This window comes from Sorex araneus, chromosome 3 (genome assembly GCF_027595985.1).
Source record: "Sorex araneus isolate mSorAra2 chromosome 3, mSorAra2.pri, whole genome shotgun sequence".
Classification (NCBI taxonomy): domain Eukaryota; kingdom Metazoa; phylum Chordata; class Mammalia; order Eulipotyphla; family Soricidae; genus Sorex; species Sorex araneus.
Window position 1 is genome coordinate 202,149,409 of NC_073304.1, and position 288,358 is coordinate 202,437,766.

General features: G+C 48.9%; 2 protein-coding genes, 1 long non-coding RNA gene, 1 other non-coding gene and 1 pseudogene across 4 annotated transcripts; 1 reads left to right on the forward strand and 4 right to left on the reverse strand.

Moving 5' to 3' along the window:
- Nucleotides 1–3,246: 3,246 nt before the first annotated feature.
- On the reverse strand, nucleotides 3,247–124,656 carry AATF (apoptosis antagonizing transcription factor). The gene is made up of 12 exons (XM_055133385.1): nucleotides 124,400–124,656; nucleotides 123,287–123,475; nucleotides 115,999–116,436; nucleotides 115,427–115,564; nucleotides 81,465–81,579; nucleotides 79,814–80,012; nucleotides 79,144–79,308; nucleotides 76,693–76,776; nucleotides 45,309–45,376; nucleotides 43,235–43,315; nucleotides 31,321–31,392; nucleotides 3,247–7,229 (listed from the first exon to the last, which is right to left on the reverse strand). Exons 1-12 carry the CDS (start codon nucleotides 124,488–124,490, stop codon nucleotides 7,166–7,168), a joined length of 1,704 nt encoding a protein of 567 aa, XP_054989360.1. The 5' UTR covers nucleotides 124,491–124,656; the 3' UTR covers nucleotides 3,247–7,165.
- LOC129403896 (U6 spliceosomal RNA) lies at nucleotides 55,090–55,190 on the reverse strand (annotated as a pseudogene).
- Nucleotides 124,657–129,132: 4,476 nt separating the features above from the next.
- LHX1 (LIM homeobox 1) lies at nucleotides 129,133–137,218 on the reverse strand. Its single transcript, XM_004608597.2, has 5 exons — nucleotides 135,544–137,218; nucleotides 133,456–133,682; nucleotides 133,073–133,350; nucleotides 131,530–131,695; nucleotides 129,133–131,174 (listed from the first exon to the last, which is right to left on the reverse strand). Exons 1-5 carry the CDS (start codon nucleotides 135,711–135,713, stop codon nucleotides 130,795–130,797), a joined length of 1,221 nt encoding a protein of 406 aa, XP_004608654.1. The 5' UTR covers nucleotides 135,714–137,218; the 3' UTR covers nucleotides 129,133–130,794.
- Nucleotides 137,219–137,255: 37 nt separating this feature from the next.
- On the forward strand, nucleotides 137,256–148,191 carry LOC129403652 (uncharacterized). Its single transcript, XR_008629356.1, has 3 exons — nucleotides 137,256–137,407; nucleotides 144,967–145,040; nucleotides 146,034–148,191. It is a non-coding gene; the product is annotated as an uncharacterized LOC129403652 (long non-coding RNA).
- An 11,053-nt stretch (nucleotides 148,192–159,244) lies between these two features.
- LOC129403848 (U6 spliceosomal RNA) lies at nucleotides 159,245–159,350 on the reverse strand. Its single transcript, XR_008629508.1, has one exon. It is a non-coding gene; the product is annotated as a U6 spliceosomal RNA (small nuclear RNA).
- Between the last annotated feature and the right edge of the window lie 129,008 nt (nucleotides 159,351–288,358).

Here is a 288,358-nt window from a genome sequence, read left to right on the forward strand (position 1 = left end):
CCAGAGGGCAGGACAGCCCACAAGGGCACCCTCAGCAGGTGTGTCTCTAGGAGGTCTCTTGGCACCCTTCATGCCACTCAACTGCCAGGACACAGGTTCCGGGACTCTGGGACTGACGTCCTAGGTGAATGCAGCGCCCTGCACCCCAGGTCATGGGAGATGGTGGGGGAGGGGCAGTGCTGGCACGGGCTGCAGTTCCAGGAGGGTGGGGGGCTTGTCACCCCGTCCAGTCTGCAGGTGAAGCCCTGTATTCCAGGACCGCCAACAGGAAAAAGACAAGAAAAAGGAAAAGGTGGGTGGGAGATGGCGGGCAGGGCTCTTTTTATAACTGCTCACCTATTTTTCTCTCCTATGGGTGATATGAAATTGACTTTGTAAAAATAAAAAAGCATGCTTTTTTTTTTTCTTTTTGGGTCACACCCGATGATGCACAGGGGTCACTCCTGGCTCTACACTTAGGAATTATCCCTGGCGGTGCTCAGGGGACCATATGGGATGCTGGGGATCGAACCCGGGTCGGCCATGTGCAAGGCAAACACACTACCCGCTCTGCTATCGCTCCAGCCCCCAAAGCATGCTTTTAATAAAAAAAAAAAAAGAAAAAAACACCTTGCTTCTTAAAAAAAATTAAATTATTTCCTAGGAATTCAAAATTCAATATCCTTGACATCAAATGGGAGCCCAGAAGCCAGGGAAATAAACTGAGTCAACTTCTCAGGCGGTGACCCTACTGGCAGACCGACCCCTCACCCCCACTCCCCATGACAGCGGCAGGAGCCCGTAAAGAAAATCTATAGCTACACGCAGGAAACCTAAGTGAGATAAGCGCGTCCGTGCACGTGGCCGGCGCCTGCGCCCAGCAGCGGGTAATGAGGGCCTCGTCAATAGGGCTGTTGGACAAATTGAATATATACACATCAGCGGGGCGGTATGGATCCCCAGGACGGAAGAGAGCATTAGTTAATGAACTTACCAAATGAATGGCAAATTATTTTTGAAATGTTATGAAGAAAGAGAGAGTGAACAAAGGACAGAAAGAAGATGAGGTGGAAAAGCTCTGAGACAGAAGAGTGGGTCGGGGGAGCTGGCTTCATCCCTGCCTCCAGCGTCCACCCAGCACAGCTGCCTGGGCATCCAGGTGCCCCCACTCCTGACCAGGTGTGGGGCGCTCTGGCCACCCACCCAGGCCCCACAGAGGCCCAGCTGCCCTCCAGGGCCCCTCCCAGGCCCGGCCGCCTTCCCAACACAGGCCCACCAGACTCACCAAGTGCGCAGGTACCCAGGCACACACCCGTCTCCAGCAGCCTTGGTGTCCCCTTCGCCCCTCCATCCTGCTCCTCTGTAAGGCTGTGCTGAGGACCCCCTCCTCCTCGACTCTGGCAGATGTGGATTCCCTACACAGGGTGCTGGCTAGGTACTGCATGAGGGTTCCAAGGTTTAATCAACATCACTTTTTTGTTTGTGTGTTTGTTTTTTTCAATATTCCTTTTCACTGGGGCTGGGGTGACAGTACAGCAGGCAGCTGCTGCCTTGCAGGCGGCCGACCTGGATTCGATCTCTGGCACCCCATACAGTCCCACCACCCCCCAAATCATTCATTAGTTTACAACATTCTAGAATGTCAGAACATCACACTGTTGTCTACAGGACTCAACGGGCCTGCCACCGACACTCCAGCACCACCTCACTGCCAGAAAGACCCCGAGTCCATTCGCTCAGTCTCACTCCAGTAACCACCATCCTTTTCACTGAGCTTAGGAGTTTTGTATTTTTGAGGGCCAGGGAGCTTGGGCCACACCTGGCTGTGCCGAAAGATCACTCCTGGTGGGTCTGGGGGCCCAGACATATGCAGCATTGGGGATGAAGCCCCCGTTGGTCCAAGTGCAAGGCAAGAGCCTTACCCTGCACCCTCTCTCTGCCCCGGCTGCGTTGTTTTCTTTATTCACTGAATAACTATTACTGGTGTCCTCCTGAGCTCCCTGCAGTGAGCTGAGGACAGCCCTGCGATGCCCCTGGACACAGCCCTTCACAGTCACTTTCTCCTCCCCGGGAACAAGGACCCGCTGATGCAGCTGCAGCCCTCACGGTCTCCAGTGCTCGAGAGGGGGCCGGGCCCAGCCCGGAGAGAGTAACCACATCACAGACAGCTCGGAGCGGAGCACAACTCCGAATGCTGAGGCCGAGACCCCCTGGCAGAAGATTGAAGATCAGTGCGGGGAGGGGCATAGACGCTCTGACAATGAGCAGGCAGGAGGGGCCCCCAGGTGCTGCCATCACTTCCTCCCTGTCTTTCAGTGGGCACCTCACAGCACATTCCAGGGGACAGCATTTTTGTTTTGGGGCCACACCTGGCTTGCTCCTGGCTCTACGCTCAGGGATCACTCCTGGCGAAGTTCTGGGGACCATATGCAGTGCCGGGAATGGACGCATGGCCAGCAGCCGTAAAGGAAACCTGCTACCTGCGTAAGGCTACCTGCGGCCCTGTCTCCCCAGCTCCCAGGGGCAGCTCCTCCCAGAAGAGGATGCTGAGCTGAGGCGTTCCCTGGGGAGCAGGAAATAAACCAGGCCCAGCCTCCGGCCAGTCCCTCAGCCTCCCAACACCCTTCCTGGCCGAGCACCCAGCCGCAGGCAAGGAAACAGGGCCCCTAAGCTCTGACTCAGAAATAGGCACCCAGAGCTTTAACAAACTTGTGCCTCTTTCACTGGGCCTGGGGGGAGACCCACAGAGGAGTGGGGTACGTACTCCATGGTGCTCAAGGATGGGGCAGAGCCCAAACCCCCAGACAAGACAAGCGCCTTGGCCCAGAACCCTCACCGGCCTTTTATTCTAAAAATAAAAAGTCCCAAGACAAAACAATTTCAGAAAACAAAAAGCAAGCTTTAAGCAAATATTTTCTGTGACATTTTATAATGTAGGAGTACTGCTATTTATTCAGACATTGATTAAGCTGACTGAATTGGGCATGAACTCCACATTACTCTTTTTTTAAAAAAAAATTAATTTTATAAGCGATAGCACAGTGGGTAGGGTGTTTGCCTCCCACGCGGCTGACCCAGGTTTGATTCCTCTGTCTCTCTTGGAGAACCCGGCAAGCTACCAAGAATATTCCGCTTGCACGGCAGAGCCTGGCAAGCTACCCATGGTGTATTCAGCATGCCAAAAACAGTAATAAGTCTCACAATAGAGACATTACTGGTGCCCGCTTAAGCAAATTGATGAACAACAGGATGACAGTGCTACTACAGTGCTATAAGTTAGTTCACAATGTTTGATTACATTCAATATTCAAACACCAATCCCACCACCATTACACTTTTCCATCACAAAATTCGGGATGTTTTCATCCCAAACCCCAATCTCTGTCCCAAAATAGAACCGAAACAATATTTCATATGGTCTGTTATGAAGAACTGCTGAATATGCTCACAAAAAAGTGTTTTTATAGGAAACAGCGTGGATTGCTCTATTTTGGCAGGAGCCAATTAAGACATTCTATAGGATATCACTAACATGTTAAGGTTTGGGTGATGTGAGCTTTGGTATATACATCTGAAAATATGTATATATGCATATATATATGTATTTCCCTCTATGACTTGTTGCCTACTATCTGAACTCCATCAAATGTGGTGTGGTAATTATTGAGAATGGGCAGGGAGTGTTTTATGATGTGTAGTGTGACCACACGGTCCAGGAATATGTTTACTCATATGTGGGGCTCGGCTGGAGTGCTTGGGGAGTGGCCTTGAGTGTGGTGGCGGTTGGGTTATGGAGGTTTTTGACTGCCGGAGCTGGGTCCCTTGGGGCGGGGAGGGCTCTCACTCACCTCCCTCTGAGGTGCCCCGTGTGAAACAACCTGGCATGGAGTCCAGTGGCATGGTTATGGGGGCCTCATGTTATGCTCCCTTTCGGGAGAAGCAGCCATGCAATCTAAACCATGGCTGATGAGGAGATCATCTGGCGCCGGCAGGAGGTGGCTTATGGGCATGACCCTGGGTCTCTGGAGACTGGGGAAAGCGGACAAAGGATCTCTGCTCCTGGTCCCCCTGAGCCCAGAGTCCAAGGTCACAAAGTTCCACCTTACCTGGGTTCCATAGGACTTCACTCATGCGTGAGGCTCTGCTGCTGCTGCCGGAGCTGGGGTCCCTTGGGGCAGGAAGGGCTCTCACCCACTCCCTTCTGGGGTGCCCCAGTGGATAGTCTGGCTCGGGGCTGCAGCGCTCTCTTTCGGGAGTTTTATAGTCCTGGGTCTTGGCCGTTGATGAGATTATATGGTGCAGGGGGCAGTTTGTGGGTGTAACAGCCAAGCTACTGGAAAACTGGGGGGAGGCCCAGTTCCGATCCAAGCGGGCCTGGAGCTCTGTCATGGGTTTCCTCCTACCTCTGCGCTACAGGCCCTAACTGCGTCTTTTGATCTCTTTTTTGTTTTTTTTTTTTTGCTTTTTGGGTCACACCCAGCGATGCTCAGGGGTTACTCCTGGCTTTGCACTCAGGAATTACTCCTGGTGGTGCTTGGAGGACCATATGCGATGCCGGGGATCGAACCCGGGTCGGCCACGTGCAAGGCAAACGCCCTACCCGCTGTGCTATCGCTCCGGCCCCCTTTTGATCTCTTTTGATATTTATGGGTCTCTGAAATAAGGCCAATAAATGAGCTTATTAGCTGAACTGGAGGTGGTTTGTGGGTGTGTCTCCCACATACCTAACTTTTGGCCGTTTAATTTCTTGGTAAACTTGGTCCCAAGTTGTTGGGGTCTAGCCAAAGGCACAGCAGCAATTTTGAGGTATCTGGAAGTCTGAAGGTGTACCACTATTTATAGCAGCAAACAATTGCTAACAAATTATCTGTTCAAAAACCGGGTACTCATACTGGGGGGATACATGTCCGCAGAGAAACTGTCATTGAGCTTAAACGATTCCTGTACAACATGATCTTCCCCCGTGCTCTCTACTCTTACCAGTACTTGGACTTACAAACTGACTCAGCTGGCAGCTCTCTGGCCTCTTTCCCCAGTTGCGGACTGTGGCTGCTCATGAATCAAGTGAGTTGCTGGCTGGGAGGGTTATTTTTATTGGCCCCTTCGACTTCTGTGCAACTGTTAGCAGAAAACAAACGTGGACAAGACACCAACCTTATCTTCGAGAGCCTGATGGGGAAGTCCAGGCTGGGGCTAGGGCTGGGGCTGGGGGTGTCACTGAGAATTTCCAGTGTGGCTTGCTCAGTGCCTCACTGTCTTGAGGTTTTCAGGGTCGGTGGTTTGTGAGTGTCATGTGTGAAGTAGTCAGCTGGGCCAAAAGAAAATAAGCAAACTGCACACAAAAGAGGGGGATGCTTCAGTCAACACTGAGAAAGGGCTGTGGATTGAAACTCTTGATAACAGTTCTCAACTCATTTAAAAATCAGCATTAGCTACCAAAATGTAAAGTATTAGTTTTATTAAAATGCAAATCAATCAACTAATCTGTCTTTCTAGTAACAGTTGAATTGCAGTATCCGTGTCAATTAAAATACTTTCCAATTTATTCTTGACTGGAAGGTGGGTGGCCTTGTGAATTTTAAAACGCAGGCCTCTCAGTACTGAAAATCCTGCCTGTTCTTATTTGCCTGTTTTTAATTCATTTTTATTAAACATGCTGGACCTCCAACTATTTTTTTTTTTTTTGAAGCACTGTTTAAATCTTTTTCTTCATCAGCTAGAGTGACCATGATAAAGGCCCTCTCTCCCTGGGAAACTCGGCATCAAACTCCCAGGAAGTTCCCTATTACAAGGTTCCTTACGGTTCCAATGTGCGTCACCCAGAATGCTCCAGCCAGGTGGGCGGGTGGGGACAGCTTATGTTTTACAAAGTGCTCATGTGGGGACCAGGGACCAGAGCCAGAGTTCCAGGCTTGACCCCTGGTACCGCCTGGTCCCCCAGCACCGCAGCCACCATCTCTTCCCAAAGGCGATCATTTTGAAGAAAGTCTGTGGGAGACTCTCCTATCCCTGCTGATTGATCTTTAGGGTAACGGGAGACACACTGGAAATTAAACATTTCTCTGACAGTTGAGCCCAAGAGGTAACTACCGAGACAAGGAAAACAAATCACGCGTACCAAGGTCCAATTAATGTGAGATGGGAAAACCCTCCTCCCTGCATTTGCCCCATCCTGAGCGCAGCAGCCACACTGGAGTTGATGCTAAACTGCGAGGTAGATTACATCCGGGCCCGCCGCCTTCGGAGCGCAGCCTTCAGGCACTGTGACGGTCCCCAGACACCAAGTCAATGATACGTGGAATTCCTGGGCACAGAAATCTGTCACTTGGTTCTGACAACTCAAAACAACATCAAAAGCTTGCTTTTAAAAACCATGCCTAGTTATGAACTAGCACAGCAGTGAGGCGCCTGCATCCCACTTCCACGCTCAGTCCGCGGCCCGGAGGAGAGAAGTGCGGGAGGGCCGTGGAGATGGCCGTCCCCTCGCGCGCACGGGCGGGCCCGCACACATTACTTATGCAAGATAATCTCCATTGCATATTGACCACAGCAGGCCAATAAATCCCCCTTATGGGGATTTAATTTCCAGCTTTTGACCTTTGGATGAAAAACAAGTGAATCATTTCCTCCTGCTAGATTTACACCAGAGCTAATCTCAATCAAGTGATTTAGGAATGGTGAGAATGGAACAGGATCTTTATGGGTGAAACAAGGAAACAAAAAAAGGAGTCAGAGGTTTGTATTTTGTGACAGACAGGCAAGTATCTCCAGTACTGCAGGGTTTTCTGGGTGGCAGTGAGGGGTGAGAGGGAGTCCCTGCTCCTTGGAGTCATAATGACTAAACATCAGCCCCTCCGAAAGCAGCCTCTTGGCCCGGAATCTGTCCTCCCATGGAGCTTTATAATGGAAGATGAGACTGATCACTGGGCTAGAGGAAAACGATGAAGAGGGAAAACCCTCGGCAGGCTTGTGCCCCTGTCCAAGCTCCGAGAATCAATCCTCTGCTTCAAGACTCCACGTGGCAGGGACAGACTCTTTATTCGAGGTGGTCACAGGACTCGCGTGGCCCGAGGCGCAGAGATGCACTGGATGTGAGGCCACTTGCTCTCAGGCTTCCTGGGTCGATCTGGCCATGCTGGTCTTCTGCGGTTTCTGACCACCTGCTCACGGTGGGCGAGGTAGAGCGTCAGTCTGTGGGGGTCTCCTCCCGAGGGTTGAGCTGGCCAAACAGAGACCGATACAGCTCTGTCCTGGAAGACAATCAAAACACACGGGTGCATGTTTCAAGGTTAACAAAGAACCAGGAAGCCGGGAAATACCCCGATCTCTTCCTCCCACTGAAAATTACGCTGCGTAATTAAAAAAAAAAAAAAAAAAAAGTCCCCCACAGCCCTGATTCACAAAACAAAAGGAAGAAGGCGGCTGGAGAAAGCCAATCAAATAGAGGAATATGTAAATAGTACGGGGTGGCTGGCCACCCTGTCTCTGGGGAATGAGTTTTCTGTAAGTTTGCCCTTTCCAGACAGGCTCTTCAAGTAAGAAAACAAGATTGAATATTTTAATAGGACGTGTGCGACTGCCACGCGATGAGGAGGATTCAATCAGACATGGGATGGAGGGGGATATAATTTAGTTTTCATACATTTTCTTGGACTTGGCAGTACTTGAAAAACAATGAAAATGACCCAGCAACAAGATTCCAATTACTCTCCCATGTGCTGCCGTTCGGGGGGGACTGAGCATCCTCTCACCCGCCCCCCCAGCCCACTGCCGTCCCCCTGGTCTCAACCCAATCCTAACTCAACTGGCTAATTTCTATCTAAAGTTGGGCTTAAACATAAAAAAGAGAAGAGAAGAAAAGAAAAGAAAGAAAAAGATCAAACATGCCAGGAGGGTGGGGCCCTAACAATTAACTAAACTGTCATTCCTGCCCTCTATAGCTGCAGGTAAAGCCTGGGTCACCGCTCAGAGTGGGGTGGGCTGGAACACTGGCCTGGAAACGGGAGCAGTCACCCTACGGAAACAGGTTCTGGGCAGGTGAACCCCTTCTTTGTGGGCCGTATATACGCTACCCATCCAGAGAGAAAGGCAATGCAGAGAGGCAGGTCTGGGGCCCGCAGCCCCCAAGAAGGGGCCCTTCCACTCTCATTCCCCGGAGCCACAGGCAGCTGCCTCTGCCCCCAACACGGGCTTCCAAAGGGAACGAGTTATCTGAGTCATCATCAGCGAGTGGCACTTTACAAATAACGCAAACCCAAACCCAACCCCAAATAACGCAAACCCAAACCCAACCCCTTTCGGTCCAGGAAAACTGCAACCCAAAGGTGGCAGCTTCTAAAGTTCCCCGGTGGGGGTAGGGTCGATGGGGGGGGGGGGCAAGTCAGGAGCAAGGGGAGACTGGCCATACTGCAGAGTCCAGCGCATTAAAACGTCCACAGGGGCTGGAGCAATAGCACAGCGGGTAGGGCGTTTGCCTTGCACGCAGCCAACCCGGGTTCGATTCCCAGCATCCCACATGGTCCCCTGAGCAGCGCCAGGAGTAATTCCTGAGTGAAGAGCCAGGAGTAACCCCTGTGCATCGCTGGGTGTGACCCAAAAACCAAAAATAAAAACAAACAAACAAACAAACAAAAAAAACGTCCACAAGTGTGAAGAGGGGCCCGAGAGAGAGAGGACAGAGGGGAGGGTGCTTGCCTTGCACACAGCTGACCTGGGTTCGATCCCTGGCACTCCCAGATGGTCTCCCAACCTCTATCAGAAGTGATCCCTGAGCAAAGAGCCAGAAGAAAGCCCTAAGCACTGCCAGGTGTGACCCCCCCCCCCAAAAAAAAAAAAGTAAACCAACTGGAACCCTCCAGGGACCCCAGACAGCAGGGAAACACAGACCAGAAAACAATAGGTGTCTGACGTGACCGGGATTTTACTGTGACAGTTCTCTGGCACCCTTGCCCCGAACTACAGACCAGCTCCTAGGCCTTTGGACAATGGACGCGGGCTTTTGTTCCTCTGCCACACGCATCTGCCGGACTGACCGCCCCCCGCCGGCCCTGAGGCGGGCGAGCACAAAGCTGGAAGGCAGCTTCAGACCCAATGCTGATGCGCGGAGGGCAGCCCCCCAAACCCTCGCTCCAGCACGTAAAGGACAGGAGGGCCTGGCCCAGGCTCCGCGCAATCACGCGCAGGCCGGCCTGTCTGCCCGTGCGAGTCTCCCTAGCCACCGCCACAAACAAACTGAATGGCATTATGGGGAAAGTCGCCATGACAAAAAGGACAGTCTGACTTTAAGGCTGCCTGGGCTGGCAAGCGGGAGCGGCAGGCGCGGTGCTATTTAGTCCCTCACAATCATCTCCTTTCGGAGCCTGCCCTGCTCGCCGGCAGCAGACCCATCATTACCACTGCGCAAATGCTTCCACTCCGCGCGGCAATCTGGGCGCTGCGCCGGGCCCGCGCGGCGCCGACTGTCCGCAGCGGGGCTCACGTGGCAGGGCACGTTTCAGAGAGGGAAGTGCTGAAACCCATGTTTTGATAGAACATCATTTCACACTCAGGTGGGCAAAGCTGACACGCATATGCAGCTGCTCGTGGCGAAGCAACCTGGGAAGATGAGTGGTCTGGGTTCTTAAACTATTTCACATAAAGAGAGAATCATGAGTGAGGGATTATTCCAGTCTCGAAACCCCACAGTAATTCCAACTGTCTGGCGTCCTCGCCTGCACCACCAAGAGTTCATCTTGCAAGCACGTCCCTCTGCCCGGCTCCTCGGGTGGGCCGGACCTGCTGCTCCGGGTCTCGTCCCCCACCCCCACCCCAGCTCCATCGAAAGCCCCAGTTCTTGAGATAGTCAGGGTTCTGGCTCCACCATGACCTAGACCCCCATCCTGCCTCTCTCTGTGGGACCTCTGGGCTGGCCACTCACTGCCCACCTGCGGGGCGGGGGGGGGGGGGGGGTGTGTGTGCAGACACCAGAGAGTAATCTGGGGGTTGCTTAGGGGATCACATGCAAAGGCTCTCTGGGGCTGAGCTCAGGCCCCCTCCCCACATCCCAGGCAGCTGCTGGGCAGCTCCTTGGCCTCTGGCCCTCTCCTGCGGAGGGCTCCATAAAACCACACAGCCCTCTCACACATTTAAAGTCAATACATAAAAAATTTTCATGACCAATTAAAATAGCCACAGAGGATATAATCACTAAAATATTGTCAGTGCAAACTTTCAAACCCTTGCTGCCCTTCTGTAACACTCCCAGTAGAAACTCTGTGTCATACTGAGCTTCATCACCCTTTAAGTAAAGTGTCCCCAAACTGGGAGATTTTACAGCAACCTTTTATTTTTAAACTGACTTTGTAGGACTCTTTTTCCCCTACAGATTTCTGTCATAATAAAACTGTTCTATGCTTGCAAGCCTCTTATTAATCATACTTCTTCATCATGAAAGTAGGTAAACTGAAGCACTTTTTAAAATCTACAAAGTTGAACTAAAATGTTTTAATATCGTGAAACCATAGGCTTTAAGTAACTAAAATTATTTCTGGGTTATGTTATTCTAATTATTATGAATATATATAATTGATATTTGCAATGGGATGAAAAAACTTGTTACATAGCAAGTAGCTGGGAATGGGAGTTTTATTATAGCAACGTCATTCAATTCTTCTGTGTCTGAATTACAGGCAGCCACCTATCAACCAAAATTTGTTCTAATGATCTGCCCACTAACAAGTCCATTGGACTCTCCAGCAATTCTGCTGAAGATGGAGACTTGGAAGGGCCAGAGACATAGTACAATGGGTAAGGTGCTTGCCCTACACACGGTAAGGCATCCCACATGGTCCCCTGAGTACTGACAGAAGTAACTCCTGAGTGCAGAGCCAGAAGTAAGCCCTGAGCACTGCAGCATTGCCGCCCCTCCCACAGCCCCCTCCCCCAAAAAAAAGGGGGAAAGAAGACCTGGAAAGAGTGGGCCCTGAGGATGGGTCTTCTCAATCCTGCACCAACCCTCCCAACTGTCCTTTCCTTCACTCCAGCCCCACAGGAGGGGGGGGGGGCGGGAGGGGTGGGCCACAGGGAGGGGGAGAACACAGTAAAGAAGACTACAGTCCATTCTCGCAGGGATCAACTTCTGGAAAGAGACGGAGCTAGAAAGGGATTCCTTACAATTCTGGGTGTCTGCTGCTGTCCTGAGCTTTCCCCCAAACCTATCAGGTGCTACAACATCTGGGGCCAGCGCTGAGGGGAAGGTGGAGACAGATGGAAAGAAATCAAACAAGCCCGGATCCTTTGCCTGGCCCCGGGGAAGACACCTGGGCACGGAGCAGCCTGTGGACAGAGGCCAGCCCGCTCCCGAGGCCAGGCCCTTTGGCCCTGCACGCTCCGTCCGGGCAGTTTGGCCCTGCAGAGACGCTCAACTATCAGTTGTTCAGGTTAACCTTGTCTCCCCGGTTCTCCGGGGTAAGTGTGGAGTTTAATACTGCAGGTCCCCTTAAGGCTATGCATAATGAACTGTTTTGGGTTTTTTTTGGTTAAAAAATAAAAATCCCAAAATACCTAATTCCTGCTTCCCATCACGTCGAGAACCTCAGTGGGCTGAAGTGCCCGCCCCCTGGCAGCCCTACCCCCTCTACGCTTGGTCTTCACGGCCAGTGAGACAGTCCAGGGTAGAAAAACGCATTAACGCAGGTTTCCTGCAGGAGAGCGACCTGCGGAGTAATTAACAGGACTCGGACCCAAGGTAGGAGGTCGATAGCAGGGGCTCCTTTTTGAATTAAAATTTAACTTACCCTTTATTGCAACCTACAAAAGCAAGTAATGAGCACTAACATTTTTATTTCTTTTAAACTGTCATTTAGGCTGCAGAGGGGATAATTACCTATCTCTAGCGTAGTCAGGTTTTATAACCCTTAGTGAGGCATTTTCTAATTTAATATTTTTACTATATTCTCATAAAACCCGTTTCTGGGCGGGAAAAAAAATGATCACGGATTAGCAGCCATTTTCCATAAAGACAGCCCGTGCGTGGGGACGCGCGTGAGCACGCGCCCTGACGCGGCCGGTCCTCTGAGGAGGCGCCGGGCGCGCGCGCGGGCAGGGGCTCGCCAAGGCGCGCAGTCACTTCCGGGGCGGCGGGGCCTGAAGCGGGACACGCGGCCGAGACCGCCCCGGAAGTGCCTCTCACCGGCCGCACGCGCACGCGCCGTCTGCCCCACGATCTGCGCGGGACGGTCGAGCTTGCCGGGCGAGTGGCCATGGGGAAAAGCCCCACTGCCACCTGCCTCCGGAAGTCACGCCCCGACTGGGTGCCCCGTTCCTGTGCCCGCGGAGGACGCGCCCCGCAGAGCCCCGCGCCGCCTCCCGAGGGCATCACCTTCTCCAGGCGAGGGCGACACGCCGGGAGCCCGAGGTCGGCCGGCCTGGTTACAGCCACCCACGTAACGTGCCCTGGGATGAATTCGCCGTCGCTCATTTCTTGCCTTACGGGGACGGAGGTGCGAGTCTCCTCGATGCACAGCAGACGCGTCCCGGCCCGCCACTACCCCGCGCCCTGCGCCTACTCCGAGGGGCCCCAAGGAGTGGTCTGGGCGAGCAAGGGTCCGGTTCCGGCGCCGCTCCCAGCTAGCGGAGTCTGCATCGAGCCAGGCGAGCCGCGTGGCCACGCTGCGGCGGTCACGGCCGGAGAAGGCCTCCGCGTGCCCGCTGCTGGCCGGCGCCTGAGCACATGTTCTGCACGCCGGAGCCCTGAGTTGGCACCCTGGCACTCCCCAGCACCCCCCGGGAGCTCTGAGCACCGCGGGCAGAGCCCCCACGCCGGCATCTATTTGTATCTACATAATCATCAAATATGTTTGGACGCCCACGTGGACGCGGCCGGGTTCCCTGGAGGCTTATAAAGGGGGGGATGGCACCGCAGTAAGCGTCTCTGTTCAGGCAGCGCACCCTGGGGAGCGGCAGGTGGGCCTTCTCCCCGCTCCCCCAGCCCCCCCCCCCCGCCGCGCTCCCCCCCTGCAGTGCCAGAGGCAACACCGCAGCCCTTCCACCCCCACCAATCTGCCTCTCGCGGCGCGGTTCCACTACAGGCGCAGACCGTGCACAGGGCCAGCTCGCTGAGGCTGACTGACACGGAGATATGACGAGAGTAGAAAACGGGCAAGAACGAAATGCAGTCGGCAGGCCGCCGCGTGTTCCAACCAGCACCCCCCACCAACAAAGGGGGAACTACTGCCTTTCTCCTGAAATCTCGCCGCAATGCCATGGGGGGCGGGGCGGGGCGGGGTAGGGTGGGGGGTAGAAGAAGGCAAAGAACGCATGCGGCCTTCTCTCTAACCTAAGACTAACTTCTCAGTGGAATCAGATTGGCGAGAGTGACCTTATTAGTTTCTAATTACTTAAATCTGGATAACAAAGCCGATCTCCAATCAGACACTGGTGAATGCTTCGAGGACCAAACCGCAGCTGCTCCCACCTGCCACAAGGTGGCAGTGTACCACACACTTCTCGGTGGCCCCCCGTAACTAGGCGGCTGGGAGCCGGCTGCGCCCATAAATTACCGAGTGTGGCTGCTCTCATCACCATCCTCCCCAGTGCTTGAAGGAGACTCGAGAAGGTCTGTTCCAATTCGCTCTTTTGGTCAGGTCAGAACTAGGTCCTTCAAACCTCTGTGAACGCTTTTAGCCCCGTAGCTTTAAATTACGAATGGTGACGTGGCCTCTGGCCTGTCTCCTAAAGATCAGACAGACTCAAGATTTATAAACGTTCCAAGCAGCAGATTCTGGGCCCAAACAAAGGGACTGGAAAGCCGGGAGGAAAGGAAGGGAAGAAAGAGGAAGGAAGGAGAGGGGAGCAAGGAACTTCAGGTAAATTTGCCAAGGCTTCTCAGCTGCTCCCTCATTACCGCCAGAAGTCCGCTACAAATCCTGTCTACCTGAACAAAGGTGGAAAAATACATGAAACTTCCACCACCCTACCACTTTCAAATTCTTCTAAGAAGACAGACTTAAGCCCAGCGGACCGACAGGAAAGGGGGCGAGGACCAGGAGCACTCTAGACAAAAGGGCTGTGTCCTCCTCTCCCGCACCGTGTTAATATGCCATATTCCTGGGATGATTTCCACTTTCACAGTTTGACTGTTTTATAACAGATTTGATGCGAGAGAAGACAAATGGCCTCACATAGGAAAGACGACAAATCATCTCACTGCTTTTAGCAGGTTTTTCCTCTTGATTTTTATTTTTATTCTGGAGCTGAGCGGCAGAGCTCTCTGCCTTGCTGGAGATGTTTAATATTAACGTCAGGCCACCGCGAGCCTGGCAATAGAGTTGGCCGGTGTTGTGTTTACGGTGTTGTGACTGCTGGCTTCAGGAAGATGAAGCTCCTTGTTCAAACAGCAGACCCTCTCCGAGCTCCTGTGAAAAGCTAGGGGATGCTTCACTGCTTAGACGTGAATCACTTCCTGCAGCTGCTCTGAAGGTGAGACTGACACTCGAGTTACATTTGTATCCCGATCAAGACTGCTGCCCAGGCGCCTGGGCCCAGGGGCGGCCGAGGCTGTGCTTCCACCAGGACAGAGTCTGGGAGCACTGGCCCCACTCCAGCAGGGCAGTATCACACTCTGGCACTAGTTTGCAGGACGCATTTCCCCTACAAACCCAGGACCACAGCAAACACAAGGGAAGCAACTCCCAAGCACTGGCCCCGAGCACTGTGAGGCACTCTAGCCCCCCGCCGCCCCCCTGGCCTGCCCTCCTGGGATACATCGACCCCATGCTCTCCCTCCTCTTCTTCCCCTTTTCATCTGCCTCCTGCCTGGAGCAGATCTCCTCCCAGGTCTCATTCATGCTCTTCGGCTGGGAACGTTCTCGGCTGCCAGAAGGCTGGACTGTCTGGGGCTGGGACTCGCACACCCACGCTAGGCGCTGCCACGGACTCTGACCAAAGCCAACACCTTCCCTGGCCCCTGCAAGGCTGCAGTCACCTAAGCTGCCGCAACTGCTAAATAATGGCAGCAATGTTTGTTTGTTTAAAGAGATCTGTGCCCATATTTAACTGTTTAAGGGGGAGGTAGCTATAGACAGTTTTGGCATCCCACATTTTTCCAATGAAAGACTGGGAAGACGGGGCTCAAGTTTGGACCGCTTAAATATGTGAGTTGGTAAAATGCAATGGATGCCTTCTGTCAATCTCCACCTTTTTTAGCAGTTTCCTTCAAAGGACTTTCACCTTGCCTCTAAATCTGAGAGAAATTTGGGTGTGGGGGGAAGGGAAGGTCTATCTCCAGTACCTGCCAGGCTAACGCCCTGGGAAGATTACTGGAAGGCCCCTCAGCTCCAGCTAGGCCCCGTCTTTGGCTTGCCCGTGTCGGCCCGGCTCTGATACCTGACTGCTGTGTGCAGCCTGAGCTGTGTCCGAGCCCCTGAAAGCTGGCCAGTCTGCTCTGCGGCGTCGCAGGATGGAGAGGCGGACAAGGAGGAGGCAGAGAGCTGCCAAGTGCGTGCAGGAGAAAATGTGTATTGATTTCTTCTTTCTTATAAAGGAGCACAAAGCACTGAAGAACAATTGCTCGTCTTTGCAGCAGTTCACATTCCCCATGAGACAAAGGCCCAGCCCCCAGCAGCAGCAGAAAGGGGAGCCCCGGCCTCCAGGGGGTCAGCGGGCTTCCTACAGAAATACCCAGGGGCCAGTGGGGCCTGCCAGGCTTCAGATCTGCCCTCTGTTGGCTGAAGCCCCCTCCTAGGGACTGGAGAAGAAAGAGCCTTCAGTCAGTCATACTTGTCTTTTAAGTGGAGGTGCCCAGAGGGTAAAAGAGTTAATGTTTATAAAGTGTTCTGCTCCCCAGGGGAAGACAGTGGATAAAACACAAGGTGTGGTTACGGCTCATTCAAGACCTCCAGCACCCCAAAGCACAGTGAATTTAGGACTTTACCTAAATACCAATTTCCAGTTTGACACTTAAGACCAACACTAAAATAGCAAAAGGTAAGCAGAGATTATTATGCCTTGTTAATGACATACATACAGAATCTTCTCCAGACCTGTGTTTTTCTTCAATCAGATAAATCCTGAATGTAGTCCAAAAAATTGGACTTCCAGCCACCACCCATTGACATTCCACAGTGACTGATGGAGAAACCAGACCTAGTACAGCCATTGCAATCAAGATGAAGATCAAGAGACTTAGGGTTTAACATCAAGTTTATAGTTGGCACCAGCTTTTCTCAACCAGGGTCATAGAACCGCCCTGCTGTGGACCACCAGGATATTCTAAGAGGGCCACGGGCAAAAATTATATGAATGGAGTGCCATGGCACAAAACTAGGGAGCCAACCAGTAAGAGGGGGACACAGGAAACAGTGGGAAGGGGCCACATTCAGGAAAAAGCTGTGAAACGCTAGTCTGCACTCTTCGAAGTGAGGGAAAAGCAAGTGCTCTCTTCAACGTTCTCTCTGCAGGGTTTGGGCAAAGTAAAAATGGGCCTTAACATCAGCTAACAGAAGGGTGGTAATGAGAAGTGCTATGGCAGAGAAGGTTCCACCCCTGCCACTCCAGGGCAAGGCAAGCGCCCTAACCCGCTGTACATCTCTCCATTCTGACTGTGTCTTTTGGCTCACACTCACCTAGAGGCAAACCAGATGAGGTCAGTAGCACTTCCATAACTTACTGAAGATTCTTAGCAAGAAAAAAAACCTTAAGAAGTGCTTCTGCGAGCTATCATACTGTTAGAGGAACAAAGAAAAGAGGTTCTAGGAAGAAAGTCTCACTCAGTGAGGGACAGGGAATCATGAAAAGCTCCTCAGCATTTCAACAGGAAGCTGGGTCGAGGGAGAAGATGATTTAGTGTAACAGAGCAGAGGAGGAAGGAGCATGTCCAGGGACTAGAAGGGCCCGGAGAATAAGTACTGAACCAGGTAATGAGGAGGAAAGGTGACAAATTACTACAAGCTTGGAGCGAGGGGTAAATCTTGGTAGGTGACAACAAACACAGGCCTTAAGTGACCTTTTAGGAAGGTTTAGTCAGGTAATGATACACAGAACTGACTGGCAGGCTGGGGGCTGTTAGGACAAAGTTAATACAAAGGAAGTTAAAAAAAAAAAAAGGTCTGAACTCAAAGCTTGTGAAAATGAAAAATAGATGCCACTGAGTAATACATTAAAACAGTTCGAAGCAGATTAAATGAAAGAAAATATATCAGACAAAAATAAGAAAATATAGGTGAGTAACATCCTCAAATGTAAGAGGGATTGCCAAAGCCTTAAAGTAATGGAAAAGTATTCGAGCAAAAATGTACTATATATTTGATTTACAGAGTAAAACTTAATAAATGAATCAAGTCATTAACATCAACCTGCAAACAAAGCAAAAAACCTACGAAAAGTACAAACTATGGCTCATATCAATAACATGTAGAATTTGTACAAACCATAAAGAAAAATGAAAACCACAAGAAAAATGAGTGAAGGATGAAAACAAATGCAAATGAATAATAATCTATTTATTTTACTATTAAAATAAAAGTAAACATTGTTTAGCCTAGTGCCTAGCACACAATAAGGTATGATTTGTTCTGAACTTAGAAATAAGAACTAATAACTTTCACTACATCGAATAGTAAATACTTTTGTGGCAATAGAACAAGGATGTAAGTCTGACTGGGTGAGGTGGGGGAGCATGTAAATTAGTACAATCTATCGAGACCAAGAATCATTACAAAGCTGGAAATGGAGCTCAGTGGTAGAGCACATGTGCAAGGCTCTGGGTTAGCAACTGACAGTTACATACAAAGCCACACAGAAAAATTCATCCAAAAGTTTGTGCCTGTGACTCAGAAATTTCCCTCCTAAAAACATACCCTAGGGGAGGAGAGAGAAAGTACTGAGATAGGGTAATTGCATTGCACACAACCAACCAGGTTCCATCCCTAGCACCTCATTGGGTCCCCAAGCAATACCAGGAATGATCCCTGAATAAAGAGCCAGGAATAAGCCCTGAGCACAGCTGGATATAGCTCAAAAACTAAACAGTTAAAAAAAATTTTTTTTTCTAAAAAAAAAAAAATTCCGTAATTGAGGGTTGGAGAGGACCGCATAGTAGGTAAGGCACCTGCTTTGCACACAGCTGATCCCAGTTTGATCTCTGGCACTACATATGGTCTGAGCACCATCAGGCGTGATCCCTGAGTACAGAGCTAAGAATAAGTCCTTAGGGCAATCAGGAGTGGTTCAAAACCCCCACCAAAAAAAATCTCACAATTCACTATTATAAAGTTATGAAAATGGCTTTAAATATTTAATGGCATTAAAATGCTTTTAATATGGGTGCTGGAGAGAATATACACCGTGAGGTGCACTTGCCTTATAGTCAACCGTGGTTCAATCCCCGGGATCACATACGTTCCCCTAAGTACTGCCAGGAGTAATTCCTGAGTAATTCCTTTTTTTTTTTTCCTTTTTGGGTAACACCCAGCAATGCACAGGGGTTATTCCTGGCTCATGCACTCAGGAATTACACCTGGAGGTGCTTGGGAGACCATATGGGATGCTGGGAATCGAACCCGGGTCGGCCTCGTGCAAGGCAAACGCCCTACCTGCTGTGCTATCACTCCAGCCCCCCTGAGTAATTCTTGTGCCACGGGTAACCCCTGAGCTGAGCATCACTGGGTGTGGCCCCAAACGAAACAAAAAATTCTGCAAGAAAACACAAGGCAATAACAATGTTTAACTCAACTGCAGATAAGAAGTTAATTTTTTCTTTGTCCTTGGGAACAAAGAAAACTCTGTTCTCCCAGAATATTTTTCTGGGGGTGGTTTCTGACCACAGCCAGCAGTGCTCAGGAACTACTCCTGGCAGTGCTCCAGGGATGAAATATAGAGCTGGGCATTGAACTGGGGATCGAACCCTGTCAGCTACATACTAAGCATGTGCTTTAACCCTAGTACTATCTCTCCTGCCAATGTACTTGCCATATTTCATGCCATAAGCATTTATTATTTTTATTATACATAAACACAAGACACTGGCTCTAAGGAGAGTAGACAGAAGCTGTCTTAGTAGAACAGAGGTAGACCAGTGAGAGCAAACTTGACTCCTACATTGATCGGGTTTCAAAGTTAATTAGGTGGCTCAACGACTGAGGCAACCATTAAAGGCAGGCTGGAAATTCGGTTATTCACACTAAAATGTGAATGACTCAAAGGGGACAAGACCTTCCTATACAGGAAGTATCTGTTGTAAAAGAATGACCACTAAAACAAAAAAATGATCTTAACCCATCATATATGCCCCAGTCTCCCTGCCTCACTTCCTGAGTTCTTTCTTAATTGAGAGAAAGGCTCTATCTGTGAGCATGGAGGAGTTGGGAGGGACAGAATTCCCCCTGGCACATCCCCCCATGTATTTCTAAAAGCTTCCTGATTTCTTGGAAGCAGAAGCAGGGGTTGGAAACATGATCCAAGCTGCAGAATGCCATTCTACGCTGCACACGTTGTTTAACCTGACTGCTAACTTCACTGCTCTGTACCTCGGTGCTTATCCAAAAAGTACATAGCATCAGTTACTGCAGTGGTTTCTTATAAAGTCCGAATCAAAATGTACACGGAGGGCAGTGTCAAAGATACAGTCAATGTTCAATAAGTGGAGTATGATGTCATTATTCTATGTCATTTTACTGCCTATCAGAAAGAGGGTGGGAATCAGAGGAAAGGATGAATGCCCTGCGAAACAGCAGTGCCAACGTGGGAAATATGCCTGCTGCATGTGTGGATGACAAATTTAAATCACCGAAGGGCCAGAGAGATAGTACCTAGTGAGTAGGGCACTAGTCTTGCATGCGATCAACTCAGGTTCCATCCCTGGAACACAAATACGGTCCCTGGAACCCTGCCAGGAGTGATCCGTGAGCGGAGCTAGGAGTAAGCCCTAAGCACAGTCAGGGGTGGCTGAAAAAACAAAACCAAACAAATAAAAAAATCACTTAGCTACTGCATGCCACTTGCGAGTTATTTAGTTGTGAACAGTAAAATATCAATAAGATATTGTGCTTTAATTAACTGAGATTTGGAGACCATACCCGGCAGTGCATAGAGGGCCATGCGGTAGGGGACTATGCCTGGACCTCCTGCATGCAAATCATGCTGAGTACAAAGCCTAATTGAGATGGGGTAGGGGTGAGGGAGGGAGGGAGGAAGGGAGGGGCAGGGGGTCCAAGATACAACGTTTCTAAAAATAATAATAGCAAAAAACAAGAACTTAAAAAAAATGTCATCAAGAGCAACACTTACATTCTAAATAAAGTGAGAAAACCCCTTTTGGAGGAGGCCGGGGAAGGATTCACAAAGCTTTGAAGAAATGATGGGAGGCCTGGGGTAAGAGACATCTGCCGTGCAAATGTGAAGCCCTGGGTTGCACTCCCAGTGGCACCCACGTGCACTGAGCACAGACCCCAAGGCTCTGCTGTCCGGGAGCCCCAGCACCACCACAGGGTGTGCTCCCCAGTGCAAAGTCAGGGGGTCTGAGCACCATTCGAGCATCAGAGCCCCGGGGAGAACCACAATGGAAAGATTAGAGAGAGCTCGATGAGCAGGGCACAAGCTTTGAATGCAGGAGGTCTGAGGTCAATCATTATCCCCTCCTGGTCCCCTGAGCACAGAGTTGGGAGTATTCCCTGAGCACTGCTTGGTGAGGCTCCAAAACAAAACCAAAAAAAAGTATGAGCACCATGGTCAGGAGTACAAGCCCCGGCAAGCACTGCATCCAGAATGTGCACGATCATCACAGGGAAAGGAGTGCCACCCCTGGGGAGCATATGTGTGAGTACCACAACTAAAGTGTGTGGACCCTGGCAAACACAACCAAGTGTGTCTATTGCACCTGGTCACTGAAACCAGAAGAGAGGGAAGAGAAGGGGGAGGACAAGAGGGAGTTTATTGGGCTGAGTGCCTGCAAGGCTTGGTTCCCTGCACCTCTGCAAGTGAACCCTGAGCACCAAGTCAAGAGTAGCTCCTGAGCACTGCTGGGTATTATAGCCCCCCACAAAATAAAGATTAAAAAAAAAAGTGACAGAAATTTGACTGCAAAATTGAGAACTATAGGGCCAGTGGCTCAGTGACTAAGTGTATGCTTTACATGTATAAGGACAAGGTTTAATCCCTGGGAGGGAGGGAAACAGAAAGAGGGGGAGAGGGAGAGAGAGGAAGAGGGAGAGGGGGAGAGAGAAGGGGCGGAGAGGGGGAGAGAGGAAAGAGAGAGAGAGAGAGAGAGAGAGGAGAGAGGAGGGGGGAAGGGGGAAAGGGGGAGAGAGAGGAGACAGAGAGAGAGAGAGAGATGCTCCATTTTAAGGGAAGACTTGCCTATTTGGAACCTACAATTTCTTTGTAGAAGACATGCTTTTTTTTTTTTTAATCTTTTACTCTACTCCTGAAATCTGTAATTAATCTGATTCAGTTTGAAATCAGGCTTCAATCTGAAATCGCAAATTCTCTGGAATTGTATAAGACTGGTCAACAGCAAAACAGGAAGAATAGAAGGAGCAATAGCAATGCTTTCTTTTCAACCTAGTTTTAACGCTCTGCCTCAAACCTCAGGTTTGAACTTGAGAACGTCCGCTTTGCCCTTCCTGATCTTACCGCAGAAGTGAGCCACCGTGTCTCCGGACCGAGCACCATCTTTAATGATGACATATGGGAGTCCTTTCCCCTCAGCACTGCCTGGGGAGGGGGTCAAACATATGAAGCCACCGCCTGAGTATCAATAAGCGAATTATAAAGTGTGTCAATCCGAGTTAATGCAAAGCTGTAATCCTCTTTAACAAGAGATCAAATCACTACCATGAGTTATGTTCATTCGGGAATCTGATAAGGAAGAGAGGGAGGCTCTAATAAAAGAGTAATGGGAGCCTTTAATGATGCTGGTTTAAGAGGCAGCACCAGTGAAAATATTGCTCTCCCTCCTGCTGATTAGATCTGTGTTGCATATTTACCTGGACTTGTTTCACCTGTCAAAATAACCTGTGTCTTTTTAGAAGATAAGAAGCCAAAGGGGGGAAAAATCTGTATCTTAACCATGTTCACTTGCAAGTTTTTAACCCATGAAAAATAGTCTCTGGGGGGTATTTCAGGAGTTGTTAGCTGATATTCTCTGAAATGCCGAGTAAATGACACTATGATTCAGTGCATACTCCTATTAAATAAAGGGATAAACTGGGCAAAGGGAAATGAAAAAAAAATGCTCTAAGTAACCTCTAGGTAACCAATTAGGGGGAAAGAAATATCATCTGTAGAACAGCAGAATGTGCCCACATTTAGGGCGCAGACCCACACACAAAAATGGCAAGCCGCCGAAGATAAATTGCCTGTACAGATTCTATTATACCCAGGCCCCTCAAGAACAACATGGCAGTGATGTTGACAAAGCACTTTACAAGGCTGGATTACATGTGTACATTTCTTTTCTAAAACTCCAGATGTAAAACAAGAATGTATTTGTTGCTTAGTACTTATCATTAAAAGATCCTCTCCTTGTCTGTTTTAATGCTAGCGGCTTTACGAAAGGAGTGGAGAAAGTGGGGTTGGTTATTTTCTTTGGGGGGTGTGTGTGGCTATAACGGACATTCTTGCTGTACTTTCATTTTAGGTTCTTTGCAAAGGAATGAGCTATATAAGATGCTAATATTCCTATCACTCTGTGTTAAGAAAAAGCTTCTTTGGGAAATACAATCACCTATACTCTGAAGCAGAGGAAAGCACCAGAATTGGGAATCCCCCTGAAGCAGGAAAGCAAGACAAGCATGGACTCTCTTTAGCATAAATCAGTCTATTTCTCAACCTTCCCCAGACTGACAGCAACGCCCAGGCTTCTCCCAAGTCAGGGGCAGAGGGAAGCGCTGAGAAACACCCTGCCTTCCCTGTCAGAGGTCTTACTTGGAACTTGCTCTCCTTTTAGCCACATTTTACTATCTGACCTACAACAAGGCAACAAATGGAGAAAGAATTAACCTCTTCCTCCACCCCACCTTTTCCTCTGAACAATGATGAGGACACACATGGCAAGTGCTCTAACACTGAGCCATATCCCTGTCCACTAACCTCTTTATTTATTTTGTGGTTTTGGGGGGGCCACACCTGGTGGTGCTCAGGGCCTGGCTCTGCACACAGCAATTACTTCTGGCTGGGCTCAGGGGACCATACGGGATGCCGGGGATCAAACCTGGGTCAGCCACATGCAAGGTAAACCCCCTACCTGCCGTACTATTGCTCCAATCCTATATATTCATTTTAAAGGCACCACCTGGTAGTGCCTGAGAATCACTAAGGCTACACCCAGAGGTGTTCAGGGGACAGTACGGTGCTGGAGAATTGAACCTGGGGCATCATGCATGCAAGGCATACATTCTATCCCTTTAAGCTATCACCCCAGCCCCAAGAACTAACATCCTTAAGTCTGTACTAGAGCAGTTAAAGGGTTAGTACAGCACGTAGGATGCTTGCCTTGTATGCCCTTGACCTGGGTCCAATCCCCAGCATCCCATATGGTCCCCCAAATCCCACAAGGTACGATCCTTGAACACAGAACCAGGAGTAAGCCCCCTGGTGTGACCACCCCCACCCCAAAAAACAAAAAGAGGTGTTTCAGAGGCTCTTTCAATAGCACAGGCAAAAAGCCGACAACTACTTCTAGACTCTCACATTCTTCATTTTATTAGAGCCATAAGAGATCAACTGAATTTTCACTCCATGTTCCCTTTGGTTTATGGCACTCCAGGGGTTTTATGCCATGGAAAGGAAGTTCTGTCCGAGGGCAGATGAGAGGAACTTTAATAGTTGGGAAAGTTAACAGCAATTCTGTAAACCACGTGACATAATGGCCTGTTCTTAATGGTGACAATATGCTTATAGGATTCTCTACTAATGAGATATCAAATTCTCTCTCCTTAGCTCACTAATAACCTTCCTGCAGTATCGCAAAGTACTTTGCCAGCTTAGTAAGAATGACTCTGAGAGCATCTGTGCTGAGAGCATCAGGACTGAGCAGAACCAGCAGCCACTTGTTAGGCTTCTGGCGCTCTTCTTCCTTGCATGAAAACACACCATACATGGGCAAAGAGGGACTGCCTTGTCTCTTAATATCAGGTCTGTGACAGAAATTACTTCCCTACTCCAATGCAGAGATCTGCTAGAGAAGCAACATCAAGTATCAAATGGTACATAAGATTTTCACAAACAAAGGCAATCTGAAGGCACAGAAAGGTTCAAAGTTTGGGACCGGAGAGATAGCACAGAAGGGTAAGGCTCTTCCCCTCCTCTTCCCAAGGCACCTGGAGTGAGTTAAATCTCCGGTGCCCTCACTGAGCCAACCAGAAATGATTCCGAAGCACAGCCGGGTGTAGCCCAAAAACCAACCAACCAACCAACCAAAAAAAAAAAAATGTTTATCCAGAAAGAAATGTTCCCAAAGGGAACCTGGTAACAGTGAACTCAAACCAGGTTACTGTACATTTAACAAGGTGTTTGCTTTCTTTTCAAATAGATGGCTAGGAGAGAAAATTTTCTACAATGAAAAAAATATACATATATTTATCAGGACTACAAAGAAAATACAGTGTACTTTCAGGAGCTTGCCTTGTGTATGGCCAACCCTTTTGATCCCTGGCACTGCATATGGTCCCCTGAGCACCTCTAGGAGAGACTCCTCAGCACAAAATCCTGCACTTCACCCCCAAATATTTATCAGCAGATATTAATTAAATAGATAATGCTATACAAAACACATGGAAATAAAACTACTACCTTAAAAAATATGTATGTGTGTTTATATCTATCTATCTGTATGTGGTGTGTGTTTACCTTTATCTTTTTTTGGTGGGGATTATTGGGGGCTATATACAGTAGTGCTCGGGGCTTATTCCTCTGCACTCAGGGATCACTCTTGGTGGGTTTGGGGGACTAGTCATATGTGGCACCAGGGGTTGAACCTGGGTCGGACGTGTGCAAGGCAAGCATTCTAGAACCACTGCACTATCGCTTTGATTTCTAAAAAGAATTTTTTAACATAGTAATTCATTCTCCATTTTTAAAATAGATATTTAAATAGGCTCCTTTTTTTTTTCTCCTTTTAGGTCACACCGGGCGATGCACAGGAGTTATTACTGGCTCATGCACTCAGGAATTACTCCTGGCGGTGCTCAGGGGACCATATAAGATGCTGGAAATCGAACCCGGGTCGGTCCATGCAAGGCAAATGCCCTGCCTGCTGTGCTATCATTCCATCTCCTAGGCTCCTTTTTTAAAAAAATCTCTTCTCTGTTCTTTGACGAGTTTGGTTCAAGTTTCAATACAATTTAACTGAGTACAGACTTTTAATTAATTTATTTATTTTTGGTGGGGGGGTGGTTTGGGGCACACCAGGCAGTACTCAGGACTTACTCGTGGCTCTGTGCTTAGGGATCACTTCTGGGAGAGCTCAGAGGAATATATTTGGTGCCAGGGATCAAACCCAAGGCAGCCACATGCAAGGTAAGTACACTACCTGGTATACTGTACTGAAGTACAGACTTTTTTTGTTAAAACAAAAGGATATGGGAGATTCAAGGGTGAGTAACACACTCAATCCCTCTCTCACAAAAACAACAACTGGCTATTAATCTAATTTAGACCTATGTGTGGAATGAGAAATTGGAAACCAGTCACAATTAAAGGAAGGAGAAGGCCAGGAGAGTTCAAAGGGATAGCGCACATGCTTTGCATGCAGAAGGGATTCAACCCTTAGCACCACGTGGTCTCCCAACACTGCCAGCAGTGAACCCGGAACAATGTGTCATGAACAGAGGCCCCCTGAGCACTGCCAGGTCTGGCCCCAAGAAAACCAGGTGAAATGCAATAAAGAGCAGAGACGGGCCTCTCTCCGGACCCAGGGAAAGCTGGAGCCAGAGGAGCAGTTACCTCCGGGAAGAAATGAAAAGAGCTAGAAATTTAATGTTATGTATATTTTACCATTATTAATGGGCGAAGCCGAGGCGGAAAAAGAATCAAATGGTATTAAACAGTCAGTTTTACCCATACGGCCCGCAAGGCAGAAGCAATAAGAGAAAGAGAAGCTCTTTCATTTTACTTATTTATTTCTATCATTTTTCTTTCTTTTCTCTTCTGGATTTAGGCCACAACAGTGTGCTCACAGACCACTCTGGGCTCACTGCTGGTTGGCAGTTCCTGGGGGCTTGGGAGACCCTGCAGTGCCGGGGGCTGACCCTGGAGCCCCAGCATGAAAACCCCGCACACATTCTCTGAGCTATCTCCTCGGCTCGACAGCTTTCCTTTAAATACAGCAACGGAACTGCAGGTAGGGCACTTGCCTTGCACACGCTCAATCCCCTGCATCCCCTATAGTCCCCAGAGCCTGTCAAGGAGTGACCTCTGAGCTCAGAGCCAGGAGCAAGCCCTGGGCAAGTCCCTGCTGATAGAAAATAATATGAACCGATTATAAAAGGAAAAACTCAAACACTGTCCAGATAAATTGACTATAAGGTAAGATGTGTCTTTTATTCCACTCTACTCTATCGTAATCATATGAAGAGTTTGGTGCAGTTTTAGTTTCTTCTTAACTTTAAGGACCTCCCAAGCAATGTTCAGGGGGTCCAGGGGCCAGCTGGCCTGATGGTACTTGGGTCGGGCTACACCTAGGGAGCAGGAGAATGAACGCAGGTCCTTGCACAGGTGTGGAATGTGCCGCCTGGGCAACTGCCTCAGCCCCTGGGAAGTTCCTTCATTTTTAACGACAAATAATATGAACATATTCTCACGGCGAAAGATAGAACAAACTGTAGCACTGTGGTCCCATTGCTCATCGATTTGCTCAAGTGGGCACCAGTAACGTCTCCATTGTGAGACTTGTTATTACTATTTTTGGCAAATCAAATACGCCACGGGTAGCTTGCCAGGCTCTCTGAGAGGGACAGAGGAACTGAACCCGGGTCGGCTGCGTGCAAGGCAAACGCCCTACCCACTGTGCTATCGCTCCAGCCTATAGAACAAACTAGAAGCTGAAATTGAAGGCTGAAAATCTCCCTTTGCCCCTTCTCATTCATGCCTTTACCCACAGGTAAACATTATGGTAAGAGATGGAGCACAGACTTGACACACAGGCTTGATCCCCAGTAGCACCCAGTCCCCTGTGCACTTTTGGGAGGGACCCGAAGCACTGAGCCAGGCATGACAGCCTGTGAGCACTGCCAGGTATGACTCAAAAAAACAAGACAAACATAACCTGAAAAATACAAAAATGACTTTAGAGAAATTTTTCTAAACATTGTTAACACAAAAATACATATATGTGTATATGTATGTATGAATGTGTGTATATAAACATATTTATTTTAAAAACATATATTGGTGGTATTATAAGCACTGTTTCTCCAGTTCACACAATAACTTGGAGATCTTTCCAAAACAGTAGTGTGTGTGTGTGTGTGTGTGGGGGGGGGTAACATCCAGTGATGCTCAGAGCTTACTCCTGGCTCTGCACTCAGGAATTAGTTTCGGTGGTGGTCGGGGAACCACATAGGGTGCCAGGGATCAAAACCCAGGTCAGCTGTGTGCAAGGCAAGTGCCTTAATCCCTATACCATCTCTGTGGTCAAAATAATTCTTTACATAGAATTACTACATAGTGAAGAAAATGTACTACACTGAAACTTTTCATTTTTGCTCTCTTTGCATACTTATTTCCTTTTCTATAGCCTTATTCTTCAAGCCCCGGCCAAATGACATATTTTAGATTATGTCCTTATTTCTTAGGGTTTAAAATTTTTTTTAAATTACAGTTCATGTGCTTACAGTGGTGTTGACATTTGTGGTCTTGGTGCACAGTTACCTCACCTTGGCACACCCAAGAGCTCATACTCCCTCCACCCCATGCCCATACCCCCATTATATCCTGTCCACCTACTCCCTCAGTACACTGAACTTTTGCTGAAAACTTTGTCTTCGGTGTCTAATTTTTCACTCCGAACTTTGTTTGCAGCATGACATTTACGTGGTCAGATCTTTCTGCCCTTGGTGTCATACCTGCTCCTTCTCTACTTCAAAATCATCAAAAGACGTTATCTATTCATACATGCGCACCAAAAATGACATTGACAGCTGAGCAAAACCAAAGCTATTTGGCTTGTGAGAAGTAGTATGTGTTGATACAGATGTTCTACCGATCATGAAAGTTCCTCATTCTTCAGTGACCCTGTGTATGCTTCTGGTCCCGAGGGAACAGTACGAGTGCGTAGAAATGAGTGCTCCGCTCTTGCACTGTATGACTTCCACCAGATTCCTTAGGTGGCCGGCTCAGCTGAAGAATGTGCTGACTGATAATCAGTCGCCGGCCCACAAGGGCTGGTCTTTGTCCCCTAAACAGAGGACACCATAAGGGCTGTTACCTAATCAACACATTTCCAACACTTCTGCCTTTCCTGTTCCACTCCAACAAAGTGTCAGTGTGACACTGTTCAGCCAATGAGCTACAGAAACTCTGCTGGTGGGAATTCTGAGGAAGATTTTAATTTTATGATAAAAGGAAACCGGTACACAAGCACCACTCTTTTTCTCTTCTTCCTTACGTTGAATGCACGCTCACTAGCTGATGCTGAGAAAGGTGAGAAAGGGCAAGAGATGCTGGGCCCACCAATGACTGCCTGCTGTGTCTCTGCTTGCATGTGCCCCGTTATCAGGACTTATCTGTCCAGCAGACCAAAGTCAACACAGACCTAAATAATAACCATTTTAAAGTCATCTTTAGGTCTAAAATACCCTCAGGAACTATAAGTGACGCTAGAGAGGTAGTGCAGGAGTTAAGGCACTTGGCTTGCATGCAGTGGTCCCAGTTTGATCCCCAGTGTCGCATGTGGTCCCTGAGCATAGCCAAGAGTCATCCCTCAGCAGAGAGCCAGGAATAGCTCTGAAGCACCACTGGGTATGGTGAAAACCCTCAACTAAGAATTATGCGTGAATAAATAAAAAGTTAGAAAGATGAGGGCCCAGAGATTATTGAGTGATTTGAAAAAAGTCTTAATTAACTAAGAGTTAAGAAAGAATTTTTTTCTAAATGACCTACTAGTACTGTATTCAAAAGATGCCACTATTATTTAAAAGAGGCTTTGCTTTATGCCTGGGATAATAATGTTACCTTAATGGATTCGACTTAGTTTTTAAGCACCTAATTTTCCTTTCTTGTTGGCGTAATTTTTTCATGTCATTCCAACACAGAATATACAATGCACTCATTCTACTCTAATTTTTAAAAAACAGAGCAGACCCATAAATCAATGGAAAAGGCAGCCATACACAGGCATTCGTTTAGAGCACATGAGGTCACAAAGGCTGAGTATAAGTGCACTCAAACCCATCAGGAGTTCTATCATATTCAAAGAACTGAACAAAGCAAAAATAATACTAATAACAAATAATAATAATCATGCTCACCTAAACTTGCAGATCTGATACTTTTCGGACAAGGGGAGCAAATCTGATATAGTTAGTAGCAAACAATGCACACTGTCAAATAAGAAGATTAAATGTGGGGTTGAGGGATAAAGGTAGCAAAACCTACATGAGCCAATATTCTGACTAAATGTGTCCCCTGGCAAATATCTGGTTCGATCCCCATAGCCACACGGTCCCTCAACAATGGCGCAACTCTCAGAGTGCTACCAGGAGCTGCCCCATGCATACTGTCAGGTGCTACCCCCAAACAAGAACCAGGAATTTTAAAGTTCAGTTTACTTAGCTTAGCAAAGAATTCCATATTACCTTTTCCGAGGGGCCGCTCCCAGCTACCGGAGGACTGGCAGTGACCAGGGGAGCAGGAGGGGATGGGGTGTAGGGGCGGGCAGGGGGGAGCTATGAGCGCTGAGAAGAGAACTCAGGGCTCCACCTGGACAATCTCCCTGGTTCCCCAGAAAAATCCCAATGATATGAAAATACTCACAGCATATACGACAGTTAAAAAAAACAAAACTCAACAGAGTAAAATCTTAATTATATAAAGAAGGAAAACAAGAACGTGCAGGAGGTACTGAAAGGAACTATTTCAAGAAGTGAAGGGTGGTCATGGGCCTATGGGCTTGCTTGTGTGAGGACACTTTCCACCCCAGTGCACACAGGGCACAGACACGGTGATGCCCAGGAGCAACCAGCAACCCCAGCATCTAGATCCTGGTTTCGAAAAGACACGATGGGCTAAAATGAAACAATTCTCCTTTGAGGAAGCCTAAATTCCAGCACTGGAATGGGGAGTGTATGAGATGACTCTGTGTCAGCAAGTAAGGAAGTACTCAGAGAACAACTGGCGACACCTCAAAAGCTCAGGAGTCAGCTTGAAGAAGCTTCTAGAACAAGTTTAAATAAAAATAGAATTCAGTGGGTGAAATAGGGAAGTTGTTCCAATATAAGAGAACATAAAATAAATGAAGGGAAAGCTCTTCACAGTGGTACAAAGCTAAGTAACAAACATAGAAGAAATGATCATCTTAAACAATGGTTAGCTGGATAGGGCACCCCGTGCATATGCTTTACTTGACACGCAGGAGGCCCAGGTTCAATCTCCAGCACCACATGGTTCCCTGAGCACTGCAGAGAGCAATCCCCAAGCATGGAGCCAAGCGTAGCCCTCTAAATATCACAGGGTGTGGCCCCAAAATAAAACAGTTGTTTCTGAAGCTGGCTCAGAGTGCTGGAGGGCATGCTTGCATGTGGGAGCCCTGGGCTCGATCCCTACACCTCAAAGACCCTCAGCGTCCAGCTTGGAACAGCCCCTATGCATGGAATATGGTGAACAGAGACTTTTTTTTCTTACAGATTTTTACCATTTTTTCAGCTTTATAGAATGAGCATGTAGTTCTTTTGTTAAAATACTGAAGAAAGGAAAAAAAAAACCAACAAGAAATCCACATCAGCCTGAACAAACACAACAAATAACCAAATACACACCCATCTCCAGATCGACCTCTGAAAGAGTCCTTTGCAAAAGGACAGCACGTGCACAAGAGTGACCCGTGCAGAGGGCAAGGGCACGCGCCACCTGGGCCTGTCTGTCACAGAGGCCAGCTTGGACGCACTAGGCAGGTAGCTCAACATACGGTCAAAACAAAACAGCCCAAACAAACCCCAAAACCCACCAGAAGCACCACTGAGAGCCATGGAAATTCTGTTTTGGTTTTTCACTAATTATGGCAGGGAAGAGATGTGACAAGGACTCTTGCTATGATGCCAATGACAAATGGGTAACTGATAAGAAGAAACCGAGAGGGCGACAGGCTGTAGAGCAGGTCAATATCAGGCTGTCATGAGGCCATTTGAGACACAGAATTAATCTATTACTCACCTGGCGTCATCATTCATTGTAGTATGGTCAATAGGTGCCATGAAGCTCAGGAGCTTGCTAAGGACGTGAAACCTAAATAAAGCAGGAAACAAACAGGCAGCAACATTAGCAACTATTAATCGAGAAACACGAACGCATTCTAAGAGCTCACAAACTCCAGAACTGACCACGGGAACTCAAGCTCCAGTGGAACAGGGGCCACTTTAGAGGCATACATCACTCACCACTGTGTTTCCACATTCTTTAATACTACAGGAGATCTGATAACAGCACATTGTAAATGACAGTAGTTCCAGAGGCCCATTTATTTATATAACAGCCCCCCAAAGAGTAGATATGCTTGTAGCCTTGAGCAAGATACTAACCCTTAAACATTAGTCCAAGCAAAGGACGGTGAGGGCTGGACCACTGCTGGCCTCCTCTACATACATCTTAATCAGGTTTCGTGTTGCTAAGCTGCCACTGATAAAGGGCTAATACAAAAGGCACAGCCTCACAGCTACCAGCATTCCCTGGCACTGGCTCTGAATCAGAAACAGCTTCTAGAATTCCCTATCATCTCTCCTCACTGGCTCCACCTCACCCATCTTCAAATGAAGGAGCGTATACGCTTGATCCCAGATCTTTGATTGGGTGCTTCAGAAATATGTTGCATCATCTTCACTCACCAACAGAAAAAAAGGGACATTTCTGTTTGAAGTTTTAAGAGTCTTTGATGAAAGAGACTTAATGCATACACAACATTTCATACACCAAATCAGAAAACAGAATTCAAAGAAGGTATCCCTTTCTTCCAGAGCTAGCATGATAGTACGCACATTTAAAATTGTAATAAAAAAATGTCAACTTGGGGGACCTGGAGAAACAGTACAGTTGAATGCCTTGCACTCAGCTGACCTGGGTTCAATCTCGGGCACCCCATACCATTCCCTGAGAACCACCAGGAGTGATCCCTGAGCAAAAAGCAAGGAGTTAGCCCTAAGCACTGTTGAGTGTAGCCCCAAACAAACAAATTTCAACTTGGGTGCAATACCATGCAAACAAAAATAAAACAAATACTTCATAGGCATAATGTTTTGTAGTTATAAAATAGTTTCATATATATAAATCATTTAATTCTTTAACTCTGACAGCTAAGCCTCCAGCTTTCACTGCTTTTCTCTTTTTGAGCATTAGTCACCAGTGCTCATGGGGTCACTCCAAGCAAAACTGGTCACTCCAAGCAAAACTGGGGAGACCAGGCAGTGTGGGAGGTCAAATCAGGGCCTCCTGCATCTATCTCCCTGTTGCACTATTAATTTATTATGCTTAATTATTTTCATTTATTTAGGTTTTTAGGCCACATCACTGATACTGAGAAATTACTCCTGGCAATGCTCAGGGGACTGTAGGGGGTGTCAGGGATGGAACCCAGGTTGGCCATGTGCAAAGCAAGCACCCTACAAGCCTTCCTATCCCTCCAGCCCCTGTGCTTAACTTATAAAAGCAAACTCCGCCACAGAAATGAACATGTGTAGTTAGCGCTCAGCACTCTCTGTAGTTCTGGGCAGCCATGGGAACTAGGTTGTAAGAAGGGACTACTCTAAAGCATGGATACCGTTAATAAGTGACTTGTAATGTCCTTAAACTGAAACTTTGTTGTTCACCTGAAAAAGTGAATACTAATCTTGACTGTTCAAGCAAGGGTTTAATTACTTTCTTGGACAAAGACTACCAACTATATAAACTTACATACTTCATAGCTGTGCAGCCAATGCAACAGCTATTGTTTACATGTAGCTACTGATTGCTTAAAATGTGGATAGTTTGAAATAAGATGGGTTGTAATTTCAAGACATACTCCAGGCTTAGAAAAATTTTAAATAAATAAATAAAACCTGGGGCCTGAGCATACAGCCAGTAGGTTGTTTGCTCTGCACTAGGCTGACCTGGATTTGCTTCTTGGCATCCCATATGGTCCCAGACCACCAGGAATAATCCCTGAGTGCAGAACAAGGAGTAAATTCTATGGGGTATTGGAGACCAAACCCAGATTGGCCACAAACAAGACAAGGGCCTTAGCCACTGTATGGCTCTGGTTGCCATTTGCATTTTTAATGTAGCTACTAGACCAATGGCTCTGGTTGCTATTTGCATTTTTAAATATAGCTACTAGAACAATTACTACACAGGCGTCAGAGAGATAGGACAGGGGTTACGGTACTTGCCTTACATGTGGCTAATCCTGGTTCAATTCCTGGCACCATGGGTGGTACATGGTCCCCTAAGAGCCACTGGAGCAATCCCCAAACAACACCAGATGTGGCCCACCTTCCCCTAAAATGCTCAGAGGCAGGGTCTTAGGGACACTCCCAGAAACCTGGCCTGTTATTGCAGGCCTCACAAGTCAGCACTATGGCTGGCTGCTGTGGTGTGTTTGGGCCAATGAGTGTGGCGTTGACATTGCAGACTATCTACCCAGCTGTGCTTAAGGGGGACCCTGTGGTGCCACAGACTGAACTTGAGACAATGCATGCATATCCTTAAACCATATCCTTTAACTCTCTGGCCCCCCAAATAATGTTTTTATTGTATGGCTCTGTTCGGTTGGATATTTATGAATTTCAATATAATACATGTAATAACTATTAATAAATGATGGAAGATGGGTTTTAAGAAGTAATTAATTACAGATGATTTTTGTACTGTGTCCTAATGCAATGTTTTCATCATCTTGGGGCTGCTGAGGATGGATGCATGCTTTAGTACCAAACACCTCTTATTAAGAAAAGGAAAGTGGGGGCTGGAGCAATAGCACAGCAGGTAGGGCGTTTGCCTTGCACGCGGCCGACCCGGGTTCGAATCCCAGCATCCCATATGGTCCCCTGAGCACTGCCAGGAGTAACTCCTGAGTGCAAAGCCAGGAGGTAACCCTTGTGTATTGCCAGGTGTGACCCAAAAAGCAAAAAAAAAAAAAAAAAAAAAAAAGGAAAGTGTACTTTTATTGCAAACAAATAGACAAATACCATAGGACATATTATTAAAGGCCCCAGAGTTTAATCCATTTACACTTTGCATTCTCAGGCACGATAAATTCCCTTACACAAGGCTAAATACAATAAAGATTAATAATTATAATTCCAAAAGCTAAAATAACATTTTTTAATAAATTATTTCCTAGCATTCAACAAGCAAGTTGCCCTACCCCCTGTCTAGTGCCCCCTGATCTGCTAATATTTGCATTTGTATCTACAAATAATGTTTATCTTTGCTATGGCATTTCTAGAAATGTTATCTTCTCAATCCGACTGAAAACAAAGGACAAAAACTTGTCAGCTAGTATCAGCAAGGGCAGGGTAACTATGTTTCACACATCTCACCAGCACTTCCTGAGTCTAACTTTAGAAAGTTATTTATAATATTCTCATCTAGCCTAAGCCCAATGCTTTAATCCTTCAGGGCAGAATGCTAATATAGTGGAGATGGCATTTTGGTGCCTGCATTAGCCAGCTGGTCCTGCCCGGACAACCTCAGCAGTGTCAAGTTAGAAGCATGGGGACTGGAATCAGACCGAGTAGCTCAAATCCCAGCCGAGGTCTTGCTGCTTCTGTAAGGCTCGGTGAGTTATGGCACTTCTCTAAGCAGTGCATGCTTAGGCTAATTTAGTCTACATAATGACTCTAGTGGATGTGACTTTTATTTCCATTCCTCACAGAGCAGACTATTGAATTACAGGGATAAAATAACTTGCTCAAGGTCTCAAAAACCAGAGTGTGGGAGAGATATGTTTCAAATTTAGAGGGCTTAGCAACAAAGTTTCTTTCTCTACTTCTGTTGGGCTAGATTGCTTAGCAGGGCCGGGCAGTGAAAGTTTTTACCTGTCAGTCACCACTCTTGCTATTAATAAGTAGCGCACAGGGCCTGAGAGATAGTACAGCAGGTAAGGCACTTGCCTTTCACGCAGCTGACCTGGATGAGCACCACCACACTGATTTCTGAGTACAGAGCCAGGAGCAGCTGAGCATCGCCGAGTGTGGCCCCAAAACCAAAATAGCACAGCAATACCTCAGAGAACTAGAGCCCAGGCCATGCATGCTTGAGGCCCTAAGGTGTTAGTCTTCACCACTCAGGCATGGCCTTACAGGCCCCACCAGGCACTGCTGGGTATGACCTTTGAACCACCAGACAAGTGGGTCAGGAGCAAGAGGACGGGGCCCTGGGTCAACTGCACCTAGCTTGGGAAGTCCAAAACACAAAAATAAAATTATTCTCCGATTCTGACCACATCCACTCAATGGATGGTTACACAGAAAATCAGATGAATCTGGATGACAAAACTGAACATTCAAAACACATTAACCAATTTATTACTTCTGGAGGGGGGACCACACCCGAAGGTGCTCAAGGGCCACACCCGGCAGTGGTCAGAGGACCATATTCAGGGCTGGGGTTTGAATCACTGTCGGAGCCCCACCTGCATGCCTGGCAAGCCCCTTAATCTTGTAACTATCTTTCCAGCCCTACTTAAAAAAAAAAAAAAGACACCAAACTTTGTTATGCGATATTTGTACTCATTAAATAGTTGCAAAAATAGTACAGAGGGGCTGGAGCAATAGCACAGCGGGTAGGGCGTTTGCCTTGCACGCAGCCGACCTGGGTTTGATTCCCAGCATCCCATATGGTCCCCCGAGCACCACCAGGAGTAATTCCTGAGTGCAAAGCCAGAAGGTAACCCCTGTGCATTGCATGGGCACAGGTACAATGCTGTAACTAAGCAACTAACTAAACTTAGTCAAATCTCACTAGTTTTCTCCTGTTTTTTTTTTTTTTTCTTTCTCGGGTGCCATGCTAGGAGTACAGGTTGCCCATCGCTATGCCTCCTTTGTAGCCTTCAATTTGTGGCAATTTCCCAGGCCTTCTTGTTCATTACCTTGAAACTTTTGATGATGGTAAATACCAGTCTATTATTTGGGGGGACTATTTGCAGAGGGGGGAGACTATTGAGTGCTAGCTATCAAACCTGGGGCTCTAGCACCAAAGCCTGCCCTCCAACCATTTGGGCTACTAGCTCCCTAGCCCCAGTATGTTACTCTTTAAAGCATCTCATCGTGTGGATCTGCATGACCATTCTGTGGTAAGATCTCACGAATTCCACAGAAATGATGGTGTCTTGTGCAGAAGGTATGGGTAGCCTAGATGGGCATTAACACTGATGGTAATCTTAAATGCTTGCTTAAGGAGGCATTTGCTGGGTCTTTCCACTGTAAAGTTCCTACTATCTTCTTTCCAGCAGCTATCTATGTTAGAAGAACATACGATTTAAGACCAAAAAACGTACTCAAGCTTTTCCTTTTTTTTTTTTTGATGTTACTTTTTTTTAACACCTCTAACTCTTGTCCACTGATTTTTTTTAAACATCCATTGGCAGATTATTTTTTCCAGTTTAGGCTCTAGCACCAAAGCCTGGGTGTGGGAGAGATATGGTTACAGCAGTGCCAAGAGTCCAGAGAATTGCTGTACAAAGCTACTGCCCCTAGCCTCCAGCCACCACTATCCTTACGTCACACTGCTCTGATCTCCATTCTCCCCCACAAACGGGACCCCACTGCTTGTTGACATTTTGGGTGCATACAGTTACTGCACCCTTTATCACCACCAAAGTGTCCAAGAGTGTCTACCCATGCCCCAACCTACATCCTGTCCACTTCATCACCCGATACCCTCCCATGCCATTCAAGCTGCACGAACAACATGACTTTGTTCTTTTTCTTGTGGCTGCAAGATACTCCATTGCATGTATCTTGACTGCTATTAATCACATCTCTGCACACCAGGAAGTGCACTGTGAGGTGAACTGTTCCCATCCTGAGTTCCCTCAGGATTAAACGCTCTGGAGTCTTCTTAAACACTTTCTGCCTTCACTGCTCTTTCTACATCACCGCTCTTTCTTGTCCACTAACCTCAATGCTTTACCACTCTTCAGAGGTTCTCCTTCTGTCTGTCTCATTAAGTAAGCATTCCTCTGTCTGGGTCCTATTCTTGACACCGTATGTCCAGGTTCCCCACATTCCTTGGAAAACAGGAGTCAAACCACTTCCAAACTCTCATATACTCATATCCTTCATTTTAAAATTTTATTCTCTCCCTTCCTTTTGTTGTCGTCACAATGACTGGGGTTACACATTCACCTGAGTTTGATAGCAACACATTTTAATTCCCTTCCCCCCCATTTTTCTGGCTTTTGGACCATACCTGATGATGCTCAGGGTTTATATGAGGTGCCAGAGATACCAGTAGTGAACAAGGCAAGTGTCCTGCAGCTACACTATCTCACTGGCCCCTCACATACTTTTAAATTGTGGAGAGCCGGGCAAGCTACTGAGAGTATCCCGCCTGCACGGCAGAGCCTGGCAAGCCACTTGTGGCATATTCAATATGCCAAAAACAGTGACAAGTCTTACAATGGAGACGTTACTGGTTCCCGCTTGAGCAAATCGATGAACAATGGGATGACAGTGCTAAAGTGCTACAGTGGTGCCGGCCAGGAGTTGCATTACCAAGCTAAAGTAGATTTACACACTAGGCCACGGTACACACCAAGGCTTATATTCTTCCAGTTATCATTCTTAAAAGGGGGTTTGCTGGGGACAGAGGGGGCTCCACATTCCTTGATGAGACACACAGGTATAGTTGTGCGACTGGCCAGGGAGGGGTCATACTTCCTGGCCAAACTGCCCTAGGGCTGGAGGGACTGTCACAGCCCTTTCTGTGGAGTAGCCAGAGATCCCTTGTGTGGGGACTGCACCTGCAGAGCTCCAGGACAGCTCAGTACACCTGGAATTCCAGGGGCTTGAGTTCAAGACCATCAGCTGTGTGCAAGGCAGATGCTGGAAGTCACTGTGCTACCTTTCCAGGTCCCTCAACTTAAAAAACATCTAGTACAAAAAAAACAAACAAACAGAATAATTTATCTCTGGACAGAGAGAGTTCAAGGGGCTAAGTGCATGCTCTGCATATGGGAGGCCCACTCACTGGCACCTCATGGTCCCCCAAGAATGAATCCCAGAGTAGGGCCAGAGCAGCCCTGGAATACCACAGGATGTGGCCCCAAACAAAACTTTACCCATAAATTTTATTGGTTTTTGGGCTACAAACCAGCAATGCTCAGGGGCAATCTGGGCTCAGCACTCAGGAATCATTCCTGGCGGTGCTCAGGGACCATATGGGGTATCGGGGATTGAACCATCTCTCCAGCCTCTACCATATATTTTAATAAACCAGTTATTATATTTTAATGTTTATCCCAGTTTAAATAAAATTTCTCTTTCATTTGCCACTTATCAGAGTAGGTTTTAAAAGTCTCTGAATTTATGGGTGTGTGGGAATTTCAATCACTATCAAAATGCTATGAAAACAGATCTATGCATTTGCAGTGCAAACACATAATTAACATCTTAAAAGGTTAATTTAATAAACTAAGAAAAGAGTTGCTATTAAAATAAAATTCTGGGTTTTTTCCCTTTCAACCTGATAACTCTGATAAATGTATTTAGATTTATAAACTATAGACCTATGTTCTCCAAGTTACTTGCAACACTAAAGAAGTGTTTATTTCTCTAACTCTCAGATTTCCTGATCTGTGTTATGTTCAAAGTTTCAGTTATCTCTCATTACCTGATGGGTAATGAAACTGAGCAAGCTAATTTTACTGTTCTCACAATCATCCCAAATGTCTTCTGATGAATTAACTATAGGGTACTATACTAGATATACTATACTATACTATACTCCACATGTTTTTTTTTTAATTAATAGTTTATTTTTAATTAGTGAGTCAACGTGAGGGTACAGTTACAGATTTATACATTTTTGTGCTCATGTTTCTCCCTTACAAAGTTTGATAACCCATCCCTTCACCAGTGCCCATTCTCCACCACCAGTAAACCCAACATCCCTCCCCCCCTCCCCAGTCCCGTCTCCCCCCACCCCACACTGCCACTATGGCAGGGTATTCCCTTTTGTTCTCTCTCTCTGATTAGGTGTTGTGGTTTGCAATAAAGGTGTTGAGTGGCCATTGTGTTCAGTCTCTAGTCTATATTTGGCCCACATCATCTTTCCCCCACATGACCAACAACCACATTTTACTTGCTGTTCCCTTCTCTGAGTTGCCCAGAATGAGAGAACAGCCTCCAAGCCATGGTGACAACCTCCTGGTACTTATTTCTACTATTCTTGGGTGTTCGTCTTATAGTCTATTATTCTATATTCCACAGATGAGTGCAATCTTTCTATGTCTGTCTCTCTCTTTCTGACTCATTTCACTTAGCATGATACTTTCCATGTTGATCCACTTATATGCAAACGTCATGACCTCATTTTTTCTAACAGCTGCATAGTATTCCATTGTATAGATGTACCAGAGTTTCTTCAACCAGTCATCTGTTCTAGGGCACTCGGGTTTTTTCCAGATTCTGCCTATTGTAAACAGTGCTGCGGTGAACATATAAGTGCATATGTCACTTCGACTATACTTTTTGGCTTTTCTCATACTCCACATGTTTGAATGAGCCTCATGCATGAAAGAACCGGCAGAGGAACCCAGGTGTGCGGGGCTGAGATTTCTAAGGCTGCTCGGATCGAGACTGGGCCTCTTTCACCTAGATTCCCCATTTTCCAGTAGCTAGGCAGTCACACCCAGAAACTGCCCCTGGCACTGTATAATCCCATCAACAGCCAACATCCAGAGACTATAAAACCAAGCTCTCAGAAGCGCGAGCAGCTGCGATGCAGTCACGCAACACCTAATAGCCTAGTTCTCCCTCTTGGAGAGCCTGGCAAGCCACCAAGAGTTTACTGCCCACATGGGAGAGCCTTGCAAGCTCCCCGTGGCATATTCATATACCAAATACAGTAACAATGATGGATCTCATTCCCCTGACCCTGAAGAGCATCTAATGCGGCACCACTGGGAAGGACAAGTAAAGAAAGGCTGCTAAAACTCAGGGCTAGGATGAATGGAGACGTTACTGGGCCTGCTCGAGCAAATCGTTGATCAATGGGATGACAGTATATACATGCCTCTCAGAGAGCCCATCAAGCTACCAAGAGTATCCCACCCGCACGGGCAGAGCCTGGCAAGCTACCCATGGTGTATTTAATATGCCAAAAACAGTAACAATAGGTCTCATTCCCCGACCCTGAAAGAACCTCCAATTGTTGGGAAAGACAAGTAAGGAGAGGCTGCTAAAATCTCAGGGCTGAGAGGAATAGAGACGTTACTGGTGTCCGCTAGAATAAATCGACAAACAACGGGATGACAGTGATACTATACTAGATACCAAAACCGGGGTTATCTTAAAGGACAAATAAGCTCAATTAGTGTCCAAACTACTTGTCCCATACTGTTCAAAGTCTTAACAGTAGGATAAAGAAAAATATATTTTCCTCTCTTTTGAAGAGCAATGCCAATAAAAACAAGAGTAACCAAAGAAACTGATTCTTGAAAACGGACTATGTGTCAATGTTTACACGTTATTTTAGTCCTCAAGCCAAATCAATGAAGTAGGGATCAGTACCCCTGCTTAGTTAATGAGGAAAGTAAGACCTGGAGAATAAATAATAAGCAAAATTACAAAGCCAAATTGAGCCAGAGTTTGTACCCCAGACTCCTGATTTGAAATCCTCATCTCCTCAAGAGAACATTTATAGCCCTCAAGAGATTCCAATCTGAAAAGTACAATATTAGATACAAATTAATCTAAGAACTAAAGAATAACGTTCTCCTTTAGCCTGGACAATTTTACTTTTGTTTTGGGGTCACCACCAGCAGTGCCTGAGGCTTACTCCTGCCCATGCTCAGGGGAGTACCTGAGCATCACTAGGGGCTGGGGATACTTGAGGCAAAGTGCCTTATGCCCTCCCTGGGCGATCTCCCTGGCCCTGGACAGACGAATGTTAAATCGGGAGTAGGGGTTCGGGATAGGCAAGAGACAGGTCCAAATGAGGCACGTAAGCAGATAAATGAGCCTAGATTCAGGGACTGAGCCTGTCATGGAGTGCTCATGACAGCAGGAATACCAACACTCACTCACAGCGTGCCTTCTGTTCAATCCCCACAGTGACCCGACAGCCCCGCAGGATGATCACCTCATTTTCAGGAATAGAGAACCTAGCATTCTGACTGTATGGGTCTTGCCAAACTCAGTGTCTAGACTGGAGTTCAAACTCAGGCATCTGTTTCTCAACCATTACAATAAAAACACACTAAACCATTACAATGAAAACTGATCTGGGTACACATGAAGATTTAAAAATTTCAACATATGTGGGGCTGGAGCAATAGCACAGCGGGTAGGGCGCTTGCCTTGCACGCGGCCAACCCAGGCTGACCCAGGTTCGAATCCCAGCATCCCATATGGTCCCCTGAGCACCGCCAGGGGTAATTCCTGAGTGTAGAACCAGGAGTAACCCCTGTGCATTGCTGGGTGTGACCCAAAAAGCAAAAAAAAAAAAAAAAAAAAAAAATTTCAACATATGAAAAGAAGTGAACTATGACAATTTAACTATATTTAAAGCAAAGAACCTCCAAATTAAAAGATGAATGAAAAGCTATTTTGCACTACTGCAAAGTTAAAGAAAAGGTAGCTCCTGGAAATTTCGTTAAATAAATACTAGAACAAGTTAAAGTGGTTGTGGAAACAGCTTCTTTGAAGATTTTTTTTTTCTTTTTCTTTTTGGGTCATACCCGGTGATGTACAGGGGTCATTCCTGGCTCTGCACTCAGGAATCGGGAATTACTACTGGCGGTGCTCAGGGGATCATATGGGATGCTGGGAATCAAACCCGGGTCAGCTGCATGCAAGGCAAAAGCCCTACCTGCTGTGCTATCACTCCAGCCCCTTCTTTGAAGATCTTTGAAAATGAAACAGATCCCCATTTGTCGTAGGAAGGTTCTAAGAAGGACATGGAATTAACTATCTGCCTAAAACTGTCCTAATACAATGAATTTATGATATTTTGCAATATGCACTGAATTACAAGTAGTTCTTAACACAGAAGCTTTCTGTGAATGAGAGAGTGTATGGTTACAAAGAAACTGAATCAAAAAGTTTAGCAATTCTAATTCTTACTTTTACTCCTTCTTTTGTCTGTTTATGTTATGACTCCATTAAAGAGATCACACTGGTGAGGATTTTCCTACAGTAAGAAATTTGTTCCCTCACAAAAACCTTATTTTTCACCTCATTTAAACACAATATTTAGGATGCTATATACGTTATGGTATCATAAAATTGAACCAATTGCAATTTTTAAGTTGTTCTACAGAAATCTAAAAACCTATGACGGTTTCATCTATTTTGGCTGGTTTTGTAATTATTCCTCTTTTAGTAATAAGCAGATATTACTTGACCTATTCATTCACAATAGTAGGAAAAGTAAAGTTATGATTTCCACTTTAGAATAAGAAAAATCGAGTCTCAAAAAATCCAGGCAGAAGCAATAGTACAGCGGGTAGGGTGTTTGCCTCGCATGAGGCCAGCCCAGGTTCATTCCCTGGCATCCCATATGGTCCTCCAAGCACTGCCAGGAGTAATTCCTGAGTGCAGAGACAGCAGTAACCCCTGAGCATCGCTGGGTGTGATCCAAAAAGAAAAAAAAAATCTCAAATATTATTTTATTATTGATTTAAAATTTATTTGCTGGGTGTGTGTCTGTGCTGAAGTCATACTTGGCAGTATGCAGGGACTATTCCTGGCCCTGTGCTCAGCAGCCATGAGTGACTTCTAACAGTGCCTGGGGGACCAAATGTGGTAATGGGGATCAAACTGGGATCAGCCACACACAAGGCAAGAGCCTCACCTACTGTACTATACTATATCTCTGGCCCCTTAAATGCAAATTGTTTTTCTGATTCTTAAAAGTAAAAGGAACTCACCGAAGTTTCCTTCCTTTGCTGGCTTTCCTATCGACTTTCTTATGAATTTTGCTGCGTAACTTCTGGATTGCAAGCCACTGCCTAGGAAAATTCATAAGCAATGTTATTCATAAACACATCATCACTTACAGAAATATTTACATGTATCAACAAGACATTGACAATTTTCTCACAACCCCTCCAGAAAGAAATGGTCAACTCGTATAATGTATAATGTTCCTCAAGGCAGTCTGGGACTAAAGCCACCAGTAAGCTGAAGAGCATTTGTGCAATGGTGAGAAACCAAATGGCAGCTGGGAAATTCTAGAGCAAAATCGGTTAACAATGCTCCTTAGTTTATGGAGTTGTTGTGACAAGTACTAAAACTATAGGTCTGCAGGGCCATCCATTCCACTGAGCAGAGCTGGCCCGAATTTGCTTTCCATTTTTTAGTCAGGTAGCATGTTCTGTGACTGCTGTTTAAGTTGACCACATGAATTCTTTGCATTCAATTTTCTCTCTATTAGTACATACCCGAGTGCTTGTTCTTCCCAATTCTGCCAAATTTTTATAATTATTTACTACTGGAAATAGTTTCACAGCCTTTTTACTTAATTCTTCATTTCATCTGGAATAATTTAGACTGTGTTGCTAAAAGGGCTCTTCTCCCCAATAAAATCTAAATGCCTGAGTGCTTGTCACGCTTAAAAAGATTCAGAGTAATTCTTCACTATTAAATATTCAATTGGCTTTAAAATTCCCCAGATTGTCTCAAACTTTTAAAAAAAATTACTGGAGGCATACTATTTTATAACATTACATAAGTTTTAGGAATACAGCGTTATAGGCTGACATCTGTTTACATTCCATAGTAATCAGAAAAGTCTAGTTCCCATCTACCACCACAGAACTGATACACCCTTTACCCATTTCATCTGTTCACCACCACTCTCCTCCCCCCGGTAACCACCAGTCTGTTCCCAGATTACAGGTGCTTTATTTGAACCAGGATTCAAACAAAATTCACATATTCAGCAGTCATTTTTAGAATGAAAGCAAGTTCATTTTTCCAGTAAGAATACCAGTCTACAAAAGTCTTCTAATGGAAACTGTAGGGGTGGAAAAGGAGAAACAGCAGCAGCCAGTCATCTTACCTGACTTATACAATGAAAATTCAACATCAGAAAAAAAAAAAATCTGGGGAAATCCAATTACTGTAATCTTAATATAATCTTAATTACCATAATCTATTTTATTGTAAAGTCAGATAAATGTACAATATAATCACCACTTAAATGCAATTTGCTCTATCACATTAAATTTATAGTGAGCGGCACTCTATAGCATTCCGGAGATAGTCAAAACATCAACAACATTCTACCCTAAAACTCAACGAATGTTTTGCTCAAATAAAATTATTTTATTGAGAATTTTTCATTGCTTTCTCAACAAGCTGCTCTGCTCAGAATCCCATTCCGGCCCTTTTGTTTCCTTTTATGCTTTTGCAAATGACGGCTTGTGGCTATTTAAATGTACACTATTCATTAGGTAGCACTCTAAGTGCCCTTTTTATTTTCCAACCACAGGATGGAGCATACACACAAGAGCCTTCCTTCACTACTTTACATTCTACCCTGACATGGGGGTAATGCTGCCGTGTTCCGTTTCTAATTGTGCTAAAGCTGTTACTGAAGGGTGGATGTCTAAATCAGGGCAGATCCTAACCCACCAGATCTGACTCTGAGCAAGGAACCTGTTGTGTGCAGAACAGCGTTGGTTCGTTCTGACAGCTGGGAGCACATGTTTGGGCAGCTGCTTCCCCACCATCGCTCAGAGACCCACGCAGTCTCAAGTGGAGCCAGAGAACAAAGAACAGTTTGAAGAAATATTTCCAAAGGACAGGTTTAGATGTTTTACAAACTCTCTTCAAGCTGCACTACGGTAAGGTAAAGTAACTGCTAATCAGATTACCCTCTTTTTGCCTTTCCAGTTCTTATTTTGCTGAACTTTAATAATTGGAAGCTGAATCAAGACAACTCAACAGGAGAATCTTGTATAGGCTGCGTGCAGGAATGGAAAGCCAACTCTACATTACCTTCCCATGGCGACCTGATCGTTGGGATCCAAGGAACTGGTCTTCCGTTCTATGAGTTCTCGAAGGAGCTGGGAGGGAAATGGAAAGCAACTGATTTATACAGTGTCTCCCCAGCACCAACTGACTTAAACAGGGCACAGCAGGAACTCTGAAAGGCACAGTGACAGCTCTAAAACTACAATCAATAATGGATAACCCAGTGGCAAGAACATGACCGAATTCCCACAAACCCTTTCATATTTATATATCTTTAAAAAGGTAGCTTAGCAATAGCGGAGAACAGAAGTCCATTTGGAAGACTTATTGTACTGCAGTTCATTTCAAATGGATCAATGAGTGTGCGAGATTCCCTTCACTGTTTTTATGATTAGTTTTGTCCATCTCATCGATAGCAATGGAGAATCTTTAAAAGGTCAGGCGGGAAGGGCTGTGTGATGAAAGGGAAAATGCATGAGCTCCTTACCAATGGGAAAATTGGACCCCGTTACCTTCTGACCCACAACCTCCAGCAGTCGGGACAGTCTTCCTCAGGCACAAGCCTTTATTGTATGTAATTTCAAGTATAACAATTTTAAGAACCTGAAGAAAGTAAGTGCAAAATGCAACTGAGAACTGGTGACTCTTCACATCATCAACTCCACAGGAACTCCAGTTACACTAACACTCTCCTCTTAATCCTGAGTAACTTGCATGCAAGTCTAAATCTGTATCTTTGCACAGATTTTAGACACCAAAGAGAAGCAATGGATTTAAAAAGGAGAGAGAATCTTACATTCCAATAAGACATTTCTAGACATTTCTCCTGTGCGAGTGCCATGTGCAGGGAAAAGGCAGTCAAGATTAAAATCCCCCAAATCTTCTGAGGGAAATCAGGGGAGATACTCACATAAATAAATGAGTTCCCACTGATCATCTGTCAATAACAAGGGCTTGACCTTCAAACTTGTTAACGTTCCTGGACCAAGGGTCAGTGAGCAAGGGTTGTGTGTAGAGGCTCATGTTCCATCTCTAGCACCCCGTGGCCCTCCAAAGACACTGCTAGACATGACCCTCAAGCACAGTACTGGGAGTAGCTCCTAACCGCCCCCCCCAGTTTGGCAAGCCCCCAAAACAAGTTTCTTCACACACACATCATTTTTTGTAATCAAAGCATGGTTAACAAAAGAGATATTTTACCAAGTTTAATAGCTGAATAGCTGACAGTCTGAGGGAGGAACAGAAGGAGGGAATGAATTCCTATGAAAGTAGTTCTCCCTCTGATTTTCATTTGGTAGTGTAAGTAGGCACTGGAAGAAGTAAAATAAATTTATAAAAAAAAAGTATGCACTTCCATGGCTGGGGACACAGCTCTGTGATCGAGAACACGCCTCGCATGCGTAACAACCCAGAATTGGGGATTAAAGAAAAAAATCATTTCCATGTAAGATGAATCTTCATGGGAAAGGGGGGAAAAGATCTTTCTCCATCACAATTTTAAAGCCTCCTATGCTTATTTTTTTTCCATTTGCTTATTTTGAGCATTATTGTTACAGCAATTACGCTTAAAAATGTGGGGACCAGAGGCCACTGGTTTATTATCACTAGAAAACAGCAAGCTATTTCTCTACCCTGTTTATCTGATTGATTCCCAACATCTTTCTGGCAGCCAATCTATCAGTTTATCTCTCCTACTTCATCACAGTCACTTCTGGCAGCTAAATACAAGATCCAAATCCAGTGTTACACAGACATACGACACAGTAAACCTATGTAACACTGCTGCTCTGTAAACAGCTGCCCTTAAGGCTAAGCGCAAATGGGCTTCTGGTTTCTAGTCAATATTCTGTCAAAAGCAAGGGTGAGAGGGTAGATGAGGGAAAATTTAGAATAAAACTTTTTTTTTTAATAAAGAGGGAGAAGAAAAAGGAAGAGGAAAAAAATTTTAAAGACGAACACAGAAGACTTCATTTCATTGCCTTTACCAATTTTTTTTAAGTACATTCGAGATCACAACAATTATTCCTGGTTTTCCTAATCAACTGGTTCCTTGGGCCCTCACAGCCACTGGGAACCGCTCAAATGTACGCTTGTTCATGGGAGATGGCCCCAACACATCAGGGGTGACTCTCTGAAAGGAAGCAACCCCAAGGGTGCTCCTGAAAGACTGGGAATGAGAGCTGTACCACCACAGGGCATTTACCCCACTGCAGTGGTCTCCGCAATTCCAGCACCAAGTTGGTGCCAAGATGACTAACTTTCAAAGCATTGGGTGTTCCTTACCTAGTGGGGGTTTGGGTCTGCATTTTTTATGACCCAGCCCCTTGCACAGCTATTTTTAGTCATTCAAAATTGGTTTTACTGGTCTATCTAGCTAAATCACAATTTTTTTTTTGTCCAACTTTTCAGAAAATCCTGTTCTATATACTAGGAATGAGAAAATATCAAGAAAATACAACTAAACAAAGTAGTCTCATAACTGTTGTGGCCTCCTCCCTCATTAATTCCTTGTTGGGTTTAAATTTAATTAAGGAAGCCACTTTCAAAAAGTTGCTAGATCACATGCTTCGTATGCAGGAGCCCTGGATTGGCACATGGTACCACATGGTTCCCTGAGCACTGCCAGGCCATAAGCACTGAGCTGGGAAGAGCTGGTGAGCACCAGAAGTGTGTCCCTACCCCAAAAAAGGGGTAAAAACAATTTTCGGAAAATGAATCTTAGGAATGTTACCAAAGATTTAAATTTTGCTTCTCATTTCAATTTTTTTTTTTTTAGGGAGTGAGGGGTGGGCTCTACCCGGTAGCACTACTCCTGGCTTAGTGCTCAGGGGATCATGTGGTACTGGGGGCTTAGCTTAGGACCTCCAGCATGCACACTAGCCCTTTGAGCTACCTCCCTGGTCCTCCTTTCAATTTTTATAGTTTAGGGGCTGGAGTGATAGCATAGCAGGTAGGGCGTTTGCCTTGCACGCGGCTGACCCGGGTTCAAATCCCAGCATCCCATATAGTCCCCTGAGCACCGCCAGGAGTAATTCCTGAGTGCAGAGCCAGGAGTAACCCCTGTGCATCGCCAGGTGTGACCCAAAAACCAAAAAAAAAAAAAATCAATTTTTATAGTTTAACTTTATGAGCAAACATTTCCATTAAAATTCAGATTAATGTGATAGTTGGTAAGTTTTCACACAGACAATGGTGATACAGTATTTTTAATTATCTGTGACCCGGAAAACAGAGAGATGCCTCAATTATTTTTCCAGTCAGTTATAATTCCTCCAGAGTGTCAATTCAGAAAAACCTCACATTGTTTCTCTACTTCTAGGAGAGAACTATCATAGATGCAGTGAGAGTTTTCCAGGTCAACCCACAGAAACCTATTTAACCCGTAACAACATGCATGAGGAATAGCACTGATGGAACTATTCAGCATCTAATTAGCATTTATAATACTCTGCCCAGAAAAATGCATGCCAGGCAGGCACAGTTAAAAATGGCAGATTGAACACATTAGTTTATATCGCTTCTCCCTTCTCACCCCTCTGAAAGACAGTAGAGGAATAAAATATATGTATTAACTCACAAGAACGAAGAAAAAGGAAGAGCTAATGAGAGCAGATTTTCATAAATTTTTCAAAGACAGCCAGGAGATGGAGGAAAAGGAAGTTATTACCCAAGTGCCCGGAGGGAATTAAAGGTGAGGGTGGGGCTAATTAGACACACACAATCCCAGCCAAGACAGGTTGCCAGCAAAAAGGGGAGAAGGACCCGGCCTGGGAGAAGGTATAGTCCTTCTTCACTATTCCACACAGTTCAGTGATAACCTCTCCCACCTCTCCTCACCACGAGAAAAGAAATTTTCATTTCCAGGAAAAAAAAAAGTCACCGAAGCTCCAGACTACATAGTATATGGGACAGGAGGCAGGGCTGAGGCAGGTGTCCAAGGCTGGTTGCTGGAGCCTTCCAGCTCCTTCCCCTGCCCTGGGGACAGAATGACAGCACCGGGAGAAAAGACTTCTGGGCAGGAGAAGTTTCTGGATTGTTTTCTGGAGAAACTGGAACCCATTTTTGCCCAGAGTAAGAAAGATTCCCCAGTTCTGGCATTTAAGAGTAGACTAGCCAGTAGGTTAGTTCACAAGATGTTCTGTTGCTGTCCCTGGTGTTTTGGGGTCACACCCAGCAGTGCTCAGGATTTAGTCTTGGTGCTGAGCTCACCGGTCACTCCTAGAGGTGCTCAGAGAGGCAAACCAAGGCAACCAGCCACGTGCAGGGCAAGCACCCTACTCACTGTACTCTCACTCCAGCACACCCACCTTTTCAAAGAAATTTTATTTAGAAAAATGTAAGTAGGAAGTAGGGAAGGTGATGGAGAGAGGAAAGGAGAAAGACAGAGAGAGAGAGAGATACAGAGAGAGAGAGAGAAATATTTGTGGGCAGCAGAGAATGTACCTTGGGTATCTTTTAAACATGAAGAGTCAGTCAGGGGTCGCCAGCATCTGAATGAAACCCCAGACAATGATACCCCAACAAACAGGGACTCAGTAAAGCAATGTAGGGGACAAAGGAAACCTTAGAATGGGGAGAAGGTGGACACCCTCAGAGAAACTAGGAATATACACTTTCATAAGATGCGATGAGGAGAGAGAAAAACAAGAAATTAAACTCAGGGCCAGAACTATAGTACAGCAAGTAGGGCATTTGCCTTGAATGCAATCAACCTCGGTTTGATCTCCAGCATCCCATAAGATCCCCTAAGCACTGCCAGGAGTAATTCCTGAGTGCAGAACCAGGAGTAACCCTGAGCATCGCTGGTGTGACCAAAAAAGGAAAACAACAACAACAACAACAACAACCAAAAAAACAAACACCACAGGACCAAAGAGAGAAGACAGCGGGGACAGCATTTGCCTTGCACATGGCTGACCCAGGTTGGATCTCAGGCATCCCATCTAGTCCCCCAAGCACCTTCAGGTGTGATTCTTGAGTGCAGAGCCAGGAGTAACCCCTGAACATCGCAAAGGAAAAATTAAACACAAAAACAGAAATACTTTAAAATTTCAACAGAAGAATTAGAAGATAAGTGCTGGGAAACATTTTCGAATAGAAACAAAAAGACACGGGTCTGGAAAACAGACCATTGAGAAGCTGAGTTCAATACCCAGCACCACCAGCAGCACAAATTAAAAGAAAAAAAAAATTCATCCGAAGAAAGCAATGAGTCTAGAAAGATCTAGAATGACGACTAAAGAAGAACCCTCCTTCCCCAGACAAGTCATTGTGAAATGCACAGCCCTGGCAGTGAAGAGCAGATTCTTAACATGTAGAGAAAAACAGTGCCCGTGTCAAGAAATGACCTCACGGTGCAGTTCATCCAGAGAAGCTGGTTTCTACCTTCCCTCTTAGTGTTCTTGCAGGCTTACACCTGGGGTGGGGGAGTGTCCTGCTTTTGACGATAAATTAGTCATCTTACATATTAAGAAATGGAAATCTAAATGAGATCAGACACATCCACATGGACAGATGGCTGAAAAATATCTCCAAAATTCTGAGGAACATTACTTTCATCTTCAAATTCCAGACACAAAGCACTCACCAAGTGTGAGAGGTCTGTAGCGACATTCACACCTGCAAAGATAAGGACCACTTGGGGGCTGGAGAGATAGCACAGTGGGTAGGTCATTTGCCTTGCACGTGGCCGACCTGGGTTCGAATCCCAGCATCCCATATGGTCCCCTGAGCACGGCCAGGGGTAATTCCTGAGTGCAGAGCCAGGAGTAACCCCTGTGCATCGCCAGGTGTGACCCAAAAAAGCAAAAAAAAAAAAAAAAAGATAAGGACCACTTGCTTTCCATACATTTTTTGCAATAAGATGGGCTTCAGCAAAACAGCACCGGGAAAACATGTGATGGCAGAAAACGGTCTAACTAGGGAAAGAAGCAAAGTCAAGTTCCAGGTACTATCAGTTCTAGAAAAATAAAACAACTGTGTAAGGAAATGAAACCACAGTTCATGACATAAGTAACATTTATTTAACTATATTAGAAACACTGACTTGTTTTCACAAAAACGGTCCAAGCACACAAGAATGACAGAGAATAAAGCAGGGGGTAGGCACATGAAAGCCAGGATCCTTTGCCACAGTCAGTGCTGAAAAGTCAAAAGGTGACTTGACAAATGACAGAACCTGATGTGTGGAACAGGGCTGTAGCGCCCAAGGAGATGAATCTGCTGGTGTTTATCATTTATTTAGCAATGCTCAGAGAACAAAGCAGAAATGCTTCTCAAAGAACTTCCCAGTTTGTAAACTCACACTGAGAAATCTTATGGTTCTGACAGAGAAAAAGAAATGCAAAAGGATCTGGATATATTGATTAAAGCCCTTTATTTCTGTTCCCCAAAATAAAATATGGCAACACACTAGAAATTTTTGTCTGGTTTTGGGGTCACTTCCAATTGAGCTCCTGGAGGTGCTTGGGAGACCAGATGTCATGCTGGGGATTGAACCCAGATCGGAGGCACGCAAGGCTAGCACCGTACCCAATGTACTACTGTTCCGGTCCCACACCTGACAGTGATCAGAGTTTACTCCAGGCTCTCTGCTCAGGGGTCACTCCTGGGGGGCCCAGGGGACCATATGGGGTGCCAGGGATGGAACCAGGGTCGGCCACATGCAAGGCAAATGCCCTACCCACTTACTCTCTCACCAGCCTCCCAACAATTATTTCTATTTGCTATAAGTAGCAAGTAATTGTTAGTGATTTTACTGAGAAAAAGTGACTTGCTGTACAAGTCACCTATTCAAAATATATAAAATTCAATATATTTTAACTCCTCAGAGTTGTACAATCATTGCCGTGCTTAATCTTAGGACATTTTCATCCAGCATAAGAGAAACTCCAAACCTATCATCTTTTATCCTTAGTCCTGCAGCCCTACAGCCCCAGGCAACCACTAATCATTCTGTTTTACACACAGGCCCACCTTGGATATTTCCTACAAACAGGACTGTTCAATAGATGGTCGCCTGTTCCCAGATGCAGCAATGCAACAACGGGCCCTGGCACTGAACTGTCTGTCCACTGGCAAAGGACCACCTGGGCTGGCCTCCGCCATCCTGAGCACTGCCTGGGAGTGCTCCTCCTGCCAAAACAGGGTTCATCCATTCTATAGCAGTTGTGAGCCTTTCACTTAATGGCTGAATAATATTTCATGGTATGGATACAGCTTATTTTAGTCACTCGTCAGGGACATTTGGCTTATTTCAACTTTGTGGCTAACATGAGTTAGGCTCTGAGTACAGTCACTGCAAGTGTTTAGAGGAGGGATATTTCCTTTCATTTTTCTTGAATACATGCCTACGAGCATTGCTGGACATTGGTTTCTCTGCTTCACTTATTCTTTGCTTCACTTATTCTTGTTTTTTTGTTGTTGTTTTGGGGACACATCTGGCAGTGCTGGGGGGACCACATGTGATGCTAGGGGTCGAAACAGATTGGCTGTGTGCAAGGCAAGTGCCCTGGCTGCTATTCTATCTCTGGAGCCCCTCTACTTAACATTTTTGGGAGTCTGGGGAACTGATCAGTGTCACACACAGCGGTGCTCAGGGCTTACTCCCGGGTATTATGCTCCAGTTCTGTGCTCAGGGAACCACATGCAGTACCAGGGGTCAAACCTAGGGCATGTAAAGCAAGTACTTAACCCTTGTACTATCCCTGTGGCCCCCCAGTTTTATAGTTTGGGGGGAAGATGAAGCCTTCCAAGTGGGACTCAAAGACCATACCTAGGGACGCTTGATCAACTCAGCGGGAGGTCTATTGCTAAGGCCCACGGCTGGGTGCTGCTTGGGCCCTGCAATGTGAGGGCTCCCCAGGACCCTGGCAGGACTCAGGGGCCACTAGCCCATACTCAGCAATGCTGGGAGGCGGGAGAGAGGCGGGGACAGCTTCAGGGCTAGCCAGTGATAATCAGGACATCCTGTGGTACTGGAGATCAGTCCTGTAGGTACAGTCAGGCATGTGTCCTAACCATTGTAGTCTCGCCCTCTGTTTACATTTTAATGAACTAATATGACAGTCTCCCCAAGGGCTAGAGCAACAGCACAGTGGATAGGGTGTTTGCCTTGCACATGGCCAACCTGGGTTCGATTCCCAGCATCCCATATGGTCCCCCAGGAGTAATTCCTGAGTGCATGAGCCAGGAGTCACCCCAAAAAGCAAATAATAATAATAATAATAATAATAATAATAAAAAATAAAGACAATTTCCCAAAGTGGCTTAACCACTTCACATTCCCATTAGCAGTGTTGGAAGAATCCAATTTTTCTACAATCTTGTTGGCACTTGTTGGCATTCAGATGCTTTGTATAGTCTTTTTGTTGCTGCTATTTGTTCTGGATCCCACCCAATGATATAGTACTTGGGTCCTAAGGTGATACTCCCAGAGCCAAGTTGCTCCTGAAGTGCCAGGATTGAACCCTGGGCTCGCCAGCTACCCATTCTTTAGTTAGACTGTCTTTCTGCTGTACCTAAAAAAAAACCAATACCTAACCCTAAGTCATGAAGATCTACTCCCTGTTTTCTTCTAAGCAGTCTACTGTTTTAGTCATTACATTACTTAAATCTCTGGTCTAGGGCTGAAGCAACAGTACAGAGGGGAAGGCATTTGCCTTGCATTGCATGCAGATGACCAGGGGTTCGATCCCCAGCAATTTATGCCAGGAGTAATTCCTGAGTGCAGAGCCAGGAGTAATCCCTGAGCATTGCTGAATGTGACCCCCCCACCCTGCAAAAATAATAATAATAATAATAAAAATAATAATAATAAGTCTGTGATCTGTTTTTGTGTACAGTATGAGGTAGTGGTTCAACTTCATTATTTTGTATGTGAATAGCCAATTGCATAATTTACTGAAAAGAGTGTTTTCTCCTCCACTAAAATGCTTTGGCATCCTTATCAAAAAAGTCAAGAGATTTTTGTTTTTTTTTTTGTTTTGGTGAGGAGAGTGGGAGCGAGAGGAAGGGGGTCAGACACCAGTGATGCTCAGGGCTTACTCCTGGCTTTGCACCTCAGGACCACCCCAGTAGGGCTTGGGGGACCAGATGGGATGCTGTGGACCAAACCCAGGACAGCCACATACAAGGCGCGCGCCCTACCCACTGTACCAGGGCTCCAGTCCCAAGAGTTTGGTTTTCCGACTTTCCAAACTTGTGACCTACAAACAGATTCTCACCTCTCAGATTTCCAAGGTTCATAGTCACCATCGCTTAAGTTGAGAAAAGAAACTTATAACAATTCTTCATTTAACTTACTGAGCTCACCCAGGTCGGGTCTCTCAATTCCTTACCCAGCCCCTTGCATGCTCGGCCCCTCTCTCACTGTGCTGCAAGGGCAGAGTCAGAAGGTCTGGGGTTTACTCTGCCTTCCACTTCCTCTCTAGCTTCCACAAGGATTCTTAGTTAAATGATATATTTCTCTCTTCTGCTTTTTACTTCAGCCTTTTTTCTTCTCATCTCTCCAGTCTTTCAAATTATCCCCAAAAGGAGTCACTTGCAATTTTTATATGTTATGTTTGAAGTATACAAAAATAAATTCACTGTACTATAATTTCAAATAGTTGGGAAGGAATGACTGTACATGCTTGTAGTATAAAATTGTCATAAAATGATCCACTCTCGGTAGGTAACTATTTTTTCTGCTTCCTTTCCACAATACCCAACTACTCTTCAACCAACCCTATACCACCTACAATGCCTGCCTCCATTACTCTACAGAAACCACTCAGGTTAAGATTTTTCTTTTCTTTTCTGTTTTTTAAATACAGAATGTTTCAGGAATTTGAGTGTCACCCTTGCTCAGGGGTCATACTAATCTGTCTCCTTCCAATTTTACCAGATGTGCTGCCGGAGCCAGAAAAAAAAAAAGATTATATTTAGATTCTGTACTTGAAAATAAAAAAAAAAAAAGAGGCTTGACTCCCCATCCTGTATATACCTCCAGCTTTGACCATCTCAAAATCATCCCGGGACTTGTTCCAATTTGTTTTTGCTCTTTCCCACATTTTCTCTTCCTCAGTCCACCCTCTGACCTCAAACAAAGTAAGGTGTGACCAGCTAACAGTGAAGAAAAGAGGTTGCCCGAATGAATCTGTGCGGTGTGCTGGCATTAGCAAGGCCAGCCACCGCGTGGAGCTCCGGGAGAGAGCAACCTAATGGGCAGGGGTTGAGAACCGCTCCAGAGGACTCATCTGGCTCATCAGTGAGAAAGAAAAGCAAGTCTGATGTACGAATTTACACAGGTTCACGAAAGCGGCTTGCAGGACTGCCTCTGAAGTGAGAGCTGCACCCTTTAACACCAAGGGGAAAGTATTGACTGGGTGTTCAGGAATGAAGGCATCTGACTCCCATAAATGCAACCAGAGAACATCTGTAAGGGTGGAGGTCATAGCCCACCAGACGAATGGCGTCAGTGCTTATCAATGGGCTCACAGGCCATACAGCTAGGAAGGATGTGAATGTTCTTTCCACCAGGATTGATCTGGCTCGTGCTACTTCTGGGTATCCAATCTGCCAGTCTATGGTCAATGTTAACATTCAGCATGGGATAAAAATTCCCCTGGGGGGGGGGCTGGAGCGATAGCACAGTGGGTAGGGCATTTGCCTTGCACGCGGCCAACCCGGGTTCAAATCCCAGCATCCCATATGGTCCCCTGAGTACTGACGGGGTAATTCCTGAGTGCATGAGCCAGGAGTAACCCCTGTGCATCGCCGGATGTGACCCAAAAAGCAAAAAAAAAAAAAGATTAAAAAAAATTCCCGAGGGTAGGGGTTAGGGCGCTCCTCATCTGGCTCCTCAGTGGCAGGCTGGGTAACAGGATGCTTCCAATAATGCAAGGAGGAATGAAAGATTGTTCCCAAAAGGAACATATGCACTCAGGTTACAGATCTGCCCTCCCTAGCCATAGTGCTTCTGCAGCGCCAACATTGCTTGACATGTAAACAGAAGAGAGAGGACTTCCGTAATGTGTATGGACAGGAGCCACGTGTGCTTCCCTGCACCTCTGGGCTCACCTGCCGCTGTGCTACTCTCCACAACACCATCTCCCAGTACCACAAGGAAGAAAAACGGTGACGCACAAGGTTTGTAGTTCAATGACTTATGCATGCATGGGCACACTTTTTCCCGTCTCATTTAAATAGGGCTCTGAATTTTAATGTTCACACTTCTCACTTCCGATCTGGATCTTTCTCTGCAAGTGTCATTGATCAGCCGTCAGATAATGCCAAACTCAATGGCCTCGGGTGCCTTAGTGGCAGAAAGGACCTTCCTGGGGGTCATGTGCACAGCTGCTATATGGTCAAGGTCACAGGCTCTGGGTATCCTTTCAAAGTGATGGTGCAGTAGCATCTCCTTAGATGTGTCTCAAAGAAGCTTCACAGACAACCAGTACTGAGGTTTGCAATTTGCAAGCAAAGGTAGGATTTAACAATAGGACAAACTCATATGATGATGGTAAATCAGAAACAAAATTGAAACTGTAGTTGACTAAACAGATCAAAGGTCACTCATGCACTTAATTAAATCCAATGCATTTGTTCTCTGCCCTTTGTATGTGGGGGGAGGGGAGCTGGAGGGGAATATAGGGGGCTTGTGCCATTCCTGGCAGTGCTCAGAACTATTCCTAGCTCTGTGCTCCAGAGCGACTTCCAGCAGTGCTCAGTGCTGGGGATTCCAGTTGGGATAAGGTGCATGCAAGGCGAGTGCCTTAGCAGCCCTCCAGCCCCAACGAACTGCTTAATTTGATAAAATTAAGTGTCTGCTTTTCAAGAGGCATTTGTTCACGTACAACAGTGATACAGTTATTTAGATATTGCAATCACACAGACATCTCCGTCTTGCTAACAAGCACAGATCATGGACCATATACCTTTATTCAACACTCTTTTGGACCTTAAGTCAATACACTGAAACTTTTTTGACTGTGGTGTTTGGTTAGTCCTCCTAAGGAATCAGAAAGACTGCAAGGCTTCAATGGCTTAAAAATAGCGGTGATATTTTTTTTTTCCCTATCCTCAATATCTAATCTCTTTTCAAGTCTTTTTTATTTTTTTTGGGGGGGTGGACAGAGGAGGTTGGTCCAGGGTGGCCATTCCTCCTGGCGGTGTTCAGGGGACACTCCTGGCAGGGCTGGGGGCCCATATGTGCTGGAGGGGATCAAACCGGGTCAGCCACATGCAAGCCCGGTTCCCACTGTACTATCATTCCAGCCCCTCTCTCCAAGTCTTGTATGTGATTCACTAACTCATGACCTATCCATTTCTCCCATCTTTACTTCATATCCCCTAGTACTGGTCACTGTCACCTTATCCGTTCCATAAATACTCACTGATGGCACATTTTCCCCAAGTGGGCAATAACAACCCCTGTGGGAACTGGACCAGTGGAGCAGGTACAGGACTAGCCTTAGGTGCAATGGGGAGGCCCTTTCTCTTTGTTCGCTCCAAGAAGGTAGGCTTCCAAGGGTAACTAAGTGCTGTTTGTCCTGAAAAGTGGGCAGTAGGCTAACTAAATTTGAGACCGCCAAGTACCCCGAGAAAGCCATGAAGAACAAAACAGACATGATCACACTTGGCTTTGTCAAATGATTTCCTACATTTATTCTCTCCCCTCTTGCATTTTCCTCTCAATATAGTCTGAGTATTATTTTTACCATTTGCAAATATGGCAGAGGAAAGCACTGACCCCATCTGGCCCCTCAGCCACCGCTCCAGCTGCTGACCCTTCCACCTTTGCACTCCAGACCCACCATGCTTCTTTCTGTCCCCGACCGTGCCCTGGCACATTCCGACCAAGAGCCCTTTTGGCACACGCATGGCCTGGAATGAGCTTCTCTCCAACCGCAGCCTGCTTACCCCCTCGATTCACTGGCTAACTCTCAATCATCAATTCTTCAGGGAAATCATTCATACTGCACCCCTCCCCCTGTTTTGGAACAAGGTGGATTTTATTGAACGAAACTTGCTTAGGAAGATGTGAGAGGAGAGAGAAGGGGAAACGTGTTCAAGAGAGAGCACAGGCTTCTCCAGGGTGGAAATGAGCCAACAAGGACACGCAGAGACAAGCAAGCGAGGTACGTGTTCAAGGGAGAACACGGGCTTGAAGAGCGAGCCCGCACCCCTCTCTTAACTACACCTCTTCGCTGTATTAAGCTTACATTATGTATTCTCCATAGGCCTATTCCTCTGCTCGCCACCCGCACACTTCAGAGAGAGGAGGGAGTCTACTTAACAGGGCTCACTGTTCTATCCCGAACACGGGCCCCTTGAAGGAGTTCAATGAACATTCAGAGGAGAAAAATTTCTAGAGAAAAATATAAGCGTTTTAATATAGACCCTTTTCCATTGCTTTTAAATTGAAAGAATATTAAAATACCCTGACGCTAATCCAGAGCACCACCAATTACTTAAGCAACCTATTTGCTTTTGTCACTATAATTACCCGCAATATCTCTTCCCTAAACAGTATTCTCCTTCTCATGAGTCCTATATGGGGCCTCTGAAGAACTAACTAATTTAAGTTAAAAAAAAAATGTTTAATCCAAATGAATTTTAACATTTTAAAACCCTACTCATTCTTTAGCTTTCAATAATGCCAACCAATCCTCCCTCTGGCTTTCACTTCAAGAAGGAAAAATGTCAGGTTTTCATAGGAAAAGAGAGGGAAGAGATAAAGGTCTGACTTAGAGGTGATATTTCTAAACAGCACCAGACCCTGACCCTTTCTGCAGATTCTCTGAGTTGATCCTTTCACTGGCTTGACACCTTTGTAACAAGAATCTGAATTAATTTCAATATAGTTTGTCTATGAAATCATTTTGCCAAATGCCAGTCTAAGGTTTCCATGTCCTAGTTTCTAAGATCTAGTGCTTCTGGATTTAAATTATGTGAATGTATGTGCTACACGGCTCAATGGGAATGCAAGTATCTTCCAAACTAACACCACAGCTATGAAGTCTGACGTATGTGGGCTTAAAATCCCAACTCCTCCCTTAGTACCTGCGCAACTGGGAACATTGTCACTTATCTGAGACTCAGTTCCCTCATTCCTAAAGTGGTAATCACTGTACCTCATAAAGTTGATTTGGGAACCCCCAAAGTAAGGTATTTAGGGATTTAGGGGCTCAGGGAGATAGCTCAATGTGGGAGTGCCAAGCTCAACTCCCCGAAGTCCATGCTGCCCCCTGGCCCCCACCAGCACCACCTGAGGAGCAGCCCCCAAGTGCCACTGAATATGGTCCACAAGAGAAGAGAAAAACAAAACAAAACTAAAAGTAAAGCACTTGAGCAAACCATAACTGATAAACAGAAATGCTAACAAATCAGATATAGTAACCCCCAATCCACGTGTGGTGTTAAAAAAAAAAAAATCAGCACCTTCCATATCTAAGACATCAAAGCTGCCCACAATGAACAGGTACAATTCAATTTTCTTTTCTACGGATTTTTAACAGTAGACAAGATATAAACAGAGGCGAAAAGATGAAAAGAGGAACATGTAAAAAGCACAGACAATTCACAAAAACGTGGAAGTCCATTTTTGAAATGTATGCTGTTTGTTGTAGGACTTTTTCCCGAACGAACTCATGATAAAAAAGGAAGCGAGTCAAGAGATACAGTGACCAGAATACAAAGACTATCCACAGAATGGGAAAGGATATTTACACAATACCCATCAGATAAGGGGTTGATATCAATGGTATATAAAGCACTGGTTGAGCTCTACAAGAAGAAAACATCCAACCCCATCAAAAAATGGGGCAAAGAAATGAACAGAAACTTTACCAAGGAAGAAATACGAATGGCCAAAAGGCACATGAAAAAGTGCTCTACATCACTAATCATCAGAGAGATGCAGATCAAAACAACCATGAGATACCACCTCACACCACAGAGACTAGCACACATCCAAAAGAACAAAAGCAACCGCTGTTGGAGAGGATGTGGGGAGAAAGGGACCCTTCTTCACTGCTGGTGGGAATGCCGACTGGTTCAGCCCTTCTGGAAAACAATTTGGACGACTCTCAAAAAATTAGATATTGAATTCCCATTTGACCCAGCAATACCACTGCTGGGAATATATCCCAGAGAGGCAAAAAAGTACAATCGAAACAACATCTGCACATGTATGTTCATCGCAGCACTGTTTACAATAGCCAGAATCTGGAAAAAACCCGAATGCCCCAGAACGGATGACTGGTTGAGGAAACTTTGGTACATCTATACAATGGAATACTATGCAGCTGTTAGAAAAAAGGAGGTCAAGAATTTTGTAGTCAAGTGGATGGGCATGAAAAGTTTCATGCTGAGTGAAATGAGTCAGAAAGAGAGAGACAGACATAGAAAGATTGCACTCATCTATGGTATATAGAATAACAGAGTGGGAGACTAACACCCAAGAACTGTAGAAATAAGTACCAGGAGGTTGACTCCATGGCTTCGAGGCTGGCCTCACGTTCCGGGGAAAGGTCAACTCAGAGAAGCGATCACCAACTACATTGTAGTCGAAGGCCATGTGGGGGAAGGGAGTTGCGGGCTGAATGAGGGCTAGAGACTGAGCACAGCGGCCACTCAACACCTTTATTGCAAACCACAACAGCTAATTAGAGAGAGAAAACAGAAGGGAATGCCTTGCCACAGTGGCAGGGTGGGGTGGGGGGGAGATGGGATTGGGGAGGGTGGGAGGGACACTGGGTTTACGGGTGGTGGAGAATGGGCACTGGTGAAGGGATGGGTTCCCAAATTTTGTATGAGGGAAGTATAAGCACAAAAGTGTATAAATCTGTAACTGTACCCTCACGGTGATTCTCTAATTAAAAATAAATAAAAAAAAAATGTAAAAAAAAAAAAAAAGGAATCGAGTGATCTTCTCCCTTCTCATTTGTTCTATCTGAATGACTGACAGCAATTCTCTTCACATTCTCTGATCACATGACCCCATCGCCTCTCCAGTCCCCAACCCTTACGCGCCATTTTATCTAAATTCCTACTGCCTGAAGACAAGGGCCAAAGGCCAGCTCCTCTCCCTGCAGTGCTGTGCATCTTGGGAATTCCTGGCCCCTCAGATTTCCTTAGCACATCCTCACCCCAGCACGCTGATTTCAAATTGCTGATGTTGATGCAATCTCCTTTCCCTGGCTGTAAGCGTCCCGAGGACAGGACATGGTGTGACTCAAAGCCCCACCTCCTCCTAGTCTCACGTCCTACAGAACCCTGCACTCTGCCTGTGCACTGCCATGAGGCGAGAAGGGCGAGCACTACCAGAAAGAAACACCTGGATTCAAAAGCCAGTTGATTCTGAATTAATTTCTGGTTGCTACACATTCAGAAAACTTTTACTGGGGCTGGAGCGATAGCACAGCGGGTAGGGCGTTTGCCCTGCATGTGGCCAACCTGGGTTCGATTCCCAGCATCCAATATGGTCCCCTGAGCACTGCCAGGGGAATTCCTGAGTGCAGAGCCAGGAATAACCCCTGTGCATAGCCGGGTGTGAATCAAAAAGCCAGAAAAAAAAATAAAGAAAAGAAAACTTTTACTGCTGCCAAATATCCTGTGACAGGCCCCCAACCCTCCACCCACCAATGAAGTCGGGATCATAGCCCTTAGTTTAAGAAGGTAGAGTTGCGATCACTGTTATCCAAAGTGTCTTGGAGGGTCCTGGAACAATGAGGGGGAGTGCAGGGCGGGGGGGGGGGCAGCAGCAGTCTTAGGTACAAGTGAGAAATGCTTTTCTTTGGGGCCTAGCAGTGCCTGGGGTTGGGGTCACCCCATGCATGGGGAAACATACAGTGCAGGGACTGAACAACAGTCTCCTACTCGCAGACAGGAACGAGGCACATTCTGTTCATTCACTCAAAGGAATTCACCCTGAATTCCCGGGGCGGGGGTAGGGGGCATGAATGAATGTCTTTCTGAAAAGGGGGCAACAGGCCAAATGAGTTTGGGAACTAGATCTTACAATCAAGGATGAAAAGCATCCAACTTCTATGATAACAAATACGGTATTTATAAGGGTAAAGGGAGATCAAGACACGTGAACATGAGGCATTTTAAAATTAACATTAATATAATCTGGGCCAGAGAGCTAGGACAGCAGGTAGGGGGCCTTGCCTTTCATGTAACCAACTCAGATTCAATCCACAGCATACCATTTGGTCCCTGAGCACCAACAGGAGTGATTTTTGAGTCCAGAGCCAGGAGTAAACTATAAGCATTGCCAGGTGTGGTCTAAAAATGAACCAACCAAACAAACAACCCTCCCCTTCAAAAAAACTCCTAATATTCCATCTTTAGTTACTAAAATAAGAAAATGTCTGGCTAGAGGCTATCAGTGGGGAAAAAAAGTCAGCCTAACTCTGCCTCACTGCCCTTGGATTTTAAGGATTTGATTAGTTTTTCCACTTTCTGACTCAGCATTTCATCAGGCCGCCTCTCCAGAGTTAGAGCTGGTGATCTGGCAGAGATGATAAATTCATTTGCTGAATAAAGTAACACTGTTTCCTCAGCCCAAGTTCTAAAATATTTCAAAGGCCATAATATTTCACTGGAATTGGCCACTTGAGTTAAAATATATCAATCAAAACAGAAAACGTTCTCATCAGATTCTACATATTCCTTTAGTCATGATAAACAATGTGTTCCAACATCTAATTATTAGCTAGAAGTGTAAGTGAATCGTTAGTAGTATTAGGTCCTGACATGCGAAACACAGTAAGAATTAAGCAATTCAAAGACCAAGAAAACTTTTCGTCAATTTGCTTTTCCTTTCTGTTCCCCTCAAATAGGGGGAAAAAAAAAAAAACTTCACACAGATTGAGATAAGTCATTCCTTCTAATCCATCCAACTTCCAATATTTTGCCCCTTAGTCACCAAACAGACATCCTGGTGTCTATCTTCTTTTTCTTCCCCATCTATCTACAAAAATGGTGGGAAGAGTGGTTATACATCCTTTGGGACACCAGCTCAATTACTGGCTTTCTCTAGGCATTCTTTGGCAGTGTTTCTTTTAATGACACCAGGCAATATATCATTTGTACTGAGAATGTGTGTATGAAGTCACTCAGAACTACAAATTTTATCGGCAAGGATTCCCTAGTAGCACTTTAGAACCATCGTCCTGTAGTTCATCGATTTGCTCAAGTGGGCACCAGTAACGTCTCCATTGTCAGACTTGTTACTATTTTTGGCATATCGAATATGCCACGGTTGGCTTGCCAGGCTCTCCAAGAAGGACGGAGGAATCGAAACCGGGCCGGCCGAGTGCAAGGTAAATGTCCTACCCATAGCACTAACATATACTCTAGAGTTACGCCCTATAAGGAGTGAAGTCCAGCAGGAACAAGTTCTCCCTCTGCCTAGCACTCTTTCCTCTAGTGTTCAGATTCCAATAACTTTTCAGAGCCATGAGATCAATAGCCTATTAATCCTGTCACCTTTCCAGCACCCCTCCACTCCTCACCTGTTCACTTCCTTCCTTACTCAGTGCACGCAATCCCAAAGTGCACCAGGTTATCCTTCCCGGTACACATCCTCCACTCCCTTGCGTCTTGTCATGCACAGTCACAATCCCTTGGGAATCTTTGGCTGGAGAGATTTTTAGTAAAGTGGTAAAAGCATTTGTACTGCCTGTAAACAACCCCAGTTCAATTCCCAGAACTACATATGGTTCTTGGAAGATCACTGGGAGTGACCACTGAGGACAGAGTAAGGAGTAGCTATATGTGGACCGAAAATCTGTCCCAAATAAATTAAGAACCGATATCTTAAAATCCAGAACTTTCAGGACTTTAAGAAGGTAATTATATATATATGCATATGCATATGCATATGTATATGTATATATAGTCCCAGAACAATCTGGGGCAGCACCCCTGAAGACAGTAATATTTTTACAATGAAACAGATAAATATTCCTGCTAAGTGAGATAAATATCACCTATGAATAATTCATAAGCATTCACATTAGGTGTCGTGTTACCACTACAACAATTTGCCAAATTCACCAAAACAAACCAACCATAAACTATGAATTGTCTCAACTTCTTAATTTTCAAGATTTCACAACTATATCCCTATACGTCTTTGGCAAAACCCCAAGCTATTTCAGCACATACCTCCATGAGGCAGACGTGGTTACAAGACAAAGTAAATGGCTTCACTCTAAGTCATTACCACCAAGTTTATTCAGGTCTTCTATGCTACCTAAGATTTCTGCTGGTTCCCTGTTTCTCTCTCTCTCTTCTCTCTCTCTCTCTCTCTCTCTCTCTCTCTCTCTCTCTCTCTCTCTCTCTCTCGCTTTTTGGGTCTCACCCGGCGATGCACAGGGATAACTCCTGGCTGGTTCCCTGTTCTCTCTCCCTCTCTCTCTCGCTCTCTCTCTCTCTCTCTCTCTCTCTCTCTCGCTCGCTCGCTCGCTTTTTGGGTCACTCCCGGCGATGCACAGGGGTTACTCCTGGCTCTGCACTCAGGAATTACCCTGGTGGTGCTCAGGAGACCATATGGGATGCAGGAAATCGAGCCCAGCTCGGCTGCGTGCAAGGCAAACGCCCTACCTACTGTGCTATTGCTCCAGCCCCTGAACCTCTTATCTCTTAACTGCTATCTCTTCTCTTCTCACCAGCTTCCAACTCCTGCTACAGCTTCTCTCTTGACTTCTTTTCATTTGTTCTGTCTTTGTAAGTTCAGGGGCTACTTCTGGTACAGTATTTGGGAGCCACTGCGGTTCAAACCTGGAACTCGTGTATGCAAAGCACACACTCCGGCCCTTTAAGCCATCCTCTCTGTCTTCTCTTGGCTTCCTAATTCAGAATAAAAGCCCTCAGATGAGAATATTTCCAGGCAACTGTGCCTATATTGTGAGGGATGAACATTCCACTAGACCAAACCCTCCCTATGTGCATGCAACATCCATTTCCCCTCACTGCTGGACTGTTTCTGGGAGCATGCAAACAGCATACAAAGTAAACCTTCAAAAGGAACAAAGATCTCTTCCAGGGCTCCACATTTCTCCATTCCTTTTACAGCAAATTTCCTCTAGAACAATCTATACTCGTGTTCTTCACTTCTCTCCTTCCATTCTCTCTTGAACCCATACCATCACTCAACCAAAAGAATTTTTGTCAAGGTAACCAGTAGCACCAGAGCACTGTTGTCCCATTGTTCATTGATTTGCTCAAGTAGGCACCAGCAATGTCTCATTGTGAAACTTGTTACTGTTTTTGGCATATCAAATAGGCCACGGGTAGCTTGCCAGGCTCTGCCATGTGGGCTGGATATTCTTGGTAGCTTGCTGGACTCTCTTTGAGGGACAGAGGAATCGAACCCTGGTTGGCCGCATGCAAGGCAAACGTCCCACCTGCTGTGCTATCGCTTCACTCCAGCAATTGCTAAAAACAAATCAATGCTTGTCCTTGTCTTGCTTGGTCTGAGTAGAACATCTGACAAAGTCACTCCCTTCTTCAAAATTTTCTTCAGACCTAATTAGTGTGCAGCGCAATTCATCAATTTTTTATTGCATGATCCAATGGTTTTGTATATTCAGTTACCCAACTATCCTCACAGTCAATTTTCTAATACTTTCATGAACGTCAATCACACACCAAATCGTACACAACTTCTGATCTAGCTTTTGTCTCTCTAAATGTGCCTGATCGAAATGTTTTATATAAATGGAATCACATTATATACAGTCTGTGGCTAACATTTTTTTGCATAGAAAAATGTTTTCAAGATTCAACGTGCTCTAGAAAATACCAGTACTTCATTTTCTTTAATTGCTGAGTAATATTTTACTGGGTAGATGTACCATCCCCTAATGGGTGGAGGGAGACCTGGGTTGTCACCTTTAGCTATTTTGAAAGCTGCTCTTCATGTTTGTGTACAAGTTCTGTTGTGAGCATATGCCTTCATTTCTCTTGGACATCCGACCTTACAGTGAAGCTGAAGATCATTTGGTAACTCTATGCTTAATGTGTTGGGAACCATTTTCACAGCGGCTGCACCAATTTCTATTCCTACCAGAAAAACATGAGGTTTCAATTCTCCATATTCTTACCAGCACTTATCTGTTTTTCTAATTATTGTCAGCCTGGTGATATAAAATGGTATTCATTGTGGTTTCTTGGCTTTGAATTTCCTTAAAGTCTAATGATCTTTTCCTGTGCTTACTGTTCATTTAAATATCTTCTCTAGAGAATCTCTTCCTCAGACCCTGTGCCATTTTTAATCAGGTTACTTGTTGTTATTAAGTCTTAAGAGTTTTTACTTAAAAAAAAAAAAAGAGCTTTTTACTTTTTTTTTTTTAATTTATTTTTGGGTCACACGTGGCAGTGCTCAGGGGCTACTTTTGGCTCTGCACTCAGGAATACTCCTGGTTGTGCTCATTATGGGTTGCCAGAGATAGAACCCAGGTTAGCTGCGTGCAAGGTTAAGCCCTACCCACTATACTACTGCTTTGAAACCCCATGAAATCTTTATATGTTCTAACCAGGCCAAATATAATTTCTCCCATTTTATTGGTCTTTCATTTCTGGAGGGTTCAGGGGACCATAACAAGTATTGGAGATTAAATCCACGTTGTCTGCACTCAAGGGAAACATCTTATCTCTCTGGCCCCAATGCAAACATTGTTTAAAGATGGTTCTTAAATCTCCCTTTCTATAGTAAATCACTGCCCCTGTAATTTACTTTAAAGAAGCTTTATATTAAATACAAGTTGGGGCTGGAGAGATAGCACAGTGGGTAGAGCGTTTGCCTTGCATGTGGTCGACCTGGGTTCGATTCCCAGCATCCCATATGGTCACCCAAGCACTGCTAGGAGTAATTCCTGAGTGCATGAGCCAGGAGTAGCCCCTGTGCATCACTGGGTGTGACCCCCCTCACCCTGCCAAATAAGTTAAAGACAAGAAATCATGCCACTTTAGTGAATAGGTAGATTTCCCCTTTTATTGTGTGTGTGTGGGGGGGGGGGCATTACACCACACCCAGCAGGCCTCAGAGGCTACTCCTGACCCTGCTCAGAGGGATATGTGGTACAGGGGTTGAACCCAGACATCCCACATGCAAAACACGTACTCCAGCCCACTGAGTTACCTCCCTAGCCCCTGATTTTCCTATAGCTTACCTTGTTTTGGTTTTCTTCGTTTATTTTCTATTCTGGGGACACATCTCACAGGGCTCAGGTCTCACTTCTGGCCCTGAGCTTAGGAATCACATCTAGTGGGGCTGTGGGTATTATATGCAGTGCTAGGGGACCGAACCTAGGTCACCTACATGCAAGGAAAGTGTATTATCCCTGAACTAGCTTTTTTTGGTGGGGAAGGGGGCAGTCATACCTATCAACGCTCAGGAGCTACTCCTGGTCCAGCACAATTAAAAAAAAATTTTTTTTTTAATTTCTTCCTCTTGTCTCTTTTCCTTTACTGCTATTGATGCTGCTGTCATGGGACCAGGGGCTGTGATGCTCACCAAGGTGGAAAGGTTGAACGTCAGGTGTCAGTGCCAGCACACTGAGCTATGATGCCTCCCAAGGATCACACTCTATAGTCCAGGCACGCACATTCTCCCTGAGCTCAGAGGGAGTTAGTTGCTTCTCCTGGCCATGCTTGCCCGTCTTTTTCACAGTGTTGCTCACTAAGGGTTAGGATCCTCTGTGGTTCTTACATACACCTAGTTGCCGGTAGGGCTGGAAATGGCCTGAAGCAGCAAGGATCAGACAGCAGAGCTGCCAAGATTGTGCTCTGTGCATGTGGTGGCACCAGGCATTCAAACTCAAGATTCTATGCCTGTAAAGCAAGCATTCTAAGCCACGAGGCTATTGCTCTAGCCCAGTTTTCGTCAGTTCTTCAAGGGAGTCCATCTCATTTGTGGCTCTAAAATACTGCTAGAATCCTATATTTAACTTATACTCAACTAAATAACATTGGGCTAATATGCACAGAACAGACAATTTTGGCCATGTATTTGCATAGTAATTCCCAAAGTACCCCTTTGTTTAAAAATGTTTCTTCGATTATTTAAAGCCCATTCTTATTTCTGCCCTAGCTGGTTTCATAAAATGTACTGTTTTAGCACTGAAGAGATAATACAATGGGTAAAGCCTTGCATCCAGTTGACGTAGAGTTAATCCCCAGCACCACATATGGTCCCTGAACCCCACCAGGAATGATCCCTGAGCACAGTGCAGACAGGAGCAAGCCCTGGATACTGCTGGGTATGTACCCTCCACCCCAATCAAAAGAAACTAGACTGTATCTCAAACGTGGCTCACAAAATAATTAATCTTGTAACAAGTAAAACTGGTTTAACTCAACTAACTCAACACTGGTATTTGGTTTGGAGTAGCTTTTTTTTTTTTTTTTTCTTTTTGGGTCATACCCAGCAATGCACAGGGGTTACTCCTAGCTCATGCACAGGAATTACTCCTGGCGGTGCTCAGGGGACCATATGGGATACTGGGAATCAAACCCGGGTCGGCCACGTGCAAGGCAAATGCCCTACCTGCAGTGCTATCACTTCAGCCCCTGGAGTAGCTTTTTTAAAAATTGTTCATTTTAAACATCTTTACCGTGCCTCAATAAATTTAACTAACCAACTCTCTGCTTTATTTTACTCTTAAAACTTATATATTTCAAATACATATCCTCTTAAAATTTATGCATTTCAAACACATGTCCTCTTAAAGAAGACCATAAAGGTCTATGTGTCAACAAGTTCACCAAAATTTATTTTTCTTAAAAATTTTATTAACACTATGTTAATACATTCTAATAATACATCCTTTAACTTTTATCCTACAAGTTTATTAAACTTTTCAGAAAATACTATCCCCATCTCATACAGCAATTTAAAATAAAATGGAATACCACTGTGAACAAAAAGCAGCTGTTCTCCAAGTAAAGGGAGTGGGTTCAAATCAGCTTTTACAGATTTTTATTTCATTTTGGGTTTTGGAGCCAGATCTGGCTGTACCCGGGACTCCCTCCTGGCTCTTCACTCAAGGATCAATTCTGGCACCATTTGGAGTGCCTGGGATTGAACCTGGTTCTGATGCAGGCTGGGCAAGCGCCTTAGCTTCTGTATGATCTCTCCAGCCCTTCAAGTCAAACTTTAAATTATGTTATCAACTGAACCACTGGGAAGATAAATATAAAGCACAGCAATAGTGCACTGTCATTAACAGTAGGCTGGGCTGAGATGTCTGAGATCTAAATGCAAACAAGGAAAGCCACCCACCAGGATCTGTCCGTATTAATCACCCACCGATTTAATTAAGGTAAACCATCTTGTCAGAAAGCCTGCCTCTCCTCTATTTCTTAACATTATTGACTTTTAATAGTTCACTGGATTAGTAATTACACTTGTTTATGGCATTATCAAATGTCTTGGATACAAAAGGCCACCATGTGGCAAGGTCAGTTATAGACATGTCCTGGTGGCAAATAAAGGAGAAATTTAACACATCAATGTGGTCATCAAAAGAGCAAAACCTATTATGTCTTCCTCTAGACATTCCTGGTTAAATTCAAAGTGACAGAATAAAGCAGATCAAAACTAAACAGAACTAGAAGCAATAGAGGAAATCTTAATGAACCCTTAGAAATCCAGGTATTGATCTGTCAATACCTGAGCTCAATTAGTCCTTTCAGAACAAAATACCTTATGAGGTGACAAGAAACTAGTTTGAGGTCTGGGATATAAAAAGAATTAGACCAATCACTTCATAAAGCTTGCTGAAAAAATGCAGCCCATATCTCAGTATATATCTATAGGATTATAGATCTATGTCGAGAATCTGGGGGCTGGAGTTTGCCTTGCACGTGGCCGACCTGGGTTCAATCCCCAGCATCCCATATGGTCCCTCCGTGTACAGCCAGGAGTAATTCCTGAGTGCAGAGACAGGAATAATCCCTAAGCATCACTGGGTGTTACCCAAAAAGCCAAAAAAACAAAGAATCTCTCCAGTGAAAAACAAAAACAAAAGAACTTATCTACTTATTTCAGGAACTGACACAGAACTGGTATTCAACAAATGCCAGTCCTTCCTTAAGTATAGAGCAATGGTACTTGTAAAGTACTTGCCTGTGTGGCTGACCTGGGTTCGATTCCTGTGATCCCCCTACAACAGTAAGCCCTGAGTTATGCCAAGTGTGGCTTCTCCCAAGTCCACATCACCACCAAAAAGAAAAAAATGTTAATTTTTCCTTAGCTTTTTGTTTTGGGGCCACAGTTGGCAGTACTCAGGGCTTACCTCTGGCTCCGTGCTCTCATTCCTGGCAGGGCTTAGTGGACCATGTGGGGTGCCAGGAACTGAACCAGAGTTAGCCACAGTAAGGCAAGCATCCTTCCTACTGTACTATCTCTCCAGGTCCTCTTACTCAGTTTTTTAAAAACTCAAAGACCAATTTCAAATATCAAAAATATCAGAGATAAATTTATGTTATTTTCAAAAAAGTTAAAACAAAATTACAATTTTAAATGGTGACAATGTCTCAAGATATGGTGGTACTGCCAGCAGGTCAACCTGTACCTGTGGGGCGGGTGCATCAGCGGCCTGATGGTGCCTTCAGGCTTCCTGATACCCGCAAATTGCCGCTGTGCCTTTGGCCGGACCCCAACAACTTGCAGCCAAGTTTACCAAAAATTTAAACAGCCAAAAGTTAGGTTTGTGGGAGACACACCCACAAACCACCTCCAGCTCAGCTATACAAGCTCATTTATTGGTCTTATTTCAGAGACCCATAAATCTCAAAGAGATCAAAAGCCACAGTTAATCTCAGACCTGCGCATGGCTGAACAGATGGGGGTAAATCAGAGGGGGGCAGGTTAGGCTGGTGCCCGCCCAAGCAGAGCCGCTGGCAGCTGTTTGCTTCCACAATCCAAAATTGCCCCCATACCCTGGCCTGACTCCACTGTCTCGGGATGGACCTCACCAAGACATAATCTGCTGAAAATGTTGGGTTTTGTAGCTGAAATCTCCTCTTTCTCAGAATTGAGATGGGCTACCTCCCCCCATTCCCCAATACTCCTGGAAGCACTGGCAGTCACCCCCACGAACCAACTCCAGCGCCACTACGTTAGCAAACATCATGACCTCTTAGCACTGTATTGCAAACCATAATGCACAAAAGGAAAAGGAGAGGAGAGAAAGAAGAAAGGGAGGCTGGGGGTGTGAGGTGGGAATGTTGGGGGATGGTGGTAGGGAAACAGGGGCCACTGGTGGTGGGAAATGTACACTGGTGGAGGAATGGGCGTGGATCATTGCATGAACTAAAACCCAATTATGAATAGTTTTGTAATGGTCTATCTCACGGATATTCAGTTAAAAAAATTAAAATGAAGAAATAGATGGTGGCAATGTCTACATATATTAAAAGATTAGAACCTTGAAAAGTTGCAAGTTAACATTACTGTAACCATGTTGCCTAACCTATAATAAAATTAAAAATATACAAATCTTTATTTTTTGGTTTTGGACCATAACTAGCAATATTCAGGGGTTACTCATAGCTCTGCACTCAGAAATTACTCTGGTTCTGCACTCCTGGCAGTGCTCGGGGCACTCATATGGGTTTGAAACTAGTCAGCTTTATGCAAAGCAGGGCCCTACCCTTTGCACAATCTTTCCAGGCTCCCAAAATACACATTTTTTAAAAAGTAGCATATGTGATCATGCAAACAAAAAAGATACTGAAAACATTCTGATGAGCTCATCTTTTATAGTCATTTACAAGTTTCATGTTTTGTGAAATTGTCTTTAGGGATGTGTTTTGACAAGAAGTAAGCAAAAAGCAGATTAATTCCAGTTGGGAGTAAAACTGCAATGCTCTCAGCAGGAAAACAGTTTTTCTTGTAAAATCTTCACTATCACATATACGTCAAATTTTCAGCAATTCTTGGGGCTGGAGCACAGCGGGTAGGGCGTTTGCCTTGCACGCGGCCGACCCAGGTTTGATTCCCAGCATCCCATATGGTCCCCTGAACACCGCCAGGAGTAATTCCTGGGTGCAGAGCCAGGAGTAACCCCTGCACATGGCCGGGTGTGACCCAAAAAGCAAAAAGCAAAAAAAAAAAAAAAAAAAATTTTCAGCAATTCCAATTTCCAGATAAACCAGTAATACAGCAATATATTTTTACTGGTTAAAAAAAAAAAAGCAGTATAAAGCATATTTTTCATTAGAATTGTTAAGAGTTCAATAAATGACTTGTCTTCTAAAAAAAAAATTACCTTCTAATTCATGTAGTATTTCTTCCAACTAGAAAGTGAACTTTATTTATTTACAAACTAAAAACTAACACTATAGAGAAGTATTTTCATGGCACAAGAATAAAATATTTAAGAAGTAATAGTTCCATGGATTGAACCCAGGTTGGCTGCATGAAAGGAATGTGCCCTGCCCCCTATAGTGTCTCTCTAGAGGCACTCAGTTTCTTTTAAGCTTCTTTTCAGCTCAAAAATTATATGGTCACTTTTTATTTCAGATACTGTTCAGTACTTCTTGCTCGTGTGTGTGTGTTGTGTGTGTGTGTGTGTGTGTGTGTGTATTGTTACATAATAACAATATACTGATGTTTGATTAACTTAAGGTCTATTAAGAAACAAAGAAGTGTGAGACTGTTTAAGAGATGGGGTGTTCTAGAGAGAGGGGTGGTAAGAGAGACAGAGAAAGAGAGAGAGCAAGCCTGAACATCCTTCTAAATAGGAGGCATTTACTAAGTTTCCTGACACCCGAATTAACCAAGTAAGCCTTTTAAACCCTTACAATAAAACATTAAAACTTAATGTGGCTATAATCTCTTCCTTACAAAAAACACTGTTCCAAACAGTCTGGCTTCAAGTATGGCTTAAAAATTTAAAAAGGTAAAATGTATTATATTCAGCACACAGCTCTTCCATATGACCACATTAAAAAAGAAATACACACACACACACACACACACACACACACACACGAAAACTCACAGGGCCATCGTAATACATTGTATTTTCTGAATGCAACACTTAGCTCAGGCTTACTACCCTGACAAATAAAGGAAAGCACTTTATGAAGCCAATTTAATTGGGAGGTGACAGAAAACATACAGCCATTTTCTTTAGCCTTATCATTGAATTGGCTTCAGCTCCAATCTGTGGCAAATCCCACTCAACAGAAGAAATTAACCAGGTCAGCAGAACAGGTGCTACGTTGTGTCTGTCAAGGGCCTGGCATCACCACAATTACTCGCACACAATGAAGCAGTAATCTTTACAGATCATCTCTCCCAAGAAGCATATTGGAGTTGGGGGGGGGGGCGGAAACTGAAGGGAGGCGGAGGGGTGGGGGTGGGGGGAGTGGGAAGAAGAGGAATCGGAGGCAAAGAGAAAAGAAAATGAATGTGCAGCTGCCTCGCGGCTCGGCAGATGTCGGGCTGTGATGTACGAGGCTAGGATAAGCTGTCGTAGCCTGCTGCCAAAGAGTGGTAAGTGATTAAAGCCTGCACAGTTCCAAGCCCCACTTGCACCCATTCCTCGCTGTGCTGCCAGATGTTGGCAACTGGTCCAGTTGCTACTGACTGTGCGTGGACGGCAGCAGTTGGTACAGCAGCAAAGCAATCTGGAATGCTTCCGGAGATGCTGTGCATTAACAAGTGTCACCCATCATTCACCTTTACAGAAGGCTGAAACAACTCCAATTTGCTGCCACTTCCCTCTTGGGAAACAGCCAAGATAAAGTTGTGCCTGGCAGGCCCATTTGTTTCACTCAGGTGTTTCAGCTGCCTTGCTGACCTCTATTAGTTTAAGTTTTAATTTAGATTAACCCCAGCACCCCAATTAACCAGCAAGGGGAAAAGCTAAGATGTGACTAGTCATAACTCTGAAATCAGAATTTATCGAAGTTAAAATTATTAATTGGGATGAAGGGCCAATCAAGTAAATGCTATTTCTTTTTAAACAGACCTCCAGGTGAAAAAAAAATTTTTTTTTTCTTTCAGACTAAGGATTGCTCATGGAAGCAACTTCTCTCCAGTAATTTCAGTTTATTAAGCCTATTTAATTTATGATGCACTTTCCATCGGACAACGTACACTTCAATTAATGAGGACTGGAACATTTTTTATTGTCTCCCATGATCTCACGCGATTATACAGCATTAATATCCCATATCAGGTACATCCTTAGACATTCTAGAACAAAATAGAGTTCCCTACTCTCCTGACAAATGGATATAATAAGAGAAGAAAAGAATAAAATAAATCAGGACCTCCGACTACGAACACCTGAGGCCACACCAATCCTCTTTCCTAGACCCTCTCATCATTATTTTATGGCAATCATTGTACAGGACACTAGACTGAACACAGAGATTAATAGAAAGTCTTTGGTTTTGGGTCACACCCAGCAGTGCAAGAGATAGTCCCACAGCGATACCTGGATGACTGTGAAATGATGGGGATCACCCGGGGGTGGAGGTTGGGTGGCAGGAAGAAGCGGGGTTTCCTTTATACAAAGCATGCACTGACATTCTAAACTATCTCCCCAACATCTCTTCTCTCTCTCTCTCTCTCTCTCTCTCTCTCTCTCTCTCTCTCTCTCTCTCCTATTCTCTTTCTTTGTCTGTCTGTCTGTGTGTGTCTCTCTCTACCCCTCCCCCTCCTTCCCTCACCGCCCCACCCCATCACATCACCACACACACATCCAGCACTGCTCATGGGCTATAACTGGCTCTGCACTGAGGTGCACTCAGGGGACCATCTCCCCTCTCTCTTTTTTTTTTTTTTTTTTTTTTTGCTTTTTGGGTCACACCCGGCGATGCACAGGGGTTACTCCTGGCTTTGCACTCAGGAATTACCCCTGGCGGTGCTCAGGGGACCATATGGGATGCTGGGAATCGAACCTGGGTTGGCTGCGTGCAAGGCAAACGCCCTACCCACTATGCTATCGCTCCAGCCCCCCCCTCTCTTTTTTTAACTCAAAACCTGACAAAACAATATAGAACACACATAGAAATTGGTTTCACAGCTTCTTCCTTCATATTTCATATGCACAGTACAGCTGTGGCTAAACTTTCAACAGGCAGTTGCAAGTCTCTGGCAAGAGTTGACATGAGAAAATGGAGGAGGCAGGGGCCAGAGTGATAGTACAGCAGTTAGGGCACCTGCCTTGCCTGCAGCCAAACCAGGTTCAACCCCCAGAAACCCATATGGTCCCTCAAGCTCGCCAGGAGTGATCCCTGAATGCAGGGTTAGGAATAAGCCCTGAGTACCATCGGGTGTGGCCCAAAATAAAACAAAAAACATTTCAGGTCAGGGAGGGTGATCTAGTACAGCAGATAAGGCGCTTGCCCTGCATGCATAGCTGGCCTGGAATTGAGCCCCGCCAGGAGTAAGTCCTGTGCACTGTCAGGTGTGGCCCCAAAACAAAAAAACAAAAAAACAAAAAAAAAAGGAAAGAAAGAAAAAAAATTTATACTGATAGACAGCTCAACACAAATTGGCATGATGTTTCCAGCTAGAAAGGATACTGCCTAAAGCACATTTCATTAAGAAGAATGATTTATCAAGGGACCCGGGATTATGGAAAATTATTTTAGTTCTTTAGAATCGCCCAAATGCTCAGTCTACCTTAACAGTAGTCAGCATCATTTAAAAAAGGCAGCAAGCCATCAGATAACAATATTAAGGAAACACATGAAGGACAACTATGAAGAGATTCTAAGAACTGGAACGTATTCCAACTTCTGCCAATTCTTTCTATCTTAAAAGCCCTACACTATGCTTATAATCCTAGTAGCAGACATTCTCAGTACACACTTAACTGACTTGAGCAGGCACAAAAAGACTTGGAAAAACTTAACAGGTAAGAGAACCAGAGTGCAACTCAGGAACTCTGGGATAGCAGACCTTTAGTTCCATATCCTGACCTAGTAGGAATGGGATAAGAAACCAAACAACTAATTAATAAGAAGATCTTCCATAAGTGTTATCAAAAACCATTGAGAAAGAAAAAACCACCTGATTCAAAGAAGGTGAAACTGTTTCACAGATAGATAATTTACTCTCTCTAGTACAGGCAGGAAGGTGCTTGCCTTGCATACAACCCACCTAGGTTCGATCCCCAATACCAGATATGGTTCCCCGAGCCCTGCCGGGGGTCACTCTTGAACACAGCGACAGGAATAGCGCTGGCTGTATACTGGTTTTCATTTCAAAATGGAAAACGCAAGCCAAAGAAAAGCAACAGAGGCAGAACTAAAGAGCAAACAGGAATTCTAACTCCCAGTCTGATGCTATCTTCAAACGCCAGGGATCCACGGGTCAGAGAATTCTGTCAGCAGCACTTCGGAAATGCTCAAGTCTGACTCTCAGAGAGTGAAAATATCATACCTGGTGGTAAAAGTCATCATCATCGAAGATTTCTTCATCCAGGTCTTTCAGGTGAGCGTTGGCAGGAGCTTCAGGAATGACCTCCTATATCAAGAAGAAAGAAGGGATCCCAGGGAAGTCATCAAGGTAATGCAAGTGCTTCCTTGACAAAGGACTGTTTTTTTTCCTTAAGATGTGAAGAGTTCTTGGGCAGGAGCAAGAGTACAGCAGGTACGGCACTGGCCTTGCACGTGTCCGACCCAGGTTTGATCCTCAGCATCCCATATGGTGCCCCAAGCCCACCTGGTATGATCCTGAGTGCAGAGCCTGGCATAACAGGTACATGACAGGAAAGAGCCACAGGCAATCATTATGTGAAAATGTTTAATCTCATTTAGTTAAATAGATTCCAATGAAAATTGTCATTTTTTTTCCCACCTCTAAAACTGGCCATACTCGGGACTGGAGCAATAATAGCACAGCAGGTAGGGCATTTGCCTTGCACATGGCTGACCCCAGTTCGATTCCCAGCATCCCCATATAGTTCCCCTGAGCACCACCAGGGGTAATTCCTGAGTGCAGAGCCAGGAATGACCCCTGTGCATTGCTGGGTATGAAAAAAAAAATAATGAAGTTTTTTTTTTAATTAAAAAAATAAGAAATAAAATAAAATTGGCCATACTCAGTACTGGAAAACACAGTGAGATGAGCAATTATGTAGCCATTTTTGGAGGCTATTTGGCAGCATCTATTATGATTTAACCTGTACCTTCTTTATTTCCACTTCAGAAAGTTCTCAGTAACGTTTCTGCCATTGTTTTGAAAATGGGAGATAACATAAATATCTAGTGCTTGGATACACCAGAGATAGCGTGTACCCTCATACGACGGAATCCTCTTGTCCTCAGGAGAAATGAGGGTAGATGTCTATATGATAGAGCAACGTAGCTAAGAGAGCTTAAACGGTCAAAGTTGATTTTATGTATATTCAAATATTTTACATATTACATATGTCCATCTCATTAAATATTTTATATTTGTGGATGTGTTATATGCTATATTGTTTTTGGACCACACCTGCCAGTGCTCAGTGCTTACACCTCGCTCTGTGCCCAGGGACCACTGCCAGCAGGCTTAGAGGACCATATGGGGTGGCGGGGCTCGAACCGAGGTGCTCACCTTACCCCCTGTGCTAGCCCCATACTGCTAGAGACTGTTAAGGGAATAGAAAAATACCTGATAGACAGTTATGACTGTGAACACTGATTAGATTTAGGGAAATTTAGGTACTGGAATTTGCAGACCGGGAATATTTTACTTTTTTTTTTTTTAAGTCTTCTGCACTTAAAGTATTAGGTTCATTTTTCCTGTTTTTCTTTCTTGGGGTGGGGGGTGTGGTAGGGGCCCCACATCTGGCACTGGCTACTCCCAGAAGTGCTTGGGACTGGGCAGTGCCAGGCAGTATCCAGTTCCACCTGGGCCTCTCTCAAGCAAAGCTCTCCATCCCCTGTCTATATTCTTTCTATAAAGAAAATAGTTCCCTTTATTTGTTTATTTATTTACTTTGGTTGTGGTGCCACCCCAGAATGCAGTGCTGGGACTAAACCCAGACTGCAAGGCAAGTATCCTAATCCCTGTACTGTCTCTCCAGCCACCACTTTCCACTTTTTTTTTTTTCTTTTTGGGTCACTCCCGACAATGCTCAGGGGTTGCTCCTTTGCTCCTGGCTTTGCACTCAGGAATTACTCCTGGCATTCTCAGGGGACCATTTGGGATGCTGGGAATCGAACCTGGGTCGGCCGCGTGCAAAGGCAAATGCCCTACCCGCAATGCTATCGCTCCAGCCCCTCCAGCCCACGACTTTTAAAGAACCTTTTCCTCCCACATACTCTACGCTTTTTAAAATCTAGTAACAGGGTACATTTTTTGGTGGGAAATGGGGGCATACCCAGTGCCAGGGGCTACTCTCCACTCGGTGCTTAGGGGAAGTTACAGTGCTGGGTTCAAACTCAGGGCTCCGATAAGCAAAGCATGTGCTCAAGCCCTCCAAGCTATCTCTCAGCCCCTAATGTACTGTTTTCTTTCACTAAATGCTTTGCTCTTTTCTCTAATGGCACCATGGATTGAACCGGGGGTCTCACATCTGTGAGACCACTCTACAACTAAGCCACACCCCCATCTTTCACTAACTTCTTATACCAAGAGGAGTACCTACAAACAGGTAATCATATATTATTGGGGGGGGAGGGAGGACTTTTCTTGGAGGTGCAGTGCTCAAGAGCTGTTCCCAGCTAGTGCTCATGAATGATACCCAAGGGATACTCAGGGGGCCACATATGGTGCCTGGAATTCGAATGGGGTCAGTGGAAGCACCTAACCCCCCTTTACTATCTCTCTTGCCACGGGAGTCAGATTTTTAAGTTAAAGAGCTTTAAGAAAATGCTTTCCATAATCCTATCGATAAGTTCTTACCGGCTGTCCTGGCACATTCTCCGGCACAGGCTGTGCTACTGGTTCAGGTTTGCCGAGAACCCGGTAGAGAGAGCGCTTGGTCTGTGTCCTTCGCAGTAATCTTTCTTTGTCCATCAGAATATGATCAATTTGAGTCAAGATTGAGCGTTCAAAAGCACCAAAACCCTGCAACAATATTTACCAACGTCAGATAATAAAGGAAGTCTGTGCTGAAGGCAGACTACAAGGGTTTTTCTATCTGTGTCAGCAGATAAACAATGCTCCTTCCAAGAGAGACTTTTTGTTAAAAGACTGGGTTTGTGAATGGTTATAACTGTTCTCAGGGAAAATAAATAAATAAAAAAGATTTTTAAGCAGTTCACATCACTTTCCTAAACCCATAAAATAACTTCTGCTCCTTAAATAAAAAAAATGCTTTAAAATCCATTTCTTCAAAGAATTTCTAACACTAAAGCAAGGTCAAAACTTATACAATTGTGTAATCAAATAAAGTCAGTATAAACCACAGTAGTAGTTCAGTTAATTTTTCTGCCAAATTCACTGGTTACCATATAGCATAACATTACCCATGCAAATGAGCTATAATTCTGCTGCTGGATGCTATAAAACTGCTTCTGGTTGCTACAACTGGTCATACATACAACATACATATGTCCGTACACACACTTGCCTTCCCCAATTTTCCAGAAGCCAGCTTAGTTTTGTCGTGCCATTTCTGAAGTGTACGGTTTCTATAGACTGAAAAGTCAGCAAAACGCTTTGCCATAAAGCTGGGATAATCTTCCATCTCCAGCTTCCTCTTTGCTGGAAACCTTCTTTGCTTCTTCTTCTCTTCTACTTGTTCTTCTTCACTGGAAATCTCCTCCTCACTAGAAAACAAATATGAACATTAAGTCCAGAGAAAATAAAACTCCTTAAATAATAAAAAGTGAGGCTCACATGAAATCTATCTGGCTACATATTATATTATATAACACTGTAGATGTGAGAACAGTTTTGTGTGTGTGTGTGTGTGTGTGTGTGTTTTGTACCTGTTTAAAAAGCACGCTCATAAGGTCAAACAAAAGCTCATGTAACTTTTCAAATAAATATACAAATCATAGTTTTTAAATATTTTTAAAAGGTAAGCAAGCTATAAAAACAAACAAGATTGTAAAAACATTATATTAGGAATGCATGTAGAACCTGGCCTATACTGTTGTAAAAGGGTCTTTAAAAATTAAAGTCATAACCATATTTGTATGACCTTAGTCTCCAAATCAGTAAGGGGAATATGTCTCCTTACAACCAGTTGTTTAAAAAAACTGAGTAGTATTAAAACCAAATGAAGAGAAGCTGGATATGAAGAAAACTCAAAGGAGAAGATAACAGAAGCACTAAACCGCAACAAACACAGTTACCATGAGAAAGGGCGGTCCCTTCCAACCATACAGCCAGCTGCATTCATGACACTATCAAGCCCAGTACGTAGTAGGTGTTCAATGTGAGTTCCTCTTTTCTCTTTTTTTGGGAGGGGAGGTCAAGGGGAGCAGAGGGACACCTGGTGGAGCTCAGGACTTACAGCTGGCTCTGCACTCAGGAATCACTCCTGGTGGTGCTTGGGGACCATATGAAATGCAGGGATCAATGAAGATAAGCTGAGGGCAATGTCAATGCCCTACCCACTGTACTACTGCACCAGCCCAGTGAGTTACTTTTGTCCTTCTAATGGACTCATTAGGAAAGAATGGAGCAAAGACTATTCCCCAGGGAGAGCAATGTGCAACAGGAGCAAACAAGGGGAGGAACCTTCACCAAATGAAATGGTTTCCAAAAAAAAAAAGATTTGTTCTGCTGTCCGTCCTTCAAAATTGGGTCAGAGATTCCATGGGATGGGCACAAGTACCTCATAAATTTTAAACAATAACATAAAAAATGTGCTTTCAAGCTGTGAGATAAGAACGGGCTTTGCATTCAGGAGACCTGCATAAGATTTCTTATACTACGTGGTCCCCTGAACCACATAGTGACAACCCACCACCACCACCAGCAGCAGCGAATGGAGATGGTAGCAGCCAGAGTCGAAGGTATGGCCCCAAAGTTCAAAACAAAATGAAACAAACAAAACCAAGCCCTCCCCCCTCACTGTGTAGACAGCACACGGGAACCAGAGAGACGCTCTGCAGACAGCACCCTGGCTTCCATTTCCATCTTCAGGAGCACCTGAGATCCCCAAACCTAATCCCCAAACAGACACGCAGTCCTCATAAGTGCTGGGAACAATTCAGATGCAAAGGGGAAGAAGTAACTCCACCATTCTAACCATTCTACTCCCTCCTTACCTTTCTGCTTTGGGCTTCGTCCCATCTACTAGATACCTAGTGTCAGGGTACTGGAACAGCAACTCTTCCTGAAGATCAACCAATGATCTTAATAATGCTTTTAGTGCCTTGTGACCTGGAAATGAGGCAGAAAAACAACAATTATCTGTTAGGTCTCCAAAGTAAGTGATGTCTGTAACTCACGATCCCCAAGCAGTGCTGGTGGGTTGCAGTGGGGGCAGGCACGAAATCAAAACTCTCTAATATAGAGTTCTTGACATATTAACAGTCCTTTTTCATAGGGTTGTTCTGAGCAACAAGACAATATTTAAGAGGTTTAGAAAACTATGATAAATCGTGAACTCTTAAATTCAGTATGTTTGACAAACTTCTTCCCTGCCTGTCATCATAGTCAGCTGTTGTTTTCATTTCTTGGGTACTTTTCTCCACGTTACCTGCTGACCTGGACTATCCTTCCACTAATTAATTTCTTAATTCTCCACCTTCTCCAAAAGTGCACAACTTAGCCCTAACCATCTCTCCCACCCCCACACCGAAGGAGCCCCCTACTTGGCCTCAGGTTTCAGCTGCTACGTGATCCATTTCATCTCTCCAAACTCCCCGATGAGGGGATGGAGTGATAGCACAGCAGGTAGGGTGTTTGCATTACATGCGGCCAACCCAGGTTTGATTCCCAGCATCCCATATGGTCCCCTGAACACTGCCAGGAGTAATTCCTGAGTGCATGAGCCAGGAGTAATGCCTGAGCATCGCCAGGTGTGACCCAAAAAGCAAAAAAAAAAAAACCCTCCCTGATGGGAGTTCCTGTTCAAGACCCAGGTTAAGGGCTTAATGTTAGATGCACTGAATTGTCAATTAAAAATTTACACACAGGAATATGTCCTCATCTGTCTCCACTCACAGCCACTAGGACATACTCACTATGCAGCTACCCAGGGTTAAGTATATGGTCTTTCCCAATAAAAAAAAAAAAAACGGGTCCTCTGAGAATGGAGGCTCATATTTCTTTTCCAGCATAATCTTACAAAAGGAGCTAATTAGACACCAATAATCACTTGTGAAGTGTGGATAGCACTCAGACATGTCTCCGGTAAACAAACATTCCCATTCTCGGCACTTTCATAGGGATCTGCATGTGGGAGCGCCTTCACCCCTTTCAACATGCCCTGTCAGAAGCAGGACTTTTTCTTTGGACCAAATACTTCTCCCTTGTCTGACGTTCTCTCCTCTCCTGCTTCATGCATTTCCCCAAGAGATCACCAACACTCGGGTGCCCTTCCTGTGGAGATCTGACTGCTTGGTCCTCTATGCCCAAGTTATGCTATGTCCATCTCTGGCTATGCTTCCATCACTCTGCTTCCCCTGGCTCCCTCAATTCTCTCCCGTCATCCCCTCACACGTGTTTCTCCTTTCATTTAGCAATCCCTACCATCAAACGTCTTTCATTTCCACACTCACTTCAGCCCACACAAACATCAGTTTTAGTGATTTTTCTTTTTGCTGAGTTGTCTCCTCAATATTCCATATTGCTACCTGCTTTATCAATAGGACACCGACACATGAGTTTATAGAGATTCTCCATGCAGATCATACTGTAATATTCTACTTCAACATGAATGAAGAGTTAGCCCACTTGAGAGGTGTCTTGGTCAGAAGGATCTCAATGTCCCCATGATCTTCACATTCCTGTAAATAACCTGCACGAAGACTCTACATAATCGACCAACTCTGCAAGTAACAGAAGAACCCTCACCCCATCTTTTCTAAGAAATATTTTACATGTTTATAACCTGCCATACAGAAATATAAACTGAAAATGAAAAAGATGCCTCATGTTTCTCAAGATTCTCAAACTACTGCTAAGACTCATGAAAAAAATAGGAATCTGGGGTCGGAGTGGCAGTGGTAGGGCATTTGCCTTGCATGTAGCCGACCTGGGTTCAATCCCCAGCATCCCATATGGTCCCCTGAGCACCACCAAGAGTGATTCCTGAATGGAGAGTTAGGAGTAAGCCCTGAGCATTGCCAGGTATAATCCCAAAAGCTAAAAAAAAAAAAAAAAAAAAAATTCAAAACATGGGATGTGGCTTACTGGCAGAGTGCCAGTACTGCACGTATGAGGTCCTGGATTTGATTCCCAGAGGGATAAAAATAATAATGAAAACTTCTGTCAAATATGGAGCTAAGGATGTTGGAGAGATAATATAGCTGGTATTGTCTTGCAAGCAACCAACCAAGGTTCAATCCCTAGCAAATGCATCTAGGCCCCACGCTCTGCCAGAAGTAAGTCCTGAACACAGCTGGTCGTGGGCCAAAACCATGCCCAGAAAAAATATTTTTTTTTTAAAAAGGAGCTAAAAAGTTATCTATTTTCAAGAAGAGTAAACAATGCAGACTTAATCTTCTGGCAGATTTGTGAAGTGGATTAAGTATAAAGAAGACGAAAAAAGGCAAGAATGAAAAAAAAATCAAACATAAAATTATTTTGTTTTTGGCTTATTTGTTTGTTTGGTGCCACTCCTGAAGGTTTTTGGGGCTTACCCCGGACTTTCTGCCCAGAGGAACACTCCTGGCAGTGCTCAGGTGGTGCTGGAAGAATTACCTAGTTTAAATGTACTCAATGTGTAAGCCAGGTAATGCAAAATTATGTGAATACATGGAAAATGAGAAGAGCAAAGTACAAAAATGATAACTATAAATAATAGGTTACCACAAAAGATCATCTGTGAGGAGAACTGAGAACTATAAACAGAGATCCTAAGTTCTGAGTTTCCGTTGTATAAAGAACCTTAAGAATATAAAAAGGCACGAATATTTGGAAGAAAGCCCATGACAATGGAGTCATCTCGTTTCATCTAAATTCCATACAAGTACAGAAAAACCACTGCTTTTACCTCCTTTTCTAGAAATAGCTAAATCTAGACATCGCTGGAAAATAAGAGACAGAGACCATCTTTTCCTAAATGAAACCACAAATCAATCCCACATTTGTAAAGCAGTTTTCAAATTTTGCAAGGCCAAATCTTGGAAAATATTAGGCTAAGTGAAATGAGACAGCTGCAAAAGGATAAAAATTATATGATTATACTTACAGGGGCACCTAAAATAGTCAAATTCATCGACACAGAAAATAGAATAGTGGCTATCGTAGGCAGGGAAGAGGAAGAAATAAGGTTTTATTGGATATGGAGCTCCAGTTAGACTTAATAAAAAAAATTCTGGAGAGGAACAGGCGTGATGGTTACATAATACACTTAATGATACTCAACTATTCATTTAAAAATGGCTAAAATGTTACATATAGTTGCCACTTTGTTATCATTTTACCAAAAAGAACTTTCCACTAACTCAGTTCATTTTCACACAGAAAAAAAAAAAAAACAACACACCTATATTCCTTCAATCTTGAACTCACCCACAAAAAAAATAAAAACATGAAAAAAATTATGACTCAGCCTTTATTCTTATTTTTGGGCTTTTTAGGTCACACCCAGTGCTGCTCAGGGGCTACTCCTGGCTCTGCCCTCAGGAATTACTCCTAGTGGTGCTCAGGGGTCCATATGGGATGGCCGCGTGTAAGGCAAACGCCCTACCCGATGCACTATCCTTCCAGCTTGATTCAGCCTTTAAAAGGATAAACATGTTGACATAAGCTATGATATAGATGAACCTTGAGAACATTATACAAAGTGACCAGACTAAACTTTGCACATGGGAAGCCCTGGCTCAATGCTGTCACCACATGGTCCATCAAGCACCACTGAGGGCGAATCCTCAGCACAGAGCCAGGAGCAGCTATCACCCCCCACCCCAACTTCCCACCCAGCACAGCCAGGTGTGCCCCTCAACACACACACACACACACACACACACACACACACACACACACACACACACACGAATATGGCTGCCAGTGGGTAAGAAAGGCAGAAACAGAAGACCTGCTTAATACAGTAACAAGGTCTAGCCTTGCAAGGTAAAGCAGCTCTGGAAACTGGCTGCACAAACGGTGCAAATAGACTTTACAATACTGAACTATACACACTTATGAACGGTTCATTAGGATGGTACATTTTTTGTTATAGGGCTTTTTTACCACAATTTTTTAAGAGAGCAGAAAAAAAAGCAAGTGCCTATACCTTACTTCTTCCAGGGGCCGTGTATCCAGGTTCGAAACTAGGAAGTCAAGAGCCATGCAAGAAAGGAAGCTGCCAAGCACTGTATAATGTTTACGGCCACTTGCGCCCCCCTCAGCCCCCACCCCCCAAGCAAGTCATAATTTGACTGGAACATGTAGCATAACCAAGAATGTGAAAACATCCAACGAGAGACCACTACTTTTAAGGGCCACTTTCAAGGAGCTATACAAGCCTTTCTATTTTGTTCAAGTCAGTTTTTAAAAAATCCATTGCAGATATATTAGACAGCATATCAATCCAACAAGAAAGCAGAGCGCCAATATCAGTAAATCAAAGTGTGCCTTTCTGTTAATACTCTCTCATATGTTCTCATTTTATACACCCCTTCACCCAGTCAGAAAGTAGCCCTGAAGTATTTAAGCTCCATTCAGGGATAGCACCATCATGCATCAAAGTGTCAAGAGACCCACCACAGATGAAATCTCCAATTCTGTGCTCCTAACCACCACCACCAAAAAAAAAAAAAAAAGTTTATCAAACTAGTCAAACCAGTGGCCAGCACATGAACAACTTCCTGTGAAAGATTGAGAAGACAGGACCCGGTTCTCATTTCTTTGTAACCTTAGGACCACATCTCCTTCTAGTGAGATTTTCTGTAAAACTGGAAGAGACAATGGATACTCCTCTGCCGCCTGTAGTTGATTTCCTCATGGCAGCAGCTGACAAGAAAGGACTTTCCCCTGGAGGCTGAAACCCAACAGTGCCAGAAACAGAACCAAAAAGCCCTCTATCATTTACATAGAGCTGATTTCAATTTGTTCGACCCTATAAATAATAAAGAAAATGGAATCAACAGTATCTAATCCACCTCTCATTTCCCTCCCAATTACTGTCAGAGTCACAAGTGAAGAAAAGCAGCTGAGATGCCCGTGTACTTCCTTCAGTCTCCCTCTTGGCACGTGGCCACAAAACAAATGGAGACTGTCAAGGATATATATGTTTATTTTGTTCTACATGGTCCATTTCCAGCAGCCTTTTCCTTCAGGGGAGATCAAGAAGGACATATGCCTCATCATTTTACCAAGATTTAACTTATGTATCTGGGCACTGGAAAGAGTCCCTTGTTTTTTTGGGTTGGTTAGTTTTGGGTTTGGGTTTGGGGCCACACTCTGCTATGCTCAGGGCTTACTGCTGAATCTGTGCTCAGAGAGGTGTGTGTGTGTGTGTGTGTGTGTGTGTGTGTGTGAGAGAGAGAGAGAGAGAGAGAGAGAGAGAGAGAGAGAGAGAGAGAGAGAGAGAGAGAGGGATGGGGATGTGGGGTGCTGGAGATTGAACACGAGTTAGCTGTGGGCAAGGCAAGCACCCTACCCACTATACTATTACTCCAGTCCCTGGGGAGAGTACTTACTAAAGTACTAGGTACCTAGTACTTTAGTACCTAGTACTTTAGTAAGTACTAGGTACTAAAGTACTAGGAGCCCTACTCTAAACTGAGTGGCCTTCAGCCACTGGCCCACAGGTGCAGAAAGGCTGAAGATCACTGGTATGCTGGTGATCACTGTCACTGTCACTATCATCCCACTGCTCATCGATTTGCTCGAGTGGGCACCAGTAACGTCTCCATTGTGAGACTTGTTGTTACTGTTTTTGGCATATTGAATACTCCACAGGTAGCTTGCCAGGCTCTGCGTGCGGGCGAGATACTCTTGGTAGCTTGCCAGGCTCTCCGAGAGGGACGGAGGAATCAAACCCAGGTCGGCCACGTGCAAGCAAACGCCCTGCCGCTGTGCTATCACCCCAGCCCATGCTGGTGATATATTGGTTTTATATATACTTTGGTTATAAATGCCATCCTTGGCCAGGTATGCAGGACAGGTGCCTATCTACAGGTCTAAGAAGGTTGGATAATGCTTCTCTAATTGATGTTGTCACTAACTAGTCATGTTATACCAAGTGCACCAATTTAATTTCTTTGAGACTCAATTTTCTCCACCCATGAAATGTAAATAATCTTTTGCATGCTCATCTCACAGAACTAAGGTGAAAAATACATGTTTTGATCTCTCAAATTTTTTTTTCACATTTTTAAAAATTCTGTAGAAACATTATTATCAAAGACATCATATTTCACTTGGAGAAAAATCTGAAGCTCACTGCCGGTACTGATCATGCCACCAGGACTGAACTAGAATCCACAAAATCCTATGTTAAGTATTCATTCACATGCTTCCCATATGCAAGCATTCTCTATATAAAATGTCACCAATCTAAAAGCCATTTTCACCTAACAGCTTTATCCACCCCCCACTCCGATTCATCTAGGCTGTTCGACATAAACAAAACCTTAGGCAGAAAATAAGTTTGGACATGAGCACACAGTTCATTAATTAGATTATAAACTAACAAGTAAAACTTCAGGCAAGAGGATAAATAGAAGGGCAAACAGAACAGCAAATGTGCAATATAAAAGGAAGCTTATATTTTACCAGTTGTTAAATACCTAGGTTCTTCTTTAAGAAAAAATATGAAAACACAATTATTGATGTTGAAGTATACATAAACTCCTGTACACCTCTTACCTCAGAGATATACGCTGAACTAAAATGCACAGATTACAAGAGCATTTTTGCCCCCACCTTCAAAAGTAACTCTAGAACTAGAGCTCAACTATAGGTCAAAATGACACACAATATATTGGCCCGAGAACAATACTTTCCATTCAAATCCACACAAGCCTGCCACTTGCACTAGTCATCCCCGGCAATTAATCCCCCAAGAAAGACGTTTGATTAAATCTTTTCAAGCAAATCCTTTGCTTTGCTTTTGTTAGTTCACTTCTTGTCAACATCTATTAAAATATGCCTTTAATTCTCCCACAATCTTAAAAAACACCGATTCCACTGTCTTCAACTTTAATCAACTGTATGGCCGGCATTTTTCATTTCATAATAATGTGCTGCTTGGAATTCAAGAGGCAGGCTCAGCATCAATCATCTGGTAAGAATTTTTCCACTGCAATAAATATGCAAATGAGGAGAGCCAGTCAGTCGTATTTCAGGCCCGACTTGCTAGTGTTTTAAAAAAGACACAAATTTATTAATTGCCGGTGGCCAGAGGAATCCTATTACTTTGGGCATTGATTACAAAGCTGTGTGAGTGATTATTGTGCAACTCGCGGGCTACCCAGGCATGAGGAAAAATTATTAAAGCAAGGCAGAGATTATCAACTCAGAATAACAATAAGCCTTAACATTTAGGCCCTAACTTCTTCAACAAAGAATTACGTGAAGCCTCTACTGTATCATAATTCCGAATTCTGTCAGTATTACTGTTTGGGCTTGTTCTATATTCCCCAAGCAGAATGGCATTACCAGTAAGAAACAGTAATACAGGTCACAAATTCCTTAACACCAACTGTATGGATGAGTTGCTATCATTTCCAATGTGGTTCCAATTAGAATGCTTATATATTTGTGGATGTATACACATATACAGATGTGGGATGTGTGTGTGTGTGTGTGTTTCCAGATTAAGAAAAACACACGTACTATTATAAGGACTGTTGTTTTTAACTAGAAGAGTATACAGAGTTCTTTCCCAGAGTGTTGGTTGGTCCTGTGGACCAAAAGTAGAATTTTGTTTAATGGTACACCAGGATACAGCTGCTTTTATGCAGAGCACTGGGACTTATATTCTAAAATCATGATGTCTAAGCCAAAAGCAGACTTGGGTTTTCATACCTCAGAGGGTACACAGTGCAGGCCTGCAGTCTATGGAGGGGCCTGTGGAGGAAAAGGCTTGATAGGCTAATTCTGAATGCAAAGTGTTTTTTTGTGAGAAACATTCAACCCAAGATGTATTAAATCAAATAAGAAAGAGGACTCCGTGGACAAAACTTATTTTTTTTCTCTTAAGAGAATGATGTGGGAATTGGGGGAGTAAGTGGAAGTTGAAATAAGAGAGCGGTGAAGCACATGGTAAAATATGTTGGGTGAGCCCCTTACAGAAAGAAACAAAAAGAAAAAAAATTCCTTAACATTTTCCATTACTGCCACACTAAGTAACATGATAGATAGTGTGCATTTGAGTTCTGTGGAGGGACATCCCACTCAAGCTGTAATTTCTGACCAGGCATGAATTTATAAGGAAGGGAAAAGAACTGCAGAATTTCTTAGGTTTCCCTGAATACGCTCTCAAATACCTTGATGAAGTGTGTCAATAAATCCTTAAAAAGCCCTATAGGACACAGCAATCTAACTGATCAATGGACTTCCTGAAATCCACTCCACTTACCTACCACTTCACAGTTCCTAGACACCTTCATTCCTCTACAGCATTTTCCCTAATAAGGAAAATTTCCTTTCTCAAAGAGAGGACTAGGTGCTCAGAATATAAGGTACTTAAAAGCCAAGTATATTTATAAATAATAGTCTAAATTGTCATTTAGTAGTTACCTAGGGAAAGGGGAAACTTTCCTTTTTATTTGATACTTTTGAACTACCTGAATATTTTATAAACATTTATTACTTTTATATGTTAAGCCTTAAACTTTGAAGAGGCCAGAGAGTACAGTGGGTAGAGTGCTTGCTCTGCACGCGGCTGGCCTGGGTTTGATCCCTAATACTCCATATGGTCTCCTAAACACTGCCAGCAGTGATATCTGAGCACAGAGCCAGGTGTCAGGAGCCCTGAGATGACTGGATTTGACCCCCAAACTAACAATAATAATAACACAACTCTGAAATAAAAAGAACATCAAAAATAAAATTTAAACCACAATCCACATAACCCAGTTTCACATAAAATAGTCTGATGCTTTCATAGTAAAAAAAGCTTTTTTTTCTTGTCTGTTTTGGAGCCATATCTGAAGGTGCACAGGGCTTATGTACCCCTGGCTCTGCACTGAGGGATCATTCCTGGCAGGACTTGAGGAACCATATAAGATGCCAGAGATCAAACCTGGGTCAGCTGCATGCAGAGCAAGCACCCTACAAACTGTACTACAGCTCCAGCCTTTAAATGAAGCTTCTTAAGTGGCAAAACTGTCCAAAACTCAAGGTCTATATGGTAGGAATCTGGAAAAACTCCTCTGAAAAAGAGGATTCCCTGGCAGAATTATAATTCCTCTTTCTGTACAATTTGAATCACTGCTATAGTGATCATACTATAGTTAGTCTGAACTCACTGAGATGAGAGCTACTTTGTTTTTTGGGGGGTTGTTTTTGGGGTTTTTTTTTGGGGGGGTTTTCTTTTTCTTTTTTTTTTGCTTTTTGGGTCACACCCAGCGATGCTCAGGGGTTACTCCTGGCTCTGCACTCAGGAATTACTCCTGGCGGTGCTCAGGGGACCATATGGGATGCCGGGGATCGAACCTGGGTTGGCCGCGTGCAAGGCAAACACCCTACCCGCTGTGCTATCGCTCCGGCCTCGATGAAAGCTACTTTGTGAGCAGAGTTCTCTTCCTGTCACTTTGCTCCCAACAGTTCACCTGGGCCACCAAAAGTACTCTACAAATTATTTCAGTTTGTGTGAGTCGCAAGGCAGGACACATAATCACACTGTCATTTCCAAATCTAAATGCTGACCAGCATGCAAAATGTAGACTACAAATCTGCTAACTGCAGTAATTCTGTATCCTCAGCAAAAGTGACCATGAACAGAAGCAAAGTAATCAAACTTAACACTTCTCTATAACAAACCAACTGTACGGTGTAGACTATTCAAGACCTTTGTTGCTGTCGTCTTGCTGGGAAGGGAGGCGTGGGGGAGAGCCATATCTGGATGTGCTCAGGGTTTACTCCTGGCTCTGTGCTGAGGGATCACTCCTGGCAGTGCTCAAGGGGCCACATGATGCTAAGGGAGGAACCCAATCAAGTTTCAGAGCCATTTTACCAGATTTAAGAACTTATGTTTCAATGCATTTTCAGGCAGACTAAGTGATAATCACCAGTTATGCCCAAATTTAGTTCTCACGCTGGAAAACATCAAGTGGAGAAACCAAAGGAAGCCCAAACCAAATTGATGAGATATAAGACAAGAGAAAAAATTACTTGCTTAATATTTTTTTTAAAAGTGTTAAGAAATACATTAATAATCTCCAGAATTCAAGTAACCAAATAAATCAGAATAATTAACTTTTATTAAGAAAAAAATTGAGGCCAGAGATAAAGTACAGAGGTCAAGGTTCTTGTCTTGCATGTGCTTGACCCCTGTTCGATCCCCACACCACATATGGTCCCCCACGAGCAGCCATGGAGTGGTCTCTGATCACAGAACGTGAAGAAGCTGAGTATTGCAGAAGGAAGGGAGGGCTGGAAAGAAAGAAGAGAGGGGGGACTGGAGCGATAGCACAGTGGGTAGGGCGTTTGCCTTGCATGCGGTCGACCTGGGTTCGATTCCCAGCATCCCATATGGTCCCCTGAGCACCGCCAGGAGTGATTCCTGAGTGCATGAGCCAGGAGTAACCCCTGTGCATCTCCAAATGTGACCCAAAAAGCAAAAAAAAAAAAAAAAAAAAAAAAGAAAGGAGAGGAAGGAAGGGAGGGGAGGAAGGAAAATGTGATGGCTTTCTAGAAATGTTTTATGTTGCCACCAAAGTGAGGTAAGGACACTCCCCACAAAGGACTGATAAGAGTTAATTATTAATTACACAATGTAGGGGCTGGAGCAATAGCATAGCGGGTAGGGCATTTGCCTTGCACGCGGCCAACCCGGGTTCAAATCCCAGCATCCAATATGGTCCCCTGAGCACCGCCAGGTGTAATTCCTGAGTGCAAAGCCAGGAGTAACCCCTCTGCATAGCAGGTGTGACCCAAAAAGCAAACAAACAAACAAACACCATAATTACACAACGTATCCAGAAAGCAATCTGGCAAAATGTATCAAAGTTTTACACACTCCCCAACTCTACAAAGCAAGGGCTAAAAATAAATCCTAGGGGAGGGGCTGGAGCGATAGCACGGGGAGGGGGGGGGGGGTAGGGTGTTTGCCTTGCACAACCCAGCAAGGCAATGTTGGGTTGTTCGATTGGGATATTCGATTCCCAGCATCCCATATGGTCCCCTGAGCACTGCCAGGAGTAATTCTTGAGTACAGAGCCAGGAGTAACCCCTGTGCATCGCCAGGCGTGACCCAAAAGAGCAAATAAGGAAAAATAAATTAGTAAATAAATAAATAAATCCTAGGGGAAAAAATTTAATCCTGATCAAAATATCAGATAAGGTAAAGATGTAGATACAAAAACGTTACTTTTATCACTGCAAACATCCTAAGTGCTCATTTATAGAGGACTGGTTAAATTATGTTTAGTTTAACCAGATAACTCTGAGCAGTTGCTGTGAAAGTTAAACCGAAATGGTAGCTGATTAGAATAAACTATTGAGAAAGTTCTCTGGGATAATTTAAGAAATCTGAATTTGGACTGGACATATTAGATGATTATTAGGACATATATTTTGATTAAGGCAGATGACTGTTACATGAGAAACATCCACACTTTTTAGATTCATTTGCAATAGTTTTCAGAGGCAAAAATGGCAAAATGATTATAACTTACTTTCTATTTCAGGGAAAAGAAAAAGAAAGAGTGCAAAACTGTGTGACTGTTGTTTTGGTTTTAGGGTCATACCTGGCGGTGCTCAGGGTTTACTTCTGTCTCTATACTCAGGATCACTCCTTATGCCACACGCGGGACCATTTTGTGGTGCTGTGGATCAAAACTAGGCTAGCCACCTGCAAAGCAAGCCACCTGCCCACTATACTTTCTAACCTCCAGAATATTTTTAAAAACGTTTTTCATGGGCTGGAGCGATAGCACGGCAGGTAGGGTGTTTGCCTTGCACCTGGGTTTGATTCCCAGCATCCCATATGGTCCCCCGAGCACTGCCAGGAGTGGTTCCTGAGTGCAGAGCCAGGAGTAACCCCTGTGGCATCACCAGGTGTGACCCAAAAAGCAAAATAAATAAATAAATAAATAAATAAATATAAAATAAAATGTTTTTCATTTTTTTAAGCCACAGCTACAGTGCTCAAGGCTTACTCATGGCTCTGTGCTCAGGGATCATTCCCAGTGGTGCTCAGGAAACGACAAGGGGTGCTGGAGAATGAACCTGGGTTGACCACATGCAAGGCAAGCACTGTACTACCTCTCCAGCAAACCCCCAATTTTTTTTTTTAATTCTTTAACATCGAAATAAATGAAAAATTCACTAACATGGAAAGATGTAAGGAAAGCACCTTTTCCCCTGTGATCTCTCCAGCCTGGGCATGGAAAGAAGCAAAGCATGACCTCATTATAATCTAAAATATGTATCACTGGGGACAATGGTGGTGGGAAATGTACACCTGTGAAGGGGACAGGTGTTAGAACATCATATGGCCGAAATCCAATCATAAGCAACTCTCTAACTGTATTTCTTAATTTAATTAAGTTTCAACTGAGAGGGTCAGTGATGAGGCTCATGTCTTACATTATATGATACCTAGGTTTGATCCCCAGCACTGCAAAAAAAAAAAAAAAAAGTTTGGTGTTTTTGAAACAAAATTTAAAAAACATCAAGTTTAAACTGACAGAAAGTATCTGAAATGATAAAAATCAAATCATTCAAAATGGTACTCTTGGGACCAGAGCTATAATAGTACAGCAAGTACGGCACCCCATATGGTCTCCCTAGCCCACCAGAAATGATTCCTGAGTGGAGTCAGGAGTAAGCCCTGAGCACTTCTGAGTGTGCCCCAAAACAAACAAACAAACAACAATAAAAAAAATGGTACTCTGATGAGAAGTAATAAGAGTGGGGAAAAGAGAAAGCTCACAACCCATGTTTCAATACTGTTTGGGGGTAGGGGCTGGGCATTAAGAAAATATTTTTATTACAAACATTATTTTTATGACTTTTTTAGAGGCAATCAAGGTAAGGTATACTCTAGAGTACAAAGAAATCTCTGAAAATAGGTGTAAATTTTCCTTGATGACTAAACACCAAGGAGAAACAGTAAAACAAAAGCAGGAAAAATTAGAAATGGTCATAACAATGGTTTACAAGATCATCCATCCCAAGAACTGGTTTAAAACTGTCCCTGTATAATTCATACAAGAGATATCAAGCACCAATAAAAAGGAGTGAAAGGCTTACCCTCATTGAATACTGAAAAATGTAAATTATAATAAGCAGAAAATATTTACTATCAAGTGATAAAGATAAAACAAAATTACAATACTAACAGAAAGGAAAACTAACATTTATATCAAAAAATGATACTATAAATTGACATAGCTTTTCTGGAGGGCAATTTAGCAATATAGATCAAAAGTCTTTAACTTTTGTAAATCCTTAGAAAATAATTATTATTCATCTAAAAATCTGTTTTATGTAACAAAATAACCATGGATGTAAGTAAAGATTTAATAACAATGCTGTTTACTGCATTATTTATAAAAATGGAAAACCGGAAGCAATTCAAATGTCCAACAAGGAAGAACTGGTTAAACTATTAATATGATAGAAAGTCTATGCTGTCATTAAAAATGATACTGTGGAACAATATTTAATGACATGGAAAAATATTCATGATCTCTGTTAAGTAGAAAAAAATCAGATTGCAAAACAGAATACAAAATTTGGTTCCATTTTTGTTCTAACTACGCACTATAGGGGGTGGGAGGATTAGAAGAGACATGCCACATGCCAAAATATTCAAAGTATTTAACTCCAGCTGCTGAGATTAGGGAAGATTATTTCCTTGCTTTCATTTGGTCATTTTTCTGAATTTATATAATGAATATGTACTACATTAGCATAGGAGAAAAAGAACCCTTTCTCTAGTTTATCATCACCTTGAAAGAATCTGCTATAGAAAAGGAACCAGATCAGCTGATCTCTCAGGGACCCTCTTAACTCTTACTGAAACACACTATACAGGAAAAAAAAAATCTTAAGAAATACTAAGGATAGGGGCTAGAGCAATAGCACAGAGGGCAGGGCATTCGCACACGGCCGATCCGGGTTCGATTCCCAGCATCCCATATGGTCCCCAGAATACCGCCAGGAATAATTCCTGAGTGCATGAGCCAGGCGTAACCCCTGTGCATTGTCGGGTATGACCCCCCCCCAAAAAAAATAATAATAACCCTAAGGATACAGCTACTTCTCAAACCCTAAGTCTTCTGCTTTATAAGAATTTCATATTCGTGGGCTGGAGTGATAGCACAGCGGGTAGGGCATTTGCCTTGCACACGGCCAACCCGGCTTCGATTCCCAGCATCCCATATGGTCCCCTGAGCACTGCCAGGAGTAATTCCTGAGTGCAGAGCCAGTAGCAACCCCTGTGCATTGCCGGGTGGTGACCCAAAAAGGAAAAAAAAAAAAGACTTTCATATTCATATCTCTCCTGCCTTCATACCTCTAATCTCTCACCTTTATTCCATTTCTTGATTCCTTTATACTTTCTTTTAAAATAAAAATAGGTAAAAGAGTTATGTATGACTATGTACAGTGAGAGGCATGGCTGAGAGGATGTGAAGCATGAAAGACTTCAGCTTCCAAATAAGCTTTGCCTCAAACTACCTGTTTGAAATTAAGTTACTTTAACCTCTTGGGGGACTTGATTTTCTCATATATACAACACAGTTATCAGCACGTACTTCACAGACTGCTGCAAGAACTAAGTGAGACTTCTGTAAAGAAGCAGAGCATGTTCAGAGCATGAGAGTGGGGCACAATTAACAAACAAATTATTTTTACAGTTTTTACGGCATACTGGCTTTGAGTATTGTACTCGCATAACAAAAATACCAAAATAGGGCCGGAGATAGTACAGTAGGTAGAACATTTGTTTTGCAAGAGGCCAACTCGGGTTTGATCCACAACATCCCTAACATTGCCAGGAGTAATTCCTGAGTGCTAAGCCAGAAGTAACCCCTGAGCATCGCCAGGTGTGGCGCCCACACAAACAAAAACCAAAATAAAAGTAAGATCACACCAATTCTTAAAATGTCAAATTCCATTTCTTTTCACTCTTGTTCTTATATCTTATGAATCTTGAGAACATCATATGTGTGTTCTAATTAAGCTAGGTATTCCTCTAGCCTCCTCCCTAATCTTGCCACCACTAATAATTATTTAGCATATAGCATGTGCCAGATTTAGGATGTCAGGACCTTGAAGACAGCCCAAACAGCTTCTCTTCCTATAAATATTTTCCTTGCAAAATAACAGTATAAATAGCTAGTGAGAACACTTGTCAAAACACAAGCATTTTGGATCTATCCAATTTATCCAAATTTTACTAAACTACCCCCCAGAAATAAAAAAATTAGATCTGAGACTCAGTATCCAGCAAAACAATTAATATTATATAAAAGGCTTTAAAATGGCCATACCAGGGACCTGGGGATGAGATGTGGGGGGAAGAAGTCATCAAATTCAGGGGGAAGATCTAGCCAATCCTCCATAGCTCCAAACACCTAAAGACAGTGATATTGGGGGGGTGACAGACACTACAGGGGTTAAGGCACTTGCCTTGTACATATGGCCTGATATCACAGGCTCGATCCCCAGCACTGCATCTGGTCCCTGAGCACAGCCATGAGTGACCCAGAGCCCAGAGCCAGAAGTAAGACCTGAGCATAACAAGGAATAAAAGGAGTGAGTCTTTTTATAACTATCACACTTGGGGCCAGAGAGATAGCAGAGGGGTAAGACACGTGCCTTGCATATGGCCCTATGCAGATTTAATCCCAGTCAGTCAGCACTGCTGGGTCCCATGAGCACTGCAGGTGTGCTTTACTTCTCCTCCCCCGAGCCCTCCAACACACACGCATACACAAAACTGAACTCAGTGCAGCTCAATTATAATAAACGCTCAAAGCAGGCCATATTTCAAATAAAATTCATCAAATATAACAAATTTATTTCAAATATAATTTAAAAGCAAGTCATTACAAACTTACCTAAGACAGGTTGTAAACATATTATAAATAAGAGAAAATATACCTTAATGATCATTGGAAAGGGGAGACCAGAGAGACAGTACAGCTCTGTCAGGCAGCTGACCTTGCATGCAGCTGACCCAGATTCAATCCCCAGCACCACATCTGGTCCCTGGCCCACCAGGAGTGAAACCCGAGTGCAGAGCCAGGAGTAAGACTGAGTGCTGTCAGGTGTGGTTCTGAAACAAAATTCTGGGGGGATATACACTGTCTTTAAAAAATTCAGAGATATCAGGGGCTGGAGCAATAGAACAGCGGATAGGGCATTTGCCTTGCATGCGGCCGACCCAGGTTCGATTCTCAGCATCCCATATGGCCCCCTAAGCACCACCAGGAGTAATTCCTGAGTGCATGAGCCAGGAGTAAGCCCTGTGCATCGCCAGGTGTGACCCCCCCCCAAAAAAAAAAAAGTCAGAGATATCATTATAACCACATTTTTCCCTTCATACTGCCCCTCTCCGTCTGGTACTCCCATTAAAACTTCGCCCAGAGGGTCAGAGAGATAGCTCAACTGGTTCAGCACAAACTTTGTATGTGGGAGGTCCAGAGTCAGTCCAACACTGCAGAGACCCTCATGAGTCAGGAATAGGCCCCAAGCATCAACAGAACCAAAAAGCCTTAATGGAAAAATAAATATAATGCAAGAAAATAGATACATATTGGGAGAATAAATCCCAAATAATTTTCTCTAAGAAGAAAATATGGGAGTCTAGGGGCTGGAGCAGCGATAGCACAGCGGGTAGGGCACTTGCCTTGCATGCGGCTGACCCAGGTTTGATTCCCAGCATCCCATAGGGTCCCCCGAGTACCACCAGGAGTAATTCCTGAGTGCAAAGTCAGGAGTAACCCTGAGCATCACCAAATATGACCCAAAAAAGAAAAAAAAAAAAGGGAGGGGAGTCTAGAAAAATAAGAGAACTCTTCTTCTTTCCTTTATATACATATATATCGCCTTTATATACTGTTTACACAAACATTTTTTAGGTTTTTTTGTGAAGATGGAGGGGTGTTTGGGAACACCCAACAATGTTCAGCATTTACTCTTGGCTCTGTGCTCAGGGATCAATCCTGGTGGTGTCCAGGGGATTGTTAAGTGGTGCCAGGAATCAAACTGAGGTCAGCTGCATACAAAGGTAACACCTTAATTCCTATACTATCTCTGTAGCCTGTTTTATGAAGATCTCATAAATATGTTATATATAAAGATATGTGAAGGGTTTTTTAAAACCTATACATAGTAATAGAAAAGTATATTTTAAAAAATAAGTTCCATAAAATTCCTAGCAAGTTTCATAAATATAAGACGACACTTCTGCTCTTGGAAAATGCCTAGCAGCTTCTGTGTTTCTAAAATCCTAGTGGTCTATTCTCTCCCAAAGGGAGCATAACAGGATGCCCACCATAACCATGCTGCTGGACCCCGCACCAGACTGCTTCACTCAGGGCGCCCCAGAGGGGGGCGGGTGAGAGTCCTCCCCACCCCAAAGGACCCAGCACTGGCAGCCAAAAACCTCCAGAACTCAACCGCCGCCATGCTCATGGTCACTCTCCACAGGCTCCGGCTGAGCCTCACCCATGAGTGAACTATTCCTGGACCACTTGGCCACGACACTTCATACCCCACACCCTACCCATACTCTAGGAGTACTGCACCACATTTGATGGAGTTCAAACTAGGAGACAACCAACTTTAGAGGGAATTTTTTTTTTCTTTTTGGGTCACACCTGGTGGTGCTCAGGGATTACTCCTGGCTCTGTACTCAGGAATTACTCCTGGCAGTGCTCGGGGGGGATGGGATGGGATGCTGGGAATTGAACCCGGGTTGGCCGCGTGCAAGGCAAATGCCCTACCCACTGTGCTATTGCTCAAGCCAGCCCCCATTAGAATGGAAAAAAATTTTTTTAGTTTTATATATATATATACATATATATATATATATATATATATGTATGTATATATACGGGCTGGAGAGATAGCACAGCGGGTAGGGCTTTTGCCTTGCACGCGGCCAACCCGGGTTCGACTCCTCCACCCCTCTCGGAGAGCTACAGAGAGTATCCCGCCAGCATGGCAGAGCCTGGCAAGCTATCAGCGGTCTATTCAATATGCCAAAAACAGTAACAACAAGTCTCACAATGGAAACGTTACTGGTGCCTGCTCGAGCAAATAAATGAGCAACAGAATGACAGTGATGACAGTGATAGTTATATATATATATATATGCATATATATATATACATAAAAACACACAAGGCTCAACTTCTAACAACATCTTAAGCGATCTTTTATAAGAAACAATACAAAATATATTATTTTGGTTCTGCTTTGGGACAGGGATAGGGGTTTGGGATGGAAACACCCAAAATATGGTGGTGGGGAAGTGTAATGGTGGTGGCATTCATGTTTGAGTATTAAATGTAATGAAATGTTCAGCTACTTTATAAAATAAAAAAAATTATTTAAAGAAATAATAAAGATAAAATAAAATCCTAGCAGTCCGTATTGCTACAGATTAGCTACTGCTAGGAAAATCATGCTGAGTGTGTGAGCATCGGCCACGGGCAGAACCAGAAGGAGGGATCCACAGAACAAGTAGTCTGAGCTCACGCTTCTGTGTTTTCTACATTCTCTTTCATATCATGATAGAGAACATCTCTGGCTGCCTTTGAGAACTTCAAAGGAAATGGAAATAGAACCCAAACCCTCAGAGAAAATGATTTCATGAAAAAAAAAAAGCAACTAAAAACAGTATTATGTATTTTGTAAAACAACTTAAGTGGTGTGAGCCTTGGCGGGAATTTCCTACAAGGAAGAGAGGAATTTACTTTATATCCTTCCAGTAGCCCTGTTAGTAGGCTATCTTGTTCTAATTCAGTACAGAGTATCCTTAAGGGGCTCAATGAGTTGTAAATTGTTATTCACAACAGAAAATGGGGAAGAGAAAAAGAAAAAGAAAGAAAAGGAAGGATTACCTGCAATTGCCACTACAATGAAGAAACTTGCATCTAGGACTTTTACCATGTAAATAATGCACAGATCCTGCTGGAACATGCCAAACACCAGGATTCTTAATTAATGGAGCTCTTTAATGTGCAAATCAGGAACAAATTGCAAGTTCTGACTTGCATTGATTATAAAAACATTAATTGAATGAACAAGACCCTTTAAGAGAGGGGGGTTAAAAAAAAAAAAGGAAAGAAAACGACCATCCCAAGTCTTTGAAGAAACCAAAAGAACACAAAGCCCTGAAAACCAGAGAGGCTGATCGATGCCTAAAATGCAAGCCGAAAACTAAGAGCTGCCTGCTAGAAATGAGTGCTATTCGCTGGTATACAATGAATTAAAACGAACGTAAAATAAAAGAAGGGAGGGAAAAAAGCATCAATTTAATCAGAAAGCAATCAATATAAAAGCATCTATGCCTCAACATCTTGCATTAAGCAGAAAAATGGTGTTTATGCCAAAAGATCACAGGCACTGTCTTGAGAGAGAAACAAAAAATACTCTCTATATACACACACTTATATGTATATAGGTATAAGAAAACAATGCTGTCTCTTTAAAAAGAAATTCATCCTATATAAATTATAGCCATAAACTTTTCCTGCAGTGCAGCCTAATTAATTCTTGTTCTATACACAAAGGGAAATGCTGGGTGACAAATGGGTGTGAAGCCAGAAAGCTGCCAGGTCTGCAAAACATTTTCTACTTCAATTTATAAGCAATTTTGCAGTAAATCATCAACCAGAACCTGGAATCTCAGGAATCTTGGAGTGTCCAAACCACATTATATCACTTATCAGAGAGAGAAGGGAAAAAGAGTCTAAAGACATCTCATTTTTCAGTGCTAACCCACATCAAAAATCTAGAAGCATTGTGTAATCTATTTTTCTCTTCTGGGTAAGGTTTTAGTGCCAAAGATATATTTTTCAAGCAAAAATGACACGATAGGATGATGCAGCCCACTCCTCCCTCCCTGAAGTACTGTATCATGGATGCGTTACCATAAAGAATATTCCCGGAGTTATCCGGGAATGAGCACACAACTATTTATTCCCTGCCCCTCCTCCCTCGACCCAAGCAAAATGTTCAAAATCAAGCCAAACTGAAGGGTTCGACGGCAAGCCTCTGTGGAAAAACAGTTAGGCAATACTGCAAGGAAATGAGGCTACTGAAGAGGAAAATGTTAACTTACAAGAAGCAAAGAGGAAAACGGGAGTGCCCCTTGGTAATCGAAAGCTTCCACACCACTAACCTCTACCAGCCACAGGTCTGTTCTCCCATCCTTCTAGTTTTTACCTTTTCCAGAATGCCATTTAAAAAATGGAACTTTAAAGTCTATGATCTAGAGGCCAGGGAAACGGCTCAAAGGGCCACTGCATGTGCCTGGTATGCGTGAGACCCCAGGTTTGATACCTGCACAGGGGGGTCCTGAGCACTGCCAGGAATACCTCTGGGGCCCTGGGAGCAACTGCTTAGGAAGCAAAAAAATATTATAAATGATAAGGGATAATTTATAAATACGAAAAGACATAAATTATAAGGGATAATCAAAAGATAAAAATCTTTTGAAACCGGCTTCTTTTACTCACTACAATCCCTTTGAGATTTATCCACGTTTTTGCGTGTATCAATGGCTTGTTCTTTTTCACTGCTTTATTGGCTTATCCATTTGCCCACTGAAAAACATCCGGGCCATTTCAACTTTCTGGTGGTTGTGAGTAAAGCTTCCAGAAGCCTGCATGGACAAGTCTTTAAAAAGTGGAAATATGGGGGGCTGGAGCAATAGCACAGTGGGTAGGGCGTTTGCCTTGCACGCGGCCGACCTAGGTTCAATTCCCAGCATCCCATATGGTCCCCTGAGCACTGCCAGGGGTAATTCCTGAGTGCAGAGCCAGGAGTGACCCCTGTGCATCGCCGGGTGTGACCCAAACCCCCCCCCCAAAAAAAAAGTGGAAATATGGGGCTGGAGCAATAGCACAGTGGGTAGGGCGTTTGCCTTGCACGCGGCCGACCTAGGTTCAATTCCCAGCATCCCATATGGTCTCCTGAGCACTGCTGGGGTAATTCCTGAGTGCAGAGCCAGGAGTAACCCCTGTGCATCACCAAGTGTGACTCAAAAAGCAAAAAAAAAAAAAAAAAAACTTTTGCCCCTGCCACATTTTGTTGTCGCTGTTCATTGTGGACCACAGTGGCAGTGTGCAGGGGCCACCAGGACAACCCCTGCCAGTCCTCCCCTCCCACTAGGTTTCTGTTTTATGCGCCACTCCTGGTGGCATTCAGGAATTAACTACTCCAGGCTCCTGACAGTGTTCAAAGGACCATGCGGGGCAGGTAATCAAACCTTGGGATTCTGCATGCAAAGCATGTGCTCTGGTCTCCTAAGCCTTGCCCCAGGCCCGTGCGCTCACCTTTTTAGGAATAAATATTTTATTGGGTGTTGAGAGTTCTTTAACTATTCTGGACACAAGTTCTTCGTTCAGAGGGGGTGGGAGGCACTTACCTTGTAGGTGGCCAACTGGGGTTTGATCCCCAACATCACACAGGGTCTCCCAAGCCCTGCCAGGAGTCATCTGCATGCTCAGGACTGCCAGGAGTCTGCCCTGGGCACAGTCTTGAGTGTGGCCCCAAAATAACATCACGAACAAGTTTCTTGTTGGATGTATACAAGAGAAGTATTTTTCTCTTGGGGTCTCTATCTGGTCTTTTAATTATATTAATAGGCCCTTCAGTGCAAAAAGTTTTAATTCTGACTTAGTCTATTATGAATTCTTTTATTATTGTACAAATAGTATTTTCCACATATCTAAAAATGCTTGTTGAATCCAAGTTCACAAATATTTTTATGTTATGTGTTAATTTTAAGTGTTCCTTAAAACTTTCAGTTTTATATTTAGTCATTTTTTGAGACGTTACTGGTGCCCCGGCTCTAGCAAATCAATGAACAACAGGAAGTGCTTCAGTGCACTTTGTGAGGGTTTTTTTTTTTGTAAAGTTGAGTTAGAAGTTCATGGTTTTTTTTTTATATATATACAAATAAATTATGTTACCTTCCGGCACTATTTCTTGAAAAGACTATTGTTTTCCCACTGAATTGGCTTTGCACCTTCATAAAAGTCAATTACCCATATCTATATGAATCTGTTTCTGAACTCTATTCTATTCCTCTTATTAAAGTAACTTTTATCTTCGAGGGGAGTGTGGTTCCAAGCTGTGTTCAGAAGGCCCAGGGACCACTGCCCGTGATACGTGGCCAAGCCAAGCAGGCCAGGGCCCAGGCTGGGGTGCTGCTCACGCCCTGCAGTACTAGGACTACCAGGCCTATACAGGGAGGGCCCAGAGGCCCTCCAGAACTTGTGTCAGGAAGTGCTCAGGGAGTCATGGTGTAGGGGATCAAGTCTGGCTCAAGTGCATAAAGTGCATGTGTCCTAAGTCCTCAACTATCGCCCAAAGTTACTTTATTTATTTATTTATTTACTTATTGGCTTTTTAGGTCATACCTAGCAATGCCCAGGGCTTACTCCTAGCTCTGCACTCAGAAATTACTCCTGGAGGTGGTTGGGGGACCATATGGGATTCTGGGGATTGAACCTGGGTCAACCGCGTGCAAGGCAAACGTCCTACCCTCTGTACTATGGCTCCGGCCCCCCAAAGTAACTTTAAAAAGGAGAAAAATTAATTAATTAAAAATAAAAAATAAAAAGGAGAAATTCTGGGGGCCAATAATACAAGGAGTAAGATGTTTGTCCGGCATGCTCCCAACCTGGGTTCAATCCCCAGCATTCCATATAGTTCCCTTAGCACAACTAGGAATGATCCCTGAGCACAGAACCAGGAGTAAACCCTGAGCATCACCAGATGTGGCATAAAAACAAAATCAAACAAACACAAAAGCCATAAAAATCAATGAATCTGGGGCTACCTGCACAGTAGGTAGGGCGTTTGCCTTGCACGCAGGTGACCCAGGTTTGATTCCCAGCATTCCATATGGTCCCCTGAGCACCGCCAGGTGTAATTCCTGAGTGCAGAGCCAGGAGTACACCCTGTGCTTTGCCGGGTGTGACCCAAAAAAGCAAAAAAAAAAATTCAATGAATTTTAATACAGCATGCTCATTAAAAGCCAGAAAGGCATGATTCCATTTATATGAAACTCTAGAACACTAACCTATTAGTACATAGTGATTAGAGGCCATTTAGGGATAGGGAGGGGCAGTGAAGATACTACAAAGATGCTAATAAAACTTCCTTTTCCGGGGACTGGAGTGATAGCACGGTGGGTCGGGTTCAATTCCCAGCATCCCATATGGTTCCCTAAGCACCGCCAGGGGTAATTCCTGAGTGCAGAGCCAGAAGTGACCCCTGTGCAGGTGTAACCCAAAAAGCAAAAACAAAAACAAAAACAAAAAAACCTTCCTTTTCCTAATTGTGATAATGCTTTCATGGTGCATACAGAGGTCAAATTTTACAAACGCTGCTAATAGGTTAAGTAAGATAAGCACTGAAAATGGATGATTTAATTTAGTTCCCTTGTGTCATCTCTGTGACAGAAGGCCAGTGTTGTGGGAGAGATCCTGGCTTGACTGGACAGAGTTCATGAGCCAATGGGAGAGATGATCTGAGACTGCATATCATTCCAGATATGTTGCTTTAAACAGGCAAAGAAATGAGATCTTAGAGCAGTCAGTTTAGTTTTATTCTTTCGTGGTTTTTTTTTTTTTTTTAGAGGGGAGGAGTGGGGCACAGCCAGCAGTGCTCAGGACTTACTCCTGGTTCTGTACTCAGGGATCACTCCTGACAGACTTGTGTTACCATATGGGGTGTTAGAGATCAAATTCAGGTTGGCCACGTGCAAGGCAGACCCCCTACTCCTTGTATTATTGGCCCCCAGGGGTTCTCCTTTTTAAAGTATCTGCTGTATTATTTCTCCAGCCCCTGAGAACTTTAGGCAGTTTATTGTGTTAATAATACCTCAAATAACTACTTATACTAGTTATTTGATTAGGCTCCTTTTAGTTTTTTGGCTTTTTGGTACCATACCTGATGATGCTGGAGACCCACATGGTACAAGGAATCAGGAATCATACCTGAGGCTGTGGCATGCAAAGCATACCCTGTGAGGGGTGGAGAGATAGTACAGTGGGTAAGGCACTCATTGAGTAAAAGGGCAGGCAGAGGGGCTGGAGCGATAGCACAGCGGGTAGGGCATTTGCCTTGCACGAGGCCGACCCGGGTTCTAATCCCAGCATCCCATATGGTCCCCTGAGCACCGCCAGGGGTAATTCCTGAGTGAAGAGCCAGGAATAACCCCTGTGCATCGCCAGGTGTGACCCCCCCCCCCAAAAAAAAAGGGCAGGCAGAATTACTGGCACTATCTAAGTTGCTTCTTCATTTCTTTCAGCCTGGCACATATAAAGGTGAGCTAATTAAAAGTCCATACAAAGATGTTACAGGATAGTAAGAAGTGTACAAACTTCCTGTAAGTATAATGGAGAGAGTGAGTCTATGATGGGACTGCGACTAGTAACGGCTCCTGCAAGTTAGGGTTGTTCCCTTCTCTAACTCATCATTTTTCAAGATTGATTCTGGAGCTGAAGAGAACACTAATATCAAATACCAAGATTGTGAAACAAATTTTCAGACTAGATTGGTTTCAGTCTCCCACAGCTTCGTGACCCATCTAGGGTGCATCTTTCCAGGCTAAGTGGAACACTGCCTCAGAGCCCCACTCTCCCGCTCAGGGAAGGCAGTTCAAGTGGCTAGGGTGCTTGCATGCGGAGAACCCCGGCATCTGATCCCCCGAACAGCATGGTCTAGGAGCGTCACCAAAAGCAACCCCTGAGCAGCAAGCAGGGTAGAGGCCCCAGACATTGCCAGGTGTGGCTCCAAAACAAAAACAAACAAGAAAAAGAAAAGAATCTGACTTTTTTTTCGGGGGAGGGAGGGCAGGGATCACACCCGGCGGGTGCTCAGGGGTTAATCCTGGCTCTGCACTCGGGAATCACTCCTGGTGGTGCTTGGGGGACCAAATGAGATGCCAGAGATCCCATTCAAGTTGGCCACATGCAAGACAAACGCCCTACCTGCTATACTATGGCTCCGGCCCCAGAATCTGACACTTCAATGGTGGAAGGATGTAGGTTATTGGCATTTTGGTGGTGGTGTCGTAACATCATACCCTAAAGCTTATAAACATCTATACACCTGTAAGCCAATGTTACATCAATTAACAACAACAACAAAAAAAAAACCGAAAAAGAAAGTATGATCATAGATACTACAGAAACCCATAAAGACACCAGAAAGGGGAGGGGGGAGGGGGGTGTCAGAGATCTGATAAGATGTTTCCCTTGAAATCTTCAGAAAGAACCAACCAGCCAACACCTTGGTCTTAGACTACCTTGAGCTATGAGAACACAAAACTGTTGTTTAATTAAAAACAAAATCAGAATTTGATACTCTCCTCCTAATTCCACCACTTGAATCCTTTAGAAAAGCACTTGCTCCATAATCCAGTTTTCCAATATAATTGCCTAATTGTAACCAGGTTGGACAAGTTCAAAAGGAATCAAAAGTCTTCCTAACTAGAACTCTCTAATAAAAAGATAAAAAACGGGGGCTGGAGCGATAGCACAGCAGGTAGAGTGTTTGCCTTGCACGCGGCCGACCTGGGTTCGATTCCCAGCATCCCATATGGTCCCCCAAGCACTGCCAGGAGTAATTCCTGAGTGCACAAGCCAGGAGTAACCCCTGTGCATCGCTGGGTGTGACACCCCCCCCAAAAAAAAGCAAAAGATAAATAAATTTAAAAAAAAGATAAAAACATAGCGGAAGTTTCAATGTTAAGTCAACAGTTATCATGCATCTTTCAAAATTTACCAAAAAATGATGTTCTTAATTTCTTACCCTCAGTTTAGGAAAAGCAAGAGACCAGTAATACTCTGTGGTGTCAAAAATAGAGGGAAATAACTGTTAAAGATGAGAATTTGGGCTGGAGCATTAATTAGTATAGCAGATAGAGGACTTGTCTTGCATGCAGCTGACCCTGGTTCAATTCCTGGCATTCCATTATTATTCCAAGTTCTGCACATTCCAAAAGTCTAGGGGTAAAACTACAGTGCGATCCCAGCAATTACTTTTGCAGAGAATGTAGACTTCTTGTCTGGTGCAGCATCCACTAGCTACAGGTGGCTACCAAGCACTGACTGTGATAGGTACAAATTGAGATAAACTCAGCCAAGGTGATGGCTGGGAAGGTGAAGGCTTCCTTATGCTGGGCGTGCAGAGTCCCAGGTTCAACCCCCAGGGGCACAGGATCCCATAAGCATGGCCCATAAATGAGTCCCCACAGAGCACCTCTTGGTGTGGTGCAAAAGGAGAAGGGGGCTGGAGCAGTGGATTGAGCTTTTGCCTTGCATGACCCGAGATTTGATACTGGTTTGATCCCCAGCATCCCCTATGGTCCCCCAAGTACCACCAGGAGTGATTGCTGAGTGCAGAGCCAGAATAATCCCTGAGCATCGCTGGGTGTGACCCAGAAAGCCAAAGAAGCCAAAAAAAATGGGGGGGGGGGGAAGAAGAGATGAGCAGCAAGTCTATTACACTCTAAATTTCAAAACTTAAAAAACTTTGCACAAAAATTCAAAATTATTCACTTTAAATATGGATTACATGTTAAAATTATATCTTATGTATTAAAATTTTTATACCCCCAATTTTTATCTCACTTCTTTTTAGTTTGTTTTGATGTGGTTACTAAATTTTTTTTAGATTACATATAAGGCTTGCATTATATTGTTATTGGACAGTGCAACTTTTAAACAAATTGCACAAATATGTATGTATGAACAGGGATGTTTCTCAAAGCATGCTTTATAAAGTGAAAAAGTAGAATAAACCCAAGCATCCATCAACACAGATTGGTTAAATAAATTGCAGTAAATCTACAAAATGGAATATTCTGTAGTCACTAAAAATGCTGATGTACATCTAAATATACTGACATAAAAAGATATATTAAGTAGAAAAAATAAGCTTGCAAAATAGTCCACATTTGTAAGATTCTACATTTGTTTTAAAAAAGGAAGGTGTGTATTTGTGTTTAGGCACAAAAAGAGGTCTGAAAGGATATTCATCAAAGTGACAACTGTGGTTACTCCTTGCAGCAGAGAATTACAAATAATCCTGATTTTCTTCTTAATGCTTTTATGTATTTCCTGAATTTTTAAAAATAAGCATGACAGGGCCAGAGGGATTGCTCCGTGGGCTGAAAGCACGCCCTGCATGCAGAAGGCCTGGGTCAGGCCCTGGCTCCACATGGTCCTCCCAGAAGCGAACCCAGAGCAGCCCCTAAGTACCACTCACTGGCTATGGCCAAGAACAAAAAAATTAGTGCTTCAATTTATAAAACAGGAGGTGATTTTATAATTAGTACCATAAAAATCAAAATAATTTTTTTTTTATTGAATCACCATGTGGAAAGTTACAAAGCTTTCAGGCTTAAGTCTCTTTTACATAATGCTCAAAGACCCATCCCTTCACCACAAAATAAATTATTTTTAATAATGAATAGCCATCAGCAAACCAATCTCATTTGTGTGATCTAGATCTTCAAACCTACTAGCCTTAGAGCCACTTCTAAAGTACCTTTATCCCAAGCAGTACTTTAACCTATCCCAAGTAATTAAGAATATTTTCAGAGTTCTGCAGGTCACTTGTGAGAACTCTGCCATGAACTCATAAAGTGTTAATTGAGAGAACAATGAAATAGATGTTCATGGATCTGTCACCTAAGGCAAATAAGTAATTAAAGGGAATTTTGCTGATAATATTGGCTGCCTATGGGATATAAGGGAGAGAGGTACAGGGATGGAAAGGAGGATTTTTCCATGTATAGTCAGTATTTTTTGAATTTTGGATCACATAAATGTACAACCCACTTAAAAATAAATAAAATTTCAAAAACCAACACTATCAAGACTGCTTGGGGCTGGAACGATAGCACAGCGGGTAGGGCGTTTGCCTTGCACTCGGCCAACCCGGGTTCTAATCCCAGCATCCCGTATGGTCCCCTGAGCACCACCAGGGGTAATTCCTGAGTGAAGAGCCAGTAGTAACCCCTGTGCATCGCCGGGTGTGACCCAAAAACAAAAAAACAAACAAACAAAAAAAGACTGCTTGTGAATTGATACAAGATTTAAGAAGTCACTCTTGGGGGCTGGAGTGATAGCACAGCGGGTAGGGCGTTTGCCTTGCACGCGGCCAACCCGGGTTCGATTCCCAGCATCCCATATGGTCCCCTGAGCACCGCCAGGGGTAATTCCTGAGTGCAGAGCCAGGAGTGACCCCTGTGCATTGCCGGGTGTAACCCAAAAAGCAAAAAAGAAAAAAGAAAAAAATTTTTTTTAAAAAGAAGTCACTAAACCTGAAAGCTTTGTAACTTTCCACATGGTGATTCAATAAAAGAATAAAATTAAAAAAGAAAAGCAAAAAAAAAAAAAAAAAAAAAGAAGTCACTCTAAGTTGTCAATAAGTGCTAAGGTCAAACTAGCATTAAAAATTTCATTTTTGGGAGGGTTGGGGTGGGGGAGCAACAGTACAGTGAGTAAGGCACTGAACCCAATTCAATCTCCAGCATCTTGTATGGTCCACCAGGAACAATCAGAGGTAATTCCTGAGCACAGAGCCAGAAATAATCTCTGAGCATCCCTGGGAGTGGCTCAAAACCCAAAATTTTTTTTTAATTTCTGTTTTGTTGAAGCTATAGTACAGCAGGTACAGCACTTGCACGTGGCTGACCTAGGTTCATTCCCCAGTAGCCCCACATGACATGAGTGCAGGGCAAGGAGTAAGTCCTAATAAGTCCTACTAGCTCCATCAGGAGTGCTCTGCTGTCCTCTTCCCACGTCCCAGCAAAGACAAAAAAAATTTTCAGTCAAGAAGCAATGAAGATGGTTCAAAGGTCTGGAGCACGCGCTTTCACATGGTCGCCTGAACACCACAGTGAGAGACCACTCCTATCCCCCACCCCAAAGCCTGTAAGGCAGGATATGTCCAAAAGGGGGGAAAAAAACGGTTTTCATTCTACTTGGGTTGGTTTGGGTTTGGGGCCACACCTGCAGATGCTCAGGACTTACTCCTAGCTCTGTGCTCAGGGATCACTCCTGGTGGGACTCAGGGGACCATTATGTGGTTTTGAGGATCAAACCCAGGTCAGCAACATAAGGCAAACGTACTACCTGCTGTACTATCACTCTGAACCCATACTATAAATTATTAATACAAAACTTTGTTTTATATACTCTTAGGCAAGTAAAAGAGTTTCAATATTTATGTTACATTTTACTGTGTTCTTATTTGGGTTTTTTTTTTGGAAGGGAGTAGTTTGGTTTTTGTTTTATTTGTTTGGTTTTTTGGGGGGGAGGTTCTTATGGGAAATATCAAAATGTCAACCATTGTTTCTATTAAAGGTCTTTAATGATATTGCATTTGAGACCTGTAATGAAACACAGTGCTCACTGCAGTTTGTAATGCATCCCATTAAATACATTAATAACAAGCATTTCACTAAAAGGTCAACTTATTATGTCTGAAGTTTAGCTTTCCTTTAATCATTTCATTTAAAGCTACAGAACAAACTAAAAAAAAAAAGTAAAAATTACCTATTACAAAAATGCTCTCGGGGCTGGAGTGATAGCACAGCGGGTAGGGCGTTTGCCTTGCACGCGGCCGACCCGGGTTCGAATCCCAGCATCCCATATGGTCCCCTGAGCACCGCCAGGGGTGATTCCTGAGTGCATGAGCCAGGAGTGACCCCTGTGCATCGCCAGGTGTGACCCAGAAAGCAAAAAACAAAACAAAACAAAACAAAAAAAAAATGCTCTCAATTCCCTATCCATTCAAACCAGTCATGCTCACTAAGAAAATGTTGCTAGTGTTTTTATGTGGGACAATGGTATTATGATTTCTTAAAAAAATTTTCTTGGGGCTGGAGCAATAGTACAGTGGGTAGGGCATTTGCCTTGCACATGGGTAACCCAGGTTCGATTCCCAGCATTTCATATGGTCCCCCGAGCACCACTAAGAGTAATTCCTGAGTGCAAAGCCAGGAGTAACCCCTGTGCATTGCTGGGTGTGACCAAAAAATATTTTTTAAAAAATGATTCTCTTTCAGAGATATCTGCTGGGAGAGTTAGAGATATAATGATAGGCTGTCAAATATTTGTTCAAAATAATTTAGAAATAGGGGGAGAGTTCGTATAAATATAGATGAAATAAGATTAACTGTAAATGGGTCACAGTTTCACTATCTAGTTTATGACAGTGGTATATAGGGTTCAATGCTGTCCTGTTTTCATTTATGTAGTTCTGATATAGTCCATAAGGAAATGTTTTAAATAACCCATGTTGAGGTTTCTGTAAGTAACTTGCTTTCTCCCTCGTACATTTATCACTAACATAAAAGGCCTGCCTCCTAATACTAAAGAAAAAAACGCCAAAGCAGGTACTGGAGTTGGAACTTAATGGAAAGGCATGCTGCTTGCATACGTGTAAGGTCCTAAGATTAAACCCTAGCTCTGTTTTAAAAAAAAAAAAGAAAGAAAGAAAAGTCAGAGATAACAAAGTGAAAAAGAGATTAAAAACAACAAAATTTTCTTTCCTGGAAAACAGAGGGTAAGTGTGCTGACATACAAAGGCACGCTGCTCAGAGTTTACTGTGGCTAAAAAAATAGCTGGAAGAGGCTGGAGCAATAGCACAGCAGGTAGGGCGTTTGCCTTGCACACGGCCCACCCGGTTCGATTCCCAGCGAGCACCGCCAGTGGTGATTCCTGAGTGCAGAGCCAGGAGTAACCCCTGTGCATTGCCGGGTGTGACCCAAAAAGAAAAAAAAAAAAAAAAAAAAGCTGGAAGTATGTACCTTTTTTTTTTCCCGCTTTTTGGGTCACACCCATCAATGCACAGGGGTTACTCCTGGCTCTGCACTCAGGAATTACTCCTGGCGGTGCTCAGGGGACCATATGGGATATATGGGATGCTGGGAATTGAACCGGGTGGGCCGTGTGCAAGGCAAACGCCCTACCCTACCCGCTGTGCTATTGCTCCAGCCCTGGAAGTGTACCATAGTTAGGACTCAGGAGGCATGCCCAACGCCCAACACCCAGATCAGCTTCCTGAACTTGCATGGTCTCCTAAACACCACCCAGGGGAGTCAGGCAGCCCCAGCACTGCTACACAAGAGCCTCCCCAAATAACATACAAAAACCAATGCCAAAGGGGACAAAAATGTTAAACATAGTATGAGAAGAGGATGTTAAATGCAATGAAACTGACACTGAGATGAAAAGAAATAAGAAAGGCAGGAGAATCCAGGGCACACACACAGCATCATCAAAGCCATCGGGAAATATTTCAAGGGAGGGCTGGAAGTTTCAGGGAAACGGGCTGGGTGGTGAGAGAATCTCTGGTCATCTTTCCACAGTCACTGATGCAAAAGGTGGATTTTAAGTATTACAGTCGAATGTAACACTACCTACCACTTTCCCTAACGAGTGTTAAATTACACAGGGAATTAGAATACGAATAAAAAGTTAAAAAGCAGGGCATGAACATTTGCCTTATACGTAGCCGACCATGGTTTGATCCCTGCCATCATCCCCTATGGTCCCCCGAGTCCAATAAGGAGTGATCCCTGAGCCCACAGCCAGAAAACCCCGAGAACCACTGGGTGTGGCCACAAAACAAAAATAAAATAAGTCAGTAAGCACTGACTACAGTGTGGATGATGATTAGTCACACTGATGAATATCATTCACAAGGCTAAACACTGTCAAATGCCTCTTTCAGCAGGAAGCACTGACCCTGGCCATATAAACTGCACCAGACACTGTACCAAAGCTTTACGGTGATTCTGTTCATCAATTCTCATAATCACGTGACCTCGGTTTTACTGTGAAGTTAACTCACTCAAATCGTACAACTCATCCACTGCTTCAGTGGCCAGGCAGCCTGGGCGGCTTTGTGCTTTATAATCGTGGCCCTGAAAGTGATTTCCGACCTGCATCTGAGTCAGGTATGCATGAGTAGGACCCAAAGAGGTGCGACTCCTGGCAAGCACCAAAACCACACAAATGCATGAGACCCTGGTCACGAACTGCGACCTCTAGCAAGCATTTGTGTGAGCATTGAACTGCAGCGACCCCTAGTGAGCTCCACAGCCATAACCTGTGTGCCTCAACTAAAAGTGCTCGCTCTGGTGACAAGTGCGCAAACAACTGCAACCAAACAAGCTCGAACCTCAAGGCGCACTGCAGTCAAATGTGAAGACCCCATCCCACCCTCCCGCTACCCGTGAGCACCCGAAAGAACAGAACAAGCACTACAGCCCATTTTGCGTGTGACCACCGTTCATGTCATCCAATATCAACAAACAGAGGGGAAAAAGAAAAGAGAGGGGAAGAAAAGATAAAACAAACCCAGATGGTCTGACTGCTAAAAGACCAAATTACAAAGTGACTCATTTCATTAAAGACAGTTTAAGTCCCAGTACTTGTTCTGATTAGTACAGAGTCAGTTTGCACAGCACAGGATAAATTATTCAGCCAGAACAAGGTAATAAAGAAACTTCCTAAGTTGTTTACCAAGACAGGGACATATACAATGCATTATGCTCTTTTGTCATAAAGTTGGAAGGAACAAAAATTAGTCACCTGTCACATGTGCAGAAACATTTTTTTAATATATCACTGGGAGCAATAGTTGACCTGGGTTCAAATGACAAGGGTTCAATTCCCAGCATCCTATAGAGTCCCCTAAGCACCGCCAAGAGTAATTTCTGAGGGGGCTGGAGCGATAGCACAGTGGGTAGGGCATTTGCTTTGCACGCGGCCGACCCGGGTTCGATTCCCTGCATCCCATATGGTCCCCTGAGCACCACCAGGAGTAGTTCCTGAGTGTATGAGCCAGGAGTGATCCCTGTGCATCGCCGGGTGTCACCCAAAAAGCAAAAAAAAAAAAAGAATTCTGAATGCAGAGCCTGGAGTAACCCATGAGCATCACTGGGTGTGACCCCCCCCAAAAAAACAAATAATAATAATACATTAAATTAAATTAAAATTATATATAAATATCACTGGAGGTTTTGGACCACACCTAGTGGTATTCAGGGTCCCTCCCCTCCTGGAAGACCTAGCCTGGTGGTGCGTGTTTGGGGGCCTTCAGAGCTGTACCCAGTGATGCTTCAGGGACCAACTCAAGCACATGACACAAACAACTGAATGATTATAGTCTGGGTATTGTCATCATTCTCCCACCTCCTGCCCTTTTGTTCTACTCCAGTACTCAAATAGTATTCTTTATACATTAAAGAAGTAATTCACAATGAAGGGGCAGGGACAGGTAGAGAGGGCAGGTGAAAAAAGTTAATAATCATTATTCAAAAGCCCAACCCTGGGCCAGAGATAGTACAGTGGTTAAGGTGCTTGCCTCACATATGGTTATGGCCATGAACCTGGTTCAACTCCTGGGCACCAAATACAGCCTCCTAGGCACCACTATTGGTCTCCCAATCACTCATGGGCATGTCTGTGAGCACAGAGACAGGGTGGCCTTTGAATACCCCTAGGTATGGCTCCAGTGACACTCCCCTCTCCTCCTCCATGCACCAAATCCATTTCAACCAGTTATTTTTATCTGACAGGGATTTTTTAAAAAACTCTTTAAACCCTATTATCACTAAAATAAAATTTCTTCTTTAATTCTATAGGGCTGCATAGACCCTGCATAGACCAATGAACTACAGTGACTCGAAGTATCCCAATACAGCTTAAATATTCTTACTATTTTTTAGGGCGCTGGCAAATTCTGGGCCACCTTTGTCCTTGAAAACAGGGAAAACATCTGGTTGAGGAAGCTGATTGGTAGTTAACAGAGCTTTCTGTAGCTTGATCCTTCCTTCCAAAAGCTGGTCCCATAGTGCTGAGAAAGAAAGAAAAGAGACTTTCATTCCTCGGTATGAAATCTGGGCCAGAGAGGGAAGGTACAAGAAATCATGCCAGTCCCTAAGTGGCACAGGGTTTTATCACTGCATGCCATGGAAATACACTCTAGTACAGGAAATAAATTCAGCATCTTGGAAGCAAATATTTGCTATATGAGAGAGAGAATGCAGAAACCTAAAGAGGGAAAAACACTCTTCAACCTTCCGATTGCTCAAAGCACTAGAGCAGAAGTAGCTAAAAGTTCAGTGCAGAATGGCTGGCTCAGCAGCTAGGAGCGGGGCTTTAGGTCTCCAGGCAAGTGGGGCACATCACAAGCTAATTGGAAGGACACCGGAGAAACAAACAGGCCGAAGGGAGATCCTGCGCAGATACTTGGGGAAAAACTTAGCAAACAACAAATCCTATACAAACCTATCTGGTTCCTGACGGCTCTTCCTTTCTCCACCTCCTCAGAAACATGAACGTTGGAGAAGGTCATCACCACACCATCATCTTCACTGTTCCTGGCATCAGCTTCACCTTCCTCACTCTCAATCTCATCCTCGTCATTCCCTTCTTCCATGCCGCTCTCCTCCTCCTCTTCATCTTCCTCTTCCTCATCGCTACCAAGATCATCCATTCCCTCAGTAAATTTCTCGAAGTCACTGATGCGCGGGGCCCTGAAGCTGGGCCCTGTCCCGACAAGCTTTCCGCTCTTCTTCCTGGGGGCCAGTTCATTGTCCTCTTCCTCATCATCGTCGTCCTCCTCCTCTTCCTCTGCAGCACTTCCAGCATCCTCATCAGATTCCTCCAGCCCCAGCCCCTCGGAATCTTCAGCTTCAGACCCTTCCGCATCAGATATTTCCTGGTCTAGACAGTAAGGGAAGATGGGAAAAATGAATGTTACTTGAGACAGGTATCAGGTCACATCTTTCATTGTAACAAAAGAACTTTAACAGCTAATTGGGGGTGCAAGGGGGGGGCAGCAGGGAGGAGTATGTGCTTAGGTTTGACTCCCAGTGGTCCTCACGGAAGACGCTATGTGGTGTAGAAGATTCAAACACATTGGCCACAGACAAGGTAAGTGCCTTACCACCTATATCTCTGGCTTAGAATCTAACTTTTTTTTTTAAAGTATTGTTCTCAATTTAACAGATATTTATTATTTTAGAGATATCTACTATCTCTAAAATACTAAGGGCAGGGGCCGGAGAGATAATGCAGTGGGTGCTTGCCCTGCACACGGCCGACCCAGGTTTGATTCCCAGTATCCCATTTGGTCCTTTGAGTACTGCTAGGAATAATTCCTGAGTGCAAAGACAGGAGCGACCCCTGGGCATGGCCAGGTATGGCCCAAAAACCAAATAGAGAAAGAACATACTAAGGGCACAGCAAAGATAAACAAAAACATGGGGTTCTATCTAAAGAAACCATAGTACAGAGGAGGGAGATGAGGGAACACGGCTGGAGAGATAGACCGAAAGGCTAGTGGACATGTTTTGCTGGTCAGAGGCCCAGGTTGAACACCCAGCACCATTTGGTCCCACAAGCATTACTTGGAGCAACCCCTGAGCATTAAACCAAGCCCCTGAGCACCACCAAAAAAAAAAAAAATTGAGCTCAAACAATACAACAGTGAATAGGGCACTTGCCTTGCACTCAGCCAACCCAGATTCAATGCCCAACATCCTAGATGGTCCCCTAAGCCCAGCCAGGAAGCCAGGAATGACCCCTGAGCACAGAGCCAATGCTAAGTCCTGAACACCACTGGGTGTGACCTAAACACAAAGAAACAAAAATTCACCAACTCACAATACAGGGGCCTGAGAAATGGCTCAAAGGGTAGGAGTGCATGCTTCTAATGTGGGAGCCCCACAGTCAATCCTCGGCACTGCATGGTCCCCTGGCCACCTCTGGGAATGGCCCCCAAACAAAATAAGAAAGCAACCATAACACAAATAAGTACTTAAGTGTCTTCACAAAGTTTTGATAGGGGCTGGAGCAATAGCACATCAAGGAGGGTGTGTGCCTTGCACACGGCCGACCTGGGTTCGACCCCCAGCATCCCATATGGTCCCCTGAGCAGCGCCAGAAGTTAATTCCTGAATGCAGAGCCAGGAGTAACCCCTGTGCATCGCCAGGTGTGACCCAAAAAGCAAAAAAAAAAAGCAAAAAAAAAAAAACAAACACAAAGTTTTGATAGCTCAGAGAAGAGTTAAATGTTAACTGTTGAAGGGCCAGAAAGATAGTACAGCGGGTAAGGCTCTTGCCTCGCAAATGGCAGGCCTGGGCTCTATTCCTGGCACCCCATATGGCTGCCCGAGTCCCGCCAGGAGCCATCCCTGGCACAGCTGGATATGGCACAAAAACAAAAACAAAAAAAGACAGAAAAACATTGTATGGGGCTAGAGAAACAGTACAATGGATAGGGTGCTTGTTTTGCACACAGCTAACCCGGGTTTGATCCCTAGCACCCCACATGGTTCCGAGACCCGCCTGGAGTGATCCCTGAGTACAGCTGGGTATGGCACAAAAACAAAATCAAAAACAAAAAAATGAAGGAAAAACAAAAGACAAAAAAAAAAAAAAGAGGCTAGAGAAACAGTACAACTGGCAGGGTGCTTGCTTTGGACATGGCTGACCTGGGTTTGATCCCATCGCCCTACGTGGTCCCCCAAGCCTCACCTGGAGTGATCCCTGAGCACAGAGCCAAGAGAAAGCCCTGGGCACCCCAGTGATGGTCCAAAAACCAAAATTTTAAAAAGTTAACTGTGGAACAAGAGAACTTTAGCAAGGCCTTAGATCTGGACCTTGAAGAATAGTAAGTTTTCACCTAGTGAGGGAATTACAGTGTCTCCAAACAAGCATCTAATAAAAACAGTTTCAGATGCACCTATCTCACGTGCACAATCTCTATCACATCCATGTATTCACTTATTAGATATTTATTAAGCACTTATGAGCCAAGCATAGATAAATGCTAAGGAGTGCCATTTAAAAAATGTTAAGGCGGCTGGAGCGATAGTACAGCAGTTAGGGTGTTTGCCTTGCACATGGCCGACCCAGGTTCGATTCCCAGCATCCCATATTGAACACCGCCAGGAGTAATTCCTGAATGCAAAGCTAGGAATAACCCCTGTGTACCGCCAGGTGTGACCCAAAAAGAAAAAAAAAAAGAAAAATGTTAATTTATGTGGTAAAAAAGGTAGATATGCATACAATAATGTCACTAGTATACCATGTAGAAAAAAGGTACCATTAGACTCTCTTGGAAAAGAAAGAAATGGCCTCATGAGGAGGAAACACTATATTTCACTTTTGGGGGGTTTTATTTTGGAGCCACTCCCAACAGTACTCAGGAGCTACTCCCAGCTCTGGGCCTGGAAGACTATGCAGTGCTGAAGTTGGAACCCCAGGGCCGCCCAGTGCAAAGCATGAACTGAGCCTGTGAGCTCTCATTCAAACCCCATTATTCTACTCCTTAAGCATAAGTAACAGCTCATCAGAGGAGGAAGAAAAAGAGTAAACAACGAATGCAATGCCCAGCATCACAAAAATGAACAGAGTGTAAAACTATAAGTGACTGGGTCTAGAGAGTTGCTCAGAGATCAATTCAGGAGAGGCCTTATTTTCCAAGGAAAGGAATTTGAACTTGATCCTACAGTAAGCAGAATGTTAGGACTTTATTTACCACCAGATATTTACACAATTTTACTGATTATCCACAGTACTTAAAAGGTTTGGTACAGTACTTAAAAGTTTGTGTGCAGTACAAAAAAAGCACAATTAGGGTTAGAAAGATATTACAGTGGGTAGGCACTTGGCTTGCTATCGACAAGGCTGACCCAAAATCAATCTCCAGCACTACATGAGCACTGCCAGGCATGATACCAGAGCACTGAGTCAAGAGTAAGTTAGGAGGACCACCAGGTGTGGCCCCAAATCAAACAAAGAAAGAAAAGCATAATTATCAGATAAATAGAAATCAGTTATCAACAACATGTTCCAATAGAGATTTTTTTGAAAATGTGATAGGTCTTCAGTACTTTTTAATTATATATAAACTCAAAACATAAAGCAGTCTGACAAAAATAAATACACAAAAATTAGAATGCAAGAAGGATTAAACACGGGGCTGGAGAGATAGTACAGTGGGCAGAGTGCTTGTTTGCAGGCAGCCAACCTGGATTTGATGCCTGGTACCATGGATGGTGCCCTGAGTCCCAGAGCAGTGATCACTTAGCCAGAGCCGGGACTAAATCCTAAGCACAGGAGGGTGTGACCTAAAAACAAAAACAGGATGGAGGGAGGCAAACAAAAATATTCCCTTTAAGTTTTTCTTGTCTGCATACTGCTTTCAGATTAAGAACATCCATGAGAACTGGAAAACCACATGCAAAAGAATGGGCTTAGACCTCGACTTGACACCATGCACAAAAATCAGACCAAAATGGATTAAAGACCTCAACATCAGAACACAATCCATAAGGCACAATCGAAGACAAGGTCGGCAAAACCCTTCACGATACTGAAGCTAACGGTATCTTCAAAGATGACACAGAACTAAGCAATCAAGTAAAAACAGAGATAAACAAATGGGACTACATTAAACTTCTAACAGTTTCTGCACCGCAAAAGACACAGGGACCAGAATACAAAGGCAATCTACAGAGTGGGAAAGGATATTCACCCAATACCCATCCGATAAAGGATTGATATCAAGGGTATACAAAGCACTGGTTGAACTCTACAAGAAGAAAACGTCCAACCCCATCAGAAAATGGGCCAAAGAAATGAACAGAAACTTTTTCAAGAAAGAGATACGAATGGCTAAAAGGCACATGAAAAAATGCTCTGCATCACTAATCATCAGGGAGATACAGATCAAAACAACTATGAGATACCACCTCACATCACAGAGAATGGCACACATCCACAAGAACAAAAGCAACTGCTGTTGGAGAGGATGTGGAGAGAAAGGGACCCTTCTACATTGCTGGTGGGAATGCCGACTGGTCCAGCCCCTTTGGAAAACAATATGGACACTTCTCAAAAAATTAGAAATTGAGCTTCCATTCCAGCAATACCACTTCTGGGAATATATCCTGGAAAGGCAAAAAAGTACAGTCAAAATGACATCTTCACTTATATGTTCATCGCGGCACTGTTTACAATAGCCAGAATCTGGAAAAAACCCGAGTGCCTGAGAACAGATGACTGGTTAAAGAAACTTTGGTACATCTATACAATGGAATACTATGCAGCTGTTAGAAAAAATGAAGTCATGAACTTTGCATATAAGTGGATCAACATGGAAAGTATCATGCTAAGTGAAATGAGCCAGAAAGAGAGGGACAGACATAGAAAGATTGCACTCATCTGTGGAATATAAAATGGCAGAGTAGGAAACTAATACCCAAGAATAGTAGTATATAATACCAGAAGGTTGGCTCCATGGCTTGGAAGCTAGCCTCACACGCTGGGGGAAAGTCATCCCAGATAGAGAAGGGAACACCAAGTAAAATGTGATTGGAAATCCCGAGAGGGGAGGGAGATGCACGCTGAAAGTAGACTAGAGACTGAACATGATGGCCACTCAATACCCCTATTGCAAACCACAACATCCAAAAGGAGAGAGAGAGAACAAATTGGAATGCTCTGCCACAGAGGCAGAATGGGGGAGGGGGGGATGGGAAAAGGGGGTGGGAGAGATACTGGGTTCATAAGTGGTGGAGAATGGACACTGGTGGAGGGATGGGTTCTCGGACTTTGCATGAGGGAAAAACAAGCACAAAAATGTGTGAATCTGTAACTGTACCCTCACTGTGACTCACTAATTAAAAAATAAATAAATTATTAAAAAAAAAGGACATCCATGAGGTGTAGCTCAAGGGTAGAGCATCTGCTTTACAGGTATGAGATCCTGGGTTTGATCCCTAAACCAAAGGAAAGAAGGAAGGAAGGAAGGAAGGAAGGAAGGAAGGAAGGAAGGAAGGAAGGAAGGAAGGAAGGAAGGAAGGAAGGAAGGAAGGAAGGAAGGAAGGAAGGAAGGAAGGAAGGAAGGAAGGAAGGAGAAGGAGCAAGGGAGGAAAGGAAAATAAGGAGGGAGGAAGGGAGACGTTGTTTTAAAAGGGAAAAAAAGAATGAAACATTCATTAAAAAAGTAGTAATTAAGGGGCTAGAGCGACAGCACAGCAGGTAGAGCGTTTGCTTTGCATGCGGCTAACCTGAGTTCGATTCCCAGCATCCCATATGGTCCCCCAAGCATTGCCAGGAGTGATTCCTAAGTGCAGAGCCAGGAGTAATCACTGAGCATCACCAAGTGTGACCCAAAAGGGGGGAAAAAAGTAGTAATTAAGAGTATGATGGTAGGGGCTGGAGCAATAGCACAGCGGGTAGGGCGTTTGCCTTGCACGCAGCCGACCCAGGTTCGATTCCCAGCATCCCATATGGTCCCCTGAGCACTGCCAGGGGTGATTCCTGAGTGCAGAGCCAGGAGTAACCCCTGTGCATCGCCGGGTGTGACCCAAAAAGAAAAAAAAAAAGAGAGTATGATGGTAGAGTCAGTCTGCGTGATTTGAGTTCTAGCTCTTTCATACATCTTGAGCAAGTAACTGAACCAGTCTGTCTCTCTATTTTCACATTTGTAAAATGGGTATAAATAGTTATAACTTCAAATGCTGCTGAGAAGACTAAATAAGATGACACATATGGTGATAATGGTAACAACAGTTTTGAGCACTGTTAAGTCTCAGTATTTTAGAACTCAAAAAACTTATTGCAAGGCCTGACACATGTGAGAGCTCAATAAATATTACATTTATATCTTAACTGGCCCTTTTGGTAAAGAGTATCTAGGTAGGGCATATAAATGAGTTTATCAGGAGACTCTAGAGCTTCATCAGTACTAAACCTGAGGTATCATAACCTGAAGGATACCTATTTATATCACCTGTGTATTCACAATATGGTACCTCTGACCTCCCTGTGACAAAACTCATGGCACCGTACAGTAATCACCAAATCCATTCCCTTCTCTAGCAGCTTTAAAACTATGAACTCACTTTTACCAGGAAGTTGGAAGGACTATTATTTTTATGACCAAAAAAAAAAAAGTTTCACAGCCTAGTATCATATAGTGGCCCAATGCAAAGATTTGGAAAACTGAAGGAAAAAGAGTCAAAAATCCAGTACCAGGGCTGGAGAGATAGCACAGCGGGTAGGGTGTTTGCCTTGCACGCAGCCGACCCGGGTTCAAATCCCAGCATCCCATATGGTCCCCTGAGCACGGCCAGGGGTAATTCCTGAGTGCAGAGCCAGGAGTAACCCCTGTGCATCGCCAGGTGTGACCCAAAAAGCAAAAAAAAAAAAAAAAAAAAAAAAATCCAGTACCAGCATGCTTTTCAGGTGCCATGCATTCTCCAACACACAGCCCCCTCCAATACCCAAAATGCATTACCTTTTCTTTCACTCCATTTTATGGTGACCCATTAATCTAAACCGAGGGAATACGGCCACTTAGTCTCTAAGGGCTTTAGATTCCTTAGGAAGTGAAATTAAGTACCTCTAAAGCCCTTTCTAATGTCAAATCAATGATCTCGCCTAAGATAAGATAATAGGTGGGGATACACAGGCAGAGATCCAGCAGAGGTCATGGGGAGTGCATTTTAATCCAAAAAGAGTAGGTTAGAGAGAGTACCATGCAAGAAACTCTACTTACCAGAAGAACCAGGCAGGGTCCGGTCCCAGTGGTCTTCCTTCCAAGCCTGTCTGGAGGTGGTCTTGCCAGAATACCTTTTGTCTGCGTCCAGCAGGGAGGCCGAGGCCAGCTTTCTAATGCTGCCCACCGCTGAGAAATCTACTCCATCTTCCCCTTCATCAAACCTGTCAATCACTCTGGCAGCAGTGGCTGTGGGGGACAGGGCAGAGCAATCAGAGTCTCCAGGTTGGAAGGAACTTTCATGCCAACCCCGGCCAAAGCAGATCTGAGTGTTCTTTCCCAAATCCACAACTTCCACGAAGAGGAAACTCACTGCTGCAGGTTCCCCGCCCCACCCCCTCGCCCCCCTCCCCTCTCCACCCCCCCCCCAGGCCGGCTGCCATCATCTTGGTGTTCCAGTGCAAAAAGTTCTCTGGATCTATGAGCTGGAAAGATCTCGATGCTTTGGAGCATCTACAATGAGCCTGAGTCCTCGTCCATGTGTGACAACTCACTCACACATAGCAAATCGGCCGGTCTTGGCCTCACTCTCACTCTGACCCATCCCTCTGGGAGGTTCCTGAGCTTTTTCTCCTTCCTTGTCCATTCCCCCCCAACCCCCACCGCCACCACCTTGCACATCAGCCTACAGAAGTGCCAGTTTCAAGCATCAACCCCTGAGCAAGTGCCTGGAAGCCTCGTGGCATTAAGTCCGCCCCCCCCCCCCCCCCGCACCACCGCCCCATGAAACCTCCTTCCTGCATTCTCCACTCAAGTTCTACGGGGCAGGCCGAGTTTTTTTACAAAAATAAATAAACAAGCGGGTGAGACTTTCCTCTCTTCTCGTGGCTAACGCAACACCCCGAAAACTGACGCGACCCTGGAAACTAACTCCCAACCTGCATTCCAAACTCGGGCACCCTAAACCGCGCCCACCCGAGCACCCGGTGGTCTAGAGCGCGGAGCGGGCATCGCACCGCGCCCCCGCTCTCACCCCGGGAGCCCGATCTCCCCCGAGCTGGCAGAATGAGGGCCGGAGGCCCCGCTGCCCAGCCCACCGCGCCGCCCGGCCGGTCTGGCCCAGGCAGACCCAGCGCTCCGCACGTGGCCGTGCCCGCCCCGCTCCAGCCTCACCCTCCTCCGGGTCGGCCTCCGGATCGGCCTCGCGCGGTCGCGGGTTCAACAACTGCTCCAGCTGCAGCGCCAGGGGCTGCGGCCCTGCCATCTTCACCGGGTCTCTCGCTCGGGAATGTGCGGCGCCGGGCGCGGCCGAGATGCTCTCTCGCCGCGAGACGGTGGCCTAGCGGCAGCGACACCGACAGCGGCAAGAGGCGGCAGCAGCAGAGTCAGGGACCGCGCGGAACCCGGCGCCCAGCTCCCGGCGGGCAACTTCCGGGAGGCGCGCGGGAGGGGGCGTGGCCTGCGGGCGTTGCTAGGACGCGGGCGGAAGCGCGCAGGAGGCCTCGAGCCCGGCGCGGTCGGGACGCGTGTGCGCGTGCGCGTGCCTCGGAGCGGCGTGTTGGGCGGCGCGGGGGCGCGCTCGGGCACGTGTCCGTCGGGGGCGCCAAGCTGGTCCTGGGAGGCGCGCGGCCCTCCCAGGAAATACGACTCAAGATTTGTACCAGATTTGCTGAGAAATAAAGTGCGATTGTAGCCATGACTCTTGGTGGCTGATTTAGGAAGGAGGGGGGCAAAGCATCTGAAGCCGCAAGTGTGTTTTTAGGCCAGGCACAGCCGGGGATCAAAAAGCAGGTTTGGCATTTAACAATTTGGAAGGATCTGGGCAGAAGCCTCTAAACCGGAGTCATCCAGGATTGGGGAATCTCTGTACTAGAGAGGTGCATGTGTAAGTGTCCTAAGGGCTGCTGGGGTCTTTATTAATAGGAATAATTAGAAATAGCTATATCTGTGCATAAAGATTGGTTCTGTGGCACCGTCTCCAAGTAGCCTTGTCTAAAACGGAGTGCAGTGAAGATTGCTGCACACCCCTCGGTATTGATTTCCTTGCTTTTCAAAGATGAGGCATTCTTAGATACTTGAAATTGGTGCACAAACGCTGAAGAGCTCAGGTCTACAAGGAACACTGCTGACTCAAAATATAAGAATTTAATGGGGTCCATTTAATTGCAATGGCCACATGGAAAGATAGGTACAAATTTTTAATTCTGTCTCTCTCCAATAATTCCCTGCCCACCCACTCTATGCTAGATAAAATATACAAAAATGAGTAAGTTAGATTTTCTCTGCTGATGGTGATATGGGATGGAGGGCGTAAGTGCATGGGCAGGCAGCTATGTAAATAGAAATTGCAGTGAGAAATAATGGAGATGGTCTATTCTTCCAATGTCTGTTTGAGGTCATCTGCAGAGATCTAGAACTCCTTTAACAGAAACTACCTCTAAAGGTCCAGATAAGAGGTGCCTGGATACAGCCCAGGCCAACAATTGAACAGTCAGATGAATCCTCAGCTACTTAGCATCTCCTGTGGATTTGTGAGGGTCCCTGACTTTCACTAGTTTCTTTCATCTGAGGAGCAATGAAAGACCACAACTTGAGTGTGGTTTGTCCCATGTCCCTTCCTGGAGGGCTGCAGAGAGAAAGGTGGCTAGATCCCCTCAGCCATGAAAGGGAAGGAAAACCAAGCAATTCCCCTCCTCTCAAATTCAGGCAGTGAAAATAAAACTGCTTCTTGTCACCCATTAGAAAATTCAGGCTAAGAAACAGCTTTTTGAAAAAATTGGCAGAGGGGGGCTGTGTAGTTGGAGAGATAGTATAGTGGACAGGATGCTTGCCTTGCACACAGTCAACTCTGGTTTAATCTTGGGTCGACCACCCCATATATAGTCCCCCCAAGTACCACCAGTAGTGATCACTGAGCACAGAGTAAGCCCTGAGCACCACCAGATGTGGACCCCAAAATAAGAAAAAGGTATACCCTGCCACAGAGGCAGGGTGGGGTGGGGGATGGGATTGGAGGATGGGAGGGATACTGGGTTCATTGGTGGTGGAGAATGGACACTGGTGGAGGGATGGGTTCTCGAACATTGTATGAGGGAAACACAAGCACAAAGATGGGTAAATTTGTAACTGTACCCTCATGGGTACAGTTACAAATTTATTTATTTATTTATTAAAAAATAAATAAATAAACAAATAAATAAATAAAAAGAAGAAAAAAGGTAGGGGAACTAGAGATATAGTATAGTGAGTTAGTCACTTGCCTTGCACGGGCAGACCAGGGTTGGATTCCCAGTACCCTGTATTTATGGTTCCCCTGAGCACTGCCAGGAGTGACCCCTGGGCACAGAGCAAGGAATAAACCCGGAGCACAACTGAGTGTGGCCCCAAAATCAAAATCAAAATTTAACAAATAGGGAAGAAACAAATATGCGGTATGTACTCTCTGATTGCAGTCAGGTCTGGGGCCTCTAGAGCAAAAAGCTGCAATAGAGGGCCACTCCAGCTGGGCTTCAGATGACAAAATTGTTTCTCTTACTCCACATGTAAAACAAATGCCTCTCGCAGATCTTTTTCCTAGACACTAATAATGCTTAGAAAGCAAACTTGCCTTCCAGTACAGGAAAAGAAGAGAAGGGGAGGCAGGTAAAGCTGGTCAGAGCACAGCTCTCAGCAACCAGGCCGAGAGTTGCTGCTGTATGAATGCTGAGCAGAGAATGCTGACACCCTTTTCACCAGTGCTCCCTTCTCTCCTGCCCCTCCAAACTTACACAGTGGGAATTAAGACCATCAAACACCTCTCAAGCCCCCCCAAATTCTTTCTCTGCTTGCTTTCTGACCTTACTGAGGGTAAGGAGGGAGTTCCCTGGGTTGAGGAAGAAAGGAATTCTAGAACTTCAAGTGCAATGATGAGGTGTTGAGATATGAGGCAAGGAAACCGCCTAGAAGTCACCAAAGGGCTTGGCAGCTTGCTTTTTGGAGGGTGTCCTTCCGGGGATAGGCTGGCTGATGATGGAGGGTAGACTAAGGGAAGAGGGATTTCAAAAACTCTACCTCCCTCAAGGAAATGTCAATCTTACTGTTTTTGTGGGGAGAGGAGATGAGCAGCAGCTCCCTTTAAGGACTGCTCTGCTCATACTCTGCCCATCTCACCACAGTTGCATAGTAGTGGGCTGATGCGGGGATTTGCATGAAGTGGTCGGGAAGGACTTGGCAATCCCCTAGCCTCTTTGTCTCAATCAACCCACTGTTAGCAGAAGCTAGAGTTTCTAAAAACCATGTTTCTACCTGACACCCTTTTTTAGATTCCAGATCTCATTAAATCCCAGATCCCAGGGCCCTGCCAATATCTATCGCTGTGACACTGAGGGGCTAGTGGACAGAGCTCTAGCAGTGGTGATTTCAGGACGGGCTCTGGGACCAAGCAGCCAAGGGCAGACAGCAAGAAAACTATCCTGGAGAGGAACCCCGCTGGACACTCTCCTAGATCCACGCAGGGCTAAGGGATGGTCAGCGCGTCCCATACCTCAACACTGAAGGTGAGCATCCTTCCCATGGAGCTCAGATGGGACCCTCTTTTTTATCCCCTCCAATAGGACTAAGCTTTGCCACCTGTTCAGATATTTTTAGGGGTCAGGATACAGCACGGGGGATGGGGTGGGGAAGAACTTTGCTGCCAGCTCAAGTGAGAAAAGAATTGAGTCCCCACCCAGAACCCAACTCTAAGGCGCTTATTAAGGACCCAATTCTACAATAAAGCTGTTAAATTATTCAGCAGCCTTGATAGGAAAATGCAGCTTCCCAATGAGCACACGTTCAGTTAAATGAATGTCTTTAAAGGGGGGAAGGGGTGGGTGGCTATCACGAATAAGTTGACTCTGATTTAATAGATAAAAGCGCCCAAAGAGTGAAAGCAAGCCAGTCCAGTAATTGCATACAAAGCAGACAAATAAATGTGGTGCATGAAGAGGCCTGAAGTTCAGAAAGTCTCTGTATTTCATACACTTAGATTTCTGAAAGAATATCATCCGACTCCACTCTGATTCCCCTTGGAAAAACCATAGTGATATGGATGCAATGATATATTGCTTATTTTTAACGTCTCAGCAGAAAAGATACAGTTGGATGTGTCTTTACAAGAGATAAAAACATCACGGAAATCACTTACCATTAATGTAAAGCCCTTGATTTTACAAATGGGGAAATAAATAATCCAGATTGAAATCTAGGTGATACAAAAAAATAAGTTCTGGAACTCTAATACCACCTGATATTAAAAACACACATGCACACACATTTTTTAATAGATAAAATATTTAAATTCCTTCCACGATTAAGAAAAGCTAGGAAGGGATTGTACTTTTCAGAACCTGTTGGCATCTGATTGATTGATCAACATTTGACTTCTATGTTGGTTATTTTTACCCATCTTATAAAAGAGAAACATGTTATGTCTCCTGTGCCAGCAAAAATAGCTTTCTTCCTGGCTGCAAATGTAACCATACAAAACAATCATTTCATATCAGTTCTGTGAAAGGGATAAAAGTAATACATTTCTAGCTGTACTGTGCCTTCATTTTACATTATCTTTCATACCACCAAATTAGAAAGCGGGATTATCTGTGAGAGCTGAATTGAAAGGAACAAGACACCATGTTTAACTATATAGTTAGAGGTAACTGACATTCACAAGTCCAGTTTTGCATGTGCAGAGAAAGGGAGAGAATACATGAAATTTCATCCCTGATCATAGACGGAGCCACTCCTTCTTAGCCATGGATTTGATTTCGATTTCAGTCTTATTAATTTAGTAGCAAACATCTCCTCAAGTGTATCACTTAAATCCACATACTGCAAATCTACATGTAGTTCATAAAAGGGGTGGGGGGGTGGGGGAAGCTAGTAGGCTTTAGCAAGCCCAGGTTCAGCTAAAAGCCCAGGTAGAGAGATAACCCTACCTCTTTTCCTCCTGGTTTCAAAAGGGGGTAAACTAGTGTTAAAACATCAAATAACAAACCAATTATCTAAACATCAGATTTTCTATTTTTATTAAAAACGCACAAATTGATTCAACATGTTTTCTTTCATACAGTGAATGGTCTAATATGCACTGGAGGTCACACAAGCTTAGGTTTATCAGAACAATAAAAGACATATGAGAAATTTAATATATAAAGAAAAGAGTAGCAGCTGTTGACTGCATATTTGACCATAAAATTTAAATATTTTGGACTTTTATTTTAAAGACATAAAAATAAAACCTGTGTGGATCTATATAAGTCATATTAACAATTCCATGACTGTTCAACAGGACTAAAAATTAGCAAAGATGGTTTTTTTTTAACCTTGTAACACTTTTTAAATTTTATTTTTTTAACACTTTCTCAAGTTGTGGTGCCAGGCACCTTTACAGTATTTGTGCTATAATTATTCTATTTGGCAAGTGTCTGAATATCATGTTTCTCTTTGCCTTGTGTAAACAACACTTTTTCACATACTAGCACAGTGAGCTGTGAGCCCTGCAAATCTGTCAAACATCTACAGAAAAAGAAAATGAACAATTTTGGTTGATTGCTCAAAACATTTTGTTTTTTGAACAAGAGGTTTCAAAACAGGATATATTAATAAAACACTGAACTCCTGAATTTAACATTATACGTAAACAGTTGACTGTTTTTAGTTCAATAGTCTTTTTTTTTTTTAAACTTTTTGTGTGTGAAGGTAGAATACTTTCCTTGTACCAGCTGATGTTCAAGTCATTTTACTGAGCGGTCTGGCTGGAGACCGTCCTACAGAGCATGTCTGTGTGTGTTATCTGTATGTTGATCGAGCTTTGTGAAGGTAGAAGAGTTGATATTGAGGGCTTGACATTTAGAATTTTGCAATTTTGGCAAAAACAAAACCAAAACCAAAATCAGATAGACAACAACAAAAAAATATATATATATAGTCCCACCTGATGCACAGCAGGTCGGCGTTTCTGAAGCTATGAGAGTTTGTTGCTGCGTCGACTGAACTCTGAGCCCACATTAATGAGATTTCCCAGAGTCAAAACACTGCGGGCAGGCCGGGGAGAGCCCGCGGCTCTTCACCCGGGGCGCGCTCGGCTGAGCCACTCCGCCTCCCTCCCCGAAGCTCCCGCCGCGACCGGCGGCCGGTTGCCCCAGCTACCGGCCAGGGTAGGTGTCCGTGGCGCCTTGCCCACGGGGCGCTCACGCCCGCAGCGAGTGTCCGCGGATCCGGGTCCTGGTGGGAGCGGTCCAGGAGAAGTCCGCGTTTCCTTTTGCGAGCCCCAGTTCTGCACTTTGCCAGCCAACACGCGGACCCCAGTCCTACCTCCAGGCAGATTTGGATCCTGTTTCATGTCCCCCTTTTCTCATCTGGTCTCCCCCCATGGAAAATGGTCCTGGAAGGCTGGAGGTGATGGTGGTGGTGGTGGTGGTGGAGGGTGGGGGGGGATGACTTGCTTTTTAAGTGGGGTATTTTTTTCTCTTTTTTTTTCTATATTTTTTTCTTAAATAAAAGGTTCATTTCTGTACAAGAGCGCACTCGGCGGACAGGGTGAGACCCCGCTACCATACGGCCGCCTCGTTCATTTCAGGCGGGTGGGACAGGTGGTTCCCGTAGCTTGCCCCGCCGTTGACTGACAGCGAAGAGAAGGGTGGGCTCGGCCCGAAGACCTCGGCCGACATGGAGTGCAGCGGGCCGGGCAGGCTGGGCTCGGGGCTGGGCGAGTCCCCGGGGGGATGAGCAAGGATGTCGGTGAACCGCTGCGCTTCGCTCGACGGGTGGTGGCCGGGCAGGGGGTGCTCCAGGCCGCCCAGCGGGGTTCCCGATGGCCCGGACGACGGAACGAAGGGCAGGTCCACTGGTGTCTGGGCCTGCGAGGACGGGGGTCCTTGCGGGAAGAAGTCGTAGTTGCCCCCAGGACCGTAGTATTCGCTCTGGTAATCTGCGGGGAGGGTGATGGGGACACGGAGGAGTCAGACCGAAGCGCTCGGTGGAATGGGGATGAGAGGGCGGCCTTGGGGCGAGTAAAGTGGGAAGCTCGCCCTTGGTGGGACTCCCCTGCGGATCTGCGGGCTGGAAAGAGGCTCGATGGTCCCCGCCGCCTGCCCAACCCATCTCCGGGGCGGAATTCGGCGTTGGCGGTCGCTCCCGCACCGCCTCCGTGCCGCTCCACCACCCGCCGCTCCCTACCCGCCGCCGCCCGGCAGCAAAGACCAGGAGGGCCTCCGGCGCGGCCACCCGCTTCCAACGAATCCCGCCTCGACCCGAAGCGCCCTGCCGCGGGGCGCTGCACCCACCTCCGTAGAAGGAGAAGGGCCCGTTGGGGATGAGCTCGCCCGGCTCCAGGCGGTCCACCAGCGGCCGCATCCGGCGCGGGCTGCGGAAGAAGGCGTGGCGCCGTGCGCCCAGCGCGCTCAGCTGCTTCATCCTGCGCTCCTTGGACCGGCGGTTCTGGAACCAGACCTGCAACGCACAAGCCCGCCGCGGGGCGAGGGGTGAGGCCGTGCAGACCCCACCAGCTTTAGCCCGTCATCACCGCCTCGTCGGCTCCAAGATCCGCCTCGCGCACGTGTGTGTGTGTGTGTGTGTGTGTGTGTGTGTGTGTGTGTGTGGTGTGAAGGGGGGGGGAGTGTCTCCAAGGTGCATCCCAAGGCTGGATCATGAGCCAAAGACCCCCGGGCCCGATTTCCAGTATTCCCAACAGGGGGATCTGGGCACGCTGCCCGGCTGGAGGTGAAGCCATCGGAGTTTACTCTGCCTTTTGCTGGAGTCCTGCGGTCACAGTTAGAACTTACCCGGGGCTGTCCACACTGAGACGCTCAACCTCCCCTCACCAGCGTCAGACACAAGCGTTCCCTTTCACGCTCCTGAGCAGCCCAGACTGCCTAGAACGCGCCGCCTCCCACGGACACTTTGTTCTCCTGGGAGAGTGACACCCACAGTCTCCAATGTACATCCCAAGTGGCCTCTGGGTGCCAAACAAGTTTAGCTACACACCCTCCCGGATAGTAACAACGACTTGCCATCTCCCTTGTCCGTGAGCGCGTGGCATGTCCTTTTGCTGAGTGCCACCTGCAAGCTAGTGCGGGGCGCTCTAACCTCCCAGGTCTGTCCACCCACACATGCTCCAAAAACCCGGGGTGCTGCGAACGGGACCCTGGACTTTGGATCAGAGGCGCGCAGCGCTGATTACCAGATCTCACGTCCTCCCCACGCACACGCACCACAGCCCCTGGGGGCGCCTTGCCCCTCCTCATCTCCAGGGCATCCCCCCTTCGCAGGGACCACCTGGCCTTCAATCATGAACGTCTCACCCATGGCGGGGCCATGGGCAGAAAAATCTCTGCTCAGGGCCTTGTTTAACCCTACCGAGAGAGGCACAAAATTGTGGCTGGGAATATAGAGGATGACCGTCTAGGGTGAGGAAGGCAGGGGATCCATCGGCCCCGCAACCGCTCCACTCTTTCCGTGCAGGACCGCACAGGGAAAACAAAAAGGGTGCCAGCCCTTGCCGCGTGGGTCGACGACGTCCCCTGCAACAGTCTCCCGCTGAGCAACCCGCCACTCCCCGCCCCCGCCCTGGCCTTCCGCTAACACCGGCGTCGCTCCTTAAAGAGGAGGAGGCGTGGGGAATTCTAGGTGCTCTGGCCGCAACAGAGGCGCTTCAAAGGTCGCGCCTGGTAGGGATGTGTCCAGACCTCCCCATACCCCTGCAACAGCTCCACAGAGTCCCTGACCTCCCACACTCCAGCCACTCCCGGGCTCAGCCTGAGCGCTTGCGGGGAGGACCCCTGTGAGTCTGGGGATGGCCAGCAGAGAGTGGCGCGCCCGGGTCCTGACCTGGATGACGCGCATGTTGAGGCCGGTTTCCTGGGCCAGCTGTTCGCGGATGTGGCGGGTGGGCTTGGGCGTTGCGGCGAAAGCGGCCTTCAGCGTCTCCAGCTGTTTGGCTTTGATAGTAGTGCGCGGACCCCGCCGCTTGGCGCCCAGGTTCTGGTCGTCGTTCTCGTTGCTGCCCCCTTCCTTGTCCGACACGTTGGCGCTTTCCGAGTCCTTGGCGTCATCCTGCGACGGGTCTTGGGAGTCCGGAGACAAACTGGGGTCACTGCCCGTGGTGGCTTCGGGGAGAGGAGGAGAGAGAAGAAAAGAACAGGTGAGCAGCAGCCTTCGTGGGGGTCTGCACCCCTCCCCCCCTCTTAGCGAGCTAGAATGCGGGCCCTTACCCGAGTGGAGGCTGTTCTCTTTGGCGACGCTGCTGTTGCTTAGGTAATCCTCTTTGCAGACGAACTTGTTCTCATCGATGATGTAGAGCTCCTCGCCGGTGGAGAGCTGCTTGTTGCACATCATGCAGGTGAAGCAGTTTAGGTGAAACACTTTGCTTCGGGCTCTCCGGACCAGATCGCTAGGGGAGATGCCCTGCGCACAGCCCGCGCATTTGGTACCGAAACACCTGCAGGGGGGACAGCATGACCAGAGGTCAGGGGGGTGCAGAGGCCAGGAGAAATATCCCGGAGGAAGAATGCCATCAAGATGGAGGGAGATAGGAAAAAGTGGAGGAAGAAGAGAAGGGGGAGGAAGAAGCGTGAGACAACCACAAAAATAAAAGAGTAAGTGAATAAAAGGGGAAAAAAAGGGAGATTGTACAGGAATAGCAAGAAGGCAAAGAGAGCACAGGGCACAGCTGAAAAGTCAGGAAGGAGATACCCATGGTTAGAATGAGAGAGTCAGGGGCCCAAGCTGCCCCCCACTTCTCCCGAAATGGCCTGCGTGGTCCTGAAGGGGTAAAATGCAGTGTTGTAAAGCACAGTCCGATTTGATCCAAACTCCACAGGAACGAATGCGGAGCACCGTGTTTCTCTCCTCAAGCCTCCTCTCATGAACCGCAGAAAGCCCCCTCCCCCCCCCCAGCAGGCTGTGGGTTAACGCTGGGGTAAACAAACAAACTCCAGGACCCCTGGAGGTGCAGCTAGCTGGGCTGCCCCCACGTCCAAGCCCCACGGCAGACAGATGGTCACTCGTGCAAGGCAAGGCGCAGTGGGGCTGGAGGTGGCAGTCGCCTGGCCTCCAGGGGCCCACTGGCATCCTGCTCTAGGCCGCTCCCCAGCTCAGCTTCAGCCAGAACTGGGGAAACTCCGGGGCTGGGAAAGCTCCTGGACTCTGCCTGCATGCAGTGCTTTGCTTCGGGGATCCCCGAAATCAGAGTGTTGGGTCCAGGAGTGTCTTTGGACACAGAACTGCCCCGGGCCTCTGAGCAGAGACCAAGTGACTTCAAACCCTTTTCCCCAGTTTGGTGGGTCACAGGCACAAACTCAAAGAAAAGCAAGGCCTGGGAAGGAAACCCGCTGATTTCAAAGCTTTACAGTGGAATTACAATTTGTTTTTGCACTTGTTCTTCTTGGTTGACTTTGATGTTTAGGTAGATTTGGTGGCAAGATAGTGAGTGTAAGACAGACTAAGATTAAAATGCTAAACATCAGAAGGGCACAGGGGCAAGTCTCCAGCCTCCACCAGGGGGTCATGGCATTCCTTGGAATTTCACCTAGGAGGTGAGGGTGTGGGGGCAGTGCCTGGGGGAATCTCTTAGTGGACCGGCACCTCAGAGCCCGGGTTGCCTACTGATGTAGAGACCAAACCTTCTGCCAGCCCGGGAAGCCAGGGAAGCAAGGGAAGAGGCCTTTTAGGGACACTGCCACCGAGGGACATGTCACACACTACAGAGAAGCATTTTGCCTGCAAAACTTGGAGGCCATCCGGATTTAGGAAAGACCCTGGTGCGGGCAGGGTACACTTCAGGGCCAAGCTGGTTCTTGACTCTGCCATGACAGTCTGACCAGACCGTTCCCGCCAAGAACTCTGCAAGGCGGAGAAAGCAGAGAACAAGCCTAAGCTTCTAGTCTCAAAAATAAAAAACAAACAAAAAGCAAAACAAAACAAAAACCCTAGCAGACTCCAAGAGTATAATTGACAGAACCCTTGATGCTGAGGAAAGATGGAAACTCTGGGTACAATGCCCAAGGCTCAGTGTCTGCTAAACTTGGAGGGGCTTCTGGGTTAAGGTGGTTTACACAGAATTCTGCTTTCTTCCCAGGTATGTGCAGCTCAGCCCGGACCCACCATTTCCAGGACGTAAGCAGGGCCACGCACGACCAGGGCTCCAGGCTCACCAGCTGGCCTCAAGGAGGGAGCCTGCGGGACTTGGCAGCACACAATGCCTCCTCCTCTCCTCTGTGGCCACGCTGACCTCTGATCTGAAGCTGGCCGGTTAAGGTCTGCGGGAGGGAGGCTTCGAAGTGCTCGAAAGAAGTACTCACCGGAAAAAGTCGTTCTTGCAGTAGAGCTTGCCTTCCCGGGAGAAGCACTTCTCGGTCAGGTTGCATTTACATTCACAGCACTGGACGCACTTGACGTGCCAGGCCCTGTCCAGCACATTCAAGAGGAAGCGGTCCAGGATGGGCCTTTTGCAGCCGGCACAGTGCACCATGGTCTTTGGTTTGGTCGGGTTAGGCCCGGAAAGAGAAGGGCAGGTAGAGCTGACGGGAAGGCTTGTGCAGCCGACTGAGGACAAGCTCCCTGGTCCCTCCAAGAAAGGAGACACACTCCGTGGTGCAAGCCAAAACCCAGCACTAGGAAATTAAAAGTGGGGAGAAGCTGGGAGCCGTGGAGGCGAGGCGGGTGGGGGAAGGGCTGGGGGCGCCCTCCGTGGAGTGTGCAGCCCGGGAAATCCCAGGGCTCCCGGTCACAGCAGCGCCGCCGCAGCTCCGGGAGCAATGGGATGAGTCGCAGACGGGCGAGAATGAGACTCTTCTGCTCGGAGCTCACGGAGGAGTGAAGGTCACCGAGAAAGGTGGCGGACAGGGACGGAAATAAATAAGAACGGAGTCGGAGAAGGACGCGGACGCCGCGGCGAGCTCGGGTTGCAGGGAAAGAGCCACTGGGTTCCCTCCGGCTTGAGGTAGAGCTGTCAGAAGTCAAAGTGCATCTGCTTTTGTGGGGTCTAAGGGCGGGTGAGCGCGTGCCTGGCTGCCCGCCACCGGGATTTCTCCTCTTTCGTATTTATTTATTATTATTATAAAGAAAGGAAGCGCACGAAGCGAGTAGAGAAGCTTTGGATCCTAAACTGTCGGCATCGCGCGGCGAGGGTGGGTAGGGGCGCACAGGGCGCCCGCGCTGAGTCTGGGGGCGGGGGCGAGGGCAGGCCGGGGCGCAAGGGTGCGCGGGCAGGGCCGGAGGAAGCTCCTGTAGATTGCTCCAGTAGCTTAGGTCTCCCCCGCTTTGGAGAAGTGTTTGTGTCAGTCGGGAACGGAGAGAGACAACTCCCGGCGGACTCAGCCAAGTGCGCGCGCTTCCTGCCCGCCACCCCGGCCCGATCACCTCGGCCCCGTGGCCTGCCCGGCGGCTTGTGTGTCCTCAGTCGGACTGCCCTCCCGACGCCTGGGCTCTTTCGAGGAGGGAATGCGCGCTGGCTCCTCACCGCGCCTGGCCGTGCATCGTGGCTCTGGTCAACAACTCCGGCCGTCCGGGCGCGCAGCCCCGCATCGCTGGCCCCCGCTCCTGCTGCTTGCGTCCAACCCCACAGTCGCTTGACTTTTTCTTTTCTTTTTCTTTTCCCCCCTCTTTTTTCCCCCTCCCGTTGTGGTGGCAAATCTTTCTAGCCTCTTTCCTTCCTTCTTCTTCTTCTTCTTCTTTTTTTTTTTTCTTTTGCAGCGGGAGGAGTCGGGCGGGGGGGGTGGGGGAGGAGGAGTCGCTTGGAGAGCTTTAGGAAAAACACGTCCTGGCGCAGCGGCTACAGTTCTGCGCGCTGGAACAAGTCGGCACGGGCTGCCGCCCCGGCTGCGGTTCCTTGCTGTTTCTCCCTGGACAAGCGTCCCTTGGTTCCTGGTCTCCTGGCCCAGTCCGCCGGCCCGGCGTGTCTCACCCCAGCTCCGGCGGCTCGGTCACTGCTCCTGGCTGTTGGCTGAGGTCTGGAAGCCCCCTCGCCTTAATGCAGCGCCCGCCGACGTCACGGCGGTCTGCGACCAATCAGCGGCTCGCGGTCCCTCTGTAAACCATTCTGCATCCCCCGGCCAGGGAGAGTGCAGGGAGACCGCGTTTAGAGGATCAGCGGCGGCCGCATCCTCGGTCCGCGGCGCCGCGCCGGCCGGCGGGCAGCGACGTACCGCGTCCTCTCCAGCTCCGGTAAGGCGTGGGTTTCGGCGGGACGCACGAGACTGGGCACTGGCTGAGAGCACAGTTGTGCCTGGCGATGGGAGTCATTCAAAAGATGAAGGCTTATGGAAGACTGGGGTGCAATTAGGGCCGGGAGCTGCCGGCTACGGGCTCACAGTTTGGCGCTGCAATTCAGCGGGTATTTGGCTTTTCTTTCCCCTTTCCTTTGCTTGCCCTGAAAGTTTGTCTCGGGCACATTGCGCGCGCCTCTGTGTGTGTGTGTGTGTGTGTGTGTGTGTGTGTGTGTGTGTGTTGGGGAGTGGGGGAGACAGTGGTGGATGGGCGCGTGGCAGCCGAATCTCCCTCCTCCGGTCCCTCCTCCTGCGCTCCCTCCCCCAGTCCATTCAAAGTCCACTGGGTCCCGGTCGCCCGTAGATCTGGGTGTCTGTTCCCCGCTGCGCGGTCTCGGAAAGTTGATTCCGGCGACTTCCTGGTGGGGGCGGGGGAGACCAGAGACGCGGAGCCGGCGCGGGAGCTGGGGGGCGAGGCGGGTGGGTAAGTTAAAAAAAAAAAAGGCGGGAAACGCTTCGGGTGAGGAGTTGCAATCCGGGCGAGAAGTTATGAGAAAACTGTGATCCGGAGGTATCTTTTACATACGAAAACAAAGACCGAGGTGGTGGGAGTTTGTCGTGGCGGTGCGAAGTGGGGACGTTCAGGGGGGGTTGCTCTGAGAACTGCAGTGGGTTCGAAGATACAGCCCACGGGCGGAGTGGCCCTGATTTCCCTCCCCATCCCGCTCACCCCCAAACTTTCCAGGCTGCGGGCTGGCACCCGTTTCCCCAGACCGGGGGAGCCCAGAACTCCCTCCTTCTCGAGTCTAAAGTCCGGAGCACTGTTCACTAGGGCAAGTTAACCCAGACGTGGGGGTTGGGGCAGGGTCCTGAGATTCTTAGCCTTGAAGAGCGACTTCGCTTTGCTGGCCGGCGCCTGTCCAATTCCAGATTCCGTTTGGGCCACACCATCTCCTTGGGAAGCGGGAGGCTTCCCGGGGTGGCGCCCCAGAGTGAGTCTAAGCAATTGCTTTGGCTCCTCATTTTTGTTTTGTTTTGTTTGGGGAGGGGGGGCGGAGTAGCCATGAAGCTGGGTTTAACTGATATTTGGGGATTTTTTTAAATGCCACACGGGTGTGAAGCACAGACATTCCATACAGGGACCCCGTTGCACCCCAAAATGTATTTGCAGTGAACCTGAGTGGGTAGGGAATCCAGCAATTTGCAGACGGAATACCCTCTTCCCACGAACCGGCCAGATGCTAAAGTGAATTTGGTTTTCTCTTCCCTGGAGATCGAGGTTGGGGTTTTAGGACTGCTGCCGTGTTTTCCTGCCTCCACTCCAAGCCTTCCAAGGCTCTGCTTGAAACACTGAGGCTGTGTGTAGCCGGCACCTGGCCATGGAGTCCCCCTGTCAGCAGAAACCAAAGCGAAGCTCATGCTCGCAGGGCAGGTCTTTGGTGCTCTGCCCAGACCTCAGCGTGTAAGATCCCTGAAGGTCTTCACCACCTCCCCGGCTCTCGGGACACCTGGACTCCAGTACCCTAATGGGAGCCAGGGCGGGGGGGTGGGTGGCTGGTTATCTCTTTCCATCAGCTCCCCCAGCCAGGGTCACTCAGGCCAGGACTGATGGAGGGGTGTTTGTTTCAAACTCATAAAGCTGATGCCACCCCCCTCCTCCAGCCCCCAGCCTCTACTTGGCTTTATACTTCTGAGGTCCGAAACCTCCAGGAATAAGGAATATTTACTACATGCTCCAAAACCAGAAGAGGCACTAAGAGCCTCATGACTTGAGGTCTTGCCTTTCCCCACTCTGGAGAAGACCCGAGGAGACGCCTCTGTCCCTCAGCAACGGGTGAGGGCTACCGGTAGAGTGTCCCCACACTCTACCGCCCCTCACCCCCCCAGCTGTCTCAGTTCCTGGCGCTAGCCCCTTGACCCAACCGCCCCTTTCTGGAATCTATAGTCAACCGTGTCCCGAGTGGCTCGCCCCGCCCCCCACCCCAGCTGGGCTTCTTCTCATGCAAAGCAGAGGGGGTGGGGGACAGTCAGCGGGGACTAAGGGGGTGACAGCTGGACCCCTCTGCCAGTCCTTCCTAAACTCAAGAGCTGAAGCGCTGCTTTTTGGTGGACAGAAGGAGGTGGCTCTGTCCCTCTGGGAGGGCAGCAACCTCAGCACCTCATCATGTGGGACCAGGGGCCTTTCCTACATACGGACAGACCACCGATGCAGCAAAGTTGAAGGACGCACTGGACTGATCCCTAGCTCTCTTGTCCCAGTGTCCAGATGACTTTGTAAATAGATACGCAGAAACCAATGCCAGCATTGGGCTAACAACTTGGATGGATGTCCCACACGCAAGCCCGGACAAGCCTCTTGGCTTATTCCTGGTTCAAATTCAACGCCTCCACCGCAGCAACATCTTAGACTTATTCTCATTTCGTTGAACTTTGAAGACACCAAGGGCGTAGAGATGTGAGGAGCAGACGGACCCAGATCTCTAAATCTGCTGTCTCCGAAGACGAAGACTCAGCTCACTCAACTCCGCATTGAAAGCAGACTGTGCTCTGCGCAGACTGCCTGCCTTCCCCCTTCGCCCTCCCCACCGAGCTCTCAGCCTCCTGTGTCCTGACGTGCCTGTTTCCACTCCCCATCCCAGACCCACCGCAGCCATACTCGTGGCTCCAAGCAATGTGAATTTGGGATAGGGTGTGTCAGGGTCCGTGTCAATGACTACAGAATCCTCTACACCTCATGCCTCGCACTTTTGGGGAAATGCCAGGAAGTCTTGTTCAGAGCTTATAGAGGAGAGGAGAATCCTTTTTCCTCCACCAGCCTTCCCAGTCCGACCTGTAGTGGGACACGGTGTGTGTGTTGGGGGAGGGAGGTGGTTAACGATACCCTCACCTGCACTCCTTCCTCCAGCAGCCTTCTGGGTTCTTAGCCTCACTTCAGATCCCTCGGTTTCCGGAATGGTGGACAGGCCTGCGTCCCTGGCCCTGCCTGCGTGGTTGTCTGCTATGGAGCGACACTTGCATCTACCCCTGGACACAGCCACGTTTGCTTATCACGCTTCTGTGCAGCTCAAAGCCCCAGGGAAAGGGGCCTTGAGGCCATGAAAGGACACAGCGCTTAGGGCAGAATGAAAATCCAGGGGCGCGGGAAGAGGATGCAACCAGCCTCACCGTTTCTGGATGAGAAAGCGACCAGGGATCACTTAGTCTGAGCCCACACAAACAGGCAGAGACTGCGCAAGGACCCTCAAACTGACCAGTGCCCCTCAGCTCCATCTCAGACCTCTCCCCATATCTTGTTTCTCTCCATCCTTCCACCTGCCTCCGTCTACCTTCCTCTCACTCCCTTACTCTCCCCTGGAAATGACCAGTTTATGCACTGCACTTTACCGTTTAGATCTCCATCTCCCTGAACCGCATAATAAAGGGTGGAGGAAGCAAGGGTATTATTCTCTCCTTTTTGGGTGTATGAAGAAATCCTTTTCTGGCGGGGGAGGGGGCGGGGGGGTTAACAGACATCCCTGGGTCAGTGCACAGTTAATGAGGACTACTTCTCAGGGAAGTGTGTGTGTGTGGGGGGGGGGGTGGTGGGATTCTCTTTGCTCCATTGTGTACTTTGCCTGGTTTCCCAAGGTTTCATGCTGGAAAGGGCCGGGTTGTCCGGGCGGCGGCTTCACGGTGCGCGCTCGGGCTGGGTAAACAGCGCAGACTTCCCACGAGGACCAGAGGGGCTCGGCCTGGACCATGGCGAGGAGCGAGGTCCAGCGTGGTGATCTCAGAGGCCAGCTGAGACGGAGCCTGCAGAGTCTGGGAAGGAAGAGAGAGGCTGTCAGGGGTGAGAGGGACGCGGGTGAGAGGAACGCGGGAGAGAGGGCAGAAACGCCAGGCGCAAGAAATTAAAAAAAAAAAAAAGAATGAGAAAAAGTAAACTGGAGGACCCAAGACGTAGAGACTTTACAGAGGAAAACAAATGGAAAAGAGGCGCAGAGCAACACCCAGCGGTTAAAAAAAAAAAAAAAAGGCGGCGGGAAGAGGCGCAGAATAGCGGGGACCGCGCGGTGCGTCGGCGGCGCCGGGGCTGCGGGGGGCGCGGGTGTGTGACAGGCGCGGTCGGGGGCGGGAGGGAAAGAGGCGGCGGGTAGGGTGGGAGACTCAGCGCCCGTGGAAAAGCGAGTCGGAGGCTCCGGGCAGGAATCCAGCAAATAAATAAAACGTCTAAGACGGCGTGACAACAATGTGTATTTGGGTGCCTGCCGGTGTTCCTCTGTCTGAACACACGCGCGCCGGGTAAGGAAGACAAACGGGGCTCGGGCCTGGGAGTAATTAATCCTGGCGCTAATTGACTCTCCCCCACCCCCACCTAACGGCGGTGGTCACTGCGCAGGGAGGACCCCAGACGCTCCACCTTTGGGACAGGAATCCAGTTTTTTCTGAGCCGACCCTCATCCCTCTGTGCGTGTGTGTGTGTTGGAAGGTGGTAGAATTCAAAAGAAGTTGCCGCCTTATCAGTCCCTCCATGTTTGCGCAGCATTAATGAAGATGGCAGATGAGGGGTGATCAAAGACCCCCACACAGACTATAGAGGCCCTTTTTCAGTCTTAGAGACTAAAGCCACCCACTGCTCCTCCCATTCCCCCCCAACACCTACAGCCCCCTGTCCCCTGACTTCTTGTTCCTCTCTCTGTCTCTCTGTCTCTCATCACCGCTCACTTTTATTAGGACCCCGGGTGTGTTCTGCAGTTCTCGGGGGGGTGCGGGTGAGGTTTTGGTTTTGGCTCTCAGGGGACCATTTGGTGCCTGAATCCAACCAGACCTCCTGCCTGCAAAGCCCCCTGAGTTTTCTCTTGAGAGCCGGCTCTCCCAGCCTAGGTAAGGCTTTGGATGGGTTGGGAAGTGGCCTTGGGAAGATGGAGTGAGAGATGTGGGAGGGATGAAGTCAGGGTCGGCAGGGGAAGAACATTCTGGAGAATCCCCACCCCACCCCTGCACCTGCCCCCCCCCAAGCACTGGGAAAATCACTGTCCACAGGGAGCCCACAAAGTCAACCCCTGGGCTCCGGAAGGAAGCCCCCTGGGAGAGAGAGGGAGGGTGGCCATGAGAGGACAGCTCTATCTATGTGAGTATGGGGAGGGGCCTCTCATGCCCCCCCCCCCCCGCAACAGCACCCTGTGTTCTCAGGACCAGGAAGGAAGCCAGGGAGCGTGTGACACTTGGACCAACCCCTGGGTAGCTGAGCTACCACAAAAAGCTTGGAGACTTGTGCTAGAGAAGTGAAGGACAAGTCTCACCCCTTTCAGGTGGCGGCTTTGCTCTGTGGGTTTCCTGAGAGGCTAAATAATGACTGAGACCCCCAAACACCCACCCTAGAGAGGACAAGGAGCGTGTGTTTATGTGTATGGGGTGGGGGAAAGGGCTGCTCCCCAGAAAAAGTATCCATTTTGCTCTCCTCCACTAAACACATTCCTAATTGTCCCTTGGGGACATTTGTACTTTTGACCAAAGCAAATCCCTAAGCAGTAACAGCAGAATTAGTCACAGGGGTCGGAATAGTCTAGGGAGGAGGTGGGTAGTACAGGGAGAGCTGGTGGGCATGTCCGAGGAGGTGACTGACTTGGCTGTCTCTCAGGGTCTCTGTCATGCTTAAGAAAGAAAGTAAGCAACAAAGTTCCAGAGGAAAGAAAGAGAAGGGCATATAAAAGGCAGACTCAAACTAGAAAAGAAAGTGAGGAAGAAAGGGAAAGATGGGGAAGGGTGGGAGTAGAGAGCATATAATAAAAAAGGGTGAAGGCGGCCTCAGGAGGCTGGGCCTTGTCCCAAACCATCCGTCTTCATTGTCTCTGGGTGTGCAAAGGCAACTCCGGCATAAGGAAAAGCCACTATTGGAGCCGCGGCTTTATTTTATATCCTATACATCAGGAGGGAGGCAAAGCTTTATTTTCGCCCAGAGACAGATATTTTATTTCTCTCTTACGGTTTTATGTGTGAGAGATGTCAGGTTGCCACAATGGATGGCTAATGCATAGGCAAGAGGAAGCCGTGTTGGCATGCTTTGTGTCATGGGGTCTTAGGGGGGTGAGCGGGCCTGGGATTTAGGGCTGATGGGACACTCTGGGGGATTTCTGCTAAAACATCTCTCTTCATAAATCCAGAAGCATGGTCAGCTCAACAGGGAGAAGAAGGAGTTTTAGAGGGAAAAAGAGTTGGGCTTAGTAATAAACGAACACACAAAGGAACCACTTAGCTTCCAATAGGCCAGGGCAACCAGCGGCCAGAGATCTTGGTGTGGACCCGTGGTCCAATACATGCACGCGCGTGTGCGCGCGCACATACACACACCACACACACACACACACACACACACACACACACGCACGTCTCAGAATCCAATGTCAGTTTTGCTGCTTCTCCTTGTTTTGTATTTTTCCAGTCCTCCCCCAACCCCCTCCAGACCAGAAATCTCTCTATTTTTTTTTTCACCTGCTCAGAGCCTTGGGGGAAAGAGCTATTAATTTGCAAATCATCTGATCTGTGAAGGGATCAAGATGCCTGCTTCTCACCGCTAAACCCAATGTCTTGAGTGGACACCCAGATGCACAGGCAAGCCTGGCAAGCTGTGAATCCTGGGAATGTAGGGACCAGATGAGTCTGAGCAAAGCCCCCCTTCCCCACACTAGATCTGCAGCCGACTAAGCCTTAGATCCCAAACTGCATAATGTTCCTGTTTTAAAACCTCACGAGAAGCGGGAGATGATGGGGACAAAGAGATAGTGAGGTAAGTGTGTTAATGAACTTGGTCTCATTGCCTCCCCCAACAAATCTTTTCTTACAGAGCTGCTTTAATTCATTCTCCTGGCCTGCTCTTGTATCTGTTAGTTTCTTGGTTTTTACTCTCAGTGAAACAAAGATCATAAGCTTTTCAGAGGACTGAGGTAGAGCAGGATCTCTAGACGATGACTATGGAGGCCTGGATACACCATCCTTAGCAGTGGCTTGTAGGGAGGATGCTTAATCTTCCTGGGCCTCAGTTTCCACATTTCCAGTGTGAGGGGATTGGGCTGAATGACTGCTCGGATTTTTTTCCAGCTCCGACCTCCTCTGACCGAATGAGATAATGTGTGAAAACACTTTGTAAACGCTAAAGCCGGACGAATGCCAGGGATTATTATTACGATTCTAATCAATCCTCTTTTCTCCACATGGATCTTGGCCGTTTAGCGCCAGCAAGCAGTCTAAAGAGGACCAGAAGCAGGAAAGCTTAGCGGAGATGGAAAAGCCCGGTGCTGTGGACAGGGAGAAAAAAAAAAATCCTGTATCGCCAGAAACATTCTCTGTGTGCCCATGTCCCCCTCCCCCACCCCAGCCTGATTGTAAAAGGTGGAGAAGAGGAAGCCTAACTTTGTATGACCCATTTCAGTCCACAAGGAGGCAGAGAGTATATCCTTTCCAAAGCATCATTTGTCTCCAAGTGACTGACATAGGAGCCTGATGTGAAGACGATTTGCAACTGTTTTTTTTTTTTTCCAGGAAGAAAGGAAAGAGCAAGGTGTAGCTGATTAGCAAGTTAATTATTTCAGTACCCCAAGGGTTCCTGTGTGGTGGTAAGTTGCCTAGCTCTGGTGTAATTTCACAGTCCATGCATTTCCCGGGCCCACCAGGGGTGCCTGGGTCTGTCTCCTTCTCCATCCACCTGCCTGACATTTCCCTGACATACCTGGGGAGAGGAATAGGGACTGTGGGGTGGCGCACAGGCTGAGGCAGACATGGGTGGGTGAGAGAGTGATTGGGGGAAGTCAGTGGGGGAAGAGAGTGAGAGGGTGGGGGAAGTCAGTGCTGCCGAGCACTGAACTCTCCGACTCGTCCTTCTCCCAATAAACATCTTGCGTCTAATAAATGTGAACAAGGAGGGTTATGAGAAAGTGGAGTTGCATGCCAGCCTTAGCCTGGAAGGAAACTGGATGTAAGGGGCCTTTTAATCTCTCCTCTCCTCCGAGCTCCTCCGAGCAAATCCAATGCCCAGATTTGCTTTCTGGCTCCGGCCACCTTCCCTTTGGTCTGCTTCAGGATCTGAAATATCTGTCCAGGAGGGAGTGGAGGGGGTTTTGGTCAAGTGGCCACCCTCCTCCGAGAGCGATCACAGGGACTGTGCACCTCAGCGGCAAAGGAGCTGCTGCCTGCTGCTCTGTGCGCTCGGCGGGTGGGGTGGGGCCAGCCCCCGCTGCTCCTCCAGAGATGAACCAGGGGGCTCCACAGTTTACTTTAGAGTGGTCCCATCTGCTCAGACCGGCCTTTCATAAGGGGAGGGATTTATGTGGTGTCCTTGTGCGCAGACCTGGGATTTGCCTGAAAACCTTGGGCCTCTGAGAATATTACCGAACGCTAAAGTGTTCAGCCACGGAGATGATTCATGATTTGTCTGCGTGGACAGGAGTGTGTGTGTGTGTGTGTGTGTGTGTGTGTGTGTGTGTGTGTGTGTGTGTGTGTGTGTGTGTGTGTGCCCCACTCATGGACGGGTGCTTTTTACTCTTCTGACTTCTCATCCAAATAGAAGGAAACTTAAAAAAAAATTTTTTTTTTTTTCTGTATTCACTCAGGAGACAGCCCAAGGCACCCAGCCCTGGAGAAATAACTTCCGGACAGTGTGAAGACGATTTGCGCCTTGGGGGTATTGCTAGCTTCCAGTGGTTTCTCAAGCCAGGTGGCTGCTTTCCCTGCTGGCAGAGTGGGGATCTGCCAACAGCTCTGATGACACCTTCTATGCTGGTGGCGGAGGATTTGGGGAGGGGAGGAGGGTCAATCACTGTTTTTAGACTTGGTTGTCCTGACCTTGTGAGTCTTAGAGTTTCGGGTAGAGATGTGCATCAATAGACAGGAATCACTCAGAGAAAATTGGGCTGTAAGAAGACAGGTATAGGCCAGGCCAAAATGAAATCCGGACTTGGAGAAACAGATCTGGGTTCAATGTCCCATTTGTGTTATTTGCTCTGGCTCCTGGGAGACGAAGAAAAATTAATAAGAGCCAACTGGCCTGGAGAGATAGTACAGCAGGTAAGGTGCTTGCCTTGCATGTGGCCAATCTGGATTCCATCCCTGGCATCCCTTATGGTTCCCTGAGCACCACCAGGTGTGATCCTGAAGCACACAGCCAGGAGTAAGCCCTGAGCACAAAAACAAAACAAGTGCCACTTATCCAGTATTTGGGGGAACTCTTTCCCCTACCAGATGGTGGCTGGGGAGCATCTTTGGGTGGTATGACTCTCTTTTGGAGTTCCGCCCTGTTTTGAAACTTCAGTCTGGACTTGGAGATGAAGATCCCAGCTTGTCTGGCTCTCAGGCTATTCATAACTTCTCCCTCAAGGATGGTGGCAGCACACGTATTGGAAAGGAAAGCTGGCAGCCTGCCCCTGTGTGCAAAGCTATTCTCATTGGGTTCTAGGGAGGGGAGAGCTTTCTCTCTAGTGATTTTTTTTTATAAAGCAGAGAACTATTTCTATGAATTTTGTTTTGCAGGAAGAGGGGGTGGTTTGGGCTAGACACATTTGGGCTCAGGGCTTACTCTGGCTCTGTGCTCAGAGATCATTCCTGGCTGTGCTTGAGGATAATCTGGTGTGTTTGGATTGAACCCAGTTGGGATGTGTTTTTTTTTTTTTTTGGCTTTTTGGGTCACACCTGGCGATGCACAGGGGTTACTCCTGGCTCTGCACTCAGGAATTACCCCTGGCCATGCTCAGGGGACCATATGGGATGCTGGGATTTGAACCTGGGTTGGCCGCGTGCAAGGCAAACGCCCTACCCGCTGTGCTATCTCTCCAGCCCCGGGATGTGTTTTTTTTTTTAACCACACCCAGAAGTCCTTAGGGGTAACACCTGACTCTGCACTCAGGAATCACACTCCTGGCAGGCTCAGGGGACCATATAGGATGCCGGGATTGAACCTGAGTAGGCTGCATGCCTTACCCAATGTACCATTTTCTGGCCCTTTCCTTCCTTCTTTCCTTTCTTTCTCTCTCTCATTTTAATCTCTTTCTTTCTCTTTCTCCCTCCCTATCTCCTCCCTCCCTCCCTCCCTCCCTCCCTCCCTCCCTCCCTCCCTCCCTCCCTTCCTTCCTTCCTTCCTTCCTTCCTTCCTTCCTTCCTTCCTTCCTTCCTTCCTTCCTTCCTTCCTTCCTTCCTTCTTTTTTTTCTATTTCTTTTTGCCATACATAGGCTGCTCTTGGCTCAGGGGTCATTCTCAGTAGTGGTCTGGGGATCATAAGAATCAAACATGGGCCTCATCTCTCCAGTCCTTCAGGGTTCTTTACTCATTCTGAATGCGTAACTCTGTCCAGTCACTGGAAAAAAGTCTGTAAGAACCTACAGGAACACTTCCTTCAGTTTCCCTCCTGTGGCTTGGGTCTGCCTCCCGCAGACTGGGGAGGAGCAGAGACATTCCAGAACCAGATCGTGGAGTGTTGTTATCTCTTCAAATCCCCTCTGCTCCATTTTATCTGTCTCTACTACAAATGCAGAGACCTCCTAGGGAAGTGTGAAGGGATGGGTTTTAATCAGGTGTGGAGAGGGAGGGAGAATAAGTTGAGCACAAAGGGGGGGTGGTTGGAATTTTTGGAAGCTGCTCCTCAGTACCTCCTCTCCTGTGCTGTATGTTATGTAGCATCAATCATGTATTCATTGCCGTCATCTACAGTGTCTATGTGGCATTTGCCAAATGTTGCTTGGGCAAAACAGTGTTAAATAAAATTGTAAGAAACGCTACCAAGCCTTGCATGGGTTATTTAATTCTATCAGTGATAAACAGTGTTAATGGGCAGCATCTCAGTCGGCACAATATCATGTTTCATTTATATATGCTGAGATATATTTAAGCATGAAAGATACTGTTTTTCTAGACACATATTTCCCCATGAGCATTTTGGAGAAAGGCAGTACAGAATAACAAAAGACCTTTTCTCTCTGCACAGAAACTTGAACTCTGCACCCGTGGTTAGACAGTCAGTCAGCCACATACCTATGGATGTCTGCATCCCTCCGCTGACCAGTGTAAATGTGGAGTCCGGAAATGTGGGTTCAGTTTTACATACTTGTACGTAATTATGGGTGCGTCTCACGACACTTCAGAATTTTTGCTCCACTCACACATTTATCCTGCCGAATATACTGATGCTGACAGGAAACTGTTTATCACCCACATGAAGACTTATTTTTTATTGAATCACCGTGAGATACAATTAAAAAGCTTTCATGTTTGAGTTTGAGCTTCAGCCATACAATGATCGAACACCTATCCCTCGACCAGTGCACATTTTCCACCACCAATGTCCCCAGTATCCCCTCCATCCCAGTCCTCACTCTGCCTTTATGGCAGAAAATCTCCCAATTCACTCTACTTTGGGGCATTATATAGTTTACTCGATTTTTCTCATCACCATTCAAGCCTGCCTGTCAGGGGCAGATCTAGATAATTTATTTTTGATTGCTCACTTTGAATGTAATGAGTGGTTCTGTGGCCGCCACATGAAGATTTTTGTTTGCTTGTTTTGGGGATCACACCCGGCAGGGATCAGGGGCCACTTCCTGCTCAGTGTTTGGATTCTTTCCCCAGAAGTGCTCAGGGGACCACTTGAGGGGAGGGATAATCAAGCCTGGAGCTTCCACCTGCAAGGTATGTGCACCAGCCCTTTGAGCTATCTCCCTACCACGACACACGTCTGGTGTGTGGTGTTGGGAGTTGTACCTAGACTTCAAGCATGCTTTTAGCATTGAGCCACATCCCTGTCCCCACAGTTAGGGATTTATAAAGACATGTAAATGCTCTCCCTGAAAGTGCCCACATGTAGATGATCCTTTGCACAGTTCCTACAAAAGTGGGCATGTATGAATGTGCTCATGTTTGCATGCACACATTGACAATCTGCATGGACAGGTTCCACTGTTATCCTGTTCTTGGCAACTCCAGAACTGGTCGTGGTCTATGAATAGGGGATTTGTCTTCAATGAGCCCTGAGAACTTCAGGATGGGAAACCAGGAGGAACAAACCCAGGATGCAGCCAGCCTATTCTCTGATGCAAATAATATAAAAATGTCGGGAGGGATGGAAGGGGTTGGGTTAGCTCATTTTTGCACACACAGATAACTCCAAAAGAGATGAATCTTTCATTTTCTCATTTGACCCATGGGTCTGGATACCTGAGTGGCTTCTCTGTACTTGGATCTTCTGCGTGAACTTAGGGAAGCTGATCTCCGCCTCAGTTTCCACATCTGTGGAAGTGAAGTGCTGGCCTAGAGCTGTGGTTTTCAGCTTTGGCTGCATGGAATAATCATCTGGGAGGTGTTTTTTTTTGGGGGGGAAGGGAGAAAGATGCAGATACTTGGATTCCATCTTATATCACTGAGATCAAGATCTCTGGAAACAAATGCCCAGAGCCTTATTTTTCAAAGGTGCTCCAGCGGGCTGGAGAGATTTCTAAGGAGGAGCCCATGCTTCACATACCAGAGGCTGAAGCTCCATCATGAGCAAAGCACAAGCTGGGAGTAGCCCTTGGCACCTCTGGGTGCCCCCCTACACCACCTCTGCAAAAAAAAATTGTACCCTAGATGGATCTACTTTATTCAATCAATTGAGATCCACTGGCCTAGAAGCTTTCTAATAGTGGACCTTGTAGTCCTGCAAGTCCAATTTATGGAGCACCTTCAATCTATAACACACAGTGCTGCCTAGCAATGGTATGTTTGCCTCTCAAAGCTTTGAATTCACTTGCTCGAGATCATTAAAAATCATTAAAATCCCTTTCACTTTAGAAAGAGCATAATTTTTGAACCCATATGTATCCTGGAAAAACTCATGCCCATGTTTCCCATTTGCTTTCTTGCTCTTTGTTCCTTTCTACCTTTGTTCCAACCTTCCATCTCTCTGCCTCTCGCTTGGCCAACATTAATTATTTGCCTCATATGCAAAGACTGTGAAATGGGGACCTGATGAAAGTGATAGATACCTTTGCTCCCTGCATATATTTCCTGTCCGACTCCTCCTGCCACCTGTCAATTAACATAGTATTTTTAGTAAATGATATAAAGCACAGGCCTCCCGGGAAAGTCTTCCCGTCCTCCGGCCCCCGTCAGAGAACGGCAGCCCCCAGGCCCGTGCTCCAGTTCTAGAGGCTGCTGCAGGTGGCTCAAGGAAGCCGTGAGCTGCGTGTCCTAGAAATAGACACTCATTTGGACCTTTGGGAATGCTGCCTTAATATTCTTCACCAACAGGGCCCCAGACAAAGCCAGCCCCCACCTCCCACCATCGCCCCGGAAAACAAATCTGTGAAGGAAACTGAGCCCAGGCGTCTCATCCACGTGGCAAGCAGAAGGCCACGCAGAGTCAGCGAGGGCCACGGACATTCCCTCCCTGGGAGGCTGTAGACACGGGGGCTCTGCCTCTCGCCATGATGGAACAGAGGCAGAGGCCTTCATTCTGGATGGAGAACTTAGGCATCTCTCTCAGGGTCATCACTCACTGCACGCCTTGTTTCAGGCCTCCCTGAGAAATCCAGAAGAGACCCGGATTATCTTTCTCCCTTCTCTTCTCTGCTGACCCACCTGAGGTGCAGAAGAGAGGGTTGGGTTGATTTTTCTCTTAAAGTGCTTGGACCAGGGGGCTGGAGTGATAGCATAGCGGTAGGGCGTTTGCCTTGCACGCGGCCGACCGAAGTTCGATTCCCAGCATCCCATATGGTCCCCTGAGCACCGCCAGGAGTAATTCCTGAGTACAAAACCAGAAGTAACCCCTGTGCATCGCCAGGTGTGACCCAAAAAGAAAAAAAAAAAGTGCTTGGACCAGATTTCTGTTGTGTCTCCTTCCTGGCAAACACTACAATTAGTACTTCCGGGTTAGCCTTGAGACCTGTGACCTCTGTGGTTTGCACTCTAACCTCATTCACTTGTGTTTAAGGACCCTCCATTTTCATATTATTTTGCCGCCACTGCTAGTCCCGCCCCACTACCTTTCTCATTCATTCATTTTGTTCCCTTCTCCCCTGTAGATGTGCCTGGGTAGGTCACACAGGGCAGCAAAGGTTACTGACTACAGAGGACACTTCAACCAAGGCTCCATCATTTTCTCCTTACCTGCCCTCCCTTGCAGGGAGCATGAGCTTTGTCCTGCCCAGAGAAGCGTGGACACTGCCCAGGGGCTCAGCTTCCCACGCCTGTGCCCCTTCCCCAGCGCACCTCCCCTGGGCCTGGAGAGCATCACACTCCATGATGTGATGGATTCCCCAGGCGCCTTCAAAGGCTCTGCATTTGTTTGCAATGCGGACCTTGAATCCTGCTCTGGTCATAAATGTTGTTTATTTTGACTAGGACCTACTGAAAGGGGATTGGGGGTGAGCAAGGGCAAAGCAGAGGATTCCATAGGGAAGATCATAAAACCATTAGCAAGACAGGGCTTTTAGGGGTCACAAGATCATAGAAATTTCAGGCTGGAAGGAACATAGGCCATCAAGAAAGGTCAGAGATGGCCGCTTTGTCAGCAAAAGGCCTTTAGGGGCCACGTGGGGCCGAGGCAGGGGGCTGGGAGGGGGCGTTAGGCTTCTTTCTAGAAAGTGGACACAGGGTGTGGGGCCATGACCCCCCAATAACCTTACACCTGGTGGGGGAGGCCAAGAGTTGCTGCAGATGATGGATTTGCCCTCCAGGGTGGGGGGAAGAATTGGGGGCCTGACTGTGAAGCAGAGCTCCTTGCCCAGGGGATGGGCACAACTCCGGGCAGAGGAAATCAACTCTTCTCAGAATCTGCTTGGACTTTTATTTATTGTGTATACCAGGGGCTCTATGTGAAACTCTGACAATACCTTCCAGGGCATTCAAAACATTCATTTTTAGAAATAAGTAACTAAGTTAAATCATTTAATTTTATTCTGCTTATTGTAAATCATTCTGATTAGTTTAAATCACTTATTCTGTTTGGGGGCCATACCCAGTGGTGCTGAGGCCTTGCCCGTGGCTCTGTGCTCAGAGGTCATGCCAGAAAGTGCTTGAGGAACCATACCCAGTGCTGGGGATTAAACCAGGTTCAGCTGTGTGCAAGGCAAGCTCTGTTACCCCAGGACTGTCTCTCAGCCCGACAACTCTTTTCTTTTCAGTTTCTATCTTCTAGTGGGAGGTGGGTCGGGAAGGGAGGCTCCTAAGTAACACTCTGGGGTCCCTGGGCCTGCTTTTGATGACACTCCAAGCAGACTGGATGGTTAAAGCCTTGGGCCCAGTGGTTCTCGGAGCCTTCAGGATTATATCCAGTAGTGCTTTTGGGGCCATGTGGTGCCAGGAATTGAACTTGGGTCCCCAAGCATGCTTTGTATGTGCCCCTGACCCATGAGCTATCTCCCCAGCCCCCAGAACAATTCTGAGAGATTCCCCCCCCCTCAATCTTGCTCTCTCTCATGCATGCTCTCTCTCGCTCACTCACTCACTCTCTCACTCTCACTCTCTCTCACTCTCACTCTCTCACTCTCACTCTGGTTTTTGGGCCACCCTGAATGTGTTTAGGGATCGCTCCTGGTGGTGCTTACAGGATGATAAGCAGCACCAGAATTAAACTAGCACGATGTAGGTGCATTGTAGTATGCTAGGCAAGTGCCTTGACCCGTGCACTCTCTCTGGCCTCTGAGAGATGTTCTCATCTCTGTTTTGCAGATAAGACCACTGGAGCTCAGAGAGGGGAGTGTTAAGGTGGTACCGCAAGTTAGTGATAATGTTGGGGACACCTTAAGACAGTATTGATTTATTGTTTTGGGGACAAGACTTAGACTTAGGTGTGTTCAGGGCTTATTTCTGGCTCTGTGCTCACAGGCCACTCTTGGCGGGCCTCATACGTGGTGGTGGGGTGCCAGGGATCAAACCTGGGTGACCTGTATGTAAGGCAAGTTCCTTACCCACTGCACTATCTCTCTGGTCCCAAATCCATCCTTTGTTCCTTTGTTCCTTCGTTCCTTCGTTCGTTCGTTCGTTCCTTCCTTTCTTCCTTCCTTCCTTCCTTTCTTCCTTCTTTCCTTCCTTCGTGGAAGGTCAAACCCAGGGCCTCAAACATGTAAAACATACCCTACCACTTGAGCCACAACCTGGGCTTAGATTTTGCATTTTTATTTCTTAAAATTGATAATAATAATAATAATAATTATTATTATTATTACTTTTGGGGCCACCCTGGGCTTACTCTTACCTTCGAGTTCAGGGATCAATCATGGTGGGACTAGGGGGCCTTGTGTGGTACCAGGGACAAACCCAGGTCAGCTTCATGCAAAGAAATCACCTTAACCCTTATTACACCTCTCTAGCCCCAATTTTGCATTCTTTAAACTAAATTTTCTTTCTTTATTTTTTTGCTTTTTTTGGGTCATACCTAGTGATGCACAGGGGTTACTCCTGGCTCTGCACTCAGGAATTTACCTGGCCGTGCTCAGGGGACCATATGGGATGCTGGGATTTGAACCCGGGTCGGCCGCATGCAAGGCAAATGCCCTACCCGCTGTGCTATCGCTCCAGCCCCTAAACTAAATTTTCTTTCCACTTCGGTTTTCCTCCACCATGGACTTTGGCTCCCAATAGCCTGAGTGGCAGATTGAGATCAGGGCGCCTGCCCTGAAAACTCATGTTGGGGTCCCCAAAAGCTGGAGCAGACCCATCCAAGAATAGCAGTGTGAGTCCTCCCGACTGGGCAGACTGCCTGGCTCCCTGTGTGTGGCCTGGAGTGAGTCCCTGAAGGCCCTGAGGTCTTCACAGATGGAAGGGTCAGTGGAACGGGCGGCCAGCTGATCCTTCGAATCCTCTCTCTGGTGTCACAGCTCTGGGAGGCAGAGAGAGATGAGACAGATCATATGAAAAGACACCTCCAAGGCAAGCAAAGCAGGGCTGAGCAGGAGGCCAACTGCCTGGCAGAGACTGGGCGAGGCGGCTTAGGCGGCCAGTTCTCTCCTGATCCCCTGCTGGTGTAATCCAGTTGCGGGGAGAATGGAAAATCCCCTCCTCCCCCTCAGCCCCCTCCCCTACAAAGGCCTCCTAATAGGCCTGCCAGCTTTGGGGCACTAATCTGCCCAGATATCACCCCAGAGCAGGTTGCCTGGGTCCCAGTAAGAGCCTGGAGCAGAATCTGGGGGGTTGAGTTGGTAAGCAGTGGTGGAGGTGGTGGAGGTGGTGGTGGGCAGTGGGGTGGGTGGGGGGCAGAGATTGTCTTCTGCTTTTTCACTTGTCCAAGGTAGAGCAGACTTGAGTGGGACTCTGTGCTGAGGAGTCCTTCAGGATGGGACCCAGGACCGGGATGGGGGTGGGAGGGGGAATGGTTGGAGGCCTGGGCAGAGGTACCCTGTCTGCCCTCTCTTTCTGTTCCTTTGAAGCTGCTCCCTCCCCAACCCCTCCCCAGCCCCTCCCTGCCCCCCTCAGTTCTCATCCATCCCCCAAGCTGCTGACAGCTGCCCTGCGGGTGAACTCCTGATCCTCCTGAGATCCTGGGTGCGTGGGGGGGCTAGACCAGAGGGTAGCCCCCCTCTACCACTACCACTTCTACCCCCACACTCATGCCCTGGAATTAGAGAGAAGCCAATGAAGGAGGTGAAAAGAGCAGGCAGAAGAGGAGAAGAAAGATGAATGAAGAAGAAAGAGATGGAAGAGGGGGGTGGAAAATAAAGCAGAGCGATAGCACAGCGGGTAGGGCATTTGCCTTGCACGAGGCTGACCTGGGTTCGATTCCCAGCATCCCATATGGTCCCCCGAGCACTTCCAGGAGTAATTGCTGAGTGCATGAGTCAGGAGTAACCCATGTGCAAAGCTGGGTGTGAACCCCCTCAAAAAAAAGAAAGAAAAAAAGAAAAAAGAAAAGAAAGCAGAGAAGCAGTGAGGGTTGGACAGGGCTAAAGAGAGCCAGAGTGAGGCAAAGAGAAGACGGAGGAGCTGGAGAGATAATACAGGGATAAGACCTTGCATGCAGCCAACCTGGGTTGTTTCTGTTCTGTTTTGTTTTGGGGAGTCACACCAGGCAGTGCTCAGGTATTACTCTTGGCTGAGCATTCAAGAACCACTCCTGGAGGTGTTCAGGGGACCATACGGGGTACCAAGGATTGAACGTGGGTTGGCTGCATGCAAGGCAAGCACCTTACCTGCTGCACTGTCTCTCCAGCCCCCCAACCCGGGTTTGATCCCCAATATCACCTATTGAGCACTACCAGGAATGATCCCTGAGTGCAGAGCCAGGAAGAAACCCTGAGTATCTACAGGTGTGGCCCAAAATACAAAACCAAAACTGTGGAGAAGGACAAAGATCAGTGAAGGAATGGAGGAGGGCACCACGGAGCTCAGCGCCTGGGGGCCACTCACCCTGGGTGTTAAGACGCCAGGGAGGGGGCCAGAGCCAGAGCACAGACAAGCTTTGTAGCAAGACAAGCTTTGCCTTGTCTGTGGCCAATGTGGGTTTGATCCCTGGCACCCCATATGATTCCCTGAGCACCACCGGGAGTGATTCCTGAGTGCAGAGCCAGGAGTAACCCCTGAGCACTGCCAGGTGTGGCCCTCTCCACCCTCAAAGTAAAATAAAGTTTTACTTTTTTATATTTTTAAAAAAGAAAGCAGGGAGGGCTTGGGGGAGCTCAGCTGCAGGTCTGCCCAGCTAGGTGCTTGGTCCCTCTGCTCTCACCTCCAAGGAGGCTGATCTCCCCCACTCTGCGGGAAGATTAATGGCTTAGTGTTGCAGACCGCCATGTGGCTCTCTGGATTGTGGTGGTTAGGGTGGTGAGGGGCTACAGGGGCCCTCTGCTCCTTCCCTGTCTAGATGCCCACGTCAACCTTGCAGGCCTTGTGGCCACTCCTACCCATGGCAGTGATCACTGAGAACCGATCCTCACTGGGAACCGATCATACATGTTGGAGTCTTTGAAGATCTGACTGAGCCTTAAAGAGTAAGAATTCCCAGGGCCAGAGGGATAGTACAGTAGGCAGGGTGCTTGCTCCGCAAGTGGCTGATCTGGGTTCGATCCCCATATGTGGTTTCCCGATTATTGCCACGAGTGATTCCTGAATGCAGAGCTAGGTGTGACTACAAAAACAAGACAACAAACAAAATAATAGCACTATAGCACTGTTGTTCATTGATTTGCTCAAGTGGGCACCAGTGATGTCTCCATTGTGAGACTTGTTGTTACTGTTTTTGGCATCTCGAATACGCCACGGGTAGCTTGCCAGACTCTGCTGTGTGGGCGGGATACTCTCGGTAGCTTGCTGGGGTCTCTGAGAGGGATGGAGGAATCGAACCTGGGTTGGCCTTGTGCAAGGCAAATGCCCTACGAGCTGTGCTATTGCTCCCACCCAAACAAAATAATAATAACAACAAAATGACTAAGAACTCGAAGGGCCCCACTGTTTCAGGGGTGGCCAGAGATGTGGGAAGGGGAAGTTGCCCACAGTCAGTGAGCTGACCGCCATCCTGACCTTTCTCCCTCCCATGGCATAAGCTGAGACCAGGAGGCCACTGGGCTTATCTCTGCAAAGGATCTGCCACATGATGATCCCTTTGTCTAGACCCCTTGTCACAATTTCTACCAGGAATGATAGAAATGCTAAATGAGGGAAAATCTTCATGATGAGGAAAGTGACCAATTTCTGAGTACCTGCTCCATGCCAGGCACTTGGACAGACGTTGTTTTCTGTCAGTTTGCACATCCTTTCTGGAAGGAGAATATTCTATGTCCTGCATTGCTAGAGAAATAAATCAAAGCCCAGAGACACCAAGCAAATTGCCCCAACTATACAGCCTAGGAATTGGACTGGAGCTTCCTCAAAGTTCATGCTACATCCTCCACTCTCTCCTGGACAATGCTACAAATGCCCTCTCTCCTCACTTCCATCTCTACTCCCCTATACTCAGGGACTAGATTTGAGACTCCCCCGTCCCCCAATGCAATATGGAGTTAAGGTTGTAACAGAGAGCACAGATAGTGTGTGTGTGTGTGTGGTGGGGGGGGGTTCCTCTGACCATGTCACTTACTGGCATTCAAGTCCCCACATGGACAAGGGTAGGGTCCCTACAAGACCGTGTGATTCATCTGGTGATATGGTTATTTTATGGGGTGGGCCACAGAGGTGTCAGGAAGCAAGTTTGCTATAAATCTCCTCTCCCTGCTCCCTCTGCGTATCCCCTCCTGGAATTTATGATGGAAGACGTTCAGACCTAGGGACTTGAGGCTTGAGTTCAGGCTTCGGGTGGAAAGGCAAGAGACAATATATCTTCTTTCCCTGAGATCTGACTCCTGTGTGCAGGCCTGTGTGAGTGCAGGCATGTGCCTAGGAGCATGTGTGGGGCACAATCCCACACATGCCTGCATTGCATAAAGCCTTTCTCCCCACCTCTACAGCTCTCAGATGACTCTGCAGAGCATTGCCTGAGAACGAGGTGTACTCATGGACACTAACCCATAGGCTGACGCCTGTGCAGGCTTTCTCTCACTGGTGAGTTTAAGGGTTTGACTAAAGCCAGGAACTGGGGAGCAGAGTGCATTGGGGAATAGGTATGCCACCGAGGCAATGGCTCCAAGGATGGGAGGGAGTATGCCCCATAGAGCTGGAATGGAGCCGACTCCTGGGTACTTTTGGTGGTGGTGATGGTGGAATTTGGACCATATTCTGCAGTGCTCAGGACTTACTCCTGCTCCTTGCTCTGTGCTCAGGGGTCAGTCTTGGTAGTGCTCAGGGGATCATACGGAGTGTCAAGGATCAAACCAGTCAGTTACAAGGAAGGCAAGCTCCTTACTCACTATGCCATCTCTGACCCTCCTGAATGCATTGTGAGATTGATGTGGAGGCACAGGTCAGAGGTCAGCTGAGAGATTGGACTCTGTATGGGGAAGGCAATTTTCCCAGGGTTCTTAGGGCGACCAGGCTGGCCTGCATCATAGGTAGGGTGCTCTAAACTGGCTCCCTGGAGAAGTGGGGGTAATCTGCAGCCATCGCAGTGCCCAGGGTGCTGACCTCAGCGTGGACGTATCTCACTGCTGCATAGTGTGCCTAGGACACATGCTCAGAGGGTTGGTGGACACTGGAGCACCACCTCCCCCTTCACACCTAACCCCAGTTCATGGGCTTACCAGTGAATGCTGGGCCTCACTCTTTGTTCTGGGCTCGGCTTGGCCAGTGTGGCCCAGGGAGGCAAGAGGAAGGAGAAGGAGAAAAAGAAGGGAAAGAAGAAGGGAGAGGCTAGAGAAGGCTTTTTCTGGCTTGTGTCTTGCCCAGGTCACTTCCTCTGCTACTCAGAGCAACCTGAGAATGCCCACATCCCCCTAACCCCCGCCGGTACTTCCCCCCCCCCACACTTTTAACACCCGTCAATGCACAGGGATCACTCATGGCTCATGCACTCAGGAATTACTCCTGGCAATGCTCAGTGGACCATATGGGATGCTGGGACTCGAACCTGGGTCAGCCGCATGCAAGGCAAACGTCTTACCTGCTGTGCTATTGCTCCAGCGCCCCTCCTCCCCTGCCACACACACACACAACTGCCTGGTACTTATTATGGCTGAGCCTTGGGAACTATTCCCAGCAGCACTGGGTGGGGGCCCTGTAGTGCCAGGGAATGAACCTGGGCCGCCAGTATGCCAAGTATGTATGTCAGTCCTTTGGACCACCTCCTAGGTCTGGCCTCTATTGTTTTATTTTATTATTATTTTAAACTTTTATTTGTAGCACCATGGTTTAAAATATGGTTAATAATAGGGTTTCATGTGTCCCTCAACACGCCCTGTCCCAGCGTGTCTGCTTCCTTCACCATTGTCCCAGTATCCCCCAAATTTGGAACGCTTCATGAATTTGCATGTCATTCTTGTGCAGGGGCCATGCTAATCCTCTCTGTATCGGTCCGATTTTAGTTTATGTGCTGTGAGGTGAGCATCCGGCCTCCATTATTGATCAACTGGCAAATGCAGGAAAAAGTCTCCAGATGGCACCCTGTGGACATGTCCCCCCTCTCCCGACTCCCCACAGTCCAGAGTCTAGGGTGCAGCCCCTTAAGGAGGACTCAAGAATACTGGAGGGCAGAGTTAATCAGGTCATCCACCCCCCGCCCCTGCACCTCTTCTCAGCTCCACTCCTGGCTGCACTGTGTCTGCGGTTAAATATATGGAATTATCTATTACAATACTTCAATATTTATTACATTGATTTCGCTTTAAATGCTTTGTAAATCATAGCAAAAAATAATGGCCTTCCAACAGAGAGTCATATACCGTAATCAACTGGAAGAAAGTCAGCATTGTAATTTAAAATAAAAAAATCCTTATGTGAGTCTCTCGTTTAAATTAAGAGACAGGACGTGATTCAAATAATAAGACCCAAGTGAGGCTGGTTTTTCTTGGCAAATTAGTAGAGGTTTTAACTGGAACTGAAAAGGTGTTAAGGTGGAACACTGACCTTATTAGACCTTAATTATTTTCTGTTGTTACATTTCTGGAGCCAAGGTTTTTTTCCAAAGTGCCCACATTAAGCCTCATCTTGAGAACTTTGGCTTTAGAGAGATATCACTTCTCAAGAGGCATTAGTGGGGGAAAAAAAAAGCAGCCACTTCGCCCATGTCCCTTGTCTCCATTCTACAGTTTTCAGGGCACCTGAAACTCTGCTTTGGAGGCAATATGCTTGTCCTTGAAAACTAAACATTCACCCCACGGTGTCCCTGGCTTCTCCCTGTTCAACACTCAGCCTTCCTATGGTGGTCTGTCCCTGGGTCTATTCTCTGCTGGTGGGTGGAGCCAGTGGAGAGGAGGGGACCTGTGTGGGAGCGTGCACATATGTGTGTGTGTATGTATACATGTGCAGCGTGGATGTGCATGTATGCATGTGTGCAGTGTGTATGCACGTATACATGTGTGCAGCATGGATGTGTGTGTACACATGTGGGCAGTGTGGATATGTGCGTATATACACCTGTGCAATGTGGATGTGTGCGCATGCTTGTGTGCCGGTTGCAGGGAAGGTGGATACAGCAAGCAGAAGTTTCTTTATCTTTCACTGCAAAAGTCCTGCTCTGCTTCCACGGCCTAATTTGACTAACGTCCTTCCCAATGCGCGTCAGCCCCAGCCTGAGACGCCCAGGCTGCCTGGAGACGAACATGGAGCAAATGAGTCAAGTAGAAAAAGTATTTTAAGTAGCAATAATGGTTTTGGGAATGTGGCTCAATGGCAGAGTGCATGACTTGTATGTGTGAGGCCCTGGGTTCAACCCTGAATGGAAAAGAGAGAAAAATAAATAAAAAGGCAGATAGATAGATAGATAGATAGATAGATAGATAGATAGATATAGAGAGAGAGGGAGGAAGGGAGGGAGGGAGGGAGGGAGATGGAGAGGGAGGGAGAGAGAGAAGGAAAGAAATCAGAGTCTAGAGTGATAATACAGCAGGTAGGGCGCTTTCCTTGCACACAGCTGATAGGAGTTCGATCCCCTATATCCCATATGCTCCCTTGAGCTTTATCAGGAGTGATCCCTGAGTGCAGATCCTGAAGTTAGCCCTGAGCACCGCTGGGTGTGGCCCGTGAAACAAAATAAGAATAAAATAAAATAAAGATGAATACAGGAGCAATCCTTGGAAGAGCCTTAGGAAGACATTATGGAGAAGAGAACATTTTCTGATCAATGTTCTATCTAAAGATATTGAATCTTACTGCAAAGAAAACAACCCTTCAGTTCAGTTTTGTTGTGGTGATGGTGGAGGCCACACTGGTGCGCTGAGTGGGGAGCAGAGCCCACGAAGGAGGGATCAGGGCCGCCCCCACAGTGCTGAGGAGCATGTGATGTTGGGGATAGACTCAGGTATCATGGGCGCAAGACTTTCATTGGGGGAGGGAGTTGGCTCGTACCTAGTGACATCAGGGGTTACTCCTGGCTCTGCACTCAAGAATCAATCCTATAGGTGCTCTAGAGACCATATGGGATGCTTGAGATAGAACCCAGGTCAGCCTTGTGCAAGGCAATTACCCTATCAGTGGTACTATCCCCCCCTCCTGCCTACTATACACACACACACACACACACACACACACAAGACTTCTACACTCTGTTACTCAGCCACATTCCCACTCAGTTCATTTGCAGTCAACACTAGCCTATGCCTCACCCTGGGCTAGGCGCAGGGAGGTACAGGGATGCCTTGAGGATAGTTTCTGGCTCCTTGCATGGCAGAAGCAAGGAGATATTTCTCAGGAGTCCTCCCTTGGAGCACCCAGGGGCAGCCAGGCGAGGCTGGCAGCTTGCTCACCCAGCTCCCAGTGTGACTCCGGCCGGTGGCTAGTGTGTGGAGTCAGCATCCTCCTCTTAGGTCAGCCCAGGAGAAGCTGCTCTCTCTGCCCACGCTCCCTTCCCACCCTCCACCCCCAGGTCCCCCAGCTGACTGAAAAGGTGCAAGAGGGAATCTGAGAGATTCTGTGCTGTTTGTTTTGGGTTCAATGGAATCTCATTTACACGTGTTAATTGCAACTAATTGGCACTAATTGGATGAACAGGAAACCCTCTGGGAGCACTCATACCTTTAATTTGTAGTAAATATCATTAATTAACATATGCTAATTAGAGCCAATTAACATTGATTAAGGGTTTCCAGCTACTTGGAAAGTACAACTCTGTGTCCTCTCCGGTTAGCCTAAGTCAGCACAAAACAGGACCCAGGAAGCTGGCCAGAGGAGGGTCCTTTGATGGCCTCCCCAGGCAGGGCACCTTGACTGGGGCTTATCTCAACGAAGTCGGTTGCTGGGAGGATGGCACTCTGCCCTCTCCTACTCCAGCTGGGCTGGAGGGGTCTGCAGGGCCAGGCTAGCACTGGTCAGGGAGTGGGAGGAAACAGGCCGTGGGAGACTCTGGGGATGCACTGACTCCCACGAGCTCAATGAGCACCAGGCTGGGTGGCACGAGAAGGTCATAAACCTCAGGGGCATTCTACAGGTCAGTCTGGCAGGAGAGGAGGGGCCACTGTTTGCATACCAGCTCTGCCTCTGAGTGGGTAGTGAGAAGCATGTCCACCCAAGACAGACAGACACGCATGCAGACATCTCTGGCAAAGGTGCATGCCAACCTCCTCTGTGTAACTTGAAGAGAGGAATGAGGATCCCTCCTCCCTCGGACAGGTGCATGGGTGCCAATGACCTCTGTAGGATGTGACCTTTGCACAGCTTGGGAAGACTGAGATGTTATTCAAACCATCCAGGGTGATTGTGTTAGATTTTATTTTAATTTTTTTTAATTGAATCACCATGGGATGTACACTTACAAAGTTGTTCATGATTGAGTCTCAGTCGTAGGATGTTCCAATGGTGTTAGATTTTTAAAAAGAAAAGATTTGCCTGAGAACCAGAAAGCTTTAAAGTCTCTGTCCTGTTCTGTTACTATTATGAGACCCTGGGGATTGCTTTTAAGAATATATACATAGTTGTATTTTGGCCCAATTACCGAAGAAATAAATACTTTTCTCAGACCTCTCGCTTCAGGATTGTCTCCGTCTGCTGCAGGTTTCTGAGGTTCAGCCTCGCCTTTTCATTGTTCCATGTCCAAAGGCTATCTTCTCCAACAGGTGCAAGTCTCCAGAAGAGAAAGTTGAAGTCTGCTTTGCTTATTGTGACAGTCCATGGACACTAAAACTATTTGTTAAATGAGCACATAACTATTTGTTAAATGCGCATGTAAGTATGTGTTAAATGAGCACGTAAAATAAAAGCTACCAGGGCCAGAATGATAGTAGAGTAGGTAAGATGCTTGCCTTGTATGTGGCTGAGCCAGGTTCAATCCATATGATCCATATAATTCAATCCATACAATGCCACCCCATATAATCTCTGGCAGAAGTGATTCCTGAGTGCAGAGCCAAGAGTAAGCCCTGAGCAGTGCTGGTTGTGGCCTAATCCCCGTTCCCCAACTTCCCACCAAAACCAAAACAAACAAAGGCCATTTTTGACGTCTCTGAGACACATCAACAGGCTGCAATACATGCTTGGTATACAAGAATCTGGAGTTCAGCATCCCTGACACCACAAGTTCCCTTATGTACTGCCCAAAATGATGTCCCCTCAAGCACAGATGCAGGAGTGGCCCTGCTGAGTCTGGTCCAAAAAAAATTTTTTTAAAGTCTAAATAGCCTGAGAGATAGTACAGTGGTAGGGCCCTTGCCTTGCATGCAGTTGACCCAGTATTACATATAGTCTCTCAAGCACTGCCAGGAGTAAGTCCTGGGCATCTCTGGGTATTCTCCCAAGTGCTGACTCCGTATACATGAGGCTGCTTGTTCATCGTTAGCACTGCCCCACATCAGCAAGCCACCAAAAGTATGTGACCCCCTAGTCATTGAAACAGCGATGACAAAGGGAAGAGGTGGGGGGAAAAGCCACTTGTAATTTCTATCACTGCAGAGAAAACATTTGTTGTATGTGTACATGTATATTATAACATTATATTTGCACATATATAATATAAAGAACACATATATAAGACATATCTGTACCAAATGATTAATGCAATATTTAATTTAATAATTTTAAAAATATAAATACTACAACTTTACAAACCCAAAGAATCAACCAAAAAGAAAGAAGGCCTGGATTGGAACAGTGGAACAGCAGCTGGGCCGCTTGCCTTGTGCACAAACCAGATTAGATCCCCAGTACCCTATGTGGTCCCCCAAGTCCTGCCAGGAGTGACACCTGGTTGCAGAACCAGGATTTAGCCCTGAGCACTTCCAGATGTGCCCTCCCCCTCCTCAAGAAAAAAACAAAAGAAAGAAAGAAAAAGGACTGGAGAGATAGTATAGGGGTAAGGCACTTGCCTTGTATGCAAGTGGCCTGGGCTCAACCCCCAGCATGCGGTATATGATCCCCAGAACACCACCAGGAGTGATCCCTGAGCACAGAACCAGGAGTAAGCCCTGAGCTCCTCTGGATGTGGCCCAAAACACTTCCTTCAAAAAGAAAACCAAACCCAAGTCACTTAAGTAATCAATCACTTCAGTCATTAGTTTGATTTGCTTATTTTTTGGTGAATTTTTAAATCATAAAATTAAAAATTTCTGTCTCAATGCCTCTGAATCAAGTTAGCTAATAAAAGTCTAAAAAAATTAAAAGTAAGTGGAGTTCATGCCCAATTCAATAAGCCTAATCAATGGCTGAATAAATAGCAGTACTCCTACGCTATAAAAATATTAAAAGTAAAATTTGATTATTAAAACTTTGCAGAACTAAATACATGCGAGAGACATTTCCAGAGTTAAATGTGCAAATGGTGTTTTCTGCAAACAGCTAACACTTAGACTTCTGAAGTTATTAAAGTGTAAAAACTGCACAAAGGAAGCTGGAGCAATAGTACAGAAAGTAGGGCGCTTGTCTTGTACGTGGCTGACTTACGTTCAATGTCTGGCACCCCGATGATTCCCCCGAGCCTGTCAGGAGTGATCCCTGAGTGCAGAGTAAACCCTGAGCACCAGCCGGATGTGGCCCCAAACCAAATAAATAAATAAATAATAAATAAAAATAAACACTACGATGCAGAAAGACTTTTGGAGTGTCCCACATATGCATGCTGCTTTTCTCTCTTACAATATGTTCGGCGCATGCAGAATTCTATAGGCTTCTAGAGCACAGGAGGCACTGTCATGGAGTTAACCTGGCTCTTGAGCCTGAGCACTCCCAATTTTTTTTTTTTTGGTAATGAATATTGTTGAGATGAACAACATTCTTGCACTTAAACCCTTGCATCCATCTCAGATTACTTCCTAGGCATAATTCCGGGCAGAACTGTTGAAGCAAAGGGAAGGCCTGCTTTTAAGCCTTGGCTGCGGGTATCCGACGTGCCCCGGAGGAACACTGTGCTAACTTCCAGGGCCTGCTCCCGTGCAGTCATTCACACCTGGAACTGTGGCTGGGAGCAGGGCCCTCCGCCTCCCTGCCAGCACTGGGCATGGTGCTTCTTTTTCAACCACATGGCATGCCAGGGAGCTGAGTTTCGCCTCTGAGGAGGTGCCAGCACCCACGACACTCAGCTCTCCAGGCTTCTCACGCCAGCGGTGGACCAGATGCTGTGACCCGGGGAGGGGAGGACTTGCTCTGTGACCCAGGGAGGGGAGCCTGAGAAGAAAAAGCTTGAGAGTTCCCACATTGGAGCAACTGGCTGTCATGCAGGGATGAAGCATCTGGGTGGGATAGACGTTGGCAGGAACCCCACTTTCAAGTTTACCTCTGCAGTGAACCTTTGTCCACCCTACTCAGAGAAGCAGATTTCTGGAGGGGGCGTTGGATGTCAGGATCTGAGGCAAATTGCAGGCTGAAAAACAACCTGCCAAAGGCTGGAAAGTGGGTTAAAAGCTCTTGCTGTGTGACCGACCCCCCTTCTAAAGGCTTCTGTGCTTCTGTCACTGAATCTTTCCTCAACCAAGTGAGGTTTAGCCCCATTTCACAGGCCAGGAAACTGAGGCCTGGGAGGCTCATCCACATGCCTGAACTCACAGTCCACAGGTGGCTGAGTTACCCCCTGAACTGGCATCTAGATACCATGTTTGGCCTTCTGGGTGCTACCCCTTCCTGCCAGCCCTCTTTTTTGGAGCTGGAAGAGAGGTGCTGGGTGGCCCTGGGAGGGTGTTGAGGGGGCTCTTGCCTCTCCCCTGGACCTCGGTGGCTTTGCTGAATGGACACCCCCATTCCCATGGAAAGCTAAGGTCTGAGGGAGAGCTGCTGGGGAGGTTCACAGCAGCTTAATTACCAAAGTGATTTTAATTTGTTTTTGTTAATTGAAATCTCATTAAGCAAGTAATTTACTCCAGCACTGCTCAGGAGGCTGCAGTTCTGCGGGCGGGCCAGGGCACTGGGGTAAGGGGGGCTGTTGTCTTCCCCGTAGTTGGGGCTTGAGTGTCTGAGTGTCTGAGTCGGGGAGTGTGGCCCTGCCATCCACATGGCATCCTTCTCCGTGGCTTGTCCCCTCCTGTCCACCTAGCCAAGACCCTGGATGCAGCCTGCCGGCCTGTGCCCTGGAAAAGACTAGAGATGACCAATCCATGGGGGCTTCCAGGGGGAGGTCACACTCTTGTGTCTGGTGTAGACCACGGTTTACTTGGTTGGACGCTGGTGCCACTCTGCTCCCATAAAAAGGTTGAAGATTACCAGTGGTTATTTCATTATTAGCTTTTATTGTCTTTTTTTTTATTGTTTTGGGCCACACCTGGCAGTGCTTGGTGAGATGGGCTGTTCCTCCTGGTAGTGCTCTGGGAACTGTGCAGTGCCAGGAATCGATTCCAGAGGTCCTGCATGTAAAGCCTCTCTGCTCCAGTCACTGAACTCAGCTAGTAGGTGCCAGTCCTCGGGTGTGGAAAGGCCAAACCCTCTGGTTTAGAAACACACAGAGAAGCAATCGGGCGTTTTTCTGTTTTTGTGCCAAACACTGTTCCAGGCATGCCCTGCAGAAGCTGAGGGAACAACAGATCTTCCATTCCTTAGCAAACAGCTCCCTCTCCCTAGATCGCCTTGGAAACAGAGACCCCCTCCTGCACCATCCTCGCCCCCTTAGCCCATACGAGAACTGTTCACTGCGTGTGTGTGTGTGTGTGTGTGTGTGAGAGAGAGAGAGAGAGAGAGAGAGAAAGAGAGAAAGAGAGAGAGATATACACACACAGATGGTGACTGGCTTAGGGGCCACACCCACTGGTGCTTGGGGGCTACTCCAGGTTTGGTGCATAGGGATTATTCTCGGAAGTGCTCATGGAATCATGTGGTACTAGAGGTTGAACCCAGGATTCCTACATGCAAAACAGTGTTCCAGCCCATTGAGTCATGTTATTCTCCAGCCCAGCCCTGGCCAAGTTTCCAGTCCCTTTACTGGTCTTATTCTCAGACTTCTGCTGTGTACCAGGGTGAAGAATATTTGAGGTTTCTCCAGTCTCTTGGACTGAGCAGGAAGCAGCAGCAACCTCGCCTTCCTTATCCCAACTAGAATGCAGAGGATGGAAATCCCCCAACCCTGAGTGTTTTTGGTGGTGAATGAATGGAAGCACGGCAGCTTCCTGCCCATCCTTCCCATTATGGAGGGAAAGGCACTGAACGGTGTGGTGGGCCCGGGAAATGGTGCCGCCATCAGAATTTACTCACATTCCTTGGTGGAAATTTTGCATCTATTAAGCAATAACTCCCATCCCTATTCCCACGCCCCTAACAAACACCATTCCATTTTGTCTGGATTCCACTACTCTAGGTCCAAGTCAGAGAAAATATCCAGAGTGCCTTTTTGCGTCTGGCTTATTTCAGTAAGGGCACTTTTCAGGGAAGGCTTTTTGGGCTCTAGATTTTGTGAGCTTCCCTTTCTCAGTGCCGACGCCCCTCCTACCCCACACCTCACACGTTATAATCCCTTGGCATCACCATCCTGCTACAACTGTAAATGCCACAAACAGAAGGGGAATCGGCATTGGGGGATGCAGGTGCTAGTTCAGTCATGAGGGTTCTGAGCACGAGTTTCACGATACACCATCATCGGTCTTTAGAGAGGCCAATCCTGTTCTTGGGGTGATCAGGGTCAGTGATTCTTGGCTAACTGAACCAGCCATTCAAACTAAAGATCTGAGGATGGGGGCTTTGTGGAGCTGGGAATACTTGGGCCACGCCAGTGTTTTGGGGAGAAGCGGGGAGTCATGTGGTGTTAGGACCGAACCCAAGTCAAGTGCATGCGAGACTAGCATCCTACCTGCAATACTATCTTCTGCCCTCTGGGAGAGTCAATTCTTTTTTTGATTTGGGGGAGGAGCTTCCCAGCATGCTTGGGCATCTTGGGGCCAGGCCTGGTGACGCTTGGGCAGTGTGGCACTCACAGCTGGATGCTCAGGTTCTGTGATGCAATGTTACCCAACCCCTGGGGAGCTGTGACATGAATTTGGCCCTTTGAGTTTTCTCACCAGGCCCATCCTCTAACAGTCCATCATGGAATGGGACTGTCCAGGGACCTGTCATTTAGCATCCCCAGGCTTGGCCTCCTCAGGGCCATGTGCTGAGTATGAGCAGCAACCTCTCACCTGGTTCTTGAGGGGTGTGTGTGTGTGTGTGTGTGTGTGTGTGTGTGTGTGTGCGCGCGCGCGCGCACACGTGGACACATGCACATGCATGACTGAAATGCATGCTGCTCCTCCAGCTGTGCCCCCAGGCGCATGGGGCCAGCAGAAGGTTCTGGACCCTCCCGCAGGCCTGGGTGCCAGTTTGCCAGTGCTCTGCCTGCACCAGGCCTTTCCCCTCGTGGATCCCCCCATTGCGTTGCCTCTCCAAGATCCTCGCCATCCGGCTGCCTCCTCCTTTTGCCCCTGTCTCCGGCCACTTGGTAGCTTTCCAGGCCTGACATTTCCAACATGCGATGCCATATGTATTGCCACTCTCAGGTAATTATCACGTAAAATTAAGCTAGTCTTGTACATGAAACCAGCAATTAGCCAGGGATTGAAGGTCAGGGAGAGCTCGTTTATAGAGTCGCTAACAAAATGTTAAGTGGAAGTGTGTGTCAGATGGGCCAGGAGGCTGGATTAGCCGGGGTCGCCGCGGTGGGAGTGGAGAGCCGGGGAGGCTCCCGGCTCTGCGGCACTGGGCACAGCAGGAGGAGCCGGGGATTTATGGCTCATACTTTTCTCTTCCAGCGCTCAATCTGGGCACGGCTTTGAAGGAAGGTCGCTAAGCCTGCTAAATCCTGGTACATACCGAAGCCATTTCCCCATTCATCCGGAAACCTGGTAGGTCCTGCCCAAAAGCCTGTCTGTCAATGCCACCTCCTGCCTGCCTGCCCACCACCCCAGCATCTGACATTCAGCCCTTCCTTTCTGCTCTGGGTGTCTGAAGGCAAAATGGTCTTTGGAAATGGAGAAAGTTTGCGTGTCCTTCCTTTTGTTTGGAATGCTGTTCTGACTCTCCCAAGCCCCTTTTCACCAGTCTGGTAGTGTTCGATTTTCCTCCAGCAAATCTCATGCTTGCCTTCTCCAGGAGCCTTCCTGGACTCCTGTCTTCCACTATCACCACTGTGTTCCGGAAGTACTTATCTCTGCTTTTGTACCGGGTGCCCTGTTTCTACTATTGCATTTGCACTCTGTGGCGATTCATCGGTGATTTGTCTGTCTCTCCTCCTGGACTGTGAATTATTCATCTCTTCCTGGCAAGCTGGAGCTGCTTAATAAATATTTGTGGAGTGAATATAGAAGCGGTTCTCTCTTGCCCTTTTTCTTTGACATATCTTTCCAAGCTCTGCTCTGGTGACACCTCCTTTGGGCAGCTTTCTTAGATTCCCTTCCCTGGTAGAACTCGTCATGCCTCCTATATTCTTGTGGCACTTGTGGCATTTTCATGAGTGTTTTACCAGTTGGCTCATATTTCTTAGAGACACACCCAGGGCTACCAAGTTGCACGACTCCAGGGGGGCAAGGAGACACCGTTCCTTGCAATGTGGAGATGGTGCGATGGCATCTGTACTTGCAGAGACCTTCCACGGCAAACAGACCTTGCGACTTTTTGAATAGCCTGCATTGAGTGTGCTCTAATTGACCACATCAGTGTCCATTCAGAGTAGGGAAGCAACAGACATGCAAGGAACATGTGTTTCATTAGTGGCTAGGAAGCGACCCTTCAGTGGCAAAATTTGGAGCTGGGTTTCAGGTCTGACTGTGCAGACTTAGGTAAATCACCCAACCTCTCCAGGCCTCATCCTTTTAAGGTAGGTCATAGGAGTGAAAGGCATCAAGACAAAGTAGAAGCCCATTCCCTCACCTCGTTTATGCCTCAGTACAATGAAGCATTTTAAGATTCCTATGGTTTTATGGAATGATGGGCTTGGGGTGGGGGGAGAAATTTGGAAAGGTGTCTGATCTTTGCAAACGAGGGATGGTCTTCTACTTCCGGTTTGTACATGTCTCCTAGCAAGCAGCTCACGTCCTCTCAAAACAGGACATTTTCCTTTCAGATGGCTCTGCTTTCCATAGAGAGTCAGCGTCTGACACTGGACTCCACAGAGCTGCTATCATCAACTCTGGTTTTGCATCATGGGGAAGGGCCCATGGACAAAAATGATATTCAGAATAATCGGATGCTCCAGGCTCAGAGACATTGGTCCCATCTCCCTCCCTGTGTCCGTTGATTGCAAATATGTACATCGTCTTGTTTTCCTTTCTCTGAGTTGCTGCCCCTTTGTCTCAACCCCCCTGAGTCAGGCACCAGGGTAGGTAATTGCTTTCCTTTGTTTAGAATCTGTGCCTCTACTAATGGAACCGAAGATCATGTTTCTATGACTCAGCAAGTATTTCTTTGTTTACTTATTTGTTTATTAAGGGTTTGGGAACCACACTTGGTGGTGCTGGGGTATATTCCTGGTTCTGTGCTCAGGGGTCCTGGAAATGCTCAGGGGACCCTATGCAGTACCCGGGATTGATCAGCGTTAGACATGCAAGACCTTACTCCATGTACTATCTCTCTAACCCCAAAGCAAGGACTTAAAAGAACACCATAGACAAAGTCCAACTACCAATGAGAATCTGGGAAAAGTTATTCACTTTTTTTGTTTTTTTTTGGGGGGTGTGGTTACACCTGGCAATGCACAGGGGTCACTCCTGGCTCTGTACTCAGGAACTACTCCTGGCGGTGCTCAGGGACCATATGGGATGCTGGGAATCGAACCCAGGTCGGCCTCGTGCAAGACAAACGCCCTACCCGCTGTGCTATCACTCCAGCCCCCGGAAAAGTTATTTATAACTCATACCACGAGCTATTAGAGAAACTATTTCTTTAATAGATAAAGAGTGTTCACAACTCAATATGAAAAAGTCCTGTAAGGGTTAGAAATATGAGCAAACTGTATTGGCGAGAAGGACCTGAAATTGCTTTTAAATTTATGCAAAGGTGATTACCCTTATTCATCAGAAGAGAATACAATGAAAAACTACAGCTTTTTTTTTCTCCTGTAATATTGGTGAGGATCAAAGAGTTGCACAACAACATGTTGGCAAAAGGATGAAGAAAAAGACATTCTCCTTCATTGCAAGGATAAATTGATACAACCTTTGGGGTGGGAGTTTAGCTTTATCCACCAACATTTTTAAATGCGCATTTGGTGATTCCACCTCCAGGAATAATCCTGTACATCCACTTGTTCCCGCAGTTCAGATGCAACATTGGACATGAGTGAGGACTTTTGCCTCTTTCCTTCATTGCTCTGTCTCGGGCACACCTGGATTGCAGGCCAGCACTTAGTAAGTGCTAATTCATGCCTGTTGATTAAATAAACAAATGAATGAGTCAATGGATGGCTAAATATCTTAAAATGCAAATTCAAGTTATTCATTGCACATATTTTGGGGGGTGATACTGTGAATTGAGCACAGAAACTCACACATGCAAGGCTGGCTTTCTATCCTTGAACAACATCCCAAACCCTTTCATGTCAAAGTTTTGGTAAGAACCCAGGAACAGAAATAATGTAAATGTGGAACTATAATGGAAGGGTAGAGTGACCTACTGTTCAAAAGATAGAGGGTGTGGTTCAGTGGGAAAGCATACGCTTTGCACATATGATGTCCTGGGCCTGAACCCCATCACCACCTACGTCGCTGAGTACGACCCCTACCATGACAAGTAGGGACCCCTTAGCATAATGTCAACAACAGACTCAGGCAGCTCTCCATGTGCTGATGTGTAAGGATCACGGAGGTTACTATTAAATGAGAAAACAAGGAGCAGGAGAATTTTCATAATACAAACGTGCTGGACACTTGCCTGGGCGCATCTCTGGAAGCTCCCCAGGAGACCATTATGCTTTCTTATGGGTCAAGAAACAGGGCTGAAACAGGAAATAGCAGGTAACTTTATTTTTCAGGACATTTTCTGGAAGGGCTTTAGAATTTTAGGGCACATGACTGTATTATCTACTCAAATAAGCAAATGTATTTCAAAATTTAATTCCAAAGAGCCGAGGAAGTATCCCTGTTTTGGGGCCTGTACATTTACAAACACATTTGGGAGGAAGTAGGAGTATGTGAGTGTACACATGCAAACACACTTTCAATTTGAGAACAAAATTAATTTTATTTTTCAAAGTGGATTACTTCCTTCCATCTGTTGCAGGAATACTTTTAAATACCTCTTCCAAAGTGAGCTATTTGGGGCAGAGATACAATACAGGGTCTAGGCACTTGCATACAGTGACTCTGATTCCATCCCTGGTATTTCATATGGTTCCCCCCAATCAGCAACAGGAGTGACCCCCAAGCACTGAGCCAGGAATAAGCCCTGAGCACTGCTCTGTATGCCCCCAAATGAATAAAGGAAAAAGTGAGCTGGCACACCACACCACCATCTGCATGCTGAAAACCCTTCACTATCATTTATGGAACTCCATTACCTCTTCCCTATATAGTAACTTTGGTTCTATTCTTTCTTCCTGTCTTTTGTGTTGTCAGAACTTGAACTCTGGGTCTCACATGTTCATGGCAAGTACTTGACCACTGCATTACATCCCCAGCCCAGTTTTGAGGTTTAAATCCAATGGTTACTTTTGTATTTGTTTTTTCCTGTTCCCTTGATTTGCTTGTTTATCTATTTATTTATTTTAGCCACACCCAGATGTGCTCAGGGCTCACTCCTGGCATGGCTCGGGGTACCATATGGGGTGCTGGGCATTGAACATGGGTTGGCTGCATGCAAGGCAAGGGTCTTATCTGCTGTACTCTGTTTTGTTTCTTTTTACCACACTTGTCTTTTTCAACTCTGTCCATGTTGCTCTGAATGATGATGAATGATGAGAGTTGATCTTTTCCAACAGCTGAGTCTACTGTGTGTATGCACAGTATCTTTTTTCTTTTTTGCAACGCTCAGGAGTTACTTGTGGCTCTACACTCAGGAATCACTCCTGGCAGTGCTTGGGGACCATATGGGATGCTGGGGATTGAACCCAGGTTGGCCTCGTGCAAGGCAAGCAAGGCATGCTATACTATGCACAGTATCTTTTTTATTTGTTTATTTTTCTTTGGAAACCTGGGTTGTTTCCAGATCTTGGCCACTAAAAAATGGCTTTGCATACATTTTGGGTTTGCCTTGCTTATTGTCACTGCATTATCACTGTCACCTCGTTGTTCATCAACTTACTCGAGCGGGCTCTAGTAACGTCTCCATTCGTCCCAGCACTGAGATTTTAGCAGCTTCTCTTTACTTGTCTTTCCCAATGGTTGGGGGCTCTTTCAGGGACATGGGAATGAGACCTGTTATTGTTACTATATTTGGCATATCAAATATGCCCCGGGGAGCTTGCCAGTTTCTGCTGTACGGGCGGGATACTCTCAGTAGCTTGCTGGGCTCGCCGAAAGCCATATATCTTTCCCTCTATAATACAGGGAAGAAGCCTTGCTCACAGCTGCACTAATTAGTCTTCCAAACAGTTCCTAAGGCCTTCACCTGCTCAACAATGGCTTGGAAGTCATTCACGGGGCTGCTGGAGACCATGTGGTACCAGGGGGCGTAATCTACGATTCCCATATGCAGATATGCCAGCCCTTTGAGCCATCTCCCTAGGCCGTGCTTGACAATCTTGGCTGACTCCCTGTTGTTTATAAAACCCACACTCCTTGTCCTGAATCTCAAGATCTTAAGTCAGTGACCCCCAACTGTCTCTTCCCTTCCCCTTCACATAGTCTTTGCTACAGAAGAACAGAACTTCTAGCCCCCCTCATGTTCACGCACTAAGTTGCCACTTGCCCTTGAACTTTGGTCCTTAGGAAACCAAAGACCCCTTTCTTCTCTTGTAAATCATCTCCACTCTCCAAGGTCACCCCCATCTCTTCCCCCAGAAAGCTCGGATTTCTCTAGATGAAAGTGTTCTATTTGCATCTCTCTTACAGCATTTGGGTTTCTTGAAACCTTCTATTAAGCCTATTTCCACACTTGAAAACATTTTTTGAAGGGTTTTCTTTTGGGCCACACACAGCGATACTCAGGGGTTACTTCTGCCTCTGTACTCACAGAAATCACTCCTGGCAGTGTTCAGGTTGACTGTATGGGCTGCCAGACATCAAACCGGGTTGGCTGCATGCAAGGCAAGCACCCTACACACTGTACTACCTCTCTGGCCCCAATATTTGAAAACCGTTTGCCTAAATCTCTTAGGAGGCAGGTTTCCAGACTTTGCCTTCTGAAAGCATTGTACTGAGAGCTCAATAAAATTGGAATTCAAGAAACTATATGAATCAGTGTACAAGAACACATAATAGGTATTCCAGAAAAGCCCAGGGCTGCGGAGACTCAAAGGCCTGGAGCACATGCCTTCCCTACAGGTGTGATCCTCTGAGTATCCACTGCAGGGTATGCCCCTTGCCCTCCAAATAAGACTGTATCACCTTGTCACTGCCACTGTCATCCCGTTGCTCATCGAATTGCTTGAGCAGGCACCAGTAACGTCTCCATTGTGAGACTTGTTACTGTGTTTGGCATATCGAATACACCACAGGGGAGCTTGCCAGGCTCTGCCGTATGGGCCAGATACTCTCGGTAGCTTGCCTGGCTCTCCGAGAGAGGCAGAGGAACCGAACCCGGGTCAGCCATGTGCAAATTCCCTTCCCGCTCTGCTATCGCTCCAGTCCCCCAAATAAGACATGCAGAATAAAATGGATATGTCTGTGTCCTGGGCTGTGGGTAATCCGTCAGCCTGGTCTTGAGTCCTCAGACCCATCATTATGGCCTATGACATCCCTAGGGGGAATCATTTGCACACCTAGTTGCACACAGCCTGTGTGGGGCCCGTGTACAGTGACCTCGCAGGAACCTACTGCAGCCCACCCACGCTCACCCGCCTGGACATAGAAGAGGGCCCAGACGAGACCAGACGGTGAGGCAGACACATTCCAGACGGATGAGGCAGGTCCTCGGTGTCTCACGTCTGGCTCCCTCCTCCACCTGCAGACGCTCAGGCTTTGCAGGCACCCCCACCCCCGAGAGAGGGCTCGGACCCTACAGGTGGCTGAGTCTCAGGAGCCTTACCTGTAAAATGGGCTCATCCACACCTGCTTGCCAGGCTGCGGGCGGCACCGGACAGTGTGTCTGGGATGGGCCTGGCATCTGTCTGGGGCTCAGGGGCTCATGCCCCAGGCAGCCAGAACTGGCAAGTCGCTGGTCCTGGGCGACCACATCCGTGTGAGTGAACCCTGGAAAGGCGGACCCCATGCCAAAAAGCCCATATGCCAAGCAGCACTTGCTTGCAAAGCCAAAGGGATTTTTTCTTGGCTCCACCTCCGATCAGGATTATTTGCCACAGTGAACACTGCTGGTCGTGGGGTGTGGTTGGGGTATATGGTCGATACAGTCAGGCTGGGCTGTGGCAGCAGACACACAGATGTGCGTGTTTATCATGCGGAGGGGGCATGTGTGTTCATGCATGTGGGCTCCCCAACTGTCACCCCGTGAGTGCCCCCCCCACATACACACACACACACACACACACACACACACACATCTAGTGTTGTGCAATAGCGTCTGCGTGACGATCCAGGTCACCTAGCCTAGGGCTGCTTAAACTTTTCCTATTTGCAGCCTTTGGCCTCCCTCTACACACCCTAGAGATGCCTCTTGGGCACGTGCTGCCAAATACACCTCAGGTTCATGACACATTTGACTTTGAATTCATTTGTGGTCACTGCATGCTCAGAAACCCTTTATGGCTGCCAATTTTTTGGTAACCCCCTCTTTTCTCCACTCATTCAGTGACAAACCCTTAGCTGAGAGCACGATCCCTGAAGGAATGAAGGCCACTGGCCAGCTACAGAAACACTGAGAAGACACAGCCACAAAGGAGGAAGAAATTGCAGGAAGAGAAATGTGGGGTTCAGGGGCTGAGATTGCAGGCTGAGGGAACTATCGTGCATGCAAGCATCTCCCCATCTCTCCATCCCTGTTGCCACCCTCCAGCTCTGCCGGTTTCTAGATTGGGACCTTGGATGGGTCCTTCCACCTCCCTCTGCCTCAGTTTCTCCTCTATCAAGCGAGTGTCTCGTTAATTGCACCTGCTGATGAGGATGAAGGAGCAAAGCTAGGATAAAGTTAGTGCAGGGGAGAGGTAGTCCCCCCAGACCCTGACCCCCACCCTGAGCTAAGGGTGTTGCTTCCAGGCCTCTCTTCCACAGGGGCCCCGCCCTCGGTGTCCTTCTCAGTCTCTGGCAGGGAGAGAAAGCCAACTGAGCAGGAGGCGGAGACGCTGGCTCAAACCGGTGCTTCTGTTTTCCCCTTTCTTTTGCCTTTCGCCAGCCCTGCTCCCAGAGGCAGGAGGTTGGAGGGTGTGTGTGTGGGGGGTGGGGCTGTGGGAGGGCTCCAAAGAACAGACAATCCCAGCCATTCCCTGGTGGGCTGCGGGTCAGGCCCCCTCCTCACTCCATCTGCCTCGGCCGCAGCCTGTGCCATGCGGCTTGCCAGCCCGGCCCAGCAGGCTGGGATCCCAGGCCATGCCAGCCCACCCGGGTTACGGCTGGGAGCGGGCTGCCATCGCGGCCTGGGAAGGCCTCTCTCCGGCTTTGTTCCTCTTTCTCCCCATTCTTTCTTGACTCTCAGCGGCCTGGTTGTTCCAGCCCTGGGGCTCTGACCCTGTTCCCCCGCCAGCCTCTGGCTGTCACATCCCGTCCTGCATCTCTGCCACCACCTGGCTGTGTCTCCTGCCAGCTCAGGGCTCACGGAGCAGCAGGTCCTGCCCACCTCAGCTCCTGCACACCCCCCTCCCACCTTCTGGCTGGAGGCACCCCAGCATCTGGAGGGGCTGGCTCTCTGCTCCCGCTGCCCTGGGTCCAGGGTCCCCCACCTGCTCCCACCCCTCTGCCCCTCCTCCTGTCTCCCCAGCCCTGTGCGTCCTCTTCCTCGTTCTGCCTCCTTCCTCCCTGCCCAGGACAGCTTGCTTCCCTCCAGGCCTTGGCTGGAGGCTCACAATGAAGGGGCCTCCCTCCACAGCTAGGGAGGTGGAGAGTCACCATGGCAACCCAGAAAGCCTCTCCCTCCCGCCCCTTCCTCTCCCCGCTTCATCGAGGGGCCAGAGGTCTGCAGGGGGAGGCCCAGCTCCCAGGGTGCAGGATGGAGAATGTGGGAAAGGCCTGGGGGGACATTTGCGAGAGGAGATGTCAGATCTTTGCACCCCAAATCTGGCCTGCCCCAGTGTGCGGTTGTAGTGGCCACAGCTCACTGAGTCTCCAAACGCGACTGTTACATCTGGGTTGGTTGGTTCAAGAGAGTCAGCAGCTCTGGGCCCCTCTCAGAGTTCTTCCCCAGCCTCCAGGGTGGGGGCCTAGAAACCCACATTGGAAAGAGTCTCCCCAGATGGTCCGCTGCAGAATCACGGCAGATTGGAACCCCCTATCCCCACCCCCAGGCCCTGAATCATGCATCAATCCAGACTGACAGAGTCTGTCTCAGAACCAGCCGAAGGCTCAGGGTTCCCTTCTATAAAGTGGGATCACAGTCCCGGCTCTCTGGGGTGTTATGAGCACTGGCCCTCCAGAATCTCACTGCCTGCCCCCCAAGTTTGAGGGGGGCATGGCAACTCCAAGGTCTTGTGGGGGAGCATGACCCCCTCCCCCTGGGGTCTGCCACTGCGGGGCCTTCTCTGCCATTATGTGTTACAAGACACTGCGAATTCTCACACCGGAGCAACATGAAATCATTAAGGCAAAACAATAAATAAAGGCCCAGAAGTTATTACAGAGCTGACATCGCCCAACGCCATCCCACAAAGCAAATATGAATTATTTCAGAACATTTTAAAATGAAAAATCCTCTCTTCCTCCTGCCTGGCCCTGTAATCCATTAACTTCTCTCTGCAGCCCCTTCACCCGGTGGAGAGCGGCCAGGCCAGCGGGGTCCCAGAGCAGGGCTCCTGTGCCCGGCGGGGACCTGTTCTTCCTGCTGAGTCAGACCCAGCCAGCCGCCTGCTTCTCGGACCCGAGTGCCTTCTGGCTCACTCAGCGCTCTCCTGGCTGCTTGTCCCCTGCTGCAATCAGGGACCGTCGCCTGCCCTACTCTCCCTCTCTCCCTCTCTCCCTCTCCCTCTCTCTCTCTCTCTCTCTCTCTCTCTCTCTCTCTCTCTCTCTCTCTCAATCTCTCTCTCTCTCTCACACACACACACACACACATACACACCATGGACACACAACATAGGCCCTTTGTGGCTCCCTGCAAACAGGTTTGCTCCTCACATTTTACAGCTGGGGAGACAGACCTGCAAAGTTTCATGGCAATCTGGACTCGAACCTGGATCTCCAGGTTTAAATGAAATTCAATAAGACAATAAATGCAGGGTACCCACTCGACTAATTCTAAAAGAGAATTGCTGGGCACGTTATACCCTTGGCATCTAGCTCAATGGTAGCAATGCTGCTGTGGTTGACTATTTTTTCTTTTTTTTTGCGGAGGGTTGGGCGAATTCCCAGTTCAGTGATTGAGAGTCTCTCCCAGTGGTGCTGGGGACACCACGTGGTGCCAGGGACTGTCCCTGGGGCTCCCCCATGTAGAATGTGCGGTCCAGCCCTTTGCTTTCACTTTTGACTGCTCAGCATCTCTTCCCTATAACGCAGGTAACTGCAGCCTTTTCCTTTCCTTTCCATTTTCTTCCCCAGTGTATGAACCCAAGACCTCATACACGCAAACAAATGCGTGCTCTGCCATGGAGCTATATCCCAGTTCTACTGTCTCACTGTCCTTTGGATGACCTTCTCTCCATGTCACTGATGAGTGGCCAGTTCTTATACCAGGCTCTCTCCTGGCCTCTGGTGTGGACAGGAGGTCCAGACTTGTCCAATTACAGTGCTCATAATTCTGACCATACAGATTGGACAGAGCTGGACCATTGGGGTACTTAGCAGGGATTTTATATAAAAGACTGACATGTGAGTCTCCTTTCTATCTCCATTACCAGCCCTAGGAGGTCATGCCCCATCTCCCCACCCAACCTGAAGAAGGCCCGTGAGACTGCAGCTAACACCCGGGGCAGAGGAGAGAGATTCAGTGATGTGGTTTGAGACAGATCTAGCTGAATGGAGCTGTCCTTGAAAGTCACCGGGCCTGCCCCTTCCAATTATCAAGCGAATAATCTGCCCCTTTGGATTGAACTAGAGTAGGTTGGATTTCAGTCACTTGCTCTCCAGGGTAAAGACTGTGTGAGTGTGTATATATGTGTGTGAATAGGTTTGTATGCGTGTGCCTATGTGTAGTGGATATGTATGTGTGTGCTAGGTATGTGTGTCTGTGTGTGCAAGTATGTGCATGTACTAGGCATATGTGTGGCCCTAGCACCTGTTCTTTTAGCAGTATGCCAGAGAGCCAGGTCTAATTCAGGAGATCCAGGGAGCGAAGGGTAACTCCTCACCTTCAATCCCTGCAGAGGGTTAGAGACAGCCCAGTTTTGGGATATAATCCAAGCAGAGCTATTCATATTCCTTTGTATGCTTTGGAGCAAGCTCCCCCCCATCTCTGAACCTCAGCTTCCTCATAAAATGAAGTACAGATCTATATCCTCTTAAAGGGGTCTTGCACATGGGGCTGGAGTGATAGCACAGCGGATAGGGTGTTTGCCTTGCACGTGGCCGACCTGGGTTCAATTCCCAGCATCCCATATGATCCCCCGAGCACCGCCAGGAGTAATTCCTGAGTGCATGAGCCAGGAGTGACCCCTGTGCATCACTGGGTGTGACCCAAAAAACAAAAAAAAGGGAGGTCTTGCATGGCTACAGCTCTATAGTTTCCTCCTGATGTTGCTGTGATCTGGGCTGGCCTTATTGGGCTTCCATGCTGCATCCTTGCCAGCCTCTTCAGTTTCATCTCCACCATTCCATGATCACTCCATGTCCTTGAACTTGACCACCTCTGGTATCCTAAATTCTCATTTATTTGTAGTTCCTTGAATAAACAATTCATCCACCCAACCACCTTTAACCATCCACCCATCCATCTTTATCCATATGGGTATCCAACCAACCAACCAACCAACCAACCAACCAAACAACCAACCAATGAACCAACCAACCAACCAACCAACCAACCAACCAACCAACCAACCAACCAACCAACCAATCAACTAACCAACCAAACAAACAGACAAACAAACATGCTCCTGAAAGGTGTCAGGTCCTTTTCTGGGCCCCAATCCAGATGCTATAGGTACCAGAGCCCTTGCTCTTGAAAAGCAAACACATAATACAGAGTAGGAAGAGGAGAAGATGAGAAGTTATAGCAGTATCTGGAAGATTCTGTAGCTATCTTGAGGAAGATATAGTACTTTACATGAAGCTTGACTAGGGAATAGTCTAGAAAAGGAAATGAAGAATTTAAGTAACTGGAATAGGTCAAAAAGTGAAACTAACGGGAAGAGCAAAGTCAGCATAAAGAAGAGTGTAATGTGTGGTCAGAGATGTTGATAAGACACAGGTCTTTACCTCTCTGTCCACTGAACAAACTCCTATTCATCCCTTGAAACCCTGTTGAGGTATCTCCTCCTGTGGGAAGTTCTCTCCCTGGCCCTAGAGTCCAGGATTTTTCCCGTTGTCCTTCCGTTACTTTTACTCCCATCATTGTCCCTGCACCCCTGCTCTACCCTGACCTCTTTCTCGTGCTCCTTTTAGAATGTATGTTCCTGTCGGACATGAAACTTTGTGCCATTGCCTGGCACATGTAGGTACTCAATAAATGCTTTGGAGGCCAAATTGAATGGCTTGGTGTGTATGTAGCTATGAGATAACCATGTTTGTGTTTAAGGACAGGGCGGGGGGAGTGACAGGCATGGATGTGGGTATCTCTGTTTGGATTTAAATTCAACGTTTCCAGAGGGCTGTTTGGAGTCGGTGGACTGTGACAAGCGGCTGGCCATTTTCACAGCTCCAAGCCAGCTCGCGCTGCTAGGGGTGGGAGGGGGTGTGGCAGGAGCTGGCCTGGCTCAGTGCCTGCCTCCCTCCCCTTCCTCCAGCCTCCTCTTTTCCCTCCGCTCAGCGCTCCTCTCCCCACCCTACCCCTGCCCTCTTGCTCTGGAGGACCCTCAGCTCTCAGCTCTCTGTAGCAGGGAGACGAGGGGACCGAGGCCGAGGCCCCGGCGGTCACTAGGTCCAGGAAGCTGATCCAGGGAACCCTCAGCCCCAATCCAGGCCAGGCCCTTCCTTCTCATCTGCTCTCTCTTTTGCCTGCCAATTCAGAACAGGCCATTGTCTGTATTGGTAATGGGACAACGGTCACAGTCCCTGTGATCCGTGAGGCCACCAGTGATCTCTGTGCAGCTTGTGAGGTGGGTACACAGCCTGACCCAGGGACACAGGCACTTCCTAGCCCAGCCTCCTGGACAAGAGCTGGCACTTCCTTAACCTCTGCTGGGGCTGGTCCTCTCCGGGAATAGCAAGGCCAGCCAGTGGGAAGAGGAAAAGGCAAAATGCGCTTCAGCCCCTACGCCCACCATCAGCTCACCTGGTGCAGAGTCTCTTTGTCGTTCCAGTACCCCCAAGACATGACCAAGTGCCTCCTCTCATCCTCCTGCCCATTCCTGCAGTGATTTCCATCAGTGCACAGGGACTGCCTCTGTTTTCAGCTTTCAGGAGAGGCTGCTAGGATATGGGGTAGAAGGGGGTGTCTGTTCTGTCCTCAGTGGGGTCACATTGGATCTCCCACAATCCTGGATGGATACAGTTGCAATTTCCTTGTGGGTCTTAGCAGCCATTGAGGCCCTGTGAGGCCATTTAAGATGATCCCGGGTCCCACCAGCACCCCCTGCCCCCCACCAAACATGTACACAGCTCCCTACCTTACCAAGACTCCCTGCCTGACTCATCTCCGAGGACTCTGGCCCCTTCTGCTTCCTCCTTTTTTCTGACCTCTGACCCTTCAGAGCTGGAGCGATAGCACAGCGGTTGGGCGTTCACCTTTCATGCGGCCGACCTGAGTTCGATTCTTCCAACCCTCTCGGAGAGCCCGGCAAACTACCGAGTGTATTGAGCCCACGCGGCAGAGCCTGGCAAGCTACCTGTGCGTATTGGGTATGCCAAAAACAGTAACAATAAGTCTCTCAATGAGAGATGTTACTGGTGCCCGCTCGAACAAATTGATGAGCAATGGGATGACAGAGTGACAGTGATGACAGTGACCCTCCAGAAGGTTCTCTGCCCTTGCCTTTACACAATAGTGAGGGGACAGGTCACTGTGCCATTGCATGCTGAGGGGTTGGGGGCTCGGTTCTATGCCTGGGGGCTCAGTTTTATACCTGGAGGCTCAGGTGGGGCCCAGAGTAAGCTTTCCCTGGGTGACAGTGCCTGTGAGTCTCTGTTTCCTCTCTGGCCTCAGTGGAGTCGGGCTGGGGGCGGCTGGGGAAGGGAGGGAAGTGACAGGAGGCTGAACCAGGGGCAGGGCTGGGGGCCTGAGTGCTGGCTGGGGTGGGAGACTTGGTCCCCGGAAGGCTTCAGCTAAGAGTCCTTTGTTTCTGGAACCCTGAGGGGCAAGCAGTGGGATTGGGGGATGTGTGTGGGGTTCCAGAGTCCTGCTGTTGAAGCCCCCTCATCTCTGAAAGGCCCCTAGGAACTATGTTAATACCGTTTCTCTTTTTTTTTCTTCTTGTTTTTGGGCTACACTTGGCTGTGCTCAGGGCTTACTCCTGGCTCTGGGCTTAGGGATCACTCCTGGCGGGGTCTTGGGGGACCACAAAGAGTGCCGTGGCTTGAACCCAGGTTGGCCACATGCAAGGGAAGTATCCTACCCCCGGCCCCGTTTTGTTTTTTTTTTCAATTTAAGATTTTTGTGTTTTGCAGGGCCCTTCCCAGCCGTGCACAGGAGCACAGGGGCTGCTCAAGGGGGACTCGGCTCAGCTGTGCCCGACGGTTTCATGCTCAGGCTTGGAGTTGCTGGATGCCAACAGGGCCACATTCAGTGTGGTTACACCTGGTGGGGCCATAAAATTCTGGGGAGACTGAGATAATGGTGGAGGAAAGTGGACACATGGGCAGAGGGCATGGCGCTGGAATAGCACATGTATGAAATCCTTCTAATAATTGTCTATAGACCACAATGTCATCTCCCCCCCACACAAAAAATAATAAAACCAAAAATGTGCCAGGGAACCTGTTTGTGGGGATTTGTGATGCTGAGAATCCATGGATTTGGCACATGCAAGGGTGAGCCCCACCCTGACCCCGAGTTAGCTTCCGGGCCCAACCACTAAGGCTTTTATTTTCATTTCTTGGGTTTGGGGGCCACACATGGCAGTGCTCGGGAACTAGCCCTGACTCAGTGCTTAGGGTCATTATCAGTCGTACTTGGGGATCATATGGTCTGCAAGGATGATCTCCTGCATGCAAAGGACGTGCTCCAGCCCATTGAGCCATCACCCAGCTTCCCTCCAAATCTTCTAAAAGCTGTTCAACGGCCTGGGAGGTAGCTGAGGGGGTGGAGGGCATGCCTTGTGTTCATGAGGCCCTGAGTTCGCTCCCCAGCATACGTGACCCCAAGCACAGCCAGGTGTGGCTGTGGTGACCTGAGGCCCCGCCGGAATCTAAGAGTCATCAGGCCTAGCCAGGTCAAGGGCCGGTGCGTGCCTCCAGCCTTGGCTGTCTGAACGACTGAGCCCTTCTCTCTGTCATCCTGCCTCTCCACCTGACGGCTCCCTCTTGTCCTCAGGCCTCCACGGGGACACAGCTCCGTCCATGCCCCTGCACACTGACTGGGCACCCTTGCTCTGTGGCCCCGCTCCCCAGCACAGCCTCTCTCTCTCCTGTGGCCATGCACATTGCTCAGTTCTGAACCAAAACCTTCTCTGCTCAGGTTTTGGTTGAAGGGCAAGAACCTGGCAGTGCCAGAGCCTGGTGCTGTGCTGGTGCTTACAAAGTGCTGGTGAATGAATGCGGGGTCTCACCTGTCCCACCCCAGTGCCTGCAGTGAGAGCTCTTGCTGAGGGGAGACCAGCATTTGAGTCGAGTGGCACCACTGAATGGAACCCAGGCCCAGCCAAGGAGAGTTTGGGAGGGAAGCCCAGGGGCAGGGTTCCAGAATCACAGGTGGCATCGCTCTGCAAAGCACAGATATCTCTTTTAATTTCAATTCTTCCTCTCTTCCTCCTCCTCCTCCTCCTCCTCCTTCTCCTCCTCCTCCTCCTCCTCATCCTCCTCCTCCTCCTCCTCCTCCTTCTTCCTTCTTCTTCTTCTTCTTCTTCTTCTTCTTCTTCTTCTTCTTCTTCTTCTTCTTCTTCTTCTTCTTCTTCTTCTTCTTCTTCTTCTTCTTCTTCTTCTTCTTCTTCTTCTTCTTCTTCTTCTTCCTCCTCCTCCTTCTTCTTCCTCCTCCTCCTCCTCTCCCTCCTTCACCTCCTTTTTCTCCTTCTCTTTCTCCTTCTCCTCTTCTTCCTCCTCCTCCTTTGTTTTTGGACCACTCCTTGCAATACTCAGGGGTTTCAGTTGGATCCGCACTTAGGGATCACTCTTGTTGGTGCTCAGGGAGGGACCATACTGGATACCAGAGATTGAACCAAGGACGGCTACCTACAAGGAAAGTGCCCTTTCCACTGTACTATTTCTCCAATGCCTTACCCCCTTTCTTTCCTGTGGGGGTCAGTGCCCTCCAGGTCAGCTTGCTCTGCACGAAGTGTCCCCAGCTCTTTGCTGTGCCCGACCCCGACAGTGTACATGTGAGGAGGTATAGGAGGGCTGATTGTGCCTCGGAGTTGTGCTGTGCAGAGTGGGAGAGGTGTGGCCTGGGTGTGAGATCTCACACACACACACACACACATACACACACACACACACACATGCACGCACACGCACACTGCTGTAAGTTCTGTGAGCACCCGTGTCTCTGTCCACCCAGGTGTCTGCATCTGCTTAGCAGGCACAGTTCTGTGTATGGAACGTGCCCAGGGCTTTTGTATCTGTGTGTGTGTGTGTGTGTGTGTGTGTGTTTGCACAGACGTGGGGGTGCCCACTGGGGCCATGTGTGTTCTGTCACAGGGCCCTGATTAGCTTTCGCCTGGAAGCATTTAGGTGACGATTTACAGCCGCACCTGACCCTGGCCTCTCGCCCCGGCCCGCGTGTGCGGCTGCTGCTGCCCCCTGGCCCCTGCCCACCCCCTGCCCCTGGCCGCATAACTGTGATTTATGGCCGGCCTGTGGGGAGCCAGCGGCCCCCGCCCTGCGCCCACCTCTCGGTGCTCCTGCACCAGATGGGCCGCCTGCTGTCCCTGGGGCAGCGCCGCCAGGCAGGGTGAGGTAAGCTGTCGGCCGCCAGGCCCAGCCCGGGCCCCTCCCTCACCCACTGTCACCCCCCCCTTTAGAAGGAGGCTGTCCCCCTATCTTGGGCTTGTTCTGGGCCGTTGGGATTGTGAACTAAGACGGGAGGTCAGAGTCTGACAGAGAAGAGAAACTATCTTCCCCCCAGACACACACAGACAGATGGACAGACGCATGCAGATAACGGGACCACTAGGACCTCAAGCAAGGATGCTCCAAGGGCCAGGCCTGAGACAAGCATGGACATGGATGCAGACGCACACCCCAGCCCCTCACCCCACAGTGCTGGTGGGGGAGCTGCATATGTGTGGGGGCTGGGAAGGGAGCCAGGCCCCCCGCAGCTGGGCCAAGCTTCCACCCCCAGCTCCCCTGCCGGGTCCCTACACCCTTCTCCAGTGCCAGAGGGGATCTCCGGCTCGTGCCAATCCATGATGAAGGTCCAGTCAACCAGCAAGGGCATTTCTGGGGGTGTCTGGAGTGGGGTCTGGGGGGGCGTGGCTGAGACCAGGACCCAACCTTGCACCCCTAAGCTGGCATGGCTGGGTGCAGGGGTAGGACGGGGGCGGGGGGGAGACCCCGGGCTGTGTCAGGCTGAAGGTGAGCGCTGGAAACAAAAAGATTGGAGTAAATTATTATTCCCCCCATGGCTTTCCCAAGGAAAGTGGAAGCAGCAGCCTGAGGCCCGTTTTCCTATTTGATGGGGAATCAGATAAATGGCAGGCAGCTTGCTCTGATAAGGCCTTGCTCTGGGCACAACCTCTCTCTCTGAAACCCTCTTACTATGCATAGAGGGAGGCTATCTGCGCAGCTGCACCTTGACACAAATATATCTGCACCCGAGATGAAGCAATTCCCCCAGAAATTACAGCAGGGGGATTGCATCTGAGGAGGGGGCCCTGGGGAGGGGCGGGGGCTGCCAGGGCGGGTGGGAGGGGAGGGGGAGAAGCCTGGGCAGGCAGGGAGGAGAAGAGGGAGGCGGCTGGTAGAGAGCTGGGGGAGGCAGAGGTCAAGAGGACCGCACCAGGGAGGGCGGCAGGCAGCAGGCGGGCGGGCGGGATCCTGCGCCTCCACTTCCCGCTGCAAGCAGCCTGCCAGACATTGTCTTCCCGCCTGCCTCATCTTCTGAAAAGGGCGGTGTTCACTCCCGCCGTTGCCTTCACGGTATTCTCCTCTCCTGGGCAACTCAAAAGAAAAATAAGTGGACAATAAAAGATTTTTTTAATGAGTGCTCTGAACCAAGGAGTCTCTGTTGCCTTAAAACTGTTCTTTTCCGGTAGGGGACGGGGATGCTCAAAGGACAAGTGTGCATGTTCGCATGTGGGAGGCCTGGGTTCAGTCCCTGGCAAAGCATGCTCCCCTGAGCACTGCTGAGAGCGACCCCCAAACACAGAGCCAGATGCCTGGACGGATGAGAAAGGTACCCCCAAGCATCCTGGATATGGCCCTCCCCACCAAAATAGCTCCACTCAGAAGGCGGGTGGGAACGGAGTGAGTCTTCATAAGCATAACTTGGCTTTTCATTTTTTTGCTTTGATTTTTGGGGCCACATCCCATGATGCTCAGGGCCTCCTCCTGGCTCTGCCCTGGCAGTGTCAGGGATGGAGCCTGGGTCGGCCACATGCAAGGCTGGTGCTTTCCCGCTGTTATTTTCTTTGCAGCCCCAGATATCATTATTTTTGAAAAAGTGGAGAGCATAGAGTTCTGACTATTTGACCTTTGAAACACTTTCCCAGTTTGCCATGTAGCAAGCACTAGCCACACATGTGCCTGCCCATGTGTGCAAACACGTGCACAAACCTGCCTGCAAAACACTGGCATGTGTGACTTCCATGTGTGGACTCTCTCCCTCACTTGGATTAACAATGCTCCGGGCTCTGTCTTTCTCCCCAGCCGTGGGTGTCTACCCTTCCCTGGGACTCAGGTCTGCCTCCCCCCCTCAGTGTGCGGACCTGGACCCCCCAGCTTCTTAGGAATTTTGCAAAAAGGCCCCAGCCCCCGGAAGAGAAGCTTGAATGAGAGCCATCCCTTTGGACACTGGGGTCCCCTCTGCCAGACGCCACCTTCTCCAAGGCTGGGCATAGGTGCCCGAGGCTGCTGGCAGCAGACTTGGCTGGACAAGTGGAGCACATGGAGGAGGGCAGGGGGCAAGTAGCATGGGGTTCCTGTCCCCGCAGCTCTGCGTTTCAGGGTACAGGGTGGATTTGTTGGGGTGCAGTGTGTGTAGGGCTGAGTGAGAGGAGAAAGTGGAGTAGGTGCATGTCCGGCTGCTCCCCACCCTCCCCAAACTCCCCAAACCAGCCCCCGCCTGGCTGTGACTGTTCAGCAGCTGTGAGACACGAGTAGACTGACAGATGCCATGGCCTGGGCTTTGTCTGACCCAGAGGACTGCACCCCCTTCCCCGGGAGCCCCTCTGCGGCTGAGGCTATGGCACTACCCACTTCACCCTCCAGCCCCAGACCTGGAAAGCAGCAGGGGCTTCACCCTGGCCCCCATCCTCAGGGAACTGAAGGGGCATTGGGAGAAGTGCAGGACTGAGAGGGATGCTTGGGACCCCTTTAACCCAAGCTGGGGATAAATTGGCAGAGTCTAACTATATCTGGAGGGGACGGTAAGTGGAGGGTGGGTGGGGAGGGAACTCTATGTCTCTGCCAAGGGCTTGGGCTGGCAGGCAGGGCACCAGACTCTGCAGGGCCACTGCTCTTCCAGGCCTAGTTTCTCTCATCTGTAAAATGGGGTAGGGAAGCAATGGTTCCACAATACCGTCGATGTTGAACAGCATGCAGAACTGGCTTTTGGACAGATATCAGGCTGAGGGGGCTGCTTGAGACAGGTCTCTCCTGATACCAGGTTGGGCTGAGACTGTGGGAAATGCTTCTTCTAGGCAGATGGGATGTTGTGGATATACCGAAAAGCTGGTTCTGTGATAGGCTATAAACTTGGAGCCCTCCCAGGGGAGTTGCTGCGGGCAGCCAGGCTGGGGTGTGCTGCAGGCAGAACAGGGACACATACTTTCCTCCAGTGGAGAACTTAGCCAGGGACCACGAGCTGGGGAGAGAGAGGAGGAGCAGGAAAGCCTGCAGTAGGCAGGCCTAGAGGGTACAAAGAGGTACCCCATGGACCCTGTTGACAAGCAATGTCTATATTGGGCCATAACCTCCCGTTGCTCCCTAAAGGAGGTCTCTGTCCCTCAGGAGTCTCTCGTTTGAGACATTGACTGTAATACCCATTGTTGTATGTCATTGATTGCCATTGATCCTGATACTTGGGTATTGATTCCCCTTAACCAACTCTGAATTGGGACATTGATCTCTATGTTGGGAGCCTGATTCCCTTATGTGTCCCAATGCTGGGACATTGATTCCTCTCAACCAACTCTGGACTGGGACATTGATCCCCTCATGGGACACTGGTGACCTCGACCAAATCTTCCTTGGGGTATTGATCGCTACACTGAAATGTTTACTCCCCTTGCCATCTCCAGATTGGGACATTGATCCTACATTGGGATGTTGATTTATCCTTCCCCCTTCCATACCTGGACATCACTACCGCTCAGGCTGAATGAAGACACTGATTTCCAGATAGGGCTTTGGTCCACCCATTCCACTCATCCTTAGCTCTGTCTGCTGTGTGTTGGTGTTGGGATCTCTGTTTCCTACCCGTGAAGGCGTTTTCATCTCCCTATTTGAACACAGAACCCCCGCTCCCTAGAGCTGTCACCCCATTCTTCCTCTCTGCATGGCTTCAGTCTGGTGAAGAGGCTGACGAAGTTAGGCGCCACACGGAGCATGTTGCAAAGAGCAGAGACTCTGGAGCTGCTGTCACAGTTGGATGCTCCAACCTCCCCCTCCCAGCCTCAGTTTTCGTCTCTTTCATTGGAGATTGAGACTTGTTCTAATTCCCCATGAATGAGAGGAGAGGCTGCATGGGGGAGCCCTGGAGGGGGTTGGGGTTAGGGGCTACTATTCACATTTCACATGACAATGTGTGGAAACTACATTGCATACATAGAAACCACCATGCTTCAAAGCCAGCCTTTCTCTGCCTGGCCTGCTCTCCTCCCCGCTTAGGGAGATGCCCAAACTGGCACAGCCCTCGCCCCCCAAATGTTTCTGATGGAGCCCGGCTCCTCCTTCCTGAATTCACACAGGCAGCATTGCCCATGAAGTAGGCTTTCACACAATTTCAGATCGAATTCTCCTTTAAAACCCCAAAATCCAGGTCCACAATCACTGCCAGGTGTGCCCCCCTCACCCCTGGTGGCACCCAGCACTGTTGGCTCTTGGTTATGCTTGGAATCATCCAGGCTGGCTGGCAGAGTATCACCAGGAACAGCTACTGGGCCCTCTCAGCATCGCTTAGGAGAGTCCCCTCCCCCCAAACCCATGTTATATAGATAGCAAAGAGGAGGGCAACTCTTCCACTTGGAGCCAGTGAGTAATTACATATTTTGGCCGCGTGCTGGGCCGGGGATAAATCTGTATGGAAATGTAGGCCAGGAGCTTACGATGTAGGCACACATGCTAATTTCTAAACCACAAAATCGCGGCTGTTTTTCATTTTCATTTCCGACAACACTGGCAGAGATTAGGCCCCTATTAAACATCATGGGGCCTGTCCTCCCCTTGTCCACCTGCGGGGCTCCTTGTGGCTGGGCACGTGGGCTCTGGTGCAGAGGCAAACAGCCTTCCTAATTGTTGGGCCAAGCTCTGCCTGGGAGGTGACCTTGTGAGTCTCTCCATTGCCTTGGCCCCCAGGGGCTGGGTCCCACTTGCCTGGGGAGCAAGGGCTCAGAGTCATGGCAGTGACCCCAGGCTGATGTCTCTGGTCAGGGCAAAGGAATGTTGGCTGCCCTCCCCAGACCCTCGGAGCTGTGCTCAGGACTCCAAAGTATCAGCCCTACGGCCCCTGGCCCTCCGTGTTGGCCCAGGCCCCTCTTGATCCTGTCTCTTCTCTCTCCTGGGGCTCCTTTTTCCATCAGGCAAGTCTCTGAGAGTGCCCACAAGCTGCTTGGACTTCCTCCTGTTCTCAAGTTCCACATCTGAGCTTCCCACCCCAGGCTAAAGGGAAGCAGACCTGGCATGACAAAAGCTAAAGTAGTTTGTTTGCACACCGACCTTGGACCAAACTCTAATCCTGCAGCATTTCATGGACTCCTCCCCTCAGCTTCCTGGAGCACCGAATATCAAACAGCAAGCCCAGGTTGTTCCCTGCTCTCCAGAAAACCCTGGTCTCTCTTCTCTACACCGTGTGGGTGAACTGAAGCCTGGTGATAACTGAGAAGGGATGTTTGACCCCCCTCTTTGCTCCCATTTTGCTGTTGTGATGCTGGGGGCGGGGGTGGCAGGGGTTAGTTACACGCTGCGCCTTGGTGCTTCCTTACCCGGTTGCAGGGCTTGCTGGGGGGTGTGCACTCTGCAGATCCCAAAGTGCAGTGCTCAGCCTTCTTTGCTTTCTGCACAGGGAGCGGTGCTGAAGACCCCACTCTTGGCCTTCACTGTGAGCCTCAGCTCCCAGCCCTGTGATCATCACTGTCATCCCGCTTTTTATCCATTTACTTGAGCGGGTGCCAGTAACGTCTCCATTCATCCCAGCCCTGAGATTTTTAGCAGCCTCTCCTTACTTGTTTTTCCCAACAATTGGAGGCTCTTTTTAGGGCCAGGGGAATGAGACCTGTTATTGTTACTGTATTTGGCATATTGAATACACCACAGGGAGCTTGCCAGGCTCTTCCATGCAGGTGGGATACTCTCGGTAGCTTGCCGAGTTCTTATATATATATATATTTTTTTCTTATATATATACATATATATCGAGATATATATGTACATATATATATGCCCGATGATAAAGGGGTTTTTTTGGCTTTTTTTGGGGGGTCACACCCGGCAATGCTCAGGGCTGACTCCTGGCTCTGCACTCAGGAATCACTCCTGGCGGTGCTCCGGGGACCATATGGGATGCTGGGAATCGAACCCGGGTCTGCTGCATGCAAGGCAAGCTCCCTACCCGCTGTACTATTGCTCCAGCCCCAATAAAGGTTCTTAAGATCAAATGAGCCACCAGAACGAGTGCAAGAAGACTACAACGGTGCCAGGTACACGGCAGACCTCACAGAGCTGCTGGCTCTTATTATTTTACAAATAAGGAGATGAAGGCTCAGACATGGCTAAGTTATCTCCCCTCTAGATGCTCTGCACCATTTGCCTCTCCCCAAGCTTTTGTTTATTTCTTTTGGTTTCGGGCCACACCCTGCAATGCTCAGAGCTCACTCCGGGGACTCTAGGGGAATTGTGATGCTGGGGATTGGCTGTATGCAAGGCAAGCACCCTACCCACTGCCCTATAGCTCCAGCCCTCTCCCAGAGCTTTCTTCCCCACCAAGAAAGGACACGAGGCTGGTTCTCTGACCCCCATATGTCCCCATTCCTGGGCACTGAGTGAAAATAGCAGAGAGAAAGAGATGGGAGATAAGCAAAGGATCAGAGGTTGGGGGTGGCAGCCACCCCCAATCCCAGGGCACAAGGGAGCCAGGTCAGGCTCAGCCTGTCGCTGGGGTCTGCCAGACCCTCTGGCTGTCAGAGGCGAGTGGGAGCGGGGAGCAGGGAGGGCCCTGGAGGAGGAGCGCCCCGCCCCCTCCCATTCTCCCTCCATCTGCACGGAGCAGCCGAGCATAGCCAGGCCACCCCTCCGGCTCCCTCCCCTTCACATTCTCCCCTCCTGGGCCAGGGCTGCCCCGTCTCTGGGGGGGACCTGGTCTGTGCTCAATTTCATGCCACTTAATTCCCAAGTCTGCCCGTGAAAATGGCGACAAATCGGCCCCAACTGCCCAAATGTCCCGTCCCATCTCAAACGTCAGCCGCCTCCTCCCACTGACAGCCCCTCTCCCACCGTGCCAGCCAGCGAGGTCCTTCCTCATGATCCCCCCTCCTCGCTGCGTCCCCCCTCCCCCTCACCAGAGCCAAGCCTGGACCCGGAGAAGACCCAGCCTGTGCGGCTTCAAATGCCTTCTGGGCACAGTTTGATCTTGGTTTTCCGTGTTCCTGCAGAATGCGTCTCCCACCACACAGTCTCAGCATTCAAAATTCAAAAAGTGTGTGAGGAACGGTGGGATGGCCTTTCCCACCTTCACATAAGTCTCTGAGATCCCGCCCCCTGCCCTAGTTTCCACCCTAGGGCAGCCAACACCCCCAGATTCTTGGGTCTCCTTCCAGAGATCTGTTAAGCACAAACAAGGAAGTTCATGGTCTTTCCTGTCCTTCCCCACACAGTGGCCAGCTGCCCTCGGCCTGCTGCCACTCACCATCGCTGTGTGTAAGGCAAGCACCCTACCCACTGCAAGTCGCTCCCACCCCGACTCTGCCACACGCAGGGGCTCATGGACACCCCCCTCCCCATTTCCTTTGCCCACCATAACCGGTCTGAAGCCAGAACTCAAGTCCAGGCTGAGCCAGCCCCTCTCGGAATGATCTGACCAGCTCCTTTCCATGGGCACCTCCAGCTCCAGGGGGACATTCACTATCCAAGGGGCAAGGGGTAGCAAAGTGCTAGGAAGTGAAATCCCAGTGCTTCCTCTTTCTGTGAGGTCATCCTCCTTGTCCTTCAAGTTCCTTGCTCAGCCCATGTCATTTCCTGCTGGACCGCCCCACACACTCCCCATCTTGGGTGAATCAGTCTGGTCTCCTCATTATAGCGATAGTTCTGTCGATATAAAATTAAACATTGAATTTAATAAAAAAGAATTCATTTAATAATGATTACAGTTCTGTTACTAGAAATGTTTCTGGCATACAGTGGTCACCAGAATGTCAGTGACCCTCCCCTACTGTCTCTAAGACCCCCCTCCATCCCTCCCCCCCACCCCCACCTCCACCATCTTAGCAAACTCCGTTCTACAAGCTGACTCTCAAGGCCTCTTACTATTACCTGTTTTTTTATTCCCTTATGATGTATGTTTTTCTTCATTTTTTTGGGGGGGGCACACCCAGCAGTGCTCAGGGATACTCTTGCCTTTGTGCTCAGGGGTCACTTCCAGTGGTGCTTGGGCACTAGATGATCTGCCAGGGATAGAATTGGGGTTGAGCAACTGCAAGGCCAGCGCCTTACCTGCTTTCTCTCCAGCCCTAAGACCACAATTTCTTTATCCCTGCCTCTGTTCTTGGTTGTTCGGGTTGTTGGCAGATCTTGGATATTGTGACTCGTGCTGCAATGAACATCAGAGTGCAAATATCTTTTTGAATTAATGTTTTCGGGCTCTCGGGATATATTTCATCAATAAATCTTTGAACCTGCCTGGAGGAGAGTTTGTCCCTGTGGTGGGGCATAACCATTCATACGTGTTTTCCCTTTACAAGGCTGTAACTGACTTGAGGGCTTCTGATGAGTAGGAAACAAAAAGTTTAGAGAGAAATATTTCTAGCCTATTTTCTCCCCTCATGTTCCCACACAGATCTGATCAGTGTTGGTAAGCACAGATATAGTTGAAGATGCTTTTCATCCAAGAAAGAGCACAGAGTTTCCTATGTCAAACACCGTATCTGGGGACCGGGGCAACGCTGAACAGGGTTCAATTCCTGGCATTCCATATGGTCCCCTAAGCCCCACCAGAAGTGATCCCTAAGCACAGAGCCAAGATTAAGCCTTGAGCACTGTTGGGTGTGTCCTTTCCCCACCCCCCCCCACAAAAGCCGAATCTGAATAGAATTGGTCCAATGGGCAAGTAGTAGAGAGAAGCATCAAGAGATTGTGAGCTAGAGATGACAGTAAAGGGGTGAATAGAGTGACTGATCACATTGATTTCCTTCCTTCTCTGGGCACCCCAGGAGATGTTCATGGAAACATATTTCCTAAGGCAACCCCACATTTAGATCAACCACCTCCCTACTCTCAGTACCCCCCAACTTAAAATTTTCAATTTAGGCACCAAGATTTACAATTCTTTTAATGATAGGGTTTTTATGCATCCAACATTCCAACACTTCATCCTCATCTACTAGAACATCAACTTCCCTTCATCATGTCTCAGGGTTCCCCTCTCATCCTACAGTCTCTCACTCCCCCAGATCTCTTTAACTGGCACAACTACTAAGGTGGGTGTGACTCCTGTCAGACCAGGGACTGGGTGACAATCTTTACTGGTCCCATTCACTTCTTTCAAGAGAATTTAATGGAAGGTAGATGAGCCAGATGTGTTTAGAGAAAGATAACCTCATTTTATTTCTTCCATCAACCTTGAGAAGTAGGATGAATATCACCATTTTAATTTCAATTTTCAATTGTTTATTATTAGCATGCAGAACACATTGATTTTTGTCAAGTGACCCTGTCTCCTTCGAATATGCAAAAATATATTCAAGTAGCATCCTCTCCCCTTTCTTTAGGGTTTTCTGTAAAAATGATGTCGTTGAATGAAGGTAGTTTTTCTTTTTTCCACTTTTCATGTGCTTTCTTTTTCTTGTTTTAACACACTGGATGAGAACTCTAGTGCAGTAATAGAGTTAAAAGGGCAGTCATTTTGCCTTATTCCTTAAAGTGGAGAAGAGTATCCTGATTTCATAGATGAGGAAAATGAGTCATAATAACAATCTGGCCAGGGAGAGAGCTCAAAGGGCTAGTGTGCATGTTTTGCATGCAAGGAACCTGGGTTCAATCCCCAGCACCGCATGGTTCCTTGAGCATCCCAGGGAACAGGGAGAGAGTGGAGAGTAGCCCCTGAACAGTATCAGGTGTGATCCAAATATCCTTCCATCCTAAAACAAAACAAAACAAAACAAAACAAAAGAGAAATTCAAGCTCATAGTAACAAGGTAAGAAGCCCAATGGTTTGCTTGTCAGTGACAAAGACAAAATTAGAAGCCAGGCCTGCCTAACAACAAAACTTGGCCCCTTTCTACTGTTCCAAATTCTGCAAACAAATGCATCCATGTATGGAGTTAACCATCATATTCTCTGGCTAGCATCCCACATCCCTGCAGCCTCAAGTCCATTTTGGTGTTTTGGTGAGAACTTGCTGTCTGATTGGAGGAAGGTGATCCCCTTCCTTGATGTGGGGCTGGAACTGGAGGAATTTCCACTCCCTTGGGTAGCTAACTTAAAGAGGAACAGACTTTTCAGAAGATAGCGGATATATATATATCTTGGAGATCAATGAATGATTCGTTTTAGAAGACTCCAAGGGGCAAAGAATGGTGTGCATGGGGGCTATACCAGCCGGATCTGTAAGAATAGGGGGTGGATAAAGGGGACTGGGCATGAAGCCCAATTCTATACCCTACCAGATATGTGACCGTGGGCAAGTTATGTAGCCTTACTATGCTTGCATCTCCTCATCTGTAAAACAGCTGTCATTGTGTTCCTATCTCATAAACCCAGTGTGAAGAAACAGAGTTAATACACTGCAAATGCCCCATGGTAAGTGTTATATAGAGTGAACACCTATTATTTTTATTGAGTCAAGGACTGTTGGGGGACCTAGAGAAGCTACTAGGAACTGTCCCTCCTTTCTCTTTGCAAACACACACACACACACACACAACACGCACATGCGCACACACACATTCTGCTTCAATTCGTACCATCATATGTACAAAGAGCTGTTTCTTCAGTGGTGAAATGCCTTAATTTTTTGGAGTCTCAGTTTCTTTAGATGCAGAATGGGACCAGGAGTCCCGTCTCCTGCCGTGCAGAGACCCCAGCTAAGGCCTGGTGAAGCACTGTAAACATTTGGTAATGGCAGAAATAATGACAATTTCCAAGTGCCTCGTCTCTGTAAGGCCACAGGGAGCGCTTAATCCGCGTGTTCTCACTTATTCTCGCCCACCCTGCGGGGTAGATGAGTTGTCCCATTTTCTACAGGCAGAAACCAGGCCCCAGAGGCCCAGTGATTACGAGCCTGCAGACAGGATTGAACCCAGGTAGATCGGCTTCGAAGTCTGGACTTTGATTCCTTATTGCCCAGTTCTTCTGGGACCCAGAGATTTGAGCCATAGCATCTGGGTCCAGGTGTCCTTTCCCCCAGGTCCCCCTCCCAGCCCTTCCCCTGGGTGAGGAGCTGCCCTTCAGTCACTCACTTGTCCAGCCAAATGCAGGCGGGCGGCGGCGGGCGGCGGCGGGCGGCTTTGGTGCAGGAGGCAGATGGGGCCTTCACAAAAGCCCCCGCACCTCTTCAAGCTGGTCCCCCCCACACGCCTGATTACCCCCCAATACCCAAGTTACCATTGATACAGTGGTGCCGGGTGATTCAATTAGTGCAGCCGGCATGAAGGCAACAGCACAAAGAGCTGGGGTAGTTAGAAACTCATTTTCTTTTGATTATTATAGCATCTCACACGTGGAAGCAGAAAATTATAGGCTCATGTGTCTTTGCTTAATATCCTCTGGGGCCAGATTTGTCGTCATGTTGAAGTTAGCTGTCAGAATTGACAAAATCATGTGGAGTTGATGGATTTACAGTGCCTGGGCCCAGCCCCGCCGGAGAGGTGCAGATCTACACACATAGATGTAGGGCCCCTGCACCCTGACACGTGTCCTGACACGCACACTAGCACCCCTCATCCCCCCAAAAAAGAGACACCCCCTGCCCCAGCATTCCAGGTCTCCAGACAGACACACTTACAGGCCTACGTGCACAAATATACACATGTTCCACAGGAGCTAACACCTAGAAACACCAACACACACACAAATGCACATGCACACGCATGTGTGTGTGCGCACCTCACTCACAACACCTAGTCACACCTATACACACATGCTTCACACAAACTAACACCCAGTCACACCCATACACACTCCTCACAGGGACAAGCACTCAGTCACACCCACACACACTCCCCCCAGGAACAAACATCAATCACGCTCACACACATTCCTCACAGGAACTAGCACTGAGTCACACCCACACACACTCCCCACAGGAACTAGCACTCAGTCACAACCATGCACACCCCACACAGGAACTAACACCAGCCATACCCACACACACTCCCCACAGGAATTAGCACCTAGTTATACCCATTCACACTCCACAAACTAGCATCACATAGACATACTGTTATCCTGTTCCCATCTTGTCTACAGTATCTGTCCCAAACACCTCTCACACATAAGTATACACACTCACAACATGATCCCCCATTTACAAACCCACCCTATAAAGCTGATGCCCTCCGAGCTGCTGATCCCACCCAGTCACCCTCAGCTCTTCCCTCCCTACCCTACACTGACACTCATTTGCCCAGAGGCTCCCACTCGGGTACACCTGTCCAGATGTGTGTACATGAAGCACACACACAGCTTCCAAGTCACACACTCTCACCAGTCTCACCTGACCACACCTTCCCATTTTCACCCCTACACTGTGATGCACCCAGGCAGACTCCCCCCCCCCCCAAACACACACACACACACACACACACACACACACACGGTGCTCTGAGCAGTGCCAGGAGGAATTCCTGAGTGCAGACCCAGGAGTAACCCCTGAGCATCGCTGGGTGTGGACCAAGACAGACTCCCAAACACAGGCTCACAGACACATCCTCCACCTACTGCTTTCTCTCAGACTCCCAGTTTCTCTGAGACCTGCCTCCTCCATGTACACCCAGGCTCCTATATACAAGCACAGAGACAGGTGTGCATACGCAGAGTGAGAGACGCCAGGCAGTGTACAAAGTTACCATGTGCAGAGAAACACTTGGGTGCCCAGAAGAGCACCCCACACATAGACAGAGACAATTAGAGTCAGTCACATGAGCTTGAACAACTTTCTTTTCCTTCTCCTTTCCCTTGTCCTCACCTATCCTGGTCAGGTGGCGAGGGAGCAATATGGGAGATAGACTCATAGTTGGATGAAGAGGTAACCTCTCCATCTCGGGCTCATCCCAGATCCAGTTTTCTGTATGTTAGAGTGACTGGTGGCCAAAGAGGCACTGCAGTGATGGTGGCAGGGAGGAGAGATTGTATGGGCGCAAAGCAGGAGGGAGAGCTGGAAGGCCTAGACTTGATGGACAACTCTAACTTGTTCCCACCTTACAGAGGAGAAGATGGACATCGAAGGAAGATGAGCCCTTCCTGCTGTCACAGGACAAACAGCAAAAGTGGTACACAGGGTTGTGGGTGGGCCAGGTATGAGATTTCAGCCTCCTTGGGCCCCTTGTATCCGACATGATCTGACTCAGTGGCAAATTACTAAGAGAGGGGAGGAAGTTGACTGGTGCTGGAAGGTTCTCAGGCCCTTAGATTCTGCTTCCGGAAGGGCAATGTAAGCACCCAAGCTCCCCAAGCTCACTCACCAGCGGAAAGGGGAGATGGGCTGGGGTCATGCCCTGGGGTCTCCGGGAAAAGAGGCTCCCATCCCAGCTGTCTGCATGGTGGGAACAGGTTGTGAGTGTAAATGTTCTCAGATAGGCCTGACATGCCCTTTAGGAAACACTGAGGAAGAACCTGAAGTCAACGCTCTGAGTCTCTGAGGGCAGAAATCTAGTCATGAGTTCTAGAAACTTCCAGTCCTGGCTCAGTCAACCTCTGTCTCACTGCCAGGGGTAAATCTACTCCCACCACACACAGGCTTCCTCATCTCCTCTCGGCAACCCTGGAAGTTAGTTTTATCATTCCTAGTTGAGCAAGAAGGCGCCTTCTCTGGGTGATACTCAGAGAAGACACGGGACCCACTTGGGGTCAGAGAGTCAGTACTAGACAGGATTTGAACCACAGCCACTCAGCTTCCAAGCTTCCCCCCTTCCTCTACTCCTCCTGCCTTCCCTCCCTCCCTCCATCACACGAGCTTGGTCTGCTTCAGGTGCAGCCAGCAAGAGAGAGGTCTGGCTGGCTCAGTCGGTCCTGGGGTCCAGCACTAACTTTCTTGGTAAGATCAACCAGTGGGTGAGGGGCAGAAGCTAGAGTGGGAAGTGCCCGGGGCCAGTCCAAGTCGGGTTTGAATTCTGACTCCACCGCCTCTCTGAGTCTAATTTTCTTATCTGTCAGATGGAAATGATAGTATCGCCTCTGGGAGCTGCACAGAGCATAGGAGGGGGGCCCCGGGAGAGTGGGTAGCTAATCCACAGAGTGGTCCTTAGTAGTTACCGTCAAGACTCCCACATAGGCTGGGGGCAGAGGCCTAACGCATTCCAGGGTGGGTTACTCACCCTATCTTGGTTCCTGCCACTTCCTTAGGGCTCTTCCTTCAGCCCTGGCCCAGGTCTGTGACTTTGGAGGGTTCCAAAACTCTCTTCTGGAGGGCTGGACAGATAGCACAGTGGGTAGGCACTTGCCTAGCCTGCAGCATATGTCAATGGCATCACGTATGGTCCCTCCAAGCACCAACAGGAGTGAGCTCTGAGCCCTGCTAGATGTACCCCGCCTAGATCGATTAATAAATAAATAAATAAATAAATAAATAAATAAACCAATGAAAACCAAAAGCAACCATAAAATAAAATAGAAGTTCTCTTCTGGATTCCTGGACTCAATCCATGGATTTCTCGGATCTCAAGCTTCATTCAATCCAGAGGTTCTCAACCCTTCGAATTTTTGTTTGGAGCTCTGAGCCAGCCGCTCTAAAGCAGTGGTCGTCAGCTGCTGGCCTGTGTCCAGTCTGGTCTGTAGGAGGGACAAGGTTGAAAAGCCCTGGCCTAAAGCTCTGGGCTAGGAACTTGCTAGGAAGGCAAGGTCTCCCTGTGGCCCGCGGAACCCATGGTCCTTCATCTTAGGAGGAGTTAGAGTGCAGCTTCTCGGAAAGTTCCAAAAGGTCTATTCCAGAGGGCTCTCCCGGTTGAAAGAAGGGCAAGATGGATGGGGATGGGGGGAGGGTGACATGGACACAGCTGGGTAGACGAGGCTCTAGTTAACTAATGTCTTCCTGCATGGAAGCCAAGCGCTCTCTCTTCCAGGAAAGGGCATCAGGGCAGACATCTCTGACCAGTGTCCGGGAACGTCAGGGCGATCCTGGCATCTGTGCTGGGGGCACCTCTGCCCACTTTGCCTCAGCCATCTCCGCTGGTCTCAAAGATATGCTAATCAGAGTGGGAGTCCACCTTGTGCGGAATTATCATATATGAGCTGCTCCTCAGCTCGGGATAATTTTCTCATCTGCATAATCGTATTTGACTTCCTTACGGATGTAAAACCCCCCTTACCTTGGGCGAGTTAATCTTCATTGATTGAATATCAAATTCATTCCAATGTGGGAGAGGAGGCTTTTCTTTCTCGGCAGCGGCAGCGAAAGGCTCTCGTCTGAAAGCCTCACTCAGCCGGGGCGGGGGGGGGGGCGGGGGGGTTAGCTTTGTCTCTGTCCTTGTCTGGTTGCTGGAGGGACCCTTCCTCCCCACCCCCTCCCTTGGGCTTTATCTTTCCACTCCTGGACAACGCTCTGTCTGTTTTGTCTCTATCTTTCTGTCTCTGCTTTAGTATCTTGGTCTTAGGATGCTAATCTTTGTGTTCTTCTTTTGTTTTTAACTCTATTTTCTTTCCTTTGTGGTTTCTCTCTTTCCCTCCAGAATTTCCTCTGATCAGAAATCCCACATGTCTCCTCTATGTCATCCTGTGTTAGTTGGTCAAAGAAAAACTCAGTCCAGCAGGACCCCTAGAGCAGAAGCAGCTGAGATTCTCAGGGTAACGGAGGGTCCCACCTAGGCTAAGGAGAGGAGGAGAGAGAACATGGTGCCCCGGAGCCTGCAGTACCCTGACTCTATTCTCACCTTATAGAATGTCAGTTCTGGGACTGGGGCAATAGTATAGCAGGTAGAGCACTTGCCTTGCATGCAGCCGACCCAAGTTCAAAACCCAACAGGACGAACCCTGCCATGAGTGATCCCTGAGCACAGAGCCAGGAGTCAGTCTTAAGCACTGCTGGGTATGGCCTCCAAACAAACAAATAAATAAAATAAAATGACACTCCTTGGGGACTGGAGAGATAAAACAGCAATTAGATGCTTGCCTTGCATGTAGCTGAGCTGAGTTCTATCCCCAGAACCCTATATAGTCCTCCGAGCCCTCTAGGAGTGATCCCTGAGCACAGAGTCAGGAGTAAGCCCTGCTGGGTGTGGCCCCCAAGCAAAAACAACAGTAACAAGGTCAGTCCTTGGGCTGGAGAGAGCCCAAAGCACCAAGCACAGGCGTGTGCATGCAGGAAGCCTGGCATGTCCTCCAGAGAGTGACCCTAAGCATGGGTACAGGAGTAGCCTCTGAGTCCCGCGGGGTGTGGCCCCCAAGCCAAAGGAAGAAAAAGTGCTATGGGGTAAGAAGTGTTCCAGATGCTCCCTACAGGCCTGTGAACAACATGTCCCGGTTCTTGGATGATGAGTGGGCAGGGTCTGCAGGGAGCTGGCTTCACGGCCTGCCCGGCCTCACACAGCCTATGGTTTTCTAGAAGGAAGAGGCTAACCCTGGCCCTTGGCTCCCAGCAAGCCTTGGAGCAGGTGAATGAATGAACGTAATGAGTCTAGAAGGTGCAGTTACTCCTCCAGCTTCCGCTGTCATCTTGAGTGATTAGCAAACCATCTGGCCCCCAGAGAGGGCCCGAGGCTTGCCAGGCTGGCGGCATCATTGCTGCTGTTCTTCAGAGGCAGGCCAGGGGTCAGCTCCTCACTCCGGGGCAGGGAATGCGGGACTGTCCAGGTGCAGTTCTCCCAGCCTGAGGGGCCCGCTGCAAGAAGGCAGTCACAAAGGGGGCTGCCTGGGCTAGAAGTGACAGAACAGCTGGTTGGGCGCTTGCCTTGCACGTGGCCCACCTGGGTTCGATCCCCGGCATCCCATATGGTTCCCGGAACACCACCAGGGGTGATTCCTGAGCTCAGAGCCAGGTGTAAGCCCTGAGCACTGTGGGGTATGCCCCCCTCAAAACTAATAAATGAAACAAAGGGGATTGCCTCATCGATTACTGCAGCACACTGAGACGAGTGGGGAGTCTATCCTCAGCAAAGAGCTAGCATCTCTGACATCCCCGCCCTGATTCCAGACGGATTGGCCCTACTGCTCCCTTCAAAGAAGAAAGAAACTCCGCACCCTCAGCAATCTATCGTCTTTAAGCAAACTCCCAGAAAGCACCTCCCGTTACACTGGAGGCTACTCTCCCCCCATGATTCTAGCCCCACTTCGGGTGGTATTGTCCATTCTGGGAATCACTTGGCCCCCCAAAGGTGCTTGGGAAACACCAGGCTAGGAGGGGGAGTGGTCCCTGAGGCCCCTGCTATACCCTCATGGCAGTTCGTTTCTCCTGCATCTTGGGTGGAGTGTGTGATGGCAGTCCCTCATCTGTGGAAGGGGACCACCTCCAGCACACGCCAGGAGAGCCCGGAGGCTCGGGCAGGCCATGTGATCTGCTCTTGGGCTAGGGAAGGGTGGGGCAGAGAGAAGAAGGCAGCAGGCTGTGAAGGTCTCGAACGCCAGGCTTGGTGGTCCCCGGTGGGCTGGCATCCTGTCACCAGGAGAGGGGAAAGGGGCCCTTTCTGAGGCAGCTGAGATGAGTGCAGGGCTCAGGCATCGCCTCTGCTCCTCTGCCCTTGTTCTCAGCTGCAACTGGAGTGGAGGGGAAGGGAAGGCGATTTGCAATTCAGATCAGGGGCAGATGGGAGGACATCCTTCTGGGCAAGTGGCGTCAGCTGCCTCATTTCTCACACAACCCACCCTCCCAGCCTGCACCCCTCAGAGCTCTGACCTGCACCCAGTACTGTTCTATGAGGAAATGGATTACCTCGGGAAGGATATTCCACAATCACCCTGCTTCGTAGGGAAAGTAAATGAGGGCCAGAGAGGCATAGCAATTTGCTCAAGGGCACACAGCAATCAAGACACACATCCCATGCCCACCCCTTTGCATCCTCACCCCATTTTTTTGTTTGTTTGGGGGCCACACTCAGCCATGCCCATGCTCAGGGGCTACTCTTGGCTCTGCACTCAGGAATTTCTCCTGGCGGTTCTTGAAGGGAATCAGAGAGGATTCTGGGGATGGAACCGACCACGTGCAAGTCAGCACCCTACCCTCTGTCCCCTCTCTCCAGTCCTGGCCCTCCACACTCTTATTCCCACAGGGCAACCCCGCACCTCTCCCGCTCGCAGCCCTCTCACTCCCACCCAAACCCTGGACCTAGGCTGTCCGAAGTGTGTTCTGCAGCCTGCACTGAGCCACACCCGAGCGCTTCTCCCTCCTTCTCCCTGGCCACCTCCCATGCACAAACCGGAAGTGACAGTGGGACACCCCTTCACATACCTCATCACCCCCATGCGGCCACTGTGATCACTGGAGGTAGGCGCCATTGACCTCATCCCCCAGGACCTTAGTCTTTGCCCCTCACGGAGAAAATGTTCCCCTGCCCCTCCCTCTCGTACTGGTAGCTCCCCCTGCCTTGGACTGCTGTCCAAGGGCCCTGGCCACCGTTGGCGGGAGGAGCGGGGTGGGAGGGAGGAAGGGGAGAGAACCCAGACCAGAGACGATGGTGGAGGTGGGAGCAAGCGGCAGAGCCCTTCCAGGTGGAGGCCTTATGTGACCTGTGTGCCCCAACAACCACTGTCCTAGCCTCGGGCTGGGTCCCTCCCTCGCTGGGCATGTGGATTCCTCCCTTACTGGGTGTGCAGATACTTTACTCATTGAGCGGTGAATCATTCACTCACTGGACGTGTGGATCCCTTCCTGACTGGGTGTGCGGATCTCTCATTTGCTGGGCGTGCAGATCCCTCTCTCACCGGCTTGTTTGCTAATCCAATCATCAAGGGCCTGTGTAGGTTTCGTACAGGGGGCGCAGAATGACTGACTGACTGACTGACTGACTGACTGACTGACTGACTGACTGAGCTCCATCTCCCCAACCCTTCCCCCACTTCTTGTTCTCTAGTGGAGCTCGTCCTTCTCCCTCTGATCTCTGGCCCTTCTCCCGTCCCCCATCTCCCATCTCCCCTCAATTCCTTCTTAGCAGGAGTTGTGAATCCCTTCCCCCCACAAGGCCCAGGGGGCCCAGAGAAATTAGACCGAATCAAAGCAGAAAATGAGTTTTCATTCGTCTTGGAATGATGCGAGAGGTTACGGGCAAGACAAATAGCAGCCTCCCCCTCTTCCTTTATCACTGTCACCGCAATTAATAGGCTGTGGCCTTCGTTATCCAGGCCTCTGCTAAGGAGAGCGCAGGCCCCCAGGCGACACTAACGAGGGAGAAGTAGACCCCTATCTAACCCCTCTCTAACCCCCTCTAACCCCTGTCTAACCCCCCTGTCTAGGCCCCTCTAACTCCCTCTCTACCCCCCTAACCCCTGTATAACTCCTTTCTAACCCCCTCTTGAACTCCCTCTAACCCCCTTTCTAGCCCCCTCTAACCCTCTCTCTAACCCACTGTAGCCCCATCTAGACCCCTCTCTAACCCCCTCTCTAACCCCTCTAACCCCTCTCTAGTCCTATCTCTAACCCCCACCTCTAATCCCCATCTCTCACCCCATCTGTAACTCCTGGCTCTCATCCTTGTTCCTAACCCTCGTCCCTAACCCTCATCTGTAACAAGGGGCCAGATTTTCACCGGGTCCAGGAGGGGGAAGAGCCTTGAGGGTTCACAGCATCATGCAGCAGCCTCGAGGGCTGAACCCTGGTCCCTCACACTACTGGGCTCCACCCACCCCCCACCAGTGCTGGGTGTCTCAGAGGGTCACAATCACGAGGTATTTTTTAGATTTATGTGGCAGCAATTGTGAGGAGGTATCTGCTGTATCCGATGAAGGAATTGGGATTGAGAAAATTGGGCTACTCACTCCAGGTCACAGGGACGTGGACGAGGAGCAGCTAGGACTTGAACACAGGCCTGCCTGGCACTCGAAGCTTGGCCTCTCATCATCGCCTTTCATGGTGATAAAGAAGAAAGAAGTGAGCAAGGTCTGTAGGAGACATTCTGGAACGTCTTGGATTCCAGATTTTTAGTAAAGCGCTTTGGAGATCAACTGAGTTCGTGTTAGCTCACTTTTGCCTTGTCCTGGGCCCTTGGAACTTGGAGGAACCTCTTTGCAGTCCTAAGATGGTACCAAGTCTTTGCTATGTACTAGGAGGAGAGCTCTTTTCCCAAGTGTCAGAAAATACTACTAAGATAAATTTTTAAAGGGCTTTTTTTGTTCTTTAATTTTTAATTTTTTTAAAAAAGTGTTTGGGTCACTCCTGGCTGTGACTCAGTTTCAGTCCCTGGCATCCCATGTGGTCCTCTGAGCACCACCAGGAGTAACTCTTGAGTGCAGAACCAGGAGTAACTCCTGAGCATCGCTAGGTGTGAGCCCCACCACCCATACCCACCCACCTACCCATTCACACCCACACCCACACCCAATACCCCTGCCCCTCCTCCTACAAAAGTAAAAAAAAAAACACCAACTTCTTGGAACAGAGATATTACAGGAATTACAGAGCTTGCTTTCTAGGCAGCTGACCCTGTTTGGGCCCTGGAACCATATATGCCCCCCCCCCCCCCCCAAGCACCACCAGGTGTCACACCTGAGCACAGAGCCAGGAAAAGCCCAGGAGCACCAGGGGGTGTGGCTCAAAAACCAAAATAAAATAAAACAAAAATAAAATAAAAAAACATTCAACATTCCCTGGAGCAGAGATTCTGGCATGGGTTGGTCCGCAGCCCTCTGAAGACTTAACCAATGTTCCAAGAGCTACTTCTGAGCGGGGCCACGCCCGGGCCAGGTATATTGGCAGAGGCTGGTGACAGGGAGCTCAGCCCCTTGCCCCGTGGAGCCCTCCATGAAGAGCCTCTCAGCATCCCTGAGCCAGGGGTCCTCCAGGGCAAGAAAATCACACTGCGCCTGATGCTTTTCCACATCACAGGCTCAACACCTCTGCCACACTCTGGGCACAAAGACCACCCATTCAGCATGGGAAGGTGTGTGTGAGCACGGCAGCAAAGGGGTGCAAGCCTGGGAGAGTATGTGAACCTGGTGTATGGCTTCCGGCGAGCATCTTGGCCAGGGTGTGTACCATCTCTGTCACTGCAGTGAGGACAAAGGAAGGCAGGGGGACAAAAAGGTTATGCTCAGAGATGACAAGTTTGGGATCTTTGATTGTAGGTTCAGATCTTTCCCATTTATAGGAGGGAAAGTGTCAGGGCTCAGAGTGAGGAGCTGACTTGTCTGAGGGCCTTGGTGGGTCAGGACTGGGCGGGGGCTGGCTCCACAATGTTGCTAAAGAGCTGATGAGGAACTGTGCCAGGGGCCGGAGAGATGGCACAGAGGTAAAGACATGGACCTTGCAAACAGGCAGCCCTTGGTCATTTGAATGAGGTCACCACATGCTGATTCCTACGCACCTCCAGCAGTGACCCCTGGAGCACAGAGCAAGAAACACCTCCTGAGCACTGCTTGGTGTGGGCCCTCTGACCCCCAATAAAGAACTGGCCCAGGGTGAGCTTGCACAGGATCCCTCCTAGCTGAACTTCCCTGCAGCCGACAGGAGTGCTCTGTGCACTCAACAGCCTGGTTGTTGAGAGGAAGGAAAATGCCATGTCCTGAGAACACCAGGGAAGGTGTGGGGGGGGGGTTTGCCTCTGCATGCACCAGTTAGGACAGGCCCCCTGGGGGCCTGGGGAAAGAATCAAAAGGGCTGAGTTCATGCTTTGCCTTGCGGAGGTCAGATTTGATCCCTGTCACTGCAGGTCCCCAGAGCACCCCTGAGAACGGTCCCCAAGCACAGAGCTCAGAGTGGTCTCTGAACACTGATACAGTTTGGGTTTGGAGGTCAGTGTGGCCCTAAAACCAACCAACAAGCCAGGAAAGCACAGAGCTCTCTCTCCAGTGACACAGTCCCTCTCCTTGCCCTGCTGAGAGGCGTCTCCGGGCAGAGCCCCGCCGGGGGAGCACTGTCCAGGAGCATCTGTGAGGCAGATGTTTTCTGAGAACCTGACAGGGCCCATGAAGCAGGCTCTGAGCACAGAAGCCCAGATCCCACCCTCGGGGCCCCGTGAGTGTAGGAAATGGCACACACGTAGTAAGGGGGCGCACAGACAGCAGAAGGGGCACAGGGTGGTGTGTTTGTGGTTGCTGAAGTGGGCAAGGGAAGACAACGTGAAGTGGCATTTAGTTAAAATGTAAAGGAGGGGAGAGGTAAGCCCAAGAGATCAGTAGGAAGGGTGTTCCAGGCAGAGGGAACAGCATGGACACAGGCTTGGAGACGAGAAGGGACTGGCTGAGTGAGCAGAGGGCTAGAGCAGCTGAGCACACAGGTGGCAGCTCTGTGCAATGGCAGCTGCAGCCTGGGCTCCTGGCAGACCTGGGTGTTCCCTAATCAGGTGAGCCAAGGGCCCACAGTTACTGGATAACACTTCTTCACCAGCTTCTGAGGCTAGAACCTGACCCTGCCGAGAGGGATGGATGCCCCACATCCAGCAACCTCTTCTGGAATTTAAGTTTCATCGAGAATAAGGATTTGGAGAATGGAGCAATAGTACAGTGGGTAGGGCACTTGCCTTGCACGTGGGCCCTATGGGTTTGATCTCTGGCACTCCATGTGGTCCTCCAAGCACTGCCAGGAGTAATTCCTGAGTGCAGAACCAGGAGCAACTCCTGAGCATCACCAGGTGTGGCTCCACCGCCCCCCCCCCAAAAAAAAATAAAGATCAAAATTAAAAACAAAAAAGAACAAGAATGTCGTCAGTTTTGCTGATATCACTAAAGGCCTCAACATCCCTTGGGGACCTTACAAGGTGACAAAAACAGCAATCGTCGAGAATTTGCATATTATAGGGGAAGTACAGGGAGCCTGAAGGGTACTTGGCAAGAAACCCAGTGGAGGCTGGGAGGACTTCCTGGAGGAAGGCATACCAGAGAGCTACAGATGAGTAGGCATTAGTGAAGATTCTAGGCAGGGGGGAATAGCTCCTATGGAAGCCCTGAGTTGAGAGAGGGCAACCATTTGAAAGCATTTCAATAAGGGGAGCATGGAGCATTAGGAGGGGCAATGGGGCACTTGGGTCTAAGCTCATGGGGGATGCTAGAAGTTAGGTCAGAGAGCAACTGTTGGCAAAGGGAGTGTGGGCGATGGAAATCAGGGCCTGGCAGGGGACGAGGGCCAGGGATGCAGCACCGGGGAGCCCGCAGCATCCCGTGAGTGAGACCCTGAGTAATAGTCTTGGGATGCGACCAATGATATAACCAGGGTGATGGGGTGGAGCACAGGTTTTGCCCACGAAGCCCCAGGGGCCATCCCAGCACCCATCGGCTCCCGTCCACCCAGCACCGCCTGGGAGTGTCCCTGGCACCACCATCGGGACCCCCGTAAATAAACGGACAAACAGAAAGAAGTGAGAAGGAGAGGGAGAGAGCGAGTCAGGGGGGAGGGGGTTGTGAAATCAGGCTGCCAGGCCAGCACACTCTCCAGCAGCAGCTGGCCCGCGGCTCCCCCCAGCGTGGCAGCTCAGCGGGGCTCCTGGCATGCCCAGCCTGTGACCCTCTGCCAGGCTGACAGGGCCCCCCCTGCCCGCTAGGACCCGGTCTGTGCTCTCCCCGCTTCTCTCCGTGCTCCTGGCCAGGCCGGGCGGACAGGAGCAGGGCCAGGGCCAGGGGTGGGAGGCCGAGGTGCCAGCAGTGGACAGTGTTCTGGTTCAGTGGAAGGACCTTAAACTCAGAGACAAGGACACAGCAGTAAAGGATGATGTGGCCGAACCCCCTGGTTTCACGGCAAGCAGACCCCAGGTGTGTGATCGGGAGCAGTTAAATTTCATCATTACCCTTTCTCCGATGGTGTTTTTTATAGGCTTTTTTACTACTGGCACTAAAGGTTCTGGACTCATCCTGGCGGAGTGGAGGACATCACTCGCAGGGCTGACTGCTCCCTGATATAAAAAAATGACAAGTCCCGGCTTAATCTTTCTGATAACTGTGTTCCGCGTCCCCATCCATCTCCACCAAGGGGTTTGGGCGAAGCTGGAAGACAAGAGCAGCCCGCATTGAAGAGTGAAAAATTAAGTGCCCTTTCTCAGCGCCGCGTGGAGCAGTGTGGCACGGTGCGGTGCCGGGCGGGAGGTAGGGGGGTGGCGGGGCTGAGACTGGGGGTAGGGGAGGGAGTCAAGCTGTGTCGCTTTCAGCCCCCCTGGCCAGGGGGTGGGGGCAGATGGTCACACTCAGTGGGTGGGGGGGGGGTGGAAATCAGACAGAGTGGAGGCATGCACATATGTGCTGAGCTGTCTCTCCTGTGAGTGAGTTTTGTGGTCCTTGGGGGGTCCCCGGGGGGTGAAGTCTCTGTCCTCGAGGGTCTGTGGCTATGCCTTGGAGGGAGTGAATCTGGGGAGGGGGGTGTCTTTAATGTGGGAGAGTGGAAGAAGCTTTGTGCCATGCATCGATTCCTGTCTGCCCTGCTTGGAGTCCCCTCTGGAGCTTTTTGTCAAAGTGCCTTTGCCCCTCTGGACTTCAGTTTTCATATCTTATAATTTATTTGTTTCTATGGCAGTTGGGCCACACCTGGTGATGGGGTGGGGAGAGTTGGGAGACGCTGTGGGTAACCGGGGATCAAGCCAGGGATGGCTACATGCAAGGCAAGTGCCCGCGGGGCTCAGTTTCCTCCCTGGGGAGCCGGGACTGCCTGAAGCCAGGGTTCTAACCGACCCTCTGATGCCGGATGACTCTGGGTTCCCCACTCTGGCTTCTACTTCTCCATCGCTGACTTCCCTGGTTTTTCCCTCTAAGGTCCTTTCAGCCCCAGGGTGTGAAAAACCCTAGAATTTAGGGGATTCATTACTCTGACCCAGACACAAAGTCAGCTTCCTGTCATGGCTCTGCTGTTTCTGCTCCAGCCTGGGGCCACGGCCTCTGGCTTCCTTTCCTTGCCCCAGGGCAGGCTCAAGAGTCTTCTGCTTTCACTTGCCTTATTGGGGTGGGGCAGGGGTGGGGGTACTCCCAGAGTGCTCAGGGTGCCGTTGGCCTCCTACATGAGCCCAGGATCTGGGGCCTTTGGACCAGATTTTCTATAGCAGCTTGATTTTCCTTGTGTCTGAGACCCTCTGAACCTCAATGGCCTTAGCTGTGAAGTGGGGAGGAGAGACAAGAGACGGGGTCCTCCTGGAAGGCACTATACCTGCTATACCTAACGGGGAATGAGCAGCGCTCAGTGCCCACTTGTGACCGTTTCTGCCATGCTGCCACCGGCTCCTCCTCCCGGAAGCCCAGCAAAGGGGACAAATGGCGCTTTTTTTTTTTTTTTGGTGAAAAAAGATGCAAAAACAAGTGGGGAGTGAGCAGAAGCTGAGCTAGGAGTCTCTGGCTGCCAGAGGACAGTTGTGTCCACCAGAAGGGTCCAAACATTTGTCGACAAGGAGAGTGAGAGGGAGTGAAAAAAAAAAAAAGAACCCAACCTGTGAAAACCTCCCACCTGGGCCTGGGCTGAGTCGGATGCACTTCCCTTATCAGCAGCAAGATGACAGACTGATAGGCCGGTTATCTGGGCCCAGCTGGGTTTATCTGGGAGGCCAGGGTCCCCTCAGAGGGGTGTGTGTGTGTGTGTGTGTGTGTGTGTGTGTGTGTGTGTGTGTGTGTGTGTGATCTGAGCCAGGAGACACCCCCCCACCCCCACTGGGCAGCTTCAGCTTGGCAAGGGAGGGGGCAGGAGGGAGCTTCTGGGAAACCCAAAAGCTTTGTGGCTAAGAGAGGTAGCCCAGTGGCTATCTCAGACTTTGTATGCAGGACGCCTGAGTTCAAGCCCGGGCACCACAGGGTCCCCCCAAGGTTTCTGGGAGTTACCCCCTAGAGTGCTACTGGATGTGGCAGTCCACAGCAAGGGGGTCACAGCAGGAGCCCATGCGGTTCCCTGGTCTGGGGATTGGATAGCTGTCCCTTTTCACAGACCATGGAGCTGGGCCTGTTCCACAGGAGACTGACCAGCCAACAGCAAAGTAAGATTTGGACTCTGTGGGGTTGGAGTGATAGCACAGCAGGTAGAGGGAGTTTGCCTTGCATGCAGCCAACCTGGGTTTAATCCCCTGCATCCCATATGGTCCTCCGAGCACCGCCAGTAGTAATTCCTGAGTGCAGAGCCAGGAGGAACCCCTGAACATCGCTAGATGTGACACCCCCCCTCCAAAAAAAAAGAGACCTGGACTCTGATCTCTCTGCTCCAGAGGCAGCTCTTGCGACCAGGGCAGAGCAGACCCAACCCCTTTGTCCAGGAGACAACAACATTCTTGGAGATGGTTTGAATCTATTCACTAGGGGGGATGGGGGGTGTCCCACGCCAGCTGGGAGGTTAGCTAGAGTGCTTGACCTGGAGCCTGGCTCCCATTCTCAAAATGATGGAACAAAGGTGCGTGGAGACTTTGACCCTACTGGTCCCCCAGCTCCAAGTCAGCCCACGGTACTGCCTACCCAGCCCCCAGTTCCCAGTCTACAAGAACCCAGAGCAGCACTTCCTTCACCTCCACCCCGGTGCCCAAGACAATTACCAGCTGCATGCTCACCAGCCCTTAATCATTGACTGCCCTTGCATGTGGCCTCTGGTCTAGAGCGATACAGTCTGGCTTGGACAGGCCAGAGCAGAGGTGCTGCCCTTTGGTGCACGTGGCTCCCTTGTCCCCAACATACTGACTGCAAGAGCCCCAAAGGGCCAGACCCTGGTGGCTTTGTACTTGGGAGTCTTTCCCTCCACCGCTCATTTGCCGAGGGCATCTGGGGAGCCAGTGCCCAAACTTGGATCCGATGCTTGGCTCCCTGGCAGGAAGTGATGACAGTGACCTGACTCGTTAGCACCTGAGCGAACCCCAGGAGCTGCTCCTCCCCTCACTCCCCACCCCCCTCCCCGCCCCGTGTCCCCTGTGTTGGTGACCGGCATCACGGGACACAGCCAAGCAGGCACCTGACTCTCCCCCTGGGCACCTCCAACTCCCCACCCCACCAACCAGTCAGGGCCAGGAATGTTCCTTCAACTCAGCTGCATCCCTCAGATTGGTCCGCACGGCTGCATCCTAGACCACAGACCACAGCAGCCTCCACACGGCCTGCCTGCCCACAGGCTGCTGGCTGCGGCAGCCACTAGAGTTGCTCTTCATTGGCTGATTCTTAAACTTGTCCCTCTCCCCGAACACCTGCAGGACACCACAGCCTGCAAAGTGAAGTTCCATGGGGGAAGAGACATCTCGGCAGCAAGGGCTGCTGGGGAAGCCGGACAGCTACATGTGTGAGAGTAGTGTGATCCTGTCTTTCACGGCAGGTGCAAACATCAGCACTAGGGTGGGAGAGAGAGCCCAATGGGTGCATACAGGCTGCACATGCAGGAGGCCTGGGATCAATCCCCAGCATCGCATGGTCCCCAAACATCACCACATGCAGTCCTGGGCATTCTAGCACCATCGATGCTGCCTGGGTGATCCCTGGCACTGTAGGTCCTAAGCAGCACCACATTCTCAAACCCTTATGCTGAACCACCAGCCTGATTTTGGTCAAGAGTTTTTAGGAGGGCCCTGGGCCTCCTGGGTGCTGGTTGGAGACACAAATCTTTTTTTTTTTTTAATAGAGTCGTATCCAACTGAATATTTTCTGCACTGTGAAAGAAATGATCACTAAAACAAAACAAAACAACAACAAAAAAGCACCCTGCTGAATGGGAGAAAATGTTTGCATTTCATCCATCTAACAAAGAGCTGGTATCTGAGATATATAAGGCACTCACGGAACTCAATGACAAAAACAACACTGCCCTTAAAAAATGGGAAGAACAGGCACTTCTCCCCAGAAGACATACAGATGGGAAACAGGCTCATGAAAAAAACACTCAGTATCACTGATGATCAGGGAAATACAGCGCAAACATCAATGAGCCAAAAAGGCTAGAAGCAGCGGTCGGGGGAGAAACTAAAGCTCCCTTCACCGTTGGTGGGGGTGGAGACCGATTCAGCCTGTGTGGAAAACAGTAGGGAGATTTTTCATAAAGCTAAAATAGGAGTCGTGTTGGTATAGTCATCAGCATAGCTGCCTTCCACAAAATTAAAAATAGGGCTGGAGAGAGTACAGCGGGCAGCACGCGTGTCTTGCATATGGCCAACCCAGGTTTAATCCCCAGCACCCCATATGGTTCAGGAACGATCCCTAAGCATGAGACAGGTGCAAGCCCTGAGCACCACCAAATGTGGAGGCCCCATGCCCCAAATTAAAAATAGAGCTGCCGATGACCCAGCAATACTACTCCTTGGTCTCTAGCACAAGAACACAAAAAAACACCGAATTGAAAAGATGCATGCACATCTAGGTTCATTGCAATGCTACTTACGATAGCTCAGACCTGGAAATAAACATGATGAAAGGCTGCTAGACTGTCAGCAGAGTTGGACGCTTGCTTTTGGTTCCAAGATGGGGGAGTTAAAGGAGGGCCTGTTAAGGGAAGTAAGTCAGAAGGAGAAAGACAGCTACCAGATGATCTTCCTCATATGTGGAAGATGCAGAAGCAAGAGAGGACAGTGCCCAGTGAAAACACCCCTTCGGCTCAGACCACAGAACAGAGGCCACCAAAGTGCTGTGTTGATGGAGGGGATCAGCAGAAGGGAAGGGACAGTGGGCAGTGATGGGGCAATTCTGCCCTAAAACATAAACACTGACCCTCTTTCTTTAAATTAAAAAATGTTATCAAGATGATGTCTTGGGGATACAACTTCACATCTTTTCTTCTTTGGGGAAGCGGGGCCACATTCAGCTGTACTTCAGGGCTCCCTCCTGGCTCTGTGCTAGGGGATTGCTCCTGGAAGGGCCCTGGAGACCACATATGGCATTGGGAAATGGAACTGGGGTTGGGGCTGTGGCAAGGGAAGTGCCTTACCCACTGTGCTATCTCTCTGTCTCTCTGGCCTCAAACTTAAAATCTTGTAAGCCAATCAACCAACAACTTCTTATTTTTATTTTTGGGTTACACCTGGCGATACACAGGGGTTACTCCTGGCTCTGCACTCAGGAATTACTCCTGGCGGTGCTCAGGGGACCATATGGGATGCTGGGAATCGAACCCAGGTTGGCCACGTACAAGGCAAACACCCTACCCGCTGTGCTATCTCTCCAGTCCCGCAACCAACAACTTTAAACCTTTAAGCTTCTCCAGGACCTGACTCTGACCAGCTCTCTGGTACCCTCAGAACTGGGCCTTTGTACAATTAGTTCTCTTCGAGGAGTGCTCATATCGGCCCTGATCCTTTCATAGTCAGCTCTTCCTGGCCTTCCTTCACCCCTTCCAGCCTCCCTTCACTCCTCCTGTCCACGAAAGATTTCGCGCTACAGCTTTTAAAAGAAAACATTTTTTAATCACCTTGAGATACAGTTATAAGTTACCCATGATTGAGTTTCAGTCCTACAATGTTCCAACACCCATCCTTTCACCGGTGCACATTTCCCCCCCACTAACGGCCCCCTCCTGCCCTCCAGACCTGGGAAGAGAATGCCGATGAACTCGCCCTTCTTTCTTTCTTTTTTTTAAAAAAATTATTTATTTTTTAATTAGTGAGTCACAGTGAGGGTACAATTACAGATTCACACATTTTTGTGCTTGTTTTTCTCTCCTGCAATGTTCGAGAGTCCATCCCTCTACCAGTGTCCATTCTCCACCACCAATGAACCCAGTATCCCTCCCATCCTCCAATCCTGTCCCCCCACCCCACCCCACCTTTGTGGCAGGGCATTCCAATTTGTTCTCTCTCTCTCTCTCCTTTTGGGTGTTGTGGTTTGCAATAGGGGTATTGAGTGGCCATCATGTTCAGTCTCTAGTCTACTTTCAGCATGCATCTCCTTTCCCGCGCAGGATCTCCAATCACATTTTACTTGGTGTTCCCTTCTCTATCTGGGATGACTTTCCCCCAGCGTGTGAGGCCAGCTTCCAAACTATGGAGCCAACCTCCTGGTATTGCCCTTCTTTCTATCTCAACCACTCGACTGTGAGCCCCGTAGGCGAGTCCTGAGTCTGATTTCTCGAGGCCAGTTTCAGGGACTGTTCACGAGGAAAGTGGTGGTGGTCCCTCTGCTCCTAGAACCCTTAAGCTCCTCAAAGGGAGTTGGGCAGCGAACCGTGGGGCACAGGCTTTATGGAGCCCCAGCCCTTCACCCCACAAGGGTCCCTGGTTTGGTTTGTTGTTTCGTGTGAGCCCAGTGCGGGGCTTCTGCCTGGGGCCTCACACAGGCGAGACCTGCTCTCTACCACTGAGCCACCTTCTGGCTTCGGGTTATTTATTTATTTGAGGAGGTGGGGATTAAGGCACACCTGGGGGTCCTCAGCGGGTTATTCCTGACTCTGTGCTTGGAGCCAGTGCTCAGGGGACCATATGTGGTGCCAGGAACTTGGCTGTGTGCATGGCAAGTGCCTTTACCCCTGTATTATCTCGCCAGCCCCATTTTTCATTATAGTTTTGTCATCTGTGGACACTTCCCAAATCATCTATAAATTTCATATATTTTAGAACCATAGAAAAGGACAATCCAGTTTCTTAAATTCTTGGGTGAGTTTCTTTTATTCTCTTTGTTGTTGTTGCCATGACTGGGGGTTGCACACTCGGCTGCTCTTTTTCAAAAATTCAATGAACTAATTGATTGTAGGGATGAGTCCCCGCCGTGCCCAGCTCGGTGGTGCGACCTGATGGGTTGGTGATGCTTGGGCTCACTCCAAGGATATAATGCCAGGGCCAGAGAGATGCTCAAAGGACTTTGCATGCCAGAACCCCGGGCTTGACCCCCAACACTGCATCGTCCCCCCCAAGCCTGGAGCAGCCCAGCCCAGCACATGGCCTTCAAGCTTGACTGGGCATGGCCCCGTAACAAAGACAGAGATGCATCTTCCTAACACAGATGCAGTCCTGCTCTGGGGGCTGGGGTGAGGTGGGGGTAGGTGAGGTCCCAGGCCACATTGCACAGTGCTAGGGGGCATGAGGTGCCAGGATCCCCCCACTCCTCCAGCTGGTCGAACCTGTGTACCCCCTGACCTCTCTCCAGTTGCCACACATGGCCCTTCTCCAGAGCTGCAGGGACTGAGAAACTGCCCCCACACAGTGTCTGTGGATTCAGGGTGTTACTTCAGCTGCTGGGTCTCTGGGGCTGGCTGAGTGCTCCCTGGGTTCCTTCCCCCCCGCCCCCACTCCAGACCTCCCTCTCTTCTCCAGGGCTGAGGCCGTGGGACTGGACATCCTGCTGTGTGTATCCAGCTGTTGCTTGCCACAGCTGGCTGCCTCGGCCCCTGCAGTGCCCAGAAGAGAGGCTCAGCTTCGGCCTCCTCCTCTCCCTCCGTAGAGAGCAGAAGAGGGTGGAGAGAAGCCGGGAAGGTTCCTGGCTGGGAACGGGTTGGGTCGAGCTGCTCAGCTGTGTGTCCCCCTCGTCCCTTCCTGCCCCAGTTCCTGGACTCTGGCTCCTCCGGCCACCATCGCTCAGGACCGTGAAGCCGGCCTCCTTTGCCTTCTGGACTTGTCCCTCTCCAGAGTGTGATGGACGGAGGCCTCTTTGGGAAGGGCCTGGCCAGGCTGGAGAGGGGGTTTGTGCTTCTCTGCTGCTGCAGGGAGTCGTGGGAAAGGTCCTGGACAGTGCTTGGAGGAGCTGAAGCCTGGGTGGAGAGGGGAACGGTGGGAGGTAGAGAGGCTGCAGGGGTGCAGGAAGGGATCGGGCAGTCTAGGAGCTGCTCTCCAGGGCAGGGTGAGAGTGGAGTACCCGGGAAGGAGCAGATGGCACCATCAGGCCTGAGGACCCAGAGGGTTGGGGGTCTGTGGCCAGTAGCCCATCCACACTGCATGCCTACCATGTGCCAGGAAAGGGGCAAACCTCACCTAAACCCTTCACATGCCCAGAGCTGGGAACAAGCCCCGGGAGGACCAAGAGGGAGGAGGGAGGGTGCAGGGCCCTGCCTCCATTCTGCACCCACCTACCCTGCAACATCCCTTGCAAGGAAGTTCCTCGTTTTCTACTCCTATTTCCCAGGCAGGGAAACTGAGGCACAGAGAGATGACTTGCTCAGCTGACAGCACAGGGGTGATTTCCTGTGGGAAATGCCTGCATTCTGTGTGGCTTTCAGCTCTGGGGGTTGCAGTCTCTTCCCAAGGAAGGGGTGCCCCATGTCAGGCTGGATGAGGTCAGGGTGAGAGGCAGGTGGCTTCCAGAGGGGGGTGTTTTCTTGGGACACAGGTGCCTTGGCCATCCGGGCCAGTAACCATGCAGAGGACATGCTTGTCTGTGCATGTGTGTGAGTACATGTGTGTACATGTGTGCCTACATGTGCGTGTGCATGTGAGTGCATGTATATGAGTGTGAGTGCATGTATGTGTGTGCATGTGTGTGAGTGCATGTATGCATGTCTGTGCATGTGTGTGAGTATGTTTGTGTACATGTGTGCATGCATGTGCGTGTGCATATGTGTGAGTGCATGTGTGTGCATTTGTATATGCATGTGTGCGTGTGTGCATTTGTGTGAGGGCATAAGTGCATGCACATGCATGTATGTGCATGTGTGTATGTGTGAGTACATGTGTATGTGTGCTGTGTGTGCATGTGTACATGTGTATGTGTGCTGTGTGTGCATGTATACATGTGCATGTATGCTGTGTGTACATGTGTGCATGTGTATGTTTGCGTGTGTAAGTGCATGTGGATTGCCAGTCAGTCATCAGGAGTTCTGTTTCAGGAAGGGACAGGATTGGGAACAGCCCCAGCGGCTGAGAGCACTGGCCTCCGTCTGATGAGGCTGGGCCAGTGACCTCCCTTCTGCGTTTTAGCATGTGAGAAATGGAGGAAATAGCGCCCACCTCTTGTTTCAGTTTGATGACACCCTCTCTGAGGTCCCTTCTACCATTTGCCCATTTGCAGATAGGAAAGGAGACACAGAGAAGTTAAGTCACTTACCTAAGGTCCTAGAGCTAGGAAGTGGTAGAGACTGGACTGGACCTCAGGCTGTGTGACCCTGGAGCCCGCAGTCTTCGCCTCTGCCTTGGACCCTTGGAGAAGGTACCACATTCTCAGCACCCACAGCAGGGGAGGAGCCAGCTGGGCCTTCAGATCAATTGCCAAGGGCCCTCCTCCCCTCCAGATGAGGAACAGCCTCAGGACAGGGAAGGAAATGGCCTAAGGATGCCCAGCTCAGCCCCCACACTCTTCTGCCCCCATACCAGGAAGTCCGGCAGCCCACTTTTGTCCTGAGCAGGGACACCTACGCTCAGGGCAGTCGCCTGTTGGTCTCAGATCCGAGGGCCCAGCGCCTGTGGCCTCACCTAAGCCTCCGACCCCACCCCTAGGTCCCAGTCTCTGCTGGTGCCATCTGTTGGGTGGCAAGGTGCCCAGCCCTGGGGAGCAGCTGGGTAGCTGGGCTGATCCTCTGAGCCCTGCCTGGGGTAATGCACCCTTGTCCCCTCGAGACACTTGGTGAAGGGTGTCCACACCTGCTGGCCTCACAACACCCGCTATGTGTCCAGGAGGTGGCTCAAAGGACTCTGCAAGAGGGAGCCCTGGGTTCCATCCTCAGCACCACTGGGCCCCCTGAGCACCTCTGGGTGCAGCCTCTAAGCACCCAGGCCACCTAATTCAAAAGACTCTGCTGGTGGGAGTACCCAGCTCTCAAAACTCATCCTTGCCCCAAAACTCACTCAAGTGATGAAACCAAATCTGGGCCCGAAAGACCTCGCTCACACAGTGCTATGGTCAGCCAGATGCAGGAGCGGCTGCAGGCCTCTGCCCTAATCCCTCCACGTTGCTTACAGCATTTGGTTGCCACAAAACGCAGTAAGGCAGGTAGGTGTGATTATCATCTGCTTGCCACAGATGGAGAAACTGAGCTACCAAGAGGGCCAGGAACTTGCCCAACGTAAAGTTTCCCAAGGCTGGTAAAGGGAAAGAGCTGGGAGGAGGCACAGAGCATCCAAGTTCTTCTTGATTCTGTGATGGCTACAGGTCAGTCATTGTTCTAGACACTGTATGGATCAGCTCATTTCATGCTCAATGTCACTGTATCACTGTCATCTCGTTGCTCATTGATTTGCTTGAGCGGGCACCAGTAACATCTCCATTGTAAGACTTGTTGTTACTGTTTTTGGCACATTGAATATGCCTCGGGTAGCTTACCAGGCTCTGCCGTGCGGGCGGGATACTCTCGGTAGCTTGCCGGGCTCTCCGAGAGGGAAGGAGGAATCGAACCTGGGTCGACCGCGTGCAAGGCAAAGGCTCTATCCGCTGTGCTACGGCTCCAGCTCCTAACTCACATTCCCATTTTACAGATGAGGAGTGTGGGGGTGCAGAGAGGCTCTGCCGCTTGCCTAAAACCACACAGCTCAGAAGAGGAAACCGTGGGATTTGAACTCAGGCAGTCTCGTTGGATTCTGAGGTGGTGAAAAGGGATCATTGGAATATTGAAAGAATAACTGGAGGTTGGGCCCGAGAGGTGCACAGTGGGGAGGGTGCTTGCTTTGCACATGGCCAACCCTCCTTTGGATCCCCGGCACTGCATTGGTCCCCTGAGCACTTCCAGGAGGGATCCCTAAGCACAGAGCCAGGAGTAAGTCCTGAGCACTGCTGGCTGTGGCCCCCCATCAAAACATATGGAGAGGGGCTGAGAATATGGCACCAGTGGCAGAGCATTGCCTGGCATAGGGAAGTTTGATCCCTGGCACCGCATGCTCCCTGAGCACTGTGGGGGTGGCCCCTATAAAGGAAAAAAAAGAACCCGGAGGTGGGCTCCTTCCTGCCCTCTCCAGTGAGCGACCTCCCTCTGCCTTCCCTGCCACCTGCCCTGGGCCCTGCTCCTCCCAGCCTCACTGTCATTCTCCCTGTCCTCAGTGGCTGCCGTCAGGGAGACAAGGTGCAGAGAAGAGCACCCGGGGGCTGGGCTGGCGGGCGGGCGGGTGTGGGCAGAGCCTGCACATGCTCAAGACGTCTCTTCTGTGGCCAATTAAACAAATTGCAGCAAAACAGCATTTTATTAGTATTTGCCCATAGCAGTCTGGGGCTGCAATAAATTTCCTCCTGGCTGCAGTGCTTGAGAGGCAGGCAGAGGGGGGTGTGTGTGTGCATGGGGGGAGAGAGCAGTGCCATTGGCGGGCGGGGGTGGTGGTGGTGGGGGTGGGGGGTAGGGGTGGGGTGGGGAGAGCTGGCATGTTAAGCAGTGGATGGTGGAGGAGAAACATCAGGAACGGCCCTGGGGGCTCTTGGGTATCAGAGTGGCTGTCTTCCCAAACAACCGCTCCGCTTCATCATAAACACGGTGAGTTATGAGGCGCCGCTGTGCGCTGCGCTCCGGCAGCCGTGCCATTGAGCGGCCAACCCGAGCCGGGGTGGAGGAGTGGGGAGTGTCGAAGCCACAGCCCGGCTTGGGTCCCATGCACGCATGGCACCCGTCCTGGGCCATGGGGTCCACCACACTATGGGGTACTTGGGGTGCTGAAACGCCCCCTAATCTGTCTCTCTTCCTCCAACTTCTGTCCCTCCCTCTCTCCCTCCATCCATCCAAGACACATTTATTAAATGCCTTCTGTTTGCCAGGTCCCGGAGTAAACTATCTGTAAAGCATATGTGTCATTTATCTTAGTCATATATTTTTAATGTATATTTTGGGGTCTTCCGAGGGATGAGGTCCTTGCTGCAGGGGCCTAGCTGAGAACTAGTCAGGGCCACCCTGAGAGGGATGAGGGGGCCTCCAGGGCCACACCCTCGTGCTCAGGGGACTGTGGAGGGCCAGGAATCAAGCCTGGGTTGACTGCATGCTAAATATGCTCATTTTCTTTTTTCTTTTTTTTTTTTAATTTTATTAGTGAATCGCCATGGGGTACAGTTACAAACTTATGAACTTTCATGTTTGTATTTAGTTTACATCCCTCCAACAGTGCCCATTCTCCTCCACCAATGATCCCAGTATCTCTCCCACCACCCCACCCAACCCCCACAACCTCACCCTGCCTCTGCGGCAGGGCATTCCCTTTTGTTCTCTCCTATTGGATGTTGTAGTTTGCAATAGAGGTATTGAGTGATCATCATGTTCAGTCTATAGTCTACTTTCGGCACGCAGCTTTCAACCCGAGTGGGTCCTCCCAACATTCTCTACTAGGTTTTCCCTTCTCTGTCTCTGTTGCCTTTTCCCCCAGCATGTGAGGCCAGTTTCCAAGCTGTGGGGCAGACCTCCTGGTTCTTATCTCTACTACTCTTGGATGTTAGTGTCCTGTTCTGCTACTTTATAATCCACATATGGGTGCGATCTTTCTATGTCTGTCTCTTTCTTGCTGACTCATTTCACTCAACATGATGCTTTCTATGTTGATCCACTTATATGCAAATTTCATGACTTCATCTTTTCTAACAGCTGCATAGTATTCCATTGTGTAGATGTACCAAAGTTTCCTTAACCAGTCATCTGTTTTTGGGCACTCCAGCTTTTTGCAGATTTTGGCTATTGTAAACAGTGTTGTAATGAACATACAAATTAGATGTGCTCATTTTCAAATGTATGTTTTGTTTTGGGGGCCACACTCAGTGAGTCTCAGGTGTTCCTCCTGGTTCTGCACTCAGGGATCACTACTGGTGGTGCTTAAGGTGCTATATGGGGTACAGGGAAATGAAGACAAGTCAGCCGCGTGCAAAGCAAACTCCTCACATGCTGTACTATTGTTCTAGCCCTAACATACGTCCCTTCACCCCTGTACTATTTCCCCCGGCCCCCATTTGAGAAAGTCTTTACTGCTTCTCTTCAGTGTTTAGGGTCAACAACAAGCTTCTGACTGTGGTGCTGAAGACCTCTCCATAGTAGGTTGCATTCTCCCTGCAGCCTTCTCTGTGACCTCGCCTTTCTGCCCCTGCTCCCAGTGCTATAGGGGGTGGGAAGAAAAATGCACTCTCACATGTTTGGCCAGTAGCAGAAGTAGCTGTCATGAGTGTTTCTAGCATCTGTTAGCAGAGGAGGCAATGGAGGAACAGAGAGGTTAAACAATGTGACCCGAGTCACACAGCTAGAAGATGAAGACTGGGCATTCTGGCCCCACTCCAGCTGCAGCCTGGTTGGTGGCCTTCCACGCTTTGCTCATGCTTTGCTGCTGCCTAGAAGGTCGCCCATCACCTCTCTGGCTAACTCAAGCTGCAGGACCCTGGTCAATACCTCCACTTCTCTCCGTTCCAGGGAGCAGGACGCCTCATCTCTGAGACTGCATAGCCCGGAGATCTGCCCTTCGGCTTCCCTGCTGACCTCCATGTGTGTGAATTGGTCCTTCCTCTCCACCTCCATGTGGGTGGGGCAGCCATGCAGTACAGAGGGCACCCCGGGTACCCCACCCCGTATGGTTCCCCGAGCCCTCCAGAGTGTTTGCCAAGCACAGAGGCAGGAGTCAGCCCTGAGGATAAGAAAACATAAACAAGAAAACAAGGAAACATAACGGGCAGTGAGGGCCTGGGGCTGGATCAGGGGCGAGATTCTGGCTAAGAGCTGAGCCAGAAATGGCAAGATCCTCAAAATCATGCAATCTGCCATGACATGTATGGAACTAGAGTGATGTCCTCCAGAAGCTCAGGGACAGACACAGAATGGCCACCCTTGTATGTGGGACTTAAAGATACACAGCAAGGCAGCAACAATGGGCCAATCTGATGGGAGCACTGACCCTCACAATTGGTAGGGTATGTTTGAGAGGGATGGTGTTGGGGTCCTTGAAAGGGGGAAGTGGGGACACTGGTGATGGGTGTGGTAGAATCATGTGCGTGAGAAGCCAATATTAACAGTATAGGATCTCAGGTTTTGTTTTTTTAAATGGAAATCCCTCTGAAGACCTGCGTGGTCTCTCCCATTTAAACAGTGGGATGGGGGTGGGGGTCCTTAGCCCTTTACCTCCCACTGCTGCAGTGGGCCAGGCTGGGGAGGGAACAGCAGCTCCTTGGGGGCCCCCAGGGCGGTGAGTGACAGCCCGCAGCCCGGCTGTGGACCGTGAAGATAACTGCTCTCGACAGATGAAGATGCAGCCCCGGCAACAGCTACATCCTATCTGGCTTTTAATTTGGAGGCCCCGAGAGTGAATTCTGAAGCTCCCGTTCTCCTCCGCATCGCAAAGTGGATCTGACTTTCAGGAAATGACCTGAAGTGAGACACGTTACTTATCAGCGTGTCTCTGTGCCCGCCCTCCCCCGAGAGCAGGTCTGTGCGGGTGGCACCCCCCTGCCCCACCACACACAAACACACACACACACACACACACACACACACACACACCATGCACACCTGTCCCCAATCAGGGGCAGAGTCAGCCTGGCTCAGTTCCCCTGGTGAAGTCAGGGAGGAGGTGGGGGTTGGTTCTATGACCAATTTGGAATTGGGGAACTGCCACCAATAATTCATCGGGACCAGAGGATAGTCCCTGGCCTGATCCAGCCAGCCTGTGTGCTCTGGCAGATAGCTGTGAGCTAAGAAGGACTTTTAAAAGGCGGCAGGGCTGGGGTGGAGCGGTGGGATGGAGAGGGGAGCAGAATTTTGTGGCATGTAAACGTCGTGTGAAATTCAAGTCTCTATGTCGAGAAACAAAGTGGGTGCACCGCTACAGGCATGTGTGTATGTGGGCAGGCATGGCATGAGGAGGCATCACTGCAGAGAAGTGGAGACGGAGTGGGCTGACCCGGGAAACCTCAACCAATTGCTCTTGGCCCTTTACCACAAAAGTCAGCTACTGTGATCTGAAGGCGCCCTGCCCTGAGCTGAAAGCATTTAAGAATAAGTTGGGGCTGGGGAGATAGCACGGGCGAGGACCCACGCTGCAGCCCCTGAGTCCCAGCACTGTAGGGCCCTCACCCCAGTACTGCTAGGGGTGACCCTGGTGGTCCCCCGTACTCTTGGGCTCCAGCAGCACCAAAGTTTAGTTCTGTGCCCGACCATTGAACCATCTGTTCCAGTTGACCCAGTATCCCCAGGAGTGGCCCTGGGGCTGCCTGAGCTCTCCTTGGGAGGCCCCCACCATCCCCCGCAACCCCAGACAATTGGGGATGGGGGAAGAGAGGATTCCTGAAGTTCCCCACCTCTCCCGCCAGATGAGAAAAGGCTGCTAACTCTTCCACACCCCACACGTTTCCGAGGGGGAAAGGGGATCATTCAACTCAGGGTCCGCGTGCACCCTAATCAGCCCCCGAAGTAAGGATGGGGAGATACTGACAAGCCACAAGGTAGGGATTAAGCCAGGGAAACAATGGGAGTGTCCCTTGTCCCCTGCACCCAGGGCGTCCTTAGCATGGGGCTGAAGGTCTAGACAGACAGGAAAACAACTCACCAGGTGGTAGGTGTGACCAGTGGGGCTGAGCCCGGGGCTGGGGAGAGGGTGGGGTGGCACCCAAACAGTCTGGGTGGGGCCTCAGGAAATGGAGCTTAACCTGGGGCCTGGAGAATCTCCTAGTGGACTTCGATGGTTCAGTGGATCCCTGGGCACCCCCACCCCAATTCTGGTTCTGTCCCTCCTCAGTGGGTCCTGGGCATGGGAGATTCTCCGGTGCCCCCCACTCCTGACCTAAAGTGCATCTGGTTCCAAGCCCTCTAAAAGCAGTGCGGGGATTGGCTGTGCAAGTGGCAGACGGGGTTGGGTGGGGACCCAGGTGAGGGGGTGGGTGAGTTTGCTGCACGGATGGGAGCTGCCTGGCCCCCACTCCAACCCCACAACACCCCCCCTCACCTGAGCTCTCAGACAGTCCTTCTGTGGCTGCTGTCCCCAGAGGAAGCCCCCCACCCCCCAAATCCTGATAACCCCCTGTCGCTGCCACAAAAGCGCTGATCCCATCAAGCGCATTCACAAACGGAGCCAATTCCCAGGCCTCAGGAAAAAGAATGTGCCTCGGCGTTAAGATAAGGGAGGAAATGATCATCTACACTGTTATTAGGTCAACCCCCCGCCCCCCCAGGCCCCAAACATCATGCCAAGGGGGCTCCGGGCCTGGGTGAGACAGAGTCCTGCACCTCCACTTCCCCTTCATCCTGATGCCTCAAGATTCCCTCAGGAGCGAGGCCCAGAGCGGCAGGGCCTGTGTGTGCTGGGGGCGGGCTGCACTCGGTCCCCTCCCTCTGGTCGTCCTGGGGCGCCCTATCTCTGACGGCTCTGCACAGAGGCCGGGAATAGAGTTAGCACCCACGCTCCAGGAGCCTGACAGCGCCTCTAACAAGGTGTCCAACATCCCATTTCCTCTGCACTTCCTCTCGCCTTAATCCTTTTATGCGAAACTCACTCAGGAGCAAGCCCTGTGAAATTGAGGCCTCTCTGCACACATGGCCTGGCCCGCTCCCCGCCGCTCCCCAGCACCGCCTCCTCCCCGCCAGGGCACCTGGCAAACGTGGGCCTGGGCCTGCAGAGGGGACCCGGGAGCTCCAGAGGGTCACCCCACACACACACACCAAATCTGGAGGGGGCTATAGATCATGCAAAGTCACTGGAGACCTGGGGCAGAGCTCAGGCCTAACACTCAGGTTTCAAAATGGTCTCACACACATACACACACACAGACGGCCAGGGACACACACTTAGAGACACCCACAGAAACACACAGTAACAGACACACATACACATTTGCACAAACACGCACACCAAGACACACCAAGACACACAGACACTTGTGCAAACGCCCAGGCACACCTAGACGTGCATACACACACACACACACACACACACACACACACACACACACACACGCCCTTTCCCTAGGTCCCTGCCCCTCCTGGCCTGGAGTCTGTACTGAAGGAAGGAAGCTCACTGTGGCTTCCCACAGTGGCAGCCTGTCCAAGACAAACCAATCCTGAGAACATTTAGCCTCAGCACCCAGGAACAGGGAAGGAGGCTGCAGAGAGAAGAGCTGGGTTGTTATCTCGGACGCAGTGTGGGAACTAGAGAACGCGGAAGAGCCAAGGAGAGGCCTGTGGAAAGCGGTTGGAATTCAGGCATGAGTTCTGTCCAGATCCCACCCACCGGCCCAGGCCCTTGGTCACACACTGCTGTTTCCTGTGGGAAATGGGGTCTCCCTCGGTCCTCATGGCTGAGGAACAGGAACCCTGGCACCGGCAAGCACTCATGCAAGCAGGCGCCCCCGGTGACTTCGGTTCATCCCCTCCTGTGGACGAGGAAGCTGTGCTTGACCAAACTTCCGCCAGACTCCAGGACCTTCTCAAGGCCCACTGGAACAAAAGCCGGTTTTAGCAAGAAGCCCGCTAAGTCAGTTTAGCAACCATTCCCCACCCTGGATGCCTGATGGGTCACCCTCAATATCTAATCAGTTCCTCCTCCTCCTCCTCCACCCACACCCCACCCCGCCCCCACGTCTGCTCACCCTGGCCTGTCTTCTGCAAGAATCCTATTAGGTCAGAATCCGGTTTAGGTCAGCTTAGCCAGAATCCCCCCTTATCCCAGATGTTTCCTCTCAGTAATTTTCCAGCCACTGACCCCCACCTGCTCTTCGGCTCTAAATTCCTACTTGTCGATACTGTATTTGGAGTTGAGTCCCCAAATCCCCGCCAAATCCCACTGCAGTGCTCCCCCTGCTTATTGCAAGGGTCCTGAGTAAGGCCTGTGTGCCACCTTTACCCAGTGCCAGGAATATATCTTAACGCCTTTGAGCCCAGCTCCTGCCATCCAGCCCGAGGCATCTGGTGGGGCTGGGAGTGGGGTGCAGCCCTGCTCCCCGCTTTCCATGGGCGTAAGCCTGGTGAGTCTGACATGACGGGAAAGGTCACTCTGTCTCGTGGGGCTTGTGGCAGGAGCAGGAGTCCCCATGGCCCACGGGGGTTTCCAGCCCGTCTCACCTAGGACACAGGCTCACTCCCAGCCCCGCCCCGAGCATTTGTGTCCCTCTGTCCAGCCTCAGCCCTCACACAGCTTCGAAGGAGGTTCCGACCTCTGGGTTTGCTCTGCCCTTGTGGGGCACACACCGGGCACACCCAGCGTCTTTTAGAAATACCCAGAAAGGGGGGACTCCTGTGATACAGTTAAGGAAAGAATTGAAAATCCCTGATTTGGGGGACTCAGAAAGGGGTGGGCTTCCGCATGCCTGCTTGTGGTCACAGAGTTGTTGGTTCCTGCTTGTTTTGTTCTGGGGCCACACCTGGCAATGCTCAGGACCTACCTCTGGCTCTGTGCTCAGGGATCACGCCACGCCTGGTGGGTTCGGGAGAACCATATGGGGCACCTGGGATCCAACCTGGGTCAGACGCGTGCCAGGCAAACACCCTTCCCGCCTGCTGATTTCTAAATTACACTAGAGAAGGGCAACTCTGGAGTTGGGCACCTGCAGCTCCAAGCAGCAAAGCTGCCACATGAGAGCCGTGCCAGGCACTGAGCTCAGGGCATCGTGCTCATAGACTGGCTCTTTGAGCCTCTGAGTCACCTGACCCCATCCTAAAGATCTTAATGTCCCTACGTGCCACAGCATGGTGGGGTGAGACTCCGGCCTCTCCTCCCTGCCAGGCAGCTCAGGATTGTGGGTGCTGGGGCCCTTGGGACTCCGAGATTCTCGCTTGAGGCAGTTATAGGCTTGGGAGGTGGGGCGGAGCTATAGTGCAGTTGGGAGGGCGCTTGCACACGGCAAACAACCCAGGGTTCAATCCCCGACATCCCTTATGGGTCCCCAGAGCCTGGCAGGAGTAAGCCCTGAGCACTGCCGGGTGTGGCCCCCAAATAAACAAAAATGAAGGCCCATGAGCTCTAACGCAGCTCAGCCCATCCCCTTTCCAGGAGATCACACCTGCCTGCCTTGGTCTTCTTTTGGGAAGGTGGTTTGGGGGCTACTCCCAGCTCCATGCTCCGGGATCACTCATGGTAGTGCTCAGGGTCCGGCAGGGGTCAACGCCGGGGCTCTTGCATACAGGGCACACTCCAGCCCCTCCAGGGGTCCCCTGAGGAGCAAGAGTCCGATGCTGCTCCCCCGCAGAGAGGCGGGAATCTGGCCGGAGTCTGTAATTGGCCAAAGAAGACAGCTCAAGTGCTGCCCTGCAGCCTGGGCCTGACCCTGCCCTCGGCCCTGAGGAGGACCTGCCTGTCATGCCACAGCCCACACCCCACACACAGACAGGAGAGAGAGACAGAGAGACAGAGAGAGACAGACAGAGACACAGAGACAGAGACGGAGAGAGGAGGGAGGGGGAGATGAAGCCATCTCCAAGGAATCCTGATCTTTAAAGCCGACTGATAAAAAGCTTGTTCCAAAGACAAATTCTTTCAAACCAACAGCTCCAATGAGACTTTCCGTCATTCTCCCTATCACCGGCCGCCGGGCTCTGAAGGAAGATCAAAGAACATCTTCATTTCCTTCTCTGCCTCCTGTCCTGCTCAACCCTGCCCCTCCTCTCCCACACCTGCCAGGGTCCAACCTCCAGGAAGCTCCTGGGAGACTCTCCCTGCCCCCTCCCGCACCCCACTCCATTCCTGCCACCTCCCCATCTCCCACTCCCTCCCGGGACCTCAGGCTTCACTGCTTCTCTCCCTCTTATGCCCGCAGACCTCTGACCCTGCTCAGGAGGCCAGGAGGCGGGGCGCAGGCTTTCTCTCCTGAGCCTGGGAAGCCATCCTGGGGAGGTCATGTGTTCTGGAGGAAACCTCTCTCTCATGGCCTTCTCTCGCCAGGGGGTCCAGAGCCAGGTCTCCTGAAGGTGGGGTTCTGGAGGCACTTCCCCTGTTCTGCCTCTCTCCGGGCTGGGGTACAGAGAGAGAGTGCAGCAGGTAGGGCGTCTGCCTTACATGCGACCGATCCAGGTTCAGCCCCCACACGGTCCCCTGAGCACAGAACCAGGAGTAAGCCCTAAACACAGCTGGGTATGGTCCAACCCCCTTTGAAGCCCCAAAAATTTTAAAAAGAATTTCATCTCTTTTTGCTCCCACTTGGGGTCTCTCTGCTCTCAAAAATCTAACTTCACTTCCATTCCCTTTTTCTGGAACAAACTCCACTGATTCTCCAAGGGGCTCTGTGACCACCTCCTCTGGGAAGCCCTCCCAATTGGCCCCATGGCCCCCTCAGGGCTCAGTCTATGCAGCAGGCCACATGCCTGGGGGTGGCTCCCTGGATTGCATCAACACTCCTTTTATTTGGAGGACATTTCGAGTTCCACCAGTGTTCTAGAAGGAGGGTGCCTTCTGGTCCAGCTTGGAGATCCAGCTTGGAGGGTGGGGAAGGCTCCTGGGAAGAGGGAGAGAGAGTCATCAGGACAGGAGATTCCAGGCTGGGAGCACTAGAAGCAAGAGCGAGCAGAGCTGGCACGGAGGCTGGCATGGGCCTCTAGTGGAAGTGCAGGTGGGTAGAGAGGAGGCCCAGCCCCACAGTATCTTTCTCCAGGGCCCTGAACTGTGTGGATAGCCCTGCAGAGGAGCCACGGAAGAGCTGTGACTGTGAATGAATTCAGGGGTCCAGCCAATATGCACCCATCAAACATACCCTTCAAGCTCGGCTGGGCGGAAGCTAAGATGGTCCAGGAACATAATGACAAAGAATTGCTCCCCCCCACTATGAGTCAGGGACTGGGTCTTTGTCATTTCATCCTCTGAGCCATCCTATGTATGGGGAGATGGAGAAGGAGGAAGAGGAGGAGGAGGAGGAAGAAGAAGAGGAGGAGGAGAGGAGGAGGAGGAGGAGGAGGAGGGAGAGGAGGAGGAGGAGGAGGAGGGAGAGGAGGAGGAGGAGGGAGAGGAGGAGGAGGAGGAGGAGGAGGAGGAGGAGGACCCCCCAGTCTCCATTGGTGATCAAGGCTCAGAGAGGTGAAGTGCATTTCCCAAGGCACACTGGAGCGTATATTTGAATACTGGCACCATCGAAAGACAAAGGAAGGAGTGGTCTGGCCTAGCTGGCAGACCACCATTTTGCAGAACCCTCGACTGGGGGGGGGTCCCCCTGATCAGCCACCCATCTTGTCCTGAAGCCAGTCTTCCTGAGAAACGACTGTATCCTCCCTTCCTCTACCCCCACCCCCAGCCCCATCCTTTCCTTCCTGGCCTGTCCCCACCCCACCCCCAAAGAGAGAAAAATGGAGAGAAAATGGATCTTTAAAGATACACGTATCCATCACTGTTATTTCCATTCTAATGTGTGTCTGCAGCTCTGCTTCAGTGGGGGAAATGTAAATCAGGTGGACACCGCTCCCGAAAGCCCTAAAGAGTGGGGCTCCCCCAAATTAGAATAGAAAATGCTCTTTTAAAATGCACCTTTAATATGTAAAAGCTGGCCGATCTGGGCTCTAAATAAACCAAACTTGAACTAGATGCCAAGTCGAGTAGATGAAGGACAGGTGCACAGAGGGTCCTGGGCTGGGGAATGAGGCCTAAACAGCTATTTATATTAATGCAAAGAAAGTTCAACATTCTTCCCTTGATATATGCAGTGGTGGGAGGTGGTTTTTGTCCCACCAGCAAGAATAAAACGTACGGCTCACGATGGGCAGGGTCACATGTGCGAGATAAAAAGCTCGGGGTGTAATATATATCTCCACCGTGCATTCGTGACTGGCTTTGCCTGAGATCTGTGATGACAAGAAAACACTTACTCAAGGTTACACTGCTCGCCAGCCTCCGGCCACAAGCTGCCTGGAAATGGGCACCACAGAGCCTCTAGGGCATCCTGCCCACCATGGCATTGAGCGGACACATGTACCTGCATGGGGCTGGACATCTCGAGCTGCTGCTGGCCCTGGTTAGGGGGAACCTGTGTGTGGCGGCCAGTGGTCTTCTCCCAGTAGACATATGAACTGTCTATGGGTGCCCTGCAGAACAGCTGCCTGGCCCCAGACTTGTTATAAAGGTGGCACAGGCGACCAGAGGAGGAGAGGTGTGTTAGCTCTTACACAGGTTTATAGCATGCCTGTTACCCAAGTGTCCTGCACCCCTTCTTTGTGCTGATGTCAGAATCCCTTGACTCGTCTGTTCATTTCATGCAGGTCACGTGCCTTCATTCAGAAGAATATTACTGAAAACCACAGGACTGGGGGGATGGTGGTAGGGTGTCAAGGTTCCCAGGAGTTTGGGCGGTGGCGGGGGCGTTAACATAATACCAAGAACAGGACTGGTTTCAGGAGACCCGCTAGGTCTGGTACAGGGCAGTGGGAAGCACCCATCTGCCTTGCTGTCACAGTCATCATCAGATAATGTGGTTTTGGAAGATGCTGGAAGAGGAGAGACCATGTGATGGCCAGGGTGCTGGTCATCCCACGAGACCTTTCCCCTGTTGGGAGGCCTGAGCACACAGATGGGAAAGTGAGCCTAGCTCCTGGTAAGTCTACAGTAGAAGGAGTGAGATGCCATGCGGGCTTCCCAGATCAGGACCACCAGGGGAGGCTTCAAGAACAAAAAGAATTTGACCTGGGATTTGAAAAATCAGTAAAAAGGTGTAATTGGAACAGCATTTTAGGGGCAGGGAACAGCACGTGTGAAGCTGGTGACAGAAGCTGATTGATGTAGCAAGAAGCTCAGCATCTCTGGGGCCTGGGATGTTGGGAGCAGCGACAAGAAATATGCTGGTTCGGAAGGGTGGGGCTCAGCTCAGATAACCTCACTGACTAGGTAGGAGTCAAGGTAGGAGATTTACAAAGAGAAGAAGCATTTCTCCTGATTGAGGTAAAGGTCACCAAGCCCCCTGATGGCTCAACGATTGGCCTGGCCTGGACTCAAACATTAGCTGGACCCTCAGAGGCTTTTCCTTGGAGCATTAGTCAGGACAAACTAGGTCCCACCGGTGTCTGGAGGAAACAGACATCTCCACAGCCCAGGGATCCTGTACAGCAACGATTGTTCCACTAGTGTAAACTTGGCAGTGGGTCTGGGAAACTCTCAAGGGCAGCTGCCTCCCTATGGGGCTGACATTCCAGAACATTCTCCCAGGTGTTTCCAGAGGAGTCACGGGGTAAAGTATGTGGAATTGTACATTAGATTCCAAATACTTCTGCCTCCAGGGAGTGGCCTGCTGGTCTTCTGTTCACATTTCATTCACCCCAACCAGTTACATAGCACGAGTGAACCTGGGGTGCAGGTAGGGGTGGGGAGCACCCTCTTCCTACATGCCCAGAAAGCAGGCAGGTCCCCAAGTAGGACTGAGCATGAGCCCCTCCCATGACACCTGGGAAACACAAGGAGGAGGCATGATCCCGGAGGGAGGAGACAACGACGATAACGAGAATGAGGACTGGAGCCCGCAGACGCCATCATGGTAGCTATGAGCAGGAAGATGACCAAGCTCCGGTCTCCTCACTCTGGATCCCAAGCTGGGCCTCAACTGCTCCCTGATGATGCTCTTTCCAAACCTGAGGACTTCTCTGCTTTCCCAGAAGTCTTGTGATCTCCAGGAGCAGGAACTGGGATGGGCTACCAATGTGTCAGGGCAGAAGGAAGTGCAGGGGGGTCCTCTCTCAAAGCCAGTCCTTGGCTCCCCAGCATTTCCTCTGAGAAGGGTGGGAGTGTGGCCTTTCTAGGCTCCAGATCTAGCAGTGCAACCAAGTCCTAGTTAGAAACTTGAGGGGGCAGCGGAGTGATAGGACAGTGGGGAGGGCATTTACCTTGCACGTGCCTAAACTGGGTTTGATCCCCGGCATCCCACATGGTCCCTCAGGCACCACCAGGAGTGATTCCTGAGTGCTGAGCTAGGAGTCAGACCTGAGCACCGCCAGATGTGGCCCAAAAAGAAGAAAGAAAGAAAGAAAGAAAGAAAGAAAGAAAGAAAGAAAGAAAGAAAGAAAGAAAGAAAGAAAGAAAGAAAGAAAGAAAGAAAGAAAGAAAGAAAGAAAGAAAGAAAGAAAGAAAGAAAGAAAGAAAGAAAGAAAGAAAGAAAGAAAGAAAGAAAGAAAGAAAGAAAGAAGACATGATGATAGTAGGCAGGGCTGGGTTCGGAAGATCTGAACCTTACGACCTTATTCCCCTATGGTCTGGATGAATGACCGTTTGGGGAAAGAGAGTGTCTGGGTGGTACGGGGACAGGGAATTATGTTCTCCAACCCCCTCAAGCCCAGTGGCCCCCCCAGCAGATGAGTGGAAAGACACTGTAGATTCTTTCAGGGGCCTTTTGCCAACAAGCAAACTCCACACCCCCCATTTCCCCTCTCCTCCGAGGTGGGGTGGTGGAGAGGGGTCATCACCCCTGCTCTGTGTGCCCTCTAACAGCCTGATTGCCTCTGGGTTAGGCTCCTGGGGAGGGTCACGGGTGCCACAAATCACAGAAGTGTCAGGTCCGGCTGGGTGGGAACCAAGGGGCCAGAGCTGGGGGCCCAAGGAGGCTCTGGGAGAGGACACAGCACTGGAGTGGTCCTGGGAAGGAGGAGGCCACGGGGATGGAAGAGGAAGAGAGAAGAAAGCAGTGAAGGTGGAGTGGGAGGGAGGAGAAAGGAAAGTGGTTACAGGTGAAGGGAGGAGAGCAGGCCCAAGGGAAGGAAGGGAGAGGAGGGAGCGGAGAGGGGGAGGATAAACAAAGAGGAAGGGATGGGGAAGAAGGCAGAAGGAAGGTTGAGCCGGAGCACCCAGCACTCTGGGGGCCCAGCATGGCACCCCGGAGCCTGGAGGGGAGCCCCAGCAGCCGCCCCGCCCGCAGTCAGGACAGCACAGTAGGCTGCTGCCAAGATCTATTGGGCCCCGCAGTGCCATTGTCTTCAAAAGGAATTAAAAACAAATTGCTGAGGGCCAGCACATAATTTAAAGACTCACGGCAATTTTATGACTTGCTAATGTTCCTAATTACATGCCCGTGAAAGGCTTAATTAATTGGGGGATGTAGCAAAAAGTGGAGCCTGTGTTTGTTATCATGGTTCCACTGCATTGATTTTAGTGCCTATGGAGAATTTAGGGCCTCTTTATTTGCACAAAGAAAATGCAAGTCTCTCGAAAAAATGCACATTAAGATCAACCCCTCGCTGCTATCTAATATACTTTCCTCTACTTAACCAAAGCGCTTGTAATCATATTTTGTAAATGTTGGTGCCGTTAATTGCATTGTGAGGGGAAATAGGTTCCGCTTCGCTGGTTGTGGAGAATTTTATAAAGTTTCCCTGCACCCCATTCCAGGAGAGTCTTCCTAGAGAACTTGTGACAAAGTTAGGATGCCCAGGCCCTGGAGTTGGCAGGGCTGCTCTGAGTGTCCCCACTCCTGGCCACACCGCACTGTCACTTGGAGGCCATGAACAGAGACCATGAGGCCTGGGCAGAGGGCTCACCCGAGAGCCAACCCTGGTCAGGTTACTCAGGACCATCAGAAAAGGTGGCTTCCTGCGGGCGTGGGCCCTGACACACCTCCCTGGGAGGTCTGGGAGCAGGTGTTATTGTCCCTGTGCCTCGGTTTCCTCATTTGTGAATTGGAGTTGTGAGTCTTGCCTAGGTAGCCCCATCAAACAAGGGTTGGAGGTGAAAGCCCAGAAACCAGGGTTGTGGTCATAGTTACAGGTCACTGTCATCTCTGCTTCCTCCCTCAGGGAACCGCAGGGATATTCTCCATGTCTGTGGGCTCTGTGGGAGACACCCCCACATCCCCCACATACATACACATACACACATGCACATATATACACACATACACACATGCACATATATACACACATACATACACGCACGCATATATACATACATACACAGACACACAACACATTAACAGATTAGCTGCAGCTAAAGACACTGCACTTAGAAGAGAATGGGATCTTCTCCCCCAAGACACGCAGGGCCCAAACTTTCTCCTTACATCTGAGTCACACTCCCTCCATTTCATACCAGCCTACACCCGCTTCATACCAGCCTACACTCTGGCCTTGCCTGCTTCTCCACAGGCCAGGTGGGCTGCCGCTGGATGTGCTTCTCCATCCTTCGTGTGAACTGTTCCGTCTCATCCTCTGAGTCTTACTCAAAAGGCTTTTCCTCTGGGAAAGGAAAGCCAGCACTGCGGGTTGGCCCCTCCAAGTCAAATCCCCAGCTTGTCTTTTTCTCTAAAGCTCTTCCCTGACCTTGACACCCATCAATCCCCTGCCTTGGTCATGCCCAGCTCCCTACTATGTCTTTTTGTTTTGTTTTGATTTGTTTTGAAGCTATACCGCCCAGCACTGCTCAGGGCTCACTGCTAGTTCTGTGCTCAGGGATTACTCCTGGTAGGCTCAGGGAAACATTTGGGGTACCAAGGATTAAATTTAGGTCTGCCATGCAAGCTCCTTACCCACTGTACTATCTTCTCGGTCCCTCCTCTCCTATGTTTTTAAGTGCATTAGAGAGACATGCATTTTTCTGTTCTCTGATAATTCCCTTCAAGGATGTTCTCAGGGGCTTGGTTTTGGCAGGCCCTCACTCTGGTGGTTCTTTCTTTGTGCAGCGGGTGATTCTGAAATGTGAGCCTTTGCCTGAAGTGCTTTATTTATGATAACCCAAGCCTGCAGGGGTGGAGGCCTGTCCCTCCAGCAAGAATTTGTCTTTGCCTGCAATTGCAGAGACGGATGGCAGCTTAGTTTCATTTGGGCATGAGAGCTCAGCCATTATGAGGGCAGGCCTGTGGTTATGGAATTCTCAGGAGAGGCCTTTGCATTCTCTGAGTTCAGGAAGGGGATGGAAATGGGAACTCAACCAGTGAAGCGCATGCCTTGCATGTACCAGTCCATGGGTTTGAGCCCTAGCACCACATGGCCTCCTTCGGCACCACTAAATATGGCTCACAAATTTAAAACTGAAATAAAACTCAGAGTCCAGTTGAAGACAGGAGCACTCAGGGCCTGGAGACTGCTCAGCAGTAGGCCACCTGCCTTGTAAGTGAGAGGCTGGTGAAGACTCAAGTTTGCACAAGTAACTGTGTGAGCACTGCAGACAAGTTTGTGTGTGACTCCTGGTGGTTCTCAGGGGCTCTCCTGGCAATTCTCAGTAAACTATGTGGTGTCTGGGACTGAATCTGAGCCTCTTACATGCAATATATTCTCTCTAACTCTATAAGCTATCTTCTCAGTCCTTAATTTATGTTAGGATTTTTTTCTTAAAGAAGAAGAAAAAAAAAAGCTCCATGACCTGTGCCTCAAAGGTATCTTCAGAGAAGCAAAATTACTGGCAAAGGCAACAGAATTAAAGATAACAAATGGGAAATGGGAGTACACCAAATTAAGGACTTTCTGCATGTCAAAAGAAACATAGGCTAAACTAAAAGATAGATAACTAAATGGCAGAAAATATTTATGGTCAACACATCAGATAAAAGGTTGATATCCAGGATATGTAAAGTATGCACAATGATCAACAACAACAAAAAAATCCAAAAACCCCATCAAAAATGGAGAAAGGAAGTGAACAGGGATTTCTCTGAGGAAGACCAATAGATGGCCAACAGACACATGAAACAATGCTAGTCACTTGTTACCAGGGAAGTCCAAATCAAGACAACAATGAGATACCATCTCACTCCAGTGAGAATGTCAGATATCAAATATAATTTGATTATATATATATATATATAATCAAATATAACCTGTATTGGCAGGTATGTGATGAAAAAAGAACTGCTGGTGGGAATGTTGTTGGTTCAGCCTCTGTGGAAAACAGTATGGAAAATCCTCAGTAAACTTAGAATTGAGATGCTGTATGTCTCAGCAATTCCACTTTTGGGCATTTACCCCCAGGACAGAAAAGTATTCATTCAAAAGAACATGTGCACACCATATTCATTGCAGCACTTAGGACAATATGTAAGATTTGGATCCAACCTAGATGTCCAACAACAGATCAGTGGGTTATGAAGATGTGGGATATATATATATATATATATATATATATATATATGCAATGGATCACTATGCAGCAGTAAGGAATGATGAAATCATGCTCTTTGCTCTAACGTGGATGGAACTGGAAGATACTATGTTAAGTGAAGTAAGCCAGAAGAAGAAGGATAAACAGAATGATATCAATATGGCATTTAGAATAATTAGATGAGGAAATGCAATAATTTAAAGGGGGGATGGCTAGCTTACCTTTGGTCCCAAAGAATAGGGAGGAGGAGAAAAGAAAGAGTTGGGGCGGGGTGAGGGGAGAAGACACAGGTGAGAAGCAAAAGGAGGCAAGGGTCAAGGTACATTGGTGGTGTTAAGGAATGATAGAACGAAATACCCAAACCACAGAATCAGCAACACTGAAATCATGAGACCCAAACTTAATTAAACAAAGTTAGAAAGATGCCTGTTGAGATGGCAGGCTGAGGCGGGGATGGGGGGAGAGGGGTGAGAGAGTGAATCTGGGAGCACTGGGAGGGAGTGATGGGACTGGTGGTGGGATTGGTGATGGAGCGTTCTGGGCCTAAAACCTAACTAGGTAGGAACCTAAGTTATTACTTTGTAAGTCATGGTGCTTTCATAAAATAAAATTTGCAAAAAAAAATTTTTTAAATAAAAAGAAGCCAAAAATTTAGGTAAAATGGAAACTGTCATCTGTTCCTCCTGTCTTAGTCTCCTGAATGTGCCATGCAAGTTTCATTTAACTATGGAATGTAAATATATAAACATGATATTGTTTATGTTTGCATGCTTCTAAAATTTGTACGGCTTACCCCCCCCCATCTACCCCATATGTAAACCTCTGTACCTGAAGTGTTTTGCTTGGTATGTTTTAGACTAATTCCTGTTCCATATACATCTGTGCCATATTCACCGAGTGAAGGAAAGTGCCTCGGTTTACCCTTAAATAGGTTGCTGCAATCAGCACTATACATTCTACTTGTGCCCAGGTCAATGCTTCCTTGGGAACATATAACTAGGGAGAGAATCAATGGCTGTATGTCAGGCCTCTGAGTTTCAATGACTGCATCATAAAGCATCCCAAGACACAATAGCTTAAACAATATATTCTTGGTGTCTCATAATTCTTCTTTTTCTTCTTCTCCTGTGTAGGTCTTGCTTCTAACTTTCAGAGGTATCTGAGTTTCCTTCCACATGGCCTCTCCACTAGGCCTTTCCCTGCAACCAACTTTGGCTTCTTCCCAATTTGGGTGTCACAGAATTCCAACCATCAGTGCTTACATTGTTCAAGTGCTTCTTTTAGTTTTTCTTTTTCCTTTTTGGTTTTTGGGCTGCACCCAGTAGTGCTCAGGGCTTACTCCTGGCTCTGTGCTCAGAGATCAGTCCTGGCTGGGCTCAGGGGACCATATAGGGTGTCAGGGATCAAGCCAGGGATGGCCATGTGCAAGGCAAGTTCCTTAATCCCTGTATACTCTCTCTGTCTCTCTTTCTGTCTGTCTCTGTCTCTGTCTGCAGCCCAAGTGCTTCTTAAAACTCTGCTTTCCTTCTTGTTAGCAACCCTTTGGCTACATCTCTGTTCCATAATTGGGTCAAAATCCCAGAGTAGGAAGGGGTGGTTAAGGAGAATAAGAATCTCTGGGAACTGTCTACCCCCAAAGCAAATGGCATCATCAGTTTCATGAAATATTGCCTCACGGCTCTTGGAAGAGAACATATTGATTAATAATCTCCCAATCCTTACATAATCCCCTACCAACAGTGTCTGCATTGTACTACACCCACATCAATACAAGAGTATTGCCAGACTTTTATTTTTGCCAGGCTGATAGATGCGAGGTCACACTGTTGTTTTAATTGCATTGTTCTGTTAACTAGTGGGCTCGCTTATTCTTTTTTTCCCCTTGAAGCTATATGGAGAGAAAATCGTCATAAAATAGTGTGTACATCGAAGATATGCAATATATCAACATGTCATGAGCTTTCTTACCTGTTTCTTCATTATTTATTCATTTTGTTATTTTGGGCCACACCTGGTTGTGCTCACAACTTACTCCTGATTCCGTACTCAGAGATCACTCCTGGCAGGTTTGGGGGACCATGTGCAGGGCCAGGAATCGAACCCAGGTCATCTGCATACAAGGCAAGCACCCTGCCTGCTATACTATCTGTCTAGCCCTCTTTATTATTTATTTGGGTTTCCTTTTCTGTGTCTTTGCTTCAGCTTCCATGTATTAGCATCTGTACCTTAGCTACAAATACAATTTGCAATTGTGTTTTCTGGGTCCTCAATCCTTGTTTTGATTCCTCCCTCTCCTTCCCTTTGTTGTTATTGTTGCAGTCGGGGATGGGGGTATATGTGCACACACTTGGTTGTGATGCTTACACACTTGGCCAAGGTGCTTGCTGGAGACCTCACACTTTCAGCTGTGGTCTTACATGTTCGTATGGGGGTCGCAGACCTGAGTGCATATTTTTAGGTCTGGTGCTCACGAGGGTGACACACATCTCGGGGTGAAGTGCTCACACACCCCTGGCTCTAATGGGCTATGTGACAGCGTTGGGGATCAACCTCGTGGCCTTGTGGCTTGGAAGCCTGGCACATTTTACCACTGAGCCATCCCCCTGTTCCCTGGATCCTCAATTTGTCAATGTTTGACCTGAGGGTGGAGAGGTGCCTCCCTGCTCCCAGTCCCCTGGAATAGTCTGCTGCGGCCGAGGACCCCGGGACAGAAATGGAGGTGGCCAGTTCAAAACAGTGAGGGCTGTGAATCTAAGTGGGCTCAGCCTCTGTCCCACAATTTGTGATCTCTGCCAGAGTTTGGGCCCCTCTCTGTTAGTTCTCAACGTGGCCTCCCTTGTGACACCTGTTTCTCTTCCACCACTGCCGACAACATCTCCCTCCTCCTCGGGCACACAGGCTACCTTCCCCCCACACCCCACACCTTGCAGGAGAAGTGCACAATGGTCAGCGCATGACAAGGCGGCAGATGCCAGCCCAGCTTATGCCTTTCCTGCTGCCTCCAGGAACATGATGCTCTCAGGGTCCTAGGCCCTGCTAGCTCCGTGCCGGACACATCTGCACCTCCCCCACATTCCATGGCAGTGTCTTTGTACTCTCCATTCGCAGAACCAAATTTAGGAGACGCCACACACAAAGATTTTTGGGGTCCCCTAAAATGAAACCCCAACCCTGAAGCTCATTTCTGAGACACCTCACCAGAAGTTTGCAAGTGATAAAATCTCAGAAGTCGCGATGGGAGTTTCACCCACAAGCTTGAGCCATCCAATTCCATAGCCAGTAGGCAGCTGGGCCTGTTTCAGTGCAAACGTGGATCAAATTCAAGGAATGGGAAGTTCTGCTCCTCAGTCACACTAGCAGGATTTCAAGTGCTTCAGAGTCCACTACAGCCCCTGGCTGCCCTCTGGGTCAGTGCGAGTAAAGGACAGTGCTACAGGACGTTCTGTGGGGCAGTGCTGAGTGTGATTAAGGCTGTTCTACAGCTTCCTATTGCTTTTATTTTCAATCACCTTTACCAGGGGACCAAAAAAAAAGAAAAAAGAAAAGAAAAACAATTCTTGGGTTGGAGAGAGAGCCCAGCAGGTAGCACACTTGCCTTGCACACAGCTGGTTTGGGTTCAATCCCTGCCACCACCAGGAAACCTAAACAATGAACAAACAATTCTTTCTTTCTTTAGGCTCGTAAAGCCCGCGTTTCTCCCATGTCCTGACTTTGTCCCGGATTCTGTGTGGGACCCACAGGAAGTTCCCCTCGCAGGGTCCAGCTCACCCATCTGTGAAATGAGGAAGCTGATGAAGAGCCCCTCCATGGCTGACCAGCCTGGTTCCAGCTCCGGACAACACAGTCCTGGGAGGAAGGAGGGAGGGAGCCCGGGGAGGAGGAGGGAGTGGGGGGTGGCCATTCACAGCCCCCAGATCCTTTGATCAGGGAGTCTGGAGTGAGGTGAGGCACCCAGACGTGGGCTGGTGGGAGGAAGAGGGGAAGCTGAGAGGCAGGTGAGGGGTGAGCTGCCTGAACTGGAAAGGGGTGTTGGGGGGCGGTTTCCGGTCCTCCTCTCTCTCTCTCCACCTGGGGAAGGTTCCTCCTCAGGAGTGGCCCCACCTTCCTCCATGACTCTAAGGGGCGTCAGTGATGAGATGACAGTGACAGGAGACAGCGCCAAGGCCAGCTAAGGGAGCTCTGGGGGACTGTCCAGCCTGGGTGGAAGCGGGCTGAGGGACGGGCCCCTGGAGCCACTCTGAACTGGCAGAGGGGTGACTTTTTATGCGCTGTTGATGTGGGGCATTGAGGCATCCAGCTGGATGGGTGTGCGGGGGCCAGGAATTAGGTTCCCCTGGGGGCAACTTTCCTGGGGAGTCGGCCAAGGCCTGGGGTTCCGGTTTCCAATCCTGGCTCTTTGGATAGGGATGGAACTTCCAAGAGCCCAATTCCTCATCTGTAAAAGAACCCAATAGCATCTGAGAGGGACATGGGGGTCACCCTGTGCATTTGGGGAGAAGGTCGCATTGGGAGTCCTCTGAAGTCTGAGCTTGGACACCTGTGGGGGGAACCCCGCCTCCATCCAGGGCTATTAGAACTGCAGGGTGGGATGGGGGCCAGGACCCTTTGATCTGGCAGGTCGGAAGCAGAATCAGTGTGGAGGGCAGTGGGGTGGGGGGCGGGGGGCTAGGGCGGGGGCCAGTCTGGCGGGCTTGGCTTAGACCCAGGAGGTCGGTTTCAAAGGCGAGCTTCAAAGGAGGGTGGGTCCAGGTGGTCTCTCGTGTCCCTGCTCAAGGAAGGAAGACAAGTCCGTGCCCCCTGCCGCCCTGGGTGCCAGCCCACATCCCCGCGGTGCCCTGTCATGCCCCAATACAGTCAGTTTGATCTCTCCATCCACAGGATTCTCATTCACCAATGAAGTGATGAAGGAAGCGATAAGGGGGCCCTGCCCTACTTACCTGTGGTCAGCCTGGGGGCTATGGTGACATGTATAGGGTGGGGAGGAAGGACAGGAAGGGTGGCAGAGGTGCGGTGGCAGTGAAGCAGAGCATGGGGGCTGGGGGCAGAGCCAGGAAATGGCGGGGGGCGTGGCAGTGGTGGTGGGAGCTGGGTGCTGGCCTGGCTGGAGGTGGAAGGGAGGATGGAAGGGGCTTCTCCCCCCCTGCAGGCGTCCAGGCCTCAGCGGAGGCGGCTAAGCTGGCAGAGAGCTAGAGAGGGCGGCTCTTCTCTTCCTTTGCTGGCCCTGGCTGGCACAGGAGCCCTCCCACCCGTACCCCAAACCCAGGGGAGACTGGCGGGGCCCCGCAGGGCACTGACCCCAGAGGCGCCCTGGTCAGCCTCCCGCGGAGGAGAGGGGTGAGGGGAAGGTGAGCGGCCCCCCTGCAGCAGCCAGAGCGCTGTGGTGGAACCGCGGGGCACGAGGTGGCCGGGAGATGAATGAAGCGCTTAATCTTCTGTCAAGTTACCTTGGACTGACTGCTGGGGCCTCCCCATGTGGGTAAACTACCCCGGGAGAAAGTTCCCGCTGCCTGGCCCCTGCCTCCACCTTGTAGAATGAAAACTGCGAAAATTCTGGAAACTTGGACACTGGGATTTTTTTTTCTTTTTGGGTTACACCCAGCGATGCTCAGGGATTAAGGGGTTAATTCTGGCTCATGCACTCAGGAATTACCCCTGGCAGTGCTCGGGACCATATGGAATGCTGGGAATCGAACCTGGGTTGGCCGTAATGCAAGGCAAATGCCCTACCTGCTGTGCTATTGCTCCAGCCCTGACACTGGGATTCTTTCGAAGATAGGTTTGTGGACCTTGGATTTGTACGTGGATTACCCCTGATATCTCCCAGGGGGAGTCCCAAGTGTATATTCATTCATTCACTCATTCCTCAGGTGTCCAGCACAGTAGACTGCACACGCCACACACGGGGCAGGCATCTGCTCCCCAGAGTGGGCCTGAGAGTCCCACATCCACAGGGAAGTGAGGAGTGAGGATGGGCTCCGGGCCCAGCGTGCAGGCCTGAGTTCGGCAGACACGTCCCCCATGGTGCTGGAGAGTTCCAGTGGTGGCCCGCCATGCACGAGCTCATGAGTGAGGCCCTCGCGAGGTATGGCCACACTGTTAGTCCTCGCTGGGCCACAGTTCCTCACTCGGAAAGCGAGGCGATGGACTGGCTTGCCGAGTGCCTTTGATCCTGGCTGTGCATTCCTCATTATTTTCCCTCATAACTTAAAAAGTGCCAAGCTGGGAGGAAGGACAGTGGTCAGGGCGCATCCTTGCATGCACCCAGTCTGCTTGAGTACTGCATGGTGCGGCCCTGGAGGCCCCTGGCACCAGCAGGTGACCCTGCTTATCCCGGCCCCTCAGTGTCTGAGCAGCATCGCATCCTCAGCTCTTGTGCTGAACCAGTGGTTTGCCTGGGAGAGTTACAGGTGGGGGCCCCTAACCTCCCAAATTCCACTTGGGAGACACCAGCATCCCCTCCCCACCAAATATCGACACCTCCTTCCCAGCAACATGGTGCTCAAAAGTCTGATTTTGGGGTCTGGGGTGATAGCATAGTGGGTAGGGTGTTTGCCTTGCACGCAGCTGACCCGGGTTCGATTCCCAACATCCCATATGATCCCCTGAGCACTGCTGGGGTAATTCCTGAGTGCAGAGCCAGGAGTAACCCCTGTGCATCGCCAGGTGTGACCCCCCCAAAAAAAAGAAAAAAATTAAAGAGTCTGATTTAAGTGGCCTGGCCTGCGCCAATGGCATATCTGGTGGTTGTTTTTATGTTTTGTTGTTGTTGTTTTGAATTATTTTACTCCATTTTCACTTCCCCCTCCTTTTGCTGCGGTTGTTGGGGTGACCAGGGTTCACACCCTTTCATTGAGATGCTTGCCCGCCCGTAACAGGGTGTGTGCTGGGGATCACACAGTCTTGTTGTGAGGTTGGGGGGTTGTGCCCACCTGGGAGGCTCAGGGGATGGGAACTCGAGGCATCCAGCTGCCTTTGGTTCCCGAGCCCCATCTCGGTGGTTTTAAAGCTCCCTGGGTGATTTAAGCGTTCTGTCAGAGCAGAAAAACGCTTTGGACTAGAGGACCACTAGTTCTCTTGGGCTGCACTTGGGTCTTGCCCAGGCCCCTCCCTTGCCTGGCTACCTCACCTCTGCTCAGGGTGGGCCCACTGCTGGAGCCTGGGGAACAGCAGCTGTCCCTTTAAGGAGCCAGGGCCCAGCCCTGCTGGACAGGTGGCTCTGGAGAAGGTGGGGGGAACAGCAGGTGTCTCCGTGCCAGCCAGGAGGCAAATGTCCAAGGGGGGGAGGGCAGACTCCTTCAGATCTAGGAGGGTTGCAGAGGCCAAGCTCCTTCATGCTCCTCCTCCTCTTCCTCCACCTCCTCCCCCTCCTCCTCCTTTTTTTCCTCCTTCTTCTCCTCTTCTTCTTCTTCCTCCTCCTCTTCCTCCCTTCCTCCTCTTCCTCCCCCGCTTCCTCACTGGGAGAGAAGCAGCTACTTGGCCTGACCCTCTGCAGCCATCTCTTTGGGCAGGAGGGGCTGTGGGGGTAAAGCCGGCGCCCTTGGCCCCCTGCCAGCCCTGCACAGGGCCTTCAGACACTTGTTCCCCACCTTGTCTCTCCTTCGGCCGACAGAGACGAGCTTCCTCTTGACTGGCTCTCTGGCAGGTACCTGAGCTGTGAAGTGAGGAAGGACTCCTCCCCCTCCCGGTCCCCACCCAACAATCTGGGGTGTGGAGGAGCTGCCCGGAACTGGGGACCCAGGGCAAGGGGAAGCAGGGCCTGTGAGAGTGGGGTCAGCCCCTCAGTAAAGAATCCAGCTGGTATGGGACTTCTCTGACAGGGATGGGTAGAACCACAGCCCTCCCCCCACCCCCAACCCAGACCTTGTCACAGCCAACTGAAGCGTCTGTGTGGGGCCGAGGCTGGTCTCGGGGTGTCTGCCCCCATGGCTGTTCCCTGAGCTGGGTTCTCCCGTGCGTCTGCAAGCAGCTGGCACTCACCAGGGCAGGGCCAGGCGGGGCCAGGCTGGGCGGACAGCCACCAGCCCCGGGGGCCCCTAAGGAGCAAGTGATCCTCAGCAGCCTGGCATGTGGCTGCATGATGGCTCTGTGCCCAGAACGGGGAAAACATAAAATCTCATTTCAAGCCCCAATGATGGTTTGGTTCAGCTTTCCTAGCTTTTAAGGAACTTAATTCCATGCATTTTTCTTAAAATCAAGGCTGCAAGGCACCTGCTGAAGTGATTTTTCCTCCTAGATCCGAGCAGAGACGGGCAAAGCGAGGCGGCTGTGTTTCCTACCCTGGCTCGGCCACCACGTCTGCTCTGAGCCCTGAGCTCTGTCTGTCTGTCTGTCTGTCTGTCTGTCTATCTCTCTTCTCCTGGAAGCTACACAGTGCTTGCATTTGGGCCAGCCTGAGTTGAGCCCTCCTAAGGTAGATAAGTGCTGGGATCTGGAGCAAGTTTTTCCAGGTCCCTGAGCCTCAGTTTCTCCATCTTCAAAAGGGGCTCACAAGCTTTGTTGAAGTGTTCGTGAGTGTCGGTGTGTGGGATGGTGAGCGTCAAAGCTGCTGGCAAGGTGGAAAGGACACTTTGCAAAGCTGGCCAACCCCAGGGGCCATTCCAGGGCAATGGGCATGCACATGGGTGCTGGAGCTGGAGTGTTCCCATGGGACCCCCCCACTTCCCAGGTGTTTATTGGTGAGGTCCTGGGTAGGTGAGCTCCTTCCCTGCCCCAAGTCTGCGTTTCCACATTTATAAGGAAGAGATAAGAATGAAGAGTGAGGAGGAGGAGGATGTGTGATACTATTCCGCTCCCTGATGTAGCATCTCCTGGTCCCGCCCACACACTCCCCAGCTGAGCTCCTGGTGGTCTCCACTTCAGGTCCCTGCATGATCACTTGTGTGTGATGGCTGTCAGCCTTCCAGTCACGGGGCTGCGTCCTCCGTGGCTAGTCATTCTGATTATTGAGCTGGAGGTTTCAGAGAAAGAGGGGCAAGGCAGAGCTACCCTTTGGCTATCTCCAACCGTCCTCCCCAAAGTCTTAGGCAGGGTGGGCTCTTGCTCAGTCCCTTCACTAACTGGGGGGACTTTTGCCCCCTCTGTCTGGGAACTGCATGACTGGATTTGCCCCATGCCATCAGAATTGGATCAGTAGATTACACATGGATAAGGCAGCAGGGCCTGGCAAGCTACCCGGGGCATACTTGACGTGTGAAAAACAGTAACAACGATGGTCCTCATTCCCCTGACCCTAAAAGAGCCCCCAATATGCCATCGGGCTACACTAGCACTCGACAGGGATGAATGGAGACATTATTGGCGCCTGCTTGAGCAAATCAATGAACAACGGGATGACAGTGATGCAGTGATATAGTGAAGGCAGCAGGGAACAGAGGTGTTGTGGGGGTGAAGAACAAAAGTGCAGGCAGGGGTGAGGGTTGGAGGAGGCCTTCCTGGAAGTGGAGGCAAGTCCCTGGGATCCTTCCCTCACTCTCTTATAGCCTGTGGCCCCTGGGAAGGAGCTGAATGCCTCTGAGCCTTGGGGTTCTCCTTGGCTAGTGGAGCAGCTGCCTTCTGGGCCTGGAGCAGAATGTTATGAGAATCCAACTTAGTTCTACAGCATGTGCCCACCATGGGTTCAAAGGGTTCAAAGCCCACCACGGCCTCTGTTCTTATAACCTTGCTCACCGCCCCCCCTTTCCTAGCATCTCATGGTTCCACACGCATCTGCAGCCTCCAGGAAACTTGGACCCCCACCCCCACCCCCCACTGAGATCTAACCAAAAAGCAGGACTTATTCTGAAATGGCATGAAGGGCCATCCCGAACCCAAGGTCTGAGTCCACGTTCACCCTGTCCCTGTGAACAGACCCCATGGGGGAGGGGGTGGAGTGAGAGGAGGGACCTGTGTCCTACTGGGCAGGGTCCCAGGTACTGGAGGCCCTAAGCTGCAAGCATACCACCTTTGTGGTCATTAATAATATTTCCACAAAGGCCCAGCCAGAGCCGCCTTCCAATCCACAGAAGGCCCAGCAAGAGTCGGTGGATTAAACTAAAGCAGCCGAGATTTGAGTGGGATCGGAGGAAGGCCCTCTTGATGGCTCGGATCACGTGCAGGCCAGGCCGAGGGGGGGAGGGCTGTGTGGCGGGGTCCCCCTGGGAAGGAGGCTGGGGATGGATTAGGTGTGTGAGAGGCAGCAGGAGCGCCAGCATGGCTGGTCCCTTGATTAAAGTGGGGGCCGAGGGAGGGATTCTCGTCTCTCCTGGTCCCAGAATTCAATCGTTTAATTTTGGTGTGATACCTAAATTTCCTTTCAGCTTAAAGAAAAGAAAATCTATAGGAGCTTGAATGTGGCATTCAGCACAGGCCTTTGCTGACAGGGGCCCCCGCCCTCACCCCCGCTTCCTGGAGGCACGTTTTGGCAAAGAGACAAAGTTCGAGGTGTGAAACCCGACTGTCGATACAGCCACTCTCTGCAATCAGGCAGAATTAATTGTGTGAACACCATTGATCAAACCACTTAATACTTACAGGGGCTGAGAAGGAGCTGAAATGTAATTTCATTACCAACCTGCTCACCCCTAATGAAACTCCTAATAACTCTCTAATTTTTCTTTCAGATAAGGGCTGATAGGTGGAAACGGGGGACTGTGGAGGGGGAGGCTCAGAGAAACTTATTTTCTCTTCACTAGACTCTATCTAGAGAGATTCAAGTTAAATACCCATTCCCAGGAGCATCTTGTCAAAAGTCACCTTTACTTTATTTTATTTCATTTTGTCTGGGAGGCCTCACCTGGCAGTGCTCAGGGACTACTCCCAGCTCTGTGCTCAGGAGTTGCTCCTGGTAGTGCTCAGGGACCATGCCCTCTCAGCCTATTGGCCTTGTTTTGTTTATTTTTTTATTTATTTGATTTTATATTTTGATTTTGGGGCCACACCCAGTGATGCTCAGGGGTTGCTCCTGGCTCTGTGCTCAGGGGTCACTCCTGCTGCTCCTGGCATGGCACAGGGGACCATATGGTGTCCCGGGGATGGAACCCAAGTTGGTCACATTCAAGGCAAGTGCCACACCCATTATACTCCAAGTTGGTCCTGTTTTAAAAAGTGACCTTTGGGCTGAGAGAGAGCTTGATAGGCTATGCCCATGCTTTGTAAGCAGGAGGCTTGGGTTTGATCTCTAGCACTGCATAGTCCCTGAGCATCGCCGGGGGTGACCTGAGCACAGAGCCAGGATTTGCTCCTGTCTACATCCAGGTGAGGCTCACTACAAATAAAATTTTAAAAAAATTAAAACCTTTTGGTTATATTTGATTTTCTCTTAAGATTTTCTTATTTCTCCCTTAATCAAAATATACTAAATTGTATATGTGTAGGATTTTATTGACTTCATATAAGTTTTTAATGTATCATTATTAAATAATTCATACTATTAGTTTTTAAATTTTATGTTAAGAAAAACGCAGGTCTCAAAAACATTTTAAAATTTATCATTGATGTACACTTTTGTGGGATTTTAGGAATTTTACTTAATTCATCTATAAGTATGTAGGTGTCACCACCTCTACAATCAATTAAAAATAAAAAGGAAAAGGGCTGAAGAGATGGTGCAGTGGATAGGGTGTTCGCCTTGCACCCAGCTGACCCAGGTTTAATCCCTGGCACCCATATGGTCCCTGGAGCTCCCAGGAGTGATCCCTGAGTGCAGAGCCAGGAGTAAGCCCTGAGCACAGCCAGATGTGGCCCCAAAACAAAAACAGAAAAAGTAAAAAGAAAATGAATACTCAGGTTTCAGGGTTTGAATAAAAACAAACCAGGCAAACAGTTAAAAAAAAAAAACACCTGTATCTGATCTGCTCCCCTCCAGCAGTTGTGGCCACCCCTGAGATTCCAGCCTATGATGGGGTGAGGGGCAGGTTGTAGGAGGGGCAGAGATAACACTAAACTGCAAGTGGGGTTCACAAAACTCAATTCTGATTTGCCTGAGGGAGATTATTCAGGGCCTCAAGGGGAGCTGGTTCCTACTTTAGACCAAAAACGGCAAAACGTGGTCAGGGTCCTTTGGGTCCACAGGGAGGGTGGAGGGACAAGATGGGGCATGAGTCCAAGTGGCCACAATTTCACAATGTTGGAGGATGATCGTCCCATGGAACGGGGCTGAGTCCAGCTCAGGTCCCGAGTGGGCGTGGGCCAGGGTCCGATCCTGGGCGCGGAAGCAGTTTGTAAGCCCCGCGGGTTCATCGGATGTAGAGGGACATCAGGGGCCATACAGTAAACACGCACACGTAGCCCACGCCCGTGGGTGCTCACACACACACACACACACACACACACACATACACACACATACACACACACATGTGCTGCTCTGAGGAGCCCATCCTGCTCGTCTTGGCTTGTAATCCCGAGCCCAACAGGGGCACGTGGAGAAACTCTGCATGAAGCAGCCTCCCAGTGGGCACCTCTGCTCATGAGGCCTCTCGTCCCCCCCAGCCTGGCCCCCTCTCCCCCAGGCCTACTCAGTGCCAGTCTCTGCTGCAGGAACTCTGCACCCCTGCCCCTCCCACCGCGTGCTCTGGGTATCTCCTTCACCAGACTTTTGTCCACCCCCAGCCCATTCTCCAGCAGACCAGGAGCTTCTGGAGAGGAGGGACCCTCTCCCCCCTCAGTGGGAGTCCCTGCATGGAATCCCCCTTTCCCTCTCAGACTGGAAGCTCTCGCCTAGTCTGAGTCCCGCAGAAGACAGCCTTTCTCCTTCGATTTCTGTCGGAGGGCCCCTCCACGTGTGTAGGCTGGTCAGAGATAGCCCCTTCATCTCCAGCTCTCTACAGAACCCTTGGAGCCCCCTCCCCGCAGGCCTAGCGTTATTACCAGGCCTGCCCATGTTCCCGCTCATAGGGAGGCTTGCAGGGGTGTATACGTGTGTCCCCCAGGGCTGGCCGGTCCTACTTTCCTGGGTGGAGCCAGTTTTTGTGACTGGCCCCACCATACTCTGCCTGAGACTCCCCCTCGGTCCCCTTCCAGCCCTACTTCAAGCCCTAGAACTGGGCTGGGAGGGGCCAGAGGCACCTCCTTCCTGCCCTTCTCCCCACAACCTTCTTTAGGCCCTCGCTCCCTTTACCTGGCTTCTGAGGTCCGAGAGGTGGGGGTGGGCAAGAGGCAGGGAGCAGTGGAGGGTAGTTATTTACAAAGCCAGTGCCCTGGGGGCCCATGTCCCTAGCCACAATTACAGCCCCTTCATTAACTGGAAACAGTCTGCCTGTCCATGGCCGCATGGCCCCCACAGAAGTCGGCTGCGCCCACCGCTGCTTAGCACTGGTTAATGAGTATGAATCAGATAGTTGATAGTTAGCGAGCAGGGAACAGGCTGGCAAGGGCCTGAATTCCAATGCAGAATGCCCGAGGATAGGAACATGCCCTCTGTGTAACAGAGGCCAGGGCACCCATGGGGCAGCAGGGGTGGGTGAGGGGGGGAGGGGTGCACGTGTGGGCCCTGGGCACATCAGTGCAGCCCCCAGAATACACTGCACGCACCTTCGCACGCAGGAGCACCCACACCTGCACAGCAGTTCATGCAGACACCAGGCCACGCAGAAGCAGTGCCACCCCAGGAAGGACACCCTGATCCCCCATCTCTCCTGGAACCCTCGGGGCCTCAGCTCCAGGCAGCTTCTCCCTTGGGCACCAGAGCCCGTGTCTATTGTTCCCCGCATGAGGCAGCTCCAAGCTGAAGCCTAGGCGAGCTCCCCGTATTCTGGGGGTCAGCCCAGGCCCGGGATGCTCCCCCAGGGACCACCGAATGAGGCTGGAGTCGAGAAGGCTGTGGTGGGGTCACTGTGGCTATAGAATCCCTGACGCCAGCCATGGGGCTGCTAGAAGATGCCAGGGGATTTTGCTCAAGGCCTTTGCAGCTGCAGAGGAAGAAGATGCACATGGTCCTCTCCAAGGGCAGTTCATGGCCAGTGAGGTGCGAGCATCCTGATTTCATGACTTCTCTTCTTCAGTTGCTGTCTTGCAAGCGCTACGGGTTTGCTATTTTGTGATTGTTTGGCGGGGGTGCTGAGGAGGGGGGGTGCACACCTGGAATTGCTCAGAACTGTTGCTGGCACGGTGCTTGGGAGGACCATGAAGTGCTGGGATGCCCGGTGCAAAGCACGCCCACTGGCCCTCTTGGAGTCATCCTCCTGGGCCAGCAATTCCTGTAGTTTTAAATAACGGGCCTTGGGCACCCCAAGTTCTGAAGCTAATATGCCTTCATTATAGGGCTAGTGGGACCAGGCCTTATGCAAAGTGTGAGTGTGAGGTTTAGGGGGTCCCTGCACAGAACTCTAGCAACAGCAGTTTCTTATGGGAAGTGGGTATTCCCCAGACCTGGGTTCCATCTGATTTAACTTTGTCACCAAAGCAAAAGCTCACCTCTCTCAGCCTGGAAAATAGAGGCTTCAAGGAGACTACTGCCTATTGGGAAAAAGATCAAGCTTCCTTGGTGTGTGCGTGCACGCATGCACGCACATTCATACACTCTAGACACACACACACACACACACACACACACACACACACACTCTCTCTCACTGGTACCAGCCAAAGCCTCTTTACGGCTACATTTTTGCCTCTGGAGAAGGAGGTGGGGGGTGGGGGTGGGGGGAGGGCATCTGCACACCCAGGCAGGCCTGGACAGGCTGCTTGGATAATGCAGAGCAGCCGGCAGCTTCCCAGGGCCGAGACTCACCTCCCGGGGGTGATGGGGATATCTTGAAGGGGCAGATAAAGTAATTGGCATCGAGGTCTGATGACACCCTCAAGGCTGCTCTGGGCTGAGAGGGGTGACAATTATCGGCTCCTCCTGGGCTCCCCTGCTGGGAGTGCTCTGGGGAGGAGGGAGAGGACCCCAGCTCTGGAGACAAAGGAAAATGAGTCTATGGCCACCGAGCGAGGGTGGGAGGCCCGTGAATGCTCAGACCAGGACCTTCCGGTAGGGGGTCAAGTCTTGTCCCTACCTTGGGTTCTACTGCTCTGACCCACTGACCTAAATGTCTCTCTGGGATCTTCAGGTCTGTAGGGGAAGGGGGTTCTCATACCTTTGGGTGCCCCCAGCCTATTGATCCTGAGACACCAATATTAGGGTACTCTGAGTTTCCACCCCTGTGTGACAGCCGGAGAAGGGCCAGTTACTTATCTAGGTGTTCTGGGAAGAGGTGGGGAAGGTGTTGGGTGCTGGGGTGAGCCTTTCACAGAAGCAGCTCCCGCCCCCATCCCATTCTAGCACAGCCCTGGACAACACACCCACTTCACAGATGAAGTAAACAGACCATCCCTTCCTGGGGTCCTGCAACAACCACCCCACCCCTTGCCCTAATCCAACAAGAGTTCCTCAAACTGACCTTTCATGGGCCAGGAAGCGCAGCTAATTTTCACAGCCCTGTCCTGGGGTGTGTGTGTATGTGTGTGATGGTGGTGGTGGGGGGGTGAAGAAGACCGGGAGGGTGTCGGGGATGGAGCTCATGGAACTAGAAGCCAGAGAGGGTGCCAGAAACTGCAGTTGAAATTCATTTTGACTGAGTCCCCAGCACCTAGACATACCCCTGAAGCCCCCAAAGGGCACTCTGTTCCCAGAGGCGGGGTGGGCAGAGGAAGGGGGTGTGCTTTGTTCAGAGACCTGCCCCAATGTCCTCTCCTCCCTGCCCTCAGGGGGTCCTTCCCTGTGGGGGGGCAGCACACACAGAAGCTCTAGGGCACTCTGGGAAGCCCCGAGTTCGGTGTTCAGCTGGAGTAGGAAGGGCAGCCGCATGGCGTGGGGGGTCCTGGGAGGGCTGAGATGAGTCCAGGCAGCCAGGGAGCCTGTGTCTGGGCCGCCCCACCTCTGGACGCAGGCAGGAGGGACGAAACAGTCCTTCGTTATGAGGTGAAGGCCGGAGAGATGGCTCAGGGTGCTGACCTCAGGCTTCATTCACATGCTGGAGGCCCAGGTTCAATCCCAGCACCACAGGGTCCCTAGAGCGACCCCTAAGTACTGAGCCACACCGCTGGGTGTGGGCCGCCAATAAAAACAGCTTTCAGTGAAATGAGGAATTGGGAGCTGAGAAAAAGCCTGTTTGTGCTAGAGGATGGCAGCCACATGCTGCCATGAAGCAGGAAGCAAGTGTGTGGGGGCGGGGGGGGGGCCAAGGCGGGGTTTCACTCAGCTCAGGCCTGGCATGAGCAGTGCTCCTCCTGCCCGAGGAGGGTGGGAGACACAGCTTCCGGCCCAGCCTTTCACCTTGGCCAGAACCTCTCACATGCTCGCCTCAGGCCGACGCCAGCAGACGCCCACTCTCGGTGCTCCCCGTGCAGCAGGCGGCAGGGCACCTCAGGACATCCGGACCACACAGACTAGCCCTGGGCATGTCCCCTGAGGAGCCTGGCCACGAGCAGAGTGGGGCAGCGAGGAGAGGAGGGACCCGGCCCAGCCCGGCTTGCTGTGCTCCTGGGCCGGGGTGGGGGCTGCGGGGAGTGGGTCCCCAGCCTCGCTCTGGGGCCATGAAGCTCTGGCCTCTGGTACCTGAATTCTGAGTTAACCAGGTGACCTCCCAGATCCTTCTACCCAAGATAAAATCAGTGACCTTGGGGTCTCTTTAGAAGGAAAGGTGCCCCTGGGCTGGGAGAGAGGGCGGGAGCGATGGGGAGGGGGTGTTCTAGAACTTTCCTGAGGCTTCTCTGGTCAGTCCCACCCCCTGGACAGAGCAGGAAAAGCGTGCTTTGTAAAAGCCAGACGGTCAGGTTTCACTACCCAGTTTGGCCGCCCCGAGACCTTATGAGAATTCTATACCCTTATGACCCTCAACTGCCACTGTGCCAACCACCCCCTCCATCAAGGGATACTGGGAGTCAGAGACGCCAGGACAAAGCCTGGCCAACAGACCCCAGTTTAGCCCTACCTCTGGCTATTTCTCACTATCATGCTAAGCACACGCTTACACAAGCGGAGGGAGGCGGGCGGTGGTGAAGGGATTTTCTGTACCTTTACAGAGGCCCAAACTTAAGGGAAAAAAACAAAAAGAAAAACAATTCTCTTAAATTCTCTTACTATTGGTCAGAGAGGACGAAAATCTCTGGCCGCCTGGCCAGGCTGGGGACTGTATGCTTGGAGCCAGCGAGGCAAGCCCGGGAAAGGCTGACTGCTTCCCCCGCCGCCACCACTCCCTCCCTGTAGCTTGGGTGACACCAGCGAGAAGCAAGCAGCTGACCCGGGTTTGAATTTAGAGTGTTCATTAATACGATATTATGCCATATGCTCCCGCACACTGGCTCCCTCTAATGCAGCCGCCAATTTGCTGAGCAGCCCTAATTAGTAATGGTCTAATGAGAGTATTCAGAGGGTAATGCGGTGGGTGGGGACCCGAGCCCGGGGATGCTCCTGGACAGGGAGCAGGATGGGGGAGGAACAGGAGCTGACTGCAGGGGGCAGGGGCTGGGGGCTAGGGGTCCTGGGCCGAGGTCATCTGGACCCCACGCCGGGAGTCTTACTCCTGAGGGAACACAGGCTCAAGGTGCCTGGAGTAGGGTGGGGGTGGGGGATGGGTTAGAGACATCCTGGTAAGGAGGAGGGAAGGGAAGGTCCTTTGTTTTGTTTGCTTTCTTTTCTTTCATTGATTTGTTTGGCTGGGGGGCCACAGCCGGCAGTGCTCAGGGCTTACCCCTGGCTCTGTGCTCAGGGATCACCCCTGGCATTGCTCATGGAATCATATGTGGTGCCGGGATCAAACCCAGGTTGGCTGCATGCAAAGCAAGTGCCTTTACCCGTAGACTCTCTGTCTAGCCCAGGGTCCTTTGTTTCGTAGCTGAAGGTGGAGGTGAGAGGACCTGATGGGTGTCTGGGTGTGGTGAACATGTATGTGTATGTGCAGTGTTGTGTATGAGTGTGTTTGTGTATGCATGCGAGTGTGTGTAGGGGTATATGTGTGTGGGGGGTGTATGCATGTAGATATGTGTGGGTGTGCATGCGTGCACGTGCACGTGTGTGTGTGTGTGTGTGTGTGTGTGTGTGTGTGTGTGTGTGTGTGATTGACTCTGCTCCATGGCACAACCCACGCTTTTCAGATGGGAAACAGGTTCTGAGAGGTTCAGCAGAGCTGTGCCTGTGGAGCAGAGGCTTGGGCTGGGGGTGGGGGGCTGGCTGTCCTCTGTCCTCTCTCCCCCTTGCTCTCTCTCTCTCTGCAGCGCCCCCGGCTCGGTCCCTGGGTGGGAGAACCTGGGGGTTTGGAGCTGGGAAGCTGCACAGGCGTGCAGCTTTGACCTCTGGCTTCTGGCCAGATTGAACCAGTGGTGAGTCCTGAGGAAGGCTGGGCCCCCCAGGAGACACCACCCCCATGCCTCTCAGTGGCCCCAGCACCAGGTCTGAGGGGCCCTCTGGCAGCGCCCTTCTCAGCACGGCTGGGCAGTGCTCCCTCCCCGGCTGATCGCACCTCCCGCAGCCCCACTCACAGGAGATGAAATATTCATCACGTACATATTGGCTTCTCCAGCGGCTTTTAGGGAAAAGCAAATGAGACTGACTGGGGAAGGAAATGAGTGTGAGGCACGGGGGAGGGCCCCCTGCAATGGCGAGGACAAGGGTGCAGGGGCACCTCCCAGCTCCAGGCTCTCTCAATTCCAGCTTCGGGGTGCGGGCTGCGGGCTGCACTTTCCAGCACTCATGTCCCCAACAACCATACCCTTGCGCCCCCCTCCCCCCAACGAGCTCTCAGCCCTCCAGAGCCTGCAAGAGCACCCACTCCCCTCCCTCCCCGCCCAGTTCCACCTCTCACACATGCAGCTGAGACACAAAGCCTCAGTTTATCCAACTCCCGCTGTCAGCTTGGTGCAGGTTCTACAGCAGGGTACAAGGAGGCAAGTTCCTGGCCCCTGGGGAAGGTCCTTTCTGGGGCTCCAGAGAGAACGCCAGCACCTACCTGAGTTTGGGTGGGCAGAGCAGGCCTCTCTGAGAATGAGCCTGGACGAGCAGCAAGAGTGAACTTTCCCAGCTGAGGAGCACCAAGTGCAAAGGCACAGAGGCGGGTGGGTAAGGCAGGGCTGCTGGCCCCCCGCAACCCCAGGGCCCGTGGGGGCTCTCAGACCCAACAAGCACCTCTAGGTGTTTCAGGGAGAGCAGCAGATTGGGAGAGAAGAACGGGGTACAGGGTCTGAGTAGGTCACGTCATTTCACTGCCTAGTCTGGTCTTCCTTGTCTGTGAGAGGGGGACAGGAGTAGCCCCCAGGCTGCGGTGAGGGCGGGGTATGTGTGAGGGGGTTTGTCACATCAGACAGCAGCTTGGTGAAATGCTTTGCTCTTTAGTGCTTGCATCACAGCCTTGCCCTCCCCACTCATCCTCTGGAAGAGAAGTGAGTCTCAGACCCTCAGAGGCCTGCCTTGGGGCTCAGTCAATGGGCCTCCAGCAAGCAAGCGGAGAGGCACTAGGTTTAGTGCCAGGAGGAGCTGGGCAGAGTCGAGCAGGACCCCGTCCATTTCAGAGACAAAGGAAGGCAAGGTCGGGGCCCTCTAAGGTAGGTGAGAATGAGAGGCAGCCTGCCCGACAGTCCCACCAAAGGCTCCTTTAGGGGGCAGCTCCCCCACCCTGGAGCCCACAGCGGAGGGATGGTGGCTTCCTGCCTCGTGGCCCAGCTTGGAAGGAGGTGGGATTCTTCTAAGTGAACCACGAAGCTTTCTTTTGGGCGGGAAGACCGCACCCAGCGGCACTGACTTCTGGTTCTTCACTCAGAGATCACTCCTGGTGGGCTTGGGGGCCCACAGGGAGTGCTGGGGATTGAACCCAGATCTGCTCTGTGCAAGGCAAGGGCCCTATTCATTGTACAATCGCCCTGGCGTCTCAGGACGCTTTCTGAGGAAGCTGTACGAATCCTTAAACATAAACGAGGTCCAGGGTACAAGGTATAGGCGCTTGCCTCACATACTGCCAGCCCTGGTTCTATTCTTCTAAGCACTAAAAAGGGGCGCTCCTGAGCACAGAGCCAGGAATACTCCCTGAGCACTTGCAGGGAGGGTGTGGCCTCTCCCCCTCCCCCACCCGAACTTAATGAATGAATAGATTAAAATAAAATGAACACTATACAGACTAGGGGCCAGGGACGCGGCTCGGTGGTGGAGTGCATGCCTTGGTGCGTGTTCAGTCCCTGACACCAACAGTGATGATAATGAAAACTTCTGGTTTTGTTTGGGGGCCACAACTGGAGGTCCACAGGGGCCACTCCGGTTCAGAGGCCTCACCTGGTGGTACACGGGGGACCAATATGCAATGCCTGGATTCAAACCAGGACCACAGCTGCAGCAGCATGCTAGAAAAGCACCTTGACCTCAATACTCTCTCTCCAGCCCTGTATGTTTAAATGCATATGATATGATGTGATCTGAATACTAGAAAACACCCAAATCACGTCCCTGAAAGTATGGTTCCATTGCAGAGAGCGCCTGCTCTGCAGGCCTGATGCTATACGTTCAAGTTTGGTCCTGCACTGTCTCTCATGGCTGAATGGGAGACCCAGGGGCACTGCTGTGGGGATTACCCCCGCCCTCCACAATAAATCTGTGATCCTTGGCACTCTGCAGCCAAGTCTGAGGGTCCATGACATCAATGACAGCCACAGCAATAAAGGAAGGGAAGGGGGCGGCGAGACAGGGTGGGGCTGTGGACAGTGGAGGTGCAACCCGCAGGAGGGATGACAGAGACAGGACATTCCAGGCTGGGGGCAAGAGAGGAGGGCAGGGTGTGGAAGACCACGGGGTGCCGTTCTTAGGGGGTTCTTGGGGTTGGGCAGTCGCCTCCTTGGGGCTCTGTGCTGAGGGCACAGAGCGGGCAGTGGGGAGAAGGGGAGCAGAGGGTTGCCGTGGTCCTGGGCAACGTTAGCAGAAGGCTCAGTGGAGCGGTGACGGTGAGGAGGAAGAAAAGGGAGCAATTTGAGAGGCATTACCGAGCGGGTCAGTACCAGCGGCTGGTGCGCACGGGGCCTGGCGGAGGGAGGAGACAAAGAGCTCTCGGAAGATGAGAGATTTAGTTGTTCCTTATTGATTCCACCAACATTTCCTGAGCACCTGCAGAGGGTCAGGCCCCGTGCCATTCAGGCAGGAAATTGAGCAAAATTGTGCAAAACTCGAAGGCTTGTGTGATTTGTGCTCTTATGGAGCTGGGGGATGGGACTGTGGGGGGCTCTGACACTGGTGCCCCACCCCCAACCCTCTGAGCCTTAACTTTGCTCTCTGTGAAATGGAGGCATTTCATTGTCTCCCCGGATAGCTGCCTGGGGACTTTTTGATAGGAACCCTGAAGTTTTGGGCACTCGGGCATGAAGGGAGGAGGGTGCGGGGAGAAGGGCTGGGGAGACAGACTGTTAGAGGAGGCAAGGAGCCCAGTTAGGGTCCAGATCTTTTCAGGACTGGGAGTGGGGGTGGAGCGGGGTTTAGGGGCTCTTCACCCAACCTGGGGTAAAAGGCACAGGGCAGAGAGCAGTACATGGCAGAAGTGAGGGCTGCGGCAAGCTGTGGCACTGTTTCCTGGGGTTCTGCAAGTTACACACTGGTCCCAGGTCCACAAATCCCCAGCATCTCTAGAAATAAGTAAGAGGTGGGGCCCCATTCTGCAGATAAGGACGCTGAGGCCCAGGCTCCCTGAGCCGGCTTCCCCAGACGCTTTTAGAATCTAGTTACTGACTCCCTCATCCAACCCTTAACCGGACTCAAACCCCCGTTCTGAAGACTCACCCAGCACCTGGAGCCCACCTGCCTGCTTCCCCTTCTGCTGGGTGGCTGCAGGGACCTGAGCAGCAGCAACTCCACCAAACAGCAGCGTGCGGAATCCAGTCCACCTCCCTGGAAGAGGAGACACCTGCCAGGCTCTGTGAGGAAGAGGTCCGATGTGGACTCACCAAGGTAGCACAGGAGGAGCATGCCAGAAGTGCCTCTGGTCCACCAAAGCAAAAGTGAGGTGGTTCTTCCCATGCGTGCTGGAGAGGGGGACTGTGCTCTGTGTGTGTGTGGGGGGGGGGGGGGGCTTTGTCCCCATCCTGTCTCCACTTTTCTAGGAAGTTTGGAGCCTCCCCCTGCCCTCCCCCACGCACCAGGGTGAAGGTTTGTGGGGAATGTTCTCCCGCAGAACTCGGCACGAAATAAATTCCATTCTTACTCTGCAAATGACACTGCACATAAATATTCAGTAAATTAGCAGCACGCTTTTATAGATTTATCAGTCATTGCAGGCACAAAATGACAGGCAATGTTGTAGCTGAAATATTAATGCTGACAAATTAATGATTTCTGAGTAAATGATGTCATTTTTGCACCGTTTCATTAAAATTTACTCACTTCTGCTTCATTTCTGGACCTAAAAAAAAATTAAAATCATTTCTTTCTCTCTTTCTTCCTTCTTTTTAGTGTGGATCGGTTCCCAAACCTGAGAGGGCCATAAATTTTCCTCTGCAGTGCCCCGGAAACAGAGGAGGAGAACCAGAAAACCAGGGAGAGGGGTGCTGGCATTCCCACCCCCATGCCTTAAGGAGGGGCCAGGGGTGACCCTCGGCCCCCCAAAACTAGGGATTACCAGTTCCTGGGGGCTGCCATTAGGCTAGTTGGAGTTTAGGAAGTAGATTCTCTGGGTCTGAATTTTTGGGATTGTAGCAGAAAGGGTGGTGGTGAGTGGGAACAGAAATGGTGGGCACAGGGGGCAGGAGCCATAGGGAATTTGCCTTGAATGCGGCTGATCTGGGTTCCATCCTGGCATCTCAGAGGGTTCCTCCAGCATGCCAGAAGTGATCCCTGACCACAGAGCCAGGAGTAAGCCCTGAGCACCCCCGGGTGGTCCCAAAACAAAACAGCAAGAAGGAAGGAGGGAAGGAAGAAAGGAAAGAGAGAAGGAAGGAAGGAAGGAAGGAAGGAAGGAAGGAAGGAAGGAAGGAAGGAAGGAAGGAAGGAAGGAAGGAAGGAAGGAAGGAAGGAAGGAAGGAAGGAAGGAGAAAAAGAAAAAAAAGAGAAAGTAGAAACAAGTCACACAAACGTCCCCACCCCCACCCCAAGGACGCCCCCCCCATAGCCCCCCTTTTCTGTGGCCTCTGCTCTCGGCCATTTCATAGGTGTGAATATTCCCCTCCCAACCCACATAGAAGCTGTTGTGACGATGGGGTGTGAATCCAAATCTGATGGCTGGGACACTGTGCTGCAGGCGCCCGGGTTCCCAGACCCTGCTTCCCAGGCCCGGGTCTGCAGCCCACCCTGCTCCGGGAAGGGAGCGCTGGGATGGGAGCCCTGGGCCCCGCCGGCTGCGGGCTTTGGAATCGGGGAGGCTGGGGGCCGCACACACAAAGGAGCGGCGATTGAGGGGAGCGCCCCGCAATCGGGCCCGCCAAATCGCGCCATCTCCGGGCTAATTCGTGTCAGGCCGGGGCTCCTATCTCCCGGCCCGCTCCCCGGCCGCTGATAAAATTGAAGTGGAAATGAAGTCGGAGGCTAGGGAGCGCGCTCCGCGGGGGCAGCCGCCGCCGCCGCCGCCCTTGGCTGCCCTTGGCCGGGAGGGAGGAGGCGGGCGGGACAGACGCTCCGCCAAGGGCCCCCCAGTTGGCGGCGACTGACCCTAGGTGATTCAGGTGACCCACTTCCCAGTCCTGGGACTGTAAGAGAAATTGCACGCACGCTTCCTAGGAGCTTATGAGGGGCCAGGTTGCGCTCCCGCACCCTCTCCTGTCCAAGGGTGGCAGGGGGACCCCTCTTAGGCAAGTGCGCCTGCTGGGAGGCATGGCTCAGATTGCCTGGGCTTCCTGACCCCCAAAGCTCCTGATTTGTTCCGGGTCTGGGGTCTGCGCCTTTCCTTGGGGTGGGTTGTGTGTTGGGGGGAGTCTGAAGTTTGTTGTGTCTAGTGATATATAATGAAGTTATTATTTGAGTTACCTGATAATATTTATTTAGTTGCAATCTAGCCCCACCTGCCCCCAGCTCTGGGCTCCAGCCTTCCTGCTTTGCTTTGGGCGTCTGGTTCCTCCAAAGCCTCCAGCCCTTTTGAACCCCTAAGGCTTCCTCTGGGCCTCCTTCCTCCAGCTCTAAATGTTCTATTCCTGGGTAATTGTTCATATTTCAAGTTTTATTTATTTATTTGGGGGGGGTCGCACACCCAAAAGGGCTCAGGGCTAACCCTAGCTCCGTGATTAGGGATTACTCCTGGTGTCCACATGGGATGCTGGGTCTCAAATCCAGACTGGATGCACGCAAAGTAAGCCCCTCATTCACTGTGCTGTCAAATCTTTAAGCAATCCCTTTAGTGTACTTATGAACACCAATATGCCAAAACGTACACATTCTTTTTGTTTCAGCTGGATATGGTACAGGAGTCCAAATTTGAACACCTATGAGGTCACAAGGGATGTTTTAAAGCATTTCAGAGACTCGTCATGACATGGAACATATTCTCAGACCACAGCACAGTCAAGTTAGAAACCGAAGCATAGAGAGCTAACAAAAGCTCCCTGGGGGTTGAAATGAGAAACCTCCCTTCTATGTGATTTGTAGGTTAAAGATGAATCAATAAAAATTATCAAACATTTAGAATTGAATGACAATGAGTGTACTTAGGATCAAAATTAGTAGGACCCTGTGAAAGCTGAAGCTACGAGGGATTTTTACAGGCAAAAAGTACCTCTTGTAGTACCATTCACCCATTACTTCTAGCCTTTTGCCTTCAGTTCAAATCCAGAGTGGTTTCTCTGAGCTAGACTGGACATTCCAAAAGAACAAGGTGTTTTTGCTTTCTATTCTATTCCCAGCAACTAATGGCATTCAGTAGGTGTTCATGATCAGTATTTGTTGATGGAACAAACATATTATTAATGAAACCTCAACCTATCTGCTTTCAAAATGGATTTGATATATATATAACTATCAATTAATAGTGCAGTTTGGTGGAGAGATGAGAACTGGGAGAGGAAGAGAGAGAGGTAGGAGGAGAAGATGAGGAGAAGGAGGTGGAGAAGGAAAGGGGAGAAACAGAGAGACAGAGACACAGAGAGAAACTGAGAGAGATAGAGAGTGAGCAAGAGAGAGAAAATGAGAGAGAGAGAGAGAGAGAGAGAGAGAGAGAGAGAGACTAGCACATTGGAAGTGCTGGGATTCCACTCTTCCAGGATAAGGTGAAAAAACTGGGGAGGCTGAGTGCTGCCCTGCAGATACTAGGTGGTTCTTGGAGAATTCTGACTAAGTGACTGCTGGCAAGAGAAAAGAAGGAGGTGAAGGTGAGGGCAGAGGTTTGTTCCTGTGCTGATGCAGCCCGGAAGGCCTTGGTAGTTCAGGGCTGCCCCCTGCAGCCAGTCGGGGCCCCTGGCTCAGGGTCTCAGGCATCCAGCACTGCGGTTTGGAGCCTCTGGGCTAGACCCACAACTCCCCGTGGGTTCCTCTCCCTGCAGCTACCACTTGGTGTTAACTTCCTGGTCCTCGTTCTGTTTTCTCAGTAGCTCTACCTTGAGAGGATTTTGATATTCTTTCTTGAAGAGCAGGACAATTTTGCAGGGGCCATTTTTATAACCTTATTTTTAAAAGCACCTTGTAAAGGTGTTCTTTTCTTTTAAAAAAATGTAAAATAGCTTGAGAGGAATTTTTTTAGAGGAAATGAAAAGAAGAGAGAGAGAGAGAGAGAGAGAGAGAGAGAGAGAGAGAGAGAGAGAGAGAGAGAGAGAGAGAAGTGAGACATGTTCAAGAGAGAATGTGGGGGCCAAAGAGATAGTAAGATGGGTAAGGCATTTGCCTTGCATGCAACTTAGCTGGGTTTGACCCTGGCACCTCATATGGTCCCTTCAATCTGCCAGGAATGATCATTGAGTGCAGAGCCAGGAGTAAGCCCTGAGCATAGCCAGGTAAGACCCCAGAGCCAGAAAGAGACAGAGAGACAGAGACAGAGAGGAATGGGCCCTGTATAAAAATAATGGGGGTGGAGGATTTGGGCCACACCTGGGTTTAGACCACACCTGAGCTGCATGCAAGATAAGTGTCTTAAGCCCCATATTATCTTTCTAGCCAAAGGTATTATTTTCTGAGATTTGGGTGAAGGAACTGGGGCTAGAAAGCCAGTGAGTCCCGGCTCTGTCACTTATGGCCGTGTGATTCTGGCCAAGTTGTCCTCTCTCTTGGAACCTCAGTCTCTGACTCTAGAAGGTGAAGAATGTGTCTGTAGACACAGGTATCATAAGTTGCAATAGAGTTGTGTATGCGTGGGGAGAGTCTGTAGTCATAAGTCTTACAGGAACATCACATTATGATTCATTGAGGTCTTTCTTCCCTGTGCCTACTGGACTCCCAGTGACACTCAAGGGGCCTGGAGGGCCTCTGTAGTTCTCAACCATGCCCACAAAGACCACATAAATGCCTTCCTCCCTGCCCACTGGCACCAACCCACATGAGTTTCTCCCAATCCTCGCTTCCTCCTTCACTGGGCCTGGGTCTCTTCAGGGCCTGTTCCCTCTCTACGTTGTGTAGAAATTGCATGTGCTTGCTTTGCCCCTCCCGGTTCTTGTTTTGGGGGACTACTCCCAGTGGTACTGGAGAACCAAACCTGGGACTCCCATATGAAATGGACCTGGAGCTTTTGAACTAAGAGTCTTTGAGGGAGGTGATCTTGATTCTCACCCTGTGTCCCCAGGGTCCTGCACAGTGGCCCCCCTCACCCAGCAAGGGCTCGGACAATGCCCTGGGAATTGTACTTTGATTCCATGTCAGTTGATCAGGCTAGTATTTTCTGTGCTAAATAAGTTTTAGGGTTTTATAAGTTAGAGAAATAATAAAGCCACATTAAGTACAATGTTGAGAAGAGAAAAAAAATTACCTAAAATATCACTACCACAAGTCAATACTGATTTTCATTTTTGCTTATTGTTTTCCAGTCTTTGTTTTTATGCCTGGATAGTTTACATTACTGCAAATATAGCCTGTGTTTAGTTTTTCTTCTTTTTATTTCACATTAGCTCAAACATTTGTGTACTTTCTACATTTTCATAATGATGTTTCTAATGGCATGGAGTAGATGCACCAAAATTTATACATTTTCCAATCATATATGGAACGGTTACCAAAATTGAACATGTATCACTGAAGTCTCAAAACATTTCAGAGACTAACATTATATAGACTATGATTTCATGTTTTTACAGTGCAAGAGAAAAATAAATAGACCTCAGAAAGACAGCTAATAAAATCTATGTATTTACTTATTTATTTTGGTTTGGGGGGCATACCCCATGGTTCTCAGAAACTACTCCTTCTTCTGTGCTCAGGAGTTGCTCCCGGTGGGGCACAGAGGACTCAGTGTTGGAGACTGAACTCAGTGTTGGAGCCTCTCATTCAGGCAAAATTGATGCTCCAGCCTTTTAACTATTTGTCCAACCCTCAGAACCTCTGTTTTGTAACTAAAAAACAAACATCTAAATAATTCATGATGAAAGAGTAATCAAAGAGAATTAAGTACTTAGAATGTAATAAAAGGGTGAACAGTTCTGAACCACTGGACAGGTAGAATAGCATTGGAAGCAACGGATGGGACCCAGGCTACTCACTGCTATGGTAGGAATTTATAGATAAACAAGGGGCAGAGGTTAGAATGATCCGTGTGGCATTGGACTCGAGCTAGAGACATCAGAATGAATATGTTAAGCTTAAGGTGTATAAAAGTGTCTCCTGTAGAATTGTTTACAGTGATTTGTGCATATGTGGGTTAGGACACACATATCCATTCCCTGCTTTGCCAGCTATGAGGGTGTAGCAGTCATCACCCCACTAGCAACAACCATACCAGGCCACCCCCAGACCTTAGCTTTAATTCCAGTCTTCAACAAAAGAAATCCAGGCTCCTTGGAACAAGGTCTGATCCTAGGACAGGGACAGGAAACAGTGAGACTATCTGAAGTATTTTGTAGTGTCCAAAGGTGTGTGTGTGCCCAGCGTGCCCAGTGTTCACTGCTAGGAGGTAGGCCACACTGATGGGGTGTATCCAAGAGCCTCAAGAAACCACTGACAGGGCTGGAGCAATAGCAAAGTGGGTATGGAGTTTGCCTTGCACACGGCCGACCCAGGTTCGATCCCCAGCATCCCATATAGTCCCCCGAGCACTGCCAGGAGTAATTCCTGAGTGTATGAGCCAGGAGTAACCCCTGGGTCATACTCCTGGCTCATACACTCAGGAATTACTCCTGTGCATCGCCGAGTGTGACCCAAAAAGCAAAAAAAAAAAAAAAAAAAAGAAACCCCTAACAGGGGGCTGGAGAGATAGTACACTTGGTAAGGTGCTTACCTTGCATGTGACCAACTTGGGTTCCATGCCCGGGATCCCAAATGGTACCCTGAGCCTGCCAGGAGTGATTTCTGAGTATAGAGCCAGAAGTAACCCCTGAACATTTCCAGGTGTGGTCCCCAAACAAACAAAATAACAACAAAACAAAACAACTGACAGTTCTCAGTGGCCACAGCTGGAACAAATAAATACTGTCGCCTTGGACTATGCCCCCAGGTAAATAAATCTCCATGAGTCCACTATGCAATAAACAGTCAAACCAATAGGGAGGACAGACACATCTGTGCAGAATTCCAAACAATTTACATAGAGATTCTCTCATGCTCTCCCCCTGCTCTCCTGCAGTGACATCCTTCCACAGAGAACCGCATGAAAGGGGAGAGAAGAGAGTCACTTGGCCCCAGAGTGCTCAGAAAAGCATGACCTCTGCCAGGCATTGGAGGCTGCCCTCTGTGGTGAGAGGTCACGTGGAGAGAACCAAGTGGCAAGAATGATATTGTCCTTCCAGGCCGCCCTTCCATAAACCCAGGACCCCAATATACACATGATGAAAGTATCAGACAATTCTCAGTTGGAGAACAGTCTTCAAAATACTGCAGAGGTGCTCCTCACGACGATCCAAGTCCTGAGAGATAAGATGGAAAACCTGGGACCCAGCCCAGTGGAGCCTAGGGAGACAGAAATGCTGCTAAAGACGGGGGAGGTCTCCTGGATGGGAGCTGGAAGCAGGGAAAGGACATTAGGTAAAAATGTGGGAAAGCTGAGTGAAAGTTGGACTTAGTCCATGGGGTACCACCTGGTCAGTTGGCTGTGGAGAATGAGACATACTCAAGTAGGTTATTAATATAGGAAAAGTTGGGCATGGGGTAGATGAAAATTTTTTGCCTAGGTGCCATCTTCATCATTTTTAATTTAATCTATAATTATTCTATCCTTTTCATTTTTTTTTGCCATATCCAGTTTTTAGGGCTTATTCCTGGCTCTGTACTCAGGGATCACTCCTGGCAAGGCTCAAGGGGCCACAGGTGATGCCAGAGAGCAAACCCAAGTTTGTGCAAGGCAAGCGCCCTACCCTCTGTACTATCTCTCCAGCCCTCAGACTCTTAACTCCTCTAAAATGAAAAGTTTTCAAGGGGTCATGACTCATCAAGCACCTGTGCGTGCACCAAAACAGGGAGGGCCAGAGATCTGGCTCAAGGAGTGTGAAGCACATGCCTCAAAGGGACAAGACCCTGTGTTGGAACCCCTGTACCACATGGTCCCCGAATCCAGGTCGAGGCCTGGTGGGTGAAGTGCGAAACACAGAGGGCCAGGACCGCTAGACTGAGCTTCACCGGGAGAGGCACGTGCTCAGCACCCTAAAGAAAAGGGGGCACGTAACTGCTGGTGAGCACCTTGGTGAAGGGTACGTGTGTACCGCAGCTGCAGCAAAAATAGCAAAACAGGAGTAGCTTTTAAAAATAAAATAAATTAAGACTGGGAAGGGTACAGCGATAGCACAGCGGGTAGGGCATTTGCCTTGCATGCGGCCGACCCGGGTTCTATTCCTCCCTCCCTCTCGGAGAGCCTGGCAAGCAACCGAGAGTATTTGATATGCCAAAAACAGTAACAACAAATCTCACAACGGAAACGGTACTGGTGCCTGCTCGAGCAAATCGATGATCAATGGGACAACAGTGCAACAGTGGTAAGACTGGGAATGAACTGCTAGGGAGGGATGTGTGCAGAGCAGTTAAAGCTGTACTGGGAGGACATTGAACAGACCTACAAGGAGGACCATGGACAGATGTACAGGCACGGCAGCCTCAGAGTGACATGACACACTCTTTTCCGCCTCCGCCTGTAATCCCACAGCACTTCCTCGTCCCTTTCAGTTACGTGGGGCTAGTGGGTTGTGATCTGTAGTGATCTGTGTCCCTGCAGAGGGATCATTTAATTACTGGCACAAAGCTATCAATGTTTTCTCTCTCTGAAAGCCTGGAGTGAGGAGGACACGGAGCTCCCATTCCACCCATTAGAGGCTGGGAGTCTGGGAGAGCGAAGAACCTTGCCTTTTCAACTTGGATCTTGCTGGTTATCCTTGTATGCAAATGGAATCAGTCCTGACTGATTGAATGTAGCATGTATTTTTAAAAAATACGTGTCAGGTAGGTTACTGCCGCTCTTAAGTACCAGGAAACCTCGCTCAAATTAGCTCCCACTATAGGGGAATTTATTATTGCAATAATAAGCTGTTCTCCAGCAGGATTAGTTGATTCAGTGGCTCAGTGATGTCATCTTTCTGCTCTGCCATCTTCACGTGCAAGTTTATTGTTTAAGCCCCTAAGTTGAGGGGTAATTTATACGGCAGCGATAGATAACTAATTAACAGTGTGCACAGATAAGACACTTGGAGCCACTGGAGCCATTTGGCAACATGAAGGGAGCCAACTAGCAAGTGAGGATGGTAATTAAAACAGTGTGACATTGGCCAAGGTTTCTGCAGCGACATGAGCTCTCCACCAAAACCTCATTTTCCCTTTTCGCTTGGTAATAGAGTGGTAGCAAGCTGGGCACCACACTGCCTGGACCCTTGTAGTTAGCTCATCACCAAGGGATATGTGAGCAGAAGCAATCGGTCCCATTTGGGGTGCAATTCTTTGTTTGTTTTTGCCAAACCAAGCACCACTCAAGGCTACTCCTGGCTCTGCACTCAGGGGTCATTCCTGGCAGGGCTTGGGGTACCAGAAATCAAATCCAGGTTGGCCACCTGCAAGGCAATTGTCCTACCCACTATACTATCTCTCTGGTTCTGCGGTACAATTCTCAAAGCAGCAAGCTTTCCTTCATGCTCTTTCCTCTTCCTTCCTTGGCTAGAACCCATATGTGCCAGTGACCCAGATTTCATCAGGCAAAGACTAAACTACAGGATGCAGGGACGTGGGTTCCAGAATGGCCTCATGGAGAGGTGCTTGCCTTGGACTATCAGGTGCACGAAATACAAACTTGGTTCTTTAAGGCTGAAACTCTTGTGACAGCAGCTTGGATTACATTTTATTCCCCCAGGATTTTTTTTTACTCTTTTTATGTTTATTGTTTGTTGTTCTTCCCTTCCTTGTTGTTGCTGCCTTTGTTACTGCAATGATCAGGGGCTGCAGTAGCCTGACTGTAGCGCTGATGCCTTTTCTTTTCAGCAGTGCTGCTCAGTGAAGGTCACACATTAGATCAGGTGCTCACAGAGGTCTGCACTCCTTTTGTTTTGGTGCTCACACATGTACTTGTCTGGGATCACACTTCCTGATGCTGATACTCACACATCTTTTTAGTGGAAATGCCTCCCTCTGGTCGCACCCCCTTTTTTAGGACGCTTACACACACCTGGTTGTGTTGTCCCCAGAAATTGTGCAGAGGGGTCCCAGATAGCACACTTACCACGCCAAAACAGCAGAGCTTCCAAGAACATGCTGGGCACCCCGGGGATTGAACTCAGGACCATATGCTTGCAAGGCAGGTGCTTGAAGCCAGTGTGCTATTCCTCCGGGCCACAAAGCTTGAGATTTTGATCCTAATTAACACAGGCACAGATAAATAAGTCAATACAGCAGAATAGAGAATTCAGGTACATGTTAATATCCATGATTGGGGACATGGTATATGTGAGAGGTGCCACCACTAGTCGCTAAGGAAAAGACTCTTTGATAATAGATATCTGCTGATACATCATTTACCAAAATATACACAGTCTTTGTTGACCCAAATATGAAGACTAGAGGGAAGGAGTTTTCATGACCCAGGGCAGAAAACTATTGATCAATCAAGTAAGATATAAGAAGAATTTCCTATAAAAAGATACAATAAGGAGTTGGAGTGATAGTACAACAGTAGGGCATTTGCTTTGCTCCGGGTTTGAAACCCAGTATCCCATATGGTCCCATGAGCATTGCCAGGAATGATCCCTGTATATAGATCCAGGAGTAAGCCCTCAGCACCACTAGATGTGGCACAAAAACAAAAACAAAACACAATAAGAAATATCCTATAAAATAGGCTCTCCACCAAGATGTGACCTGAGCAGCCGCACGTGTGCGGTCTCTCCGCTGCTGAATGACCATGATACCGGAGGCCACCGATCTACTTTTGGCACTAGGAGCTTCTTGCAGAAATGTCACTAGACTGTGAACTAAGCCACGGCCCCATGCCGCCCCAGGAGGGGAAAGGTTTTTCTCTCTCAGCTTTTCCTTTTCGGTGGTGGGGGGCGGAGAGGAAGGGGCTTCGTGGCGACCGCCATATTATAAGGACCATTAAAGAGAGGTACGGGCTTGCAATGATGCAATTTCTGGCAGAAATCTCCCTGGACTTAGTTATTAAAATACCAAAATACAGAAATCCAAAACCTCGTATTTCTTCATTCTCAGCAACGGAAAACAAATTATCAAATGCTTCCTTTTCAGCAGGTCTGATTTTGGGGGGAAAACTCCAAACAATAATAGTGAGTTTTTTTGTTGAAATATTGAATGTAATCAAAGTAAAGAGAAAGTAAAGTGAAAGTTATCAGCTACACAGGCGAGGGGTGGGTGGGGTGGGATGGGAGGTATACTGGGGTTCTTGGTGGTGGAACATGTGCACTGGTGAAGGGATGGGTATTCAATCATTGTATAACTGAGATTTTAGCCTGAAAGTTTCGTAATTTTCCACATGGTGATTCAATTAAAAATAAAGAAATATCCTATAAAATAAAAGATATTTACTTAACTTTATTCAAATTATACCTAAGGAAAACTATACCACAAACAAGATGAAAAGGTGGGGTGTTTGAGGCCAAAGAAATAGCTCAAAGGGCTGAGTACAGGAGCTCCAGGCTGAATTCCTGGCACCACATGGTTTCCAGAGCACTGAGTTGAGAGTAACCCCCAAGCACTGATGGGAGTGGCCCCAAAAGAGATACATTAATAAATAGGAGGTGGAAATTGACTGGGAGGTACTTGGAATATACAACGTATCTGTTAGAATGTATAAAGAATTCCTATAATCTGCAAGAAAATGACAAATAGCCCAACAGAAAAGTGAGGAGCATAAATAGACAATTCACACAAGAGAATATTCAATTGGACACTAAGCCATGGAAAGAAAAATGAGATACTCAGCAGATCGGAAAAAGTTAAGAGGTTGACAACACAATGTGTTGATGAGGATGTGAATAACGTGATTCTGTTGTATATCCCTGGTACAAGTGTAAATACTGTTTCTCAGAGAACAAATTGATAGCAACAAATAACATTTTAAAATGTGCATACTTTAGGACATATTGATAAAATTCAATTTCTAGACCTCTTCCTATAGAAATTCTGACATACACACACCATGTATATTATTTTATTATTTACAAAGATCAAATACTGGTAACCATCTGCCTATAGGGGATAGAATTAATGACATAGGACATATTTTATAAAACAGTTTAAAAGAAATTAATTGGGGATGGAGAGATAATACAGCAGGTAAAATGCTTGTCTTCCATGAGCTGAAAGACAATCCCTGGTACCACATATGGTTCCCAGAACACACCAAGAGTGATCCCTGAGCACAGAGATGGGAGTAAGCCCTGAGCACTGCCAGGTGTGGCTCCCAAACAAAAAAGAAATAAAGGGGAATGAATTAAATCTATACAAATCCTACATAACTAGTTTATTGGGGTGGGGTTTTGATTTTAGGACCAGACTCAGCAATACTCAGGGGCCACGCTTGGCCCAGAGTTCAAGGGTCCCTCCCAGCTATACTCAGAAGACCATGCAGGGCTGAGGATTAAACACCATCCTTCTGCATTAAAAGCATGTGCTCTCAGCTTATTGAGCTCTCTACTCCCCCTCCCTCTCTTTCTCTGGCCCAACACATGTACAGTTTTAAATAATAAAATACCAGGTAAGTAGAAACAAGATTCAGAATGACATGGAAATTGTACCATGTATGCACTTGTTTTCTTAGGGGGGAGATTTTGAGTCACACCCAGCGGTGCTCAGGGATTACTCCTGGCTCTATGCTCAGGGAGGCTCTCACAAACCATATGTGGTGCAAGGAAATGAACCTGAATCAGCAATACAAACATCTTACCAGCTGTACAATCTCTCTGGCAACAAAAACCAAAAACCAAAAACCAAAAAAAACCCCAAAACTTTTAAGAGGATAAGGATGTGTCCCCATGGAAATCCTATCTTTCCCAGCGTACTTTCTTTTTTCTCTTTCCCACCTAGCAAAACCCTCTCAACAGCCCCAGGTTTCTGTTTATACACGCCTGAAACCTCCCTTGAAGAGTAAGTGAGAAACTGCTAACATTGCTTGCCGGGGGGGGGGGGGGGGGGAAGAGAGTTGGGAGGCTGGGTAGGGGGAAAGTGGGAGGCTTTGTTTTGTTTGCCTTTCTGGGCCTTTTGAATTGTGAGCCAGCACACATATTCCTTGCATTTTTAAATAAAATAACAAAAACAAGTTAAAATTAACTAAAAACTAAACCACAAACTTAAGATATTGAAGATATAGCTGCTTGGGTTCTTTAAGACATTAAAAATATAATTATCAAGGGCTGGAGAGAGCACAGCAGATAAGGCTCTTACCTGGCACGTGGCCAGCTTGGGTTTGATCCCTGACACACCCCTCATATGTTTTCCTGAACCCTGCCAGGAGTGATTCTTGAGCACTGGACTAGAAGTCAGCCTTGAACACTGAGTGTGCCCCCGACCCTCACCAAATAGTACTGTTATATGAACCAAATATTTTAATTCTGGATCTCAAAGAAATGTTTGTACATCTATGGAAGTGTTATTCACTGTAGCTGCAATCCAAGTTGCTTCATCAACTTGGATGAATAAAAATGATTGTTGTATTTTGTTCAATATTGGACCACATGGGCCATAGTGGACCCCATAAGTGAAACCTTAGGGACAGGAGGCTTGCTCAGAGGGCTAGCACACAGGCTCTGCATGCAGAAGGCCCGCTTCAATCTGATTCACTGCATGGGTCCCCAACACTGCCGGAAGTCATCCCCTGTGGTCCCCAAATAAACTAAACAACACCTACAGGTGAGGCCACATAGCTTTAGTAGGCTACCCCACCTAGGTTGTTACTGCGTCATTGTCACAGTACCAAATATCACCTCAGGACACATTTCTTTGAACATAGCCCCATCATTAAGCCATGCACCGCTGTTTCTACCCAGTAGAACATTATCCAGTCCCCCAAAGGAAGGTGATTCTGTCGTTGGCTACTCCATGGATGACGCATGAGAGGATTATGCCAAATGAAATACGTCAGTCACAGGGAGACAAATGCTGCGTGATTCCACTGACATGAGGTCCTTGTGATCAGATTCATAGAGGTAGAAAGTCAAATGGTAGTTGCCAGCAGCTGAGAGGAGCAAGGAATAGGGAGTTACCTGTGTTTGCATTTGTTTTCTTAGGTTTCAGAGCCAACCCAGCACTGTTCAAAGGCAACTCCTGATTCAGAGCTCAGGGGTGGCTCCTGGTGGAACATGGCTGAGAGGACCATGTGATGCCAGGGATCGAACTCAGGGCACCCACGTGCAAAACACGTGCTTAGCCCTTTGAATCATATTCCTGGCCTGGCCTGGGAGTTCTTGTGTAATGGGTGCAGGGTTGCTATTTAGCAAGATGAACGTGCTTGAGAGATGCATGACTAGAAAGTTGCATAGCAATAGAAATGTACTCAGTACTATTGAACTGTGTCCTTAAAGTTATTAAGAAAGTAAATTTGCATTATATGTATTTTAGCACAATAAAAAACAATGAGAGGAAAACGAGACCTGGTTCACCCTTCTAAGAGACTTTCCACTATCTTGTCCCCACATATCACCCCTCTGGCCTGGTGTCCTGCTTCTCTAGTTGGCCTGTGGTCCTGTTCACAACCACAGACTCTGATTCTTTTATTGGGAGGGAAGGTGTGGATCATACCCATGATGCTTGGGGGCCACCATTGGTGGTGCTGGGATTTGAACCCAAGTCTCCTGTGTACACAGCTTGCACTCAATGTATCAAGCCATCCTGCTGGACAACAGACTGGGATTCTTATAATCCCTTAAAGAAACAAATAAGGGGCCAGAGCAATAGTATAGCAGATAGGGTGTTTGCCTTGCATGCAGCCCACTCAGAATTGATACCTGGTACCCCGCATGGACCCCTGAGCTGGCCAGGAGTGAGCCCTGAGTCAGGAGGAAGAAAGATTCTGAGCCCTGTGGGTGTGTCCTGCCCCCTAAGCCCCCCAAAATTAAAACACAAATGAAAATCAAAGCAAACTCCTCCCATGGTCTTCAGAGGAAAGTATTTACTAAATACCAATTGATTTACACATTTTCACCCTGAGAGAATACTACCTGGGGGCAATAGAAGTGCTACCAAGTTGGTGGTATGTCGAAGGGGCCCAGCCATGGAACCAACTGTCTGGATTAACATGTTAGTGCAGCCACTGCAGAGGATGGGGGTGGCAGGGTGGGGGTGGAGGGAGGGGGCTGAGGGCAAAGCATAAGGCTGTGAGTCAGTTTTCTTTCCCGGATGAGGTAGCGTGTGAAATGTAATGTGAGTCATTCTCTGTGGTTTTTTGTTTGTTTGTTTGGAGGCCACATCTGATGGTGCTCAGGGGTGACTCCTGGTTCTGTGCTCAGTAATTACTCATTACTCAGTTAGCTCAGGGAATCATATGGAATGCTGGGGACCGAACCCAGCTTGGCCGCATGCAAGGCAAGCACTCTTCACACTGTATTATTGCTCTGGCCCCTCTCCTCTGTCTTTTACATACACAATGTCAAGAATAGCTCATTTCTTTGCTGCATCCGCCTTTCCCTTTTGACATAGACAGCCGAGACTAGAACTGTTGAGAAAACAAGCCTCCTTAGTCATCCCCCACACCCATCTTTCTCTACATTTTTCTTTTTGTAGATTCACAAACGGAAGAAATAGTACAGACAGATGTCATCTACCCTGCACCCAGTTTCCAGTGGTAATATCTTACCTAAGTAGGATCACACAGCTGGGAGCATCTTCCATATGTAGCTTACATGGCGATAGCTTACCTAACAAAGACACACACAGCTGGGAACATCTTACATACGTAGCTTACATGGTGATAGCTTACCTAAGTAGGGTATGCCTAGTCGTGAACGTCTTACATATATAGTTTACATGTAATCTCTTACCTAACCAGGATACCTGCTCACAGCCGGGAAATTAACGTGACTCCACTCCACTCCACTCCACTGCCTGGCCACACTCCACCAGTTTCACATGTGAGTGTTTGGTACTGTGAAGTCTTAAGTGGAGATGGCTGATTCCTCAGGCTGCCCTCTAGAGCGCCAAGTCTTAGCTAATTGTAAAAGCTTCTATTTCTAAGGACATCGGAGGGGAGTCATGGAGCCACACCTGACGATGCTCAGGGGCTGATCTTGGCTCTGTGTTTGGGGATCACTGCTGGCTGTGATGGGGACTGAACCAGGGTCAGCAGCATGCAAGCCGAGTGCCTTGACCCCTGTTCTACCTCCTCAGCTCTCATAAGGATATTCACCCCACAGATCACAGCTCTTCCTTTCCCCATGCCCCTGTTACCAGCTCCAGCAGTCTTTTTCACCATGTTCTCCCACTTCTTAAAGGCCTGCAGCGGAGATACCCCTCGCCGTCTCCATCAGCATTTTTCTGACCCCTGGAGCCCTTGGACTTCGTTAGGGCTGTGGTCCAGTGGAGACTTGTTAAGTGGTGAGTGTTCATGGCTCAGATTTGTGTGGGACCCTCACTCCTGCCTCTCTGGAGTGTGGAGGAGAAAGCGTGCTTACTACCAGACTCCAAGGACCCGTAGGTTGCTGAGAACTGCATTGACCAATGAGTGAATGTAGCCAAATCCTACAGCCCGGAACTAGCAAACACCTGGAGGCCAACTCCACTTCTTCCTAGATGCTTCCTCTTCCTGAAGGGGCATGGAAGGGCAGGTCCCCTTCTGTTCTGGGCCCTTTTGCCCTCACAGGACAGCACAAACATGGAAGCTGCCAGGACTAGGGACCCAGAGCTCTCAACTGGTTCTCATCAGGGGCACTTTTGTTCACCTTTGTTCCCTGCTCTCTACAATCTACCTTCCAGGTTTGTGCTGGTGCCCCTTGCAGCCTCAACATTACCGGAGCTGTAATCTCTAGGAGCCTTGGTGTCCCCATCTGTGAAATGGAACCTTAAGGGAGTTCATCTCATCTTGGGGTTGAAAGCTCAGCAAAAAGCATTGAGAGCTGCTCCCCTCCTCCCCTCCCCTGCTCTGTCTGGCTTTTCCTCAGTCCTGGGTCACCTCCCAGGTGCGGGGCGACTCCCCCAGGGCCCCAGTGGCCTCTCCCACATCTTTCGAGATGAGTCTCTTCTTAGAGGCTCTCCTCCTCCAAAGGGCGGGAAGGAAAACCCGAACAGGTGGCGCATAATTAGGGACTTAAATAAGTCTAGAAGGCCCCGACTGCACCCCGCTTTCCCAGGGCACTTAAGCCACTTCAATTTTACAGGATTAACTTGCTTACATGAACTTCCAGAGAAACCCCAGGTTTCTCTCTCTTCGTCTCTTACAGGGCCGGGGGCCAGAATAACTGGGCGTTTCCCCTGCACCCCCCCGTACCCCCACTCTGCACCCTGCCTTGAGAATGAGGAGGGTGAAGGCGCAGAACTCAGATCTTGCTTTTGGCCTCCGTGGCCTCTCTTCACCCCGAGTCCTGCCGCCATTCCATGAAACCCGGCACCCCGGGAGGTCCCTGGGGTGGAGTGGGCGCCCCCCGCCAACCCCCCGCCGGCCCATCTCTCTTTACAGGGAGGCCGGATTTGGCTAATCAGAACCAGCTGTGTGACTGGGTTCTCCCAGCGCCTCCCCTGCCCTTGTGCTGAGGGCTGTGAGAAACTGATGACAACCTGTTTGACCTCTGACCTCCGAACTTGACCCACTGCTAATACCTCCAGCTGCTGATTGCTGTCCGAGGCCTTTGTCTGGGGCTGTTTGGGAGCCAAGACAGACAAATGATTTCTATTTGTCCTCTGGTGCCTCGGATGGAGCTGAGCAGATCGATAGAAACTGCGAATGATGTCAAGGATTTGTCACTGTGGCTTATGAATGACAAAAACGCCTCTTCCCCCCCCCCACACCCTCTTCTCCCCTTCCCCAAAGAAACACCTTTTGGTGGGTGGGTGGGGGGAGAGACTGAAAGCCAGAGAAGGCATATTGATTTTTTTTTCTTTCTTAAATAGCAGCTCGAGTCACAAAAGAAAGGCCACACTTTTCTGTGCTAAAATGCAGCAAAAAGCTTCCCCGGCACAGGAGCCCGGTGATTAGATCAGCTATTGCGTTTAAGTACCCTAAGCCGCCACGCACCGCAACTGCCCAATTTTGTCTGCTGACGGTTGCACACGGATCTCACCCCCCATTTCTGAGCTCGCCCAAGGAGAAGCCGCTCTGCTCTCAGGCTTTGTCATTCCTCTCTCTCCCTTTCCCTCCTTCCCGCTCCCCCATTCTCTGCTGGATGGGGAAGGGGCCAGGAGATCTGGCCCCAGAGCTGAGCACACCCCAGCCTCTTTTCCCACGGAGATAATCAGCAGCTCTTGAACTTGGGATCCTTATTGCGTATATAGAAGGCAGAGGGTTGGGGAGTGGGTAGCGATGATGGGAGGTGAGGGTGGTGCACAACAACTTCTAGACCACCCTCCTCAGCTGTCTATTTGGGGGCTGAGGGAGCCAGAGAGCCCATGGCAGGTAGGGGAGCAGGGAGCCCCACCTAGAGCTCTGAAGTGGGAGCTGTGGCAGGTGCTGGGGAGCCGGCCTCAGGCTGACACCCACCTGCGCAGCCAGACAATGTCCGGGGTCAAGGGCAGCGGGTGGGAGAGGTCAGGTGAGCAGAGGTAGAAAGTAGAGGTGGCACCCCAGTGCGGAAGTCAAAGACCCGGCTGCTGCGGCTGCGAGTCAGGGACCGAGGCCAGATATGCAGGGACTCTCCGGGGCCAGCAGCTCTGGCTTTCCTGATTTCAATGCGGGTTTGGAGGCCAGCAACGGGACCTGCCTCAGAGCCTGGCCAAGAGGCCTGGACGGCGCATTGGTGTCAGGCGCTCGTGCTGTCTTGCACAAGGACAGGGCCTGACTAGTTTCCATGATTATTTTCAGTGATTATGGGTTGGAGACTTGCTCTCTACCTGGGAATGGTTCCATCCCTCGGATTGAAGGAGGGAGATACAGACGGGCCTGCCTTCCACACACACACATCCGGCCGGGACGTGGGGGCAGTGGGGAAACCCAATGCCTAGGCTTCTGGCTGGATGAGAAGCTGCCAGGGTGAGAGCAGGACCCTGGGAACACCTGACTGCCCCCCGTAGAGACCATGAGGCAGGTGGCAGGGGTGGAGAGGGGGTGAGCTCATGCTGGCTGCAGGGGATCTGGAACCAGGCCTCCAGGCTGGCTGCAGGGCCTGCTTCTCTGCCCTCCACCCCCCACCCCACCCCGGCAGTCTCTCCCTTCCCTCACCTGGGCTATCTCCCAGCTACCTGCCCACCTCCAGCCCTGACGGAACACTTTCAGGTTTAAGTCCCTCCAGAGGGCTGGAGACACAGCGGATAGTACACATGTGCTGCCTCGCACACGACTGACCCGGGTTCAATCCCCAGCACCCAAATGGTCCCCTGAGCCCCTAGGAGTGATCCCTAAGCACAGAGCCAGGAGTAAGTCCTGAGCACTGCTGCCTGTGGCCACAAAATAAAACAGAAATCCCTCCAGGGGCTCCCCATGACCTGCAGAATAAATCCTCATCCTGGCCTTTGAGCACATCCCTGCGCATCCCGGCAGTGCTTAGCCTCCCCTCTAAGTCTTCCCTGAACCCCCAGACCATGCTCCCAGGGTTCTGCTGCCCACCTGTGTACTCTCACTGACCCTCCTCCCCCCACCTCTGCTCCGGCTGCGTCTCCTGCCTTGAGTGTCCCCAGCCCCTCTCTCCAGCTCTTCCTGCAGTCCTGTTCTCACGCTTCCAGACCAACAATTCTGCCCACTCCTGCCTCCTGCCTAGACTGACCATAAGCTTCTGGAGGGCAGAAACCCAGCGTGAACAGGCCCTTCCCACAGGCTGACCCGGTGCCAAACCAACACAATAGCTGCAAGGCAATTTAGGCTTACCACAAACTTAGCAGTGAGCAAGCGACAGTGAGATAGGGGTGGGCATGCTGCCCTCTTATGCAACAAAACCATGTTAGGCTGACTTTCTCCCTCCCTCCCTTTCTTCCTTCTCTTCCTCCCTCCCTCCTTCTTTTTTTCTGTCCTTCCTTCCTCCCTCACTCCCTCCCTTCCTTTCTCATCTCTCCTTCCTCCCTCCTTCATCTCTCCTTCCCTCCCTCCCTCCTTCCCTCCTCTCTCCTTCCTTCCTTCCTTCCTTCCTTCCTTCCTTCCTTCCTTCCTTCCTTCCTTCCTTCCTTCCTTCCTTCCTTCCTTCCTTCTTCCTTCCTTCCTTCCCTCCATCCCTCCCTCTCTCCCTCTTTCCCTTCCTTCCATCTTTATTTCCTTCCTTTCCTCCTTTCTTCCTTTTTCCTTTCCTTTCCTTTCTTTCTCTCTATTATTATTATTATTATTATTATTATTATTATTATTTTGTTTGCTTGTTGCCTGGCAGTGATTGGTGGCTATAGCTAGCATGCGGCAGTGCTGGGATCGAACCTGGGGCTCCTGCATGCACAGCATGAGATCCAGCCCTTAGAACCACCTCCCTGGCCCAAGAGCCAAGAATCACAGTCTTCAAAAAGGAGAGAGGATCAGAGTTAAGGTGATAGCCATGGGAGACTCAGAGATGACTGCTTCTCTAAAAAACTTTGAAACACTGAGTCTAGGATCTAAGGAGAAATGCAAGCAATGTGGAAAAGCCCTTAAAGGGGGAGTAAAAGTCTTGTAAAATCCTCTTGTATCGATCAAGACTATTTCATCTACAAGAGACAGAACAGCCCAGCTCCCAGGGCTGACGCATGTGGGATTAGTGGCTCCTGGGACCCAGGTGCAGGGCTGGGGAGGCTTCCGGTGCCTCCCGCCTGTCTCTCACCCCTTTCATTCTCACTCTCATCCCTGCCCTCCTGCTTCCCTTGGCTCTCCTCCAGCTTGGCTTTATGCACAGGCTGCTTTTCCTTCCTGCCGCTTCTGAATCTCACATCTCTCACTTTTCGTCCACAGGGAAGGAAAATGGTCACTCTCTTCTGGAGGACTCTGCCCTGGAGGCAACCACTCTATCTCCCCCACCACACATGCATCTTTCCCTCATGCACCCCCTCCTGTGGATCTGGACTCACTTTCCTGGTTCCTCCAGACTCACCAGAATGTGGCTGATCCCACTTCTGAGGCTGTCAGACGCCTCTCCAGTTTTGACTCAGTCTCTTTTATTTCCCCCTTTGGTTTTCTGGGAGTGACACCCAGTGGTGCTTGGAAGTGACTCCCCAAATCTGTGCTCAGGGGCTACTCACTCCCGGTGGTGTTAGAAAGACCATGTCGTGCTGGGGATGGAACCAGGCTCCTTTCACACATATAACACATGCTTCCCTAGCACGTCTCTTGAATGAAATTCTCCACTCTCCACTCTTCCCCTCAGAGCTGCTCACTGCCGTGGTATGAGTGCCCACACCGGCAGTTGGGAAGCCCTTGCTCCAGTTGGCAGCCCAGTGAGTCCCGTGTCAGGCGTGGGCATGAGGGATCCCAGGAGATCCCGACCTCTGGCTCTCCAAGTCCTCCAAGTTCCCAGCAAGGGCCCCAGTTTCCATGGAACAGAGAGAAGCTGCTCTGTTGTCCTCTTTGACCCCTGACAACAGGAATGCTGCACTATAAAACGATTATTGCTCCACTACCAAGTTCCAGGGGCTTTGTGAGACAGCACACATGTTCTCAGGAGCTCCGGGGCCATCCACATGGGTTCCAATCCCTGCGCTTGACAGCTCTGTGCCTGGGCCACCATCACTCTGAACCTAGGATGAGGCAAATCCCCCAGAACTTGGCTGAGTGGCCAAGTCAAGAGGTTGCACAGCACTGAACACACAAGGAGGGTACAACAAAATTCCTGCTAGAAACTCCCTAGCCCACGCTCATAACAATCAGCACAGAGGAAGCAGATCTGGAGATTCGATGCTTGAGGGCCATGCAGTGCTGGGCATCAAATTCGGGGCCTCCTGGACTCTAGTCCTTTGAGTTCTCTCCCCAGCCCCAAGCATGATCTTTTTTTTTTTTCTTCCTTTTTTAAAGAGTTTTTTTTTTATATTGCTGGGATTTGAACTTAGGGCCTCACACATATAAGGCAAATGTTCTACTGCTGAGCCCATGGCCCCTCTTTCTGGTTTTTGTTTGTTTGAGCCATACCCAGTGGTGCTCAGGGCTATCTCTGGCTCTGGTTCAGGAGTGATGCCTGGCTATTCTGGGGACCATAGGCAGTGGCGGGAGTCAAACTAGAATAGGCCATATGCAAGGCAAGCCCCTTGTCCCATGTACTACCTCTATCGTGCCACAATGATGACTTTTTGTGGGGGGGAGATAGTTTGGGTCAGTGGTGCTCAGGTCATACTCTTGGCTCTGTGCTCAGGGGTCACTCCTGATGGTACTAAGGGGACCACATGTGGTTCCAGGGATAGAACCAGTGTTGAGTGCATGCAAGGCAAGTGCCTTAATTCTTGTGCTATCTTTCTGGTCCCCCAATATGATAATTTTTAGTGACTGCCTAAGATTCACCATATGATCGGACCATAATGCACTAAAGCCATTTGGTTATTCAGTCATTCCATCTCTCCCTCCCTTCCTTCTTATAAATAGTACTAAGATAAACATCATTGCGTATATAGTCTTGATCATGTCTTCCAGTATTTCCTTGGGATAAATTCCAAAAAGCTGAACTGTGGATTCTAAGGTTACACACATTTTTGGGCTTGTCAAGGGTTTCTAAATTGCCTTCCAGAAATGTAACTTTTAACATTCCTATTGTCCATCCACAGGGCATGAGACCAACCATTTCTTCAAACCTTCACTGGAATATTTGCCAACTGGAAAGTGAAAAGATGATTCCTCATCACTGCTTTAATTTGAATTCCTTTGATTTCTAGTGAGGTCAAGCACCTTCTCATATGCACATTGATGATTTCTGCTTCTTCCTTTGTAATATTGCCTGTTCCAGTCCTTTGACCAATTTTTTATGGCAGCATTTATATACTATTGATTTATAGAACATTTTGGCATATTGCAGCATTAACTCTTTGTTGGTCCTATGTCTCCATACATTTTTTGTTCGTCCTTTAAGTTCCTTTAAGTTTCCCCTGTAACTCCAGAAGCAAAACTGCAACTTCAGGAAGAGCTTCTGTCAGAAGCAGCTGACATAATGAAGCCCTATGGTTGGAGGGGGTCAGCTGCCTAAGGGATCTCAGACTGGAGAATGGAAAGAACCCTAGAACTGACCACCTGGGTAGGAAGTCTAGGTGCATCCCGGGGAAGGGGACAGGGTGTCTTCTGGTGCCTGAGGCTGCAGTAGCCAGAACCTTGGCCCTCCTCAGTGGCTGCCCCTGATTTGCTGATTCTGCAGCAGGCTCCACCCCCATTGCAGGGCTGCTCTCTGGTTGGCTCTTGCTCAGGGCCAGACAGGAACCTGGACCCTTGGGAGCAGTGTTAATATAGGCACTGAGAGTTTGGGAAGACATCCACGATAAGCAATCAGAGGGATTAAGAGGTACCTTAGCCCACAGGGTCATTGAAGGGGTGTGGACACTGTCAAGGAACCAGGACTAAATGTTCCATCTGAAGGGCGAGGAGGAGAATGTATTTTGGGTGCTCTGTCAGACTTCCTGCTACTATGGCTCTCGCCCGCAGGTGGCTCTTATCCACCCCTGATCCTGCAGAATCACCCGTGGCAAATGGGAGCTGCCTCCCTGGAGAGGAACCCTCACCTGGCAGCTCACCAGCATGGAGTGATGAACTTGAGGGTGGGTGGGTGGGGTGCCACAGACCACTTCCCTCACCTCCTGGTGCCTTTACTGGGCTTGCTAACTCATGCCACTCCTTCCTGTGTCTGAAGCTCCTTCTCTTCTGAGGGCACATACCCAGGACACGTGTGGACCCCACTCTTCATCTCAGGCTCTGCTTCTGGAGCCTGCAAAGGAGCCTGGTTCAGGGGTAGGATGGGGTGAGATGAAAAGTGAGGGATGGAGAGGGTCGCAGAGCCCAGATGGTCTGAGTGGGCTCCAGGGTTTTCTATGCTGGAGGTGATATGGAGAGAAACTGCTGTGAGCCGCCTCTTCTCACTACCGACACCCAGTTCCCTTAGGGGACAGTGCTTGGGAGGGCTGGAGTGATGGTCCCACTGTCAGCTCCAGGGACAGTCTCTGGATTAGTTCAAGCTTTCTGCCCCCCCGCCCCCCTCATCTCCTCCAGCCACAGAGACTGATTCAGGGATGAACAGATGAATCAGCCAGGGCCCAACACAGTGCCAGGATGTCTGGGACAGGAAAGGCGTCTCCTTTCTGTGGAGGTGGGTGAGTATCACCCCTGGGGCAGAACTGTGTCAGCTACTCTTCGGAGAATGGTGACAGCCATGGGCAACTGGACAGAGATGGATTCCAGTGACAGTTTAAATCCAAAATCTGCCTAAGGGCTGGGGAGAGGGCTAGGAGGGCTGGAGCACATGCTCAGCGTGTGAAGGGCCTGGGTTCGATACCATAGTGCACTGCTTCTCAAACACCAAGCAAGAGTGTCCTTTGAGCACAGCTAGGGGTGCCTCCCCGCCAACATACCTCCCCCCAAAAAAAGAAAATCACTAGTGCCTGAAGCCAAGCCTAACCCTGAGCGAGCTCCTGATGCAGAGCGGGCTTCCAGCAGCTGCTGGGAGGAAGGCTTGCTAAGTATCCTAGCAGTGGAGTCAGGATCTAAGGAAACCCAGAAAATTGCACAAGTGAAAGCCTCAGAATTATCTCTGGCCCTGCCATCCTCACTCCTCTGCCAGGAAAGCTGCTCCCTGCCAGGGCTGGGGTGGGCTGGGGGGGGGGGGCTGGGCCTCTGTCATCAGCATTCAACTTTAGTGGCTGCTTCCTCCTTCTGTGATCTTCCGATTGGCTCACCACCCCCCAGGGAATCCATCACTCCTTCCTCCCCCTCTCAGGGCAGATCAAAGGGAGTCCATTCCAGGCAGGGGGAGCAAGGCCCTTTCAAAGGCTTCATTAATGGGGTGGCAAGCATTAATTAGGCTTCCTTCCTCAGGTGGTCGGAGGGCTTCCTGGGGGCCAGGATCCAGGGAAGTAATGGGGTGTGGGAGAAAGTCCACGGAGTTGAGGGCTGAATGCTGGCTCCAGGCTTTCTCATCCTTATGAAGCAGCCTTGTTACTTGCAGGGCTCTTGCAAATAAGCACATCTCATCCTTGCCCCGGGCCCTGGAGGCTTGGAGGGGAGTTGTTTCATGCAGGCTCCCTTCCCCACTCCGGAACTTATTTTCTTCCTGTGACCCCTCCCCTAGGCTACTGGTTGCCCCCTAATCTCATGGTATGTCCCCCACTTATATGACATAATTTCCATCTATGCCCCTCTCAGAATATTCTGATGACCCACAGGGAGCCATAAGTTCCCGGCCCCGTTGGCTGAGAAACACTATCACAGAAGGTTTGGAAGCAACAGAGGGAGAAATGTGCGTTTACTGAGCACCTACTCAGGACGCTGGCACAGGGGTTTAAATCCAGCGTCATAGCTAACACTCACAGCAACCTGGGGGATAGGGATTATCCTCCCCCTCAAGCATATGGGGAGACAGAATCCCTTGGTTTCTACTAAGTCCCTGGCCAGAGTGGAGGTTACTAGAGCCGGGATTTCAGCATGGATGGGCTGGGGTCTGATCGGCTCCTGGTCTCTTCTCCCACCTGAGGCCTGAGAAGTGGCACTAAGGCATCTCAGTGTCTGGAGGATGCCCCAGTCCAGGCTGATCTGTTATGCCTACAGTTTACCGGAGGCGGGATGGGCCGGTCCAGGGGATGGATGGGGGGCAGCTGTGATGGTCAGACATGTGTTGGACAGGCAGAGGTCTGATCTGAAGGGGGCACAGAGGGATAGAAGGCCTCTCGTGATACCCACACACCTGGCCACAGCTGTCCTCTGAGCAGACTGAACTCTGGCCACCTGCTCCTACTGCCCGCTGGTGGGGGCGGCAAGGATCATTAACCTGAGCCGGGACTTGCTCTCCCCCCAGCACATCTGGCCTGACCGAGGCCCCTCTTCCCCTCCTCCCCCTTCACTCCAGCAGGGGAGGAAAAGACTGGGCTCCCAGAGCACTCAAGCATTTCCCAGGGATACACAAGGGCGGGCAACTGCCAGTATCCTCCATGGCCACATAGTGTCATACGCATCTCTCTGTCCGCATTTGCACTCAGGCCTCACAGAAGGAGCCCTGGTCAAGAAGCCCAGGTACAAGTCAGCAGTGCATCTCCTGAGCTCCGTGCCCCCGTCTCCATCTCCCTTTTGTACACACTGAGCCTTGAGTTCTCACCTGTGAAATGGGGATAAAACACCTTCCCCGGGAGCTGGAGCGATAGTATAGCAGGTAGGGCATTTGCCTTGCACACGGCCAACTCAGGTTTGATCCCTGGTATCCTATAGGGTCCCCTGAGCACTTCCAGGAGTAATTCTTATGTGCAGAGCCAGGAGTAACCCCTGAGAATCATCAGGTATAACCCCAAAAAGCATTCCCCCCACCCCCACAAATAACCCATCTTGGGGCTGGAGCAATAGCACAGCGGGTAGGGCGTTTACCTTGCTTGCGCCCGACCCGGGTTCGATTCCCAGCATCCCATATGGTCCCCTGAGCACCGCTAGGAGTAATTCCTGAGTTCAGAGACAGGAATAATCCCTGTGCATTGCCGGGTGTGACCCAAAAAGAAAAAAAAAAACAAAAAAAAAACAAAAAAAACCCATCTTCCTCTCCAGGATTGTTTTGTGGACAGGAAGAATGTTTAAGAACATCTTCTGGCCCACAGGAAAAGTGCAACGCCTTGGAACATCTGAAACTATATGGTCATGAATTCAAGTCCCTCCTGTCACTACGTGTGCTGGGCTCACTAGCAGCTCTGCTGACCATGAGCCTTAGCACTGAGAGTGACTTCCGGTCCCACCACAGCCAAAGGTATGAGAGCACCAAGAAGGGAGTGTGACACACACGCCCCCCCTACCCGGAGCCCAGCAATAAGGGGATGTGTGAGAGCCACAGGCAAGAAGTCCGACTCACGGCAGCTCTTGCGTGAGCCCCACAGTTGATGCCCGGTGAGCACCACAAGCATCACTTGTATGCCTCCACTAAGAGTGTGACCCTGATGAACACACACAGAGACAGCACGAGTGAATGCACGCAAACCTGGGGGTGTGTCAAGGCCAAGTGCATTAGCACCACAGCTAAAAATGGGAGTAGCAGAGCCAGCGCTTACAACCCATCACAATAACAGCATCAAGGGAAGGAAGGGGTTGGGGGTATCTTGCATCAATGTTTGAAGTCTTGCTTATTTTTGTGTTTGTCTTCACATATCCTCTAATCTCTGTCCAGGCTGGACTCTCCCGGTGCTGGGGAATGGAAACGGACAGGTCTCGGCATTATTTCCCTGTGCCTGCACTGAGCACAGCCTCAAGGATGGGGAAGAACAGTCCTGGAAGCAGGGCTCTGTTCACATTCTGTGTGTGACAAATGGGAAAGCGGCATACGTTAGAGGAAAGATGGTATCAGGACTCCCCACTTCCCGGGGCAGGAGATGGGCTGGACCCTGGAAATCTTCCCAGAGGAGGAGAATCAATTAAGAACATTGCCCAGAGTGGACACGCAATAAATCGTTGAATGGAAGCAACTGTCAGGCTTGTTGGGAGCGGGGAACATGGATCAAATTGCCCCCATCCCGTACAGGATGCACGTTTGGCGTGTGGGTGAGAGGCGAGTGCACAGCCTACATCTTGCTGAGACCTCCAGCCCTTTCTCCCTTCCTGTGCCCTGGCTTCCTCCCCTGAGTGCCAATGAGAATTGGAATAACCCCTTAGACATGTCCACACAAAACATTCCACAGGTGATCACTGAATAAATGAGTGAATGAACAAACAGTACAAAGCAAGTTGTATAACTTATTTTTTGGTTGGGGGCCACAGCCAGTGGTACCTGGGAGTTATTCCCAGCTCTTGCTCAGGGACACTCTCCATGGTGTTCAGGGGCCTGTGTGGTGCTGAAGATCGAACCAGGGTCAGTTGCGTGCACAGCAAGCACATTAACCCCTGCACCATCTCCCCAGCCCCTGGTGTTTTGTTTTTGCTCTTATTTCCTCTGAGATGGAGTCTGCCCATCCGTCAGAGGTGGGCCCTAGATGGACTCTCTGCAGGTTTTTGCTGCCTGTTCAGGTTCCCGTGAGCTGCCTCCAGGTCCTGAGAGGAAGGCAGCTGTGGGATCTGGGTCTTCACACCCAGCAACCCAGGCTGCCCTCCCGTTTCAGGGCATGGGCAGCAGGTATGCGCTGCGGTTTGTTCCCACGGGGCTGCCTGCTTTGGCCCGAGGCTCTGGCTCTGAGAGCATAGCCTGGGCTGTGGCCTGCTCTGACCTGCTTTTAACCCCCCGGGAAAGTTACACAAACTCCTCCACGCTCCGCTGGGAGCTGGTGGAGGCAGAAACAATACTTCCCCTTGTGCCCTTGTCCTCTTCCACATCAGAACATGGGGGCTGGACACCAGGGGCCAGTGGGAAGGGGCAGCCCAGTTCTAGTTTCAACCATGGCTGGAAACTGGGTCATCTCCCTGGCCAGAGTTCCCAGGGGCCAGAGAGTGGGGCTGGAGCCCAGGTTTCAGCAGGCACCTACTTTCTCCGTCTTCTATCTCCTGTGCCCTGTTCACAGAGCACATCTATAGAACTCATCATTGTACCCCACTCTGCCAGTGAACCCTAGCTCCATAAAAATGCACCTGCAGGGAGGTGTTGGGGAGGCAAGGGACTTCTTGAATCAGAAGGCCCAGGCATGTTACCAAGTAAGATGCCAAGGGTGGAACCAACCAAAGCATGAGACTGCTGGATGGAGTTAGACTACCCTTGTATCAGTTCCAGATCTGCCATTTGCCAACTGCTGGCCCTGGACCAGGCAACTTACCACTCTGATACTCTGTTTCCTTGTCTGCATTTAGGGGACCTACCTCTGGAGCTCTTAGGGGGAATGCGTTCTTATCTGTGTGTAGACCCATGCTCAGCCAATGGCAGCTGGACAGCGCTCTCTCTACACACCATTCTCTACAAGTTTCTAGGGAAGAGGATATTGTTCAAACTGTCCAAACCAGACTAGCACTCCTTAAACCACATGAGGCTAGCTGTCAACACTGTGAAACATAAGCACAGTTTTGATAACTTGGTGATGGTGTAAAAATTGCAAATTTTCCATCAGGCAAGAAAAGGAAGACAGAACCACAACACCAAACCCACCGCCCTTGCACCTGGCCTCTGCACACCCAGCTGAATCTGCATGCTCGTGTTGACTTGTGCGTAGTTTTGCATCGCTTAAGACTCACATTTCTTTTTTTTTTTGCTTTTTGGGTCACACCTGGCAATGCACAGGGGTTGCTCCTGGCTCTACACTCAGGAATTACTCCTGGCGGTGGTTAGGGGACCATATGGGATGCTGGGAATTGAACCCGGGTCGGGCGCGTGCAAGGCAAACGTCCTACCCGCTGTGCTATCACTCCAGCTAAAGACTCACATTTCTTATTCTTCCTCAGTCACCTTATATTTAGGCAACATTTGGGAGCAGCATTTTTGTTGTGTTGTTGTTGTTATTCTCCCCCCTCAACCCCAGGTAACTGCA

Excerpts from the sequence above, each read along its gene's own strand:
- AATF (XM_055133385.1), bottom strand. The coding sequence starts at position 124,490 with ATGGCAGGGCCGCAGCCCCTGGCGCTGCAGCTGGAGCAGTTGTTGAAC. Across the intron at positions 81,580-115,426 it reads TGCCAGCGCCCTAAAAAATA|GTCACAAGGCACTAAAAGCA; the intron begins GTAAGAATATTT and ends CCTCATTTCCAG. Across the intron at positions 45,377-76,692 it reads ATGATGACTTTTACCACCAG|CTCCTTCGAGAACTCATAGA; the intron begins GTATGATATTTT and ends TTTCCCTCCCAG.
- LHX1 (XM_004608597.2), bottom strand. The coding sequence starts at position 135,713 with ATGGTGCACTGTGCCGGCTGCAAAAGGCCCATCCTGGACCGCTTCCTC. Across the intron at positions 133,683-135,543 it reads TGCAAGAACGACTTTTTCCG|GTGTTTCGGTACCAAATGCG; the intron begins GTGAGTACTTCT and ends TCCCCCCTGCAG. Across the intron at positions 133,351-133,455 it reads AGAGAACAGCCTCCACTCGG|CCACCACGGGCAGTGACCCC; the intron begins GTAAGGGCCCGC and ends CTCTCCCCGAAG.